The 255,287-nt window shown below is 46.8% G+C and overlaps 1 protein-coding gene across 3 annotated transcripts; it reads right to left on the reverse strand.

The window, feature by feature from the left end:
- Positions 1 to 64,793: 64,793 nt before the first annotated feature.
- On the reverse strand, positions 64,794 to 188,882 carry WEE2 (WEE2 oocyte meiosis inhibiting kinase). 3 transcript variants are annotated; one of them, XM_078653653.1, is made up of 12 exons: positions 188,765 to 188,882; positions 131,044 to 131,408; positions 116,860 to 117,077; positions 115,576 to 115,630; positions 112,935 to 113,107; positions 112,307 to 112,428; positions 108,085 to 108,231; positions 107,383 to 107,487; positions 86,551 to 86,636; positions 75,348 to 75,518; positions 74,938 to 75,080; positions 64,794 to 65,435 (listed from the first exon to the last, which is right to left on the reverse strand). In XM_078653653.1, the coding sequence occupies exons 2-12, from the start codon at positions 131,404 to 131,406 to the stop codon at positions 65,273 to 65,275; spliced, it is 1,746 nt and encodes a 581-aa protein (XP_078509779.1). In that variant the 5' UTR covers positions 131,407 to 131,408; positions 188,765 to 188,882; the 3' UTR covers positions 64,794 to 65,272. The 3 variants fall into 3 exon arrangements, with proteins under 3 accessions (XP_078509779.1, XP_078509788.1, XP_078509796.1); XM_078653662.1 differs by having other exon boundaries at positions 188,646 to 188,774; XM_078653670.1 differs by lacking the exon at positions 188,765 to 188,882 and adding an exon at positions 163,905 to 164,023.
- Positions 188,883 to 255,287: the final 66,405 nt, after the last annotated feature.

The following is a 255,287-nucleotide window of genomic DNA, read 5'->3' on the forward strand; positions in this document are numbered from 1 at the left end:
TAGCCCGGTTGATGGAAGCGTAGATGCTCACATCTGAGCTCCATCACCCTAACCACAGAGGTAGTTGGTTAGTTACAATCCTTTTTTTGTTACTGACCTTGCAACTTCAATTACTGATATATTCAAAAGACTTGCTTGATGCTCAATTATTTGACCATACTACGAGGTTATCAACTCAGTAGAACTAATGACAGTTCCTAACTTTTTTCCGTTAAGGATCGCATCTTCACTTTTGACTATTCCACAGCAAGGAAGCAGAGTACCAAAGATCTGACCTCTGAAAAGCAAACTCATCAGCTGTGTTAAGCAGGAGATACTGGCAACTCTCGTCACTATGAAGGCAGGACTATCACTACTTCAAAAGACTCCCCTCTCCCACAAAGAATAAGAAAAAATGTAGACAGTGGGTGGGAAAAATTCTCAGCACCTTGTTCACAGAACTATAAAAAAAAACAGCTCAATCACACTCCTAACCACACAGGAAAAATGATGTTGCCATTCTGATACATATAAACTTAGAATTACAAAAGTGGCATTGTGTAATTTATCAATATATGTCCAAATACCTATGAATATTTCCTTTTTTGCAACTTCTAATACTGTTCAGTTTGGTCATTGCAAACAAATCGTAGGAGATGACTGGAATGTTGCTGTTGACCCCATTATAGATAAGTCTGGCCGCCGAACTTTAATAATGATGGCAATCCAGAAACCTAATGTCACATCACACTTTAATGGATCCATGGCGCCTTATGTGTCCCATACACAGGAAATTTACCTACAACTCAGCAGCACACAAGATGAAATTCCAAAGTGACGTTTGTCTCAACCTCATGCTCACAAACGTGTGCAACTGTGGCATAGATATTTAAGGGATGTCTGATTATGCACTAATCATTATCCTTCTCCATTTCCAAATGTTATTCCCCAGACATTAAGGCTAGATGTTGCACAGTACAAATTACCTAACTGAAAAGCATCTGGTCAAAATGCTCATAGAATATCTAGATCTTAATGAATTGTGGGCGGCAGAAAACATTTACTTAAGAATGTTGATGCAAGACTCCGCAAAACATTGAATGAAATCTGAAGACAAACTAATAGCGCTAGAGAGGGAGATCAAAGTGCTCCAGGTACAATATTAACACGCAAGAGATTAATATCTTCACCACCTCCTGGATAAAACCTATGAACTGAATAGGATTTTCTCTGATATTGCGGAGGGCTCTTCTGCAGAAAATGGTGGGGAAGTATATCAGGAAGAGTCCTTTCTGAACCAACACATCATGCCACAATTCCCTGCTGATCTCCGGGATAAATCTAATCAATAGCAGCTGACAAACAAGTGGCTGAGGCCATTCAAGTCCTAGCCACAGAGAAATCACCAGGAGAAGACGGGTTTCTATCATATTTATACAAATATCCATTGACCCTCAGTGCATTGTTAGGAAAGTTAAATAGAGAAACATCATAAAACATACATCCAAGATACTATAAAATTCATCATTGCGCCTCGCCAGAGCCTGGGAGAGATCTCCCTCAGTGTGCAAATTATAGGCCAATTTCCTTCCTGAACTTTGATGTTAACATCTTGGCAGAAGTACTCACCGCTTGACTTAACAGGGTTACCCACCTACTCATTCACAAAAACCAGGAGGGATTCGTTTCCAATTATTCATCCTAGAATCTTATGAACAGGGTGTTGTCCTGTCTCTGGTGTTCAAGGCATAATAAAGACAAAAAAATTGGCCCTATCCCTCAATGCAGAAAAGGTAATCGATTGCGTGCAGGTGGGCTGACTCTTCCGGACCATGCAAAGATTTAGATTGAGGCATTTGTCATATCATTGGTGCGATCCAACGACAAACTTAAATTCTGATAGATTCACCTGAGCCTTTCATCATCAGCAAGGAGACCAGGCTGGGATGCCTTCGGACGCCTCCATTTCCCTTGGTACTGGAGCCATTCCCAATAGCAATCAGTCTACAGAAGTCCAAGCCATCATTACACTAATTGGGAAATCCAAAATGATGCTATATGCCGACATTCTACTAACTATTAATAATCCAAATGCATCTTTACAAACTAAAGCGCATCATCTGGACTTTAAAAGCGAAGTGCTCTGGAAAACTACCACTATGTCAGCTAAATATTTTCCTAACCTCCCCTTATGTTGTTTTGCTCGAGATGTAGGAAATACAATTAATGGGGACTGATGATTTTATGTTTTGGCTCCAGTTGTGTTTATGTTGGAGATCTTGCCTCATACTGGTGAGATATTGTGTCGTTTGTTTCTTTCATTTTGAAAATTTTATAAAAAGGATACAAATAGATCAAAATATCCCAGATCTCGCCTTTGTTTCATATAAAAGAAGAAAATATCCCTGGCACATTTACAGGCTCTTCACCAACGGTCACTTTAGTATTTTCAACCTTAAGTTTGATTGTCCACACTAAATATTACACAGCACATCTTCATCTCTTGCCCATCCCTTCCGGTAGAACCCTGCAATAATAGCCCTTCAAAGCCCTATCTCTCCCAGATTTGGGGCTGACATGCTTAAGTCCCTCAAAGACACTCTTATGAAGATTAAGTCTTACAGTTCTTATCAAAGCTCACTGGAGATGCTCTTAACCTTACTTACCATTGTCAATGGCTCCCTCACTCAAGGAATCTTCCCAAAAGCTCTCAAGACTGGCCATATCCCGCCACTTCTAAAGAACCCTACACTGAAGGCTGAAGATCGTCAACTACTGGCTCACTCAACTATCGCTCATCAGCAAGAACATTGAAAAAGCAGTCTATGTTCAACTCCAAGATTACATCAATGTAGACCATCTCCTGCATGACTACTAGTCTGGCTTCAAATCACACTGCAGCATGGAGATGATGCTCTCTTGACCACAGATGAAGATGACCCCCATCTTTAGACTACAAATGCAGTCTTTTCCGTAGTTGCTTGTTATTTCTTCTGCTACATGTGCAGTCTTTTCCGTATATGGAATTTTCTACTTTTCTTTTCGCCACCGATAGATCTTGTTGAGAAAATCCGCCCCAGTTCCTCTGAGATAGTTGTTCAGGAGATGTGGTATACGTAAATGTTTGTTAAGAAATTGACCCACTCATGTTATTGTACAATTGATGTTAAGGTGTTCGCAAGTCTGTTCAAATTATTTATTTCCCAAAAGGTGCTGGAATTTGTTTTCCTATCACTGTACAATACTTTTTGATCAGAATCTATTGTTGATTTCTTTCGTCATTCCATAACTTCTTTTTGTATTCTTTCGCCAGCTGACGAGTGTTATCCCATGCTGTTTGATATGGGTCCGTTGTTTTCAATCTCCTGATGGCTTTCTTTAGTTCTTGTTTCAGGGTGTAAGCCTAACTAGTTAATTCCTTGCAGTTTTTATTTCTTAGGGCCTGTTTATGTTTTCCAGACATTAGTGATACTATTTTTATTGTGAAGTTTGCCCAAGCTTGTATTTTCTTTGGACCCTCATTTCTGCTTTCTATTATTAATCTCTTTAAGGTGTTTTGGACATCCTCTGCGCCTTCTTTGCCCATTTAAAGTGATTTAATAGATGCTTCCCTCTGTTGCTGGATTAACCACCAGATGTTTTCATTTAAATTGAGATGATTAGGTTGGTAAAAGTGGTCGCTCCGAATAGTATATTTAATTGAGAATTGGGAGAGGCACGGCATCAGTGGTAATGAGATTACCGTATAATCAAGTCTGGATCGCTTCTTTTTGGGCAGCCATATTTCTCAGTTCTTTCTGCATATATAATTTAATGCGTAAACCCTGCAAGGGGCATGTCCTGTTGTGCCCATGTCTCTTGGAGGGTTATTATGCCACATGTTTCCCAGCCTTGGGGGTGGGGGGGGGAGGCTGCCTTTTCCAGTAATTTTTTGCTCTGGCTATCTTCCATGAGAGGAGGTGAATGTGTCCTTTTTTGGGGTTAGCTACTTGTCTTCCCATGGGTCAGTTACCCTTAACTTCATTAAATGTTCCTGGAAGCCAGCTCCATTGATTTTAGTCTAATTCTGTGTTTGTTTCCTGGCCCACTCCTCTGTGGGATAGTTGGATTTCTTTCGTTTGCGTTCTGCAGTACTGAGTACACCTGTAATTTTCCTTGTGTTTGCGCAGTTTCACGTTTTACTTTGTAGGAGAAGTTATTGATAAGAGGTCCGGGGTAGTGTGGCATAATAGATTTGGACAGTTTTATACCCCAGGCTTCGAATTGTTGTCTGTAGTTCATAATAAGCTGAACTTCTTCTGACTGCCATGTAGTAAGTGGGTGTTCTTGGCTTTTTTGCTTCCCCATTGGAAGGAATTCGACTGACAAAAGGTTTGTTGAGGTTAGATGTTTTAATGCTGGAATTTCTGCTAGCAGTTTTAATATATTACCCCTATTTAGAATATTGTGGCATCCCTGCGATTCGTGTTCAGGTGTTAAAACAAATAGCTGCATTAATAATCCAGGCTCTAGGGTTCCACTCCCCAGCCCCCCCCCCCCCACACCACCTTGTTGGGTGTGCTGCCCTCCCTTGTCCTTTTGCTTACTTGTCTTATTCTGCTCTGGAAAGCCCGACTCTGTTGCACAAGTGTTTAACCATGATAATTCCGCTTGTTTACCTTCTGATGTGCTTGACTTAACATGTGCTCCACTGCTTTTTGGGCAGGTTCATGCTTCAGAAATCTATACATAACAGCAGCTGATAATCCAGAAAAAAAGGTTCAATACTGTTGCGAGCACATGGATAGGTCTCGCAGTAGGCTTTCAAATCAACTGCCAGCTTTTTGTGCACCTGTAGTCTGAATGGTTTAAAAGGGGCCCTTCTACATTGTTTAAAGTTAGCTGTATATATTAATTCTGTATATACAGTCATGCTTTCCCCCCCATTCTTGTAGGCATTAAGAACGTTGGGCTGGCTGATGTGAACGGTTGGTGTCCAGAAAATGAAAAATTCAGATTACAGTACGAGAAATAAATAGTCAATCAATCAGGAGTTTGTTAAAGCGCGACTACTCACCCGTAAGGGTCTCAAGGCGCTAGGGGTGGGGGGAGGTTGGAGGGGGTGCAGGTTCCATTCCATCAAGGAGGGGGTCTGTCGAAGAGCCAGGTTTTGAGGTTTCTTGCGAAGATGGGGAGCGATGTTGTCTGTCTGAGGTGGAGCGGAAGGGCGTTCCATGCTTTGGCCGCGAGGAAGGAGAAGGAGCGGCCTCCCGATCTGGTCTTTCTGGTGCGGGGGACCACAGCGTAGGAAAGCTGGGCTGATCGTAGGGTCCTTTGGGGTGCGTGGAATTTGAGTCGACTGTTCAGGTATGCTGGTCCGGTGCCGTGGAGGGCCTTGTGTGCGTGGGTGAGCATCTTAAAGGTGATTCTCGCCTCAACGGGGAGCCAGTGGAGTGTGCGCAGGTGCTGGGAGATGTGGCAGTGTTTTGACAGGTTGAGGACCAGTCTTGCGGCAGCGTTCTGGATGTTCTGTAGCTTGCGGATGAGGTTTTTGTTTATTCCGGCGTAGAGTGCGTTGCCGTAGTCGAGTCTGCTGGTGACCAGGGCGTGAGTGACTGTCTTTCGGTGTTCGAGGGGGATCCATTTGAAGGTCTTACGAAGGAGGCGGAGGGTGTGGAAGCAGGAAGATGAGACAGAGTTGATCTGGCGGTCCATTTTGAGCTCGGAGTCCAGGATGATTCCCAGGTTGCGTGCGTGGTCTGTGGGGGTTGGCGGGTTTCCGAGGGCGGTGGGCCACCAGGTGTCACTCCAGGTGTCGGGGTTTGGGCCCATGATGAGTACTTCTGTTTTGTTGGTGTTTAGTTGTAGGCAGCTGTTTTTCATCCATTTGGCGACGGCTTCCATGCCTTCTCGAAAGTTGCGTCTGGCGGTGTTGGGCTCGTTGGATAGGGAGAGGATGAGCTGGGTGTCGTCTGCATATGACACGATGTTGAGTCCGTAGGTTCTGACGATGGGGGCAAGTGGAGCCATGTAGACGTTGAAGAGCGTCGGGCTGAGGGAGGAGCCCTGGGGGACTCCGCAGGTGATAGGTGTGGGGTCCGAGAGGAAAGGGGGGAGTCTGACCCGCTGCGTCCTGCTGGAGAGGAAGGAGCAGATCCAGTCGAGGGCCTTGTCCTGGATTCCTGCATCGTAGAGTCTGCGTATTAGGGTGCGGTGGGAGACTGTGTCGAACGCCGCTGATAGGTCGAGGAGGATGAGGGCTAATGTTTCTCCTTTGTCCAGTAAGGTGCGGATGTCGTCTGTTGCGGCGAGGAGGGCGGTTTCCGTACTGTGGTTTTTTCTGAAGCCGGATTGGGAGGAGTCGAGGATGTTGTGTTCTTCAATGAATGTGGCGAGTTGGCTGTTGATGGCTTTCTCGATGACTTTCGCTGGGAACGGGAGCAGGGAGATGGGTCTGTAGTTTTTGAGGTCGGTGAGGTCCGCTGAGGGTTTCTTTAGGAGGGGGTTGACCTCGGCGTGTTTCCAGTCGTCGGGGAATGAGGCGGTCGCCAGGGAGCGGTTGATGGTTTGGCGGAGCATGGGTGCGATGGTGTTGGCGGCTCTGTTGAAGATGTGGTGGGGGCAGGGGTCCGTGGGGGCCCCTGAGTGTATTGACTTCATTGTCTTCAGTGTGTCGTCGGTGGTGAGGGCTGTCCAGTCATCAATCGCTGGTTTCCGGGTGTCGGGGGTGGTTGGTGAGGGTTCAGTGTGTTGGTTGTCTTCGTCGAAGTTGTCGTAGATGCTCTTGATTTTGTGGTGGAAAAAGATGCTGAGTTTGTCGCAGAGGTCTTGTGAGGGAGGGATGTCGGTAGACTCGCTGGTGGGTTGGGCGAACTCCTTGATGATGCTGAAGAGTTCCTTGCTGTTGTGTGCGTGGGTGGAGATTCTGTCTTCAATCGCTTTTTTCCTCGTTTCTCTGATGAGTTGATGGTGGGCGTTGGTGGCGGCTCTGAAGTTGTTGTGGGCTTCTGTGGATTTGGTGTTTCTCCAGGCCTTTTCAAAGCGGCGGCATGTGCGCCTGGACTCTCGAAGTTCGGTGGTAAACCATCTGGCTTTCTTTGTTGTTTTTCTTGAGGGGGGCTATGGTGTTGGTGCTGTCCGAGATCCATCTATGCAGGGTTCGGGCTGCGGTGTTGGGGTCGTCGTTTTCCGCGATGGTTGGGGTGGAGTTGTTGAGTGAGGAGGTGAGCTGGTCATCGGTGATTTTGGTCCAGTTTCTTTGTGGAAGCAGGTGCTGGTGTCTGTGGATGGTGGGTGTTCTGAAGGTGAAGTGGACGCAACGATGGTCGGTCCATGGGAGTTCGGTGGTGTGGCTGAAGGTGATGGAGTTTCCTGTAGTGAAGAGGGGGTCGAGGGTGTGTCCTGCTGAGTGCGTGGGCTCGGTCACGATCTGGCGGAGTCCAATGTTGTGGAGGTTGTCCAGGAGGGATGTGGTGTTGGGGTCCAGTTGATTGTCGAGGTGGAAGTTGAGGTCTCCCAGCAGGGTGTAGTTGGTGGATGCGATGGCCTGCGGGGAGATAATGTCCGTGATGGAGTTGGCGAAGAGTCCGCGGGGTCCAGGGGGTCGGTAATAGTCATTTTACCTTGTACAGACAACACATTAGCACTGCTGGTTTTTGTTTTCATTGATTAGGACAGATTGTCAGACTTAGACATTTATTGGTTTAGGTGTAAAAAGGTTTTTAAAAAAAGAAAAAATGTTGTCCCTCCCAATTTAGGTCTTGTAAATTCCGTACCACCCAAATAAACTTTTCAAAGTCCCAATATAAAGTTCAGCTACGAAATCTGAACCTTAGTTAAGCTCAAATACATTTCCCAGAATTTAGGTCACCAAAATCTCCAGGCACTGTAGTTTTGGATGCTCCAAATATTTAAAGAAATAGAATTGTATCCCAGTAAATTGCCCTATAATAGAGACAGGAGGACAGCGAGATTCTGGCTTAGGAGCATGCTTTCCCGTTTTAAGTTTAAATTTATACCTAATAAAAACAATGATAGGGAAATACCCGTTTTCAGAGCAAAAAAAATTGAAACACGTGCACAGCCACAAAATAAAATGTCATTCAAAGTAAATAGAGAGCATGAGTATTTCTTCCTGAAGAGATCAACACAATGACTTATACAAGGCAGAGCATGAAAGACTGCTTTAAAACTAGTCTGCTTGCTTTTTAGGTCTCGCCTATTATATCCCGCAGGAATAAATAGGCGAGATTATAGTAAGCTGAAAAGAAAAGTCTACCTAGCCTGCGAATCACGTACAGTTCATGTGAGCTATGCGCGTGCATAGAGCCAGCCACATCACACACCACCATTTGTCTGTGCTTTGGCATCAGACTGCAAAGGCTGCCGCTCCCCCGCCCCCCTGCGCACACATCGCACACCACCATTTGTCTGAGCCTTGACATTAGACTTCAAAGGAATGCGCTCCCCCGCCACAGCAATGCCGAGAGCTTGGTTTTTTTTCGGCGTTCTCTGCACCTTTAATGCTGTTGCTGTGTTGCCATCTCTCTCGGGACACTCAGCTTGAAAACCCTCGACTTGCTAGCTGCAATGCTACACCCACTATGCTTTGCCTCTAGACACGTTGATCCCTCGCAGACTGTGCTGACCCTACCCCTCCTGATTCTGGAACTGACCAACGCAGTCACCACGCAGTCTGTTCTCTCTGTCTTATGTCTGCCCTGCCACCATTTACTTCGGACCCTCACACCCTCACTAACCCTCACCCACCCTCACACCCCCTCACTCACCCTCACACCCTCACAACCCCCCCACCCTCACCCCCCTCATCCTCACCCTCACACCCCCTCACCCTCACCCAGCCGTTCACCCTCACCCCAGCCTCTCACCCTCACCCAGCCTCTCACCCTCACCCAGCCTCTCACCCTCACCCAGCCTCTCACCCTCACCCAGCCTCTCACCCTCACCCAGCCTCTCACCCTCACCCAGCCTCTCACAACCGCTCACCCTCACCCACCCTCTCACCCACCCTCACACACCCCCTCACACCCCCTCACACCCTCACCCTCACACACCCTCTCACCTCACCCCCTCACCCCCACACCCCCTCACCTGCCTCACCCCCTCACACCCTTACACACCCCCTCACCCCCTCCCCCTCACCCCCTCCCCCTCACACACCCTCCCCCTCACACACCCTCACCCTCCCACCCCCACACTCCCCCCTCTCCCTCACACCCCCATCACCCTCACCCCCATCACCCTCACAACCACACCCCCACAACCACACCCCCTCACCCCCCTCAGCCTCACACCCCCTCAGCCTCACTCAGCCTCACATCCACACCCTCACCCTCCCTCTCACCCTCACTCAGCCTCACACCCCCTCACTCAGCCTCACACCCCCTCACCCTCACACCCTCACCCACCCTCACACACACACACACCCTCACTAACATAACAAAACATATATGGCGAGGAAGGTGGAAAGTTGCATGAAAAATACTCAAAACCAACATCGTTCTGCAGATTGTGACTGTTCTGGATCCTGCGTGAATTGTGAGTGAAACTGCCCAGCTTCTGTTGCCTACAATTTCCTTTGATATGCACAATAGAAGCTTCTTCCTTTTATCCAGATAGTACACGTTTCTCCTGAGCAAAAGAGTTAAGCTGCATTTGTTCCGACGCACCGTGGCTTTGAGTGCTCCATAACCTTGTACAAATTATGCTTGGCTCACCTGCCTAGTCGCTTGGTTAACTCTGCTGATTTGGGAGAATCAACTGCTTTTCCTGAGGAAACCAGATTAGAGAATAACCCAAGTCCTGCAGCACCCGTCCTTTTCCACCTACGTTCCCATTTTCCCATTGCATATAGCTTGGGTTGGCTCAGATGGGGGCGAAAGGCAGAAATGTTGCAAACTCGGCATGGTGAAAGCTGATTGTACGATTCATAACCTCTTCAGTGCTTCAGGACGGCCCCTGGCCCTCCAATGTCACGGTGGACATGTGCTGAGGATGGCTGGGGGACATCCGAATCCTACCCACTTATTAATTCTCCCGCACAGCGGGAGAATTTTAGGAGGCTGGCTTAAAAAAAAGGAAAACAGATCCCTCTCCCACATGCACCACAACTTTGCATGGGTTCTCACCACCTGAGCTTATGTCTTGCCCCTGGGTTATAATGTATAACCCTGCATCCCCACCACTCATCCAAATTATGGTTCAAAAGCATTTTTGTGAATAACTCATTCTGTGTGTAAGGTTCGTGGTTTCAGGAAGCATCTATTCCTTTTCTGGTATTAGACAGGAAGAAGTCTATGTCTGATCTCATCCCTTGCAGACCACATCCATAGAATGTAGTTTGGAAGATTGGTCTTGAGTGCATCTTGACAGAAGTATATAGGCTGGCTCACCCACCCCTGAATAATTTATGATAGTAAACTTAGTTCCAGGTGCCCTCTTAATTCAAGGGATTATTAGATGGGCTTGCGGCTTTCACACAAACTATTCCAGACCATTATTTAGACCTTCACTTTGAGAGAGTGCAAATCCCTTAAACAGATTACACCACATACAGATTCCTTTGTATAAGGGTGCCGAAAAAAACTATTCTAGACCTAGCATTTTCCTTCCTACATTTCTCTAGGTCGACTGGGGCATATTTGTGCTCAGACGGGTCTGTGGGCCATACAGCTATGGCTTTGGCTCAGAGACAACTAGCACTCGAGAGTATTTTGGTTCTCTGACCTTTGGAGAATTATTTGGATAAAACCTGAATAACCTCTGGACAGCTCTGTCCAGCCCGATTACTACCTCCTTTCTAACAGACCTCATAACACTGTCTGGAACAAAAACTATTCAGCCATGCGCTTCTGGTTTCCCATACGAGAACTTAAATGTGTCCATTAGCAGCAGTATTACAATAATATTTTAAGCCCTGCAAATTACTGCTCGTCTTCAATATATATTTGGCACTTTGGAGAAAGTGCAATGCACTAAACTGCAAACTATTCATCTCCAACTGTCAAATCACCTGGGATTACCCTGGACAAAAACCTGAACATGAAAGACCACATTAATGCCTCAACAAAAAGTGCCTTCACGCTGAAACAACTTTAAAAACAAACACTTCATTGCCCTCGAAGGCCTAAAGACTTTAGTAAAATACTTAGTCTTCTCTAAGCTGGACTATGCTAATGCAACAATCACTGGAAAAAAAATTTTTCCTATGGAATCCACCTTCAACGCAGCGGCCAGATCTCTCTGAAGAGATCACTATGATCACATCACTCCCACACTCAAACTTAACTGGCTACCAATCAAAGCAAAAAGTATATTAGAGACCGCCTGCATGAACCACAAAGCTCTTTACACTGAAAAAACCAACCTACTTCGCTCACAAACTTTAAAAAGCGGGACTAAATATCCTCATGCAAAGCTCAAACATCCTAGTCCTGATTCCGCCCAGATTTAAAAAAAGAAAAACCACCCACCAATTCCTTCTCTGGGAATGCACCTAGAATTTGGAATGACCTGCCACATGACAATCATTTCTAAAGTTTACTAAAAAATCTTAAATTACTTCTCTCCAAATACCTGAACCCACCCTTATAAAATAACCGTCTTCCCTGATTAAATTTCCCTCTCCTACCAGTTAAGAACCTGAACAACTACCTTGGAATGTAACTGTACATTCCCCATACCTTTTGAAATAACCTACAATCGCTACCTCCAAACTAAATAACCAATTCTACTCCACCATCTACATATTACCATGTATGATCATTGTTTTACTATTTTCCTTGTATATTTTCTCTAAATGTTGCTGTAAAGTGCTCCGATAACCTTGGGTCAAGTTTGCACATATAAAACTCCAAAAATAAATTCCACAAACCAGCAACTTTTCCGGCAAGCAGTTGTCAAAACTCCACAAAAAAATTAATATAAGTAGACACTGTGGAAGAACCAACCAAACTATATTAATATTACAATCATTTTATCATGCGGTTGAGACCACAAAGTTAAGAAATCACTGAAACATATGTGCACTGAAATCCAAGGAAAAAAGTAAACTGCAGCACTTGCACACTAACCATGGGAAATACAAGTTCAAAGATAAAGATGCTTTTTGGAAATGACATTTTATATTCTTTCCAAAAAGGTATATAGACATATCTACTGGGGGACCTGCGGACCAATGTACATGGTACCAGAAATCCATTCACACCATAAACAAATCATTCCTTTAACAGGATCGGTCGACTCTCCAGAGCCACCAATATATATTGAACCTATGCTTCAGTAACAATACTAGAATTGGTTTGAAGACTGCCTACATGCAAAATATCAGATCCCTCCTAGACTTTCCCACAGCAACATAGCATTGCAAACCACACCTTAAACTAAATTTGACATTGTTGTATGTTTATTACATAACAGATAAAGTAAACTACATTTGTAAATGCAGCACAATAAATATTGCTACGCTAATTTGGCTAACCTTGGACCATCTCAAAACCAATCCCTTTAGAAAAGTGAAATCGGACCGCTCAACACTCAGTGATCGAAGTGCAAACACCAGTGCAGTTTAGCGATTTTGTTTCAATAGAACACACGCAAAAAAATTAAGAAAACACTATTTAGAACAGCCCGTATGGAAGATATATTCTTATTTTCAAAGTACACTTAGAATTAGTCTCGGGTTATTGCTCTTTATCAAAGCAACTATATATCATTTGAAACCCTCGAAGCCATAGTAAAGAAATGCCTACAGTTGACTTTTGTACATTCCCCTATTCCAGTTTGAAGGAGTGTGGACCACTCTTTACTAACACAGTCACAAACTCTTGATACAAAGACTAAACTAGTGGTCGCATCTGCCCAAAATATTACTTGCGTAAAAAATATTTATGAAGAGTCTTCAGAGAGGCTAATGTAAGGACTGTTGCAGAGCCTATAAAACTTTTTTTACGCAAACCTGTATCAGCAAACCTATGAAATATCTTAATCCAATTGCTGGAGTGATTTATATGAAAAGAATACCTTTTTATTTAATATTCTTATACTGTTTTTATGCCAGGTTATCCAACAATTATTGATTTGTGTCTAAGTGGTTAACAAAATCTTACTTTTTTAAAAATTATTGTAATCACTGATTTATAAAATACTATGTTGAATTTAGGTATTTGTTATCTGTGATTCTAGTCACGTAATAGTCTACTCCTGGACCTATAGATTAGTATTTGCTCAAAGCATAGCTTGTAGGCCACCTTGGTAGTCATGTTTCTTTAGCATCCTAAGTAGGGTGATAGGATTAGAAGCAATATTTCGTACTTAATCCACAATCTTCCCAAACAAAGGACAATAAGGTTTCAAAACTCCCTTACCAACTTTGGAATACTATATAGGGTTCTTTAAAATTGCAACCAGCTCTTTAGGACAATATGAGGTTATGGCAGCAAAACAGTCTTTCAGGCGGACATTTACCTCACTAGATAGAATAAGCTCAAACTGTTGATAGTAAAAGATAGTAAAATCGCCACAAAGCTAGAGCTTCTTTAAACAGATGCAATATAGGCAGCACATAAAGGCAGTAGCCTTTCAAAATGTCAAGTTCCTATGGTGCCAATTGATGCCAGGTGAGTCTGCAATACCCCGCCTTGATAACCTAAGTGGCCAGATGAGATGACCAAGATGAAGATTTGAATTGCAAAAGACTGATCAAACTCTTACAGACTCCATGTAGTCTTACAGACTCCATGCAGCTCACTGTGTATACATTATTCAGGTTATCCCAAGGCAGATTATCAGGTCACCCTCAGCAATGATGCAGCCAATGATCCCCACATTCCTCCAGAAGATCTAAATTATGTTGGGCAAAATGGGTCCTACCATTTGGCATATCATTTGGTACCTTTGATTGTCTGAAGGAAATAAGTAAATTGGAACTCAATGTAGCAAGGAAGCAGGGATAGTGCTCATGAGGTGTACAGCAATATCCTTGATGAAATTATCACAATTATTGCACTGGAAGCACAAGTCATGACAGGCCCACCTCTGTTGATCATTCCAAACAGATTAACCACTATGTCGTGCAACGTTCATCGTTGAGGAATTCAAGACTCTTATGTACTTCAAATATTTCATGGGTGACGGGCAGGATGCCTCTGCCCAATAACGGCCACATTTCCATTGGTAATCACCTTCATAACCATGGCCCACATAATATTCGGTGCAAAGTCAATTGCCATCACCTCCAAAATGGTGATTTGAAGTGAATGATCTTCTTTGAATTGGCTCCAGGGGGCTGCTCATCAGGGATCTTGTACTGGAGATGCTTGACAACACCAGATCTCCAGATATGTGGAACATGTGCAAAAAACAAACACTGCAGGTCTACCAGGAGGAAGAAACTATGCTGTCATGGAAGGTCCTGTCCCTGTCTCAAAGAAGGACCATTTGATGTGGGGTCTGGTGCTTCTGAACACCTGTGTGCTGGGATGTCTGAACAGGTCACAAGGTCCAAGTTGTGAGAAACTGGTTCAGGAGGAGAAACAATGACATTTTACAAGCAACCTGTCACTGTGTGAAGCTCAGACGTGCGCTCTTGGAGGATGTAACTTGTTGGCTGTCCAGGGACAGGAAGCAAGTGGGCCAAAAACATCTATGCAGGTATAAATATGTTTAAGATTCACTGACCACCCCGCGCTGCTATAAACTTAGTAAAGATGAAGCTCTTCCTCATTATGTGGACCTTGGATTGGTAGCTAACGCTCACCACCCTTCTGAAGAGATTTTGTGCCAGAGTCATCCTACATTTCAGTAGAATGAGGATAATGGCTGTAAACAGAAGTCCCAAGCAAACAACAACTAGAAGAGGTTTGAAAGATTAGGTCATAAGGAGTGGCGTCGCAGTCAGTCCTTTGATTCTCATTGAACACTGAGCAGCATAAATCTGAATACTTCCTTAACAACTGAGCTCAAAAGTCTTGTATTCTCCGTAATTTGTCGCCAATCCATACCTGAAGAGGTATTTTTGATGTTTCAGCATTTCCAATTAGATTATCACATGACCTTTACAGTTCTGTTGACATCACTATTACTTCATGGCCCAAATGTAGATGCCCGATATCTAAAAGCCCAATTAAATGTTGCAGTCCCCCACCCAGTCTTTTCCATATTTTCAAGACGAAACAGGTGACGCTGTTCATGAGAGGAGCAGGGCTTTACGCTTTTAAGAGTGAGTCTGAATTTTCATAAAGACGGGAGGTCAACCCCCGAGTCCTTATGTGCCAGTAAATGCAGCAGAAGGTCTACGTTTTCAGTGATTCACTTACCCTATGAATGAAATACAAATAAGTATTTCCTTTAAATCGGCGGCTCCCCTGGACAGTGTTTACCGCTGTATTCATTCTTGTTCAAGTCAGTTGCTAGTACATTTACCACAAGCACTAATTGCCCACAGACCCATAAATCTATAAAGGGATCCTGAGGCAGTACAAACTCCAGTATACTATGGAGTCCAAGAAAAATTATTTTAACTTCGAGAATCTGTCCTGAAGAAGGTTTTTGTATATGAAAAAAGCCAAATCACCACGTCGACATTTCTTTGATTCTTGTTTTATGGATTATGTTTTATATTCTATAAACTTTGTATTGTTTGTCAAAAATATTGATATATGTATTCATCTATAATTTTTTAATGCATTGAGATACCAAACTGTATGAAATAAAAAAAAATGTATATGCTTTTAAACTCTTGAGAACAGCCTCTTTACTCCACTTTGCAAAAATTGTGTCAAAATTGTGTTAAAAATTGTGTCAGGATTTCATAAACGGCAGTGTACTAGCCAAACTAGAACCTCTTACCTCTCGCCTCTCCCACAATTGAGTATTAATATTTAGGTTGTCATTTTGATTAACTCAACATTTCTCATTTAAAAATCCTGTGAGTCTAATACTGGTATTTGTACTGTGGGACACCACTTTTTTTCTTCTCTTCCAACTGGTCCCAGACAAACCAGATAGGGGGCCTCCTAATTTTTACAATGCCAATGGCTTAAATCCTTGCAAATGCGAGACCTATTGTATTGCAAATACGTTCGGTGCCCGTGCAGTCTTTTTTTTAAAGCATGAGGAGAGTGCGTGTCCTTCCTGCAACAGCAGGTAAGACAAAGCTATTTGAGAAAATGGCGCTTAGAGGTTGCAATTAAAGCCTACAAAGTTACAACACGTAACAACGGGTGTCTGCTAGAGAGGTTACAAAATGAGACAAGGCGCTACTAAAGAGGGACTACTAAGCCGATTGACTAATGAACAGCCACAGTTTACAGAGGACAAGGACCAGTTGAATTGCTCTATCTAGAGGATTTTTTCTTTAACAATTTTTTTGTTATGATTATCCGTCTCAAATTTTAACATCGCGTGTAGGAGTTGTATTGTACGTGCACTTTTATGGTTGAATGGCCAAAATAAAGTATAAATATAACACAAGCCAATGAAAAATATGGGTTGAGAGTGGGCGGAGCTTCAAGTCCATACCTGAATACAACATGCCTCGTAGAGCAGCTCTTGTGCTGCCCCAACTGGACCTAAAAAAAGCACCAGATGCAGCCAGCACTGGCTGCATCATAGCACTTTTTGGTCCCATTGTCCTTTCCCACCCATGGTGTTCATTCCTTCCCACCATCCATCCCTTCTTTTGTCTGTGTTACCCACCCCGATCTGCCTTAAAAACAAAAACGCTATGATGTGGCCAGCACTGGCCATGTCATGGCACTTTTGTTTAAACAACTTTTAACCATGCTGCACAGGATCTGTGCTGGTCTACAACATGGCTAAGACATTGGCAAAGCCAATCGCTCTTGCATGGGCGAGACCAATTGGCTTTGCCGGCACTTGTTTTTTTTTTTAGCATTGTGCAGTGGTTAACCAGCAGCTTGAAAATCACTTGTTAAAAGCCAAATACATGTATGGGGTAGAGCTGTAGACTTCATGAGTTTTGCCCCAGTCAGAGCTCCTTCAGACATGGTGAAGCCTCTGTTTTGTCCGACTCTCTCACCTCACATATTCGGTCTATTTTATGATGCAATTGGTGGGGGTGGCAGAGGGCTCCCTGGGGCTCAGGCTTGCAAGGCATACATCTAAGAAGATTAATCTGCTTTCACTTACAGAGGGGCTGTGTGCCGTAGACTGTATGACCTCGGAGTGAACTGCCCATCCCCGACAACCTCTAAAACAAAGTGTCTTACCACAATGAATGTCTCCGACTCCTTGCACACTGGAGCCCGGGTTTATACAGGTTCTCTAGGAAGGATGTGGCCTAGCGGTTAGAGCTGCCGACTTTGGCGCTGGGGAATCAGGTTCGAGTCTCCGCGTCGGCTCAGCATTCTGGTATTTTGGACAAATCACAAAATCTCCCAGGCCCACCAAAAAGAAATTATTATGTCCTTGGGTAATGTAACTGCTGCTCATGTAAAGCACCCCAATACCTTCGAATTAGTGCTATTTGAACTTAAAAGAAAATAAGTGACTTTAGAGGACTGTGGCCTCCTGCCTCTTGTGAGCTAAACCAGATGAACCGTGGGATACCACAACAAGCTAGTGCATGTATCCGATACCCAAGTGACTGCCTCTGCCCCAGCTCTACCTCTGAAATACACGTGCTGCATTTCCTTGTAGCTCCAGCCCCGTCTCCATGTCTAGCTCATGGTTAGCGTTTCCAACCTAGGACACTTATAATACAAAGAAGTGCGCTTCAGAGGTGTGGAAAATGTGACAGAAGGAGCGCGGCCAGAGACTCTAAAAGAAGCGCAGTCCTCACAGGCTGCAGTCCCGTGGCCCCCAGAAGCGGTCTGGCGCCTCTCTACCCAATCACACTATCAGAAATACAGGAATACTTGTATAAAAGCCAGAAGGGGCTGGCATTCGAAATCCATCGTGCACAGGGCAACACCCTACAGCCAACCACAAAGCTCAGTGGGTTGGTTAATTTGCTGCAAAAATAAATTAAGCATGTAAACCCTACAGCTTTCCATATCACTCTCTCGTCTAAGTGCCACTGACTAATGTAATTGAAAAGCATTTTCGGGATATTTCTTCCCCTTGTCGTTCCTTGTATTTGATAATATTCCTGCGAGGAGGTTCGTAATATTGCTGACAAGCCGCATGACTATTGCGCCCAACTCCTTAAGTGATGGAGCAGAGGAGAGACAAAAATGTGTCTACCCTCTGTAAAGTTGATTTCATATAACAATAACTGAACTAATAGTATGATGCATGAAAACTAATCAACAAAACGCACTTAGACATTTTACACGTGGGAAACTAATTGCCATTTGCGAAAATTAATGTACTAACAATTGTGTACAAGTCATTAATATAGTGCTAGAATACCGAAACAGCATGTATGTCTTTGCTTCATTAAAGAGTATGTATTTATCTTGGCAAAAGAAAAATAAATACACTTGGTAAGTAAAATAAAGCTATGTCACGCTTTTGCTAGGTAAACACTAATAAGGGATATTTTAATGGTGGGAGGTAAACAGAAAAACTAATTCTAAATCGAACGTCTGTTTGTTTTCGCACTAGTTCTCGTTGAGGCCTACAGTCCTGGTTGTTGAAAATGGCTGCTGACTGCAGTGTTGACATCAGCTAAGAGAAAGGTCTACGCATGTGCGTGAACGAGAAGCCGAGTAAGAAGCATGACTGGTACAGAGAGCGAAGTGATGTCAAGGTCAGCTTGGCCTAAAGCACAAAAGGGTGCCAAAGGATGTTTGCTTCTAAGACTGAGAATGGAAGATCATGTGTCAAAAAATGAATGACAAGTATAAACTGAGATGACATCTATGGGAATATGTTGAAGATGACTGTGCACTTTGCAAAACCGGTTCAGACAAGGATGAGGTGAGGTGATCATAACCACTCCTCTAATGGACCAATCAGAATGAACTGCAGACCCTAAAAGTTAGTTAGAGAAAAAGGGTATCAAAGAGCTTGTTCGAAAGGGTGGAAAAAGCTTGCTCCTTGGATTTATTTTGAACCACGACATGCTGTCGGTTTGAACTATTTTATGGTGCTAGAGACTTTGATTTTTAAAAAAAAATTTTGTCCTCATACTGCCAAAGACTCTTGATGGGATTCCTCCAATCAATCCATGCCATCCTTTTCCAACCGGTAGGAGGGGCAAATGGAGAGAAACAGGAGCTTTCCCTCTAAGATCATACCATTACCTTCTCCCACTCCTGTTCACATTTCATGGGGCACCAGATGTTACTTAGGAGGCCAGGACCTACGGTACATCGGCTTAATCATAGGACTCGCTCTCCTTCTCCCTCCAGTCTACCAAAGCTGCCCACATCTTGCTTTTGCTTCTTTGATCGCAGGTCATATCTGATTTACTAGTATAGATAATATTCTTTAAACATTCAGCTAAAGTCAGGGGGATTTCTGATTTCCATGCCCTGCAGATTTCCCTCCTTGCAAGAATTACCACATAAAAAAAACAAATTTGGAAGCAGATGCAGTCAAAAGGTAATCATTCGGAAAACCGAAAAAAATCATACTGGGACTTACTTCTATCTGTTGATGCAGCACGGCTTCCAGAAAGTCACATACCTTCATCCAATAATGTTTAATTCTTGAACATTCCATAAACATATGAATGTCGTCAGCTGCAGGGTGCTTGCACCTGGGGCAGCTGTATTCTTTCCCTGTATCTTTAGATAACTTTTTTGGGGACCAATAAACTCTGTGGGCAGTGTACAGATGATTCCTCCCAAGTGTGGCTGGCTTAACTATAGCCTGCAACATAAAAATTTTTTTTTTTTTTTTTAAAAAGAGTCGGACCATATTTTATACAGATCCTTTTCTCTATCTCCAAAATATTTTTGGACTTTAATTTTTGGAGCAATGAAGATGATCGAATGCAGAGATTTTCTTTTGGAAAAGAGGCGTTGAGGAGAATAGAGAGGCAGATGGAGACTCGAGCAACCCTGTTATTTTTCTAACAGGACTTGGTAATACGATTTCTAAATTTCATTTCCATTAACATGTACTAAATAGAATGCATAAATCTTGCTTGTCTAAATAAACGAAAGTTCTGTTTTCCTTAAATGAAGTAGATAAATTCAATTATAAAATTTAAACTCTAGTTGTGTTTTATTTTATTAAAATGTTATGTTAGATTAAAATTGCTAAGGTTATAGGATTACTATGATTAAGCTGGTCTTAGTCTCTATCAACTAACTTCCACTAGATGATCTATTGACCAAATAGTGGAGTACCTTGGTGTAGGGTTATCCAGGTAACGGATTAGCATATGTAACAAACTTTTATAAATGTATATAATGTATATAATATATATGAGCTTAGTTACCCCGCTAACCAGCAGCTTGCCTTCTTTGTCACTGATTCAGGAGTAAAATGTTTGTGAATGAGAGAGAATGTATGACTCGCAGTATTTTGGGCCCCACTGATGAGTAAAGTGATTGCTCCTGGGTTTGGTGAGATTAGTACACAGGGTTGTTGGGAGAGCCGCGCTGGATCAGATTTCTTGGTAGCAGAGTTATGGTTTCTATAGGTTAGTTTGGAGATTTATTGATTATTGACGTTTTACGTTCTAATACTATATGTTGAGTTTGTATTATGTTATATGTATATCGAAATTTGGAGACTTCTGGGATGTAGGAAGTTGGCCTCTGTCTGCAGGCAGAGGAAGTGTGGCAAGTGAAGTTACACATTACATAGTCTGGTTTCAAAATAGTAACATCATCCTCGTGTGTTACAGTTAGGGATTTTTCCGTATGAAAGTGGTGATTGTATAGCGAAGGCAACCTATAAAATCTTGGCCTTAAACACAGGAAACAATTGGGTATTCCTAATAAAACGTATCCCTGGGAGAGTAATAGGTTTTCCCGTAAAGCTTGAAAGAAGGGTAAGGTAGAGGGAAGTGCTACTTTATTGGCGAAACTAAAATTCTGTGGTAGAGCAGAGGTAAGCGCTGTCTACTGGAAATAAAGAATACTTGTGAGTTTGGACAAACTATCACTTTGGTTTTAGCGAAACAGACGAATGGAAATGTTTTATGTCATTACTAACTGATACAGTATAAATACAGTGTGCCGATAACATTTTGTAAAGGAGGGGTCAGCAAAAGCTGACGTAATAAGAGTGGTGCTGGGATTGGTTCACGTGACTGACAATTGAAGTTCTCATTGGTGCATTAGTTTGAAGATGCACTAGGATTGGTCAGAATTTGTGTGACGAAGACTGTGCCGATTGGTGCATTAGTGTGAGACGCGCTGGGATTGGACGGAGAATAGCGGTACAGATCGGAAGAAAATAAACTATTGTATTTGAGACAGAATTTGTAAAAATTGATTACTATTATGAAGAGGACAGGGAAAAGCCTTGATGGTTTAAGAAAATAAAGAATTTCTTTAAAAAGGATAGGAAAATTGACACGAGAGGAAAAATTGCTTCCACCGCCAAAAACGCCTGCATCTTACATGACAAAATATGGCTATCATACTTGCATATGGTTGGAGAATTGGGCAAAGTACACAAAAAATTATTGAATATTAGCATTTCCAGAAACAGGTTCATTTAGTTCAGGTGTATTGAGAAACTTGAGAGAAAATGATGAGACTTGAACCGAGACCTAGATCGACTCAGTTTGAGGCTTTAATGGAATGGGAAGACGAAATGCATGCTAAAGAGGAAGAAAGGTTTAGAAATATGGATGGCAGACGCAGAAATTTTAAAGGATATTGGGGATCTACGCATGAGAGTAGAATGAAAATATGGAGAATGGCTGATATGTGGGATGAAATGTATCCGGTACGAACAGTGGATGAGACTGTATGGAGAAAACGTACGGAGAAAGAAATAATCAGGTTTCAGAAAAGAGTATGTATGGATTGAGTGTTGGAAAGCATTTTGAATAAAAGACCTCCACCGTATCAATCAACTTCTGCCGCGGTAACTCAAAATGTACCACCAATGGAAAATGATATAGTAGAAACCCCAAAAAGGCATTTAGAAGAAAAACATTTTTGAAAGGCCAGCATGTCCACAAACTGAAAAAACAAGTTTGTCAGAATTAGAGAAGTCCACAAAAGAATTGGCAGACAATTAAGGAATTATCTAAACATGTAGAAGCTGTGACAGTACCTGTCATGATAGGTCCTGTAATACCCGTTTTTGGAAATCAGAAAATAAATGAGAATTCATTGATTGTTCCTTTAAATTCAAGTGTGCAACAAGTAAGGGAAACGATTTATCCAGATCAGAATGAAATTAGGAACACTTAAAACATCACCACCTAATTTAACAATGAATCAGAGTCCAATATATAATATTCCAATGGGAGCAGAACGGGCAACTGTAACTCCAGAGAAAAGTCTGATTGATTTGGACATAATTAAAACTCCAGTAGGCCCATCAGTTGAAGAATTAAATGATTGGTTTAAGACGCTACAGCCAAAAGATACAGAACCTAAAGCTTTGGATGTGGCCAAATTAAAAATCGATTTGGAAGAATTAATAGCAACAATTGGAACAGAAAAATTAAAAACATACCAAGATGAAGAGCTGATTTTCCAGAGTAAAAGTATGACATGGAGGGCTAAGAATCTTCATGAAAGACTGGAGGAACTTGCAAATGAATAAGGTATAGAGTTTGCAATGATAAAAATGTTGCAGCAACCGTACAGAGTAGATTTCACTGAAAAAGATATTGACAATATGAATACTGCAGGGAGATTGACCCAAATAAAAGAATTAATTGCTGTGCTGTCGAAATGGGGAGATGTAGATCGATGGAGTTAAATGGTTGAAAAATAAGGAAGAATCTAGTAGCGAAACCTCGTTAACATTTCTTGTTAGGGAAAAGGAACCGATTGTAGCAAAAGAATACCCTATGAGAGGAATACCAGGAGGAGGATATGTTCATGTACCTTGGAGTAGACAGGATATATTGTCATTTACGAATGATTTTCCAAGACTAAGAGAAAAGAAATGGTACAGACTAGTAGACAGATTTGTGAAGGTATCAAAAGTGTTGTGGGAAGATTTAGATGGGTTATTTGACATAGTTGTACCCACAGATTTATGGACAGAATGTAAAATTACAATTGATTGGCCAAAGTAAGAGTATCCGAGAGATGCAAAAACAGGTGCTCCAGCTCCAGAAGTAATGAGAAAATATGATCAAGTTATTACATTTTTGAAAAATAAAATTCCACCAAAAGAAACTGACTGGTTAAAGATTGATAGAACTATTCAGGAATCAAAAGAATCTGTACATGGATATTATGAAAGATTGCGGCTAGTTTTCAAACAGTATAGTGGGTATGAAAATCTAAGTGAAAAGGATATGAGTAATTTTGTATATAGATTTGTGTTTGGTTTGAGACCTGAAATATGTGACATGATAAGGCATCATTTGATGTGCTGGCAATCCAGCTCGGTAGATGAGGTCCTGAGACATGCAAAATACTGTAGTGATATTGAAGCTATGCAGCGCAAGTTGAAAGAAAAAGCAATGTGGGCACAAGTGAAAGTTGCAGAACAACAAGAAGCACAAATTACTAATAATGGAAGCCTAAAGAAATTTTAAAATAATTTGAATAGAGGAAAAGGAAAAATGAAAATTGATGAGGCTAAAAAGAAATGGTCATGTCATAATTGCGGGAAAATAGGACATTGGAGGAACGAGTGTAAATTACCACCAAGGGTTGACCTGGAAAATAATTCATTAAATCCGCAGTTGCAGAATGAGGTAAATCAACAATCTCCACCACAGCAGCAGGTAGTCACTCAAGAGAATCAGGTGCCATTGCCACCTCTTCGACAGAGTGTTAATCTTCAGAAATACAGTGCAGAGACAGGATTCTACGAAGGAGAACAGGTAAAAAAGATCACCACGTGTGACTGCTGTTCCGCAGTACTGGTTAAGATCGGATGGAAATGAACCGGATGAAAGTTTTGGACAGTGCCTAGGAGAGGAAGTGGAGTGCGTGCTTGGCGCAACTCTGGAGGTAGATCAATCTTGTCCTTTTGTGAATGGAAAAGTGAATGGTGTAAATGTTACTTTCCTAGTGGACAGAGCTGCTACCCGTTCTACAGTCAGATCAGTAGACATTCATAACCTTCCTCTCTGGTAAAGTAATCCAAGTTGTAGGTGTAGCTAATAGACAAATTGAATCTCCTTTGACAAAACCTGTAGAAGTAGAAATTGGAAGAAATGCATTGTTTTGTAGTATGCAACAGTAGTCCTTTAAATCTACTTGGACGAGATATACTGTGTAAATGAATTGTGCCATTTACTGCTCACCAGATGCACCAGCAGCAGATGACAGTATGTATAAAATGACCATGTCAATAATTGATTCAGAAAGAAGTGAAATATTTCCACTATTTGACAGAAAATATTCCAAATGAATTAAAAGAAACAGTTAGGAAGAAGTGTGGGATTTCACTGGAGAAGAAATAGGGCTAATGAAAGGGGCTAGTCCTGTAAATGTCACTATAAAAGAAGATGCTGTATATCCAAATATTCCACGATATAAATTGACACCATAAATAATTGAAGGGGTAACTCCAGTGAATAACAAAATGATTGAGAAGGGAATTTTGAGAGAAATAAGGAGCAGTCCATGTAATTCACCAATTATGGGACTGAAAAAGCCAAATGGTACATTTAGGATCGTACAAGATTTGAGAAAGGTAAATAAAATAGTTGTTCCATGTTGTCCAATTGTGCCAAATCCAGCAGTCATTATGTCAGATTCAACATGATGCAGAATGGTATATGGTTATTGATTTATGCAATGCATTCTTTACAGTTCCATTACATCCAGATAGCCAGCCTATTTTCTCATTTCGGTTTGGAGAACATATTTTGGCATGGTGCCGAATTCCTAAAGGGTATCCTGAGAGTCTTTCAATTTTTAATCAGATGCTAAAGAAGTTATTAGAGAGTTTAAACATGCCAAGAAAATCAGTATTGGTTCAGTACATTGATGACCTGTTGGTGGCATCAAAGACAAAATAGAATTGCAATTCTGATACTGTTGAGTTACTGAACCATTTAGCAGAAGGAGGGTATAAAGTGTCCCCATCAACATTACAGTTTTGCAAACAGGAAGTACAATACCTAGGTCATAAGAATCAGAAGGGAGTGAGAAAAGTGACCTCAGAAAGAATCAAAATTATCAGAGGGATGAGTCCACCAAAAACACAGAAACAAGTAAGAATGTTTGTTGGAATGGTTGGTTACTGTCATCAGTGGATAAGTGGATTTTCACTAATTGCAAAGCCACTTCAGAGATTGATAAAAGGTGATGTAAAAGATCCTATTGTGCTGAATGAAAAAGAAATGTCAGCGTTTGAACAATTAAAAAACAGTTTATGTGAAGCACCAGCTCTAGGCATGCCGGATTATGAAAAAGAATTTGAACTGTACTCAATGAGAGAAGGGTGTGCATTGTCAGTTTTGATACAAAGACATGGAAGAATGAGAAAACCTATTGCGTATTTTTCAGCAGTATTAGATCCAGTAGCAAGAGCATTGCCTGGGTGTCTGAAAGCTGTTGCAGCCACAAGTATGAGTCTTGAACAAAGTGAAGGAATTGTGATGGGATATCCGGTTAAGGTTTATGTGCCACATTCAGTGGAGATACTCCTGACACATACCAAAACTCAGTATATGACCCAAAGTCGCCTGACCAGATATGAAAAGGTGATTTTGGGTGCAGACAATGTGACTGTTGCAAGGTGTGTCAATGTGAATCCTTCAACCTTGTTGCCTGATTCTTTGGATGTGGAAGTGAAGAATGATATTGATCACAAATGTTTAGATGTGCTTGAGTACTGTACCAAACCAAGACCTGAGATTAAAGATGAACCTTTGGAAGAATCAGATTATGTGCTGTTTGTTGATGGTTCTTGTAGAACAGATGAAGCATCTTGTCTGAAAGCAATACGTTCTGCTCAAGTAGCCGAATTGATTGCTTTGATTTGAGCATGCAAGTTGGGAAAGCATGTCCAAATTACCATAGTGACTGATAGTCAGTATGGATTCAGAGTGGTCCATGATTATGGGCAATTGTGGTCTCAGAGAGGGTATATGACCTCTGCTGGATCACCTATACAGATTGGTGATTTTGTGAAAATGTTGCTTGAGGCGATACAGCTGCCTAAGAGCATTGCAGTGGTGAAGTGTGCTGCACATAAGAATGGAGAATATTATATTACCGAGGGCAATAGATTTGCTGATGCCATTGCTCAATATTGTGCCTGACATAATGCTTCAATCAATCGGGACAGAGAAAAGGAACATGTTTCAAGTCTTTTAATGCTTACTAACATTTTTGAGACTTGGCAGGAAGTGAAACAAATTCAGGATGAAGCAGATGAGGAAAAGGATAGCTGGATAAAATCAGGTTGCAGACAGAGAGGAAGATGAAATTTGGGTTTACAAAGGTGAAAGACCAGTAATGCCTGATAGCATGATATTGAATATGGCCCGAATGTACCATGGTCAAGCACACATAGGGAGAGATGCTATGTTGAAAATGTTCAAACAAACTTGGTACAATCCGAAGTTCAGAATAATAGCTGAAAGTTTGCGCTACCGTTGTTTAGTTTGCCAACAATTGAATCCAGGAAGAAAAACTGTTGTGAGTTTGGGAACCATAGGACGGGAGGGTGGTCCTTTCACAGGAATGCAATTGGATTTTAGAGAGATGCCTACTTGCAACAAGCTGAGGTATGTTCTAATGAGCATCTGTTTATTTTCGAGATGGGTTGAGGCCTTCCCTACCAGGAGAAATGATCGAGTGACTGTTGCCAAACTTTTATTAAGGGAAGTGATTCCGAGATTTGGATTTCCAGTAACAATTGAATCAGACAGAGGAAGCTATTTCCAGAATGAATTGATACAATTGATTTGTGAAGCACTGGGTATTCAACAAAAATTACATTGCGCCTATAGACCAGAGGCTTCTGGGGTAGTTGAGCAGGTTAATGGAACAATTAAAAAGAGACTTGGAAAAATGTGTTTGGCAACTGGACTGAAATGGCCTGATGCTTTGCAACTTGTTCTAATGACCTTAAGAAGCATTCCAGACAGGAAGACTGGTTTAAGTCCACATGAGATACTGATGGGACGAGTAATGAGGCAAGCATTTGCACCTGTCAACAGACTGCTAACCATAAATGATGATATACTGGATTACAGCAGAGGCTTGTCTGATACAATTAATTCTGTGTTTCACCAGGTTGTAACTGATGCTTGTACAAAAGAAAAGCATCCAACACATGATTGAAGTCCTGGAGACTGGGTCCGAATAAAAATACACAGAAGGAGAAATTGTCTGGTCCCTCGATGGGATAGACAGAGGCAGGTGATTCTGGTCAGTACAACTAGAAATCAACTACGGGTGGGCTCTAATCAGCAAGGCTGAGCCAAATTACCAAAAAACAAAAATACAATGCCAATGCTGATATGGATAATTTAAACAAACAATATACTGACCAGAACAGAGGAATTCAAGAACTGGAATTGCTATTTAATAGCTTTTTATTTCAATATTTTTAGAAAAGATCAATTTCTGTTTTTTCGGATAATCAAAACAACCGATTCATAAAGAAAGAACACATACAATTAGAAAAGACTAAATATCTTTTTCTTGAATTCCTCTGTTCTGGTCAGTATATTGTTTGTTTAAATTATCCATATCAGCATTGGCATTGTATTTTTGTTTTCTGGTCAGTACAACGGCAGTGAAATGTGCTGGTGTTAAAAGGTGGGTGCACGCCAACCACACCGAGTACCAGAACCTGAAAATCAACAATTGCAAGAAGTAGAGACTAGTTAAGACTCTGATGCGGAGGAAACAGTTGACAAAGTTCCAGATGAAAGATCGACCTGTGAGGCGACATCTGGAAATATCAGATACAAGTTCAGCATCAGAAGCAGAGACTGAAATAATTGAAATTCCAGATCTTGAAGATCGACCAGTAAGACATCTGGAAAAAGGAGAAACCAGTTTGGACACTGAAAAAGAACAGAATAAAACTGGTAAAAAGAGGAGATTCTAAAAGTCATACAGAAAGTTCTGAGAAAAAGAATATTGATCTTGAGATTGGAGAAAAGGAAGCAACTCACAATGAGGATGAGATTCTAAGTACCAGTAATAAAGAGCTTCCTTGCAAAAGAACTGAGTTGACTGAAAAAGGACAAGACTCAGAAGCTGAATTCGAGTCAAAGTCCATTATTCGAGGAAGTAAAGACAAATCTGAAACGGAGTCTGATGAAAGTGATGGCGAAAGTACTTTCAGAAAAAGTTCCAGAAAAAGGGCTTGGAAAGTTGAACGTGAAACAATTGAACCGGTGAATAAAAAGCCCAAAAAGGTAGATAATTGGCCTGCAGAAATTAAAGGTAACTGTGGGCGAAATTTGCGAATTTGAGGTCCGCGAAATCGCACGAAAGCGAATTTGCAATCCGCAGAATTTGCGAATTCGTGCGGATTTTTTTTTGCGTGTTCGCGTGGTTTTTTGCTTATTCGCGGACCGCTTGCAGCGCACCGACCGCGAGGTTGCCCATGCGGTCGTACATGGGCGCGGCCATCTTGTGCGTGTTGCGTATTTATGTTTCCGCTATTGGCAATGTCTCATTGTGTGCGGCGCGCTATTACAAGTTTGCGCGTGTTTTTGCGTACTCGCGGGGAAAATATCGCGCAAACTTACCCATCCGGTCCTCAATGGGCGCGCCCATCTTGTTTTTCATTCATTGCTATGGTTCTGTGCATGCTTTCTAATCCTCCTTTCATCTGTGCAATCCTTTGTTTCTTGGACTTTTTTTTAAAATCTTTTCTACTCTATATCTATCCCTCTTTTTCTAGATCTATATTTTGTGTTTTTTTCAACTTTTTGTTACTTTTTAAACTACTTTTTTAAACTTTTTTTTCTTTACTTTTTCCCTATTCTTTCCTTTTTTTTTCTTTCTGCTGTACAGGACCATGGCAAAGGGAGCCGGGAAGGAGAAGGGGAAGGGTCCCGCACCCCGTACCCAGCTCCCTTGCGGGCGGTTACGAGGGGAGGAAGTGATGGCCAGGGAGACATTCAGCGCGGTGGAGGTGGCCGCAGTGATCTTTTATGTGCAGCGCCACCTCCCCAAGACCGTGGCAGCAGGGGGCAGGATCGCGGCAGGGTATGGCCTCCGGGAGCGTCGCTAGCTGTGGGAAAGGTGTGCCGGGCCATGCGGAGGGAGTCAGGGGTCCGGCGTACCTACCAGCAAGCGACGCACTGGTGGTCGGACCTCCTTGACCACGAGCAGGACCTGCTCCACCTGCTTGGTGTAGAGTTCCCTGGCCTTGGTGAGTAGCTATTTAATAACTACTTTGTTTTCTTCTGCTCTGTGTTATATTGCTAATATATGTTTTTCCCGAAGAGCAAGAATGCTGCCAATTCGATTACATTGCAGGTAAATTAACGTTTAATTTGCTTCTGTGATTGCAGGTGCTCGCCTGCTCAGTGGCGTTGCTACAATACTTGTTTGCAACTTTGTGCTCATTTGGCCTGAATATGTATGAATGTAGTACTTTACAGAACTGCGTAATGCTAGAGAGACTAGAGACTCCAGTCTAGTCCTTCCTTTGTACTCCTGCTGCCACTAAGAAGAGATAGTGATGATTGATAGGTTCAGGTTGAGTATATTATGACTTGATATTAGTAGTAGTAGGACATTTTTTAGTGCTCTGCAATCATGACGACGGACTGTCTGTCACGTCGTGTGCTGCTGAGTGCTGGCAGTCGTAGTAGAACCTCTTTGTTGTTGATTTAGTTAGTGATTTACATAACTTTACAAGTAGACGGTCTGTGAATCCAGCAATACTGTACTAGTATCCTCCTAGTTAACCAGATCAGATAGGTCAATACATGTAGTGCAAGTCTTGCTAATTTGTTTCCCCAAGATAATTTAGGATTGTGGTCAAAGAAATCAAATATTTCCAAAAAACAATCATCCATGTTTGTGTTTATTTCATGATCATCAGCACCTCCCAGGGGCAAGAGGACAGCACCATCCCAGACTCCGGCGGAACAGAGTGGGCAGGAGGAACGGTCCACTGCAGGCTCTTCTGCTGGCCCCAGTAAGTAGTTCTGTTCTTAATATAATTATACTTCCCTAACTATTTTTTTACAAAATAGTCTTTGATCTCCTTGTACACTGTTTCCACATTCTTATCCTGCCTCTCTACCATCACTCTCTGTGCTAATACTAATTTACTATTATTTATGAGTCGGTCTGTGTAGGTAAGTAAGCTTGCCTAGTCGGCAAACGGTGTTAAACAAAACTCTGATCCAGCAATAGCTCTAGGGGCACTCAGTGCAGTCCTCTGGGTTGCCCTTGCTGTCTATTCCAGTCTTCTTAATGTTAGTGCTTTGACAATTTCCAACAACAAAATGTCAATGACCACCAAGAATAAGCTAGTAGTTGTCTTTTTGATTTGATAATAGCACGTACCATACCGCTAGTGTTTCAGGGACTATTCTGCACATACAAAAGTATGGACAAGAGAAATAGGACATTGTTGATGATAGGTACAGTTCGACTGTCCACATACCTCGGTCAGAAGTAACTGTGCGGGACTCGGGAGCCCTCACCTTGTTGGAACTTCAAGTCCTCCTGGTGGTGATGAGGAGTAGTTGGTTCTGTCTGTAATTATAAAAATGTTGCACGTTAAAGAGCAAGCATTCATCAGTTGTGCCAAAAAGAGTTGCATGTTATGGCTCAGTATATAAGTTAACACCCTCCCCAAAACCGTGACTTCTTTTTACTCCCAATAATTAAAAATTGTTTAACATTTTCTCTTCCATTACGAGACAATGTAGGGGGTGGTGTATGGCATCTAAAAATATGACATGTTTTTTCTAGGTGTCAACATCTGATGCAGCACTTAACACCACCTCTGCCGGGACCAGCAGCGCGGAGGGGTCCACTCAAGCGGCGGCGCCACCAGGAGGAGCTGAGGGGGATGGCTCAGCAGCGGCGGACGATGGTAAGTTATTATTATACTCCTTACTTATTGACATTTTAGAGTAGGCTCGCAAAGGAGTGTATGATGTACTGTACAGTAGAAAGTACACTACTACAAGTACACTGTACTGTTAAGAACAGTTACTGATTTAGAATTACATTTTTTTTTTAGCCAATCACGGAGAAGACAGTCACCCTTGACTTAGCAATAGCATTAGTGGCGGTAGTTCTCGAGTAAGCAATGGCCCCCTCTATTTGACTTCAAATCAGCTGGGAAACTTTTATCGTGAAGCCAAGTCATATCAGATGAACTTGAGGGATGTGATGAACGAAAAGGGAAAGAGTTTAGGGTCAATGGATGGACGAGCGAGTCGTAACATTTATGACTAAAGAATGATACGTGTTTGTGAATGCAGGCAGAGGTGGCTGATAGGAAGGAATCAGATGCATGGCTGCTTGAAGCAAGGATGGTTGGAGGAGAAAGAAAAAATTACTGCCTGTGTGGGTCAATCAGAAAATTCATGTGTGGTGTGCATTGCAATATATCATTTGGGTGAAACTCAAATGCAAGTCAAGAAGACGGTGATGTACCAAATAAAATGAAAAGGGTGTTATTTGGTTGTTGAGAAAAAGTAAGGTTGTTACAGTTGAGACATTAAGAAGAATGATAGACGTTTACTTTGGAAGCATGGATGGTATCTTCTTCCTCATACATAGCAGAGGTGTATGTAGAGCAGACGCTCAGTGCATGAAGAGTGTTAATTTGTTCGAACAGCATGTCCGTGCCAGAGTAGCAAAGCAGAGGAAATCCCAATACTATAAATTGTGATCGTTCTGAAACTCTCCCTTGCTTAAGTAACAGTACAGTAGTTTACTTTGCAAGCACAGCATATATTGTGTATGTATTGTATAGTTGACAATTATATCAAGTCCCTTCCTCCGGCAATTATGGTTACCACACTCACTCCCTATGTTCATAATTTTCTTTCTGCTGTGTTAATCATGGGTGGACTATCGCTGTTCACTCAATCTATCAGAATAAAGCACCTAAAGTCATGCATCACATAAGCAAAGAGATCATGTGATCGGCTGGAGACATGATCAGAAATGAATAATCTTCATTTTCCTTTTGTAGTACTGAAGGCCCAGGGGGAGGCAGTGCGAAATATAAATTACATTGAGCAGTAGCCCTTGATGTAACAGAGTATGGCCAGTGCCACCCCTATACAAAAGTAAGAGCTTCCCTAGCCCCACCTGCATATACTGCTTAAAGTAATGCATGCATGTCTGCGTCATCATGGCTTGTGTCTCTTTTTCTTAGGTGCAAGCTGACTGAGCTGGCATTATGCCGGCTACCACAAGTTCACATACAAGTAATTTCTTTCGCAAAAGTAGAGAAAAAAAGATGAATACTGGTGTACTCTCTGACTATGTATTGAGTCCATAGTGCTGCCTGGTAGTAGAATTCCAGAAACTCCCACTGTTACAGGCCTACAAAGACGGCGGAAAGATACATGCCAAAATGTTATACTGTGCTTGCAAATTGCTAGTGTTACTGTGAGACAACTTTCTGTTGAATTATTTTGTGTTATTGTTAAAGAGTATTGGTTACATTATTTTTCTTTCTTTCTTCATATAGATGCTCCCAAAAAGCTCACCAGAGGGGACATGGCTGTCCGGGCCAGGGCCCGGAAGATGGAGGCCATTCGAGTTGAATATTGCTGGCTGTGGGCTCGGGAAAACGAGGAGGGAACGTCAACAACCTCCTCCAGCACTGCCACCGTGTCCACCATCCAGCAGCCTCCATCCCAGCGCCGTGCTCGGACAGCCCCCCACCGCCGCAAGACCATAAGCAGCTGGCCCCCTCAGAGCCTGGAAGGCACGCATGCACCGCCTAAGCCTAAGAGTGGACTACCTGGAGCGCAAGGTGGACGACCTTGAAAAGCAGCTCCGGGACCTCTGCCAGGACCGCCTACCCAAACACCGCCGGAAGTGACTGTGTCCCTTGCCCCTTTTTTTAAACACTGTTGGGGGGGTGGGAATCGGGAGTTGGGGATTATTTATTTTTGGACTACTTGAAATGGACAATTGTTTGGGTTAGGGAGGGGTGGGACTAGTTTATTTTTGTTAGGGGAAATACATTATTCATTTTACATACTTCAACATAGTGTACGCTTTGATCTTATTTTGTGAGGTGGTGGGCGGGAGTTACGGCACGTTTGGTTTTCCTCAAACTTACCAGCATGAATTATCTAAAACGTCCAAAAATGTTCAAAAGTGCCACTAACAGAGTTAGTGAATTCAATTGGCCTACTAGTACTTTACTTGTACTACTATCAGTCACTCCTCCGCATCCTAGCCCATCTTTCTACCTCCCCAAAATGCTTATCTTACCTGTGATTTGTGTTTGAGAATTGAGCTAGGCACAGCGCTGGCTGCATGGCAAATGGCGATTACACCACCCCGGACCGAAATTCCGTTGTTGTGGTGTTAGTAGTAGGAGTGGTACCACACTAGCAGTAGCAGCATATGAAAAACAAAGTAAAAAAATGAGACATTGAGTGGCCTGAGAGGAGTATTAGAAGGAACAGTAGCCTAAGCAATGCTGAAGATAAGTATGGGGAAAAAAGAATTGCATGGATGATTATGGCTACAACAAGAACAGTGACACAGCAGCGTAACACAACAAGTCTTCTTGACATGTAGGAGGATGATGTTGACGATGGATCCAATCGATGGTGGGCATGAAATTCAGAATTTATTTTAAAATACTCATTGTTGGTTTTTTACCCAGAATTACAATATCCTAGGATTCATCTAGCTGCCTTAAAATTGAGTTGGAGGTTGCTTGCACCTTATCCTCCCCAGCAAGTGTGTGGAATTATTGTTGTAATTTACTCACACCTCAATGAAAACCACACAGCCCAGGGGAAGAGGGTTAGGGTTTGAAACTTGGATGGGAATGGGGTTTGTGGGTAAAGTTTTGTGGAGAGAGGAAAAAAAACAGCATGGACAAACAACAAATGAAGATAAACAAATCTTTGGATACGAAGCTATTCATAAATCTTTTAAAGGACATAAAGGAAGTGCATGCACTACTGCATGCATGAAGTTGTTTGCTAAATGGATAGGTTTTTGTAAAGTAAGTAGTCCTTTCTACAATGTACTATGAAGAAACAACAATGTGACAGTACAGGGCTGCAGTAATTACGCAATTTCACTTGCCTATCTGCCCTCAGAGAGAAGAACCACTTCGTACATTAAATTAGTTTAAAAAATAGCAAAGAAAAAAGTATACAATTGCTGGAGGGATGAATTGAAGCAGAGAGCAAACAAATGCAGTGTCACACACAGTAGTTCACAGCAATAACATTACTTAAAAGATAAGTCGAAATGAAGATGGATACTGTAACTGTATGTTGTTGTAGTTGTCCTGTTGAATTTGGGAAGTTGCATGCATCCAGCCATTCCTCTTTCGCGGTACTCCTCCATTCCATCTGACGCTCCGCCGATCAATGTTGGGGACCAGAAGATACCTGGCGGATGCAGAATTGCGGGTCGCTAAGCCTGAGGTCGTCCTTTTTGTCATTGCACAGGGTAAAAGCCGGCCTGTAATTGTTGACTGGAAAACAGGAAGTGATATTAAAACACCACGGAGAAAAAAATATAAGGTACGCTGTGTAGTGCAAAAATAACACTTTCAGTTTCAGAGTCGACAGTATTACAAAACATACAAGCATCATTTTGAAAGTGCGTACTCTGAGTCTCCTTTTCAAGGATAAATAAGTGTGGGCGAAATTTGCAGATCTTTCCCCTCAAGCTATGTGTAAAGTGTAAACAGCGATTTCAGAACCCTAAGTCTAACCCTAGGCCCTAACCCCCCTTTTTCACCATGGATTTAGTCCAAACCACTTGATTCCGATATTAGACCTTCCCAGCAATGCCCCAAGACCCGCCAACCCACCCGCAAAAAAGCAGAACCCCCCCAAACAGGCAAAAAGCAAAAATGGAAAATCTCATACTTAGAATATTTTCGGCCTTCTTTCAATTCTGGCCTCGGTGTCAGGGAAGTAGAGCTCGTCCTCAAAGTCTATGAATTGAGACGGGAGTAGGTCAGGTGACAGAGAAGAACTTCCGTTGGCGTCACCTAAGTCGGTGTCCTCTTCTTCCTGCGTGCATTCACGTATTTTGTAATTGGGTGGTATGAAGTGCTGATTCATCTTGATTATTGTTAACCTCTCCACATTTTTGGGCGAGAGGCGGGTCCTTTTTGAAGTTACAATGGCACCAGCAGCACTGAAAACACGTTCAGAAGACACACTTGCGAGTGCGCAAGACAAATAATTTAGAGCCAGGTTGGTGATCAGTCGCCAAACAGAGCTTTTCCTATACCAATACACCAATGGGTTCTCATTAAGACAGACCTCTGTTGGGTCATCCAGATAAGGCCTGCACCACCGACTCAAAGTTCTCCAGGGTTGCTCCACTTTGCGTACCATCTGTGGCCTTTGCAGCAGTGGACCGAGCAAACCCTTGCTGAGTTAGCCAATCCGCTTCTGACAATATTTTTTTTGGGGCCTGGTGCAGGTGAGGATAATGATACGGTTGCTGGTGTCGTTAACGGCTGTGAGGGAAAGGGACTCCCTTCGGCCACGGATTCAAAAGTGGAACTTGACGCTGGATGGCCTGCTGATTCAGTTGTACTTGTGCTGCCTCCTTCAAGGTTCTGCCGCTCTTTTTCGAACTGAGTGGCTGACACAGCTAGCCAATGTTTGTACTTTGAAACATCTGCTTCATCAAAAGGAATGAATGCTTTGCTAGCCACTGCCTTTTTGTACCGTGGATCCAGAATAGTGGCAAAAATGTAAGGTTGTTCTGTGCGTATGTTTTTAAGCCTTTCATTGTGAAGTAGGCGCCTTAACTTCTCTGCCAAATCATATGCTTCTCGCTTTTCAGCATCATCTCTGAACGTTGAAGACACGTCCTTCAGTTGGTGCTCTAGCATGCGCAACAATTGGATAGCTTTGCCCAAAGAACAGTCCTCCCTGCTGACTTCAAGCGTGAAGATCTCAAAAGGACGAAGCATGTCTGTCAGGTTTGCAATTAGCTTCCATTCCTCCAACTCTAGCCTCATCCCTTTCTGAGTAGAACCTAGTTTATAGACATACTCATTTATTACCTCCCACTGCTCAGACAGACGCTCAAGCATGTAAAAGGTTGAGTTCCAACGTGTTGCCACCTCCTGGATTAGTCCTTTGACTGGCAATTTATGTTCATGTTGAATGCTCCTCAGCTGCTTCCGGGCCTTAAAAGAATGGCTGAAATGTGTTCAGATTCTTCGGCGGATGGTCAGTAATTTGATGACTGGGTCTTCTTTTTTCAAGAAATCTTGCACCACGATGTTAATACTGTGCGCCAAACACGGCACTCTGAAATAGCCACCTTGCTGCATGGCCTTAACTATATTACTGCCATTATCCGTGGAAACATAACCAACTATGCGATTTCTTGGATGCAGTCATTCGTAGACCTTCCTATCAAACTCCTCCAAAAGGTTAGATGCAGTGTGAGATTTCTCCATGGCAAAAATGCCTACTGTTGCATGTTTGCGAGTAGCTTGAAAAACTGTGTCTGTGTCAACACCTTCTTGTTTTAACTGTTCGTTGACCCCTGCAAAAGAGACCCAGTGTGCAGTGATGCACATGTAATCAAGGGCATGGCAACTAGTTCACATGTCTGTTGTCAAGTGAACAGTGTGAACAGCACTCTTCTGCAAAGCTGCCCCAATCACCTCCAGCACATCTTGATGTAGTACTGGAACAGCAACCCTGGCAAAATAGGACCGGCTAGGAACCTTCCATTTAGGGTAGACTGTTGCCACAAATTCAAGAAAACCCACCCCTTCCACGAAAGAGAAAGGGAGATGGTCCAGCACTAGCATTTTAGCCAGCTTTGCGTTGGGTGGTTGCGTTCAAATGGCACATCGGACCAAAACATGCTGCTAATGGTGGGCTGGACCGTTTTACGTGATGATGATGAGGACTTCACACCAGTTAGGCTCATTGATTTAGTTTTTTGCATTGGTGTCTGTCCCAGACTCTTAGTGTGCCTCATACATGTTGCAGGGGTAGAGGGTGTGGGCGCTACCACTGCAGTGCTGCTGCCAGGGGTACTGGGTGTACCAGAAAAAATGTTGGTCGGTTCTTGACTTCCCCCCTGCACAATCAGCCCCTCGTCAGCATCAGATGCAATGTGAATGGATACATTTGGATCAGTTCTACTTTGGACTTCCTGGATCTTACTTAGGTGCCCATACCACTGGATAGGGTGGTGTTTTTTGAGATGACCTCTCTGGCCTCCGGTACCATAGTTGGTACCAAGCTTACCCCGACTAACTGATACTTTACAAATCGAATAAACTACCATGTTTTCCGCCTTTTGGCTAACAGTAAAGAAGTCCCAAACTGGGGACTGGAAATGTCTGCTGGTGGTGGAGGTGCTACTTTGACTTTCAATGCCAGATGAAGTGGAGGATGGGCGTGGCTGAATTTGTTTCTGTTGTTCACTTACAGCACCACTACTTGAGGTAATGGAGGTCTAGCTGGATGGAGGTCCCTGCCGCCTTTCTGACTAAAAAAGATGGAAGCGCTAGGTCGTGTTGGTGTTGTAGTTAACTGCATTGGTGGTGGTACCAGTGCCCACATGATCTTCCCGCTCAGCAGCCATTCGGGATAGGGTGAAAATGTCAGTCTGCTGCATGCCCGCTGGGGCTGGAGTGACGTCTGTGATGACTGGGTCGTCGTCAGACTGTTCATCAGCAGCAGAAGACACCACTTCTTGTTCGTCGTCATCACCCAGAAGTCGAAGCCTTGTGGGAACCTTCTCCTTTTAGGCTTAGCTACCTTTGTCGGCTCATGGCGTGCCTCACTGTCAGATTGCATTGCTGGGTTCCAATCACGATCAAGGTCATGAGAATGAAGGGGGCTTGAAGAAGAACTTGTAGTAGTAGTAGCAGCCCTCCTTGACCTTTTTCTTGCTGGGGATCTGGAAGACAATGGATCATCCTCAGGAGTAGTGGCTTCCTCGGAAGATACCTCCACTTGAATATCAATTTCCTGATGTGCCCCTACTTCTGGAGGAACAAGCGTTGTAGGCAGTTGTGCCGCTCCATGAACCTCTAGTTGCACCTCTCCATGCACCTCTACTTGCGCCTCTCCTTATCCATGTACTTGCGCCTCTCCTTGCCCATGTACTTGCGCCTCTCCTTGCCCATGTACTTGCGCCTCTCCTTGCCCATGTACTTGCGCCTCTCCTTGCCCATGTACTTGCGCCTCTCCTTGCCCATGTACTTGCGCCTCTCCTTGCCCATGTACTTGCGCTTGTACTAGTTGCACTTGTGGTTGTCGTTGCGGCTGTGATTGTTGAACACTCGCCAGCTGAGTTACACCCGGCGTTGATTGGATGGTACTTTCTTGCGATGAGCCAACATCACTGGTCGATGGTGATTGAGAAAGTAAAGTGGCTGCCTCAGCAGCACTCATGGTCTTGGACCTAACTTGGCGTGGTGGCATTGAGCCCATTGAGGCGGAGGTGCTGCTTCCAGCTTGGTCCCCGGCGGACACCTCTGCTGCTGCAGGCGTAGTTTTTTTTCTCCCAAAAAAGGTGTCGGTGGGCACACCAGTCTCCTTGGTAGGTGGTGCCACTTGCTTCTTCTGCTCCTTCTTACGGGCAGTGGCACTGGCAACTTTTTTCACTGAGGCGCTACGGCCACCTTTCTTTGGGGCCATCTTCTTTAGATGTCAGAACAGCAGGCCGCAGTTGCACGAGATGCAGAGTTGTCTTGTCTGTGGCCACACGTGACGTCACGTGACGTTGTGCTGCACACACCGCTGCAGGACTTCTTCCTGGCACTGGTGGTTCTCTTGTGCACCTAAAAACAATGGAAGCCAGAGGAACATCAGTTAAACACCCCAAAAAGTCAAAAAACACACACAAATCACCACAATCCAATGCCATCCATGCCCTCAATGATGTTTAAATTCAAGGCACCCCACAGAAAGACTTGGTCCATGCACCACTGAGTACCCCTGGGCCTAATGAATGAAAGCAAGGCAACCTGGGTGCAGGCCTGAGCACACTGCCTGGCTTCAAAATGGCCCCTTGACCCCCACCACATGGCCAGGCTATGCCTGGACCAGGCCTCAAAATGGCCCCCACACACCCAGCCCCTCAGCCAGGGCAATCAAAGGAGTCAAGTAGATATTAAAAAGTAGCGGGCTTCGAGTAGAGCCCTGCGGGACTCCTGTTGATAGCTTCCTGGCAGAGGATGAAAAGGGGGGCATCCAGACCTGAATGACAAGTATAAACGGAGATGACATCTATGGGAAAATGTTGAAGATGACTGTGCACTTTGCAAAACTGGTTCAGACAAGGGTGAGGTGATCATATCCACCCCACTAAAGAACCAATCAGAATGAACTGTGGACCCTAAAAGTTTCAAAAGGGTATAAAAGAGCTTGTTCGAAAGGGTGAAAAAAGCTTGCTCCTTGGATTTATTTTTTACCACGACATGCTGTAGGTTTGAACTATTTCATGGTGCTAGAGACTTTGAAATATTTTTGGACTTTCATTTTTGGAGCAATGAAGATGATCGAATGCAGAGTTACGAAGGACAATGACAAGCCAATGACAAATAAGAGTGGAGAGTGGGCGTGGCTTCTATTCCCTACTCCACTAAAAGTCTCGCAGAGCAGCGCATGCGCGCTGACTCTGGCTAGACCTAAAAAGGAGAATGAACAGACTATGTTTTGGGGGAGGAAAAGTAATCAAGGGAACAACAATACTTCAGTGACAAAGAAAGTTTGACTAGATCCCTACGAAACATGCTTTATCATTATTTAGAACATGCACAAGCAAGAAGTTACACAAAGACATGAGTTGAATTAATAGCAGTCTAAACAAGAGTGTATTCTCTTATGGCAAAACACCAATGGAAAGTACCAAAATGCATATAAAATATATATTTTTTAAAGTCAGTGACTAGTCTAATAAGATGTGTGCTATGTAGTGTCTTGGTGTTCTGAACATTTGGACCCTCGCGGCTCTGAAGGGACTTCAAACAGGAATTACGTAAGCTGCTGGGAGGTGTGAAGTTGTGGTTATAAAAAACAACAATGCATACCGTTCGAGGTGTTTGTGTGATCGTATGCTGAAAAATAAAGATGTCTGTTGCAGAGCTCCATGTGTGGCATGTTTCATTTAAAGTGCTCCCGGCTGGGGAGGACCAGACAACTGGCAACGAGTGAGGGATATGTGCCCCGAAGGAATAGGACTGGTCTACCCAAGAGTTTGCAACGATATAGCAAACTAGTCCGTGCCACATGTGCCCCAAGATTGATGCGAAGCAGTCTGAGGTCGGCATGTGTGGAGTCATACTCTACTCCAGCCTATACACAGACCTTGGGGTAGCTGAAGGCCTAACAGAGAAGCACATTCGGAAAGCCCATCAATCTGCTGGTAAGGCTGAAAGGATAATTGCACTGTGCCATAACAGAGCCATCATCCATGCACAGCTAACACTAAAGGCAGTGATAACCAGGTATGAAAAGCAGAAACCTACTTACCAGCATATGCGAGTGAAGTGCCTTATGAATTCCGATAGGACGTGGTGACCCAGGCACAAGGGTTGTGGTTACAGAAGATGCAGAAACCACCAGGTACAGCGAGAGCTGTCGGAACAGCACGTTCTCTCAATGTCAAAAATGAGGGCGTAAAATACAATACAGTCATGTTCCTGGAACCACAAAAGCCATTAAACACAGCGAAGAAACAGAACATTGGTGCAAAGTGGGCTGCATGGATCGAAACAGTCAATGACTTCAAGGATGCACTAGAAGATATGAAATTTAAATACTTAAAGAACCTTGCTGGTGATGGAGTGAAAGAAGTGATAAAAGCCATTTCTTCTTTTAGGCGTGGGTACAGCAAGTCGTCGCCAAAATGTTATGAATAAAAGATGATGAATCAAATTGTGTTGAACTTAAGTATGTACTTTATTAGTACAAAAGTAAGACCCTGCACCACACTCTTGCCAGGCGCAGCTGGACAACAGGATGACAGTCGAATCAGCATTCCAATGAGGACATGAATGGAACGGAGACATGTCATCAGTGTTAGTGCAGCATCAGTTAGCTAATGCTATATAAACCTATTATAACAGTCTTGCAACCTGAAGCCAAATCGTGCCAAAAGATAAGTGTTGGTGCCAAGTTCAACTCAATGCTGAACATCGACTATGAAAGATACATCTTCAGCCAAGCATAAAACGTTGGTGAAACAATAGTTTAGTTTATTGAAAGACTTGAGACGCTCATTAAACACTGCAGGATCGGTGATTTCACCAATGAAGAACCCATGCAGCTCAGAATTATTGATGGTTGCCGTTCTGACTCATTTAGAAGTCGCATGTTGAGAGAAAGCCTGGAGAAAATGTTATTGGCTGTGAGAGCCGAAAAGTGAGCAGTTCGAGAAGCTGCTGAGATGGAAGCAGGAACGGCCCAATATGAATCTGCTCTGACCATGAAAGACAAGCACCAGTGAAAATGATGCAAGTCAACAACTTTTAAGAAATCAAAATTATGCTTCCGATGTAGATTTTCAATTCCTCATGAACATGAATGTCCAGCCACAGGGCAGATGTGTAAAGGTTGCAGGAATCTCTCAAACTGGTAGCCGGGGTGGCAAAAAAACATAGTACAGGCGTGTGGACTGAGTGCTCCAAAACTTTAAGAGAGGAAGAAGGTTGTGGACAGGTGACAATTGGACAAAAAGGCTATTTACCAAGCAGGGGCTGCCCCCGGAAGTGGGAAAAGAGATGGGCTGTATGGGCAAAATATAGGGCTGCGTCGTGAAGAGTGCGGTTAGGTGTGGGTATATGTGCTAGTATCCACCGTGGATATTTTCCTCCTTTGTAATACGTAACCTATATATGTAACCAAGACATAAATGGACCCCCTGATCTGTAGCCTGCTGTATTTTCATCTGCAAAGTGAAATGTTTGGAAAGACGTAAGAAGCAATTTTAAATAAAAATAATGTACAGAAAAAAAGGACTTCATAATGGTCTGCAGAGCAAAAGAAAATTTAAATGCATCACAAGGGAAGGACAAAATAGATGCCTAAACATTCCAGAAGCATTTTCACCATGCCCACAAATCCAAACAGAAACATCAGCTATGACAAATTGAAACAAGACCAGACCAATCACTGTCAAGCTCATAGAGCAGAGGCTCTTCAAGATTAATATTGAGTGTTGATAAAGAAAATGGGTGTGTGTTAATGGTAGACACTAAGGAACGATGTGCACATGTTGGAACAGTTGCTTGCAAAGACCACAATTCGATAGAAACTCAAAACTACAAACTTCATTTGGATGCTGTCCAAAAACCACACTGAAAGTGAATGATCAACGAATAACTCATAATAGACCGTTGTGCTTCAATTAACATCATGTCGGTGGAGAAGTTTAACAGTCTGTCCCCTGTACCATACTTCACTCCATCAGGCAGAAAGGTGTGCATGTGGGCAGCTTCCAAATCACTGCAAAGCTAAGGATTATTCATAGTGACCATGCAACACAAAATGATGTCTGTACAAGCACCAATCTATGTACTTCAAGGAACTTCAAAACTATGCAAAAAGGGATGATGAACGGAGCGTTTGAGCAAATTAAACACTCCCCCCAGTCAACTGATCTGGGTTTAATCCATCACCATTCTTTAGCTCACTCCGCCACCCCAGTTCAGACATGGCCATATGCAAATCAGTCTGACCCTGCGCCTCATGGGAACAGTCCAGCCCGAACTGCCAAGCCATGTCTTTCCTGGACCGGAAACAAGCATCCTGGGACCGGTTTCGGATTCATAATCCTCATCAGCCAGGCTATCTTGAATCCAGTGGCAAAGTGAGCAAGGGACTCACGTCTGAGCATACCCTGCCAACTTAGGGCAAGACCGGTATGCTCAGACGTGAGTCCCGTGCTCTCCATGCCACTGGAATCAAGCTATCCAGGCTGATGAGGGCTGAAAGCCCGAAACTGGTCCTTGGATGCTTGATTCCAGTCCAGGGAGGACCTGGCTTGGCAGTTCGGGCTGGACTGTTCCCATGGGGCACAGGGTCGAGGCTGATTTGCATATAGCTGGGTTCAAACTGGAAAGGCATGGTGAGCAAAAAAACGATGGATTTAGGCCCAGATCTCTGTACTGGGGTGTATGTATGACATTGTTCTGCATTCTGTCCATCACCTGTTGTTTTTGCTTTAAGGAACTTCATCCAGTGTCCATCTGCTCAGTTTTGCCACATCTGCTGACGAGATTGATTTCACTCAATTACAACCTTCATACTCAGTCTGAGATTCTGAGTAAGTCCCATTGTTGTTTCATGGTTTAGGAGGACTTAAGACAATGAAAGTACAACTTCATATGAATGAAAACATTCACCCTGTTGCTCAACGACACTGCAGGATTGCCAGTCATTTGCAAGAAGCTGTTGAAAAAGAAGTAGAGACACTGTTGAAACAGGACATCATTGAATGCTTAGTCCTACGCCACGGGTTTCGCCCATAGCGGTGGTGCCTAAAAAGGACAGTGGTGGGCCATGCACATTGATATGCCCCAGACCAATGAAGCAATTGAGACAGAAAGTCATCCTGGTCCGCACATTGCGAACATGATCATGCAATCTAATGCAGTCATGGGTATTCTATTTTTAGACTTGACCGAGCCAAAGAAAGGGGAGGAGGGTTAGAGGTTATCTATAAAGACTTTCGAGACTAGATTTGATGGCATGTCCAACCAATAGTGTGAAGTACTCTCCTACTGTTTTGGAGTATTAACAACCACTCCTTTAGAGGACAACTTATCTATCACCCTCCAAGTCTGAGAAGCTGCTTCCTCCAATCTATAAGCACCCTGCTTGAGGTCTGGGCCTGCACTGGTGACTACAATATACTAGGTGATTTTGATTTTCATCAGGACCTTTCCAAGGATAAAGACACCGCAGCCATCTTAGAAACCATGAAACCACTCAGCTGGCCACACTTTAGACACCATTTTCTCAAACAACCGACTTATGACCATTAAGGACTTTCTACCACTGACTTGGTCTGACCATACTGCCGTCACCTTGGAACTTAATTTCTCCTCTTCTACCCAAAACAGAAAGAACACTACTCCTCCTAGCTACCACGTATGGAACAATGCAGACTACAATGTACTGCTGCAACAGCTTTCTCATTCACAGCCTGCACTTTCATCTGACCCAGAGCCTGCCTTACATGAATACTCTGATTGGCTAAACTTTGTCACTCTAAAGCTATCCCCCCTTAAAAGGTCCAAACCAGGCAGGAAGAAACCATTTGCTCCATGGTTTACTGAAGCCTTCAAAAACAAAAGTGCAAGGCAGGAGAGGAAATGGAGCTCAGAATATCACTCCAATGGAAAGAAATCTACAAATGTTCGCTTTCAAAATACAAAGGCCTACTTGTTAAAGAAAAGATTGCATTGTTTACCAACCAAATTGAATCCTCCAAAATCTCTGCGAGGGAGTTATTTCAGGTATTAAGCAAGCTATCTAAACTTCCTGAGATTAAAGGAACTAATTTGGAGTTGAATCTTATGATAGCATAGCCCATCACTTTTGTGATAAAGTCACATCTACTGTTTGCTTACTTCTCCACACCTAGTGATCTCAGCAACGACTGATTGTACACAGCCTCAGCAATAAACAGAACGTATTGAACAACCAGACTCAAGTTAGCACTATTGAATTTACTCCCACTAGCTCCATGGAAGTGCTTAAACTCATCCAGTCTATTAAATCAGGATCTCTTTATGATCCTTGCGCTCCTTTCATTCTAAAGATTCCTGAACCCATAGCTCTATTTTTGCCCAACATTTTAAATGATGTTTGCATCTGGAATCTTTCCCACTATGTGGAGGAAGGCCTAATCCTTCAACTGCTCAAAAAGCCCAACTTGGACCCGGAAAACCCAGCCTATTTCAAGACTGCCTTTTCCTGCGAAGATGGTTGAGAAAATTATTAACTCCACTGAATCAATGATCCAATCCATCCACTTATTGGATCCCACTCAATTTGCATTTAGAGCTGGGATCTGCCCTGAGATCACATTGATCAAAGCCACTTATGAGTTAAGGACCGCCTTGGATAAGGAAGGCACAGCAGCCCTCATCCTTCTTGACTTCTCAGCGGCCTTCGATACGGTGGATCATATCTCACTGATCCACCGCCTCGAACGTCTGGGCATTAACAGAGCTCTTGCACTTCTGGGATCCTTTTTGATGGGCAGAGAACACGGATTTTGGATAGTTTCACCTAGAAAACCATTCTTCCATCCTAGTGAGGTCTGCAGGGGTCCTCACTTAGCCCCCTACTCTTCAACATGTAAATCTCATTAGGTCCTTTGAAGTTTCACACTCTTCCAACACAGATGACACAAATTGTGTTGTCAGTTCCAACAAGGTTAGCCACACGAGCCTCCAACTTCATAACTGTATGAGAGCAATCGGCAGCTGGATGGGCAAGCATTTCCTTAAACTGAACGTTGATAAAACAGAGGTCATCCTCTTTGGAAATAACCCACAATTCTGGACCCCTACCTGCTGGCCTTCAGAAACGGTAGAACTCCCATCCCCAGTCCTAAAAGCAAAACACCTGGGAGTTACAATCAATAAGCTTAATTTCAGCAAACACATCAACTCAGTCATCTCTTCTTGCTTTAATACCCATAGAATTATCAGGAAAATCCTTCCCTTCCTCCCCCCTGGCCCAACGCAAAGAAAACCATAATCACTTTTCTAGTCTTAAAATTAGATTACTGTAACAGTCTGTACCTAAACCCTCAAAAACAATATCTGAACAAACTGCAGTCTTTCAAGAATGCAGCAGCCGGACTTCTTGGCCTTCCTAAATTTCACTTGGTCTCCCAAGCTATTTATGTACTCCACTGGTTATCGGTAGGTAACCGAATCAAATTTGAGGCACTTCGCCTTACCTATAAAGTCCTTCACAACTCTGACCAGGAGTATCGTAAACAAACCCTAACCTAGTACGGACCCAGAAGAGACCTCAGATCGAGAGAACATTGAAGGTTATCCACCCCACTTTTAAGAGTGAAGTGGGGCGAAAGTTACTTTGCTTCAGGAGCTTCTAAACGCTGGAATCTCCTACTCTTCAACATCAGAGTGACTCCCTCTTTATTAGCAAGCTGCTGAAAACCTGACTTTTCAACAACTAGCTTCCACTTCAGTCCTTGTTTGTTATGCAGAGTCAGCACCAGGATACTCCTTGGTATACACGTCCTTTTATAAATTTAATAACACAGTCTTCTGTCTCGATTTGAACAAGGGTTACTATCAACTTGAGCTAAAAGATGTGCATGTATAATACTACTTTTTTTAACTCATGTTGGTTTGTTCAATTCAAAAGACTAAGGTTTGGAATATCTTTGGCTGCAGAAATATTTTAAGACGTTTCACACTGAATAATTCAATCTGTACCACATGCTTTTAATTACAGTGACGAAATATTGGGGTTTGCGACAATACAAAAGGAACATGACAAAGCTTACACAAGTGTGGCATTTACTTGCTGATAGAGGTCTCACTCTGAATACAGCAAAGTGCGAGTTCCACAAGAACAACTCATTCGTTGGGCACGCATTCCCTGGTGGGAGGAATTACTTCAGGCCCAGATAAGGTGCAAGTAAGGTCATCTACTTGCGCCTATAAGATATAACCATACTGTGATCCTTCTTTGGCATGGCCATTTATTGCTCAAGGTACATTTGTGACTTTGCTACAGTGAGCGCCCCTTTGACAGAATTAAGGCAAAATGTCCCATTCCAATGGACTCATAAATGTTATCAAAGTTAAAAAAAAGAATAAAATAGATTGAAAATGCAACTGAAATGGCCTACCGTGACCCCAAATTACATACTGAGATCACAGTAGATACAAGCCCAGTGTAGCTGGCTGCTATTCTTGCTAAACACAATGGTAATCAAATTGCTCCGATTTGCATGGTGGACTATGGTAGCCGAAGTCTGTCTGAAACTGAATGTGCCTATTCTCAGCCGGAGAAGGATTGTCTGGGTGTGGTGTGGACCTGCAAACATTTTCATGTGTTTCTGTATGTAAAACATTTCACCATCACAGATCAGCCGGCGTTACTCAGTCTTTGGAAACCCAAAGGGAAAGATGCCTCCTCACAATGAGAGATCCAGATTGAGACAGCAAGAACAGGATTACGAACTTGCACACAAGCCGGGAAAAGATCATAACCCTGCTGATAACTTAATGGGTGCCACTACAGCACCAGAGTTCGACATCCAAAGTGGCTGAGGAGTAAATTAACTTTATTTGGAGGTATATTACACCAGCAGCTCTATTACTTGAACAGATTGTTGCTGCTACCAACACAGACAAGAACATGCTCATACTCTAGCATTTCAACTCACTCCTGAAAGAAAAGTGCTCGACCAGTTGCTTATGTTGAATTTCAGATAATTAAAAATGTACAAGATGCAGTATACAGCACGTGAGGAGTAATTGTACAGAGAGGCTTGAGAATCGTGATACCAGAGAGTCTGAGAAGGTATGGAGCTGGTCCATAAAATAGGTTGTGGTATTTCAGCCACCAAGAGCCCCGAGGGATTGAGTGTGGTTATGTTGCCTCACAATGAATGAGTTGAGAAAGAACTAACTGCATGTCATCTCTAACTACTTATTTCCCAAAGTGACTGCATCAATTGACTATGTTTGACCTTCTTGCCTGAGAGAGAGTGCAGTTGATTTCTTTGGACCCCTGGAGAATGGAAATCTTATGGTGATCATTGATAAATGCTCATGTTTTCCTTTGGTGGAAGACTTCATTGACAACCCATGATGAAGTCATGTAGCGCCCGGATAACATTTTTGCAGCAAGGCTTATACCCACTATTCTCAAAACAGAATGGTCCGCTTTTTAATAGCAAGGAGTTCAAAGAGTTTGAGTCTACTCGATGTTAAGTATCAAAAGTGTCAACTGATCTGGCCTCAGGCTAACAGTGTTGAATGATTTATGAGCACCCTCAAAAGAATAATTCAACTAGCATTTTTGGAGAAAATTGATATGAAGCAAGCCATATGCCAATCTCTTCGTGCCCAACTTACAACTGCTCACTCCACCATTGAGGAGTCCTGCCACCTTGCCATTTGGGATAGCAAAGGAACTAAGCTACCGCAGTGGACATCAGAACGATCAACAAATGCTGATAAGGTCCATATGACTAACTTCTCGAAAGTGCAAAATGAAAGCCTATTTTGATTGGCGCAGACGCAACCAGGAAACTGTCTTAAACAGAGGGGGCAGGGTACTTGTCAAACAGAAATGGAAGCAGAAAAAGTTGTAAAGGACACAGGATGACTGCAACCCGTCCCTAAAAGTCCATTACAAGGGACTAGTCACTTAAGACATTTGACGGTATATTCCTGAGAGGGTGAATGAGTTAAACTAGCCTGTACATCCTGATCAAGCATCTAAGCATAGGTCATCAGCAAGTAGCCCATGTACCACTCAACTAACTCATAATACTCAATCAGGCAGACCAGTGCAAGCACCTCGATGACTAAGGAAATGTTGATTTTTTTTTTCCTTATTTAAGAAAGTGGGGAGATGTTGGGTCTTGATATGAGCTTTAGGACCCTCGTTATACACAGATTCAAAATACATGTGCAGACTGGCAACTTTAAATTAGCAAACATTGTGTGCAATGTAATAAACAGACTGCTAATCTATGTATACATGTATTGATACAAATTGCGAGGTTTCTCTGGGAGTTGAGCTCAGTAACTGACATAGCATTGATACCTTAATTTGGAAACCGTTGGGAATTACCCTCTTTTGCATGTTATAACCCCAGATTTGTGCCTAGACAGTTTGCTGGCTGTAAAACTGTGCACTTTACCCCTGATAACCAGGGGTAAAGTGCCTGTGCTCCCACTTTCAATTATGGTATTGGCAAACCCTGATCAGCATATTTAACTTGCCTATACATCCTTAGTGTAACCAGAGCCTGCAAATGTAATGTCATAAATGGTCTGGAACACCCATTGCACCTCCAACTGCAGAGACAGTGTGAACATGACTGCAGGACTACACACTGTAGCTTGGCTGCACACTTATTGCTAAGTCGACCTGTAAAAATAACCCCTTTGACAGACTTAACCCTTCCTTTTAAATATGAACATGTCACTCCTAAGTACGCCTTACAGCCCAGCAGGCAGGGTGCATGGTATTTATAAGTAGACAAATGTTTAATGTTAAACTTGTCCTTAAAGTGAAAAGGCCCTTAAAGCTATTTACACTTTAGCAGGGTTGGCTGCTCCATAGGAAAACATTGAGATACATGGCTTCAGTAATATATCTGGAAAAAGGTCACTGACTTTATGAAATATTTAGTACAAGCCCATTACACTGGTAAAATTGGACAGATTTGTAATAAATATTGCGGAAAATATACTTTTAGGAAATTAAGATTTTCCCTGCCTAAAAGCCTCTGGATACCCATTTGCACAAGCCCAACTGTCAACTAGGATCTGCATAGCTTAAGTGATGTGTGAATTGCTCCCAGAGCTAAGACAAAAGCCTTAGCTGTGGGGAGGTGTTCTGTTCTGGCTGACTGACCATCTGAGCTCAGGAACTTTTTTTTATTTTTATTTATTTTTTCAGTTTATACATCATAATAAAACTGGCATCAAATCAGTGTATGTAAGCAGATAGACAACCTCATTAGCGGCACTGAGGACTGCAGGGATACAATAGCATACAATTAAAGTACCGTGAGGAAGGAGCCAGGCTTGGTGCTGATGCAGGTGGCGAACATCAATAGGGTCCCCCCTCGCTCCCAGTCAGACCCTGACCCAACGGGTGTATCCAACCCATTGCCCCCACTGCCAGTCGTGCAGCGTGCGGAGAGCTCCTCTTCTGCTAGCCCCGACGCACACATGATGCGCCAGGCCATTAAGTCATCCTGCAGCTTCTCATCCCTCCGAGTGAGTTGCACGTGAGTTTCCTCAGCCAGTGACCACTTCTGTACATATCTGAACCAAATGGGCACCTCCTGGGCCCTCTGCCCCATCCAAGTTATTGCCACCCTGCGCCTGGCTAGTACCAACATTAATTGTAGGAATTTATATGAAAGCTTCTTTTTTTGTCAAAATAAATTGTAGGAATTTATATGAAAGCTTCTTTTTCTTGGGTTTCCCGACTAATGCAAGCAGACCATGCAAGGGTTCGAGTGCCATCCGAAGGCCAGTAGCTGCGACTATTCGCTCCACCACCACCACCACCCAGAATCGCCTGACCAAAGGGCAGTCCCAGGCCAAGTGTAGGAACCCCACTTTCTCAGCGTTACATCTAGGGCACCTGTCTCCGCTATCCCCAGAGATACGCTTCAGGGAAATTGGGGTTAGGTAGGTGCGGTGTAAGACATTGAAGTGCGTTAATTTAAACCTTGCGTTGCAGGATACCTTGCACGTGAGTGAGCCTATGCGCGCCCATTGTCTCTGTTCCAGTGGAGTGCCTAGATCTGCCTCCCAGGCCGCCCGGGACGGTGGCACCAGTGGGGTTGAATCCTGTTTCATGGCCTTATACAGGAGATGAATCAGTTTACACCCCTTGCCACAGGAAAGAAGGATGTCTACGGTGTTGGTCAGTGGTAGAGCGTCTGGGTACTGGGGCCAGGTGACATTCACCCCATCAAGGAGTCCCCGAAAGTGTAGATATTGTCCCCGTCCAAGGTAAAAGGCCTCTTCTGCTTTCTCGTAAGGAAGGACTAGTTAGGGTAAAGGTCAGCCAGAACTTCACAACCACCCTCCCTCCAGGAGTGAAAGGACATGTACTGCCCCATGTCGATGAAGGGGGCCAGTATCCAGATCGGGAGCTCCCTGTGAAAGGGTGCCCTCCGTAGGACCCTCTTAACAAACCGCTGCCATATGCCGGCCGTGTGTCGCAAAACATAAGGAAGAGACATGTCCGCCCCGTACCCTGCATCAGGGCGACCTGTAGCGTCTGAATGTCCACCCTACCAGAGAAGAGGCGTGTCCCAATTGTCTGCGTCTGTAAACCAACTGGTCACATGTTGCAACTGGGCCACATAATGTAAATCAAAGCGTGGAGTTTCAAGGCCCCCTCTCCTCGTAGCTGCGGACAACAGTGTGAAGAGCTACCCTACTGCGTCGTCCGGCCCACAGCAGGGACATGATTAGGGCATAGAGAGTGCTGAAAACTCGTGGTGGGAGCGGACACAGTGAGTTCTGGAGGACATAACTTCCAGGAAGCATGACCATCTTGGCGACAGCCAGCCATCTCATCAACGAGAGTGGCAGAGAATTCCAAAAAACACTGACTGCTTTAAGGACGTGATTATACGATCCACATTCCGGGCTAGCGCCTGCGTGTCCGGAGCTACCTGTATTCCAAGGTAACAGAACCCCTCTAGTTCCCAGCGCAGCCCGAGGTCTGGTAGATCTCCCAGGGGCACCGAATCAAGCCCCGCCAGTGGAAAGATCAGAGACTTACTGCGGTTATGTCATAACCCCGACACTACCCCAAACAGATCTAAGTGTTGCAGCAGTATCGGAAATGCGTTTTGGGGAGTGGTCAAATAGAACAAGGCATCATCCACATACAGGGAGATAACGTTGCACGTGTCCCCCACCCTGATACACCACTGTTCCATATCAGTTCGAACCAGGACAGCAAAGGGCTCTATGGCTAGGGTGAGAGGGGACACCACTGGCGTGTACCCTGTCCCAGCCACCACTCCTCGGATCGTGCGTCCCCAAGTTTCACCCTGTCCCGAGGGGCAGTATACAAGAAGCGAATCCAGCGACAAAAATTGGGACCTAGCCCCACAGCACGTAGGACCTCGAGGAGATCACCCAATCTACTGTGTTGAACGCCTTGGCGAGGTCAATAGACACCAACACCATTTGCCCCTCTCGCCCACGTACCTCATGTGGAATGTGATTCAGCCGCCACAAATTCATAGCCATATTGCACCCCGGTATGAAACCACACTGGTCCTCGTGGACCAAGTGGGTCATGTACAGCACGAAGCGTGAGGCCAGGATCTTAAACATGATCTTAACGTACGTGTTGATCATCGTGATCGGTTGATACAATGAAGGCTCGTGTGAGTCCCCCCCGGCTTCAGGATCATACATATTTCCCCAGCGTCGTGCTCGGCGGGAGAGTCCCGCTCTCAAACGCATCAAGATAAACCAGCAGTAGGAGTTGGGAAGTGTACCCTCGAATGTCTGATAAAACTCAGAAGGGAATCTGTCACTTCCCAGGGACTTGGCTCTCGGTAGGCGGTGCGCACATCACCCAATGTTATAGCTTCATCTAGGTCCTCCTGCGCCAACTTGGAGATAGACCACAGGTTCAATTCCCTAAGGTAAGGGAGATAAGACTCCTCGGAAACGGTGGGGTCCGCGGCATAAACCCGCTGGTGATTAGATTGAAGAACCCGCAGCAGTCCCGCTTCCGAGTAGACCAAGCCCTCCGTAGGCCCCCGTAGGGCCACAATCCTTTCCGGGCCTTCTCCCGAATAAATCCAGGCCAAAAGTCGACTCGATTTATCTCCCTCCCTATGGAGATGCTGCCTATATTGTGCAAGGGTATATTTATCGAGTCTATCCAGAATATCGTAGATGTGTGTCCAAGTGTCATGTTTCCCTTCTCGTGTCATAGTGCCAGGGGCCTCAGTGGTCTGTAGTTCCAAGAGGCGGCTCTCCGCCTCCTGTAGCTCTCATTGGAGCCGCTTCCGAACCCTGTAGGTTAGGCTCATAAATGTCCCCCTCAACACCACTTTTAGGGCAGCCCATTTCGTGGCCAGTGAGATGTCTCTCTCCTCTCTCCCCCCCCCTTTGGACCAAATACTAGGCGTTTGACATTCTGAAAACCTCTTAAAATCACTCTGGAAACCAATCGAAAAATACAAACACCGCATCAATCCAACCTCCAGCAGTAAAACCTGTAACTGTCCGTTCAAACTGCACCTCCCAGGGCAGCGCCTGAGTAATAAAGAGACCATTTCAGAAACAAAATTACTTTTGCTGAACTGCAGGCCCTTGCCAAAACACCACCTTGAAATTAACATCCTAATTACCGAACAGCCTGCAGCCCTATTCCTGACAGAAACATGAGAGGCCGACCCTGACGTGGCGCAAGCACTTCCCCCCAGGATACTACATTTTGAGGAAAGATAGGACACCCCAGACGGGGAGGGGGGGGAAACAAATCGCCATTATCCTTAACCACTTGGACGCTAAGGCATGCCCAACTCTCCCATTGACTTTCCATTGAAATCAATGGAAAGTCCATGACGAGTTACCCTTGTCATTAGCGCTGAAGGGGTTAAAGACCATGTAAAGGGATGCATCGAACCAGATATGATACAAGACTGAGAGCATGGGTTTTACGCTCACACTTACCCCTACATGCTCCCTGTCAGGAATTTTAATATACAGATGCCCCCGGCCCATGCAGAATGTTTTTGACTCCATCACCGACATAGCAGCAATAAGGGCAAACACAGCCGCCAACTTCACCATTCTAGGTGACATAAACCTTCATCTAGAAGACACTAATCAAGGCGGAGCCCACAGCCTCATACTCAACATGCAGGCATTACAGCTTGAACAAAGAGTAACAGGCCCAACACACAAAGGGCACATACTGGACCCAGTCTTCTCAAACTTAAACAATATATCAATAAGCATCCCCTCTCCAGTCCCTTGGTCAGACCATTTCTTAATACCTATTAGTTAGAAGATATCAAGAACCCTCCTCAGCAATCAACCCCCACAGACCTGGGACCGACCATGGGCAAAACTAAAACCCGAAGTCTGGGCACACTCCCTTGAAACCACCAACCCCATAACAAATACTGACCCTACCAAAGCATTTGATAAATTCGATGAATGGATCACAGCTTCTCTAGATGCCATTATACCACACAAATGGAGTGCAAAGAAACCCGACAAAAGACTCCCATGGTATACCCCTAAAATAAGAGACCAGGCAAAAATGCAAAAGATTGGAAAGGGCATGGAGGAGGTATAACCCAGAGAAAAAACAAATACAAAGAAGCCATAAAAACATACCAAACATAAATCAAAAAAGCACAGGCACAATACTATGAGGAGAAAATTAACCTGCAATCCAATGCACCTAGGGAAATCGCTAGAACTGCAAAAAAACTATCTCTATGTCGCCAGCCAGGAAGGCCCTCAGAATCAGCCCCACGGAGATGTAGGGAATTGGCAGAGTTTTTTTAACACCAAAATCCTTAACATCTACAACTCCTTCCCCCAAACGCAGCAAACAGAAAAGCTAGGCACCAAATTGGACAATGACACGAAGGCAGCAAACCCTTTGAGCGACCTCCCAGCACTTAACGCGTCCACCCTCACCACTCTTCATGAAAGATAAATCTGGATCCCCTTGTGACCCAGCTCCGGCACATCTGCTGCATAACGGTAAAGGAATTCATACTCCCCACACTATTTGGAAGTCCTCAACCTGTCCCTAACTACCACAACAGTACTATCAAGCTGGAAACATGGCATGGTCAAAGCCTTTTTGAAATAGCCCAATTTAAACCCAGAAATATGGAGTAACTACTGTCCAGTATCCCTGCTACCCCTGGTCAGCAAGATTCTGGAAAAACATGTAAACACCTCTCTCTAACTACAGTTTTTAGATACTCAAGGGGGCGCACCAAAATGAGAGTCCAAATAGAATAAGTAGAGAATTGTTCTTTATTTATCTTTGTTCAGCAACAAAAGGCATATCAATAAAATAAGTAGTGAGATCAGATCAGATCTATTCATTTTGGTGCGCCCCCTTGAGTATCTAAAAACTGTTTAACTGATCTGGAGAGCACAGCGACGCCAAACAGCAGCTGGTGTCGGGGTTGGCAGCACAATATCAAACTGACTTGATCATAGACCTATTGGCACTGGAGTTTAGGTGCGGCATTTTAAGGTCCGCTGCTGCTTTTTCGTACAAATACCTCTCTCTAACTACCTTGAAACCCATAAAATTTTGGACACCTCCCAGACAGGGTTTCGTCCCAAACACGGCACAGAGACAGCCCTGATAACAGTAACTGAGGAATCAAGGAAAATCCTCGACCTGGGGTGCTCAGCGGCACTCATCCTATTGGATCTGATTGCCGCATTTGACACGGTACATCATGGCACTTTACTAGACAGACTCAAGGAGGCGGGAGTGACAGGAAATGCTTTTTCCTGGATCAAGTCCTTCCTAACAGGCCGATCATTTCAAGTGTTTGAAGGCAATCATACCTCAAGGAACATCCCACTCACCTGTGGGGTGTCTCAGGGGTCCTCACTGAGCCGGACCGTATTCAACGTGTATGTGAGACCCCTTGCCGATCTAGTTACCCCATTTAGAGGCCAGATAGTAACATACTCCGACAACACCCAACTGGTGGTAGCCCTCAACCACCCTGGTGGCAGCACAATGGACCTGGAAGAATGTATGACTAAGGTGGCTATCTGGATGGATCAGTCTTACCTGAAGCTTAACGGGTACAAGACCGAGCTTATGATCCTCGGTAACTCAGCCAGTGGCCCCACAGACATAAGATGGCCAGTATGCCTCGGAACCATCCCCGAACCCAAGGAAAAAATAAAGAGCCTTGGAATCTGGCTGGATAAGTCACTAAAACTAGACCATCAGGCAGTACAAGTGGCAGCTACAAGCTTTGGCATACTAAGCCAACTTAGGAAAATTCTACCACTTCTCCCAGATACTGCACGTAGAATGATGGTACAAGCCCTTACACTCCCCCGATTAGACTACTGCAATGCACCCTACCTGGGCAACCTTAATGCCATAATAAGAAAACTTCAAGTGGTACAGAACTGCGCAGCTAGACTACTATACAACATCCCCAGAAAACAATCAGCCAAGCCAGCACTGAGCACATTGCACTGGCTCCCCATATCCGAGCGTGTTGGGTTTAAATCACTCTGCATTGCACACAAGACCCTCTGGGACACAGGCCCAAAAATTCTTTCCAACCTGCTCTCCTTCCATCGCCCTCGGTGCAATCTGAGATCTGCCAATCTGTTCCTAGCCAAGGTACCAAAGACTAGGAGGGTAAGAACAGGGGGACGTATGTTTTCGTACAACGCAGCCATTCTGTGGAACACACTTCCCCTGCAACTTCGATCCACACCACAGCACCTTGCTTTCAGGAAACAACTAAAAACATGGCTCTTCCAGAAGCAGCAGTAGAACAGGATTGTGTAATGCCTTTGCAATCAGCGCTGGGTGCCTGAGGATAGCCATGTGTTTTACCAAGAATCGATTTAATAATGTAGCCACCCCAATCCCATGCCTGAAATGAAATACATACGATGCCTGGAAAAAAAAAATCCCCCCCCCCCCCCCCTAAGAACACCCTCCCCCAAACAATTTACTGACAGCAAAACATGCAGAAATGCCCTCATATGCTGATGGCAGGACGGGCTCAGCCAACCCATGAGCCCAACCGGGCTGAACTACCCAACAAGTGGAGAAGAGAACCTCCCTCCCCCAAGTCCAGCTCCTGACACATGCCAGCCGTCCCAAGGCATTATGCAGGGTCTCGGGCCATCTGAGTAAGTGTCTGGGGGGAACTCCCAAGCCCCCCCCCCACCCCCCAGGACTAGCACCCAATTCAGTTCAGTCGCCTCGTAGAGTATCTCACTGTCTCGAATAGCCCAGGAGTAGTCACCTGAAGCCCTCAGGGCATTGCATAGAGGGTTATCCATCCCCGACTTGGGGCTGCATCGCACCACCCCCTTGTGCACGATCCCCCCCGCTGGCTATTTGCGGTGGTGTGACTACCCCGATCCCCCCCGGCTGTTAACAACCCCCAGCCCTGAAATGTCAGAGCCACCCTAAAACAGCAGAACGAGTAAAGGAAAAAGTAGTAGGATGTCATCCTCAAGGCAGGACCGAGGAGGTTGTAAGTGAGCCCCTGACAGTTTCAGGAACAGTATCAGTGGTTGGCTGGAGAGTTTCCGGTAGCAGTTCCCCATCTTGAGTAGCTAGCACAGAGCGCGGGTGGGTCATCAGTCTCCGAAGATTCCAGGCGGAGGGCGCTATCGTCTCTCACCGTGATTCGCTGTCTCTCCCCCTGGGCGGCATCCGCTGATTGATTCCTGCACCTGTTAGCTCGAATCCTCGGCGGTCTGGACCCCATGTATTCCGGGCTCCCCCACGTTCACCCTGCGGGAGGGCATCTCCCCTAATCTCAAGCCACTCCCACACCGCCTCCGGGTGTCAAAGAAATACGCCTTTCCTTTGGATATGACCTTGAGCTTGGCAGGGTAGAGTAACATGTAGTGCAAGTTTAGGTCCCGAAGCTTCTGTTTAACAGCAAGGAAGGATTTCCTCTGCTGTACCTGGCGGGTATAGTCCGGGTAGATAGATACTTTGGCATTGTCAAAGGTGAGGTTCACCATTTCTCTAGCCACTTTCAGGATACAGTCTCTATCCCGATAATTCAGGATTTTAGCAATAAGGGCCCTCGGGGGAGCACCCGGCTGCGGGACCAGCACCCTTTGGGCTTGCTCTATCACAAAGACCTCGGACAGGCCTGCAGGGGAGAGTTTCGTGCGTATCCAGTTCTCCAAGAATCGTTCCACATTGCCCATTTCCGAGCGTTCTGGGATACCCAGGACCCTGATGTTGCTGCGGCGTGCCCTCCCTTCTGCCTCCTCCGCTCTGCGCCCCAGTGCTCCTGTCGCGGAGGTAAGCTGCAAGACCGTTTTCTTCAGGGAAGTTACTTCTCCCTGCAGCTGGAAGATATCCCCCTCCGCAGTGGAGACTTTATCCCCTCCTTTCCTCAGATTCGCCCACAACAGATTTACATCAATGGAAACTGTCTCTATTTGCTTCTCCAGGGCGGTGTGGGACACCTGTATCGCCTGCAGGAGCTCTGCCCAAGTGGGCTTGTCAGCTGCATCACTCTCCCCATCCAGATCCATCTGGCTCATGATCCGCTGCGAGGGAAGGCGTTGCGTGGTATATTGCGTTATGGTGTTGGGTTGAGATGCGCGGGGCAGCCTGTCCTTCCCCATCGTGTTGGCGTGTGGGGGTCGCTCCGGGGTCCGCAAGTTTCAGAAGCGTCTCAGGTCTGCGTCTCACAATGTGTCTGCCCCCCCCGGCGAGCCAGAGGAAGCACTGCAAGAGTCCCACGAGGGAAGAGCCCGGCACGACCACGGTGTGCTGCCTTCACTCCCCTCTGTCTCAGTCACCACAGAATATGGGAGAACACAGTGTCTGTGGGGCCACCACCGCAGGCCACCGTCTCTCCGGCACACGTGGCGCTCCCAACAGGAAACCCCCGATCACGGATGTATCCTTCTCCTGGGAGCAGTATCGCAGACCCCGACCTTCAGGTGCACCTCCACCGTGCCCCTAGTATCATGCCACAGTCCCCGGAGCCTCATTACAAAGCAGGAGTCTGCCCTCCTGGGGATCCCTCAATGACAGTGGGCACCTCCCCCGTACTAATCAATTTCGCAGGAGCTGGCACTGGGCGAGCGCAGGCCACATTCCCAGCCTTGCGTAGTTATGGCCCCGGATTCCCGTGTGCCATCCGGCCTGCCCAGAGACAGGGCACTACCACTCCCTCCGGAAGGGTCCCAGGGCACTCGAGGGGAGGATCGCCTGCTCCGGCCTGCAGATGCCTTATTGCTGGTCACCGGACGCCTCGCGGCCCCCTGCACAATCCACCAACCACCACAGGAGGCCAGAGGAGATTCAGAGGCTCAGCTCCTCTCGGGAGGCCCCCCGACAGTGGGCACCACCCCGGTACAGCAAGCGGTCTAATTCAATCCGCCTAATGTGCGACAGCCTCAATCGGCGGATCTCACTCGCGCTGATGCAGGCCGCATCCCGGCCTTGCGTAGCTACGACCCCCGGGATCCCGTCTGAGAGTCAGCCCGCCGCCAGACAGGTCGCCGCCACCACTCACACTCCGCCACAACTCCGGGAGGAACCCAGGATCAATCAAGGGGAGGATTGCCTGCTCCAGCCTGTAGATGCTCTATTTCTGGCCCCCGGGCTCCTCGCGGCACCCTGCAGAGTCCACCATCCACCCGTGGGGGCCAGAGGCGATGCAGAGGTTCAGCCCCCTGTGGGAGGCCCCCGATGACAGTGGGTGCCTCCCCCGCAACAGCAATGTGCCCATCTCAGTCCACCGGGTACTCGGTAGCCACCGTCACCAGGCCCCACCAAAGCCGATACAGGCCGCACCACGGCCTCGCGTAGTTCCGGCCCGCCAGTGTCACAGGCCCAGTGCCACGATGACCGTCCCCAGGCCGCTGGCCAGGCCTGCTTCACAGGGTGTTCCCCCACCCCCCGCCTTTAGGGACCCAGGTACACCCACAGGTCTGGTCCGAGCACAGCAAAAAGGATGTTTGCAGGATTTATGTGGCTGGCCGGTCTTGAGCTAAAGGAGCTCACATCCTGTCCATGCTGCTTGGCCACGCCATCGTGCTCAGGAACTTTAACTTCAAAGAGACCTACCCAGTAACCGGCAAATGTTAGCGAACACTTTTGCAGTGCCCTCTTTTGTCCCCCCTCCTTCCAGGCACACTGCAATCTCAATAGAAGTGCTGTCTAAGAACTGGTTTCAATTGGCCACACATGAGGAGTTGCTCATTTCTCTAGCCACAGGTCTGGAGTGGGCACCTAGACAGTACAAGGGGAGGTGGTGTTCACCCTCTTGCATTTAGGCACATAGGGACACTGGGGTGTTTTGCAGTACCGCACAGTTTCAAAAATGGATATAGTTGTCCCTGAAAAGTTTCACCTTATTGTTTAGAGGGGGGGGCAGGGTCACCCCCACCCATAGACTGGTGCCATGCATAAATGTGGTGACCACAGTACCCTCAGAACACTTTCTGGACCTGTGGAAGAACAGAAGGGGACTGTACCTGTCTGACACAAGAAGAGCCTATAAGACTTGACCTGCTCTCCCTCTTTTACCCAGGACATAGAAGTGAACTCCAAGAGTCAACGCCAACATGTTAAAGCTACTGGGACAAAAGTTACAAAAAAGGCCTTTCCTGCAGCTGATCAGTTCACCAATTACAATTGGACCTGCTGTGAACCCTGCTGCTGGCCTCTGCTGGAGTGAGTCTTGACTCTTTCCCCCCCCCCCCCCCTTACAACTCCTGCACCACCTCCCGAGGAGCTCAATTCTTGGTTTGTGCTAAATTGTACTCCTGCAAATTTTTCCTGAAACATTTTGGCTCTAAAGAACTTCAGAGGACTGGGGCCATCCTTTCAAGTCAAAAGTCACCCCATCCTGAATTCCCCTGGGTGTCTAGTTTTGAAAACTGTATAGGTTTGCTAGGTTTCCCTAGGTACTGGCAGAGTTAGGGTTCAAAATCTACAGCTTGGCAAAAAAAAAGGTCAGTTTTCACTGTAAAAATATGGTTTGTCCACGTTGCGTTTTGGGCAGTTTCCTTTCGCGGGAGCTAGACCTACCCACACAAGTGAGGTGCCATTTTTATGGGGAGACTTTGGGAAACACAGAATTGTAGAGCAACGGTTATTACCCAATGACGTTCGATGCATTTCTGCCTTCAAAATTAAAGACTATGTGTAAAAAATAAGTCACTTGGAAAAATTCTATAATTCACATGCTGGTATGGGTACCCACAATTTCGGAGAGTTGCAAATAGCTACTGTTTCTAAACTATATTTTGTTCCCATTTTAGAAAACCATAGGTGCCTTCCATACCGATTTTTCACAATTTATATTTTCCCAAATTCAATTGCTATGTACCCGAAACACAAAAAACCATTGCAAGACGCTGCAGTTATTGGCTATGCGTTCCTCTGGTTCTTGGTGAAACTAGAAGTCATATATCCCCACAACCATAAGGGTCCAGCGTATCCAACGGTATATTGCTTAAAAAAAAAATTAAAAAAAAAATTTAATAAATAAAATCGGTCATACTTAGAAGTTACAGGTGAAAACGTTGGCACAAATGGCTGTTTTTTTCCTAACTCATTTTCAAATTTTTCCATTTCAACTATTAGTTTCTATAAGAAAACCTTGAAGGATCTACACCAATAACTGCTATCTGAATTCAGAATGTTGTCTATTTTTCAGAAATGTATAGCTTTCCTGGATCCATTATTTCTTTCATACCCATTTTTACCATTTTTACCATTAACTGGAAGGAGGCTGAAAGCACAACAAATTGCAAAAATAGGTTATGTCCCCTAAAAATGCCAAAACTGTAAAGAATTGTGGTTTTCTGACAAAAGACTGTCAGTCTCTTAAAGCTGGTGATTTCAGCACCACAAACCCTTTGTTAGTACCATTTGCAGGGAAAAAAACAGACACTTTCATCTTCAAGGACTACAGTCTCCTGTCATCACTGGAGTGTAGAGTTTTCAGCTCTTTTTAAAATTTTACTTCATCCGAAATGAAGATCACATGTGCAGGTAGCCGATTCCACATACCAGCCGCTTTAACAGTGAAGGAAGAGCCTCCCCTCAGTTGCCTTTTAAAACTGGGAACCCCAATTTGTCTGCTTTGCTAAAACGCAGGGCCTTCCAGGGCTGTATTCCTGGATTCTCTTAAAGGTACAAAGACCTCTTGTTGTGGAGGGCTTGGTGCGTCAGTGTCTTTTACTTTATAGGTTTTCAAACTGGCAGCCAATGAATTGTCTCCAAAAATAATGATGCTGCTGTATCTCGATATTTTGTACAGTCAGTAGACAGCTATATTCCGAACAACTTTTAAACCGCTGGATCAGACATTCCGGGAGGCCCAGATACAACGCATTGGTGTAGTCCAGCCTTGAAAAAAAAATCAGTGACCTGACCGCTGTGACCTACTACTCTTTGTAATGCATAATACTTTACACTTTTCCTCCAAGTTAAGCCTGTCTGCTCTATACCATAGCTACCAGGGGGAAAGCCTTGAGCTCAGGTTAATTTTAATAAATGTTAGGGTTCACCCTGAAAAGGATTGCAGTTATTTGAGTAATCAGGATTATGGTTTGAGTTGAGTACTCAGGATTGTGATTATTAGAGGTAAGCACTCACCCCCCTCAACTAACACCCGTTTCACCCACAGAAACCCATACTCCCTGGTTCATGGATTCGCGTGCATACGTTTTGTGTCGCACTCATGATCATCTCCTCGCCCAGAGCATACACTCCTTTCACACGGCATGGCTTTTGATGGTGGGAATACATTGATAGGTAGGGTTTCTGCATTTCCTCTTCAGAAAAAGCAATGTTTCTGATTGGTACAACTTTCTACTGCAAAAATAAACACAACTGGTCATGTGTGAAAGTTTGTTTGATTCATTTCATGAGCTCTTCAGAAGGTTTTCTAGAGGGCAAGCAAATATTTGAAAGAAACCCATTTTAAGAAACCACTTTACTCTAATATCCCAAAATGCACTTTTCTGAATCAGTCGAAATTACATAGGAATGCTTAGCCCATTTCAGGAGACAACCAGGGTTAAGCAGGACTGCTCCGAATGCTTTGTCTGCCGAATTCTGGTTTTGTATGCAGAGGCTTGTGTAAAACACAAGCCTACTTCAGTCCTAAAATGTAAAGAATATTTGCCAGCTGATTAAGTTAGGACCCTTCACTCACAAGCCCTTCACTCACAATCCCTTCACCTCTGCACAGTGGAGTACTGGAGGCCCAGCTAGTCACCCTCTTTAAATACTTACCTAAACATACGCAAATACCTTTCCAGGTTGCCTACAGCTGATCTATTCAACTTTCTTCAAAATCTTTCATCTTTGGCGGGCTACAGCGCCATGTCCACATTAATAAATCCACCCATTGTAATGACTCAAATATCCACCACCTCATACTTAACTGACCTTATATCCATTCCAACATTTGCAATCAATGTTCAGATAAGGGCCCAGGTCCAAATCGGTTCTTACATGAACATTAATTTACATCTGCCTTCTGGCTTTACGGGCCTAGTCTATCTAAAAGATTACCCTGAACAAACATTTATAGCGGTTTGTGTTTGTCAAAAGTACCTTGATCACATTTCCAGTGCTCCAATAGCATTGGGCGATACAAAAGGGGATGATGGACGGAGCGTTCGAGCAAATCAAACACTCACCCCCAGTCAACTGATCTGGGTTTAATCCATCACCATTCTTTAGCTCACTCGGCCACCCCAGTTCAGAAATGGCTATATGCAAATCAGTCTGACCCTGTGCCTCATGGGAACTGTCCAGCCCGAACTGCCAAGCCATGTCTTCCCTGGACCGGAAACAAGCATCCTGGGACCGGTTTCGGATTCATAATCCTCATCAGCAAGGCTATCTTGAATCAAGTGGCCAAGTGAGCAAGGGACTCACGTCTGAGCATACCCCGCCACACTTAGAGCGAACAAAGCGATACAAAAGGGGATGATGGACGGAGCGTTTGAGCAAATCAAACACTCACCCCCAGTCAACTGATCTGGGTTTAATCCATCACCATTCTTTAGCTCACTCGGCCACCCCAGTTCAGAAATGGCTATATGCAAATCAGTCTGACCCTGTGCCTCATGAGAACAGTCCAGCCCGAACTGCCAAGCCATGTCTTCCCTGGACCGGAAACAAGCATCCTGGGACCGGTTTCGGATTCATAATCCTCATCAGCCAGGCTATCTTGAATCAAGTGGCCAAGTGAGCAAGGGACTCACGTCTGAGCATACCCGGCCACACTTAGGGCGAACAAAGCGATACAGAAGGGGATGATGGACGGAGCGTTTGAGCAAATCAAACACTCACCCCCAGTCAACTGATCTGGGTTTAATCCATCACCATTCTTTAGCTCACTCGCCCACCCCAGTTCAGAAATGGCTATATGCAAATCAGTCTGACCCTGTGCCTCATGGGAACTGTCCAGCCCGAACTGCCAAGCCATGTCTTCCCTGGACGTCCATCACCACCCCCTTTTGCATCGCTTTTGGCCGCCATAAGTGTGGCAGGGTATGCTCAGACATGAGTCCCTTGCTCACTTTGCCACTTGATTCAAGCAAGCCGGGCTGAAGACGGCTGGAATGCCAGAAACCGGTCCTCGGAAGCTTGTTTCCGGTCCAGGGAAGACATGGCTTGGCAGTTCGGGCTGGACTGTTCCCATGAGGCACAGGGTCAGACTGATTTGCATATAGCCATGTCTGAACTGGGGTGGCAGAGTGGGCTAAAGAACGGTGATGGATTAAACCCAGATCTTTTGACTGGGTGTGAGTGTTTGATTGATTCAGATGCTCAGTCCATCACCACCCCCTTTTGTACCCAATAGCATTGGGCAGCATTTAGAGAGGTTTCAGGATGGATACAAGACTGAAACCTGTTGAAACAGTCTCATGCTTAAATGAGCCGTGGGTGTATCCATTCAGGGACTGGCCAGGTCCACGTTCATGTTCCTTTTGCCTTGAGTACAGTCAAACTCCTACTGCACCAAAGAGTGGAATAACCAACAAATTCGAGCTGTGAGAAGAGTGCCACAATAAATGTGTCACAATACTGTCAGTGTGTTAAAATTTACACTAGACTCAATACTGGAACTACTGGGAGAAATTCAAAAGGTGCAATAAAAATTCACAGAACAACCACCCACTATGTGACCCACAACATGAAGAACAAAGAGGACCCAAGGAATCATAAGATTTATTTAAAATAGGTTAAAAAAGCATTTATAAATAATTACATCCTTAATTTAAAAAGATGTTAGTAAGCCGAGAGGTAATGCATGAGGATTTTGTCTATTTGGGGTGAGAGTCATACATACCAGTATTTCCACTTAGATCAGCATGACCAGATCTCTAGGTTGGAGTTTGCACATTCAAGAAGAATTAGAGATTATGGGACTGTGCCTCACACACCCGACAGGGTAACTTATAAAGTTGGTTGTCCATTGTCCAGCCCAACTGTCTCAGCTCAAAGTCTTAGATCTTGGTAGAATCCTACTTCAGGAACTTAAAATGCAAATAAAAATCTTGACGTTTAAAATTCTCAAATCGTTAAATACTTTGCGTATGTTCCTGGACATAGCTTAAAGTTCAGGGTCCCAGCAGGAACGTTCAGGTGATCAACTGCGGTTCTACAGGAGACGGGATGTTGTTCATCTTCTCAGGACCCTCCACAGGTGAAACTCAGTGAGCGAGAATTCTTACCACCCACCATACGTCTTGCAGTCCTCTGCCTGTATACAACATCGGTCTGAGGGGGATGGAAGTAGTCCATAGAATTCTGCTTTCCAAACTGCTGCGCACGACGCGCAGCTTGTAGCTCCCTATAAAATAATAAAGACAAGGAATTAGGAGACCCTTGGAAACTGGCATAAATCTGACTGTGTAGAAGAAGAAACATGCATGTTTTTGTAGCACTTAGTATAGTTCAGTCAATGGTGCCTTGAAAGGAGCAACCGTGACAGCCTATACTCTGTCCCTTTACTTTTCCACCACAACTTATCAATATTCAATGTAAATGGGATTTCAGCATAAGACACTAGGCATATTATTCATCCTCCAACTGGAAACCCCTTGTGAGCTAATGTTCTTCAGAGACTGCAATAAACGGCCCTTTAAATTAGATGCAGTCTCATGGGCCTTAATGATGCACCTACATGGGTTGGTTTGGTGATGTCTGGCATCTCATCTTAAAGCCTCACCTTAGTGGTCCACTGGAAATATAACCCACATACATGAGAATTCTAGACCTTGCCCTCTTTCACCCCATACATCCGAACAAGCACTGGTACAACAGGCACTGTATGCAGCCTACTGTATGGTTCATCAGGATGCTGAGTAATCCACTCATCAAATTGTTAATTTAGACTTTACACAGCTATGATAGTGAGGAGTATTTTCTTTACTGAAAATGTATCAAGCTTTTCTAGAATTTTTCCACAATTCATGGTGCTAGATTGTTATGAGTAGTTATATGGTATTTTATTGTAGGACATGGCACATATTTTCTGCTCTGTCCATAATCAGGTAAACATGTATAGATTAAAGTCTGCCTTGTATGGACAAACTATTCCAATAAGGTATTTAAATACATTGAAAGAAAGCGCTAGGTGGCCTTTGTGAAGCAAATCAAAGGCGGGTTAAAAAAGCAATAGCTAAACTTCGAATTAACAAATGGAAATTTAGTTGTTCGGTCGTAAAATAAAAACAGACTTAAAAGGAGGCAAAGAAAGGAGATGTAGTTTCAACATACAACAGCAACTCCAATTGGGAGTCGCTTACAGCTATTAATCAGAGGAATGCATTCAGTCTAAATTAGAAAGCTATGCGTTGAGACCGATATGTAAAGTCAAAGTGAGTTAACCAAGATATGAGCCTTCTTGGTTTGTAGGGCAAACATTTACCCACCGAAAGTAGCTTAAGTAGTGTATTTGGTTTCCTGTAAAAAAAACTGTTAAACAATGCTTGGCGTTTGCCACATAGGCTCAAGTCTTCAGATTAACAGTTTGACTTTTAGGGTCCTTTGTTCATAGATCACCAACATGTTCAAGCCCTATGCTTTACCAGAGGTGCAGATTTAAAGTACTAGTGTTGTATGCTTTTAGACCAAAACAGTGACTCAAACTGAAGCTTGCGACATAAGTGAAACCTTCATTGATCTCATTAGAATCCAAACAGATAATCATCTACTGAAAGAGCTCAAATTACAGGACGCAACTCCAAAAAAAAAGCGTGAAATAAAATATTTGTGTAGACATTCACAGATTGACTATATGTGACCTTATCTGTGAGCTTCAATCTATCACTTTCTAAATTCTTCGACTTTAAAACCCAATCCACAATTGTAGGGCTTGAGGACTACAGGCGCTCCAAATTAATACCACTCCACAGCTACGTCTTTTGTGCGAAGATCAACACCTTTAATAATTAGAACAATTGTTAATAAGGGAGATCTAGCTACACTCATATTCAACACCAAATCTAGTTCAAAGATCACTACCCAAAATCTATTCACTTCTACACCTCCTTAACTGGTCCTGCACACTTCCTGCAGTCTGTTGGCATCATACCAGGGAAGATTCAGTGCCAAGGAAGTGTCCAATAATGTCTGCTGATTTTTTGCTTGATAAAATGTACACTGCAAGCAAGCATAAGTACAACAGTGTTCTTACAATAGCATCACACGATAAATGCTCAATATGGATATTATGGTTTTGACTCCATTTAGTTATACACTCATCTACTTGATCCTGATCTTTATCAAGACTATCTGAATATATTTGATACGGGTTGCTTTAGATCAATGCAAAGAGACTAGGAAAGTACTGACATCCGTAACTACACAATCATTTCACAGCAGTTTGTCTCTCGCTTGATTCCTAGTAAAGAATGTATACTTAATTTTAAATACTCTAAAGTAACCAAATGCGCTTGACCAAATTTGTTCAAGATTGAAAATCCCTTTTTAAGTTTTGATTTCCTCAATCAATGGTATTCTAGAATTTAGCAGTTTCGGATCAGTGAAGTGAATTTTTTTCATATTGCAAGCTCTCCCAGGGCTAAACTGTGCGAGATAGAGTAGTCCCTGTAATCTACTGTAGTGTGTGGACAATAACTTAATGGTATTGGTTAAATGGATTGATTTGCGCTGCACCAGCTAGTGGTTCCCAACTGTGGAACCCTAGGAGTCCGTGACACATTCCCAAGGGGCCCGCAGGCAGCAATTTTAAAGTTCCTTGTGTAATCAGCAGTATTCAAGGCAACACTAAAAGTGTCAAGACAACTCTGGTGATTAATGTGCCTGCTGGAGAGTTTGGTCTGGTGGTAGCTTTGACTCCAAGGAAGCGCAGAGGTTTAATATGCCTATTGCAAAGAACGTGTAGCATGCATTTAAAAAAAACTGTGCATAGCTCAGTGGGTTACTGCTTTTGTCACAGAGCTTGTGTTACTGTGCAGTTCATAAGTTACAATCGTAAACTAGCACAGTGAGCTATGAACTGCCAAAGAGCTGCATTCAAAGTGCATGATACAAGTTAGTAATGTTCGCTCATCCTTTCGTTATCCTGACTCTGCTAATAAAGGTGTAATTGGGTAGAAATACATTCTTATTAACATCAATGCTAACCACTGTGATATGTTGTGAATCGGAGTCTGTGCTTCTGCAGACCAAGCACTCTTAAAAAAAAATGCCTACTAGTATAGATGACATGTGAATCTTACACCTTTAAGTACCCTTTGCCTATGTAACATTTTCTATACACTGATTTACACAGGTTTGATAAATTTTCTCTGCTCTACACTGGTATGAGAGCTGCTATAGAACAAATGCAATATATGTGAAAGAGGGGCTATGGAGAGATAAGAGGCACTATTGGAGGGTGATAGTGAGATCAGGATACCACAAAGATTGTTGTATCCTGGTACACAACAAGGTCATAATTTACTATGCTTTAAAAGCTAACACAATTCAATATATAATGATAAATGTATGTGGAATGCACCATTTTCCCAAATTTTCTTGGGGGAGAGAGCACCCAAAGCTCCCTTTGTAGTGGTCAGGCTCACTCGCTGCACCTGGTGCGCACCTTACAGGGACTTGTCTGCCAACATTTGCCAGGGCTGCTTTGGGTTTCCTGTAGGGCCATGGCAGGAGCAGGAGCCTCATACCGCGAAATAAAATCTTTAGATTTTTGCAAATTATTTCAATATAAAATAATAAAATGTATAAGAATATTTGTTTGGTGTGCACTGGTTTGTGTATTTTTCATGCATTAATGTTTTAATGTTTGAAATTTAAATAGTACAAATTGCTTGGAGGTCCCAGTCTTCCTGTAGCGACTTACTGAGGGTCCTCAGGAGTCGAAAGTTTGGGAACCACTGCTGCTAGATTATTGGGTCACAGGTGGAAGCTGGCAAGATGTCTACATGGTAAATGCACTAAAATGTTTAAGACTTGGAAACCCACATAATGTTTTTTCTAAAATGTTAGCCAAGCCGTACTTTAGATCTGCACCTTCCTAAATAATTTTGTGGAGAATTATCAGTGGCTTTAACATGTCTACCAACTAGATGAAGCAGACAAACTATAATAAATGTAGGCCTAGCAACCATCTTGAACACATTTACTTTGACCCACAGCGTCAGATTTAATTGTTTGTTGTAATATTACAAGCAATGTTGCACCATGCATGAAGTGACCTTACAGACCAAGTTCCCCAAATATTTCGAAATGGATGTTCACTTCATATTCCATTTCCTAAAAGAATATTTTCAGAAATAGCCAGTTTTTGCCTAACATTTATCCTCAGTTTATTGTAGCCTGAAAAATAACTAAACCTGTTGATTGGCAGAAATAGAGGATCCACAGTTTACAGAGGGTCCGAAGTAAACATCAGCACAGAAATGCTTTGATCTTTTATCTGAAGACATTCTGGCACGTGCTTGAATTCTGTCAGATGGCAAAGGCTAAAGCTGTGTTGTTTACTGTGCCAAAAAGGTACAGCAAAAATAAACTTTACTTTGTTCCAGAACCAAGCCTAAATTCATGCGATTCATTTCCCTATTAACCCCTTGACCGCGGCGAAAATGTTGCCGCGGTGTAGGTAATTTATGGCGTGGTTCGGACGCCGGCCGTCCTCCGCACACGCCCACCGTGACGCCAGACGGCCGTCCGACGAACGCAAGGGGTTAACCGCCATCACTGTTTACATAAGCGGAGGTTTTTTTTGTTTAAAAACTCAAATTGCTTCTAACGTCATCTGAGCCAAAACCACTTCTGTTGAAGCCTTGGCATTTGGTCAATGAGTTGGATGCTTCGGCCATAGCTACATAAAAGCTTGCTGTGATCTTCAAATCCAGGCTAAAACAAAGCACTAGTCTGTAAAATTCACTTTATATGGCGACACTGCTAATCTTTGAGAAACCGTACCAAAACATTACAAAGTTTAACAAATATGATTGCAAGTCTACATATTAGTAGACCACGAAAACACAAAATTCCACAGTAAAACAATCTTGCCTCAGACATTTTCATTTTTTTAAGGGCCAATTAGGTTTCGCTTTCAGTAAGAAAAAAAAGTGCATCAATCTACTCCCCTAGTGGATAGGACGAAATAAAAAGGGCAACTCTATAAACAGAAAAAACGTAATAAAGCGCGCCTTAAGCTATGCAAACATGAACACTATTAATTGCTACTAAACCTTTGCAGTTATGATTGGCTTCATAGAGAACTAATGTTTTTTTCTCAAAATTCTTTGAGCAGTTTTTAGGTCTCACACCTAGCGTTGCAGTGTGCAGCACGAGACATTTAGTAACTGAAAAACGGGGTTTCAACACTGACCTAGGAATCGCACACGCTCATGTGTGCTTTTCCTTTTGTGCTATGCGATTGGCCTTTGCCTGCATCTTTTTATAAAAGACTGCACGCAATTGGCCAAAAGCAGGCGCATTGCTCTGCCCATGGCCTATTGGTGTTGATTACGTGCCTGGTGCACGTAATAGACACCAATAGGCCATGTGGTTTCAATTATCGTGCCCAAACACTGGCGCGATAATTGAAACCACGGCTCGCTGTGGCACGCGCGAGCACCTCTCGCGGGCTTCTGTTTTTTTGGATCCATTTTACAGCAAAGCAACTAAATGAAAGGCGGCAAGAGGTGGGCTGTTTGTTATTAAAAACAAACAAAAACCAACGAGTTTTACCAAGGATTTAAGAAAAATAAAAAGAAGGTATCCGAGATTGTCTGTATTTTGCTGCCTAACTGATTTGTCGTTATTATATTCCGCATTGCACCTTGTTGTATGTAAATTGAAGGCACGATGACAATGCGTCAAAAAGAAAAATATCCCATAAATAAAAGCAATGTGTGATTTATGAATTGAGCACTGCTGGAGGTACATGCACTTAATGTGCATGGCTGCGCATGTATTGTGTGCCAGTTTGCCCGCGTGCACTGCACGCTTTTCCTTGCGAGGCTAGAGCTGGTACCTGGGGTCAGGTTGGTATGCGGCGTCTGACGTGCCCGGGGTCAGCTGCAGGCACGCGGGCCAGGGCTCCCCACCTGCTGCGGCTGTCAGTACCCTGTCATCTCCTGGTATGGGCCCCCGCTGACCCTTGAGTGTGGGCTCTTACAGCACATGTTGTACCATGCAGTGAAATGCCAGGCCTGTGAGGGCCCCAGGCAACGGAGGGAGGAGGGTGACCTACCACTTCCAGACTCACTGGAAGAATCCATGCTGAGGGGAGGGGGTCACAAGATTGAGCTCACAGCACCTCTTTGGAATGGCTGTTATCTGTGCCTCTGGCATTGTTAATTCACTAGATACTTGCAGTGTTTAAAAAATGCACCACATGGTTTATGCATTCGTATAGCGCTTAGTACAGTTTGCATGGCCCCTCTTGGCACTTTAAACATCTGGGTGTCTACCGCTGTTGTGGTGATATACCAATTTTCCAGAGTCAAAGTGGTCCGTTGACATTGCATTTTCATTGATGGTTGGAGAATAGTCGCAGTAGACAGGCGTCCGGAGAGGTTGGACTAGTGCAGTATAGTCTGTGGCGTTGTATCGATTGGTTGTGGCTGGCTGGATTCGGTTATGCACCTCTGGAGACCTGTGTGTGCGCATGTGTGATCTGAGGACAATGCTCCTTGTATTAGGTATGTGTAGAGCACATGGTTCACTTGCAATCTCTTTGCCTCTATTACTGTTGCAAGTCGAGATTTAGAAACGGGATAATTGGATGGCTAGCGGTTAACCAGACTGGCATTAAGAGACTTTCAAAATGGGATCAAAGACGCTTGACTTTGCCGATTTACATTTTTGGAGGGGTAGTAGCAAACGTTCTGCCTCACTAAGTGGTGGTGTTTGATTTTCGTTTTATGTTCTGACTGAAGGGATCTGGTTGGCTCAATCTGAGTGAATTCTCAAACCAAAACGTCTGGTATTTTCAGATACATCGCTTTATGGACAACTGTCATGTCCTTGACAATAAGGCTGTTGAGAATGGAAAACCAGGGAAGGGTCCTGAAGGTGGGAGTGATAAAGTTAATCTTCTCAGTGCCACTTATAAGACATGCCCCAGCATCCTGCATTAGTTGTTTTTACACAATGAGTTTTAGTGGAGCTCACAGAAGAACGGCTTTGCCATCGCCTCATCTGGATCAGTGCACCCCATCATAATTCTGAGGTGTTTCTCTACGAAGGGAAAACAAACTTTTCAGTTGTTGGTGATTTTTTTTTAACCCCGCTGGTCTGTCCTAGATGGGAGTCAATGAATATTTCCAGGTTACAGACACTATTAGAAGAGGAAGGCTGAGGTCCCCCACAGACTGCTCGAGAGACCCTCAGCTGGCATCCACCACTGAATGTTTCACTCTGCTGGGTACATGATTATCAGAAAAATTCAGATGGTCTTGAAGAGTGCTGCATGTATGTTCTCCCAGTCGATTGTTGAAATGAACCTAGCCTGCATTTTCCCTCTTCGTGTGTGATGTGTTATGTCCATGTTGTTCTTGGATACCCAGAGACACTAGAAAGCTTTACGCAGGGCAGCTGTGGAGACGGCGGACCTATGTGGGAGCATTGACCTGTAAAGCTGGAATAGAGTCTTGGTGTCACCAGCCAAGCTTTGAGCACAACTTGGGCAAGCATTGATATAACTTGCACTAATAACTGTACAGCTCTAATTGGGTATCAGCTGACCTCTGATCTTCTAGTCTTGGCCGCTGCATAGGTTAAATTATTGTTGACCTAGTTCAATCAAGCGCCGTAACACACTAGCCTTTGGTGTGGTACATCAAGTCTTCGGGGCAGATTGAGTTTGTCTCCGTATAACTCTGCTGCGTACCCTGGCTTGGCCTCCATACAGAGCAGTACTACTCATACAGGCCTTTCATGGTTCTGCATTAGCATCTTGGTGCAGCTCTGGTGGGTTTTGGTACACTTGAGACAGGTGCTGGCACAGAGAGATCCCTTTAGGAACAACTATGCATTTTTACGTCTGGCATGCCCTGCTCTGCAAGGCATGCTGTATTAAGTAGGGACTTGAAGCTCCGCCCACTCTCCGGCCAGTTTTTTTTATTGGCTTTTCCATTGTAAACTGTGGCTGTTGCTTGGTAGGCTTTAATTACAGCCTCCGAGCACTATTTTTTCAAAGACCTTTGTCCTGCCTGGTCTTAAAAAAATAAATAAAAGGCATTGTATTTACAATGCCAATAGGTCAAACTCTCGTAAATGCAAGACCTATTGCATTGCAAATGCTTGTTCTTTTTTTAATAAACTACGAACAGTTTAGTACATTACACCTCCCTGTTAGCCAGCCATGTTAAAGTCATTAAAAAATGTCAGTTGCATTTCGGTCTGGGAAGTAATCAAGTATATAAACATTTAAGTGTTCAAATCTCAAGGAAAAGCTGAGAAAGCCAACTCGACCCAGAGGTACTAATGTTTTGCAGATAGTCTTCCAGCGTGGTCACACAGTTTCCAAAACCGTTTACTTTCATATAAAAGTTCCCTTTCTACATCTATAAACAACTTAAAGTGTGTGTCTGCTCTTTTTTCCAACGGCAAGTTTTGTTTCTACTTGAAATCACACCTTTCATTTCCTCATCTTGAGGAAGCAGTTTGTACAGCTAAACGGAATGGCAGTTACTGGTTGAGGAACTGAGGGAAGCAACAACAAGTTAAGATAGTAGTGACCCTTACAAGGCAGGGCGTAGAAATCCAAAAACTGGAAATCCAAAGATCCACTTCCCTGACAAGGCAGGGCGTTCGCATTCAATGCCCCGAACCAAGGCAAATCTGCCAATGCCCACAGCTTACAGAATGTCAAACATACCAGGCACACACATTACCTAATCCAGCCTGTGTCCATTTTTAGGTCGAGCATTCTAGATCTCTTCAATATACTTTAGTATATACTTGTGTATGTACTTTATGGGATCTGGAGATCAGCCCTAGGACTGGTCTGCTTCCGCTTAGTGACTTTCTGTTCATTTGCCTCTATTTAACTGTCTTGATAAACGGCCAGTAGAGGTCAGTAAAATATCAGAATTGCTTTCTGCTTAGGGACATTTTTTTATTTTTTCTGGCAACTGCCTCTAACTTTGATAGAAAACGACCAACAGAGGTCAGTAAAATACCAGAATCACTTTTGCATTATCTAGATTCCAGTCCATAGAAATAATCTTCACGAGCACCCGTAGACAATGATCTTTTTTCAAATCTTTAATTTTCAGTGAAAGGAACACCGGCTAATGTGCTGCATAGCTAAATACATAGAAGGTCCCAAAGGCGAGACCGATTGAATTGCAAATGCTTGTTTTTTTACCGCTCCCCGTTTGCTTTTTTAAAGTCAGTTGCCTTAATACGTCTGGGTCCAGAAGCATCAACCCACACACAATGCTTCTTAAACCACACTGCACCACCATTTGAAACGTCGGCATCCATTAGTGATTGTGTGGCTAATTGTGTTCTAATTCGAATCTCGCCTGCTCCCCTCATCCAGTCTATTACTTAACCTGGAAATTAAAAAATACTTCTCCAGAATTCTTACTATGATTTACATTTTGCCAAATTTAGTTTCAATCCATTTTAATTTGAATTTCTTTATTTAGGCTGTTGGAAAACCGGACCAAAAGAAGGAAATTGCCAAAATAAAAAGTTGCCCTTTTTAACCCAGTCAAAACTACCAGACGCTAAAGCACCAACAACAAGGAAATATTTTGTAGGACGTCTCACAGTTGAGGTTAGCACTCTAACACCTGCACCAAAAGCTATGTAAACAAACCACTCCTTAAGTTTCAGAACTTCCGCCTGCCTCATACCTTTCCAACATGGCCGTCTTAAACTTCTCCACATTGAGCTGCTTCTGGAGCTGGGCTGCCTTCCCCACTGAACGCCGTAGGACGGGATGCTTCACCAAAAGGGCAGCAGAAGGCCTCGCAATAGGATCAGGGTGAATTAAGCTCTACAGGGGAAGCAAGACATTCCGTTGTAATATGCAACTTCCTAAAAACTGAAACAGGAGGGATGATACAAAATGAAATGTGACCAGCCCCTCGTTCCTCCCGGAAGTTGCCTTACCTGTGCCAACCTCCCTCTTAACATCTCCTGGTCACTCATGGGCGCCTAGATGCTCCTTGGAGCGATAGTTGCGCGGTATAAATGAGCTATTACATTACAACTACAAGAGTCTCTGCTGCCCTTCCCAAGTTTCCCATCCTCTGGAACTTACCTGAAGCAGCTGATAGAAGGCCTCCGAGAAGCACTGAGGAATGCTTGGAAGGTTGCCCTTTCGGATAAGATGCCAGGTGTCGTTATTGCGGGGCAGTGGTTCTGCTCCTCCTGCCAAGGCAATGGTGAGGCCCAAGGCAAAGATGTCAGCCTTGGGCAAATTGCCAAAATCCTAAAACGATAAAAGATGCTTAGTAGGAGAGTTCAATCTAAAGGAGGCCCCCAAAACTTTCCCCTCTTCAAGAAGAGCACATTTATGAAAAATCTAATTCTGCCAGCAACATATAGGCTGGGAAGACAAGGTGCACACTCAGCCCTACCTTAAGCTCCATTAACTAATGGCAGTGGGACCTCCAGACTAGCTGGTGGAAAATACACGAAGAGTAGTGGCACGATAAATGGTGAGGCAGCAACAAGTACATGTAATCAAGTGATACCAGTCTCTCTGAAAACCCTGGAGGTCCAACTAAAGCTTAAGCCACTGTGCCACAAGCCTCCTGGTTTCCTGAAGGGATTGCATTGGGCACTGGGTGAACAGCAGATCCTTCATGTGCAGGAAAACAGGATCCCATTTGGAGCCCTGAAATCACTCTGGTTGAAAGGCCTACAGTGGTGACTTGCAGGATACAGGACCGGTTCTCTCAATCCTCTAGTCCTACATTTGTCCCACCCCCCCGTAATTAATCCAGAATATTTAAGTGGGAGCTGAAAGATGTCTTGGCCAGTTCTCCCTGGATCTGTGCATGATTTGTGGATGCACCATGGACCACCCCAAACCTGCTCCCGAATTCTCCCCACCCCGAAGCCTTGCTAAACTGGACACCAAGGTTTGTAAACTTGGCCAGCTGCATCCAAACCTTGACTAGCAGGGATGGCCCTGTTCGTTATAGGGATATAGTTTATGCGATTACAATTAGTTCTATTTTGGATCACTGTACTGGATTGACAGCTCCATTGGCCCCAGTCCACCCACTTCAGCTTTGCGTCCAGGGCCAGGACAAACAGTCAAACCTAAAGTAAATTATAGCTTTCTTGGTACACCGCCTTCATGTCTGCCTCCTCTGCCCCACTGACTGCTTTATTCAAGTGACCAGCCTGTGGAAACGAGAGATAAAGAAGTCTTAGGAACGTGAATCCTTCCCAAGTTTATTATTAACGCCACTTTATTTGTATGATAGTGCTTTACTAAGGAGGGACTAGACTTGTGTTCGGGAGGATATTTCCGCTCCCAAAAGGTGCTACGAACTATAGTTTCTTCCGCACTATCGTCCTTTATTTGTGAAACATTTCTACGTTTAAATAAGGCTCTCACTTCGTAAATTATATAGCTCAGAGTGGGCGTAACTAATGTAGGACAATACTACACGGAGGATAGGCTTGACTGCTATAGGTGAAATGGTAGCAGATATTGATTGATGGATGAATGGCAGAGTGGATGGATTGATTGATGGCAGAATGGCTGGCAGACTGTAGGGATGACGGTGTCTAGATGTATGAATTGATAAGTGGCAGTGACAAGGGGTGGCAGAGAATGGATGGCAGAGTGAATGGTAAAGTGGGTGCATGGCAGGGGGTGGATAGAAGGAATGGGAAAAGACTGAATAATAGATTAAAGAATGAGTGCAGAACAATGTAAATGTGAAATAGTGACATCTGCAGGTGGACAGAAGGGTGTAAGGTTGAATGGATAGATGCATGGATGGAAGAGAGAAGGAAGCTTTTCTGGGAAGGGCTTGGCTCGCTTGTTTCACTTGCTTGGTGGCATCAGCGCTTTAGTTCAAAGCAGGGACTATTTTAATTTTCTGGCTACCCCTTTGAACCACAGCACCATCATGGTACACATTCCAACATATTTTAAATGAAGAGTAATCAAGCAAAAAACAAAAGCACACAGCAGCAGACCAAGGTTTAGCACATCGACTTCCTCTGTTTCGCAAGTTTGTGTGGTGCAACCACTCACCATCCGCTGCCAAGGATGTCTACTGTACAAAGAGTTAACAAGAAATTTGAGAGGTGCACTCGGTGAAGTAAGTAGCAAAAAAAGTTCATGAAGTTTGCGAATCTTTTTTCTTTATTGAATTCTTTTTTTCTCTTTTTAAAATACAAAGGCAGAGCCAACGCGTTTCATTCCCTTTAGTGCCGTGGGAATTTCGTCAGGGCTACTACAAGGATTATCTTAATCCGATGGTCCGAAATAATGTGCGCATTCACCATAGGCGCACGGCAGAAGTATTGTCAACGCTCTGAGCCTGAGATTCCTGTATTAAGTACAATTGGCTGGAAAGAAATCCAAGTGCGTTCCTCAGTGTGTAGCGAACAGTTGTATTCAGAAGAGAAACGGAAAATCGTCCTTACCACCGAAGGCGAAGTCCGTGTCACCGATGATTCTTAAAGGTAAAAATGAGCATCACAGTAATTGGCGTCGTTACGGGTTGCCAGGAAGTTATAGATCATGTGTTGCGGGACCTTTGATAGGATATCAGACGCCGCCTACTCCTCCGTGTGCGTGTTGGTAGCAGTAACCGCCAGCTGACCTACAAGTGGGCAAGCCACTTCCCCCCCTGCCCTCGAGCAGGACCGTCCACCCCCAACCAGGAACTTCTGCTTTCTCGCCGTGCGAGTAGGCAGAAACAAATGGTAGTTATTACCATTTATGTTACTGCTTTCTCGCAATGCGAGAAAGCAGGGGGGCGGCGCCCAAATGCCCTTATAAAGGAGCCGCCACTTTTTTAAAAAAAATCCTCTCTCCCTTTGTCACCGTTTTCCACCTTCAGCGTTCTCCGTTCCCCTTTTTCTGTTATTCTTTGTTCTGGAACGATTTCTGTTGAGGGTAAAAAAGTGGCGGCCCCAAAACTGTTGTGGGCCCCACTAGCTCAAATTAATTACTAAAGAGTTCAGAATCTGACATGAACTGACGCAGTGTACTTTCAATGTAAAGATTCGAATTCAAATCTCTAAAATAAATATTTAACCTCAAACTTGGATTTGCAGTTGGTTCCACATACAAGTATCTTGCTCACTAGTGAGAGGGGCTCCTTACAGTAAGGAGCAAAGACATTGAAGAAATTTGAAGTAACCACTTTAGGGTAACAATAGTTGAATTACCCAAAGACAAGCCATCTAGAAAATCCTAGCACCTCTTTGACCAACCTAAGTGTACAGGGACTCGACACAAATTTCAAAACTTTAATTTGTTGGAAACTTTCGCTCAACCATGTTCTAATTTTTGTCTCAGAAAGCTACAGCTCCATGTTTTCCTAAGTATGTTTACATACATCTTGTACTAGTGTAACAGGCGCCCTTCCCACCACAGAAAGCTGGCCGTCCCAAGCTTAATTCACCCTCACCCTTGCTCTTGCTTGTGGCCACCATCTGCAAATGCCCCTGCTTCCCCTGTACAATCCTTCCAGTTGATTCCCAGACAGACCACTCACATTCCCGCTTTAGTTTTACTCCTGTGCACAGTGCTTGGTTGGCTTGGGTCTAGGTTAGGACATTATACAGTTGCTATTTGTACAAAACATTTAAAACGATAAAGCTAAGGCACAGTGATTTGCCCCATATCTCACGATTGAGGGATAAAATACCACAAACAGATTTCAGGTTTCAAGGACAGAAACGTAGCCATTTGAATAAATCCCCACAGATAAAAGTCCACGCATTTCTTTGTGGAGTCTTTCAGGTCCACTGAAGAATGGCTGCAAACGGTGAGTGCAAGGAGGCCCCAGGGTTCACCTTTATTCCCACCCCAACAGATGGGGGGAGATGAAGTGGAGGACAATGTAAGGAGGTGCAACCATTGAAATAGCCACTACTTTGCTGAGCAGAGTGTGATGCATACAGCGTCCCAAGAACCCCAAACGGGGTGGTTGGCTAAGTAAGCACGGGAAACATGGGCTCTAAAACCAGCCCAGAAAAAGGGTCCTTCATTCCCTGGTTTGTATTGGAAAATAGCTTTAAATGGGGTGCAGTGGCCCCTCCACGCATTGATAGCTACACCCCTGCAAACGAGATATATCTGATCTACATTGAAGGAATAAGGAACTTTTCGAAAGATGGGCTAGGTCCCCACCAATAAAACCTCTTTGCCTCAAAAGGTTCATTCCCCAAGCTGAACCATTTCTCTAGCAGCAGTCTCCTGCACTGCCTAGACTATGGCAATGTGCTCTATCTGGGGGCCTCCGTGTCATCCCTGAAGAGATGACAGACTATTCAGAATACAGCTGCACACCCCTTTTGTCATGTTCCTAAGCAGGTTTCTGCTCCGCTCTGCAACCTTCACTGGCTACCTTTTGAAAATTGTTCAAAAAGTTCAAAATGTTATGCTATTGGAAACTGCTAATCAGATTACTGGCTGACATTTTAAAAATTGTAAATATTTTAACTTGTGCAATTTTATTCTCCTGGCGACACGACCCTTGAAGGTGAGACTCACATCGCCTCCAGGGTCTCCCTCACTCCATTGCCTACCGGCGCAGCCGAATTGAGGTGCTGACGCCGTTACGCAGAGAATACCCGCCGCCATATTAGGGGAAGGCAGGGTAGCGGTCCAGCTCTTGGACGACACCCACCCTCCTCGCTATGTATAAAAGTCGACTGACTCCCCGTCCGCGCAACGGGCGCGCCGATGGCGCGCCGAAGGCGCGCCTAAGGCAAGCCCGTCTGCGCCCGTCCGCGCCTGGCCCGGGCCCAGGGCCAGTCCCCTTGCCCGTTTGACTAAGACTGTCCCCATTAGCTGGACTAGAGAGCAGCTTTTACAATTAAGTTCTGGCACCTGCACGCCGCTCTCTCGCTGCCCTCCGAGTAATCTGGAGGGTCGCCCTTTTAAATGTCCACACTGTGACTTGGAGCTTCCTCCATGGGGTGAACGCGTTCTTCCATTTGCCACTTCAGCTAGTCGCACAAGTTCCCCATTGACACTGAGGGCAGGATTGGTCAATTGTCGCTCTCTCCCCCGCCATGCTAGCGAAATCTGGACTATACTCGCCTCACATGGCTGGGATATACTGTTCCTTACAGAAACTTGGATAAAAGACACCTCCAAACCGGATATCCATTTAGCCACCCCCCCTGACTATCTTCTGATGGGTATTAACCGAGAGGGAAAAACAGGGGGCGGCCTTGCTATCATTTTGAAATCTAATCTGCGCCCGACTATTAAGAAACTGATGAATATAGGGCTGATTGAGGCGTTGTATTTTACCATTGCGGATTCGGCTGCTGTCATCTTGGCCGGTATTCTAGTGTATAATCCCCCCAATGCCTCTGCCCCTTCATTAATACAGCTTATACATCTTATAGCGGATCTTTCCCTTAAACATCCGCACTTTATAGTGCTAGGCGATTTCAACCTACATGCTGAAGACCCTTCCTGTTCTCAGGCTACTCAATTACTAGACACCCTGCAGAGCCTGAGCTTGTCCCAATTAATCCAGGGCCCAACACATAGCTGGCCACACTCTCGACTTAATTTTTTCAAATCTTCCTGGTATCACAGTTTACCCTTCCCTTCCCCTCACCTGGTCCGACCATTATCTTCTCCCATTCGATATCATGTTCCCTCCTGCTCCGAGACCGGTGGCACTTGGTAGGGACTACGGGAGAAAATGGCATAAAGTTACCTGCACCGCCTTAGATCCTGTTTTCTCCTACCCTTTGGACCCACTAACCGACAATATTGACGCAAGCGTGGCCCAGTTCAACTCAGCCCTATTGCTTGCCATTGAGGCCACTGCCCCCCTGCTGCCCGTCTCCTCTGCGAGATCTCGCCCTTCTGCCCTGTGGTTTTCGCCAGCCTTGCGTGAGGAAAAAAGCCGCTGTAAAAAATTAGAACGTAGATGGCCACTCTCCTATGATCCAGAAGCAAAAAGTATTTACAAATCTGCCTTAAAGAATTTTATCAAACTAAAAAAGTCCACAATGAGAGATTTCTTTGCCTTACAAAGATTTCTTTGCCTTACAAATTAAAAACGCAGAGAACTCTGCAAAACTCTTTTTAATATTGTAAAGGACTTTGTTAAGCCTCCTGCTATGACACCCCAGAACCTCTCTAGCCAGGCCTTATGTAATGGATTGTCTGATTATTTTCAAGACAAAATTGAGAAAATCACTTCCTCCTTTCCGTCTGCCCTAAAAACTGCTCAATCCCTTCCTATTGCTAAGAACAAGGATTACACTACACCATCATTGGTTGCTTTTGAGGATCTCACTACTGAGTCTGCATTTAAGTTGCTCACTCAGTGTAAATCTGGTTCCCCTTCAGACCCGGTTCCACCCAAGGTCATGAGCAGCCTAGCGCCCCTTCTAATCGAATCACTCATTTCTATCTGGAACTCCTCATTACATTTGGGCCAATTTCCAACGGCTTGGAAGGAGGCCATGCTAGTCCCCATCCTGAAGATGGACGCAGACCCGGCGCAATTCTGTAACTACCGCCCCATCTCTCTCCTCCCTAAACCAGCGAAGGTCTTGGAAAAAGCCGTACAGCTACAACTTGTGGACTATCTTGAGACCAATTCTCTGCTACACGATTCCCAGTCGGGTTTCAGAACTGGTTTCAGTACTGAGACGGCGCTCCTGGAGGTCTCGGAGACAATTCGAGAGTGTGTGGATAGGGGCAAGGAGGCCATGCTGGTCCTCCTCGACCTATCCGCCGCTTTAGATACGGTGTTCCATGAGATACTACTGGATCGCTTAAAGCAGATAGGTTTAGGTGGCTCCGCTCTGTCTTGGATCAGTTCCTTTCTCAAAGGACGTACGCAGAGGGTTCTCCTTAAACCATTTGAATCTGAGAGTAAACCCCTGGTCTGTGGAGTTCCTCAGGGCTCTGCGTTGAGCCCACTGTTTTTTAATGTGTATTTGGCCCCTTTGGCTAGAGTGGTGGAGTCTTGGGGGGTCAGAGTGATCTCCTATGCTGATGATACACAGCTAGTGTTTTCTTTTAGAGATCACTCTGACTCCAGTTTCGCCAGCTTCCGCCACTGTCCTGGCGAAATATGTTCCTGGATGACTTCTAATCATCTTAGGCTCAACACCGATAAGACGGAGGTCTTATTTTTTAATCAAAAAACTACTATACCTTCTACTTTGTGGTGGCCGACCGTGCTTAATCCTCCTCCCATCCCGGTCCAAACTGTTCGCAATTTGGGCTTTCAATTTGATGACGCCCTCTCTTGTAAAACCCAAATAAACAAGGTCACTGCAGCCTGTTTTGGGAAACTGCGCATGATGAGAAAGATCTTCCCATATCTTCCCATGGATGCCGGCAGAACGGTCACTCACGCCCTTATAACATCACATTTGGATTATGCCAACAGTGTCTACGCCGGGGCCCCTCTGTATCAAATTGAACATCTACAAATCGTTCAGAACGCGGTGGCGAGGCTGATTGGCAATATCCCCTACCGTCAGTCGGTCGCATCCTACCGTAAAGAATTACATTGGCTCCCCATCTCCAGTCGCATCCAGTTTAAAATGCTGATGCTTGCTTTTCGAGCCCTTAATGGGTCAGGCCCGGGATACCTGCGAAAGAGACTTACTCTCCCAATCGGTCAGATTCCTGCGGTCTAACAACAGTACCTCGATTCCGCCGCTCCAGAATGGGCAGCAGAGCTTTCACAGTTATGACGGCCAAACTCTGGAATAACCTCCCTCTAGACCTCAGGTTCACTCCGTCTGAATCCCTTTTTCGTAGCCGATTGAAGACCTGGCTATTCTCTACCGCATAATTCGGTCCTTTCCTTTTCTGGCCTGCAGTCTACAGCGCCGGGACACCCCCTCGGGGGTAGCCGTGCGCTTTACAAGCTTCATAAATAAATAAATAATTATATGTTACGGAAGAACGATTCTTGCATGCATTAGCACAACATATTTACTGTGTGCCTGCACCCTATTAATGTAAAGTGAAGCACCAAACATACTGCTGGAGTATATTCACTGTAGAAAATAGTCATTCATATAGATGTGCTCTAATATTTTCATAATATTACAAATTGTAGTTCTTGTTTACATATACAATTGTGCATCTTGCGGGCTACAGCTTTTACTGGAACTTCATTCTTATGTACCCTGTATTCATTTATTAATGTTTTGCATTTATTCTGTAATCATAGGTGCATATATAATCATGTATTCAAAGCGCACTCTGTCTAAGCTTAACCAAAGGCAATCGGTTTATAATGTTTAACCTTCATTGTGAAATTTTTGCATGTGCTGCAATGTTCTCTTGGCAGAGGTCTTCACATGATCTCAGTTAAAGTCATATTGTGCATTAGAGAAAGTGAGGTCTGGGAGGAGAACTCTGGGCAAGAATGAGAGGCACAAATGAACTAAGACTCCTTGCTAATCATGTCGTATCAGGAGCAGGGAGACAGCGAAGGTGGTCCTGATGTTCAAACCGTAGGATGGGGAAATTGAGTGAAGTTGGCAATTTCTACTGTGAGTTTGACGTGCCCTGACCCTGGGAATGCCAGATTACAATACATAATTTGCTCTCTTCTGAAGTGAGAGGGGGCTGCACTTTCTCAGTGCTTACACGATTGCATGGAGGGGCTCAAAGACCTGTTGTATTTGTCTCTGCCCCCCTCAACCCAGAAGCTGCCGCGCTCTGGCAGGTCTCAAATCTGTGGCAGCAACAGGAGTCAGCATGAAGATGTGAAAGCATTGTGATGGGTTATCCATTGACTGTCTTTGTTGCCCACTCCGTTGAATTATTTATAACCAGAACTCAAACAGCACCTAAACAGATGCCTCACTAAGTATGGTACTTGTGGCAGAGAATGTCACACTGAAGTGCTATGCTAGTTTCTATTCTGCTACTTTAATGCCTGTTCCAGACAATGACAGTGATGACTGAAGTGGAGCATGACTGTTTCGATGTAACTGAATTCTGCGCCAAGCCAAGACCAAATTTAAAGATGAGCCACTACCTGAATTTGATTTTGCGGTTTATGGATGGATGGCTCCTGTTTGGGACCATTGAGGAAATTTGAGTGCTGCCTACGCAGTTTGTACAGTTTCAGGAATAGTTGAAGCCTCCTGGTTTCAAGGACAGGAGAGGAGTTGACCTAATGGCTAGGGCGATCGACCTCGAATCTGGGGATCGAGTCTCGGCAATGACGCTGAACATCCTGTAATTCTGGGCAAATCACTTAATCTTCCTGTGCCCAACAAAAATCAATGTGCCCTCATGTAACATAACTGGTGCCATGTGATGCACTCTGATACCTGATACCGGGTCAAGTTTGTGTTATATAAAACTCCGTAAAAAAAATACTGTTTCAGACAAGCTGAATGCGACCCTTTTAACTGATAGCCAGTATGGTGTTTATCCACTAGGCCCAGGCAAGAACACCACCTTTTTACATGCTCACGTTTAAACATGACATCTTTCTTGAATGTTGACACTTGACACACTTTCTTGGGTGCTTGTATGTGATAATGGGGCAGATGTATGAAGGCCCTGTTTTGCTATTTCCTAATTGTGAATCTTTGCAATTCGCAATAGAACTCACAAAACTGAATGCATGAAAGTGTGTTCCTAGGGAGGAATCGCAAATGACCTACCTTATGAATATTAATGAGGTAGGTCACAATTTGCAACCCCGTAGGAATCACAAAATCACAGGGATGGTGACCTGCTGGGCTTAGCAGAGCACCATGTCTGTGATTGCTTTTTAATAAAGCAAATGTTTTTTTTTAAATGAAGTTTTCTTTACATTTTTTAGGAGCAGGCAGTGGTCCATGGGACCACTGCCTGCTTTAAAAAAATGATTCAACATTCTCAAAGGAAAGGGGTCCATTTGCGAATGGGTTACCACCTACTTGAAGTAGGTGGTAATACGCAAATGTTTTGCAACCGCATTCACAGTCACAAAACATTAATGCATACCGTTAGGATTCGCTATTTGTAAGCGACACCCTAAACACACCCCAAACATGCCCCCTCTAAATAGCAAATCGGAAACCCATTTTGCGATTCGGTACCAATTTGCTAAATTGGGTTTGCTATATCAGAAATGCATTTTTTGCAATTGCAAATGGGCTAATTCTGCTAATCTGTCTGAGAGGAGCAAAATACAGGATGCATCTGGCCCAATATTTCCTGAAATTACTTTGCTTACTTTTACATTTCGTCATAGGCATATTATGAGAGCCTTGAACATACTGTACGAGAGCAAAGTTGACTGCGCCAAATGATGTTAGCTATTGCAGAGCGAACAATAATGTAAAGATGGAATCAATAATGGTGGCCCGACTGGTGATTTGGCATGGCAACATGGGTGAAGTTTATTATATAAATGACATCACTCCCTTGTTTATTCATGCATAGACAGGAGGATCGAAACCTGAACATGGATCATCAAAAGCTACTTCTTATCTTCTGTATTGCTGCAATTGAATTTTTTTGTCTGTTTTATGTTACTAAGACTTAATTTCACATGCCGGTGGTGCTTTTGTGCATTTACAAAATGTTTGAGATTTATATACATCAGTTTGGACCTAAATTTGTAATAAAGCCTGCTTAACCATACTGGTTCCTGGTACTTAATGTGTGGCCAAATGGGCAACAGTGTAAATTGAATTGTTTGATTAATACTAACTCCTCTTTTCCCATCAGGCAACTAAAAAGCGTATAATCGTAGGTTAAATTGCAAGACTGGCCCAGCTCTCTAGCACTATACGCGTAAAGCCATGACAGACAGGACCCCAGTATTTAAGGAATTTAGTCCATCCTTACTTAATCTATCCTTACTCTAGGGGTAAGCGCAATCTAGTTTTGAATCCATCAGTTAATTTGGTGAGACGAGATAGTTATTTTAAATATTGTGGGACTAAACTCAAATGCTGATTTGGCTATTTTAATATATGTCAGCATGCCTTGGTCTATTATGCTAGTGACGGGAAACACTTTCGGTCAGTCATTCACTACATACATCACAATAATATAACGAACATTGGTAAATTAGGTTAACCTGGTTCAACATCAGTATGCTGGATTTGGGGAGTCATGTAGAAGTTAGTGAATCCAGTGATCAGACAACAGTTAACACAGATTGCTTCCACCAAATGGCGCTAAAGAAAGGGAAACTCCAAATCTTAGCCAGATAGCACCACCACACATCCCCTTTGTTCCGGCCATGTGGACACCAGCCATCCGACAAATTTCCTTTTTGTAGAAATTTCAAATTTTTAGAAGTGCACACCTCTTGAAGAATTTCATTTGCCAGAAAGCGGCTATCCCCTTCTTCCACTTCAGGTTTCGTGATTGAAGTCACGTGGCCAAGATCACCTATTGGATAAGGAGGGATAAAAACAAATTAAACAGTTGAGCAATATCCATCCCGTAAAGAGGCATGTCAAAAGGAGTAGAAAATTGGCAGTCATTTAAGGGATTAATCACAAATGTGACGAGACTGCAGGTATTACCTCCGCATGTTTTCCTAAATATTGAATATCAGTCCTTTTGGAGACCGAAGCAATGAGTATACAAGGATGATTGGGCAGTCCAATTAAGCCCTGCAGAGAGTTGCTTATGCATGTGTATTTGAGGTGCACAGTAACCACATAACTAGGACTAAATCCCTCAATAGGACATTCATAGAAGGGATCCAACAAGAGTGCCACAGCTGTGAATGGCAGTACTCCATCATTAAAGTCTCTCCTTTATCTATACTAATATAATAAAGAGAGCCCAAACCTTTGAGGCGGGTAATCTCAGGAACCACAGCACCAATCACAGCACCCAATACAGCGTTGGAAAGGGCAGTTGCAGCAGAAGGACATAGGCCTTGCAGACACCCACCATATACATTTAAAAGGTAAAAGAACCGTGCCAGCAAAGTAGTCCCTTGTGGGCGTGTCTGCGTTGTGCTACGGGCGTGTGCTGGGGGCGTGGCAAACGCTGGGGGCGTGTGGTACGTTCCGACCTTAATGCCATGTCTCATATCGTGTACTAATCCCACCCTGCTCCCTTTAAATACCCCTGCACCCCATAATCATAACCCATCCTTAATCCTTAAAATACCCCAACACCCTTAAACACTAACCTATCTTAACCCTATAAATATACCCTGTACCCCAAAACCCAAACCTAACCCTAAAACTACCCCCTGTACCCCAAAACCCAAACCTAGCCCTAAACCCTTAAAATACCCCTGTACCCCAAAACCCAAACCTACCCCTGAAGCCTAAAAATACACCTATACCCCAAAACCCAAACCTAGCCCGGAACCCTAAAAATACCCCTGTACCCCAAAACCCATACCTATCCCTAAACCCTAAAACTACCCCTGTACCCCATAACCCAAAACTATATCTGAACCCTTAAAATACCCAAACACCCCAAAACATACCTCAGTACCCCAAAACATACCCTTATACCCATACTTCCCGTATCCAAACATTAAAAAAAAACATGCTTTTACCATTCATGCATTTACAACGAATTTCGTTGTAAATGTATGCGTGGTAAAAGCATATAAAATGTAATGCCATGCCTTATAATGGCATTGCGGAGTCATGGTACTTTCGTAATGAAAGTATGCGGAGTGATGGTATGCGGAAAGAAAGTTGCGGAATAATGGGTGTTTACCCTCCCCCGGTAAGTACATTGGTGGCACGGCGGCCCACATCTCCAGCAACATACTCATTTTTTCACCACCCATTTGAAAAATGCACAGGTCTCTCTCATTGATGGCCAGCACCAACATACACTTTTAGACACACCTCCCGCCACAAGTTCTAGAATTGCGAACTTTAGAGCTGGGGAGCTACGTTCGAATCTCGGCATCAGCTCAACATCCTGTGATTCCAGGCAAATCGCTTTGTCTCGTGCCTACCACAAATGAATGTGTTCTTCTGTAATGTAAATTGTGCTCATGCCATGTCGAGTTTGCGCTATATAATATTGCAAGGAAAAATAAAGTAGGGAAACTCGAGTTCACACACTACTTAACGCGCACTGCAGTGCATCAGCAGTGCACTGTGAATCTGAGCGTTTCACAGGCCTGTCACAGATAAGAAATGCTATCAAAACGAAATCCTATAAAACAATATACTACTGGCCGGCAGCAATTCATACCCGGACAACGTCGGGACGGGCTGCTAGTAATTAAATAAATGCTACACTGTAATCACTACCTACCGACCATCGCTTTGGACAGTTCAGTGAAGGCCCAAAGGGATGGCACTACCAATGATTACCTATATTACCAACCTCCTAATCAACAATTTATTCCAATTCGGACTTTAAATCCTTTCAACCACACTTCAGAACACCAGTCACTGACCTATTGTATCCATGTATCTGGATTACACAGGCTCTACCTCTACGACTGGCTGCATACTTCAGCAACATGTCAATACCATACCCCCTCAACAAAATGTTAAGGCAAAAGCAAACCAGCCTAATTACAATGAGAAAGATCAGCATTGCTTTGCTCTATGGGTACGTCAGTTTGAGTCGCAACGAGTGGACTGTAATTTTTCCTGGTGACTAATGGTAGGTGGGTGGGACAACTTGCATTTTCCATACTCTAGTTCGGCTACTGAACAGATGAGCTTGCAACACTAAGGATCCTTCAGTCCGTAAATAAGGTTAGAGCCTTTTGGAGCAAAGTGTTGGACAGAACTGATGGTTCTTAGCTGCACTATGCTAAGGTCACTTATGGCTCTAGTATTAGAGTCTGTACCATCCTCTTTAAACCTAAGACCAGCATGAACCCTGGTTTCATGGGAGATGAAAACGGAAACTTTGGCAATCATAATATCCCTTACTTCAAAGAGCAGTCCGGTTTTCCAATTTTGTCTGCTTTACTCTAAATGAGCTTAAAGGACTGAATGAAGGAGCTATATAGGATGAAATCGAGTGATTTCTGCGAAGCTTACATAATGAGTATCTTCAAAATCCAGAAAAGAGCAAGGAAAGATGGGGGTTCACTAAAACATTCTCCCAATCAAATTCACTGCACTTATTGGGAAACAATGACTAAATAGAGGTCAGAAAGCACAATGAGGCCAGATTGTAGTCCATGCTTCTTAAAGATATCATCTTTCAAAAAGACTAGTTACATTTTATGAAATGTCTATCAAAATCACTAATCATTACATAGAAACAGGCCATAAAGAAAATATGGAATGAGTCATTTTAGCTAAGATACAACCTACTGACCGTCCTGATCCCCTCAGATGCGGTCGCTCCTCACGCTGCTCCCTGATCTGCTTGCCGCCTGTGGTATCGTAGCGCTATACTCCCGAATTGCTCTCTGCTACCTCGCATTGCTCCCACAATTATCAGTGCCTGAGTGCATATTACATTGGTATTGTAGCGCTATTGTTCGTGCCTGATTGCATATTACATTGATATTGTAGCGCTATTGCGAAAGTGCGCTTTCAAGAGATTTAAATTGTACTGCGCTGCCTTTTGCCAGAATATTTCAGTTGTGCTTGTCTGTGCCGGTGCCGCTGCCATTTTCATCCCGTTCATTTCGATTGTGCCCCAATCCTGTTTCGCTTTTGGCTTGCTGCCATCTTGTTTGTTGTTGTGCCTCCCTGCCCAGCTCTCCACCCCGCTCCCGCCTCCCAGCTGCTCCTCCCTCGCCCTTCCCCCCTCCACTATCTACATATGACAGATGCTTTTGCGCGCAGCGTTCACGCGCAGCGGAAGCGCCGAAGGTGCGCCAAAGGTAAGCCCGTCAAAGCCCGTTCGCGCCTGGACCGCGCCCAGCGCCAGACCCCCTGCCCCCGCAAAACCCATTCCACCCGCATTACTTACGACACCGCAACCCTCTCAGCCCTTAACCCCGGCCGACTCCCAAACTTCTATCTAGCCGCGCCTGGACACACCCATGGACCCTTCACCTGCCCTCCTGCAAGTTCGACTGCATCAGGACCCACACCAAATCCACAAACGCCAAACAGAACTCTGACACTAACCACCTGAAGTGCATCCTGCTCAACACCCGCTCAGTCCACAGACATTCCATTGAACTCTGGAACCTACTCGACACCACATCGCCGGACATCGCCTTCCTTACAGAAACATGGATGAACGCCTCATCAGCACCCGACATCGCCATTGCCATCCCGGACGCCTACAAGATCATCCGAAAAGATCGCACCAACCAAACAGGAGGAGGCATCGCTATCGTCCATAAGAACACCATTCGCATCACGACCAGTTCAGACGATAACCTCACTTCCGCCGAACACCTTCACTTCCAGATTCACACCGACCCCAAAACCACACTCAGAGGCGCCCTCATCTACAGACCACCAGGACCCCGCACACAATTCAGCGAAGACATCACTGACTTCATCAGCCCACATGCCCTCCCCTCCGAGAACTACATTCTACTGGGAGACCTCAACTTCCACCTGTAAAAGAAAAACGACAGCAACACCACCACCCTCCTAGACAACCTGGCCAATCTCGGACTCAAACAACTTGTTGACACCCCCACCCACCTAGCCGGACACACGCTCGACCCTATCTTCACCTCCAGCAAGCGCATCTCCTTTGATCAAACCACAGCTCTCCATTGGACGGACCACAGCTGCGTTCACCTTCAACTACAAAAAGACCACGACCCACAACCCCCCCCAACCTATTCCTCGAAGAAATTGGAACAAAATCACCACCGACCAGCTCTTCACATCGCTTCACCAAAACCCCCCTGCCATATCATCGGACCCAAACCAAGCAGCCACTAACCTCACACAATGGATCACCCACAGCGCCGACGTACTAGCACCCCTGAAAAACCATCTAATCAAGTAAGGTAGCAAAAAAGCCCCCTGGTTCAACGATGACCTTAAGAAATCAAAGAAGCTCTGTCGTACTCTCGAGAAAACCTGGAGAAAAAACCCAACCACTGACAACCTAGCCACCTTCAAGAACGCCACCCCCAAACACCACCAACTGATCAGATCCACCAAGAAATCAGCATTCAAGGATCGACTTGACAACAATGCCCAAAACAGCAAGGAACTATTCAACATCGTCAAAGAAGTTACTAACCCCACCGCCGGCACCAACGACATCACTCCCTCCCAAGACCTCTGCGACTCTCTATCCTCATTCTTCCACAACAAAATCGCTGAAATACATAACAGCTTTGAAAACCAGTCCGAAGACCAGTCCACTCCACCTACCCCCGAACCAAAACCGCACTCTAGCAACCTCTGCGCCTGGAACCCAATCACCAACGAAGACACCATCCGCCTGAGGAACTCCATCCACTCAGGATCGCCTACCGACCCATGTCCCCACCACATTTTCAACAAAGCAGACTCCATCATCGCAACCCACCTCCGCGATGTCATCAACTGTTCCTTCAACTCTGCTATTTTCCCGGAAAACTGGAAACATGCCGAACTCAGCGCCCTTCTGAAGAAACCCACAGCAGACCCCACCGAACTTAAGAACTACCGCCCCATCTCGCTCCTCCCATTCCCCGCCAAAGTCATTGAGAAAGCCGTCAATAGTCAGCTCGCCGCCTTCTTCGAATCCAACAAATCCCTCGACCCTTCACAGTCCGGCTTCCAAGCCAAACACAGCACCGAAACCACCCTCATCGCAGCAACAGACTACATCCGAACACTACTGGACAACGCCCTCATCCTACTTGACCTATCCGCAGCCTTCAACACAGTCTGTCATAGCATCCTCATACAACGCCTCAGCAACGTCGGAATACAAGGAAAAGCATTGGACTGGATCATCTCATTCCTCGCCGGAAGAACCCAGAGAGTCCGCCTCCCCCCTTTTAAATCAGAGGCCAGCGAAGTCATCTGCGGCGTACCACAAGGATCATCACTCAGTCCCACCCTCTTCAACGTATACATGAGTCCCCTCACATCCATCACACGCCAACACAACCCCAAAATCATCTTATGCAGACGACACCCCAGCTGATCCTCTCCCTCACCAAAGACCCAAACACCGCCAAAACCAATTTACACGAAAGAATGAAAGAAGTAGCCGATTGGATGAAGAACAGCCGTCTTAAACTTAACTCAGACAAAATGGAAGTCCTCATCTTAGGATCATCCCCCTCTGCCTGGGACGACTCATGGTGGCCACCGGCCCTGGGAACCGCACCCATACCTACGGACCATGCACGTAACCTGGGCTTCATCCTGGACTCCTCCCTCTCGATGACCAGACAAGTCAACGCCGTCTCATCATCATGCTTCAACATCCTACGCATGCTCAAAAAAAAATCTTCCGTTGGATCCCCACCGAAACAAGAAAGACTGTCACCCACGCACTGGTCACAAGCCGACTGGATTACGGAAACACCCTTTACGCCGGAACCACAACCAAACTACAGAAAAAACTCCAACGCATCCAAAACGCCTCAGCCAGACTCATTCTGGACATCCCTCGGCAAGCTCACATTTCCGGCCACCTGAGACCTCCACTGGCTCCCTGTCAACAAGAGAATAACGTTCTGTCTCCTCACCCACGCACACAAAGCCCTCTTCGACCTAGGACCCGAATGCCTCAACACGCGACTTTCCTTCTACACCCCCTCCCGCCAACTACGATCGTCCAACCAAGCCCTCGCCGCAATTCCGCGCATCCACAGATCCACCATGGGAGGAAGATCCTTCTCCTACTTAGCGGCCAAAACCTGGAATTCTCTCCCCACCCACCTCCGCCTTACACAGAACCACCTCTCCTTCAGAAAACTCAAAACCTGGCTATTCGATAAGTAAAGCACCTCCCTCCCTCAAGTGCCTTGAGACCCTCTGGGTGAGTAGTGCGCTATACAGATTTCAGAACTTGAACTTGAACTACTGACAGCCACAAATACTTAACCAAGATGCTAACAGAAAGAGCAGAGGTGGGTGTATTGCTTATCACAAGTCTGAACGACTATACCATGGGTATAACTGATTTCGAGTGATTTATGGGGATTACAATCCTGATGGAGTAACTTGTACAAACAAGACTTGCATGGGCTTTACATTATGCTTTTAATTTGTAATCCTTCCTTTCATAAGAGCTACTGTATCCCGCCAGGAAATCAGTCAGGTTCAACAAGCATCAATAGATTTTTATCTCCAGTTATGGTGCCCATCGATCTGAACTACCCTCTCCAGTGTTACTTAGGCATACAGGTCCATCCGGAATCAAAGCTGGTTCTTAGTAAAAACTATGTCAAAGCGATTGCTAGGTTGGAGGAGGATGTGTATTGGCAGATCCGCATTCCCTGGTCCTTACTGGGGCGCATATCATTTATGAAGATCATGGTGCTTGCCAGATTTTTACTCTTATTTTTAAGCATTCCGAAGGTGCTCGCTGGACATATGTTTAAGATAAATCGCTCTGTTAGTGAGATTGGCCTGGGCAGGGAAGCCGCCTTATGTCAAATGGGATGGACCCACACTGCCCTACTCTATGGGGGTGGTCTGGGGGCTCCAGATCCAGAGTTATATTACAGAGTGGTACAGGGATCCCATGCTTCCATTGGATTCATGATGAAACTGTCCCCGCCCCCACCTGCAGATCGAAAAGGTGGCAGCAGCGCTTGCTCCTCTTCTATTACTGTTTGACTCCTTCCAGGCGGACTAGTATTCTAGACTGTCAACTCTATAGTGCATGCCTGGTGGAATCTAGTGTAGAGGGAGGGCACAAGTCTATTTTGCCCCGACTGATAGAGTGGTGTCACTGGCTGCTGGCCTGCGGGAAAAGGGGGATGGTGCAGGCCCTTGGGACGCTTGATGTCCCCAAGATTGGTGACCTGTTTCCTGAGGGCAAAGCCCTTGGATGGGCTGAGATTGAGATCAAGAGGCACGAATATACACCATTAGCTTGGTTTCACTTTGACAGGGTGAGACATGCACTTCGTGAAATACTGGGTGAGGATATGTCAAAACCGCCTGAGTAAGTGTCTCTCACATTTTGCGTTCCGCCTTCCCAGAAGGATTGTCTATCACCTATGATCTAATGCAGGACTATAGAAAAAAACACTTCACTAAAACTTGTTTGGAATGGCAGACTGATGTGGGGGGGGCTCTTGATGACACTACTTGGAAGTACTGTTGTGAGGTTACACAGCATGTCTCCCTAAACTGTAGGCATCGCCTTATCCACTTTAAATTCCTCAAAGTCTTATACATCGGAGAGGCTGTTTAAATATGGTCTTCGAGATTCTGCGGACTGTGAGCGTTGAGTTGGTTTGGCCGGGTTCTTACATATTGCCTTGTCATGCCCAGTGAGTGCGAAGTACTGGGAACAGATCTTTCAAACACAGAGTGAAATCACATGTCTTTCGCTGCCATTGGACCAGCTGCTGGCATTACTGGGGTACACTGGGAAATTGCAGAAAGAGATGCGACAATTAATAGACATGGGATTGTTGCTTGCCAAGCGAAGCAATTTCGATGGGCTAGGGCTCGTGGGCCTTCACCATCTGTAACGGACTGGTCCAAAGATATGGTGTATTCTAACACAATCTGAATTATATAATGACCTATTGCCTCCTCAGAGGCGCCCTAAGAGTTTCTGGGGTCTTTACCAGCAATACCTAGTTGAGAAAAACACGAGGCTGACGGTGAAGGCCTTGCTTAACTTTGATAATATGGGGTGAGGATTGCAAGGTATCATGGGTTATAATAGTCCACATTCCAGCCAATCAGGCAGCAGCACCCTCTATAACCTTCTCCTCAGAAGCTCAGGCCCTCAGATTTTCGCAGCACCAAAGTGAGCCATAGTACATGAGGAGAAGAGAGCCACTGAGGGGAGGAAGGGTGGGTCGCATTTGAATCTATGAAAGACACCAATACTGGAGAACCACAGTTTACAGGTAAGTAACTAATGTCCTTCTCCAGTATTAGTGGTGTCTTTCATAGATTCACATGCTTGAATAAGAATAGAAAGCAGTAAACCAATACATAAGTAATAAAAGGCAGTGAAAACCAAAGTAAGTAAAGTCAGTGCACATATGAACATATCATACATTTAGACATATGGCAAAACCTTTTATGACAGCAGGCGGGAAGCAACAGAGGCTCACCTTAGTTGAAAAGATTTCGTAGCACCGCCTGTCCCACAGCAGCATCTGCAGCATCCACTGAATCCAGACAATAGTGCCTCGTAAACGTGTGTCTGCTCGACCACGTTGCAGCTCTGCAGATCTGGCGCAGGGGCACTCCAGCAAAGAGGGCGGTAGATGATGCCACAGCCCTTGTGGAGTGTGCTCGCACCGGAGCAGAAAGAGGCTTTCCAGCCCGTTGATGGCAGAAGAAATCCATCTAGTAATGGATGGTTTAATGACTGGTTGTCCTTTGCACATTCTGCCATAGGCCACGAAGAGCTGGTCTGATTTTCGAAAAGGAGCGGTGCGCTGAATGTAGAATTTCAGGCAACGGTTTAAATCCAAAGAATGTAGAGAACGCTCAGCAGGAGACTGAGGATTTGGGAAGAAAGTCTTGAGAATGACAGGCTCATTAAGATGGAAATCCGTAGGAACCTTGGGGATAAATTTCGGTTTGTACGCAAAGTAACAGCGTCCTTGGAGAATTGAAGAAATGGAGGTTGAATTGTGAATGCTTGAATGTCACTTACTCGCCTGGATGATGTAAGCGCGAGTAGGAGAGCAACCTTCCACGTGAGGAATGTTAAGTCCGCTGAATGGATGGGCTCAAAAGGAGGTAGGAGGAGCTGAGATAAAAAGAGATTCAGGCGCCAAGCAGGCGGCGGACGACGTATGGGCGGATACATTCGAAAGAGGCCCCTGAAGAACGGTCGGATGATTCGAGAGGAATGCAGTGATGTGGAGCCATCATGACGAAAGCGAGAAATCGCTGCCAGAAAGACTTTAAGAGTGGAATGGGAAAGTCCTGACTTCGCTAGAGATAGGAAGAAAGGCAGGATTTGCTCTGGCTTGGCGTGCATCGGATCAAGGGCTTCCTTGTGACACCAGACACAAAACCGCTTCCACTTCAATTGATATGTCTTAACGGTGGAAGGAGCGTGTGCATGAGCCAGCACTTCCCTGCACTCGGAGCAATATTCAAACGTGAGAACTCATTGTGCTCAGGTTCCAAGCATGCAGTAGGAGATATGCCGGATCCGGATGGCAAATCAGTCCCTGGTTCATGGTGAGCAGGTGAGGCAGAGGACGAAGAAGAATCGGATCGCACTGGCAAAATAGGAGGAGATCCGTGAACCATGGGCGGCGTGGCCATCTGGGCGAAATAGGTATGCTGTGACCGGGTTGAAGCCTCATCCTGTGCAACAGGCGCGGAACTAGAGGGAGCGGGGTAAAAGCGTACGTGAATTCGTTCGGCCAATTGATCAAAAACGCATTCCGATGCCGACTTGCAAAGCGTAGGCATTTGCGGTTGGTCGGAATCGCAAACAGGTCCATCTGTGGTTGGCCCCACTGATGAAATACATATTCCAGAGTTGGTTGGTGGAGTTCCCACTCGTGATTGTCTGCAAGTGATCTGCTGAGAGTCGGCAAGGGCGTTGGACACCCGGCACGTGAACTGCTGACAGGTGGACCTGATGGTGAATCGCCCATTCCCAGATTTCTTGTGCCTGTTTGGAAAGCAGAAGAGACCTCGGTACTCCGTTTGTTGACATAATGCATGCTGGTGGTGTTGTCTGTCCGCACCAGCAGCGATTGGCCTTGTATCAGCCTCCTGAAAGATTTCAGGGCGAAGAAGATGGCCAAGAGTTCTAGGCGATTTATATGCCATGTGCGTTGAATTGCAGTCCATTTGCCCTTTACCGACATCCCTTTGAGATGTGCCCCCCAACCCTCCAAGGATGCATCCGTTGTGAGGGTAAGCGTAGGAGCTGTATCCGGGAAGGTCCACCCGGCGGCGATGTTTGGAAGGTGAGCCCACCATTGCAATGCTGTTTGAATGCAGGGGTAGAATTTGTCGTTGAACGACCCAGAGACCTGTTTCCATTGTTTGTCCAACTCCTCTTGTATGACTCATATGAAGTCTGCAGTGCGGAATCAGATGGATACAAGAGGAGGCCATGCCCAGAAAGGATTTCAACATCCGGACTGAAACTGACTTTTTGATCTTAGAAAAGCGACCATGTTGAGTATGCGAACTTGTCACTCCTGTGAGAGACAAACACCTGTGCCAGACGAGAATCGATCAAGGCTCCTAGAAAGATTCTCTGTCAAGATGGACGAAGATGAGACTTTTCCTGATTGATACAAAGGCCCAGGGTGCGAAAAAGTGACAGGCAAGTCTGAGTGCGTTGCCTTGCTGCTTGATATGTCTGAGCCTTTATCAGACAATCGTCTAAATAAGGGTAAAATTGAATGCCCTGCAGGCGAAGGAAAGGTGCGACCGGAGCCATGACCTTTGTAAAAACTCTCGGTGCCGAACGAAGGCCGAATGGCAACACCTTGAACTGGAAGTGCTCCGATCCGACAGTGAAGCGAAGATCTTTTCTGTGTTTGTGAAATATTGGCACATGAAAATATGCATCTTGGAGGTCGATCGCGGAGAGGAACTCCCCGGGATTGAGGTACTGTAGAATTTCCAGTAAAGTTAACATTAGAAATGATTGTGATCTGATGGACTTGTTTAGAGCTTGTAAGTCCAGAATGGGGCGCCACTCTCCCAACTTTTTCTTGATTAAAAAGAAACTGGAATAAAAGCCCTTGCCCTGTTGATCTCCAGGAACCACTTAGACAGCCCCTTTTTGTATCATGATCTTGACTTGAGCCAAGAGTTCTTTCAGATGAGCTGGGGGTGGGCCAGAGGGTGGGTGGGTGGAAATTTTGTAAATTCGAGAACGTAATTGTTATGATCCAAAACAAAAATAAGATTAAAATCCAAGTTCCATGAAATAGGAATTTATTCAGAAGAGCACAGTACAGCGGTCATCAGATGAAACTCCCAGCATAATGACCAAAGCTCCATTCTAAATGATGTAACAACAGTAAGGCATGAGCCATGGATTGAAAATATACAAAGAGGTTAAAAGGGAAATACACAATTAAAAGGGAAACAAAGAATATAACAGTGTCCCTTTAAGATGACATCTAGGACCCAACGATCCGAAGTGATATGTGACCAATTGTAGAGCTTTTGAGAGATTCGACCTCCAATTTTCAGAGTCGGAGAACACTGTACCCTGGGAAAGTCACTGCTTTTTAGAGGTGGTATCACCTCTGTAGTAGTTTCTTCTCCGATAAGGTCTTGAATCGGATTGTTGACTTTGAGACTGGTAGTTGTACCTCTGCTTCAATCAATCAATCAAAGACATTTGTAGAGCGCACTACTTACCCGGAGGGTCTCAAAGCGCTTGGGGGGGGGGGGGGGCGCTGCTACTGCTCGAACAGCCAGGTCTTGAGCTTCTTCCTGAAGGAGAGGTGGTCTTGGGTCAGGCGCAGGTCGGTCGGGAGGGAGTTCCAGGTCTTGGCGGCCAGGTAGGAGAAGGACCTTCCTCCTGTTGTCGCTCTTCGGATGCGGGGGACGGCGGCGAGGGCGTGGTTGGTCGATCGGAGGTGGCGTTTGGGGGCGTAGAAGTTGAGGCGGTTGTTGAGGTAGCTCGGGCCTTGGTCGTGTAGGGCTTTGTGTGCGTGGGTGAGGAGACGGAAGGTGATTCTCTTGTTGACGGGGAGCCAGTGCAGGTCTCTCAGATGTCCTGAGATGTGGCTGCGTCGGGGGATGTCGAGGATCAGTCTGGCTGATGCGTTCTGGATCCGCTGGAGTCTCTTCTGGAGCTTGGCGGTGGTTCCGGCGTAGAGGGCGTTGCCGTAGTCCAGTCGGCTGGTGACGAGGGCCTGGGTGACCGTCTTCCTGGTCTCGGTGGGGATCCACCGGAAGATCTTCCGTAGCATGCGCAGGATGTTAAAGCAGGATGCGGAGACGGCGTTGACTTGTCTGTTCATGGAGAGGGAGGAGTCCAGGATGAAGCCCAGGTTGCGTGCGTGGTCTGTCGGTTTGGGTGCGGTGCCCAGGGCGGGGGGCCACCAGGAGTCGTCCCAGGCGGAGGGCGAGGAGCCCAGGATGAGGACTTCCGTCTTGTCTGAGTTCAGTTTCAGGGGGCTGGTCGTCATCCACTCGGCTACTTCTTTCATCCCTTCGTGGAGGTCGGCTCTGGCGGCGGCGGGGTCGTTGGTCAGGGAGAGGATCAGCTGGGTGTCGTCGGCGTAGGAGATGATGTTGAGGTTGTGTTGGCGTGCGATGGCCGCGAGGGGGCTCATGTAGACGTTGAAGAGGGTGGGGCTCAGCGAGGATCCTTGAGGGACGCCGCAGATGACTTCGGTGGCCTCTGACTTGTACGGTGGTAGACGGACTCTCTGTGTTCTTCCGTCGAGGAAGGAGATGATCCATTCCAGTGCCTTCTCCTGGATTCCGGCGTTGCTGAGGCGCTGCACTAGGGTGCGATGGCAGACAGTGTCGAATGCCGCGGAGAGGTCTAGGAGGACGAGGGCCGCTGTTTCTCCGTTGTCCATCAGGGTTCGGATGTCATCGGTGGCGGCGATGAGGGCGGTCTCGGTGCTGTGGTTGGCACGGAAGCCAGACTGAGGGGTCGAGGGATCCATTCGTCTCGAGGAAGGCGGCCAGCTGTTTGTTGACGGTCTTCTCGATGACTTTGGCTGGAAACGGGAGGAGCGAGATGGGGCGGTAATTCTTGAGTTCGGTGGGGTCCGCTGTAGGTTTCTTGAGTAGGGCGCTGAGTTCGGCGTGCTTCCAGCTCTCCGGGAAGGTGGCGGTGTCGAAGGATGTGTTGATGATGTCCCGCAGGTGGGGTGCGATGACCGCGTCGGCCTTGTTCAAGACGTGGTGAGGGCAGGGGTCGGATGGGGATCCGGAGTGGATGGAGTTCATCATGCGCACGGTGTCTTCGGTGCAGATCGGAGTCCAGGCGCGGAGGGTGGTGGTGGGGGGCGGTGGTTCGGTCGTGGCGTGCGTCGGTTGAGTGCTGAAGCTGTTGTGTATGTCCGCGATCTTGTTGTGGAAGTAGGAGGCGAGGGAGTTGCAGAGGTCTTGCGACGGGGTGATGTCGTTGTTTCCGGCGTTGGGGCTGGAGAGCTCTTTCACGATGTTGAAGAGTTCCTTGCAGTTGTGTGCGTTGATGTCCAGCCGGTCCTTGAATGCAGTTTTCTTGGTGGCACGGATCAGTTGGTGGTGCTTCCGGGTGGCAAGCTTGAGGGTGGTCATGTTGTCCGGTGTTGGTCCCCTTCTCCAGGCTTTCTCGAGGGCTCTGCAGTTCTTCTTGGAGCTCTTGAGTTCGTCGGTGAACCATGGGGCCTTCTTGCTGCCGGGTCTGCTGGGCGGGGTCCTCAGTGGGGCGAGTTCGTCCGCGCAGTTAGTGATCCACTTCGTGAGGTTGTCGGCGGCCTGGCTGGGGTTCGCTGAGCTGGCGGGAGGGTGCTGGCTCAGGGAAGCGGCGAGCTGGTCGGCTGTGATCTTGTTCCAGCTTCTTCGCGCAACCTGTTGCTGGTGGTGGTGGATCGTCGTTCTTTTGAAGGTGAAGTGGACGCAGCTGTGGTCCTTCCAGTGGAGTCCGGTGGCGTGGTTGAAGGTGATGTCTTTGCTGGATGAGAAGACTGCGTCGAGTGTGTGTCCGGCGAGGTGGGTGGGGGTGGACACCAGCTGCTTGAGACCGAGGTTGGCGAGGTTGTCCAGCAGGGTGATGGTGTTGCGGTCGTTGTTGTTCTCCAGGTGGAAGTTGATGTCCCTCAGGAGGATGTAGTCAGCAGAGGGGAGGGCATGCGGGCTGATGAAGTCGGCGATGTCCTCGCTGAATTGTGTGCGTGGTCCCGGGGGTCGGTAGATGAGGGTGCCTCTGAGGGTGGTCCTGGGGTTGATGTGGATCTGGAAGTGCAGGTGTTCGGCGGTTGTCAGGGTGTCGTCGGTGTTGGTCTTGATGCGGATGGTGTCCCTGTAGATGATGGCGATGCCTCCTCCTGTGTTGTTGATGCGGTCCCTCCGGATGATTTTGTAGCCCTCTGGGATGGCGATGGCGGGCGCTGAGGAGTCGTTCATCCAGGTTTCCGTGAGGAAGGCGACGTCTGGGTCTGTGGTGTCGAGGAGGTTCCAGAGTTCGATGGCGTGTCTGTGGATGGAGCGGGTGTTGAGGAGGATGCACTTCAGGTGGTTGGTGCTGGTGTTAGGCTTGGCGGGTGTTGGTGCGGGGTTGGTCCGGATGCAGGTGAACTTGCAGGCGTGCTTGTTGTCACCATAGGAACGATACTGGGAGGAGCCACAACAATTTGAAGAGTTGCCTCTGCCATGTGCTCCCCGAAAAGGCCACTTCCTGTGTTGGAGGGTTCCTAAGGCACGGGCCGTATCCTTGTCTTTTTTGATGGATTCCAGGGCATCATCGACATGCTTGCCAAAAAGGGAATCACCATCGTATGGCAAGTCAAGAACTCTTGCCTGTACTTCAGGGCGAAAAGCTGTAAATTTGAGCCAGCCTTGGCGTCTTAAAACAGCTCCAGCAAGTTACCTGAATCCTGTTGAAGAAATGTCAACAGCACAATCAATCTCCGAAGAGATCTTCTCTCCTTCTTGGACAATTGTCTGGGCCTCGGCTTTGATGGAATCTGGGTTACCAAAGCTGCAATTTCTGACCACATTGGACGGTCATATCTTCCGAGGATGGCCAGGGAGTTGGCCGCTCTAACCGTCGTGGCAGCCATGGTGGTGAATTTCTTTCCGATAGAGTCTAATCGGCGCCCTTCCTGGTCCGGAAGAGAAGTTAGCGGAGTGGCAGGATTACGCGACCGTTTCTTGGCCTCCTGCGTGATGACTAAGTCCGCTTTATGATGTGAAACAAGGCATGCTGGTGAATCTGCAGCCGCCTTGTATTTCTTATCAAGACGTGGCAGTACAGCCGGGATGGAATTTGGCTGCTCCATAAGTTTAAGACCTTCTTGCCAAATAAAATCAATAATTGGTATGGTATGGGCCTGCTTTAGAGGCTGGTCCTTGAAATCATAGAGGAAGCAATCTTGTTGCACCTCCCAGGTTAAATGGAAACGTTTGGCAGCACGAACCATTAGATTGTGGAAACTTCCGATGTCTACTGGCGGGGAAGCCAAGGGCGATGTCTGTGGTGTAGACCGTGTTTGAGCCCTATAATTATCCCAATCCGTGAGGACATTGTCATCTTGATCTGTGTCCTGATGCACATTGTCATCATTATCTGTATCCGGCTGTGGACGAACCGGTGATCTCGGCGTTACAGCAGGTACTGAAGCTGGTGCCGAAGGTTGAGGAGTAGGTGAAGTAGACGCAGAAGGAGGGAATCTGCGAATATAATCGTCCAGCATATGTTGCAGGTTGGACACCAAGGAGAACGGTATTTGCGTCATTGGTCCCTCCTGAGGCGCATCAAACTGATCGACATGGACGGGAAAGAGAGCACTCCCCTCTTCCTCATCGTCATCTTCTTCTTCTTGGCACTTTATATTAAGTTCAGAGGGACCGGACGCAGGACGAAAAACGTCATCCACATAGGAACCATCATCAGAGTCGTCTCCTGCAGATTCAAATAGCTGTGCTGGAAGATTAGCACCACTAGTAATAGGACTCAAGTGTAGTGGAGCCGGATGTTTAATCACTGAAGCTGTTAAAACTGTAAAAGTAGTTGCAGTAGCAAGTGAATGGTGCGTCGTCAATGATCCCGTCGACGAGGTGATCGTAGATGGTATTGTCAAAGCGGGAACCGCTGACGAAGGTTTTGGATCCATCGACGGTGGCAGTGTCTTCCCCTTATCTTTCGTCGACGTAGATTTTCGCGCTGTCGACGGCGTCTAAGAGGATGCCGTCGCCATTGGTTTCGCAGTCAACGAGGCAGTCGTCGACGGAGGTACCGTCGGCGTAGACTGCACCGTCGACGAGGAGGTCGCCGTCGACAGGCTGGTCACAGTCGATGTTGTCGTCGACGAAGATGGGAACGACGTCGACTTGGAACGCGTCAACGAATGCTTTTTAGTCAGCCGTCGACGAGACAGGTTTGATGGTCGTCGACGAGATTTTAATGGAGGAGATCGGTCTCAGCTCTGGAAGCGTCGTCGACGAGGTAGACGTCGTCGTAGTCTTTGTTGACATTGAACATGTCGTCGTCATGGTCGGTACAGAGTCGACGGACCTCGTAGTAGACGGACGCGTCGATGACGAGGGCACAGCTTGGGACTGCGATGCCAGAGAACCAGGCCCCATAGGCGTAGAGGCTGGCAGATCCCGTGCGGAGACAGTTTCAGAGACTTCAATTGCCTTTTCCTTTTCTGAAGAAAAAGAAGCTATCTCTGTCTCCGACCCACGCTTAAGAGAGGCCTTAGAATGGAATGAAGACACGCTCTCCATATCAGAAGCTGGATTTTCTAAAGTCTTCAACTTCTGTAGCCACAGAAGGAGACGGGCCTCTCTGTCTTTCAAAGACTTTGAAGAGAAAGTCCTGCAGAACTTGCAGTTCCTTACCTCATGATCCGGGTAAAGACAGTAAATGCACTTACTGTGAGGATCCTCATGAAAAAGGCGAAGCTTTCTAAAAGAAGAACATGGCCTGAATAAAGATTTTTTTAGTTGAAGACATCTCAAGAGTTGAAGTAGCAATGAAAGTAGAAAAAACTGAGCAGAGCTCAGGGAGACTCCCTTCACACGACGTGCGGTAGAAAATCTGAGGGCCTGAGCTTCTGAGGAGAAGGTTATAGAGGGTGCTGCTGCCTGATTGGCTGGAATGGGGACTATTATAATGACTCTTATATGTTGCTAAAGTGAATTCTCCCTTCAAGGCTTCTATGGGCCTTTTTAGTTCTATGGTACTTTTAACTTTATTTCTATATGTTATACGTATTATGTTTCATATGTATATGTATAATTCTATATATTTTTCTATATGTATATATGTATATATATTTTACTACTATTTTATGTACCGTGGGACTCCCACTTCGACGACGGGGAATATTCAAGCATGTGAATCTATGAAAGACACCACTAATACTGGAGAAGTGTTGCTATATTGTTGTGTCATATGAGGCGAGATTGCTTTGTAACAACTCCTGATAGTGTGCACTGTGCGATGTTAATGAGTCACTAACTGTTCTCCTATTGCTTTTCGAAAAAAAATATTTAACCCAAAAAAAACAAAAAAAAAACAGGTCATGGATTGATTCATGAAAACAAACTTCAAAATAATCCCCGAAAAATCTTTGATGCACCAAAGATACGGGAGGTGGACTGATCATGGTAACCGCAACTACTTCGCTGATAACTACGTTAATCTGTATTCCTGTGGACTGGGTCACTACTTGAGGCAATTGAGTTAGCTGAAAAACCTAAAATTGGGGCTATGAGGATCACTGGTAGGAGAAGGATACCTTTGGAATTCTGCCCAAAAGGACCCAATCTTCCTGCTGGAATGCACTTGATTCAGCTTGAATACTGGCCAACAAACAAGTTATTATATCCACGATTTAGGGGGATCAAAGAAATATTGTTCAGTTGATCTACCATATCTTGGATTTTTACTTTGTCTTGAAGAATCCTATGCATGTTATTCAAGCAATGGTGAGATTGGGGGGCTTGGCTTTAAGTCAAGGCCACCAACCTTTTATATTTTTTTGATGAGTTGCAGGAGTATCGTGGATCCCCTCCACTCCCTTGCCAGGTTTAGTTGTACCACCAAAATGAACAGAGAAGGAACCAAGAGCCTATCAAGGGAAAGAAGCAAGAAAGCTAATGGCCCTAGTGCTATCTCCACACTTCCAACTTGAAACCTCGGTAGACTGTACAAGTATTTGTATACTTTCCTTAGTGTTCTTGGAATAGTATTGCTAAATTGCATATCCTCTGGACAAAAATACATGAAATCAATCTCAACTAATGTTACACAGTTGTTAGCATTCTTTCTTACTCTAAGCTTTCTCTGTTCATTTAAGTGGGATCCTCTTTCAGGCTTCTCTCTGTGAAAATAAAGAGTATCTGTTTTAATCGCAATGTGCAGTATTTTTTTCCTAAAGTTGTAATGTCACTTGACTAGTTCCTCAGATCTTGACTTTTGAGAGGATTAAAAAAGCTAAATCTGTTATTTTCTATTACACCGGTTTTCAAAGCTCTTAATACATTTATGCCGGTCTAACTTTTCCAGAATGTTAGACTATGGGTTAGTGCACTGATCTTCCCAACAATGTGTTTTCTTTTTGTATTCAAACTCCCAGGCTCAAGATAACATCCTTGAAGGCAGCTTTCCCAACCGGGAGACCAAAAGAGGGGGCCATTCTGGTATTCTCATGCAGGTGCCAGTCACCAGCCAGCATGGCTCGCAGGCGGGGTGGATTGGTGGGAGGGTGAGGTATAATGTTTTTTAAATTAAAAAGGCCCAGTGCCACGCAGTCTCTACTTCTCTGCTCCTCTCCTGACCAGGAAGCAGGCAGCCTCCCTCCCCTCAGCCAATCACTATGCTGCAATGGCAGCGTTGATTGGTCGGGACGCCGACCAGCAAGGCATGCAGCTTACATGTAGAAAAGGCAGAGTGTGCATGATTGGTTTGGAGGGCCGACCAAACAGCCATCGCCCTCAGCAGTGTGCAAGCCACTCCTCCCCTGCCTTAGAGCTGACCCGCCTGCCCACAACCAAACCTTTCTGCTTTTTTGCAGTGCGAGAAGCAGAAGCAAAAAGGTATACCATTTTAGGTTTCTGCTTCTCGCACTGCGAGAAAGCAGTGGGGCGAAGCTCCTCTGCCCACATGGAGGAGCCGCCCCTGGCAGGTGCATATGCAGACTACCAGACATGCTGTCCTGCTAGCAATGATCTTGGCTGGTGCTCTTGAGCAAAGTACGGTATAGAAGAGTGACGCCAAGAGGCATCTCGGCGTGAACACAAAATGACAATTGCACAAAAGAAGAAATCGTGTTATATTAACAAATGTTTTTAGGAACTTCCAAAAGGACAGATCAAGACAGATTTAATCCCTGGCAGAAATTCAATCCAAAGTAGTCCAAGTGAAACAGTTGGTTAAGTTAGTGTGGCAGATTAGAATCTGGGTAGCCCAATGTGGAATTAAGAGTGCCTATAATGGTGTGTGAAGTTCTGATGGGAAGGAGAGAGATTCACTGGAGAGGTCGACAGGCACATTACTTCAAATAATACTAAGTAGATATACTGAGATTGCACCCAGAAGACTGGTTTGACTGCAGAGACCAACAAACTGAACAAATATAGGGTCTTATTCAGCTATGATGACCAACTAATGTCACAGTCTGCAATCAAGCAAGCCAGTTATTGACTGTCCTTCTCGTGTTGCAGCTTAAAAATATATTACATTTCATAACCAAGTAGTTTTCTTTGCCAATGCTTCAACAGCTGCATTAAACCACATTTCTAACAGATTGTTTGGTAGTCAATTCAAATGTTTACCATTTCCCCATCAGGGTCATAAACCAGCTGATTTTTAACACTTCAACTACTATATTGAAAACCCAGAAGGTTTGCAAATAAAGTAGCTGCTGATAATGTGACTTGTTGGGCCTTCTATAAGGATTTCAGCACGAAGACGCTAGGGTCTCCAACACTATTCCAATCATAAAACTTTAAAAGAACTCAACTGCGTTCGGGAAGGAGGCAGACTATATTTCTTCGATTTGCAACCATTATACACAGATTCTACGTCTAGATTATTTGTTTGCATGGGGTTGGGTATAACTGGAAAGTTTACAAGAGTACCTCAAATAAAAAACCTAAACACACAACCTTATCTGATAATTAAAACTCCACCATAACACCCAATTGTGTTCTGGACTAATTTGTCTCCAGCCCAATTATCCCACCATCTCCTTTTGTGTGTTCTCAAATGTCAGTAACTACTGAATGCAGGAAATGTCATATTACTATGTACAAGACACCACTGCCTGGGAGGCAAGTTGCAGTCTCATAAATATGCCTACAGTAAAATACCCTCAAAAGAAAAGAGCCCCTAACCAGCACAAATACTGTATTTCAAGAAGTAGTGTGCAGAACACCAGGGGAATGGACTCAAGCAGCATTAAAACACTCCACAACACACTATTGGCCTGCTAAGGGAGAAAGCTCACCTATTTTGTATACCACACGGGCAGATAAGAAGTCATCTTCTTCCCCACTGCTCTCTTCTTGACCGATGTCACCAGATTCCAAATTCCGACAAATGAAGATGTTACCTGCACAAAAAGCAGATCAATAGCACCTTTAGTTAGTATCACAACTAGGAACACCTAAAGCATGTCAGACCGAACTTTTTTTCATAAAGTTTTTAAAGGACAATCGGATGGAGAAGGAGGAGTAAAGCTAGCCTGTAAATGTGCTACGATGAAAACCCCTTCACCCCTCTTCTACGAGAACATTCTCAAATCCATATTGTGCTGATCGATTCAAGCTTCTCTTCAAGAAACTCAGCATCAGTAACTTCACCAGTTAATGGGGAAACTAGTTATTTCACTGCCCTGCTTAAGGCTCCTTTAACTGCATCCCTTAATCACAGCTCTGCCCAGGCTGCCCCTAGAACATGGGAGGTAGGGGTAAAGCTTCCTTCGCTGTAGCCCTGCTTGCCAAGTTTTGGGCTGGTTCTTGAGGTGAAGGGCAAATTGTTTCTTGGGAGCCCAAAGTGGGTTCAGGAAGCAACTGCATAAAGGGTTTGGGTTTGTACCAAGGGAGGTAATGGTAATGTACAGGACAAAGTTGAGGGACAAGAGTTGAAGTTTCACATGAAAGGATGACAATCGTGCAAAGGAATGTTGATCAAGGGAGGGGATACTCACTGGGCTTTATGTCCATGTGCACCAAGCCAGAGCTGTGGATGTACTTCAGCCCCATGGACACCTGTAGCAGGATCTCCTTCAGTTCCAGCTCGTTCAGTAGGTGCCCACTGCGCGTGTGTTCCACCATTACATCCTGCAAGCTTCCACCTTCAAAACAGGAACCCATGTCAGACAGGTAGCATCCTTTTTGCCTTTCTGAGCAAAGCACTGAAGAAATAGTACTGCACTACCATGTGAGAATTAACATATCATGGGGAAGGTTTGATTGCCACCCCTTTGAGGAGCTGGACAAGAAGCTATTGCTGCAAGTCAAATAGTGTGTGCAGATCTTGCACCACCCTCAAGGCCTGCCTGCCTTGAATCAAACAAGTTCCAATAGAAAGTATGCTACCAAACCACATGTCTTGAGTTCAGGGTCACGTAAAATAGAGCCAAAGCATTAATACAATAAATGTGAACACCAATCAAGGCAGTAGCACAACCTTGCAAGCCGTATCTCCATAACAAGTGCCAGTGAGGCTGTCCTCCTCGGATTGGGATCCCCCACCCCACTTCATGTTTACAAACCTTTGTTCCCTTACAAGCCCTGTCCACTGCTGGTTACAAAGGGTAATTAGCCCACCAAGACTTCTTGAGTATACCAAGCAATAAGATTGCATAGGAAAAATGGGCATAAATGGAGCAACTGGAAAGTTGTGTCTAAGGAGTGGATGTTTTAATTGCCACGGCGGTCCACTGATGCAGTGGAATGCATCCCTGTGCCAGGTTGGCAGGCAAACTCTACAGAGGCACCTTGGTAATATGGAAGCAAGCATGAAGGAGCATTTCAATATGCCAGGTTCTATGAATCCAAACAGAGAAGCCAATAACTTGAATCTCTGCTGTGGCGAAAAAGACATCTGTGATGCATGTACGTGGTACTGCAACCTTCAAAAAGCTAGATCGCTCTAGAATATTGGTTTGTTTCCAGAGCAGGTTTACTATCATGTGATTATGTTGGAGCAAATACTGTAGATCTGTGACCTCTTTCTAATAGGGAGTGAGAAAGCAGTTGGGTAGGTGGTTTTAAAGTTAAATGGGGAGGCTTGATATAAGGGCAGAGCAAAGACCTGATCAAGATAATATGCCATGGGTACGTGGGTCCAAGAAAAGGAAGGTCCATGCAAGACAGCAGGGAACTGCCACTTCCTCCATCAGCCAGTTAGGACCTATTCTCGAAGGGTGAACAGAAACACCAATGTGCTTTGCTGGTAGAACCTTGCGCAATCTGGTGGAGAAGCCAGTAACTGGAGGCTCTACAAAGGACATTTTGTTTATGGCGGCACTAGCAGTGGTGAATGTCAGTTTAAACCACCAATGTATACAAGGCCTGCATCAAATTCAGCATTTTGAGCTATGGAGCAAGGGAGAAATTTCTTTGCTTTTCAAATCTACTAAAACCTGGCCAAACATTTCCAAATGTAGGACCGCATTCAGTAGAGGTCTAAACCAAATGAATGACACAGCTTGGTTTTAAAGTTGAAAGAATGCAGGAATCCATGTCAAATTGGGATCAACCCAACAACAGCCAACCACAGTCCTCCGTTAAACAGCGTAGCAGGAAATATCAGTTTTAGAAAACCGGGAAAAATCCAACAGTCCAGGAAGGTCCTCTAGTCTGTGGGAACACACGGACTGCTCTTGTTTACAGGAAAGGCTTGCCTGTGGAAACTTCCAAACCTTTCCAGGACTCAGTAATGAATACCGACCACATCACCTCAGCACTACTCGGCCACACCCTCCCTTAAGGAAAAACCTTACGAATTACAGAAGAAACCTACAAAGACAGAAGCCCAATTAGCGATCTTGGGACATTTAACCAAAGTAACTTCCGTGAAAGTGGTGGCCACTGCCGTCCCCTCCAGAGGCTAAGGATATAGTACCAAAATACTGTCAGAATATAATCTGCCATACATAGAGTGTCCAATGTATATGGATTACAAGCATGTCACTATTGGAGTGATTAGAAAATCAACACCTATTTCAGCAATATTTTTGTAAAAGTTATTTAAGGAGAATGTTTATGTTAGTGTACAAAAATATGGACTATCTTCGGACAAACAACCCTACCCAAGTACATTTTAAATTATTGTACAAGTAACTATACTTGTAAGTGGGTAACTACGATAACACCAGGCAGTACCTAGGGCGCAGTACCCTCTTTAACCCCCACCACATTACGGGAGTATGTATGCAGCGTAAATGTCAAAGAAGCAGCGTGCCTGAGTTTTCCTACTACCATAACCCGTTGCAGACCTCTTGGCACAGCACCCGATTTCCAGCACTACAAACTGATATTTGCAGACCGGTGAAACACCTGATCGAGAACCACTGTCCAGCGACAGTTCAAAAGTAGTGACTGGATATCCGATGGTGGAACCAGGCAGTACTCATGTGACCCCAGCTCTCCAGGCCTAGTGATCTAATACCGGTAAAATCCACAGGTGGAGCTACCCTTTAAATTCATTAGACTTCAGCATTGCCCAAGACATGACACTTTAATAAGTCCTGTGTAATTAGAATAATAAAGAAAAAACATTACAAGAAGCTAGTGTTCAGCCTAGGTTTAGTCATTCGTTATAAATCAGTCAACACTTTCTAATCAGTGTGTTCTTCAGGATTCTACTGTGAACCACAGTCCCTGATAACATACCACCTTAATGACCAACTTTGAGTTAAGTCTGCCTGATGAATGATCCAGTTAAATTGGTGGGGGTGGTGACAAATCTGAGTTTCCAAGGATTTAAGTGGTCAGATACTGAGAAGTTTGAAGGGGACTTGAAGACATTAGACTGTCTAGTTGAAAAAATGTGAAAGCTTGGCTGGCGCGTAGCCACAAACAAAAATGAGCTACGGGTAGTGTGCAAACAGATACGTACAGGGCCATACTTTTGTTTCAGGTGCAATCCTCAATTTATGGATTACTTACAGGAAATCTTAATTACAGCTTAACTTCATTACTCCACAGTGATAGCGTGGGGGACTACTGCTTCATTTGTTCCCGTGCCAAAACCAACTCAGGCAGTCACCGGACACAGATCAGTCCATCCTCCTACACGCTAGATCACTGGAGACGCAGTATCCATGTAATTGTGCTCTTCTGAGCTGGAACTCTATGCTATATGGTAGAATGGATACGTTACACAATGTTGATATGGAGCCCTTTTTTATTTTTGTGTGGTTTTTTTTCTTATATGCATTACCACAAAATGTATGCCAATGTAACATGAAATTCAAAATTCCCAATAAAAGAAATTTAAACAAAAAAAACAACAAAAAAACTTCATTACTCCAACTCCCCCTACCTCATCCAAGTGCTAGTGAGGATGTCCACTCGGATTGGGATCCCCCAGCCCACTTCATGTTTACAAACCTTTGTTCCCTTACAAGCCCTGTCCACTGCTGGTTACAAAGGGTAATTCGCCCATCAAGACTGCCTGATTATACTAAGCAATAAGATTGCATAGAAAAAATATGGGCATAAATGGAGCAGCTTAAAATGTGGCACCAAGGAGTGGATGGCTTAATTGCCAAGGGGGTCCACTAATGCAATGGAATGCATCTCTGTGCCAGGTTGGCAGGTGGACTCTACAGAGGCACCTTGATGTCGCTCGACAGGGAGCCAATTTCTGCACCTCCTCGAACATACAGATGCCAGTCCTGAAAGATGTTGATTAGGCATTGGGGTTGGAACGCCAGTGTGTTAAACTGGGTTCAGGCCATCATGTTGAAGTTCAGCAGGTTCAGGTGAGGGCTAACCCTTTTCCTGTTTAATGGACTGTGGCCATGTCTGTTCTGTCCTTTGTGGCCATGTTGGAAGGTGCCGGGAGCATGCAGTTCGATACATGTTCCATTTAGTGTGCATGCTCTGTTCACTTTGTTGAGCAGTGCAGAGCTTGTACAGCCCGTTTCTCTGCCTTCCCTAATTGGCTTAGAGTACATGATTAAATAAGGCATGCATCAGTGGCAATCCAGACATCTGGGCAAACATTAAGGCTATGCAGGAAGGTTGTACTGCTCTCGAAACCCCTTCCATACCTGTTAAGTCCTTACCAGTTTCCCCTGACATGAAACAATGGTAAGTATTTGCTTTGCATTTCTATTGTAGTGCACTTGATGAAGATCATTTCCGGGTCACAGTAGGGTCGACGAGGTACAAATGATCTCTTTGCATTCTCCTTACCATTGCAGTACTCATTCTGGATGATCATGTGGTCGTCCTCTGCCCACGCTGAATAATATCGGACCACATGCGGGTGATGGCCCAGCACCGCATGGGCGTACACTTCCTTCAGGGCCATCTGCCTGCGCACAGAAGGAATCAAAAAGTTAGGTTTACCATATTATGGTGCGATTACCAATAGGGTGTCCTGATGCTCATTACTGCTTAAAACAAGAATGTTTAACCCAATATGTTTAATAGTTCCAAAAGGCCAAATTATTGGTTACAGGTAACTTCACTGGTAATGCATTCTGCATCTGATGCTGCAGATGAGACGTAACTGCCGCCTCGTATTATTGGAAATTGGATAACCTTGGCTGATAAACTTCCAAAAGCTCTACTCATCTCTACACATAGCAGTATATGCCAAGACCCTTCCTCACCCTCTTCACCGATTGCACGCCTCTCCCAGCACCACAAGCACCTTACATGTGCACGCACTTACCAGAGGAGGACAGTACTGTCAACTGGAGACTACTGGGACATTTCAGTAATGACCAGACACCATGCTCAAGTATCTAAACTTTACCTTGTCAAGCCCAGAGCTACAGAATCTGAAGGGATCCCAGCGCAGTGGTTGTCAACTTACTCATTGGTGGATCCTTCCAGCGGTCTCTTGGAGCGTTTGATAGCGTAGATGCATCCGTCTAGGCGCTTCACACATTTGTAAACAGATCCAAACTCTCCAGCCCCAATCTTTTCCAACTCCAGGAACTCTGTGGTGTAGCGAGACACAAGGAGACTTCCCCAGAGGGCTAACTTCTAAAAGGTACCGATGCCAGGGAAAGAAAAAAAATACCATGAAATATCCAGTTTCACACTTTGTCGTGTAAATCAGTTCTGCAAGGGCCTAGTTACCATGTATGAAGGAGAAGATTTAATGACTGGAGAGTCTGCTTATCAAGCAATCTTCCAATGGGAAGGCTGCACAAACCGCACACGCTTATCCTTGCTCCAACTCCATAAAATAAATGTGATTATATGTAAGGTAATAATGCGAGAGGGAAGCAAACCGTTATTTCTCTAAATATAAAAGGGAATATTCTTCAAGGTTGACGTATACTATAAATTATACGTAAGGTAATAATGCGAGAGGGAAGCAAACCGTTAGTTCTCCAAATTTAAGAGAATATTCTTCAAGATTGGCGTATACTATGAATTATACAATGAAGTACTAGGTGCTGTTAGTATTTTTTTACTTTATTTTTTCGTTTTTTGTAGGAGCCTTTTTCGCTACTTTTAGCAGATCTCGGAAAACAAGGGTTAAGCACCAGTAGCATTTAAGGCCATAGAAAAAGTGCGGATTCAATTCATAGGCAAACCCCACTAATTGAGTTTTCCATATTCACCCACCACCAGGACAAGAGATCCGATATACAATGGGTTAGTAAGTAGCAACTCAATGCACCTGTATAAGCCAAGTCACTGAAGAGAAAGCACTTGCATTGGAAATGTGCATTTCTTTTGATTCCAAACATCAGATTCAAATGTGCCTCTCAGGTGGCAATTAATTTAGCAGTAGCACATTATGAATTTTAAGGTAAGACTCCTTCAGGGAATTAAGTGATCTCCAGTCTAGCCACACCCGGATTCCAAATGTCATTTCAAGTTTTAAACTTAATGGGGAATATACTTTTTAGTGTTCTTTCTAAGAAATCAATGCTGTGTTGGAGGCCTTTCATTACATGTCTAGGGCCCTCATATAGCACAATTACACCCTTTTTTTTTACAATAATTCACGAGCAAGAGAGACCCAAGTACACCAATTCATCATTAGATCTCTGCAAAAAAGATTTATGCTCACCCACCAAAATGTGGTTTGGGCACAATCCAGACAAAGTTGTATCTGAAACTAACCAAGGCTGGCAACTCACCAACAGCCCAATAAATAATCACAACCACAAACGTTCTACTAACTGCTCGTCAACAGGGCAGACAAATGTCCTCCACTTAACGGTGTGCTTTTTGGGAGCCCAACGCACAATGGCAAACAATGCTGCACTAAACTTCAACCAACAACCACCCCCTGCATTAAAGCTATTGACATAGTTCTACTTATCAAAACCATAAGCTCACTCGCACACTTCCAGCTTTCAAGAGTCAAAATGAAGTTTCTCTATTCGCAAAGTTTAAAACACTAGACACTACCGTAATTTGAGGTTGAATGCTACCGTCTCTGAAGACCTCATTGCCAAATTCAGCCAGAACTTCTATTTAACCCTTCATTTCCATCCTTGTAGCCCAGCTTTTGGTGCAATATTACTTGAGGATGGAAGCACGCTACAAGTAATCAAGCTTGTAGCCTTGAGGAACATGAGCGGACCCAAGCAGGGCCTGGTCTTCTAGAAATGCTGGTCTCCAGATAACCTTTTGGCAGCAGGAACTCCAACTGGATGTAGTAACCTGCAGCCTGCTTGCATTAAGCAACGTTTGGCCCAGAATGGTTGTTCATTCACAGCTGCGCACCAGTTTGGTGTTGCTTTATCGAATTTGAAATCTTTAAAGTGAAAAGAACCATTTCTTGTGGCAGCTGAACACCTTAGGCAACATTCCTCTTCAGCTTATTAAAGAAGCCCTATTTCTCGGCTACACTGGATGAGTTGTGGTACACAGAACATGCATGCACTTGTATACTCTACAATGCCTCACCAAGTTCTGAAACAACTAGATTTGTAATTCTGAAAAGCACTATCGATGGTAAGACGAGCAAAAACAAATCCTAAAACGGAATTTGATGTATACGTACAAGTAGCTCAAATTACATGATAATGCTAGGCCCCACTTGCATCTAGAGTAACAATCAGTCAGACTAGAAGGGAGAAAAGCCAAGTCCCTTCAAGCAACGACACATAGGTTTGTATTCATCAAGGGTTATGACTGGCAAGGACAAAGGCATCTCAGAAAAAAACGAGATTTTCCACATATGCAGCAAACTAGGAAGGTTTGTCAATATGTGAACACAAATCTTGCAAAACACTGCTTCACGGACGTTTGTATTTGGAGAATCTTTGCAGAGCCACACAATGTTTCCTTCCAGCATTCCCGGACAATTACATCGAAAACCCAGTGTCCAAAAGGGGGTTCTACGCCTGTGCATGGGATCTAATTTACTAAATATTAGCGCATAGTACATTCTTTAGGACATGGAGAAGGTGGGCAATGCAGCCAAAATCCACTTAACACTCTCCATCCTTTGCATACTTATTTAACCAAACCAATACTATCCTTACCTTGACCTGCGACCCCCCTGGGTTATCCTCCAAGCCTTTTAGAGCAGTGATGGCACTAAAGAAAAGAAAATAGAAATTGAGCAGGCATATCGACTGGTTTAAAACATGCATTTCTCAGGTCTAGTGGGAAGAGCTTTGGTGCATCTTGCTCTTTTGAACAAGTCTGGGAAAACTGCAAATGACCCAGCTTCATCCTTGGCACTTGCTTGAAATGAAAGCTGTGCAGCTTGACCAAGATCTACAAAATGGCATAACCTTTTCACTCTACTGCCTCGGATGCCCATCACAACCAATCTAGGTCTAATAGCTAACCGCCAGTCTTGTGCACACTACATGGCCAGAAATACATTTGATAATCGAATGCATTGTGTACATTTAAAGGCTTTTGGTGAGCAGGAATGTGGTACTCCCCAAAATACACTTTGCTTACGGGTGGCTTTCCCAAATCCAAAACACTTCGCATACGGACCATAACATTACGTGCTGTGATGGTCCTAAATAAAAACAACAAAACGCTTTCTTTGAATATCTTTGACATCACTTTGCCATCCTGCTCACTCCCCAGTCCACATCTGGCTTATTGAAGCTCTCTTCAAGGTCTCCATTAGTGGCCTGGCAAGATCTCTTCCAACTCTCCTGAGATTCTTTCTAAGTGAATAATGCTTGGTGTCACCTCACTTTAATTTTAAGAGCCCTGAATACCTCAAATTCATTTCAATTTCCTGCTTTCTCGTCCCCGTCTTTCCAAAGGGTCCATGAAACAAGGTTCCCCTTTAGAAGGTCCACTACCAAGCTGCAACATTCATCTAGAGTGGCCACTTTTTTCAGAGTCTTAAGGTCGAAAAGCTTAGACCTGAAAATGATTGTGAAAAATGCTATTCTTAAAAATGTCAACCATTTGTATTTGCTTTCCATATTAATGGCTAGACCCGGCAACTCTAACTTACACTTGAAGTTATTTACTCATTTGTTACAAGCTGGTATTCCAAAAGAGAGAAATGTCAGCATTTGATAATTTTCTACGTTTGTAGCCTTGGAATAAAAGTGTTGGTAAACTACTAGCCAGATGGCAAATCTATCCACTTCACAAGAATAGGTCTGCACCATTGAATAGGCTACACTATCAGGCACTAGTTGAGCCTGCCAGACAACAGTCACCAAATGGCACTCTACAAAAGTGCTCTGCGGCCCGTAGAGATCGGACTCCATACTCTTGACCCAAGTAGGCCTTGCTCTTCCGCTGCATGGGGTGAATACACTCTACAAACCAAGTAATAAATGTACCTGACTCCATCCTCTCCTATGGTCTTCCTCTTGCCACATGGATTGAAATGCTGCTGTTGGTAGGCCTTGGGGGTGAAAGGGTTAATGTTGACCACTGTGGCAGAAGCAGGATCACTTGGTGTGCTGCCAACAGCTGCAGTGGGGAAGTGCAGAAGCCTCTTGCTGCGAATAGCAATTCTTGAACTTGGAGTTGGGAAAGCAGCTTTGCACAAAAGGCTCTGTAAGAAAATGGAAGAGGCATGGCCCATAGGTGACAAGTATGGCAATCACATATGCTCATGTATGTGGGATGAAGCTGCTGCTATAGGTTTCCTACCCATTGCACTTGTACTGCATACAGGAACAACGTTTTATTGCGCTTTAGATTTACATTGTTTGCAAAACCAAGTCCAACATTTTCCCAAACTTGAGAATTAGCAATGCCTGCACATGAATAGAATCTTCCTGAAGATGAAAGGAGTCCTCAAGTTGGAGAGGCTTGAATTTAAGTTTGCAATGAAGTGCATGGGAGTGAATTGAGCATTGATCCCTCAAGTCACCATCATCCAAGCCAGCAACACAACAAATCAGTATGATTTATTGGTAGCCATAACATTTCAAACAAATGTTTTACAAAAGAACAGTACAAAAACTCTTCCTATTGATAGATGTGTAGTTGATAGAGTTTGGGTGAATGTGAACTACTGTCGCAAGATAGACTTTTAGAAACAAAACTAGTCAACAGGAGCCAACATTTATATGTACATTATGTTCAATGGCTTTAGGTGCCAAAGTCCGTGTTGGACCCAGCCTCGTGGCGTGGTCCTACCCCTCACGCATGGCGGGCCCTGGACGACATCGGCCCTCCATCGACCCGCTGTCGCCCCCCTGAAACTACCCTCCACGAACTCTCGACGAGAGCGGCCCCCCTGGCAACCCACGGCTCTCCCCCCCTGGAACCCGGCGAACCCTGCTCGCCCCAACCCTGCAGGTCCGGCCACCACCTTGGACCGCCATTTCAGGCCAGACTCCATCTTGGGCCCATCACGTCCGAGCACGTGACCCCGGCCGCAGCCCCAGTGAAGCCCCGACTTCGAGGCACCAAGAACCGCCCAGGTGGTAGAGTGGCCACTTGACGTATCCAGGAGGAGGGGAATTTCGATGACCCTCCAGCCGTTCGCGGACGCCTGGTTTCGATCGCCCTCCGGCCTCCCTGGGCGCTGGTTCCACCCCCCTGCTGGGTGTCTGGACACCCTCATCCCGGCCCCTCTGACCCCCAGGCGCGAGGGTCCGGACATCAAAGGACTCCAGCCCTATAGAAGGGCCAGCCCTGGATTAGGACTCCAGTTGTATCTTGGAGTCGAAGCCCTGCTGACCTCATCGTGGCTGATCTGGATAAGAAATCTTGTACTCGGAACCTGGAACCTAGGAGCCCTGCTGACGCTGTCGCGGCCCGACCAAGCTGAACCATCTTCGGAGCCCTGCTGACGCTGTCACGGCCCGACCACGCTGAACCATCCTCTGAGCCCTGCTGACGCTGTCGCGGCCCGACCAAGCTGAACCATCTTCGGAGCCCTGCTGACGCTGTCGCGGCCCGACCAAGCTGAACCATTTTTCGGAGGCCTGCTGACGCTGTCGCGGCCTGACCACGCTGAACCATTCTCAGAGCCCTGCTGACGACGTCGCGGCTCCTTGCACCCCCCAGCTCGAGGATTGAGAGCTGTGCGCCGGGTATCCTAGTACCCGTTGATACCAAGCCTGTCCCGCTACCCCCTTCTCCCTGATACCGAGACTTTAAGGATCCCTCGATCCTCCTGTACCTAATGCTGCGAGAACTTGCCTTTATTCTTTATAAAGACTCTTAAGAATCTACTCTCGTGTGGTGTCCCTTTGTAGTGGTGTGATTGCTCGGTTGTTACGATTGAGGAGGCCTCTCGACGGCGCTCGATTTCCAATTCCATACGGAGAGGTGGGTCTCGGGGTGGGCAGTCAGACATCTTCTGTCTCCCCTGGGATCGCCTTGCTAACATTGGTGGCAGGCGACGGGATCCGAGCCGACGCAAATCGTACAGCGAGTAACTCGCCCACTACTAACAGACACACAGCAACCATGAGTACTAAAGAAGCCAGAACGACCGCAGAGTTCCAGAAGGAACTATTGGAGGAATACACCCATAAAGAACTCAAACAATTTTGCAAAGATTTAGGTATCGCTACCACCGGACTAAGCACCAAAGATGATTTTAAAGAAACGCTGCAAACATGGGTGGAGGCCGAAGCGACACCACCCCAAACCGAAGGTGACACGGTCCCAGACGTGCCCCAGGAAACCATAACAGCCCCAGCGGAAGAAAGAACCGCCAACATAGACACGGGCCTCTCCCACGAAGACGCAAGAGAGAAGCCGGCTCCATGAGTTGGAGCTCGCCCGACTCCGGCTGGACGGAGAACTCCAGCTAGCGGAAAAGAAAATGGCCCTTGAGCAACTACGGCTGCAAGGAGACCTGGAGGAGAGACGGAGGCAGAGAGAATTGGAAGAAAAGAAAATCACATTCGAGCACGAGCGTGGCCTCAAAGAACTGGAGATCAAGGCCAAGAGCGAAGAGGCTGGCGCCACTGAACTGAAGCCCCCCGCCTCCTGCGGACACAAAGGTCCACATTCCCAAGGACGTCGTCAAGGAATACTATAAAAATGACGACATCCAGCAGTGGTTTAAGGCCTACGAAGTCGCCATGACCGCGCACCGCATACACCGAAAAGATTGGGGTGCCGGCTTATGGGGGAAATTAGTCAGCGAAGGAAGAGACACCCTGCTGGAACTGGCAGACGATGTGATGTCCTCCTATGATCACATGAAGGACGCCCTGCTCACCCGTTATGGCCTCACCCCTGAGATGTACCGGCAGATATTCAGAGACTGTAAAAAGATCCCTGGTGCTACATGGGTAGAGTACGTGAACTTTTATAGCAGGGCGCTGGAAGGGTGGATCAAGGGCAGCAAGGTGACCACCTACGAGCAGCTGTTCAACCTCATTGTATAGGAGCACCTCTCCAACAACTGCTTTGTCGAGCTCAGACAGCATCTACTCGACAGCAAACTGACTGAGCCACAGAAACTCGCCGTCGAGGCCGATCGATGGGTGAGCACCTGGGTCCCCCGGGCCCCGATAGGAGACTCAGGACGGAGCCCCCAGGGGCACCTCCGCCAGCGAGGCAGCGGGGGAGGCCAGAACCGGAACAGAGACTTCCAGGCTGCGCCGCCCCGGAGTCCGCCCCGGGGGTCGCCCCAGAACACCTCGCCATCTCTGACCAGAAGAGGGGCCCCCCAGCGCAGCCGGGGCCCCGCCCAAATGTTACCTGCCACAGATGCCAGGTCACAATGCCAATGATCCCCTCTGCCCGATGAACCAACGACCCGGCACCACCGGGCCTCCGACCCGCCAGATCGCTGCCGCAGCCCTGGGAGAAGGAGAATAAGAAGAAGAGGTCTGCAACGAGGACCGGACTGAGTGGGAGCCCGCCGCCATGGCCCTAGTCTGTCTGGGCGAAAGACATGATCCCCGGGCTCCCCTCCCAAGCAACACCCAAAAATACCGCCAGTGGGTCAACATTAATGGGCGCCGGGCCGAAGCACTCCGTGACACTGGGGCCAGCGTGACGGCCGTCCGCTGCCACTTGGTGACTCCCGACCAGATACTACCAAATGTGCTGTGCCCCGTGCTGGCCGCCGACAATTCCGAGACCCTATGCCAGATGGCCCGAATCCCCTTCGAGTGGAGGGCGAGGGGGGTGTCAGGCCTGCTAAAGGTGACCGTCCAGGACGACGCACCCGTGGACTGCCTCCTCGGAAACGACCTCGAGAGATCCCCTGGGCCCAAGTCGAGCGGAGAGAGCATCTGGGGATGCTGGGACTACCAGAGTGGGTTTGCGCGACCACCCTATCCATGGCAGCCCGGGCCCCGGCACCGACTGAGGCCGCCCCGACCGAAGAACCGGCCGCCTGCCCGCCGACGATGAAGAAACCGGGCCACCGGAGCCCAACCGCGAAGACATCACAGAGCTCGGCGACATCCCTGAACTAGCCCAATGGCGCCAAGAAGGTGGCCCCTCCCGGGAACAATTCCGGCAGGAACAAAAGGCCTGTCCCTCCCTCGAGGGAACCCGGCAGCTCAAGCCGCCGGGGACACGTCGGGGTCCCACTGGGTCTACTGGGACCACGACCTCCTATACAGCGAACAGAAAATTACCGAACTGGGGGCCAGCCGAGTGTTGGTGGTCCCCCTACGGTTCAGAGACTTCCTCCTAAACCTGGCACACGACGTGCCCCTCGCCGGGCACCTGGGGCAGGACAACACTTACAGCCGCCTGGTGACCCATTTTTTCTGGCCGAAAATGCGCAACGATGTGAACAATCACTGCAGAACCTGTCCGACCTGTCAAGCCAGCAGAAAGAGCGGGGGAAAAGTCAAGGCCCCGCTCCAACCCTTTCCCGTGGTAACCACCCCCCTCGAGCGAGTGGGGATCGACATCGTGGGGCCCCTGGACCCCCGAACCTCTCAGGGGTACCGCTTCATCCTCGTCCTGGTGGACCATGCCACCCGCTACCCAGAAGCCACCCCATCCAGACCATAGCGGCCCCCGTGGTGGGCCGAGCGCTAATGGGGATCTTCTCCAGAGTAGGGTTCCCCCGAGAGGTCGCGAGTGATCGGGGCACAAACTTTATATCAAAATATATGCGGTCCCTGTGGCAACAGTGCGGGGTCACATAAGTTCACCACCCTGTATCACCCCCAAGGGAATGGGCTCGTGGAGCGGTTTAACCGAACACTCAAGGGGATGATCAAGGGCCTGGAAGAGCCCCTACGCCGCAAATGGGACGTCCTGCTGCCCTGCTGCCCTGCCTGTTTGCCTATCGGGAGGTGCCACAGAAGTCCCTGGGGTTCAGCCCCTTTGAACTGTTATACGGACACCCTGTCCGAGGTCCCCTCAGCCTGGTCAAAGAAGGCTGGGAGACTACAGTCCGAGATGCTCTGCCGGATGTCTACCGGTACCTCCTGACCCTCCGAAACCAGACTCGGAAGTTCCTGGAACTTGCCGAAGCCAACCTAGAGGCTAGTCAGGAGGAGATGAAACGCTGGTATGACCAGAACGCCTCGTCCATCGAGTTCGAGCCGGGCCAGCAGGTCTGGGTCATGTCCCCGGTCGAACCTTGTGCCCTCCAGGACAAATGGACAGGGCCCTTCAAAGTGGTGGAGCGTAAGAGCCCCGTCACCTATCTGGTAGACATGGAGTCCCCCAGGAACCCCCTCCGGGTTCTGCACGCCAACCGGCTCAAGCCTCACTTTGCCCGCACGGAGCTGAGCCTACTGCTAGCTACGGATGACGGAGCCGAAGACGACTCCGAGCCCCTGCCCGACCTCATGAAGTGCGCTGAAAAAGAGGGCTCCGTCGAGGGAGTCACCCTCTCCGCCGCCCTGACCCCCGAACAGGGCCAGGACTGCCAAGAGCTGTTGGGGCAGTTTGCGGACCTGTTTTCACTCACTCCCGGGGTCACACAGTGGTGTGTCCACGATGTCGACACCGGGGACAGCCCGCCCGTGCGACACCGGGCCTACCGAGTTCGGGCCTGCATCCAGTCCGAAGTTGCCAAGATGCTAGCCCTGGGGGTGGTCGAGCCCTCAGATAGTCCCTGGGCCAGTCCAGTTGTCCTGGTCCCTAAAGCCGCCGCCACTCCGGAACTCAGGTTTTGTGTCGACTACCAGGGACTGAATGCCGTCACCAGGACCGACGCCCATCCCATCCCCCGGGCTGATGAACTGATCGATCGCCTGGGGGCCGCCAGGTACCTCAGCACCTTCGACCTCACGGCCGGGTATTGGCAGATCGGCCTCACCCCTGGTGCCCAAGAGCGATCTGCCTTCTCGACCCCCAATGGCCACTTCCATTTCAAGGTGATGCCCTTCGGCATGAAAAACGCCCCGGCTACCTTCCAGAGACTGGTGAATAAGGTGCTGGCGGGGCTAGAAGAGTTCAGTGCCGCATATTTGGACGATATTGCGGTGTACAGCCTCCACTGGGCCGAGCACCTGAAGCACTTCTGGGAGCATTGTGGGGCCCCCACTGAACTGACCTCCAAAAAGCAGCCACAGAAGGCCCGAGTGTCAGACGGCCTTCGAGACTCTGAAGACTGCCATGTGCACCGCCCCTGTGCTCCAAGCCCCCGACTACAGCCGAGAGTTTGTAGTCCAAACCGACGCCTCGGAGCACGGCATCGGGGCGGTCCTATCGCAAGTTAACCCCGAGGGGGTTGACCATCCTGTGGCCTTCATCAGCCGGCGACTGCTGGCTCGAGAACAACGGTGGAGCACCATCAAGAGAGAAGCCTTCGCCGTCGTGTGGGCCCTAAAGAAACTCCGGCCCTACCTCTTCGGCACCCACTTCCGGGTCCAGACCGACCAGCGGCCCCTGCGGTGGCTGATGCAGATGTGTGGCGAGAACCTGAAGCTGCTGCGATGGTCCATCTCCCTGCAAGGGATGGACTTCACTGTGGAACATCGCCCTGGCAACGACCACGCCAATGCTGACGGCCTGTCCCGCTTCCTCCGCCTCGGCGAGGAGAACCCCCAAAAAGATGGGTGACTCTCCCTGCCTTCAGCTGGAGGGGAAGTGTGTTGGACCCGGCCTCGTGGCGTGGTCCTACCCCTCACGCATGGCAGGCCCTGGACGTCATCGGCCCTCCATCGACCCGCTGTCGCCCCCCTGAAACTACCCTCCACGAACTCTCGATGAGCGGCCCCCCTTGCAACCCACGGCTCTCCCCCCTGGAACCCGGCGAACCCTGCTCGCCCCAACCCTGCAGGTCCGGCCACCACCCCGGACCGCCATTTCAGGCCCGACTCCATCTTGGGCCCATCACGTCCGAGCACGTGACCCCGGCCGCAGCCCCAGCGAAGCCCCGACCTCGAGGCACCAAGATCCGCCCAGGTGGTAGAGTGGCCACTTGACGGATCCAGGAGGAGGGGAATTTCGATGACCCTCCAGCCGTTCCCGGACGCCTGGTTTCGATCGCCCTCCGGCCTCCCTGGGCGCTGGCTCCACCCCCCTGCTGGGTGTCTGGACACCCTCATCCCGGCCCCTCTGAACCCCAGGCGCGAGGGTCCGGACATTAAAGGACTCCAGCCCTATAGAAGGGCCAGCCCTGGATTAGGACTCCAGTTGTATCTTGGAGTTGAAGCCCTGCTGACCTCGTCGCGGCTGATCTTGATAAGAAATCTTGAACTCGGAACCTGGAACCTCGGAGCCCTGCTGACGCTGTCGCGGCCCGACCAAGCTGAACCATCTTCGGAGCCCTGCTGACGCTGTCGCGGCCCGACCAAGCTGAACCATTTTTCGGAGGCCTGCTGACGCTGTCGCTGCCCGACCACGCTAAACCATTTTTCAGGGGCCTGCAGACGCTGTCGCGGCCCGACCACGCTGAACCATTCTCAGAGCCCTGCTGACGACGTCGTGGCTCCTTGCACCCCCCAGCTCGAGGATTGAGAGCTGTGCGCCGGGTATCCTAGTACCCGTTGATACCAAGAGTGTCCCGCTACCCCCTTCCCCCTGATACCGAGACTTTAAGGATCCCTCGATCCTCCTGTATCTAATGCTGCGAGAACTTGCCTTTATTCTTTATAAAGACTCTTAAGAATCTACTCTCGTGTGGTGTCCCTTTGTAGTGGTGCGATTGCTCGGTTGTTACGATTATAGGAGAGGAGCCTCGCCCAGGAGGCCTCTCGACGGCGCTCGGCCAATTCCATACGGAGAGGTGGGTCTCGGGGTGGGCAGTCAGACATCTTCTGTCTCCCCTGGGATCGCCTTGCTAACAGTCCGGTTTTACCTTTACATAGTAGTGGTGAATTTTAACAGCAATTTTGAAACCATTGAGATGCTCCAGACAGCTGGAGGAGAAAATCCCCAATAAAAGGGGAAAGTTGGTAGAATGACTAGGTTTGTACTGGCAGGCTGTAGACAACAGGGCGGTTGCAATTGCTTCAGCATAGCAAGGATTTGCCATGAACATTTTCAAAGACGTGCATCTCTAATTTGTGTGGTGGCTTAGCCAAACAAATTGGAGGAGATAGATGACGTAGGTGTATGTCTGGGGAGATTGTATAATGCTCTTGTAGTTACGTTGAGGACCTATCCCAAATGAGTAGAAATGAGGAAGAGCCACTAGCAGACTTAAAGTAATCTTGTTTAACAAATACAAAAGAACCAGTGCTCTGGCTGCATGGAAAGTGTTACAACGGAATATTGTATCATTTAGAACTTGATACCAATCTGTTGCTTGGATATGAATTTACCTTGAAAAAATGAAGACAAGATGAATTTGGCAAAACAGGAACAAGTTGGTTTAATTAGATGCAGCGGCCAGGGGAGCATCGACAGTCTCAATGTACAGAAGTTTTGGCTGATCATATATACAGTTTGTGAGGGACAATAAAACGATTTTGCATTCTTAGAAAGCAAGTAGTTCAGGGCCTAGTCATAAATCATAATCACAACCATCTTATAAGGGGGACACAGGTGGCTCTCAACCTGGGGGATAGTTAGTTTGGGTCAGTGGGCATGTGTAAGTTGTCCTGCTTGGGGTTCGCATGGTCACTACGTATGGTGTGCATGCTGTGTTCTGATTTGCTGAGTGTCAATGATGGATAAGGAAACTGGTTAAGTAGTTTATAAACTTTTAACTGTTTCAAGTTTGTTTGTTTTTTTAATTACAAATTATACTCAGATTGTGGGGAAACAGTACATGGGGATGAGAAAAAGGAACAGCCTGACAAGTTATCAGCCCTCTGTGGCCAGTCACTAGCTATACCTTATTCACCAAGGTCTGAATTTTCCATACCATTCAAATTAAGCCCTATAACACACCCAGCGGTGATGCGTACCATCTGCATAACGCCCAGTGGTCCAGCGAAAAAAATCCACCTCTTCACTTCTTTCAGATACTGCCAGGGTTAAGAAACAGACCGTCCCTAAGAAAACTCCTTTAACTAAAAAAAATAAGATCAAGGTGGTGACCCTATATAAACACACCAAGGTGTACCAGCTGTGTAACACTCAGCAGCCCAAGCAAGAATGAAGGCCCATGTGGACCAGCTGTGAAACGCTCAGCGGTTCAAGCGAAAAAACTTCAAACTATCTTCACTTTCTCTAGCGTGCGTACTAGAAAAAAGTGGCCCATGCGCTTGTCACGTGCTGGGGCTAAGGAACAGAGGTCTCACCCTGTGATGGCCTCAGGATGGACCTCCGCCCCACGGATTCAGCAGAACTTTAAATCAATTATGGCATCTGCTCACAATCTTATTGCGCAGATGGGAATCTGTGCGGGCATGGGTCCTGGTCTTTTGGCAGTAGCCTGGCTTGATAAACCTATCTGGCTCACCAAAATGTTGCTCGGATATGAATTTACGTTTAAAAAATGGAAAGACAAAAGGCGCTTGGCAAAACAGGAGTAAATTGGTTTAATTAAATGCAGAGGACGGAGAGCACAGACAGTCGCGTCTGAAGACTGTCTCAATGTACAGAAGTTTTGGTCGATCATATATACAGTTCATGAGGTACAATAAAACAATTTCACATTTTTAGAAAGCTTGTAGATTCGGGCCTAGTCCTAAACAATAAATTCAACCATATGATAAGGGGGACACAGGTGGAACTTGACCTCGTGGAGAGCTAGTGTGGGCCAGAGTGTGTGTCCAGATGTCGGGAGTGTGGAGCGCATGGTCACTAAGTTTGGTGTGCATGCTGTGTCCTGATTGGCCGAGTTGCTAACATGTGGCATCTGACTGGCATTTTGGGAACGTACGCCTTTGGCCAAACATGTTTTATTGGGGTCAATCTCCTCAGTTTGCAGGATCGATCTGGGTTTTCCATTGGTTGCGTATTTATCTTCGGGCTAAGTGTAACCCAACCTGTGACCTAACAATTGGTAGGCTTGGGTCGTAGGGCCTGTCTGAATGCATATCTGACTATGGGTTGATGGGGAGGTCATCTTGGGTGAATATGACAGCAATATGAGTTTGCTTTTATGCGTACATATAACATGGAGCTCATTGATAAATTTACCAGCATTCTTGTTATGCGTACAGTTGTCATAGCGTACAGACATTGTTTTTACTATTCATATGGGCATAGATTAGGGCTTACATCTGTTGTATTTAGTGGTACTGCAGTTGTGTGCATATATCATGGTGTACATTGACATCGCATTCATCGATATTAACCTGTTAACATGGATGTGGAATCAAGACAGCCTTCGGATTCCACACCCTTGATAGCGCCAGCAGCAAGCTTCTGAGCAAAACTTTGTGTTCCAGCACTACTTATTTTTCAAATTAAGCACTGACAGGAAATACTTTCCTTAACACCCTAAGTGACTGAAACCCAGCTAAAAACAAAATATTTTCAGAGTGATTGGTGCAAAGTGAACAGACATAAGCCAATAACAGAACATTTGTGAATGGGAATTAATGGAAAAAGCTATCTTCGACTAAAAATGAGTTGACCAACAGTATACAAAGGTAGTGTAACGATGCAGAGAAAGGACTAGGTAAAATGGGACTGGAGTAAATGGTATGCGATTACACTCTTAAAATACTGTACATTGCATTCAACAATCTAGGCTATAAAACAGCACTTGTGGCAAATGGCCAGGTTGTAGGTAACAGTCTAAGGACACAAAAACATTTATTAAACTAATTAGTTCAACACAATATAAAAATAAACTAAATAGCCAGTATTGAAACAATATCTCCCTTGCTCTTTGTGATACCCAGAACTTGTCCTCTTGCATAGCACTTACCATTAGAAATAGAATTCTTAGCAACTTTTCGCCTTAGCCTCAGTCACCCCCAAAACTACTGTGACAACACTGGAGTAAGACTTCACCTGTCCCCAGAACCCTGATTATAGGTGTATTCTTCCTGTTACAATATGTAAAACATGTACCTAATGTCCTTATTGTAATCTAGTAGTGACCTCTCTAATCCCATGCAGTAAGTAAATTACCTCACAACTACTGTAATAACTTGGCAGAGTTGTGACATCAAGTCCTGACAATGTGAAAGTAATTACAGCTACAGCCTAAACAAATGAAGTGAGAACTAGTTTGCCAGTTCCTTCTGTATTTCTCCCGCTTGGACATCCACCAATAAGGGAACATGTATGGTAGTTTATTGAAATGCCAGTGTTCATTACAAGAAAGATCAGGCACCGGATGCTACGGTGGAACTTAAGACACGCGTGACTAGACCACACTGGTAAAGCATTCAGTCTGCAGCATGTGTTAGCCATGGAATTGCAGCACTGCAGAAGGTACTCAATTTAGAGATTAGAATGTTTGGAGCTCCACTAAAGCTAATGGAGTGGCTCAGGGCTTATAAAGGCTGGTATGAGCCTTCTGAAACATTTCAATGTTGACTTTGTTTCTCCTTTTTTAGTTGTGTACATTCTACCCTCTGGGGGTGGAATGTTCCAATAGCCTCATAGCCCTTCTGCCTAGGACAGGCATACAACTCTAGTTCAGGTGCTTTAACAATGAGTAGTCCTCGACAGGCTATATTACAGAACAAAAAAATGCCAGTTAAATGCAATTGAAAATTACGGTCTAGAGAACTCTTATGAAATGGGTTTTGTTTCCATGGCTGCAGCATATACTAACACTTTTCTGTGGTACCGCAAGTATGTTTTCTGCTTTAAGACTTTGCAAAATGGACTCATTTAAGACTTACTACAATAGGATATCATGCAGTATAGATTAATTGCATGCTTAATTGTGTGTTTGAAAATCTTTAAGTAGTCAGTTTTGAATATACTAACTGATGCACTGAAACCTCTGCAGAATCTGGCCTGAGATGGCATGGGTGAGTCTGCAAAAGCTTTTTTAGAATGTTGTTGCAGTAGGATTCATGAAGACGAGTTACAATATTTGAGGGAGTGGTCATTTTAACTTTAACACAATACACTTATTCATATCATTGATGCGGTTATGGTCCGTGATAAGGAGACTAAAGTTTTATAACACTAAATAAGCTGAAAGGTCTTCATGGAGAAGTCACCTCAACCATTCTTCAAATGCCAAATCTCGGATTATTCTTATACATAAATATGGATGTGTCTCATCATGGTTTCATCAGAACATAATTCAATTTGTTCAGAGCATAATTCACAGCCTAATACAATACACATACATCGACTATCAAACAGTGCATCAAAATGATTCCATCAACATACAGCAATGCCAACAACTGGTTCCTCATTAGGAACAGTTCACAGGTAAAAATAACCAGTATTAGAGACTTAAACCCTGTAGAGTCACCAGATCTATAAAACAAATAATGCCAGACGACACATGAAGAAGCTACAATTACCTGCTTATCTAGTTTCTAGTGGATAATGCATTACTCAAAATTAATAGCGTCATGTCAATTAAGGATTCCTTATGCATATAAAGCTTTTCTATCTTCATTTTTGTTTCCGCCCTGATGAAGCAATACAAATACCGAAACAAGTCGGCTTGCATTATTTCCGTTTTCAACCTGTGACGACTCAATTGAAATGTGTAGTACGTTTTTTTAACCTGAACTGTACCCAACAAGGAACCAACTGGCGTTTTTATAGGTTGATTAAATAAACATTGCATCAGAATTATTCCATCAATGTCTTTATTGGATAAGGTTGCTAATAAATTATGATCTGAACAAACTGAATATATTTTGTTCGAACGAAAACATGATTGACATACTAGCCATTCTATTTATGTATATTAATAAATGTGAGATTTGGTATTCAAAGAACCTGCGTATGAAGATTTAGGGCGGAGGGGAACAGCTAGGAGAGGGTGGAGAGACCGTACAGTGCCATGCATTAGAGTGCATGGACATAACCTGAACTGTACCCAACAAGGAACCAACTGGCGTTTTTATAGGTTGATTAAATAAACATTGCATCAGAATTATTCCTTCAATGTCTTTATTGGATAAGGTTGCTAATAAATTATGATCTGAACAAACTGAATATATTTTGTTCGAACGAAAACATGATTGACATACTAGCCATTCTATTTATGTATATTAATAAATGTGAGATTTGGTATTCAAAGAACCTGCGTATGAAGATTTAAGGCGGAGGGGAACAGCTAGGAGAGGGTGGAGAGACCGTACAGTGCCATGCATTAGAGTGCATGGACAATAATGAAGATTAGGTATAAAAAGTATCAGGAGCAGCACGCGGCCAGTGGAAGGACACTGGCAAAACGGAAGTTGTGCTAGGTCCATGATCCAGGGCAGAGACAGAAGCCACGGGGAAGAATGCAGGAGGTGAGCAGGGGACATGACCAGTAATAAGGAAGGAAACTAGTGACGTGGAAGCAAACCAATGGTGTGTAATGAGCATGCGCTAAAACAGTGTTTACGCCTTTTAAAAAAAATATAAAATCGCTTTAGCCGACCGCTCATGCACACTATAGTCAAAACCTAAAAAGGCCGAACTTTGAAATGTGAAAGAGGGACCACAACAGCATGCACTAGTCAGCCAATTCCACCGGATACAAGTGACAAAAGTAGTTCATGTACTGAGGCACCAAAATGCATTGAATTTGCTTTTGTAGAGCTTTCTTGCCCCATGGGAGGCCCAAAGTACCACTGAAGTCTGATCTGACAGAAGGAAAGCCTTAGAGCTCTAGCGAAGGTGCCCTAAACAAATCACAGCACAGAGGAAGCCTGGATAAAGGGTAAACATTGTTTACAACAAAACCGGCACACTGCAATCCATTACAACACAGTAGTTTAAACGACCACGTTGTTATAACTCATGCCATTACTCTGCAAGTCAGAAAACCGACTTACTCTGGGGATCACAAGGTATTGGGTTTAAAAGCCAACACCTTTCCTATTTTTGCACAGACTGAAGTTGGAATAGTAAATTATACTATTCCAACATCAAGCGCCTCTGACCCCCGAGCAAGTTGTTGTTCCGACTTGTGGAGTAATGGCATGCGTTGTTACAACACGGTCAAAGTAATTACCGCGTTATGATGGCATGCGTGAAAAAAAAGCATGCGAGGTAATGTCGCCTATACCTGGATAAAGCTTACACACTTCCCACTATCCAAGTTGAACGGGTCATGCCATATGGTAGCCACGACTCATATTACATACCTTTGGCGTGTATGGCGTGTCACCCAGCTGCAGCTTGTTCCAGGTTGCATAATGTAGAGGTGTGCCAGGATAGTCTCTTGGGGTCCCCGACTTCCCAGCAGAGAATGGGGAGGGGCTCTGGTGCAGACTCCTGTCCAGGTCAGACTCCTGGGAAGGTGACCTGCTATTCGCCTTCCTCTGGGACGAAGGTGTAAACAAGCAATTGTTGGCCCTCCATGTCATGGCACCATCACCTCTCTTGGGAGTCCGTGCGCCCACCTCGCATTCCTCTGCACTGCTGCTCTCTGGCATCTCCTCTTCGTCATCGCTGGAGAACGCCAGGCGCTGGGCTGGTCCGCTTCTGCAGGCCAAGGTAGACATCATCGCTACAAAGAAAGGAGAACAAACTCAACACCAAGGTGTGAACCTCATGCATGCTTCGTCCCCCACTTCCACTGCCCCCATTACCCTGATCTCAGACACAAATGATGGTAACTAATAGCAATGTTCAGGAGAACAAAGGCTCACTACAAGAAGAGACTTCTGGTTTAAGAAATGCACTTCTTTGGTTACAAATCCATGATCGCAAAATACCTCCTTCACCCCAGTACCCTTGAAAAATGTTTAGATCCAGCTTGTCAATCTCCTTGTAGCACTTCTACTAGGAGAACAGATAAAGAATGAAAACTTAAAACCTCACTTTAGTGATATTTGAGCAGCAGGCACACTATGCCAATACTTTCAATCTTTCACAAAAGTCCGTACCACATTGTACCAGTTTTCTTGCTATAAGCACAGGTGTCCGGGACATCAAAAATGCGTAGTATACAAAAAGCACCCATACAACACCAAAGAAAATGAAGCTATTTTTAATAATTTGTTACATCAATTGTATTAAAACTGAATGTGGTATGGCGGGGGTCCTGGCCTGATGAGATGGCAACCTGGATGGATGATTTGTTGCCAAACAGGTAGCCATAGGTTGATGGATGGGACTGATTGATAGGCCACTCCAACATGTGTTGGTTGGGTAATGAAAGGCAGAATGAACCACACCCTGAGAAAGAGGAACAAAATCATCAGATCAGGCTAAAAGTAAGAGAATGGAACAGTCCATGGGATAAGGGGAATACGCTGAGCCAGTTTGTCTGCATCACGTGTGGGTAAAAAAAGGTCTCTGGTTCATCTGAAAAACTATTCAGGACAGAATAGGTTACGTGTGGGAAGCTAGCTGCGCCAAAACGTCCCAGCTGAAGGTGGCAAATTGTCAATCATCCAACAGCAGTCCCACTAAGGTTAGGATGAACCAGGCAGGCAACACCAGTTTAGCTTGCAGAGCAAAAAAACACACCTTTCCATGATACAAATCCTGCTTATTTGCAGAGAGCAGAGCTCTAATGACCTTCCACCCAAATGGTAAAGAGCAGGCAGTAAAAAGACAAAAAAGTGAAGTAGGCTACTTGGACCCCCATGTACTAAGCTAATTTCAAGACCACCACCATCCTTGGGCTTAACTTTGTAGTTTAGGTTTGTGGCGCTAAGCAGATCTAGTACTTGCTGAGGGATTGGATGCATTTTCTTGCCGATTGTTTAAGGACAAAGTCTAAGGTCTCATTATGCTGCCCCCTAGGGGGCAGTCTGGCAACTTGGGAACTTCACTTGAGGAAGATTGAGCTGCACTGACCAAAAGTGATCCTACAGTGGGAGGTAATCTAATCTCCTTGATCTTGCCAGACAGGGATTATGGGTCTCCAAACCAGTGGAATGAGTTTCCCCAATTTATGCATTGGCCCACAAACCAATGATGAATGGCACTTTGGGCCAGCAGTAAAGTGTACAGTATTTTTCATCCTGGTGGGAATAAGGAGAGCTATAGGTGCATGCAGTTGACAGGGAGCAATGCCCCAACTCCCCTTTGAAGGCAAGTACTAACATATTGAAGTTTGTGACCACTCGCAATGCCGAGCAATTACATTTTCGCAGAGTGAGTTTCAGTCTAGAACTGCAAAACAATGAAAAGTACAATGAATCATTTTGCTACCTGAAGCCACAACAAAGCAGCACTTGGTACACATTTTACAGCCTACAAGCTCAGCAATTAAAATGATTGGATTTAAAGTGCAAACAATACCAAATATGTACCTACCCTTACATGATCCACCCCCAGGTAAGGCCCATTATACACTAAGGAAAGATGAATAGAGGACAGTCCTCACACCACTCTCCACCCCCAAACAACTATAGTGCACAAACCACCTGCACAGGTGGAAACATCCTTTTCCACTCTCCCACCCCCTTCTGAGGGTCAGATCTGCCTTAGGCTGGGTAATAGGAAAGTCCACTAGGATCAATTGGCATTTCAGACTGGGAAAGATTCCTCTCCAAATTCCATGCATAACAATTCTTCTAGACCCTTCCCACCCCAATACTCATAAGCTCACATGGGCCAATGGACCCTCTAATCAACCCAGGAAAAAAAGGCAACTTTTGGGTTGTACCACCCAATTTCCCACACCACCAGGGAAGTAGAATGGGGTACAATGTCGACCAACACATGTTTGACTCCCCAATCCCCCAGCCAGTCTATTCCCTCACCTTGGAGAACAAAATTCATGAACACTGGGTATTCCCTACAACCACCCACCTTAACCACCCCCCCACCCCTCCAACCTCCCATCAAACCTCACTCAGGATTGAGGAAAGAACTAGGCAGAGCTTTTTTGCTGCATTTCTCTAACAAAATAGCTGATAATGCAGCACACAATAACAGACTGAAAATGCACAATTGAAAAAGAGTGGTATTCCGCATGTGAGCGTCAGCTTCAATGATGCTAACATCAGAACTCACACGAGTGAGATAACGGGTACAAATTCTAAAATGGGCATACTCTAAATGTGAGCTGAAGTGAGACCATCCGTGGTTCTGGTGGCTTGAAATTTTGTTAAAACTTTATTTCGGCTATCGTACCATTGTCTAAAGAAGGCACTTAACATTGGCAACGAATACAGTATGTGTTGGACTGTTTGAGCCTTAGAATGTCTCAACATCTAAGATGAGCACGTCCTTGGACCCCACATTATCTGCTTCATTTAGCAAGTGTTCAGTCAAATGCCAGGTAACTACTTGCACCATTCTGATTTAAAAAACACAGTCATAACCTGCTCCATTATAACCGCATGAGCTCCAGGATGTTCACCAAAAATTCAGATGTCATGCTGATATGCCTGAACCCCTGGGATTCCCTTCAACAATACAGACATTATCTGAAAAATGCTTGCTGCGGATGCAGGCCCGAATGGGATCCATAAATATCTGTACGCCGCAAATTGTGTCACAAATCAGGGTCCATGGTGGGGGGGAAATTTGGTGATAAGCCAAATGCAAATCCTGATCGGAAATATTTACCATTGCCTTAATAGGCTACCATTCCTTGAATCCCTGGAAAGGGATGGCAGTCTAACCGGGTATCATTCAGACTGCGTAGATCGACATTAACATATGTCACCAGATCTCTTGTGAAGGACTGGCACTGGGGAAACTCACTCTGAAGAATCTGAGGATTGAATTATACCTTCAAAATAGATACTTTTTTTTTAACTCCTCACTTAAACATAAATGAAAAGGTCTGACTTTGTGAGTTACATGTACAGCGTTGGCCTTCAGTTTTACATGAACAAAAGCTTCCAGAAAATGTCAAATAAACAGGCAGCACATTCAACATTATGTTATATTGATTTGTATGGCGCACTAATCACCCAAGATATCCAGGCGCTTGGGTAGGTGAGTAGGTTTTTGGTCCCCAAGGTGCTTATACAACAAGCCAAGTCTTCAGCATCTTGTGGAATTCAAGAATTGAGGAGAAGGCCCAGATATGTTGAGGAAGGTTATTCCAAGTCTTGGGTGCAGTGCAGGAGAATGCGCAACCTCCAGTTTTGCTTTTGCATACATGTAGAATATGCACAAGTGAGACTGATGCAAAGTGTAGGTGTCTGGTCGGTTGGTGACCATATACGCTGCTGTTCAGGTATTTATGTCCTGTATTGTGTAGAGCTTTGTATGTGTGTGAAGTTTTTCATAACCAATTTTATTATGAGTTCAAGCAAAGCTCAACACAGCCCTCCACAGTCAGGAGGAGACTGTCAACGACAGATAGAAAGAGACACATCATTAGTATAGCATCGAACCCAGCGTTATATAGTGAATGACAGCGAACAACCCCACCCACCCAACCCCAAAAACACCAACCAGCCCCGCCCGCAGCTACCCACCCCTTATCCCACCCTAACCCAGTGCACGTGATCACAGTCCAGCAACATGAGATAACCTACAAAGGTGGAGCCGGCCAGCAGCCTAGAGTGTGGGATCCACATCCAGCTGTAATGCATCATCAATGTCCACGGGGGGGTCAAGGAGCAGGCCCCGGTAATCCGCCCACCGTTTCCAGATTTTGTAATGTTTGCGGGGACATCCCCGGGCTTCAAAAACAGGCTGCTCTAGTCCCATGAGGAAGTCCAGGCCCGCCCTCCAGGCCCCGATTGGGGGGGCGCGCTCGCTCTTCCAGGCCTGCGCCAGGTCTCTCTTCGCCACCACCAGCCCCAGCAACAGCAAATGGCGTTTGTAAATATTGCCCCCAACGTTCTCCAGAACATGAAGAAGGCCCAGCCTGGGGGTACGGGGCAGGTCCCAACCCAACACCTCTGACAGGCAGTCCCAAACCCCAGCCCAGAATCGAGTCAGTCTCTCATAGGACCATACTGTATGAAACAGGGTGCCCTCTTCAGAACCACACCTCAGGCATTCCGGAGTCGCAATAAGGCCCGCCCGCCATAGGCGGTGTCTAGTATAATAAGCCCGGTGGAGGTATTTGAACTGGATGAAGCGAAGGCGGATGGCTATAGCAGCACCACGGGGAGATTCCAAGGCCTCACGCCAGTCGTCATCATCCAATGGACCAACATCACCCTCCCAAGAGGCCCTCAGCGCCGCGAGTGAAGGGGAACAGTGAGTGACCAGAGAGCGATATATCTGCGAGACCTTCTTGTCACCGAGGTCTCCCATAAACAGTTTAGCCTCGATAGGACTAAAATCAGGGAGCTGTTCCAGGCCCACCAGGCTAGGAGTAAGAGCGTGGCGAAATTGAAGATAGCGGAAAAACTGGGTCTTGGGCATGCTAAATTCGGAGCTAAGATCCCGAAAGGACTTTAGGGTAGTACCCGAGAGGACATGACCTAGGGACGAGATCCCAATCGCATCCCAGCCGTCAAATCCGGACAGAGACGCCAGCGCCGGCAACAGGCCATTGCGCCACAACGGGGTTTCAGCTGTAAGCCGACCCCACCAGCCCACCCGGTGCAGGGCCCGCCGCCAGACAACGAAGACCACTTGGGTGACTTGCGGAAGCAGTCGCCTTCGCCTAGCCGAGTACAGCAGGGTGTGAAGGGAGGCGCCACCCATCAGTGAATGCTCAAGGGCATAAGCCGGATCACTACGGTCCCCATACCACCACTCGTTAAGCACAAGGAGATGGGAGGCCTGATAGTAAGATAAAATATCCGCGGCCGCCAAGCCGCCGCAGTAGGTAGAGAGGAAGCATGTGCGCAGCGCTACCCTGGCGGCACCGCCAGCCCACAGAAACCGGCCCAGCACAGAATTAACAGTATGGAACCACTGCGGGGCAACCTGGAAGGGATGATTCTGCAGTTGATATAATAAACGGGGCAAAGCCACCATCTTGAAAATGGCCGACCGGCCGTAGATATTAAGAGGCATGCGCGTCCATGTCTTGACGTCCAGTTGGACCCGATCCCATACCGGCAGGATGTTCCGGTCCCACGCCACTGCAGGCGAGGCAGAGAGGAAGACACCCAGGTACTTCACACCCTCCACAGCCATCTGAAGGGATGCAGCCCAAGGGCAGGCCACCGCGGCACCCCCCAGCACCCACATGGTCGATTTGCGCGGGTTAAGGAAGAGCCCCGACGCCCGACCAAACTCCTGCATCAGTTCCAGGACACGAGGACCCGTACGCTGCAGGTCAGTCATGAAAAACAGCACATCATCCGCATATAGAGCTATGCGGTCTGAGTGATCCGCACCCCAGACGAAGCCACGGTAGAGCTCATCGCGGCGCACCCTGGCGGCCAGCGGCTCCATGGCCAGCGCGAAAAGGTAAGGGGAGAGCGGACACCCCTGACGCGTGCCTCTGGACACTGGAAAACGAGCCGACGCCGTCCCCGAGATACGCACCGAGGCCGTGATCTCAGTGTAGAGCAGCCTGACATAGGAGAGGAAGATCGGGCCGAGGTTCAGCAGCGGCAACAGAGCAAAAAGAAAGGTCCAGCTGACCGAATCGAAAGCACTATCAATATCAGCCAGCAGGAGCGCCGCCGGATCCTCCGAAGACTCAATCGCTTGTATCGCGGCCTGCGCCCGTCGTATATTGTGTCTCGTTGCCCTGCGTGGCATAAAACCCGCCTGATCTGGGTGGACAAGGGCTGAAATATGTGGAAGTAAGCGGTTCGCCAGCGCCTTTGCCAGGAGCTTGGCCTCGAAGTTGATGAGGGATATGGGGCGATAAGAGTCATGACGATCAGGGGGCCTACCTGGCTTCAAAAACACCACTATTTTGGCATGACGCCAGTCCGGTGGGAGGCGGCCATGCTCTCGCGCCTGTTCCAGGGCCCGCAAGTAGTGCGGCCCGAGCTGCAGATGGAACTTCTTATAAAATTCGCTGGGGAATCCGCTCGGCCCCGGCGCCTTGCCTACATTTAACTGACCCAGTGCGTCACCCAGCTCCTCAGCCGACAGGGGAAGGTCCAGGGCCTCGCGCACCTCATCAGAGACAGCAGATGGGGGAACCGATGCAATATAATCCGCGATAATGGCAGGGGAGAGAGTCTCCCGAGTGGCATACTGGTGCCCATAATAGCGCGCAAAACTCGTTGCAAGAGTTGCCGGATCCGTGATCGCCACTCCTGCACCATCAACAAGGCCCGGCAGTGTAAGAGGCTGTAGGTTCTGTTGGCACAGCCTATGGAGCATGGTGCAAGACTTGTCGCCCCACTGGTAAACCCTACTACGGGTGGCCAACCACGCCTGACGAGCCTCGTCCAACAGGACCGAGGAATAGGACTGTTGCGCCTGCAGGAGTAGCCGCAGTGCCATATCATCAGGTGCCTCGCTGTGCCGAGCCTCGAGCTCCTCCACCCGCTCTGCGGCCGCAGCAATGCCTCCCAGCCGAGTCCGGCGAGCAGACGCACACCAAGCAATATCTATGCCCCGCAGGGTGGGTTTCATAGCCTCCCAGACTGTCACCGCATCTATCCCTCCGGTAAGGTTGTCTTGCCAATAATGGGCAATCGCGCTACGCAGATGCTGGGAATAATCAGGGCGCTGCAGATGCCACGCGGACATTCGCCATCTGAAGGGGGAACGTGCTTTGCACAAGTCAATTTGTACTGCCACAGGGGAATGATCAGAGAGCCCGCGAGGCCGAATCGCTGCCCCCCTCACCCTGTCAAGGAAAGCCCTCGGGACAAACACACAATCCAAACGCGAAAGGGAGCCATGGACAGCCGAGACAAAGGTGTACTCACGCCGCTCCGCATGCAGATGTCTCCACACATCCACCCAGCCCAGACCATCAACCATAGCCCCCAACCGCGTAGGGGAGGATACAAGTGCCACTCCAGGCCTCCTCTGCCGGTCCAAAGCCACATCCATCACATCATTCCAGTCTCCGCCAATCACAGCCATGGAGCGGGGGAGCTCAGCCCATAAGGCAAACAAACGTTCAGCTAAGGCCCATTGCAAGGGGGGGGGCATACACACATCCAAACACAACCGGCTCCACACCGACCTTCCCCCGTATAAAGACAAAACGTCCCTGGGGGTCGAGCCACTGACGCTCATGTACATATGCCAGCAGTCTATGAATAAGAATGGCCACACCCCTGGAGCCCCTGGTAAATCCGGCATGGAACACTTGATGGAAGCCAAAGCGCTGCAAACTCAGGGCTTTCGTACCTAGCATGTGCGTCTCTTGAAGAGTATGTGTGTGAAGTTTGAATTGGTTGAGTTTGTGAAAGTTGAGCCAGTTAAGCTTCTTGAGGTGTGGGGTGATGTGGGGTGGTAGGTGTTGAAGCAGTGTTCTTGATGGTCTGGCGTCTGTGTAGGAGTTGTTTGGACTACAGCAACGCTATGCTGGAATCTCCAGCCGATGAGTGCTTGTGTGACAGCCACCAGGTGGAGGTCTTGTTGTCGAAGGCCAGTACTTGCATCTTGTCAGAGTTGAGCTGCAGGAAGTTTGTTCATATCTAGTCTGTTACCATGGTCATGCAGTTGGTGAAGGTTCTGGCGGTGGTTATTTTATCCATCAGAGAAAATGACTCTGGTGTCATCAGCGCAGGAGATTGTCTTGTGATCGGATGATGACGTGCAGTGTCGTGTACATGTTGAAAAAGATGGGGCTGAGGGATGAACAGTGTATAAAGTTCTAAGGGACTAGTTCACGGATTAGAGCTCATTGTTCCTTCTTCACCCTCGTCTAAATGGAAGCAAAAAAATATGTGATATACAGTACCTCAAGAAAACTAGTATGACTTGTGGTAATGTGCGTCAACAAGGATCAAGAACTGGAAGCCTCCTAATAACAATTTTCATAATGTATAAGTGCACACCTTTAAACAAGAACCACTTCACACAGAAAGTCGTAAAATCTAAAATAAAAGCTCACTGTAGCGCCAGCAAACTTGCCGTGATGACGACTGCCGCCCGGTAATTTTCCAAATCTGACAAATACAAAATAGCAGCATGCAAAGTACCACTTCACTCTTTACAAAAAAAAGTAGACCTCATAAGTGAAAATGCAGTCTTTATTTCCTCCAATATGGCGTCACGTACCTTTGTTCAAATGTTCAGCGTAATGACTAACACAGCACATGTTGAATCAAAGGCGTAATCAACTGTCGGAACTCCTCAATATGTAATGACAGAGCCGAGGAACCAGCAAGGTAAGCCTCATGCGTAGAAGTAACACGCCACGTGCTTCCGTGCATAAGTTACCGCCAAAAAAGGAGTAAGTGAAGCCAAAACCGTAAATAAATTCTTTTAAGGTGGCGTAGAATGCTACACCAAACCGCTACCAGGTGAAAATTCACCAGCCTCTGAACTGGTTACAAAAACATGCTGCTTAGCCAAATCCATGTAGATTCTGTATGAAAATCCCTCGGTAGCATCACGTGCAGGTTCAGTACAGTGGTGCTTCAACTCGTCGCCAACCTTCTTAAATTATCACGGACTCAAAGGGATTACTTGTGAAGTTTATTAATCCAAGAGCACCACCTGAAAGCATGCCCTGTCTCAAAAGTTAATGCCCGCAATTGCCACAGTGAGCACTCACACAATTCCAAACAGGAAGTCAGAGTTTGCACTGTGAGAGCAAGGACTAGTACTAAAGGAAACACTACATGAAGGTTAATAAGATGTTGAAAATGTCATTATACATTCACTAACTAGAATGTGTTGCACTACTTTTCGCTCCTGGCCATGGCGTCACTCGGCATACAAATTTACATGCACTGATTAACACCGACATGGGATGTAATTTTGTAGGATTTAGTAGTGCTGCTTTACTTGGATTGTGTAGTCTGTTAGTAACTCTTTCAGCCTCCATGTGATGCGAGCCTGTACTGGGTAAATACTCCCACAGACTTCATGACTCGAGTCCATACTTCACCTTGGTACCCTTCCCTCGCATTTCTCTCCATCACCCACCAACTGCACTATTTAAAGCATATCCCTTGGAACATAGAAGCAATTATTTGGATTAAATGTATACCGAGATGGGTATATTCCTTTGTATAAATACATAGCTTTTCATTAGTTCTGCTAAACAAAAGTACATATTACTTATGGTTATATTTTTCTATGTTTAACATGTATATAGGTCATTGCATAAATAAGTTAATTTTTATAATAAATATCTACAATTGCTTCACTATTGGGGGGAGTGTGTATATATATATATATATATATATATATATACACACACATATATATACACACACACATATATTATATATACATGTATACATACACACAAGTTTAAAGTACTGCAACACTTTAAAGTGAGTTTAATACCACTTAAATCTAGATATATTATCTTATACATATCTTCCATGTAGTTATGCATCTTTATATTTATTACTATTCCTAATTCAGCATTTCCAATGCACTACCCTATATCTATACCCCATACCGCTCTCAATACATCTTCTACCTCTACTCTGACTCATCCCAAACCTCAATCTACTACTCCAATACACTAGCCTATTTTTCACCCTATACCTCTCAATTTCCACTCTATTACCCCCCCAAATGACCCATTCTAGAATCTTCCCTCCTCTTCCCCTTCCTTTCATCATCTCACAACTTTTCCTATTCCGATCTTAACAATCCTTTCAAACTCCTTCCCTCTGACTATTCCCTCCCCTTCTACTCATCCCAAACATGATGATGGGATCTCCAAATACACTTTGGAGACCCTTTCCTCTTCAATTCCACCACAGGAGTTTTCAATCCAACTAACAGACTCACCTGCCCACAGCTAAAATTAATTTCATATTTCCCTATAATAATTCACCACTATTCCTATTTGGGTTCCAGAGTAGTTCTGAGTGTTAGTCTTCCAAAAGTTAATGTTTCTTTGGTTCCAATGAGCCACTGGGGTACAGACCTCTCAGGGTGACATTCTGATTCATGCTTTGTCAGTTGAGGAAAAATCATTTTTGCAGTGCTTAATGCAGTGCCATGCCCGGATCAGGAGGCCACTACAGCTTACACCACCCATTGCTTCCAGCACTGCCAATGGCAGTACCAAAACTACTAACCATCTCTCACCTGCAATTGTAACCATTAAGATTATTCCAGGTCTCCAAAGCTAAAGGAATAGAGATAGATAGATTAGATAGAGGATTCATAAACTACCTATTGCAAATGGAAGACACACAGGCCGGGTGTATAAACAGGATGTCTGAGCCTTGGTTCCAGGATAGATTAGTTGTAGAAAATAAGGTAAAGTGTAGCCCCACCAGTAGCAGCCTCCCTGCTGCTCAGCCTGCATTCACCAACTGACGCTCCACACACACAGGCACCCAAGCATTCTATGAAGTCATCACACATTCCAGCTGAGCAGTAGGGAAGAGACCAGACATAGTTTATGACACTACCCTTGTATTGCTTCTCTCTAAATTAGATGAGCAGCACCACCATGTGGCAGACTGTCCTAAGAATGGTGTTAACAATTAAGTGCAGTTGCCTAGCACTGGAAACCACTGGCTCAAATTAAGCCCAGATTCTACGCCATGTATTGGGCATTTCAGAGGAGCATGGGATACCTGTAAGAAAGAATTGCAAAATCTTCACGGGCAGGGTGGAGTATTTAGATGATGCTTTGAATTCTGAAGGCGACTGGACCAAAGCCACGACTGATATTCCTCACTTTACTAATCTCATTTTTGGGATTTTTCCTCCTGAGTATTACATTAATTTTGTGGAATATAACGTTCAGCCCAAAAGTAAGAGATTGTCGTGAAACATTGTGTAATTTACTGGGAGTGAATTTGAAAGTAACGCTTTTAAGAAAACCAAAATGTTGGTTGAGGTACCTACTTTATAATCACATGTGGAGTGTTGGAACTGTGCGGTGTCAGTTAGCTGACAGTAACATTGCTGCATCAAGAGATCTAAAAGGATGCGTGTTTGCCTAGTGGAAAAGTTTGACATCTAGGTTTGGATACACAAGATTTTGTAGACTACAAATTCTTGGTTTGTTAATGGAAAAGGGTATGGGCAAAGTTAGTCCTAGTTTAGTCAGACTACAATCCAAGATTTAAGAATGAAAAATTTCCTAGTACACAAAGGAAAGTTTCATCTCCATTAAGGACACAGAGGAGAGGATTATACTCTTTATTTTCCATATCCCGCAGTGTTTAACTTAAACATAAACTATCTTTCCCATGGATCCTAGGAAAAGGTCAACAAGGTGAACAAATCAGCAGTCCTGAACTCCCTGAAAGGCCTGGGGCTTCTGGGATGCATCCTCTTTCTTGACTGACATTCTGTCCGTCACTGAATTCATCTAGTACGTCTTAGCAGGTTCTGATCCTAAAAGAAGCCAGAGGAACAGATTAACCTGAACTTGTATACCCTGGAATTTCTTAGAGCTACAACCAAGGTAAGCAAAGCACAAAAAATGAAGATATCCTTACACAATGCTGAATTATTAACTATCAGTGGTCAATAGAGTACTGTACGCAAACGTTTTAAGGTTATACTTCTACCATACGTCTAACTGGAACACCCCCATCCCTTTTCTCTTAGGCAGGGTGGGAAAGGTGACTGCTAACCTCAGGAAACTCCGGGCAGGAATAATCCTCGCCTCTGTGTCCTTATAGAATTAAAACTTTCCTTGTGTACTAGGAAATATTTCATTCTATGGCAGAACTGGAGGAGAGGATTGTGCTCGTTCAAAGCTTGTCAACCACCAGGGAGACCATGTCCACAACTGGTTTGAAATAGAATCTGAAGACCATTCCGCAGCATTAAGTAAGTCTTCGAGGTGGGCCCAGAGTGAAAGAGCCTTTGAGGCCTTCACCCCGCTGAGTGGGCACCAAACTGAAATGTCTATGCCCCCCTCTTATATGACCCATCTGGTCCATCTAGCTATGGTAAGTGAAAAGACTGCTTTGAAAGTTTTCCTGAGAGAAGTCAATAACTAGTTTCTTCCTGTGGGGACAATGCTAGTCTGTCATACTTACATAAGCTTTCAAACTGTGCACCTCACACAGCTTGGGATGCCTGTCAAAGGCAGGAAACGAAATTGTCCTGGACCCCGACTTTGTGCATCAAGAAATTTGGAAGGTGACCCCCTGGGGGGTAAAGATCTGACCAGAGAGGTCTAGAGCCCTCACAGACTCTCCTACAGGAAATCAGGCACAAGATCATGGATAGGTTTGTCGATAACTCTTTCCTTGGCAGGTATTTGTTCACCTGCCATGTCTTAAAGATGGGTGATATCTTGTTAACATCCCACAGCTTAGAGTATCCGGGTTGCGGTGCAAGTAACAGACTGATACCTCTCATGAGCTTGCAGACAAACAAGTGTTCACCCACTGCTTCCCCTTGGACGGGTGCATGGCCCACCAAAATCTCAGATCTGTAGGAATTGATTGTGTGATATGCCAAACCGCCAGAAGCCAGGAAATACAGGATGTAGACCACTTCCTACCCCACGGGATCTTGCTCTCAAGGCACCAACCCACCTACTTGGCACAGGCTGATCTGTGGTGCTTGCTGGTGCCCTCTGCCCAGGTTACTGCAAAATTCTTTGAGCTTCTCCTGATAGGCCAGAGTCTGAAATGTTTCTGGAAATCCGACAGGCCATGAGTGGCAGCCGATTCTGTAGGATCAGAGGGTGGGGACCTCCTGGGGTATCCTGAAGGATATTCTGATCTTGGGGTAGAAGTATTGGAGAATTCCAGGAAAGTTCCAGAAGAACTGGAAACTATACCGGAGACCTCCAATAAAAAGGGTGTGATCAGGCCCACCCTCACTTGCTATCTGCGTACCTGAGCCAATAGGCGCATTATGGCGAACGGAGGGAAGGTGTAACCCACCTCCATTGAGCAATCTTGGGGGAAGGCATCGGTGCCTGCTGCCAGAAGACCCAGTTTCCAGCTGAAGAACTCGGTAAGTTGATGGTCTAGGCGAGAGACAAAAAGATCTGCAGAGAACGGGCACCACGGAGATTGCAGTTTCTGGAAGACTCGAGGGTCCAGCTGCCAGAGGCTCATCTGTCCATGCTCTGGAGCACTAGTCCACAATCACATTGGACGCCCCAGGAAGGTACTCTGCCAACAGACATTGCGGTTGAGGTAAAATGTTCAAAATTCCTTAGCCAGGTCTGCTAGTACCTTGGACTTTGTGCCGCGCAGGTGGTTTATATATCGGACCGCTGAGTCGTTGTCCATCTTGAGAAGTACGCTGCAGCTGACCTTATCCTCTTCCAACACTTTATGGCAAAGGAGCCTGCCAATAACTAGGCAATTGATGTGGAGAAGTTGCTCAACTGCGAACCACTTTCCTCCTGTAAAGGAGTCCCCCCACGAGCTCTCCAGCCTGATTTGCTGGCATCTGACCCTATAACCATGTTCGGGCCTGAGCTCAAGATGGCTAGCCCGTTCCAGGCCTCCATATGGTCAACCCACCACCGCATCTCCAGCAGATAGCACTGCCTCTGTTTAGAGGGCGCAATAAGCATTGCCCAGAAACACTATGGCACGCTGAGCCCAGCCTGACACAGATTCGGAAGAGAAGGGGGGAGTTGAAAGCCTTAGCTTGCTCTGAAAGGTCCAGGATCTTGGTGAGTGGGCTACAGGTATCCAGGAGTTTATCTTGGCACTCCCTCCAGGACCTATCTATCCATTTCTTGGTGTCATATGTATTTATGCAGAAACATGGCCAATCTAGGAGTGACTGCCACCTTACCTGCGAGTGCGAGACATGGGAATTCTGCCCTAACTTCCTTCTCTATTAGCTTTCTAAGACGACACGCTACAAACTGGGAAACTTTATCCCCAAGGACCCATTCCATGAAACGTGGGTGCAGAAGGTACTTGTGGACCAGCATGTCTGAAGGGGCTTCTGTGCCACTCGCAGATGGGTGCCAGGGCCTGGAGGGGGCCTCTTCATCCATTGATTCACTGGGGGCCTCATTGCCTTCATCCCCCCCTGCCCTGCGGGGACAAGGGGGGAACCTCGCCCAATGCATCGGGGTGGGATTGGGGGTGGGGGGGAAGGGGGTCGAGGGAAGGGCGGGCGTTCAAAGGCACCAAGATCAATGGCAGATTCAGATTTGCTCTTAGGGGCGTGGGTAAGGGAGGGTGGGGTGCTCCTTGGGGGGAAGGGGGGAAGGGTGGGGGAGGGTTAGCGTATACATAGGCGATTTCCATGAGGTTTCGTTCGAAGGCACCGTGACCGCCTGATAGTTTGAGGCATCCACCGACTCACAGAACTTGTCAGCTAGGGGGAGGACCTGTAGTGTCACCCCCTCAACATAAGCCCCATTCATGACTTGTGCAAGGGGCCTCACTAGTTAGGAAAAAAGGGACCTTTGTAGTGTCCTCACTGCCACACTAATCTAGCGATCCTCAGGTTCTTAGGTATTTGGTGGCTGTAGAAAGCCCTGTTTTTAGTAGCACAGGTTTGAATGTTGGGGCACTAGAAACACCCCTGTTTATTGTGGATGTCCTATGATGCCTGGGCCTGGCCACAATGGCAGCGTAAGGGCAGGCAGGTACTGTCCTTATGGGACAGTCTTGCCCCAAAGGCCAAAGGAGTGCACAAATAGGACTACTGACCAGCTTCAGAACGGGCGTCAGGCTGCTAATTTCAGTATTCAGACCCGTTAATACAGGCGTAACTACTTCCTGGCCGCTTAGGAAGAGGCTTTGCGGGGGAGCGCAGCTGTCAGATTTGAAACAGACAGGAAAAACGAGCAAAGAGACGCAGCTCGTGCTGCACGCATGCCCTGTAGTGGCTCGTTCCACTACTGTGTTTCCCAGCATCTCAAGTAGGTGCCGCGAGTGTAGCGATGAGAGATTCCCTTGGCACACGGTGATTGCGGCAGATTTGCCCACAACAACATTAAACTACAAAAAACATGCAATTTCCTTGCCTCACCTCATGTAAGTCTGTTTTCTATTTCCTTTGTGATTCGTCTGTTCCACACAGGGAACAGATTTGCAGGATTCCATGTTCTCATACCAGTTTACTTCTAGAGAGTGTATCTTGAAACATTTTTATGTTTGAAGATGCATCTCTTGTGATGCCGCTCTCCAGTTATGCCCGCAGCTGTTGGTTAGCCATTCACCGGTTGACCTGGCTGGAGAACGGCAGCACTCCCATGATTTGCTGAATCAGAAGATTAAAGCCTAGTTTGGATTTTACTTGTACCTGCTTCTTCTTGATGGATGCTTTTATTTGAAACTTTGTACTTCACAAATGTAGAAACCTCGCAAATAAGGTTGAAGGAAAATTCGTAACTTAACTGCTGGAGGAGCAGGCAAAGAAAGAGGACATATCCCAGAACCCCCGCACCTTTCAGGGAGTTCAGAGCTGCTACTTGGTTCCCCTTCTTGTTGACCTTTCCCAAGGATCCATGGGAAAGATGGTTTATGTTGAAGTTGGACACTGCTGTATTTGGAAAATAAAGTAAGAGCATAATCCTCGGTGCCACAGAATTTAATTTTGACATTCAACATGGTCCTGGCAAAAAAAAAAAAAAAACAGAAGCAGATTTCTGGTTTAGGCTTTTAGTGGTGAAAGAGGAGGCACACCATGTGGATTGTGTGGTTGGTTTAGTGAAGAGGTCGATCGCTTCTATTTTCTTCAAAATAATGGATTAACATCACATACTGAGCGAATGCTCGATAAAGTGGGGGGCATAATTCACAGATGGCCAAAAGAAAACTGTTTGCAAAGGAAGTTGCAGAGTTTTGTTAATTATATGAGCATCGAGAAGATGTTGAGCGAGAATGTGTTTCTCCTTTTTGTTTTAGATCTAAGTTTACAAGTATTGCCCACCAGGAAGATGAAGGACTTACAGCTACAAAAATATTTAAGACCTATCAGTGGTATGGACTCAAATACGCTGTTAAATTATTAGGTCATACATTTGTCAAGAATCTGGCAAGCAGCTCATTAACTATAATCCCTCTGGTATCAGTACAATGTGCCTTAAAAGGCGTGGGAGAAAGTGGATAGATTTTGGCCCAGTGCCTCGTTTATCAAAGAGTATAGATTAGATTCTGATCCTAGTCAATTCCAAGTGTCTCTCTCATGCCATGTTGTGAAACTCCTCCGCTGAGATCGAAATCAGATTTTTAAAGGTTTTTATAATTGAAGATTTTACTAGGATTTTGGTCTCTAACATGGAGGTGCAATTTGCACCTCCTATGATGAAAAGATTGGTTGTCTGCTGGTATCAAGCACCTTACTGTGGCTGTGTACAATCTGCAAGGTAAAGGATTGTTGGAGAGAGTAGGGTTCATAACAAACGTGACTAATCTAGCAATGCATCAAGCAGTCAAGTTTCTCTGCTCATATTGTAAGACCATTTAACACAAGCAACAGCAAATTCAGTCTTAAATTAACACTGGGCATGAACTCTGCTCGCTGGCAGAGTTTGCGGAATTTTGCATACTCCATGTTCCTTGGAGAACACGAAGTTCCTGCAAAACTTCCGACTCCACAGCGGAGTGAGTTCAGCCCCAGACCCTCCCACCCCACCGCAATAAATCTTTTTTAAATAAAATTTACAATTAAAGTAAAATAAAAGCGCACTTACTTACTCACGGTGTCCAGGGCTGCCCTCCCTCGCAGTAATCCCCCAAGTCAGATGTACATTATGGTGGGACTGCGCATGACGTACGGATTATGGCGAGGAGGAGCCGGGCAGCTGCAATAAGGTAAGTGCGCTTTTATAGATAGAGAGTGAGTAGTAGACTAAGAGTAGAGAGTAGTAGAGCGTGTGTAGTAGTACAGAGTAGTGAGTGTGTAGTACATAGTGAGTAGCAGAGAATAGAGTAGTGAGTGTGTAGTACATAGTGAGTAGCAGAGGATAGAGTAGTGAGTGTGTAGTACATAGTGAGTAGTAGAGAATAGAGTAGCGAGTGTGTAGTGTACTAGAGTGTAGAGTGTGTACTAGAGTGTAGAGTGTGTACTAGAGTAGAGAGTGTGTACTAGAATAGAGAGTGTGTACGAGAGTAGACCGTGTGCAGTAGACAGTGTGCAGTATTAGTATAGAGTAGTGAGTGTGTAGTATAGAGTGAGTAGTGAGTGTGTAGTAGTGCTGCCCAATCAAGGTAAGGGAGGCGCAGAAACTTTGAAGGGGATTGGAAGACGTGAGAGAGTAGAGACAGGTTGTTGTAGTCGCAGTGTGCGGTAAGGAGTGACAGTATCAGCTAGCGTAAAGACAGATACCAGTATCCCACCCAGAAAGTAGTGACGGCGCCTCTGAAAATGGGACAGGTGGCATCCCTTGACTGGGCAGGCTTCGGAGTTAAACACTCTGCATGCCAACAGACGAACATCGCAGAGTCATCACTTTCTACCTTCCCGTGCAGACATGGCTCAAGGATGCCCTCCTTTTAAAAACTCTCGAACGAGTCACTGTGCCGTGTTTTCCATTCTGCTTAGTCTTCGGCTGTTTCTTGGCCCTCTAACCATGTAATGCTCATCCGAATCAGATGTGTGTTTATGTTTTTATGACACCGTAGTGGCCCTTATTTCCGAATTGACAGCAACGTAATCATCCACTATTGTTGCACGTTTGCCGTACTCAGTGACTGATAATTTGTGTGACACCCAAGGAATGTTTCTCCATCATTCCAAGTCATTTGTCGGTAGCTGAATGTTTTAGCACAATTTTTAATATCGATTTTTTTTTCAATCCAAGCTGTATTTTCCTTACTTAGAAAATGTGTGTCATTTTATTTTAGAAAATGTTAACCAATTTTGATAATGTTAAAAGTGTATAAAAATCTAAATACAACGCCTGCCATTTGGTGTCCACGCCCAAATGAGTTGAGCAACAATAGCGATGGGATGAACGTCACGGACTCCTGAAGATTAAAAACGTTTGCTGCGTCGAATCTATTTTTAAAAGTTAAATTACCACACCATGTTAAGACCTCAGTCGTAGAAAGCGATAATCCATAACGTTCAGTGTTGCGTGTGCTGTGGAGTGTGGATGGTGTGACGCGGATTTTCACACAGGGCACTGCCACTCCTCACTGCCACTCCTCATGGGTGTCTCAGTAGGAAATCTGCAATTCATGGGAAGCACAGAATAAAGGTGCCTAGCAGGGGGGAAGCAGACGTATTGAATACATAGTGCACTCCTAAAAACGTTTATAAAACGACTCCATCATTTACACAGACGTGCAGGAAAATAACCCAAATGAGGCAATGTAATAACTTTGAATTTCGTGGAAGCCTGTAGTACATGCCTGTGAACATGTGATTTACAGATAATTGTGTCCAATTATTATGCTTTCATTTTGCACTTCGCGTTGAGCATTTTTTCGTTCGTACTCATTTTGTTCTGCACTCCCGGCGCGCGGGACACAAAAACTCTGCTTCTACCCAAGGAGCCTGCCCATGACTGCCCTACGATCAAGAGAAAAAACATCTATTTCTTTAATTTTAGTATAATCGCGGCACCCGCACATTACTTTTAAAATGTTATAAGTAAAGCGCGGTTGCCATGATTATACCAAAATGAAAGAAAGGTTTTTTCTATTTCTTTAATTTTGGTATAATCGCGGCACCCGCGCTTTACTTGTAACATTCTAAAAGTAAAGCGTGGGTGCCGCGATTATACTAAAATGAAAGAAATTTCTCTTTTAGAGCCGTCCCGCTCGGACGGGCTCGGGCCGACTTGCTGCTGTGGTAAAAGGTTGATTATCTTCTTTATGGGACCATCTGTTTGGCCCCATAAAGAAGATAAGAAACCTTTTACCACAGCAGTAAGTCAAGGAAGCCAGTCTGAAAGGGACAGGGCTAAAAGAGAAAGTACGTCACTGGGACCTCTTTTCCAATGGCTGGCCACCGTTTAGCATGAACGGTGACCCCAGCCAATGGAAAAGAGGGGCGGAGCTTAACCTCGCTAGTGAAACGTACTCAAGATCACAATCTCACCAGCGAGACAGGGCATGCGCAGCCATCGCAGGCCAAGACCTAAAAATATTTATTGTGGGGGTGGGAGGAGCGGAGCTCCACTGAGTTTTTGGCCAACTCTGTAGAGCTCTGCATAGACCAACTCCCCCTGCTCTGCCCAGGGTGATCTTAAATCAGAAGTCCGCTGAAAAACATTGTGAGCAGTCTCCCAATAGAAAGTATCAATTTATTTTCCTGTGTAACGTTTCATACTAAATTTTCCAGTGTTCCATCAGAAGGCAGCAGAGCATAGGATGAAGTAAAATGGGGAAGCAGTTTTAAGCGGCAAGAAGCACATAGGAGGTGAATCAATCAGAGGCTTACAAGACAAATGTGCTTACAGCCTCAATGAAGGGTGCAGAACTCTGGGCATGGAAAAGGATGCCAGTGTCATAGAAAATTGAGACTCATTTGTTGACAAACATGTTTCTTGGCCAGGGCATGCTGCTGAAGTCCTTAAGGATGGAACTCCCGGTTAAACCCATGGACGTGACTGAGACGAGACCAGTCTTGTCAAGAAAAAGCTAGCTAACATGCAGCCCTGGTCTCGCAGCTTCATTTTGGTGCAAGATTTGCTTTTGTATAATGCTGCCACCCAGCGACTACAAGCAGAATCTCGCATAAGATTGATTTTATATTTATAATTTCTCTTATTTTCTTAATGGCTACTCCAGGACCTTTCAAATCGTTTGTGTTCTGCATTTGGTTTCTTAAATCCACTGGCTTTTCGGGTACTTTTTAATTGACATGCATTAAGTTCTTCCGGGTAGTATCCTGGAGAATCAGGCTTTCAATTATTGCTACAATTTGTATCCCCCTCACATCCTGATGACTGAGGGCATATATGCATTTCAAACTTTATATTTTCTAGAGCTTGTAATGCAGACTCAACAGATAAGGTCTTAGGTTCCACTTGTATTCTCTTCTGGAGTCTTCTTCACACTGTCAGTGCTCATTGATGGAGTGGCGTCCAAACAGGACTTCCTTGGAAGAGCCTAGGTTGACTAGAGATCAGACGGTGAAACCTGTCCTCTGGAGTGGTGAACATAACAGCAAGAGTGTGTTCCACATTCTGAACTCTACTCAGAAGGAAGGCACTGTCCCGGCACTGTCCCCTCCCCCCCCAAACCTGTTACATTAAGGCACCCCCGGCTTCAATCTTTTTATTATGCAATGGTTGTCGTTTTAATGACATCCCCTGAACTAAAACCATCTTTTCAGTGCAGGTTCCTCATATTTTATGCCTTACTGCATTGTTACTGGCTGTAAATAATATGAAACAAGAAGCTGTTACGCAATGTACTGTATTAATTATTTATTGTGTATTTCATCTCTATTTGAACTTTTATGGCCGATATATGGTAATTCTATGATGAGGACTAGAGATCAGAAGGTGACACCTGTCCTTAAGAGTGTGTCCCACATTCTGTACTGATCCCGGCACCATTTGTTTCAGATTCAATGATTAAAGCTGAATAAAGTGTGCTGAGCATGGGTGGTGCTTGGTTGATATACCATGCATGGCGTAGTGTATTTAAAGACAGTCTGCAAAGGTGATGTGATATCCTTTCAATTTTCAATTGCTGTAATAAGGCATCAAAGTGGTTCTGATAAAGTGACCCTTTTAATATGTTATTATAATGTCTTGTGTGTAAGGATGATAAAGTTGAAAACTAATACTGCCAGAGAATGCGCAGCAATATGCCGCTTAATTTACCTTTCGTTTTTGTAGGATTTACAAAACCATGCCACATTCTGATAGTTTACAGCCACATAATTCCAGTGTCCCTAGGCATAGATAAAAAAACGTTCCAATCCATTTGATAAATTCGCTCTCAGGGAGCATACTGGTCTGACGGGCTGTGGTGCAATGTGACCCAATGAGTATCACACCAATACAGAACACATTGTACCATTAGCATTTCAGCTTTTGGTAGACTGCAAACCAGTACTTTAGAGAAGCAGAAGGGTCACACTGATAGGTTGTCCGCTGTTTGCTGTATTCTCGATAGAGCAGAGAAAGTCCACACCAACCAAACACTCTATGTGTGAGTTGCCCAGGTATCCAGTTGATATACACAAAAGAAAGGAGAAGCCAACCTCCACATTTGTAGGTTAAAATGCATGCTTTTATGCTGCTATACTTATCTTTATTTTCTTTACCTAGAGTGCTAGCGGGCACTTTATGAGTGATATTATTTTGTCCAGTACCATCTTGTTATTAAATGGTTACCAGACACATAGTTCACCATTTGGGGCCTTCTAAGTCTGTAGCTTTCTCAAGGCATTAAAATAAACGAGTTCTGCAAACAGTCTCGGGATCTCTCCATGAATGAGTTGTAAGGAATTAGTTCTGCAGTATGTCAGGTTGGCCTGGACACTCTTGAAGTACTTAAACGACTTCATAGACAACACTGGCTGGGCTAAAGCTTTAAAACAAGCAAAAACGGTATCAGGAACAGAAGGCTTTCTTGAAGCCTGCTCATATTAAGACCTTACAAGCACAGCGCATAACAGCCTTGAAGAGGCTTAGGCAGGAAGTTTACCAGTACTAGAGCGAAAGTGGGGGGCAAACTGACATTCCTTCTGAGAAAACCTGGTGAAATTCTCAAGAGGGAAAAATCCCTCAGTTTCTGTTTTGGAACCTTATACTCAGCACACAACTGGAAATATTTACTTTGGGTACAGCTGTGCATGATGGCAATAATGGTCTGTACATACACTGTGTGTAAACGTCACCAGCTAAACAGGATGTGTTGCTTTTAACCTGAAGGGCCTGATATCCTGCCACAAACTTCACCCAGATGCCCTTGAAGACTTTATGAAAGGAAAATTTGCTTTTGGGACCTTATAAGTATTTAGTTATGCAGCACAATATCCTTTTGCATCAACATCAACTGTTGCATGGCTAAACACTTATAAGGTCCCAAAGGCGAGACCTATTGGCTATGCCAATGCTTGTTTAATTAAGCACTGGCCAGTCTCCAGGTCGGATGATGGTAAGGTCTGCCATGGACCAGCCTCATCAGCACACCTCTAGTAGTTGCTACTAATGGGAATGCCAAAGCAGTGCATCTCCGCTGTCCCTACTTATCCAAAAAGCTGGTCACTACACCTCAGTCTGCTCGTCTGCTAGCAGGGTCTTACGGAGCCCTCTGCAATGCTCTTCCCCCAAGGTCCTATTGCTTTGATGTCCCATTGCACCTGTACATGACAACGTGCACAGATTTATTTTATAATCAAATGTAAATGTTGGTTGGCTGTTCATTTATCTGAAACGCCCTTTTAGCCTCAAAATGCCTGCACGTTTCATAACTCTAGTAGGGCTAAAGGCCATAGCCTAATTTTCAAAGTTGGCAACAAGCACTGCTATGAGGAAATTGACTAAATCAGCAGTATGTTCATGTATCTTTGTTTCAAAGAAGACTCACATTTTCTCTGGGAAGATACTGCCGCCTGCTCATTAGAGAAGTTTTGGCAAAGTAACCAGTCTGTTGCATGCTTATGCTCCATTGACATTGAGAGAAAACTGAAGAAAAAAAAAAGCATGGATTTTTGCATTACATGCTCCAGCCGTCCTTTTTGGGCGAGAGCTCTGGATGCTGGCGATAATGGTCTCCTTATTAGCAATGCTGCTTTATATTTTTGCATAGATAACATGCTAGACGTTTTAGCTACCCAATGTCTTTTTAGTGTTACCCGAATACACCCCATTCTACAAAAGGAGACCCTTCCTCATGAATGGTCATGGGGCAGTCGTTCCTTAAGCGTCAACACCCAATTGCTGAAACCGCAGAAGCTCAACAAAGAGAACCTACAACCGGAGTATTATCTGGCTTAGCCCCAAGAATATGGAACGCACTGAAACCCGTAATCCGGTCAAACCCCTCCACGTCCGCCTTCAAAAATAGAAGTAAAAAGGCTTCTGATGCCCAAATTACTCCAATAACCACCCTTAGGAACTCAACTGGACCACTTATGAGGATTCCTCCGGATCATGAATCTACCTAACCGGTGGTTACTTTGCAGTTCTGTTGCTTATTTCTAACTAATTGCTTACTTAAGCTATATGTGAATTGTCTGCTATTTGTACAGCACTCTGATACCCCGACTGGTCATGCTGGCGCTATATAAAATTCACTCAAATAATTAAAATAAATAAAGCTGAGAACCTTTTTCCAGATTGGCTCCTGGGAACACACTGGACAGTTCCAGACACCACTACTGATGTTCAAGCAGTCTGGAACAGAACGCAAATATTGAAGGATAAAAGTGAAATAAGGAGTGACATGCAAAGGGTTGATTATAAGGTAGGGGAGTTTGTAGAGGTTCACAAAGCACCGCTTTTTATCAAGCAAAGTTGGAAAAAATTCTATCCCTTTAGAAATTGTTCCAAACGGTTCAAAGATGCTGTGCACGTGTCATAGCTACTGAAGTAAAATGGAGCGTGGAAAGTTCGGAAGTGGAGTTGTCAGATGACTTTTGGGATGAAGACTGAGATGAAGTGGAGCAAGAGTGGTGTACAAAGTGATATTGGAAGTGTTGTATAGGGGGGAGTTTTCACGGATGGTCTGGCACCAAACAATGTGGGAAATGATGGTTATTTCACTACAGAAAAGAGAGGAATCTAGTTGGAGGGCAAGGATACAGACTAAACATTTTCTAGGAGGGAGCCTGCAGTTGGAGATATCTTTAAAGGAAACAGATTGAGATAGCATGGAAAACTCACATTTTTAAAAACACTTGAGTATCATTCTCCTAGACTAGAGTATCACACACTCTGCAACATTTGAGGGATATTACCAATTCGCTTTTGTTTTCATGCGGGGACACTTTATATCCAATATTTTCATCCAAGTCCTGCACTCATGTTTTCATAATATTGCTGTAGAAATCGTATTAAGGGTTTATTTATGTTCGAGTTTGGAATATTAAAGCTGAGTTGTTTATCTGTGTAGGAATTCCACCTTTTCTGTGTGGTTACCCCATATTTGTATCCTTTTTCTAGACCTTATTTTTGTTGGGCTTGTAGCTCTGAGCACTCTACCCCTGCTAAAAAAAAGTAGTGTAGAGTAAAGTGCCTATGCTCTAACTTTAAGCAGTTACACTGACGTATCCCTAATTGACTAATTTAACTTCCCTATAAATCCTTAGTAAAGGGTATAGAAAACGACCCTGTGCCCACACGTTAAATGCTACAGTATACGTTGTGCCATCTACTACAGTGGCAGTGAAAACATTGCTTCGGGTCAAGGATACCCTTTGCAGCCTGCCAGCAGCAGCTTCAATACTACTGTACTGACAAAGGAAACCAGAGTTTAAATATGAATTAAGTCACCCCTAAGCACACCTTCAGAATCACAAAGTAGAGAGCAAAATATTTAAGAATGTCACCTGAGACACCATTAAACAGGCCCATAACTACATCGCCACTAGTCAGGCTGTAACTGGCACACAGGAAAAGTCAAAGTATAGATTATAAACTTAAACCTAGAACTTTAAACCAGTACCAGCTAGAGTCTACCTTCAAAGACATGTTTATACAAAATCCACTGTAAATGGTGATATTGGATTTTTATTAAATATATATAATATGTAACTTTCAGAAAGTTACATTTGCCCTGACTGAAGCTGCAAAGGGATAATTCAAGTTAGCTGTCCAGCTAATGCCCAGGCGATCCTTGGCCTGAATTTGGTGTGAAAGAGGTATGAAAACTGCTTCCAGAGCAGAAACAAAGGAATGGTTATGGGCGGCTGTTCCCCCCCCCCTATGGCAGACTTAGGATCGTCATTAACGTGAAAGTAGAGCTTTGTTTTCAGAAGTAAATGTAAGAGGATAACTGAGGAAGCAGCTTTTTGTACACCTAGTCGGGTTGGAAACAAACCTGGTGGGAGTGAAGGTAACCATGAGAGGACTTAAGTGTCCGCAGAGGGCACTACTCATTACCCTGGTCACACCTGTAGGTAAGCAAGAGTCTATGGAGAAAGGGAAAAGGGTTTTCCCAGTATGGATTTTGAGGAGCACAGTAGGATTGTTTGCAATACAGCAAACAAAGTGCAGACATTGAAGGGTTGTGCTGGGCACTTTAACTACATTGATTAGGGAGTGCCCACAAGTCACCTCCACCAACTATATGGTCTTAGATATACATGTGGCATTCCAAGAAAACAGCCTTAAATCACCTACTGAACCTGCAGAAGATCAGAAGTAGACTGGACCTGCTGTCTGACTTCAGCAGCCCTGAAAGAATGGGCCTGCTCTCCCTTTATTCCCAGAACAAAAGTAGAGTCAAGGGGTCAGCTGGCTGAGCTGTGGGGCGACAGGGACACAGGCTGCAAGAGGCCTTTTTACTGAAGTATCAAGCTGACTAGTAGCAAAAGGACCTGGTCTGGACCATGCCGTCATCTGCCTGACACCCAGAGAGTCTCCAAGTACCCACCTTGAGGTTCGGGACCTTAGAACTGTACTCTAGTGGTTGTTTGGGCACCGGCGAAAGTTTGAAAACTTTTTCTCCAGAGTTTCATCAAGAACTGCTGGACAAAGTATCCGGCCAGCAGTTCCATAACATTGGATTGAATGTCAGTCTCGTCCTGCCTAATGGCTCCCAACACCTCCGATAAAACAAAGTCCGATTATGTGTTGGGACTTAAAACAATTGAGAAATACCCAAACCTCCATAACTCCAGTGGAACCCACCTGCTTAAAAAATTAGACTTTCGGTTCCACAGTGTCAAGCCAGAAAACAAGCCAAGCACGCGTGACTTCAGCTCCCCTACCTCCCTCCGACATTGTTCCCATTGGCGACATCTGCATTAGGGTTCTGGGGCTGCAGCCAACTGAATGCGGCCGGACTGGCCATAGCGGGCACTGGGCAATCCCCCGGTGCGCCACACGGATGAGGCCCGGTTTTGGCCCTGCACAAAAATCGGCCGAAAACCGGCCCTGGCAAATAGCTCGGCGGCACTTCCACCCCCCCCCCCCCCTCCCCACCCTACGAGTGGGGAGGGGGGGGGCGGCCGAGCACTTTGCCAGGGCCGGTTGTGGTTCCCAGTCCGGCTCTTTTCTCTGAAAACATTGAACACAGATAATCTGAGCTGCCTGGCCCTTGCTCCGTACGGACCTGGAAGTCAGGCAGTAAATCAGCTTTCTGTGCATATGAGGGATGGCTTTCCTTTCTATAGCCCTTCAGTGCCATGGGAGTATTTGGTGATATCCAGTGAAGGCCAGAGATGCTGCAGGCGTCACCGCCTTGGGCAGTGCTGTCTGCAGCCCTGCATCAGGCCAGACATACACTGGCAGTCACCACACCCTTCTCCATTGAGGTGGGGTTGGATAAGGAATCCTTCCTGGGCCCAACTCCACTAAGTAAAAACAAAATGGTAAACTATGGGGATTAAATGCAATGAAACACCAAAGAAAAGAAACTTTCACCAATATGAATAACGGAAAAGATGTGACCCTGACAGTCATGAGTGACCTAATAGTGCTGCCAGTGTGATCTGCCATGCCCTACTAGAATGCTTTGTTTTGTGCTCAGGCTGGCAGTACTGCAGCCAGCCTGTGTCATTTGAACATGGAACAATATTGAAAACTGAGGTGAGATATTTTAGGGTCCCATCATAACAAGTAATCATGCAGTATCCGCTGAACATGTACCTCAAAGTTTCTCCCCCTTCTTTACTAACTCTTAACCATCATTGTCCTATTCAGGGCCGGCTTTAGGGCAGTAAGACTGGTGCGGCCGCACTGGGGGCTGACCTCAGGTGGGCGCTTTGTTCAGCAATAACTTATGATTGGAAACATGAGGAGCACTTTTGTCCAGTAGTAGTGAGAATCCGGGGAGGTGGTCATGAGGTGTGGAGGGTGCCAAAAAATGGTTGTTGCACCAGGTGCCACCAGCGCTAAAGCAGGCCCTGGTCCTATTTATCTTCCCATTTCTCTTTCAATTAATCCTGACTCAAAGCTCCTCATAATACATCTTGCTTTCCTAGTCTTCCCATAGTGTAGATTCTGGCCGCGACCTCTCCTCGCCATCTCTGTGATATCTCTTGTCCATCTTCCTTTTCTTTATCACAGAAAAACTCTTACTTCCTCCATCTCCTTCCTGGCTGCTTCAGTGTCATGAATTGAGAGAACTGAAGTTACAATACAGGTTGGCAGTTACACCACTCATTTCTTAGAGGCATCCAGCAGAAATAAAGCTACTATGGAGGCCTGGAGAGGAGGAAAGGTACGTTACTGCACAGTGAAGGGTCTGCAGTATCAAGGCACACGGAAAATCCGTGCTTAAGGTACACTTTTCTAGAGCACATTGAGTACTGTTTGCAGACAGAAGGACATGGACATTTCCGGCTTAAAAAAAGTACACATCCTGCACGATCATAAGGATGTTACATTTTGCTGGATTTTTTTTATTGTTCACAAACCTCCAATGTGCTCTACATGAAACTTGTTAAAATACAGTGACTATCCACCATTCACAGTAGTTGCTTTAAACCACCATGGGACAATGTAAGGTAATGTCAATTCCGCAGCACCTGCTTAACTCACTGAGCTATTTTACCCGCTTGATAGCACTTCAAATACCACAAAAACACGCATTTACAATGCAATGGTTTCGCCTTTGGAAAAGTTAGCGCTATTGGCATTTTAAATGACAAAATTTGTATTTATGTGTTGGTTTTGAAAACAGATAAATAAATGGCATTGTCATTTACATTGCCATTAGCTTAATCTCTCGCAAATGTGAGACCTATTGTACCCTACGGACGAGCTCAGCAGACAGCAATTACTCACGAACAAAAATCATGCAATGAAGACGAGGGAAACTTCAAAATATCAGAAATTACAGCCACTTGAGCAACAAGAAACTCCAAGAAGCTACTGCTCCCTCCTGTAACCTCATATTAAATGGCAAAATTACAGGAAGCTAAAAATAATGACATTTCAGACATTGACAGCTGAAACGCTTAGCACTGAGAACTTGCTACACTGCATGAGATACATAAATTCACTACATGGAATTCAGTTGTGCACGTTTATTTTAAGGTTAGACTACTGCAGTGCTATATTGTAGGCAGCTTTCAGAGATCCGCCCCCGGCCTTTTGACCAATTTTTAATGAAAAGTCTCACATTGCTCTGGGAGTGACAGCAAAGGGAGCAGGAGCAGTGGCAGTAGGAAAATGATGACGGACATTAAGCGCAGGGCCCGTGCAATACAGGAGGAAATGTGTGCAGGTTACAAAAGCGTCCAAAGTACAAGTAGAGGTATGACACTCAAGCACAAGAACAAACGTTACGTAGGCAATGGTGGCACTTGTGCAAGTATCTAAAGCAAACAAAATGTAAGAGGTAGCACACAGTGTGTTACAAGAGAAAAGTGGCGTGTGTATGTTACAAACGAGTATCAAACACCGGTAGAAGGATAATACTGCAAAAACTGGCAGACACACTGGCCCCGGTTTGTAAGGCTGTACCAACAGGTAAAAATAAGAAATAGTTGTACATATGCTTCATACGAAGCTTCTGACATTTCTGACAGTAACTGGCAGGAGGTGCAATTACTAATTTTAATGGCACGGCTATACGTGGGATGAACAAAGTAGTAGCTATTTCCAGGATGTTGTGTTCTGTATTTTGTGTATGTGTGTGTAGTATACTATTCCTGTATCGTGCACACTTGACACTGAGTTGCACCCACGTGTATACACAGGACCTGAAAATACACAGGAACCAATAGAGGATGACATTTACATTCGTTCAGAAATCGATCAATGTTTTTGCCGTTTATGCTATGGACATCAACATAGGGCCAGACTAGGACTCGCGTCGATGTCTGTTTATAAATACTTCCGGGTCTGAGCACCGGAGAGACCCGGCACACTTAACGGTCTCTGAGAAACGCGCATCAGAAGGATAGTGGAGTCAGCAGTCATGACCTGAACTTCACCCCTGCTCTAGGAGACAGGCCTTCACTGAAGCCTTACAAATGCCCATCACGGAGCCCTGATTACAATTCAAATGCAAATAACTGATGCAAACCGCGCACCTGCTAATTACCATAGCTCCAGGAAGCAGTATTAACCGGGCACCTTCTGTGCTGCGTTACACCCCCTCGAAAGGTCCTGGAAGGCGAGGGAGGGGTGCAAAGTAGAATTGCGCTCACTTCTCATTTGCGCCACATTTCACCGGGCGCGTATTGAGAGGGCTACCTCCTGCATTGGCCAGAGTTTGCGCCCGATCAGTTAGCCCTGTGGAACACACGACGGAGCCGGTTATCGATACAGGATCAACGACCCCATTGTAATCAGTGACGCCTGCAGCTCTTTCCATCGACTTAAGTGCAGCCAATGCATTCACCCACCCCGCTACCACATAGGTGCTTTGTGTTAAAACAGTTATAATTATTAGGAACCAGCCAGAGCGAGCCGATGACTACATTTCACATTTAAAGTAAGGTGTACACTTGGAAACATTTTCCACAGTTAAGAAGCACACCCGTATGTAGGAGTGTTTCGTTGCAAGGATTGGTTCACCTTCTCCCTGTCTGACGTCAGTATCAGTGTGCAGAATCAGGGCTGCCACTGTGCACGTGTCTTGCTAAAGGAGCTGGTTGTATACTGTCCCAGGATGGTGTGAAGTCTGTCACTGTGTGCATTTGTCTTTCTTCAAGGCGCTATCTGTATACTGCCCCAGGCAGTATGTGAAAGGATAATGGCGCCTGAAGCCATTCCCGGCCAGGCCTTCTTTTCGGAAACCACTCCCCGCCTGACTTAAGGAACAAGGAAAGGCACGGACAGCGGGAGGGAGGGCAGGAAAGGCACGGACAGTGGGAGGGGGGCGGGAAAGGCACAGACAGCGGGAGGGGGGCGGGAAAGGCACAGACAGCGGGAGGGGGCGCGGGAAAGGCACGGACAGTGGGAGGGGGGTGCAGGAACGGGCACACGGACAGCGGGAGGGGGGGCGGTGGGAACGGCCACAATCAAAAGCACTCACCTGGACCTGGACTTCCTCCGGTGGCGGTCGGCCGCGGAATGACCAAAAGAAACATGGACGACCAAAAAAATAAACCCCGCCCACCGCCGCACTGACGTGCTAAAAGGGGCTGGATGAGAAAAAATCTCAGGAACGCCTCTGTTTTCCAATGGCTAGCCGCCATTTATGGAGCTAGCCAATGGAAGACAGAGGCGGGACACAAGCCACATATTCTCAAAAGTTTTCGCCCTGCGCGAAAGTCTGCTGCGCAGCTTTCGGCGAGGCGAAACCTAAAAAGGGTTAGGACAGACGCAAACTATGAGATGCAGGGACACCTTCGACAACTATCTATATCTATTCACTGAGCAAACCAAAGTTTACAGGGACATTATAGTGAGGCTCCGATTTCGCTCTTAAAAAAACCCATAGAAGTTCAGAAATTATAGTTACCGGAGCTAACTAACTTATACACCTGCAATGCACTGCTTATGTTCTCACAGATTAGATCAGTCATGACATGGTCAACAAGATCACTGATGACAACATCCAGTGACCAATGTTCCCTCTAATTTTTTTCCTCTGTGTGTGGCAGTGGAGGGTCTCTGTGCGCTGCAACCATAGCTATGTGCGCCAGGAACCAAACCGCGCATGTCTGCGGCACCAAATGGCACTCAAAAAGTTTACTTTAAAAAGTGAAAAGGTGGTGCATTTTCACACATACAAAGCGCTAATAAGGGTCTTAATGGCAGTTTGCAAATTTATTGTATTGCCTGTATTTTCATTGTTGTGTCTCTGACTGCTGTTTTCTGTCTTCCTCGCTGCCTGTACGTGAACCATGCCCCTTTTTCTTCCCCGATTCCCTCACTGTCCCCGTACTCTCTCTCCCCGGACTTTACTTCTGTACCCCTCGTTGCTTGTGTCTCTGCCCAGTTTTCCCTTCTGTTCCCCTTGCTGCCCCTGTGCTTCTCTGCCCGTTCTGCCTTCAGTTCTTAGCTGCCCTTATATTTCTGTATTCTGCCTCTGTGCCATTAGTTTTTTGTGCCCATCTGCCCTCTGTGCCTCTCGTTTTTCCCTCATTTTTTGTGCCTTTCTGCCCTCTGGTCCACTCATATTTTGTGCCTTTCTGCCCTGTTCCACTCTTTTTTCCCTCGTTTTTTGTGCCCTTCTGCCCTTTGTTCCACTTGTTTTTCACTAGTTTTTTGTGCCATTCTGCCCTCTGTTCCACTCGTTTTGTTCCTTTCTGCCCTCTGTTCCACTTTTTTCCCTCATTTTTTGTGCCCTTCTGCCCTCTGTTCCACTCGTATTTTGTGCCTTTCTGCCCCCTGTTCCACTTTTTCCCCTCGTTTTTTGTGCCCTTCTGCCCTCTGTTCCACTTTTTCCCCTCGTTTTTTGTGCCCTTCTGCCCTCTGTTCCACTCATATTTTGTGCCCTTCTGCCCTCTGTTCCACTCGTTTTTGTGCCTTTCTGCCCTCTGTTCCACTCGTTTTTTTATGCCTTTCTGCACTGTTCCACTCGTTTTCCCCTCGTTTGTGCCCCTCTGCCCTCCGTTCCTTCTTTTCCCCTCATTTTTTGTGCCCTTCTGCCCTCTGTTCCACTCGTTTTTGTGCCTTTCTGCCCTCTGTTACACTCTTTTTCCCCTCGTTTTTTGTGCCCTTCTGCCCTCTGTTCCACTCATTTGTGCCTTTCTGCCCTCTGTGCCTCGTTTTTTTCTTTGTTTTTGTGCCCCTTTTGCCTTCTGTTCCGCTTGTTTCCCCAGCCGCTGTGCCCCCTGCGGCCCCGCCCCCCTGACTGCCCACTGTGGCCTTTTGTTTAAGTATTGCTGTGAATCAGATCCCCTTCATGGGCTCTGATTAACAGCAATACTTGAACGAAAGGCCACAGTCTGCCCCACGCTTTAGTAACAAAAGCGTAGAGACAGTTTCCAAACACAGAGTGTGCTAAAGTACGCGCTGTGTTTGGAAACTGACTACGCTTTTGTAAGTAAAGCACGGGGCAGACTGTGGCCTTTTGTTTAAGTATTGCTGTTAATCAGAGCCCATGAAGGGGATCTGATTAACAGCAATACTTAAACAAAAGGCCACAGTCTGCCCGTGCTCCCACAGCCACCAGCCCCCCCGCCTCCTTACCTGCACTCGTCACGAATCAGTGCCTCATGTTCGCGCCGCTCGCTTCTTTAAAGATGCCGGTGGCGCGACTCTCGCACGACGTCCTGTGTGCGTGCTCCACAGGAGGCAGTGCGCGCTGACGTAAATGGAGGTGCGCGCGCGCGCGCCCTAGAGGGAACGGTGCCAGTGACTAAGTGTTTCAATACCATTTAGACTTGTACATATATTCTAAACTACAGCACCATTTAAATTACTATTCTTTTTGTAGTACTAATGAGTGATAGTGTGTTTAATATAGGTCATCAGAGTAGCTGTGTCTCTAACAGTGTGGGAGTGTGTGAGTGCCTGTATTGGTGAGCGAGTGGGTGTGAGTGACTGTATAGATGTGTGTGAATGGCTGTATCGGTGACTAAATGAGTGGTTCTATAGGTAGGTGAGTGGTTCTATGGGTGACTTAGTGGCTGGGTGACTGGGTGTATGAGGGAGTGGCTGTTTGAGTGGGTGTCTGGGTAAATGAGCAGGCATGAGTGTTTGTATGGTTAGTGAATGGGTATGCAAGTGGTTTTCAGGATGAGTGAATGGATGTAGGTTTGGCTGAGCGAGTGGCTCGGAGTAGCTGAGTGGGTGGGGTGTGATCGGCTGCCTGGACGAGGGGGTGGGCGCGCCAATGGCTGCCTGGACGAGGGGGTGGGTGCGCGAGCGGCTGCCTGGACGAGGGGGTGGGTGCGCGAGCGGCTGCCTGGACGAGGGGGTGGGTGCGCGAGCGGCTGCCTGGACGAGGGGGTGGGGCCCGAGCGGCTGCCTGGACGAGGGGGTGGGGCCCGAGCGGCTGCCTGGACGAGGGGGTGGGGGCGCGAGCGGCTGCCTGGACGAGGGGGTGGGGGCGCGAGCGGCTGCCTGGACGAGGGGGTGGGGGCGCGAGCGGCTGCCTGGACGAGGGGGTGGGGGCGCGAGCGGCTGCCTGGACGAGGGGGTGGGGGCGTGAGCGGCTGCCTGGACGAGGGGGTGGGGGCGCGAGCGGCTGCCTGGACGAGGGGGTGGGGGCGCGAGCGGCTGCCTGGACGAGGGGGTGGGGGCGCGAGCGGCTGCATGGATGGGTGGGTTAGCAGCTGCATGGATGGTTGGGTGAGCAGTTGCATGGATGAGTGGCTGGGTGTGTGAGCGCCTGCATGGGTGAGTGACAGTGGCTGTATGGGTAAGTGAGTCAGAGGCTATATTAATGTGTCTATGTGAGCGGGTGTTAAATGGGTATGTGAGTGGGTGTATAGTGCTGTGAATGGGTGTATGAGTGGTTCAGTGGTTGAGTCATCAATGTCATATGCGATGTCACTGACCATTTCATGAGTGATGTAATATGAGAGATCATAAGCAGTGCACTGCTGGAGCATAAGCTATAGTTGGCTCGGGTAACTGCTGAATTTCTATAGTTTTTTTTACAAGTGAAATGTGAGCCGAATTAGAACGCCCCTGTAACCTTTCTTTTTTTGTGAATTTCTAAGGTTTTTTTAATTGGATTTCCTAACTGCAACCTGTAGCCTTTCACAGTGTGTAAGTTGCAGGGTGGTTGTATGGTCTGTGTGTGAGTGGCTTTATGGGTCTGTGAGTGTGTGCATGTCTGAGTGGGTCTGTATGTGGGTGTTTGAGTTAGAGTGGTACGTGAGGGGTTGCATTAGTGGGTCTGCGAAAGCCTTTGACTAGAAATCCATAAGTTAAAGGCGGTGTCCCATATGATAAGGGGCCTCAAGGGAGCTATGTCAAAGGCTGACTGGCCCACTGGAGAATCTGTAGCTTCCTGTGAAGGCTCATCGGCGGCTGCCTGGGATACCCTCACTCTCCCTGCTAACCAGTCCGCTACTCTAACTACCAGCCCAGACAGCGACCAACCAAACCCCAACCTTAAATATCACCACTGCTGCAGAACTTTGCACCTACATTCGGCCCTCCTTCTCCACTTATCTCGTTCACACACAGGTTCAACCTAGAGCTGATATTTAGTGAAAAAATACTCGCCCTTATCACCTTTGGAACAAACTACCGGCTCTTCTGTTTTCCCTTTGAAATTAATATTAACGAGTGACTAACGCTTTCAACAAATATTTTAGAAGTCAAACAGCTCTATTCAGCGGAGATTTTACACTTGATAGACCTGTAAGTCAGGTGCTGAGGCTTGCCAAGAACTCAGCCGAACAGGAGCTCGATGAATAGTAAACGTAGTGCTGGCACTCTGGAATCTGTTTCTACTGTTAATAGCAGGGCAGCAACAATAGGAAAAGTTTTACATTGTGGAGTGAAGTCCTCTTAGAAGTTGGCTTGTGAGGTACCAGGCACCCCCCTTGACAAGTACCGGTGTCCGCACAGCAGATACCCCTATCCCCACCTACAGTGTGATGCAAAATACCAGTGCACAAAACATTAGGATGGGGAAGGCCGACTGGGATCACTTCAGCCATTGGCAGCCCAGGCTGACGGAGGTGATTGTGGACGTCCCAGCTAGAGGACCAGGTTCCCCAACACCGTGTTCTACTCACAGGAGTGCTCTGGTGCATGAGGGGACTGTAGCATCTCTGATGTGTCCACTCAGCACTGGTCTGACACCTCGGGACCTCCATCTGTAGCATCTCTGCGATGGGTCTACTCAGCACTGGCCTGACACCTCGGGACCTCCATCTGTAGCATCTCTGATGGGTCCACTCAGCACTGGCCTGACACCTCGGGACCTCCATCTGTAGCATCTCTGTGATGGGTCCACTCAGCATTGGCCTAACACCTCAGGACCTCCATCTGTAGCATCTCTGCGATGGGTCTACTCAGCACTGGCCTGACACCTCAGGACCTCCATCTGTAGCATCTCTGATGAGTCCACTCAGCACTGGTCTAACACCTCGGGACCTCCATCTGTAGCATCTCTGATGTGTCCAGTCAGCACTGGCCTGACACCTCGGGTCCTCCATCTGTAGCATCTCTGATGTGTCCACTCAGCACTGGCCTAACACCTCGGGACCTCCATCTGCAGCATCTCTGCGATGGGTCTACTCAGCACTGGCCTGACACCTCAGGTCCTCCATCTGTAGCATCTCTGATGGGTCCACTCAGCACTGGTCTGACACCTCGGGACTTCCATCTGTAGCATCTCTGACGTGTCCACTCAGCACTGGCCTGACACCTCGGGTCCTCCATCTGTAGCATCTCTGATGTGTCCACTCAGCACTGGCCTAACACCTCAGGACCTCCATCTGTAGCATCTCTGATGTGTCCACTCAGCACTGGCCTAACACCTCGGGACCTCCATCTGTAGCATCTCTGCGATGGGTCTACTCAGCACTGGCCTGACACCTAGGGACCTCCATCTGTAGCATCTCTGTGATGGGTCCGCTCAGCACTGGCCTAACACCTCGGGACCTCCATCTGTAGCATCTTTGATGGGTCCGCTCAGCACTGGCCTAACACCTCGGGACCTCCATCTGTAGCATCTCTGTGATGGGTCCACTCAGCACTGGCCTAACACCTCGGGACCTCCATCTGTAGCATCTCTGATGGGTCCACTCAGCACTGGCCTAACACCTCAGGACCTCCATCTGTAGCATCTCTGATGTGTTCACTCAGCACTGGCCTGACACCTCGGGACCTCCATCTGTAGCATCTCTGATGGGTCCACTCAGCACTGGCCTAACACATCAGGACCTCCATCTGTAGCATCTCTGATGGGTCCACCCAGCACTGGCCTAACACCTCGGGACCTCCATCTGTAGCATCTCTGATGGGTCCACTCAGCATTGGCCTAACACCTCAGGACCTCCATCTGTAGCATCTCTGATGTGTTCACTCAGCACTGGCCTAACACCTCGGGACCTCCATCTGTAGCATCTCTGATGGGTCCACTCAGCACTGGTCTGACACCTCGGGACCTCCATCTGTAGCATCTCTGATGTGTCCACTCAGCACTGGCCTAACACCTCGGGACCTCCATCTGTAGCATCTCTGATGGATCCACTCAGCACTGGCCTGACACCTCGGGACCTCCGCCTGTAGCAGCTCTGTGAAGGGTCCACTCATCATTGGCCTAACACCTCGGGACCTCCATCTGTAGCATCTCTGATGGGTCCACTCAGCACTGGCCTAACACCTCAGGACCTCCATCTGTAGCATCTCTGATGTGTTCACTCAGCACTGGCCTGACACCTCGGGACCTCCATCTGTAGCATCTCTGTGATGGGTCCACCCAGCACTGGCCTAACACCTCGGGACCTCCATCTGTAGCATCTCTGATGGGTCCACTCAGCATTGGCCTAACACCTCAGGACCTCCATCTGTAGCATCTCTGTGATGGGTCCACTCAGCACTGGCCTAACACCTCGGGACCTCCATCTGTAGCATCTCTGATGTGTTCACTCAGCACTGGCCTGACACCTCGGGACCTCCATCTGTAGCATCTCTGATGGGTCCACTCAGCACTGGCCTAACACCTCGGGACCTCCGCCTGTAGCAGCTCTGTGAAGGGTCCACTCATCATTGGCCTAACACCTCGGGACCTCCATCTGTAGCATCTCTGATGTGTCCACTCAGCACTGGTCTGACACCTCGGGTCCTCCATCTGTAGCATCTCTGATGGGTCCACTCAGCATTGGCCTAACACCTCGGGACCTCCATCTGTAGCATCTCTGATGGGTCCACTCAGCACTGGCCTGACACCTCGGGACCTCCATCTGTAGCATCTCTGCGATGGGTCTACTCAGCACTGGCCTGACACCTCGGGACTTCCATCTGTAGCATCTCTGATGGGTCCACTCAGCATTGGCCTAACACCTCGGGACCTCCATCTGTAGCATCTCTGATGTGTTCACTCAGCACTGGCCTGACACCTCGGGACCTCCATCTGTAGCATCTCTGCGATGGGTCTACTCAGCACTGGCCTGACACCTTGGGACCTCCATCTGTAGCATCTCTGATGGGTCCACTCAGCATTGGCCGAACACCTCGGGACCTCCATCTGTAGCATCTCTGCGATGGGTCTACTCAGCACTGGCCTGACACCTCGGGACCTCCATCTGTAGCATCTTTGATGGGTCCGCTCAGCACTGGCCTAACACCTCGGGACCTCAATTACTTAGACGCACCAACTAGTTGCTGCTGGACAAGCAGGATAGAGGTATACTGATAGCCTGACTTATGTAGGTCTTCATACTGTTGCGAGGCAAATGTGTCCTCAGACCCTGCTGGAGGAAGGGTAATGAGGTTGCATGAGACAGGTGCATCAGTCCACTGCCAACGTTTGTCTTCCAGTGTATTTTTAAACTGCTTACTGTGGATTTAATTGTACCTTGCACATTTGCACAGTTCCACCTACAGGAGCACAGGGTCCGCTATTGAGGGGAGGAAACCACTCTTGCTGTTAGTGGTCTAGCGCTTCAGACGCTGGCCCATATAAATCAAATGCGGACGCGCCCGCGCAGCGCTGACTCCCTGGGCGAAGCTGCGTTTAACGCTCGCTAGGTGAGAGCTCTGAAAGGAAAAGAGTAATTGTTGTTTCTGCTTGATTTTATCCAGTTTTAAACTGCTTACTGTGAATTTTATACAGGAGCACGGGGGTCCGCTATTGAGGGGAGGAAACCACTCTTCAGCATCGTCAAAGAGCTCTCCAACCCCAGCGCCGGAAACTACATCACACCCTCGCAAGACCTCTGCGACTCACTCGCCTCCTTCTTCCACCGCAAGATCGCCAACATACACAACAGCTTCGGCGCCTCAACCACGCACCCAACCACCAAACCAACGCCCCCCTCCACCACCCTCTGCAACTGGACCCCGGTTAGGACTGAAGACACCACCCGCACGATGAACACCATCCACTCCGGATCCCCAACCGACCCCTGCCCCCACCACGTCTTCAACAAGGCGAACTCCATCATCGCACCCCAACTCCGGGACATCATCAAAATCTCTTTCAACACCGCCACCTTCCCGGAGTGCTGGAAACATGCCGAGCTCAGCGCCCTCCTGAAGAAACCGACAGCAGACCCCACCGACCTCAAGAACTTCCGCCGCATCTCGCTCCTCCCTTTTCCTGCCAAAGTCATCGAGAAAACCGTCAAACAGCTCGCCGCCTTCCTCGAGACGAACAGATCCCTCGACCCCTCACAGTCCGGCTTCTGAGCCAACCACAGCACCGAGACCGCCCTCATCGCAGCCACCGACGACATCAGATCCCTGCTTGACAAAGGGGAAACAGCTGCCCTCATCCTCCTAGACCTCTCTGCAGCGTTCGACACAGTCTGCCACCACACCCTAACAACGCCTCAGCAACATCAGAATCCCAAGAGAAGGCACTGGAGTGGATCATCTTGTTCCTCGCCGGAAGAACTCAGAGTCTGCCTCCCCCCGTTCAGATCAGCGGCCACCGAAGTCATCTGCGGCGTACCACAAGGATCCTGGCTCAGCCCCACCCTCTTCAACGTCTACATGAGGCCCCTAGCAGACATCGCACGCCAACACAACCTCAACATCATCTCCTACGCTGACGACACCCAGCTGATCCTCTCCCTCACCAACGACCCTGCCACCGCAAGAGCCAGCTTCACGAGGGAATGAAGAACGTCGCCGAATGGATGAAGAACAGCCACCTGAAGCTGAATTCAGACAAGACGGAAGTCCTCATCCTGGGATCATCCCCCTCCACCTGGGACGCCTCCTGGGGGCCTCCTGCCCTGGGCATCACCCCCAAGCCAACGGACCACGCACGAAACCTGGTTTTCATCCTGGACTCCTCCCTCTCGATGACCAGGCAAGTCAACGCCATCTCGTCATCCTGTTTCAACACCCTGCGTATGCTCCGAAAGATCTTCCGATGGATCCCCTCCGAAACCAGGAAGACGGTCACCCAGGCACTCGTCACCAGCTGACTGGACTACGGGAACACCCTCTACGCGGGAACCACTGCCAAACTGCAGAAAAGACTCCAGCGCATACAGAACGCCTCCGCACGACTCATCCTGGACATCCCCCGCCACAACCACATCTCCGCCCACCTGAGAGACCTGCACTGGCTCCCAGTCAGCAAAAGGATCACGTTCAGACTCCTCACCCAGGCACACAAGGCTCTCCACGACCTGGGCCCCAAGTACCTCAACAACCGCCTCACCTTTTACACGCCCACCCGCCAGCTGCGATCAATCAGCCTCGCCCCCGCCACCGTACCACGCATTCGCAGAGCCACCGCCGGAGGAAGATCCTTCTCCTTCCTGGCGGCCAAGACATGGAACTCCCTCCCCCATCCACCTACAGCTGACCCAGGACCATCTCTCCTTCAAGCAGCAACTCAAGACCTGGCTTTTCGAGCAGTAACGGACCCCTCCCCCCAGCGCCTTGAGACCCTACCGGGTGAGTAGCGCGCTATACAAATTGTTGATTGATTGACTCTTCCAGTTAGCAGGCCCGGACTGGCCATAGCGGGCACCGGGCAATCCCCAGAGGTGCCGCACGGGTGGGGGGGACGGTTTTGGGCCCCTGGGGGCCGTTTTTGTTACAGGGCCGGTTTTGCAGCGAAAACCGTGCCAGGCAAAGAGCTTGGCAGTACCCCCAACTCCCTGTGGGGGTGGCGAGCACTTTGCCAGGGCCGGTTTTGGTTCTCAGTCCGGCCCTGCCGGTTAGCGGTCTAGAGATCTAGTGCTTCAGACATTGGCCCATATAAATCAAACGCTGAAGCACCCGCGCGCCTAAGGCAAGCCTGTCTCCGCCCGTCCGCGCTCTGGTCGGGCGCAGGGCCCGTCCCCCTGGCCGTTTATCATCTAGTAGCGTGTGCTACTCAAAGGAAGAAATTCTTAAACTAGATCCTGGTAAGAATTAATTATGCTGCCTTCAGCTGTCTCCTGATACTGTGTGTTCTCCAAAAAGAGCTCTATTTGTGGCAGCTGCCAGACCTGTCTCCAGGCCATTCTGAACCTACCCACATCAAAACAGGGACACAGACTTGGAAATAAAAATCCTGCTTTTATAGACATGGGTCTCTTAAAATGTATTTTGTTGAATGCAAGATCCCTAGTTAAGCACAGCACCGAATGTGCTTTGTTACTGGAGGACTCCAAGGCAAAAGTGGCTGTTGTCACAGAGACATGGACTGACAGTGCTTCTGGTCTGGATTTGGTTGAGGCCACTCCTCCTGGGTTTTAGTGTTTTACGCTCGATCGGACTCTGAAAAAAGAGGGTGGACTTGCTGTCATTTACCACGAGTCGCTCTTACCGAACTTAGTCCCTGTCTCCAACTTGACCTGTAAGGCGTTAGCCTTTAATATTTACTCTGATAATCGCAAAACTTTTAAGGGCCTATTACTATACCGCCCACCAGGATCCAAAAGTGGGTTTTTAGATTCCGTGGGGTCATTAATTGAAGAATGACTGAGTTTAGAGTCCTACTCAGTGATGGGGGGGATTTCAACTTTCATCTGGAAAATACCAGTAATCCTGATACTATTCGGTTTGAACATATCATGGAGGCCTTAAACAACTGGTGAAGTCCCCCACCCCAAGAGAAAGGCCATACGCTGGATGGCATATACTCAAACAGTAGTGACCTAGTGAACATTTCAGTTCTCCCGGTTTTGTGGTCAGACCACCGTGTTATCCAGTTTGAATTGAATTATTTGGCTCACTCAACTAGCCTGAAACCGACTCAAGAGATTGCTACTAGGGCCTGGGGAAAACTAGACCTCACGAAATTTGAAAACTCTCTTAAGCTCACTGACGCATATCCCTCCCGATGTGGATGAGGCGACGCGACGGAGGTGTACAATAAATGGCTAGCTAAGGCCAGTGATTTATTAGTTTCTATGAAAAAATGGATCCCCAAACGAGCCTTACCTACTGCCCCTTGGTATTTGGAAAAACTCAAAGCCAAAAAATTGGCTTGTAAGCAATCAGAAAGGACATGGCGCAAATATGATGAAGAAGCGAAGATACAAAATTTGCATCACAGACTATAAGCATTCACTGTTAGAAGTGAAAAAGGAGTATTACTCAAGGCAAATTGATCTGGCTAAATCCGATGCTAAATAACTTTTCAAAACCATTATTAAATTATCTAACACAAACACTGTCAAAAATCATGGCCATCCTGAATTCTGCAATAAAATCGCAGATCTCTTTGAATAAAAATAAATAGTGACCATAAAAAGTCATTAGCCCTAACTTAAAGGAAGTGGGCGACTGGCTCTTCATTGTCATATAATATGTTTACTCCTTTGGAGAAGACAGACCCGCTCAAAGCATTTAATATGATCAAATCAGGGGCACCCAGTGACCCCTATTCAGTACGGATAATCAAACAAATCCCTGAAACTATAGGCACAGCATTAACCCCGTTGCTGAATGCCATTTTGACCGCAGGCTTATTTCCCAATGCATGGAAAAAAGCTTCCGTCCTTCCCTTACTGAAGAAGAATACTTTGGATCCTAAAGACCCTAAAAACTACAGACTGATTTCCAGACTCCCTTTCCCGGCCAAGTTATTGGAAAAGGTCATGAACAACCAACTCAATGCGTTTTTCCATCTCAATAATTCTCTGGACGCATCACAATATGGGTTCAGAGCTTATCATAGCACTGAGTTGGTTCTGTTAAAATATACAGAAGAAATTAGAGAAGCCGTGGATAAAGGAGGAAATGCTGTACTTGTCCTATTGGACTTATCAGCGGCTTTTGACACGGTCCATCATGAAATATTGATTGACCGGTTGTCGGAAGTTGGTGTTAAGGGGTCGGCGTGGAAACTGCTACAATCGTTTCTATCCAACAGGTCGCAGACTGTTGACCTGGATGGGAATACCTCGTGGAAACTGCTACAATCGTTTCTATCCAACAGGTTGCAGACTGTTGACCTGGATGGGAATACCTCGTGGAAAGTGCTACAATCGTTTCTATCCAACAGGTCGCAGACTGTTGACCTGGATGGGAATACCTCAAAACCCTTCTCACACCCTTGTGGGGTGCCACAGGGCTCTTCGCTTAGCCCCACACTATTTAATATATATGTGGCACAATTGGCAGGAGTCATTAGGTCCTTTGGCTTCCAACCCACCTCTTACGCAGATGGCACACAAATTGTGTTGTCGCTGACAGAGGGAGCTGAGAAAGAAGCCGGGGAATGTTTTCATGACTGTATGAGCGCAATCTCTACCAGGATGTCCTCCAACTGCCTAAAACTTAATTCCTCTAAGACCGCGATCCTGAAATTCGGCAACAATCCAAGGGTCTGGACACCCGATTGGTGGCCATGGGATCTTGGCATATGCCCAGAACCTGCTAGGAAAGCTAAGAATTTGGAGTTCTGGTGGATACTAATCTTACTATGGGAGACCAAATAAGTAAGGTGACCTCCGCCTGTTTTATGGTTCTCAGAATAATCCGGAAAATGAAGATCTTCCTTACTCAGAGTAATCTGAGGACAGTGGTAACGGCTCTGAATAAGGTCGCGTCTGGACTATTTTAACTGCCTTTACCTCAATGCTCAAAAACATTTGAACAGGCTTCAACTGGTCCAGAACGCAGTGGCGAGAATGCGGTCTGAAATTCCTAGGTTTTTCTCGGTCAGGAGCGAACTGAAAATACCAGTAAATACACAAAGAGGCACATAGTCAAAGAGTGTGTGTGCTGTCATGGAATGCTGTGACAGTGAAATTACACTGGGCTGAAAAAAATTCCCATCAGCCCACCATTATGGCGGAAAGATCGTCATGTGGGATATGGATGATCTATTCCCAATCTCACCCAACACATCTATTGATGGTGTAGAGACAGGGAAGTCACGATAGCCTTCTAGCCACAGTGTATTTCAGACGTGGTGCTGATGTGTGCAGTGCTCAGTGAAAAAATGAGTGCAAAAAAGGTTTAAGAATAACTACCAGAACAGAAAATATGTTTATTGGGCACTGTTCTTGGTGTCATGATTAAAATATGCGCTATACAGTTTGAAAATATAACTATAATATGGCGCAGTGCAGTGTGGTCAACATGTTTCAGCTGTCTAAGGATATTACCCAGCTTTCGTCAGGACCATGGTGTCAAAGGAGAGGCAACTGCAAAAAGTATCATGTGGCAATTCAAATAATAAACAGTACTCCTACCAGAAACTTGGAGCCCCAAATATTAGCTGGAGGAAACTGTGGGTACATTGTCCATTTCCTAAGGAAAAATAGTGCAAACAACAAATGTAGTTCAAGAACTAATGTCCTTAGTGAACAAAACAGCATGACAGCCATCACACATATAGTAGGGCGAAAGATCTCGCCACTGCGTCAAGAGACAACATGTTCTCTTGGTTAACAAACAAATAATGAAAAATTATTTTGTGATTTGTACTCACCCAGCATTATGTGGGAAGTAACCTCACCTCACCCGGCACCCGCTCGGGAAAATGAGGCCCCGCTCTGTTGAAAATAGGAGACATAGCTATAGTATGTGATTTTACTTTGTGAAAGAACTCCAAAGAAAAATCTAGCTATCTTAAGGTTCATTTCCTGTATTAAAACATAACTCAGTAGTCTCAGAGGAAAAAATGGCTCCCACCCTACCAACCAGGGCCAAGTAAGCGTCAATAATTAATCTTAAAGCTCAAAAAGCTAATGCCTTATGATGATGTAGTCACAAAAAGCTGGTAGCCTTAAGAAGTTCCAAAGGCAGCTTAAAAGGAAAATAGCGTGGGGAGAACGAGACAACCTACCTGTCCGTCAGTACCTCTGGCCAGCGTCCGAGAGGGAGTGGAGGTAATGGACAGGAAGGAGGCGCGCCCTTTTATACATGTCTTTAATTGGTTAATTATGATCATGCGCGTACAAACGAGCAATCAGCCCGAGAGTCGCCCGTGTATTGTATACAAAGCGCATGCGCGGAACTGGTGACATTTCCAGCGCATGCGCCGACACCGGCAATAGACTACTATTTCGCGCATGCGCCAAGCCAAGCGCTCATAGCGTTTTACGGCCTGCGCATGCGCCATGGAAACATTTACTCAAGGAGTGAAGTCGCAGTTAATCCACTCCGGGCAGTCTATTGTATTGTATGTGTGGTCTATACCCGTTGCGCTTCGTAAATGCTGCATTGGCTTCCAGTAAGGCTAAGAACACGTTTCAAAGCTCTGTGCATTGTTTTTAAGGCAGTCAACGGAATTGGCCCGGAGTTTCTTAGATGCAAATTTCAATGGTATGTTCCAGGCAGGAACCGAATATCAACAGGAGCTAAACAAGTGCAAGTGACCTCCTTTAAAAAATTCTAATTCGGGAGGCAGGGGCTATATTCTCTGTGCTTCTAGAGCTTGGAACGAGCTGCCTTTCTTGCTCAGAAATGCCCCGGATTTTTTGTCTTTTTGTAAGGGTTTGAAAACACTTAACACGAAACCAGCTTCCCACGTAACCAGCACCTAGCGCCAGGACACCCTAGGGTAACCGTGCGCTCCACAAGAATAAATAATATAACATGTCCCACTGCCCAAACCACAGAGACATCCTCTGTAGACCCTCTGTGCTGTGCTTGGATGAGGTGTATCTGGCACACCTCCCTCCCAGGGGTGACCCGGGAATGCCAGCCTCCATCTACTTGACTGAGGCTGGTAGAGGGGGAGATGGAGCACTTCCTCGATGTGCAAATCCGGAGCGTCCGGGTCTAAAAGGAGCAGGGGAAATGGGACTCGGCATATCAAAGGGAAGCCGAGCACAAGCATCAACCAGAGGGGGGCAGCCCCAACATCAGGCTTAGGAGGGGTACTCCAGTATCACCCGCAGAGAGTCCAGGGTTACCCATAAGGGGATCACAAGCATCACCCAGCAAACAGAGGAAGGGGAGCCCTGGCACCACTCGTGAGCTGGGGGCGGAGTGGCACTCAGGAACTATGAGGTTGAGGATTAGCACCGACTGAGGGAAGCCCGGGCATCTCCAGGAGAGAGAAGGCAGCACAGATATCCCCCAGAAAAGGAGCACCCAAGAGGGGATCCTCGGCTACCACCCATTTTTAGGTTTCGCATAGGCAAACCGCTGCGCAGCAGCGTTTCGCGCAGGCGAAATCTTATGTTAGAACAGTATGTGCCTTAGTTCCGCATCTCTTCCATTGGCTAGCTCCATAAATGGAGGCTAGCCATTGGAAGAGAGATCTGTCCGTCATTCACCGAGGCGATTTGTGGGCGTTGCGGTGATTTTTTCCCTCTCCGCCCTGTTTAAAACGTCATGCGGCGGTGGGCATTTACTTTTTTTTTTGCAGCCTTTTATTTTGTCATTTGCCCCGACCGCCGCCGGAAGTCGTCCTCTGGTGAGTGCTTGCTGCTGTCCTGCCCCCCCTCCTCTTGTTCGTGCTTGCTGTCCTGCCTTCCCCCGCCCCCCCCCTCCCGCTGTCCGTGTCTCCGTTCCCACCCCCCTCCATTGCTCTCGTTCTGTGGTTGGCGTTGTTGCGGTCTCCTTTGCTCCCGCTGGACACGCTGTGTCTGCAGCCTGCCTTGGGTGACGTGTAGCCAGGACCAGGTGGTGGCAGTCCTGCGCTGTGAGTTCCGGGGACAGGGAGGACCTTTGGGGCCTTTCTTTGCAGCTGAGCATCTGGGCAAGGGGGGAGTCAGGACTGCCAGTCATGCACTGGGCTCCCAGCCTCTGGCTTGGATTGGCAGAGAAGGGGGTTTGAAGTGTTGCTAGGGGCCGGTTGCTCAGCCCTCAGTCTGGCGGCGCGTGGAGTGCTCAACGAGGGGCCGCGTTGCATGGTCAGGCCTACTAGCGCCGCTCACGCGTCGGGTCAGTGGTTGCCTTTGGCGCCTCTGGTGGTGAGTCCCCTGCCCCCCCCTTGTGGATGCGATGGTCCGCTGGACACGCTGGCATGTTGCGGTGAGTGCCCGGGCATTGTCTCCCCCCTCACCTGCAGTCCCCGAGGCCGGAGGTTGTGTTTTGTTGCATGGGGGCAGCATGGGAAGGGACCGCGATGTGACCCTGCACAGCCTTTGTGTCCCCTGGGGCAGTGGTTCCTCGCCGTGACACTCGCTTTGAAGATATTTAGTGGGAAGGCTACCTGCCTTATTTCCACCTCCTTTTGATGGGCAAAATTGAAAAACTGTACCATTGGTGTTGTTGATCTGGTAACACGATCGTAGGATGACGTTGGGACTGTCCTTGGAGAGTGAACATTGGGGTGAACTGAGCGTGCTTTCCGGCTGGGGTAAGCTCATGCTTACTTGGTAAAGTAAGTGATAAATAGGTGTTCACACATGATGCTTTCTGTGGTGACTGTTGTACGCTACAAGCGTAAATATTGCCCAATTGGTCATGTATTATGGCGTGGAGGGCAGTTTCGAGAGCCAAGTTTCTAGGTAGAGGAAAAATAGACTAATGTGTTTTGTACAAAAAATTTGAGCAGTTTGAATTGGTCTGCCGGGCGCCTGCCACTCACCTTGGGCCTGGGAAGCTGCAGGTGGTCTCGGGTGTGATTGGGCTCCCTGTGGGGGAGGGTCAGCGGGGACAGCCCCTGGCAGGCATGCACATGCAATGGGGTTGGAGTGCTGGTGTCGGACCCGGCCTCGTGGCGTGGTCCCACTTCTCCTGCATAGCGGGCCCTGGACAACAGCAACCCCTACCCGCCGGCCTAAAACTTTCCCCTCCGAACTTCACCAGAGCCGCCACCCCTGGCGACCCCCGGCTCTCCCCCTCGGGAACCCGGTGACCCCTGCTCGCCCCACTCTGCGGATCCAACCCCGATTCCGGCCCAGCATTTCAGGCCCCGACTCCATGTTGGACCCTACACGTCCGGACCACGTGGCCTCGGCCCGACCTCGGCCACAGCCCCAGCGAAGCCCCGACATGGAGGCACCAGGATCCAACCAGGTGGTAAAGCGGCCACTTGACGGATCCGGGAGGAGGGGAGTTTCGATGGGCCCCCCAGCCGTCCCCGGACGCCTGGTTTCGATCGCCCTCCGGCCTCCCTGGGCTCTGGCTCCACCCCCCTGCTGGGTGTCTGGACCCTCTCATCCCAGCCCCTCTGACCCCCAGGCGCGAGGGTCCGGACATCAAAGGGCTCCAGACCTATATCTAGGCAGCTCTGGGATGGGTCAGCAGTTGTATCCTGGAGTCGAGAGCCCTGCTGACGCTGTCGCGGCTGACCCCGAGAAGAACTCACTACTTGGAACCCTGAATCCTTGGAGTCATGCTGGCGCTGCCGCGGCTCCACCTCGCTGAAACCATCTTCGGAGCCTGCTGGCGCTGCCGCGGCCCAACCTCGCTGAAACTATCTTTGGAGTCCTGCTGGCGCTGCCGCGGCCCAACCTCGCTGAAACCATCTTCGGAGCCTGCTGGCGCTGCCGCGGCCCAACCTCGCTGAAACCATCTCGGAGCCTGCTGGCGCTGCCGCGGCCCAACCTCGCTGAAACCATCTTTGGTGTCCTGCTGGCGCTGCCACGGCCCAACTGCGCTGAAACTATCTTTGGAGTCCTGCTGGCGCTGCCGCGGCCCAATCTCGCTGAAACCATCTTTGGAGCCTGCTGGCGCTGCCACGGCCCAACCCTTGCGGAACCCCCCAGCTCGAGGATTGAGAGCCGAGCGGAGGGTATCCCCGTGCCAGACTGGTATTAAGACTGTCCCGCTACCCTTTTCCCCCCTATTACCGAGACTGAGGATCCCTCAATCCGTTGTACATATTACCGAAGGAACCGATCATTAATGCTGATAAAGATTCTAAGAAGTACTCTCTTGTGTGGTGTCCCTTTGTAGTGTCGTGATTACTCTGCTGCGACGATTCTAGGAGAGAGCCCTCACCCAGGAGGCCTCTAGACGGCGCTCGGCCAATTCCTTAAGGAAGGGTGGGCCTCGGGGTGGTCAGTCAGACATCCTCTGCCTCTCCAGGGACCACCTTTCTAACAGCTGGCTTTTGGCTGTTGTGCCGCTCCCGGGTAGCGGCGTCTGATAAAGTCACGCCGCCCCCGGTGGTGGATTGCAGGAGTTAGTGGTGAATCGGCCTGTGTCCCATGAGTTAGTGGTGAGTCGGCCTGTATCCCATGGCCTCCGCCCCCACCTTTGCTGTCCCCAGTGCCATTGCAGTCCCGGCCACGTTTGCAGTGGCAGAGCGGGGCTGTGAGTGAGATACACTGTGGCTCGGGATTGAGGTGGGAGGACAGGGCATGGGCAGCCCCTTGTCCGGGCTCCTGTGTGTTTTGGGGTTCGCGGCCCTTCGTGGTCTGTCCATCTTTGGTGCCCTGGGTACACGGGGGGATCGCAGTGCTGAGCTTTCCTGCCGGTACACCCCTCATTCGCAGGGGCCCTTCGCGTTGGGGCCTCGGTCTGGGGGTGGCCATGGTGTGGGATTATTCACTGCGACCTAGCACTTAATGGTCCATGACTTGTGCCCAATGGGTTGATATAGAATAATTGCGGTTGCTGTGGTAGCGGACGTCTGGGTCGTCGTGTCCTCGCGACTCCGCGTGCCTTTAATGCCCAGAATGAAAATGCTGTATCTTGGGCAGCTTCGGTTGTTCTGGGCTGCTTTCTTCTCTGCCCCGACCTGGTGGTGGTTCGACCCCAGCTTTTAGGTGCTTCAGAGTTGGGGGGGTTTTCTTTTGCCCCTGTTGGGGGGGAGGGGGGCGGCATTGGGGTTGGAGGTGCGTTGCGGCCAGAGCCGGGTTGCGTAGTTGTGGAGCTGGGTCGGCCCGGGACAGCTTGTGTGCGGCTCGGTGGATGGGTCTTCGGGGAGCTCTCACACAACTGTTTATTTGTGGGAGCACTTCGGTGCAGTCTGTGCAACACGCTGGGCATGAGTGCCACGTTCATTGTCCTTCTTGGGGGGGTGGAATGGGCTGACTTCCATTGGAGGGAAGGCGGGTGTACTTGGTCATGCGCTGCTCCTGGGCGGCTCATACGGTGTGTCCTCGGGGTGTTGCACAAGTTTTCCATGCATACCCTTTTTATTAGGTTTTGTCTGGCTTCCCTGCCCCCTCGCTGCGCTTGCTTCCCTGCCCCCTCGCTGCGCTTGCTTCCCTGCCCCCTCGCTGCGCTTGCTTCCCTGCCCCCTTGCTGCGCTTGCTCCTCTGGGTGAGTGTGTGTGGCTCTGGGTGAGTGTGTGTGGCTCTGGGTGAGTGTGTGTGGCTCTGGGTGAGTGTGTGTGGCTCTGGGTGAGTGTGTGTGGCTCTGGGTGAGTGTGTGTGGCTCTGGGTGAGTGTGTGTGGCTCTGGGTGAGTGTGTGTGGCTCTGGGTGAGTGTGTGTGGCTCTGGGTGAGTGTGTGTGGCTCTGGGTGAGTGTGTGTGGCTCTGGGTGAGTGTGTGTGGCTCTGGGTGAGTGAGTGTGGCTCTGGGTGAGTGAGTGTGGCTCTGGGTGGGTGAGTGTGGCTCTGGGTGAGTGTGGCTCTGGGTGAGTGTGGCTCTGGGTGAGTGTGGCTCTGGGTGAGTGTGGCTCTGGGTGAGTGTGGCTCTGGGTGAGTGTGGCTCTGGGTGAGTGTGGCTCTGGGTGAGTGTGGCTCTGGGTGAGTGTGGCTCTGGGTGAGTGTGGCTCTGGGTGAGTGTGGCTCTGGGTGAGTGTGGCTCTGGGTGAGTGTGGCTCTGGGTGAGTGTGGCTCTGGGTGAGTGTGGCTCCGGTAGTAATTGCGCTCTGCTGAGCTCGTCCAGTAGGGTAAAATAGGTCTCACATTTGCGAGAGATTAAGCTATTGGCAATATAAATGACAATGCCATTTATTTATCTATTTTCAAAACCAACACAAATAAAACTGTCATTTACAATGCCAATAGCTCTAACTTTTGAAAAGGCGAAACTGTTGCATTGTAAATGCTAGTTTAGATTGGCAAGGCTCCGGGGGATGTTGTACCTAGGGCTCTTAAGAGCCACAGGAAGGGGTTCATGTCCCCCCCCCCCCCTCCAATTTTAAATTAGACCCAGGGGAGGTGGTGGTCCCTAGGCCTGTAATAAGCCTGGGGAGGTTGTGGTCGCCAGGGCTGTAATAACCCTGAGGAGGGGATCAGTGTGACACCCCTTCATTAATTGCATTAAGCCCCAGTGTTGTGGTGGTTCCCGGGGTTCAAAAGAGCCTGAGGATGGGGGAGGTCTTCATCCCCTCCAAATTTTATTATAAAGCACCACCCCTGGCACCAGGCCCACCTAGGGCCTAATCTGAAACCAAGTGCATGAGATTGCGTTTTTTTATTTTTGCTGTCGATTCGCAGCTGCCACAATTTTGCGTCAAAATGTTTTTTGATTTTTTTTAAAGTGCCTCATTCCCCTGACAGGGGCACTCTTGGACCCCAGTACCAAAACCATTGGGTCAGGTATTTCTACTCTGCCCCCCCCCCCCCATTTTTTCCATTAGCATTTTTTCTGGGACTCTACTTAAGCAGAGTTCAAGAGGGCTGTCAACACTTCCTGGTTGAAGTGTTGCCAGTCAATAGGACTCCAGCATGGTGGCAATTGGATCCTCTGAGGATCCGTGTCCCTAGATATACAAATTTAGATTTTCTTTACTAGCTCCAAAACTACTGAACAGGTTTACACCAATTAACAAAAAGGTCACTTTCTGGACCAACAGTTTTTCTACCAAATTTGGTGTTTTCCGTTCAGCGGTTCGGACTGAAGTCATATCTAAAATTCCCACGAGAATTAACATGGGAAATGCACATTTTTGCCCCCCTTTTACTCAGCCCCCACTATGCAAATCGCCCCAAAACTGTACATGCACAACAAGTATCACCAGCACACGTTTTGTGGAACGTTTCGTGAAGATTCGTAAACCGGCGGCAAAGATACAGGCAAGTCACAAAACGCTTTTTCTATGGAAACTAGGTCCCAACTAAAACTACCACCTGGCGACCACCAGTAGGTGATTATATATACACACACAATCCATATTCATAAAGTGCGAACATATCACCCCTTAATGTTTTGAGGCGCTGGGGGCCTTCGGAAGATTAAACTATTGCCCAGAGGAATATATGATATTACCACGATTACAAGTTCCACGCATGGCATTACCACGCGAATTTTAGTTCGCAAGTGGCTTTACCACGCTGGAATTTGCAACGAAGGATTATACCACGCATTTTAACGTCCTTTAAGCACAAACGATAAAGATTAATTTCTTACCTGACACCTTCCTGTCTTTCACCAGCAGCCCGTACTTCAATTCACCATCGAAACAAGCGTCAAAACACGTCTACCAAAACTAAAAAAAGACTGATATTTTCACGTACACGGCACGTCTTTGGGGGAGGCACTTTCCTTTTTCTTCGGTGGTACTGAAGTTCGTTTTTTTAATTTAAGTAATCCGCTCCTTTGTTTGTTTTTTGGGGGGGGGAGACCCCCCCAGCCCCCCTCCGAGCCCCCCCCCCGCCCCCCAAGCCCACGCCCCCCCCTGCCCCCCCAAGCCCACGCAGAACGACTTGAAGGAATACCACGTCTCCCCCCCAGCCCGTGGTAAAGACGTCGTGGAAGGCACCCTCGTTGTAAAGACGTTTGCGTGGTAAGTGTCACGTGGTAAACGTTATTCGTGGTAATGCCTTCGTGGTAAATGATGTTTCCCGCCCAGAGTCACATGATGCTGAGCTGCCGGTGATGGAACCGTGACCCTCATACTCCGGAGTCAGCACATACATACATCCACCCTTTCAATGCACTCTAAGCGACGAATATTACTGTTTTTACTCAAATCATGGTACTCCATTTATCTTCCACTGAAAGATGAAAGGTTGAATCTTCCTTAAAATTAACACTCTTGATATCCAGGACGCCCCATTTGTAAGCCCTGGGTGTTTAGCTCACTGAGCCATTCTCCTGAAATATTTATTAAACTCATTGTAATACATTTTATTTGACTTTTGTCTAGAGCCAAAGGTACCAACCAAAAAAAAAAAAAATCAAGCCCGAGATTCACCGATACTGTGCTAAGACATTTTGTCTGTCAATATACAATTACATCTGATGATATATAACAACTGTACAATAATCGTCACTGTATGACACGGTCTACTGCAGCCATTATGGTCTGATACTGCAATTGTTGCATATATACCCTTCAGTTCTATGTTATGCACCCCACTATGACGGCTGGTATTTCTATTACCAGTCTCGATTAAGTAAACAATTAAGAATGAAGTCTCAACTGCTTTCTCCTTCCAACAAATATGTCTTTTTTTGGTCATTGGTGGGTTTAGGCACTGAATAAGTCATATGTACTCCGTCCTATAGTGACAGCCAACAAGGCGACCATCGGTATACCATAATACATTTTCAAATATGTACAAAATGCAGTTTTAAAAACAATATAATCCCCCTACAAGAACCCTGTAAGAATTACTACAGTGGAAATTGTTTATCCCCATGGTTTGTTCTGGTAAGTCAAAAATATTGCCTACTATGGAATTTTGTGAAATTCGATGTAACAAAACACCTGCCTGCATATTTTAGCACAGTCTAATAATCCACCCATTAAAGTCTATTGCTTTTAGCATATGATTTTAACAATAAGACCTGCTTACTTTGTAGCAATTGTATTATATAAATATCACACCTAAGGATCTAACATAACTTCTCAGTGAACAGATGAGGCCTCTATCCTTTACAAATAGCGTGACACTACACAATAGACAGTGCCCAACTAGGAACACAAACCAGCCCGGGGAATGTGCTAGCAATAAGCTGTGCTGCCACTTTAGTACTACTTCAGCTTTTGGTAAGGGGGCAGATATTGCAGCACTGCTGCAAAACCGGCCCCCATCGCTCGAAAACCAGCCCCCATCCTTCTGGCTCACCAGGAAACGCCAAGTGCCCCCTACAGCCTGTCCAGCCGTGACAATAGAGGCCTACTAAAGTGGGCAACCATCAGTCATCTATACCACTATTATAAAGGAAGAACTTTGAACCTTTGAGGCGGGTAAACTCTGGAACCACAGCGCCAATCCACACACCTGATACATCGTTGTAATTGTCAGGGTGTGCAGATGGACATAGGCTATATAAATTAAAAAAATATAAGTTATTTAAAAAATTTACGAGAAAAAAAAGTAGTCCCATGGAAGTAGCGCCGGCCGCGACGTGCATGCTGACATCAGGAGCGGCGGACATGAGCGCGGGGAGGAGCGGTGAGGAGCTGCAGACAGGCTGGGAGGAGCAGAGAGGAGCGGCGGACAGGCTGGGAGGAGCAGAGAGGAGCGGCGGACAGGCAGGGAGGAGCGGCGGACAGGCGGAGAGGAGCGGCGGACAGGCAGGGAGGAGCGGCGGACAGGCAGGGAGGAGCGGCGGACAGGCAGGGAGGAGCGGCGGACAGGCAGGGAGGAGCGGCGGACAGGCAGGGAGGAGCGGCGGACAGGCAGGGAGGAGCGGCGGACAGGCAGGGAGGAGCGGCGGACAGGCAGGGAGGAGCGGCGGACAGGCAGGGAGGAGCGGCGGACAGGCAGGGAGGAGCGGCGGACAGGCAGGGAGGAGCGGCGGACAGGCAGGGAGGAGCGGCGGACAGGCAGGGAGGAGCGGCGGACAGGCAGGGAGGAGCGGCGGACAGGCAGGGAGGAGCGGCGGACAGGCAGGGAGGAGCGGCGGACAGGCAGGGAGGAGCGGCGGACAGGCAGGGAGGAGCGGCGGACAGGCAGGGAGGAGCGGCGGACAGGCAGGGAGGAGCGGCGGACAGGCAGGGAGGAGCGGCGGACAGGCAGGGAGGAGCGGCGGACAGGCAGGGAGGAGCGGCGGACAGGCAGGGAGGAGCGGCGGACAGGCAGGGAGGAGCGGCGGACCGGTGAACTCAGGAGCGCGGGGAGGTGCGGCGGATGAGGTAAGGCTCCGGGGGACCCACGGACAATGTCGGGGCGGGCAGGGGCCCTGAAGCCAAGGTCGGGACAGGCTGCTTCTCCGGGGGACCCACGGACAATGTCGGGGCGGGCGGGGACCAGGGCGAGCGGGGGCCCTGAAGCCTGATTGCTCCCGGACAAGGTCGGGACGGGCTGCTAGTACATTTATAAAACTACAAATCATTGTGAACTTACAGTTGGCAAAACAAAATACAACCGATCTCAATAGGGCCTAACCGCAATCAGCCGAGTGAAATTTTACTTGCATGATATGTCAGAGTGGGTGACCAATCAAAACCCTTCTCTGCTATAGTAATCTGTTGGCTACATGCAACTAAATACCTTTCTACAGACTAACAATATAAGAGCTAGTGTTATCACATGCTTTTCACAATAAATAAGCCCACTGCCTTTGTAATAACCTTTCATAATAAACAGGCCAGACTTTTGGCATTTGGCAAAAATATTCCATACACACCAAATCGATGCCATATCGGTTGTCTTCCGCAGCAACCACAGCAACCTGACCGCCCTCATCGCCGCCAAAGACGACATCAGGACTCTGCTAGATAATGGGGAGACAGCAGCACTCATCCTCCTAGACCTCTCAGCCTCCTTCGACACCATCTGCTACCGCACACTACGCTCCCGCCTCCTCGCCGCAGGGATCCGAGACAAGGCTCTGGAATAGACCACCTCCTTCCTCTCCGGCAGAACGCAGAGCATCCGCTTCCCCCCATTCCGTTGCCTCAGAGATAATCTGCGGCGTACCCCAGGGATCCTCCCTCAGCACGACACTGTTCAACATTTACATGGGCCAGCTCGCACACGTTGCCCGACAGCACGACCTCAACATAATCTCCTACACCGACGACACTCAACTGATCCTCTCCCTCACCAAGGACCCCATCAAAGCCAACCTCTACGGAGGAATGAAGGCCGTCGCCGACTGGATGAAGAGCAGCCGTCTGAAGCTGAAATTGAACAAGACGGAGGTACTCATCCTTTGCTCCAACCCGTCAGCCTGGGACGACTCCTGGTGGCCAATGGCACTGGAGGTGGCCTCGACCAAGCTAAATCTACTACAAAGCATCCAAAACACCTCAGCACGACTGATACCCGATGCACCACGACACGGCCACATCACCCCCCCACCTAAGAAACATGCACTGGCTCTCCAACAAGGTGATCCTTCAAGCTCCTCATCCACGCACACAAGGCAATCCACAGGACCGGCCCAGCCTACCTCAACAGACGCTCTCCTACACCCCCAACCGCCAGCTACGCTCCGCCGACCTCTCACTCGCCACCGTCCCGTGCATTCAAAGAACCACCACCGGCGGGAGATCCTTCTCCCACCTCGCCGCCAAGACATGGAATACCCTCCCACTGAGCCTACAACAGACCCAAGACCTGCTCACCTTCAGGAGGATACTGAAGACCTGGCTGTTCGATCAGTAGCGGCCCCTCTCATCAGCGCCTTGAGACCCTAGAGGGCATGTAGTGCGCTTAACAAAGGACTGATTTAATTGATTGACACTGGCTTGTCACCATAAGGAGATCTGACCTACTGTACTGAGCATAACTTCTCACAAGGAAACCATCAGATTTACGATCCTAAAATTGCAAATGTATACAAAATTACAGTGGGCAAAAATAAAACACTAACTCTCCTAACAGAATTTAACAGGGATTCTTGGTGTAAATATTCCCGTGCCTACGAAGGTAATCCGTAAGATTCAATGCAATAAAACATATGCTGGCTTTAAATCAGAATAGTAACAATCCACTCAAATGCCTATCATGCTTTAGTGTAACTTTTCATAACAAACAAAGCCTACCGCCTTTATCATTGACTTGTAGCAATATTGAATTTGTTGCATTTTTGTAACACTGGGATCACGAGCACAAGTTACATTACGCAAAATAAATAAGATTTTCATGTGTTTTTTTAGGCAGGGCGATGGCGTGTTTTGGACAGAATCACAGGATGCGGCGCTGAAGTCGTACAAAACAGTGACAGTTTACAAAGCAAAATATTGTTACTCCTAAGAGAAGCTTACCACAGTACTTTAAGTGGGATGTAAAAACTGAGGAGGCGCGGGGCCGATGTAATTAAGGGCGTGGCTTGAAAACACGTAAACTAAAAATCTGTGCTTACTACTTAGCATAGATTGCCGCCCGACTGGTGTTTTGCTGCTTCTGTCAGTGCACCAAGATATATACTACAACAAGTAACATTACAGCTACAATAATCCAGAACTATTGACGTTGTCAATAGATGTGGTTAGTTTCATATGCTAAATAAGCAACTGTGGTTTCCCTGTACATTATATTGAAAATGCTTAAGTGATAAAATTATGAGACGGTTACAGAACAAGAACGAGTCTCTTTGGCCTTGCATCAAATGCAGTTCAAGGTAGTAATGCTGCAAAATTATAGAAATAAAATCCTCCCTGGGGATGAAGGCAAACATGGAGAGCCCGATAGGGACCCGTCTCGGCACCTGCTTTTTTGAACTGCCGGTGCAGGGCCCGGCCCACCCAAAGCCCTGGCTAAACACGATTCTAGTAGTGCAAACCTTTTTCACCCAAAAGCCCCGGCCTACCCCTAGTCTGCTGCACCGAGGGAGGGGGTGCGAGGACAGGCAGAAAAGAAAGACTTTAACACCTCGGGCATTCATCTTTTCCGCAGAGAAAGGTCCAAGTCTCTCCAACTAAGGGGCAGATTTACAAGAACCTTGCGCCACTTTTGCGTCATTTTTCCCATGTTAAAAATGACGCAAAGTGACGCAAGGGGCTTGTAAATCTGTCCCTTAGGGTTTACTTTCCGAGCCCAAAGCAGTGGGAAAAAAGCTGACAACGTTACCCACATGTGTAAATGCAGTTTAGAACAAATTAAATTCCGTGCGTGGAACACTTCGTTTCGTTTCTTAAATGGGGGGGGGGGGGGGGGGCTGCAAAGAGTCTACGAGGACCTCGGGGGCGCCGGTCAAACAGACCTTAAATTCAGTGCGTCGACGGACACTCCCTTCTCACGCTGAAACGTGTCATTCAAGAAAGTAGGACGCAGTTCTTATGCTGAATTATCCTAAAACCAGACATTTGTAAATGAACGAACCTGGTCTTCAGACAGCCCCTGCAGGGTTACACATCCCATGCCAAACAGGTAAAGGGGGGGCAACGTCTTCCTAGCCCCTTCATATAACGACCAGCAGGACGTCCACAGGTGAAACCCATCAACGCTTTAAAAAAAATCGTCAGCCCCTGCCTCCTTGCTGCAGGTGGGAAAGGCGACCAAGGAGCGTTTACGTGCAGGGAGCGCCAGGGGGCGGTAGACGACATTCGCACCTATGCAATCCAAAAGTGACTCGGGTATGCATGTCAACCAAAAAGCAGTTAGTCTCGGCCTGGTTTATATTATTGCATCCTGGTACTTGTGGTGTGTAACATAACTCTTACAAAATGCCCGACTAAAATTTACAAATATCGCCTAACAAGGGGCCCCAATGCCTTGCGTATTAAATAGTCCTGGCTTTTTAGCAAACAGCAGTACGCGCCTGCTCGAAGTTTCAAGTGCACATGTTTAATGGTAACAGAGACAAGACACAGAGTCACTTCATGGGTACTCACACTTGATTTGGGAATCCAATGATCTCTAGATTACAACTTTAATGAAGCTGTTCAATTGTGGCTTTTAATTTCAGAAAGATGTTTGCAAAATTGGTAAATAAATTGCATTGTATTTGATACACATTTACTGATTTTTTTCAACTCCAGAAGTGTTTTTTTTCTTATTTCAGTGGATTTTCTCAATGTTTCCCAATCTTCCAGTTGACTCCCAGTCGCCAAGAACAAGTTTCAAGGACTAGACTTTCCTTTTGCTGACCATTTTAATCTGGTAATTTAGTTCAATATATTTAATTGAGGGTGATGAAAACACAATTACCAGAATGCAGCCTTGCTAATTTTCCGAAGTCCATGTGATGTGCTGATCCTGCCCAGGTTTCTTTCTTTGAATTCTGGGACTTACAGTCTACTTTATTCATCATAAAACAGGACTTCAAGTCCAGAACTAAAAAAAAAACTTGCCTGGAGCAGGACATTACGCATGGACCCAGGAAACTTAACAGCTATGAGAATGTGTTAAATCGTTGTATAGACACCTGCCCCTGAAGCCTTGGGGCCCAGTCATATGAAGAGCCACTGGAATTATGAGGCAGAGGAGCTCCAAATTATGCATTATGCAGCAATAAAAGACAAATTATGCAGCATAATGCTGCACATTTTTTTGATAGTATTACATCATTATTTTTTACATTTTTACACATGCTAATACTGTCTGAACAAATAATTCACCTCATTAGTACCAGTTTAACAACCAGTACCAAAATAAGCAATTGAGAGGTGAGCAGTAAACCTCTGCAAGTGAACAGTTGCAACAGTTTTAGTAACTTTTGACCCCTTTGAGCTAGAAACAACATTTTTGTGTTATAATCTGCAGATTATTCAGTAGATGATGGATTATGTGGCAAATGCGTCAAATGTATAATTATGGAAATCGCATACTTCCAGTGATCCTGATCATATCGCATCGTCTAGTAGCCACGGATTATGAAATAGTCTAGGAAACTCCTTTTACACTCATTAAGCCTTAAAAGTGGAAATTGTAGCTGGCCAGGTGGAAATGATTTCTGTTGAGTCCACTACACACGATATGGGATTTTGGCTATACCATGAACAGAGATGCCAATTGGTCATTCATCATGAGGCTACCATTCACCCAGTCTTTGACTCTCAAGCCACCAGCACTATGCAGGCTGGTACTTGTGGTTTGGGTGTTTTCATTACAAGTATTGGCTGACAAACCCCATCGTGCGTTGAGCTGTCCAGCAGAAAAACGGGTGCTAGCTGAATGTTTCTCTTAAAACATGGGGCCAGTTAATGTGCTATTGAGAACAATTCCAATTATTCTTGCGTGCATTTAAACAAATGATTCATGATGTCTAATGCTGTTCAGTCGACTACACTTCTTAACCAGTAAAACTTCCTCGTATTTTTCAGCTGGGGAGAGATAGATTAATGTCCAAAATTCCATATGTTCCAATTGGACTCAGAAGAAAACATTAGGAAGTGGTCAAGAGGAATTTCTTTCGCATGGTTTTTAGCAAAGGGCCCTGAGGTAAAGCTGCTTTACTAGACATGCTTTTTGTGCAGTTTATTTCCCTGCACAACGAGTGCATTAGCTCAGGTGCTCCAGGATCCTGCAAGCAGACGCCCTTGACGTGAGACAGTGACGTAGCAGGAACAAGCTGCGCGGAAGCCCGAGGTCACATGCGCTGAGCATTGTGCCAGCCACCGCCTTAGGCCACCAGCTGTGCCTGGGTGCCATGGAAGCAATGTTTTGCTGGCACTGTCTGAAGGCATGCATTATTCACCAGGCAGATGCCGGCCAGCCACTGCTCGATGACGCCGGCTGCTGTATTATAAGTGCAAACATTTCTGAACTTGTAATATTTGCTTTTTGGTGTGTTTGTTTTTCTTCAGCTTGCAGTTGAAACAGCGCAGGACCTTACATCGCAATCTCTTCGTCAAGACGTTAAAGATTTCTCCCCATTGGTCGTATGGACCTTTGTTATCTGACGCGAAAAATTGAAAGGGAGAAAACATTAACAATACAATTCAAACATGTGAAGCCCATGTGACTCCACAATACGGACCAGGACTCGCTGAATATGGTTAAAGGGTTTTATTTGGATTACCAGGCAATCCAGTAAATATGCAAACTAAAAATAAGTTCAATACGTACATCAGTACAATAGGTAACATTGTAATAACTCAGCAAGTTAAGGCCCAACAGAGTGAGATACAGGATTGTAATAGTCACCACAGCAAAGAATTAAAGCAAACAGGTGTTCCAAGAAACTTCCCTTCTCTCTTCTAAACAAGTCAGATATAGGGTCATATATCAAGGGTCTCTAATTCATGAGCATAGAAGAAGGTGTCAGCATGATCACACTTCAGCAGAAGTCTTTCAAAAAGGAAATAAGTGTTTAGCATAAAGCTTCACTGTTGGGAAATCACCCTCTCTGAAGGGTCACTACAAACTTTTTGCCTTCCTCCTTCTCTTTTTGCTGAACCATTTTTGCTGGCCTTAGGAATCAGAGCACTTTACCACTGCTAACCAATGCTAGAGTAAGCATGTGCTGTTCCCTATAACATGGTGACATTGGTGTATACCTGATTGGCATATGTTTGTACTGGTAAGTCTCTTGTAAAAAGTTTTACCCTATTCCCAAACCCTATACTCAAATGCTACTAGTGGGCTGCAGCACTGATTGTGTCACCCACATAAGTAGTCTTTCAAACCTGTTTCAGGCCTGCCACTGCAGTGCCAGTGAGTTCAAGTCAAGTCAAAAAGGCTTTATTTCGATAAAAAATTATCATAAAAGCAACACAGAAATCACAGTGCAACAATTAAAAGCAAACATAAACGTTCAATAAAAATGCAACCTATTTAAAGAATTGTCAAAGCAGTACATTAGGTAATCAATATAAAAGAAAATTTAAACAAACAATATTAGCCTTTTAGTTCATTTAGTTTTTAGTTTTTCCAATTTGCAAGGCAGTTCATAAGACAGTTCTTCGAGCAGTGGATTAAAAATGAAATTAAACAGTCAATTTTAGCCTTTTAGCTCGAATGGACCAAGCCCATGATAAAAATGTGGCTATGGCACAAACGTAGGTTGCACGGCTGTCCGACATTAGTATCCTGATTGCAGCCGCGTGGCTCCTAGTACCCAGCTGCCGACATAAGTTTTTGAGCCAAACCCTCCTGGGTATTGTATACTCTCTGCACTCGAACATAAGATGTGCCAATGACTCTGGTTTGTCTAGGCATGCAGGGCAAAGCTCTGTAATTTGTACACAAGATTTCCAACGTGAAGTAAAAGAGTAGAGGGGAAGAGTTCCTATTCTAAATCTAAAATACAAAGCCCTGTCAAAAGGTTTTTCAATGATGTCGAGGTACACTTCCCGTTTAGGTTGATCTTTAAACTTATTTATTTATTATTTATTTATTTATTTATTTTTAAAATTTATAAAGCGCAACGTATGCCCATGGGCGTCTTGGCGCTGTGACTCATTATGGCCTAGGCTCAGTATATGTTTTAATTTTAACCGTGCAGGAAAGTGAGGGTATTATTGGTTAAAAAGCCACGTCTTTAACCGTTTCCTAAACTGTAGCAGAGTGGGGGAGGATCTGATTTCCAGTGGGAGTGTATTCCAGAGTCTGGCTGCGGCGATGGTAAAAGATCTGTCTCCCCAAGTAACAGTCTTTGTTCTCGGTACAGTGAGGAGGAGAGCATTTACTGACCTTAGTTGTCTAGCGGGGCGGTAGAGTATAAGCTTCTCCTTCAGGAACTTTGGCCCTTGGTGACGAGTGGCTTTGAAGGTGATACACAAAGTTTTAAACTTGATTCTATTCGTCACCGTCAGCCAATGATAGCTCCTGATAGTCTGTTTGATTGGTTGAAATTTAGGGGTACCAGACAGCAGCCTCGCAGCCGCATTCTGGACCATTTGCATTTTAGCCACAACCCGGGCCTGAGCATTCAAGAACAGGCCGTTGCAATAATCTAAGGCGGACAGTACTAGTGAGCTCACCACTGTTTTTCCTCCTTTGTCTGAAAGAAATGGTATAATTTTCCTAAGGAGTTTGAGCTTGAAAAAAGCTGTGGAGGCTACTTGATTGGCGTGTTGGACAAAGTTGAGTTTGTCATCAAAAATCACACCTAGATTTCTGACTTTCTGCACCGGGGATGGCAGTGCCCCTAGCAACGGGGGCCACCATATTGAGGACCAAATCGGGAAAAGTTTTCCAAAAATGATCACCTCAGTTTTTTCTGAGTTCAACCTTAGGCAGTTACAAGCCATCCATTCCTTGATGGCAAGCATGCCTTCTTGAAACCTGGCTGCCACCTCCTCGCCGTCGTCATTGATGGCCAGGACCAGCTGAGTATCGTCCGCATAGGTGGTAAGGCTCATCCGGTAGGTGTTGATGACCTTAGCTAAGTCCGCCACATAAATGTTAAAAAGGGTCGGACTTAGGGATGAGCCTTGTGGCACACCACATGGGAGAGCCAGGTTTGTTGATCGAAAAGGCCCCATTGTTACTGCCTGAGTTCTTCCTGAAAGGAAGGAAGCGAGCAGAGCCCTGGCCACGGCCTGGACGCCCAGCTCCTCGACACGGTCAATCAATATAGAATGATTGACCGTGTCGAAGGCCGCCGATAGATCCAGCATGATTAGGACCGCCGTGCCACCTCGATCTTTAATGGCCCTGATATCATCAGCTGCCTTGATGAGCGCAGTTTCGGTTCCATGTAGTTTCCGAAAACCAAACTGCGACTCATCCAGCAGGTCATTTTGATCAATATATTCCGATAGCTGGGCATTCATGACCTTTTCCACCACTTTCGCTACAAAGGGAAGACTTGCAATAGGTCTATAGTTTTTTAATAGCTCTTTATCTAGGCCTGGTTTCTTCAATAGTGGTTTTAATAGTGTGGTCTTCAATTTATCCGGAAAGACACCCGAGGTGAACATATTGTTACAAATTTGCTTTACAAATGCACCGATCAGGTCCATCACTGGAGGAAAAATCTTAGGTGGACAAGTGTCCAGAGCGGAACCTGTTTTAACAGATTTAATCAAATCTATTATTTGATCCTCTGTCGCCTCTTTAAATTGGGTGAGTGAACATGTAGTTTGTTTATCAATTATCGTAGGTGCCGATTTGCTTGACGGGTTGATCGTGGAAAACTCGGCATAGATGTCGTTCACTTTGGAGTAGAAAAAGTTTGCTAAGGCGTCACAGAAAGTCTGTGAGGGGGGAGGGGTCAGGTCAGGTTGATTTCCAGTTAAAGATTTCACTACCTCATATAGTTGTTTGCTGGAATTTTTCGCGCCATTAATTTGTTCCTCGTAAAAGGTTTTCTTGGCCTCCAAGATCATATTTTTGTATAATGCCAGTGTCTGTTTATATAGTGTTCTTGAATCATTATCGTAGTTTTCACGCCATTTCCTCTCGACACTCCTACAAACCTGTTTCTGTTTTCTCAAGGATTCCGAAAACCAGGGGGCTGAGGGCGTCCTCCGGTTTTTAGATATGGTTTTTAGTGGCACCGAGGTTTCTACTGCCAAAGTTAGCCAATCTGAGAATTGCTGCACAGCTACGTTGGAATCCTCAGAAATGGATGGCCAGGTATCGGCTAGCGATGTTCTCAACATCTTGGTATCCGCGTCCTTCCAAACTCTGAAAGGTTCTGAAGGTAGGGTGTTCTGATTAGTTTTAATGGCCTTGTTTATGCTAAAGCTACTTACAATAGCAAAATGGTCAGTCCAGGTAAGGGGTAATATTTCTTTTATAGTTATATTATTTATATTGGTAAAGATCCCATCTAGGGTGTGACCGGCCTCATGTGTTGGTGCCGTCACCAATTGGGATAAACCCATGGTAGCAAGATCAGCCACCAGTGACGAGGTGTCAGAGTCATCGGATTTTTCCAAATGGAAATTTAGATCCCCCAGTACCATAAAGGTATCTTTGATTGCTAGAGGTTCCATCCAGGAGAGTAGAGAGGCCAGAAAATCTGCTCGTGCTCCAGGAGGTCTATATATGAGTACTCCTTGAAGGTTGTATGAAGGAGAAGGCTTAATTGCAAAATGTAGGGCTTCGCAAGTATTAGATGATATTGGCGAGACTCGAACTGAGTAGTTGTTCCTAGTAATGATTGCCAGGCCCCCTCCTTTTTTATTTCCTTGTCTATCCTGTCGATATACAGAGTAACCACTAGGTACCGCTATCACTAAATCCGGACCGGATGAGTCATCCATCCATGTTTCGGTAACAAAAAGCAGATCTAAGCTTTTATCGGTAATTAGATCAGAGATTTCTTGCCTATGCTTTCCTACAGAGCGGGCATTTATAAGTGCGATGGTAATTTCACTGGTCTTACTTTTGGGAGATTTAGTTGGTGTACCTCTCCTATTATTAAACGGTATTTTGGTTTTACATCCCGGACAAGAGGTACTTACATCATGGATGTTATCAGGGCTGTATTGGACGCAGTCTGATCCTTCCATAGGTCTGAGCCGGTATAAGTCGGCCGCGGAGTATCTGCTTCCGTCTGGCTCGATTGGACCAGGGGTTATGGCGCTGGGCGCGGGTCCGGCGCGGACGGGCGCAGACGGGCTTGCCTTTGGCGCGCCTTCGGGAAGTCCTCCGTGAGTCTGCCCGTGGTGGTGCTTATGTTCCTCTGAGAAAGGATCCAGTCCCAATAGAGTTTCTTAAGAGCTAACTTTGGGGGTGAGGTTCTATTTGCCCATGCTTCATTCAAGCCCAAATTTGCTAGCAGCATCTTCATATCCCTCAACCATTTAATTTTATGCCACCCTGGTAGTGACATAATTTCTGCTAGGCCTTGCGCATATCTGCTAAGTTCCTCCACACGCCACAGGCGTGCCCATAGCAATAGTGGACGAAATTTTGCGAGGTCATCAATTGGGCGGCAGCCTAGATCCAACATTAGCGGAACTGTGGGAGTGCCCTGCGGGAGAGACATAATCGCTCTACAAAATTTCCTCTCTGATCCTGGCAAAGCGTCAGTAATGGATGACCCCCAAAGTTCGGCCCCATAGAGAGCAGAACTGACCCCTTTGGCCGAATAAATCTCAAGGACTGTAGCTATTGGTCTTATTATACAGGAGCGTTGTTCTTTCAGAAGAGCTCCTGTGATCCTTTTATGAGATAACAGCATTTTGTCCAAGTGTGGGGTCCATTCCATTTTGTGAGAGAGGCGTATCCCAAGATAGTCGAAGACTTCTACCCTCTCCAAAAGTTCAGCGTTCAGGGTAGGAGGGCGGGCTTGTTTTTTGGGAGGGTTCAGCACAAGGTATTTAGTTTTGCTTGTGTTGATTACAAGTCCTCGTTTGGTGCAAAAGGATTGGAAGTTGTCTAGGAGCCTTTGGGGTCCTATGGGGGTTTTAGAGATTAAAAGCGTATCGTCCGCGAAGAGGAGGGTTGGTATACGTTCGCCAGCCAGGGATGGTTCATCTGAGGGATGTTTCCGAAGATGCTCAACCACCCCATTGATGTAAAGGGAAAAAAGGGTGGGAGCTAACACACATCCCTGGCGGACACCTCTCTCAACCGGGATACTATTTGGTTTTTCCCCCCCAGGGCCCCACCTAACCTGAGCAAAATTATCTTGATGCAACCTAACAAGTAGGGATAGCAAGTAGTGGGGCAACCCCATATCAGCCAGTACGGTCCAAAGGGTCTCCCTGGGTACAAGGTCAAAGGCAGTCTTTAAATCGATGAACGCGAGATAAAGACTGCCCTTGCCTATGACCACAACTTTCCAATACACCATCATGAGTCTAAAGGCTTGTTCAACTGTCCCGGTACCCGCTCTAAAGCCCGCCTGATAGTCAGAAAGGATTTTATTTTCTTCTATCCAGTTTGAAATTCTGACCAGCAGAACCTTGCCGACTACTTTTTGACTAATATCTAACAGGCTGATGGGCCTATAATTAGATGGGTCATCTCTGGGGCCTTTTTTATAAATAGGGACCACCTCAGCCCCTTTCCATGAGGAGGGGATAGGGGCGCCCCTACAGATAGCAACGAGTAGGGAGTGGATCAGTTTCCCCCACTTCATAATATCAGATTTCAAGAGGTCGCCAGGGATACCGTCCGGACCAGCCGCTTTTTAGGGAATAATAGTGCTTATTGCGTAGTCCACTTCCTTAGTTGTAAAATCAAAGTCATTAGGCTGAATGTCCCAAATTGGGGTGAACAATGGTGGAGCCACCAGCCCTCCATCAGGATCACAAAGAGCAGTAGGAGTGAGATGATCGTCTTGACGGGTATATAGCTTTGAGAAGTGTTTGACCCACGCCTGACTTGGGATGTTACAAGTTATCAGGTCACTATCTGGCCTATTACGAGCTCTTATAGTATCCCAAAACCATTTAGAGTCTTTCTTAGAGCTAGCTTCTTTAAGGGTAGACCAATAGGCCTCTTCCCACTCCTTTTTTGCTAGCCCCAGTGTTCTCTTGTGTTCTTTCCTGGCTATCTGTATTAGGGGTTGGGACTTGCCCTTAACGGCCTCAATTAGCCTAGTCTTAGCTTTCCTGCATGCTACAGTGTACCAATCATGTATCCCTTTGATTTGTTCTGGGACATATTCTTCCCTGTAGTACCCTTTACCCAAAAAACTTCTCCTATAGCCTTTGCAGCTGCCTCAAAAATGGGTGTTGCCCTATCTGCTACCGTGGCTAAATCAATAGTATTGATCTCTGCTTGTGAGGCTATGAGGACCTCTTCTATGGTAGAAAGTTTGTCAGCATTGCTGGCAACTTTGTTCCACTTTAGGCGTCTTCCACAGGAGGAGACAGTGACCCTATGTTTGCATTTGGGTGGTGCTAACAATGCTCCATTAAACCAGGGATTCGTGATGATTAAGGAAAGCGAATTATGGTCGCTCTCCACAGTCGGTGTAATTACCATATCTTCAACCGAACTCCAGAGCCCCAAGTCCAACAGAATATAGTCAATCCTCGAGGTGTGACCAACCCTGTTGAACGTTGGAGCGCCCATCCGGTCCGAAGATGTACGGCCATTAGTGGCTCTTAACCCAAACTCCAAGGTCAGTGCATTTAACTGCACTGCACTACGGGTCCAACGTTTAATCGGAGGGATGGAGAGTGTGGGAATACCCCATCTGCTATCTTCCTCACCTAGGTCAGGGATTCCATCCAGGGGAAGTGGCTCATATGTGCAGTTAAAATCGCCTGCTACTAGGGTATGGTCAGCTTCTTTATAATCCCTAAGCTGCACCTCAAGATCGGATATTACAGATGAGGTGCACCCATTTTTAGTGCCTCTAGCGTAGTCGTTGTAAAGATCTAAGGTCAAACCTCTACGGTGATTAGACAGAGAAATACCCAAAATGTCTGGGTTATTTGTCTGCTTAGAGTTATCCGGCAGTTGAGGGAGATGCTTACTGCCACTTCGACTTGGAATTTAAAACTACTCATCATGCCTTAAACACCCCTTTTATTACATAAAAGTCACTCCTAAGGTAGGCGCTAACAAACCCTAAGAGCACAGCACTATGTAAATAAAACGTATGACATGTAGTTTTATGTTTGCATGTCCTGGTAGTGACAAACAGCCTATTTAGTTTTTCACTACTGAAAGGCCTACCCATCTCATAGGCCAGCATTGAGGATTTTAAGCTGTAGTTCCTGATCAGAGAGAAGTAGCTTTTTCATGTGTCATATGTATGGAATAGTAATGATAAATCTTCTGTCCCGTTCCTGATGTTTCCCGCTCACTGCCCTCCGGCCTCCCTGCCAGCCCCTCCCACTAACCAAGACTACCCCGCCAGCACGCCAAAGTCAAGCCCGTCTGCGCCCGTCTGCGCCCGTCCGTACCTGGACTGCGCCCAGCACAAGGAACCCTGGCCCCCGCATTCCCACTGATACTCCGCCCCAGATCTCTGTGCCCTGGATCCTGGACTCGGCAACATCTGCTACCTTGCATCGCCTCTCTCCACAGCTGGTCCTTTCTTCTGTGTCTGCTGCCGGTTCACCGCTACACTAAGACCAACTGCTATCACAGCAACTAGTGCAACACTATTTCCAGTGGCCACCACTCCCTCCCAGAACAACTCAGCTGTCTCCTGGTCCTGATCTGCCTCTGCAGGTCGCTCTTCAAACACGCCACTGAAGTCTAGGACACCATCTCCACCCTCACCCCTAATGTGACCTTTATCAAAGAGACCTGTCTCACCTACCCCACCGCAACACCCATCGGCTACAAGATGAAATCCCACGACTGCGCCAACAGACACGGAGACGGCATCACCAATGTAGAGGGCACCGCTTCGCCACCCCGCCAAACAATGCCCTCTGAAGGCCTCCTGGTTCACCACTGAACTACAAGAAGCCAGGCGCTCCTGCAGACACCTAGAGAAAACATGGCAAAACCAGAAATCCATGGAAGCATGGAACAACCACAAGAGTGCCCTGAAGGAATACCACCAGTGCATAAGAGACACCAAACGGACTTTCATAAGAGACAAAGTCCAGACCAACGCGACCAAAGGAACTGTTCAACCTCATTCAGCAGTTCGCAAAACCCCCCTGCGAGGCCACTGACGTCACACCCTCCCAGGAACTCTGCGACAAGCTCAGCTCCTACTACCATCTAAAGATCAAGGCCCTCTACGACAACTTCAATGAGCAAGCACCGGACAACACCCCCCTACCTACCGCCACCGATAAGCCAACCATCATGTCCTAAGACCCCGCGACCGTCGAACACATCACCGCGACCACTCAGGAGCCCCAACAGACCCCTATTCACCGCACATCTTTCACATGGCCGCCGCTGCCATCGCACCCAAAATAGGATGGACGATCAACACCTCCCTCAGATCCGGCACCTGCTTTTAAGACTGGGAACGGGCGGAGGTGAAACCCCTACTTAAGAAACCTGCAGCCGACCCAACGAATCTGAAAAACTACCGGACTATTTCTCTCCTCCCATTCACAGCCAAAGTCACACAGAGACTCGTGAAAGCCCAGCTGACCGCCTTCATTGAAGAGAACTCCACCCTGGACACCTCCCAGTCTGGTTTCAGCAGCAACCACAGCACCAAGACCACCCTCATCGCTGCCACTGACACAATCCGCATGCTACTAGAACAGGAACACACTGCGGCCCTCATCCTTCTAGACTTCTCCTCAGCCTTTGACACCGTCTCACATCCCACGCTCGCAGCCAGACTCCACGTAGCTGGGATACAAGGAGCCGCCCTCGACTGGATCCAATCCTTCCTCTACGGCAGAACCCAGAGGATCAGACTCCCTCCCTTCCTCTCCGAGCCCAGGGACATCAACTGCGGAGTACCCCAAGGCCCAACGCTCTTCAACATCTACATGGCCCTCCTCGCCGCCATCGTCAGACAGCATGGGCTCAGCATCGTTTCCTACGCTGACGACACCCAGCTCATCTTCTCACTCACGAAGAATCCCAAAGACACCAGGCTATGCTTCCAGTAAGGAATGAAGAACGTGGCAGCCTGTAGGAAGGACAGCTGCTTGAAGCTCAACTCAGAGAAGACCGAGGTCCTCATCGTCTGACCCTCCACCTCCGCCCAGGACAACACCTGGTGTCCCGCCGCCCTCGGGAACCCACCAACCCCGACAGACCATGATCGGAACCTCGGAACCTCGGAATCATCCATGACTCCTCCCTCTCCATGAACCGCCAGATCACCGCCGTCGCGTCCACCAGTTTCAACTGCCTTTGCATTCTCCGTAAGACCTCCAAATGGATCCCCCCCCGAATGCAGAAAGACTGTCACCCACGCACTCATAACCAGCAGATTGGACTACGGCAATGTTCTCTACGTCGGAAACAACAGAACTCTTCTACACAAACTCCAAACCATCCAGAACACCGCAGCCAGACTCGTCCTTGGGACACCGTGTCATGAGCACATGACCCAACACCTACGAGGCCTCCACTAGCTCCCCGTCGAGAAGAGGATCACCTTCAAACACCTCACCTATGCCTACAAATCCCTCAACAACATTGGACCTAAATACCTCAACAACAGAGTATCCATCCATGTACCCAAGAGGAACCTCTGCTCCTCCGACCTTGCCCTGGCAGAGGTCCCCCGCATCTGCAGAAACAGAACCGGCGGGAGAGCCTTCTCCTACATTGCAGCCAAGACCTGGAATAAGCTCCATGTGAACATCAGACGCTCCCAGACCCTACACATGTTCAGGAAGGACCTCAATACCTGTCTCTTCGACTGATCTGGAGCTGCTCCCCCTACCATCCCCCAGCGCCTTGAGACTCTCACGGGTGAGTAGCGCACTCTACTAACCCCTGATTGATTGATTGATTGATTGAATGTACACAAAGAATAGATTGTCTGCATGACCACCGATGGTGAGACCACGCCGATCATGGAACACAAGAACTTCCAACTGCATACCGACAACAAAGCCACCATCAAAGGTACCCTCACCGTCAGACCCCCAGAACCACGAAGCAGCCTCAGCGACTCCATCATTAAATTCATCAGCACGCTCGCCATTGAATCCTAACACTTTGTATTCCTGGGAGACCTCAATTTCCACCTGGATGACCCCACTGACACCAACCCCACTGACCTTCTGGAACGACTGGACAATATCTGCCTCAAGCAGCTGGTCACAGGCCACACGTGCAAAGCAGAACACACACTGGACCCCATCTTTAGATCCAGCAGCAGAATCAGGTACAGACACACCACGGAACTCACCTGTTGGGACCACGGCATCATACACTTCACCATTGCTGGACCTCCTTGCACAACTCCCAACTGCCACAGCACCCCCTTCCACAGCTGGACCAAAGTCACTCAGCACCAATGGACTGAAGCCCTCAGCAGCACCTAGCCCAACATTACCACTGAAATGAACCTGGCAGCAGAGTACTTCAATGCCTGGATAACTAGTGCCGTTGACCGAGTCGCTCCCACCAAACTGGCCAGAATGCACAGATCCACCACCAAACATAGCACGTTGAAAAGCAGATGCAAACAACTGGAAGATAGTGGCGAACCAGCAGGAACAACATGGACCGAGCCACCTTCAAGTCAGCCCTCAACAACTACCACTGCCAGCTCAAAGCTGCGAAAAAGGAGGGCCTGATACACCGGAACAAGACCAGCACCAACCAAACCAAAGGACTCTTCACTATCGTCAGAGAGTTCACCTGCCCATCAGACATCAAAAACTTGATCGCCCCCTCACAGGAAATCTGCGACGCCCTCACTAACCACAACCATCTACAGAAATTTAGATCACGAGCCCACCGACCTCCTTAGCATCCCATTGACTACTGTCGCCACCACAAGGGAATAGCTCAGTACACCGAACACAAATACTCTAATGAACTCCATCCACTCTGGAGCTTACACCGACCCTTGATCCCACCGATGTTTAAACCTCGAAAGAGACAAGATCAGACACTAGCTCACCACCATCCTCAATACCTCCATCGCCACAGTCACCTTTCCAGATGGCTGGAAACACGCACAGGTGAGACCCCTTCTCAAGAAATCCTCTGCAGACCCCCAGCGAGCTCCAGACTACTGTCCCATCTCATTCTCCTGTTTCCACCAACGTCCTGGAGAAAGCCATCAACCTCCAAGTCACTGAAAATCTGGAGAAAAACGACCTGATGGACTGTCCCAATCAGGATTCAAAGCCAATACCATCACAGAGACAGCGAGACTCAACCGCCCTGCTCCTGCTAGACATCTCCGCAGCCTTCAACACCATCTCCAACTACACACTTATCGACTGACTACACCAGATCGTGATCACAGACATTGCGCTCAAATGGATGGCATCCTTTCACACAGGTTGCACCCAGAAAATCCGTCTCCCTCCCTTCACCTCTCAACCCGAGTGCAACATTTGCGGTGTCCCTCAAGGCTCATCCCTCAATCCACCTACATGACACCACTTGCGGATACCGTTCAAACCCACGACCCCAAAATCATCTCCTATGCTGACGACACCCACCTCGTCCTCCCGCTCTTTGCGGACCCCCACCATGGTGAAGACTAACCCCCACAACTGAATAAAGAATGTCTCAGCCTGCATAAAGAACAAATGCGTGAAGTTCATCACAGACAAAACAGATGTACTGATCTTCAGCAGACACACCTCCCTTCAGAATGACTCATGGTGGCCATCGGAACTCAGACCTGAAAGACTACACTAGCAACCTCTGCATCATCCTGGACAGCTAACTTTCCACAGAATGTCAGGTCAACGCAGTCTCCTCAGCCTGCTGCCACACTCTCTGCATGCTCCACAAAGTCTTCAAGTAGCTCCTCATTAGCACCAGGAAAACTATGACACAGCCTCATCATCAGCCACTGGACTACGGCAATGAACTCTATGCATGCACCACCACCGAACTCATGAGAAGACTCCAGACGATCTAGAACGCAGCAGCCAGACTGATCCTTAACCTGCCTAAGAGAACCCACATCACCCAGCACCTGAAAGACCTCCACTGGCTCACCATCCAGAAAAGATGCAAAATCAAGCTCCTGACCCATGCCTCCAAAGCCCTCCATGACCAAGGACCTGCCCACATGAACCACCGCCTGAATTTCCACCTACCTCACAGGCACCTCTGCTCTGCTCACCACGCCTTATACAGATACCACGCATCTGCTGCTGCACCGGAGGATGCGCCTTCTCATTTCTCACCGCCAAGTCCTGGACCACCCTGCCCTTCCAACTCTGTCCTTCACCCCCGCTGACCCAGTTTAGGAAGAACTCAAGACCTGGCTCTTCGACTGACATCATAGCACAGAACCTGGATACTCTCTCAGGTGATAAGCAGTGCTATACAAGTTCGACCTAATTTATTAAGATACTTTTTGCTCTTGTTGCCTGCAAGCTGTCTCCAATACACGTCTGGGTGACAACTAGACTTTGTGCATTTCCTCTAGACAGCCACAAACACAGGTAGGGCTGGGTGGACCGAAGACTCATCTGCATTCATCTGATTCTGATAGCCTTCCTGTGTAGGAAATGTGAGAGGTGGATCACCCTTACATCTGAATATGGTTATGTCCTGTCCTCACACAAATGGCTGATTACCCCCAACAGATAGCCTGGTAGACAGGACTGGGTAAAAGGGATTTTTGTGCACTTCAGAGAGTTCCTTTGAAGTCACCCCCTTACACCAAAGGCACTTTGGGTATATGTGCCAGGGCTCTTACCCTACCAAATCAGTACACTATTGGACCTGGGAAAAACTCTGCTGGAGTAAAGACTGCTGTGCTGAAAGGATTATCACTTTGCTGTAACTGACTATTTTAAGTGTTAAAGGTGGATTTTTAGTAGGGTTAAGTCTGCACCTACCTCTAGCAATAAGGCCACCAACGCAATATAAGGTCCAGACAAGGTCTCGATAAATTATTCCCTTGCTCAACCCTTGGTAGCTGCGAGCAGGCAGGCTTAACTTAGGAGACAGGCATGTAAAGCATTTAAAAACACCAATACATTAAATACATAAGACACAACACACAATACAAATACCACACCAATTTGTACAAATGTTTGTCCTTTTGGTGTCATTTTAGAGATACCACACCAATTTGTACAAATTGGTGTGGTATCTTTACAATGAAACCAAAAGAACAAAAATTGTAGATATGAATTCTTAAAGATTAACCACTTTCTAGTGCTTAGAAACATTTAGCGCCAACTTGGGACGTCTAGTAGTGCTTGACCAGGACAAAGTCAAAGTTTGAGGCTGACCGCAATGGAGCCCTGGGCAGATATATTAGCAAAGTTTGACACTCACACTTAGAAACTTTTCTAGAGGATTTTCTCTTGATGGCGAGCAAGGCAGTTCATCAGGCTGGGTTTGCAGCGGGTACACCGGATTGATTTAACGGGAGCTTCCAGTCAACACCTGGAAGTCCTGAGCTCTGGAGCTTTCAGCGAGATGAACCTGAAATCCAGGCCGGGTCGCAGTTGAAGATAGTCGGCTTGACTCTCGATGTCGGGTCGGTCACTTATGGAGATTTTTCCAAAAGCTGTTTCAATCTTCTCCAAACTTCTGGAACTTCATCCTAAAGTTCCTCTTGAGGGTGTAAAGTCTCCAAACCATATATCCAAGAGTCTAGAAGCTCTGAGATAGTCAGTGGAAGTTTGGAACTATAATTACCACAATGCACCTGGCCAAAGCCTTAAAAGTCCACTGAATGTACTCGAGGCTGGGTACTTATTGAGGAAGTTGGTGTAACTAAGTGCTGCTGTGTGGGGAGACCAGGGTTCCAGCAGGGCAGTCCTTCTCCTTGTAGCTTCAGGCAGTAAATCTGAGTGGCTATGCAGCGCTCACATATTTATTCAATTATCTGGGGTGACAAGCAGGGGGCACCTCTGTCCAATGAGGTGCAGGGTGCCACCCAAAGAATGACAGCTTCCTCCAAAGTGTGGCATATTCGTGTCCCACAATGCACTGCACTTTAGAATTCAAGATGGAGATTTTCTCTCCTTTGGAGTAAGAGCTGGCTAAACCAACCCACTGGTGTGGCTCATTGCCCTTAACACACCCCCTCCACCTTGTACACATTCCATTCCTGGCCCTGCCGTCTGGCTGGGGTACAGGAAGATGGGGTAGCTCTTACTGTCATGTTGTCTTTAAAGCCTAATTTGATTTTCCCAGCTCCTGACATAGCCTGTTCTCTGCAGCTCCAGGTCAAACCCCATTAAATAACCTCTGCTCTATGCAGGCCACTTATCAGCTCATCAAATCAGCTTGGCTAAGCCTGTTAAGGCTGACCTATCAGGAGACGCTGCTAGAAGGCTGGATTTTGGCTCCCAGAAAAAAGTCCTATAACTTATTTTCCGTACAAGTCATGATAAATTCAACAGTGGAAAGTTGGTGGATTTATCATTGCCAATCTTTTACGTCCTTGAATGACATTTTAGCTCCTGCCTAGCAATATTTATACTTAAATAACACATTCCAATGTTATCCTATAGAGCTAATGATCTACAATCAGGGGAAACAAAATTGGCAGTGTTTCCCTCACCAGGGCATTTAAAACATCTTTTATAAAGTACCTGCTTATAGTTACATATTCCTAGTGTTTTGCTTCTAGTTTCCTTGTATGTTTGTTACCTGCTTTCTGCCAAGTGTGCCCTTTCTTTTCCCTTCTTTCCTGTACCTTGATTTCTGAACAGTAGCTAAATCCATGTTCCTTGAACTAGTACTGCCTTCAGTGCTACCTTGTTTCCTTAACCAGTATTAATTAGTGCATCATTCAAGTATCTTCCCTCTTGTGTTAACCTGTTTCCAGCCCTGCCTTTTTTCCATTTTTCTTTGTTCCAGTTTCTACCTTGCTGTTTTCCTGTTCCTGCAATCTTGGTGTGGCGGGGTATCAGAGACAGAGACAGAGAGGGTACCAGTTCGTTTGAGAGAAGGTTTTATTTTTGTAAACACTCTACTTTGTCTGCTTGTAAGTCTCTCTTTTGCGAAAGTGGCAGGATCCGTCTTGATTCTACGTAGAGGATCCAGAATGAATGGGTTGCTGGTATAGGTGCTCAGATGACACGAGCGTCGGAAAATCCCTCGGGACAGCCGGAACCCAAAAAATAAACAAACAACAAAGGATTAGGACGGTCGTCCTCATTCAGTTCAGTATCACAAGGACCGGGGGTGAGGAAACCAAGTGCTCTAAGTGGTCACACGGGATCGGCGAGGTGTTGTGCTCTGGTGCTCGTGATAAGATAAAGGGAGAGGGAATTATACTGTACAGGAACTAAATACTGGCGGTCAGGCAATATTCGGAGGCAAAGAATTTTAAAGGGTAGGATGTCCTTGTCTCCCAACCCAACCGGCTACTTTGCCCCGTACCTGTTCCAGCCACGCTCCTCCCTTCGGAACGTGGCAGGGCGGTTTGTGATGCCGTTGGCCTCCTGGCTTCTCTGCTATGCCGTCGGTATTATGCCTCCAAACCTCCTCGTCTGCTTCTTCCTCTCTAGTCTGGTTTCTCGTCCTTGTTCTCCACTCCCGATCTACTTCCTCGAGGGAAATGCCGTCCATCATCTTCCGGGGTTGTCCATCCTTTGACGGCCCAGACACGGTGACGTCACTCAGGGGAGGGGTTTCGTCCTGAAGGACACCCCAGTTAAAGGAGCCCTGTCCTTGTTCTACCTCAGAACTCAATAAAGGCTGATTATGAGGGATCCATTCGTCCTGCTGGAAGGGGATATAAGTCGGTGAGAGGGGAACCGCCGACCACCATTCGTTTTCATTCTCTATTTCATCAGGATATCAACCGGCCCCGTCACACTTGGCTTCCAGTATCCTTGCGGGTTTTGTTTCTTACCTTCTGCCAAGTATGTCCTTTGTTTTTCCTTCTTTCCTGAAAAGCTCTCCTTCTTGCTAGCTCATTGTCTATTGTGACTGTGTATTTAGTTCTACACCAATGCTGTTAATGCCTTGCATGTTCCTGTTTGATCGCCAAGATCCGTGAGCATAGCTGACAACATAAGGAGCGGTTTATTGTTCATTATGAGTATTGTCTTTGAGAGTCTGACCTTTCTGAGTCTTAACCCTCTTGTTTCCTTGTGCAGGCTTCTCCCTTTAGATCACTTTTCTCCTTTGACTTCCTTTGTGATCATGGGCAGCGCTGTTTTCCTCTTTCTGCTCATATTTCTACTCAGCCATCAGTCCTTGCCCAAGTCCCTGACACATGCCAGTGTCCCGGACAGTCCTGACATGTGCGTTCTTTACTGCCTTGTGTTATGTGTAGAGTCTTTTTTCCTTTCCAGTGCGTGGACTGGTGCATGGCTGGTGGTGTTCGTTGATGGGCACTTTGCTGGTGGTGTACGATTACTGGTACTTGGCTGATGGTGTGTGTGGCTGGCAGTGTATGTGAACTAGTGCTTGGATGGTGATGTGTGAAGACCAGTGCTCCGGAGTGTGTTGGTGGCTGAAAGCCAGTATGTGTATTGATTTGTGTGAGGCGTGTTTGTCAGTTGTCTGATGTTTGGGTGCTTGGTGGTGTAATTGGTGTGTTAGTCCTATTGGCATATGAGAGTGATGGGTCCTTGAATGCTGCTGTTTCTAAATGTAAATGTATTGTGTTGGGCCTGCAGCTGGCAGTGTGAATGGTTTCCTGTGTGTAACATAGAAAAGGAATGTGAATGGACTGCAAAGTGGTTTGTGCCTTGCCGTGGCTTTACAGCTCACAGGCTGTAAGTCAGTGGTTCTTTGATCTAATGTTGAAACTATTAACAATGACTTTTGCAGATATTATTTTGTAAAATAATTTGTGGATAAAGCTTTTTTTTTAATGAACCATTTACTTACTCATGTGACAAATCCAACCATATGCCTGTGATTGAATAGTGGATGAGTGTGCAATAATGTTTTGGTAGTTTTTTTGCTTTTTACCGTCAGTGCCTACTCTCTCTGTAGCAAACACATTCTGCCCTCACATCATTTTGGGCACAAGTCACTAAGGAAAGATTATTTGGTAAGTTTTGTGTGGATCCCACAACGTTTACATACCCAGAAGCCCTTGTAAATTTGATTCATTGACAAAAACACATTGTTTCCTCACATTTCTGTGAGGGAAAATAGTGGGATCACCGGGCTGGCACAAGTTTCCTACCACCTAACGTTCTGCTAGGTCTCCTTCAGGGGTGTGGAATAAAATATAAAAAAAACTTGTCCAAAGGACAAAGTTCCACAGTCATTTTCTAGCCCTGTAAATAAATCCACTCGTTCCACTTGCCATACAAATCCAATAGATGGGCTTGCATATGTGCATTACTACAGCCCCCAAAGTAAACTTCCCCTACTCAGCCTCTTGGCTCCCTGCCCTCCATTAGTAAGCAGCCTTTCAAATCAAATTTTCTTAGAGCAGCATTTTATCTATCAAGCTGTTTTCTTGCTATAGGCACAAACCACTTACCTTTCACTCCCTGACTTCTGAGTCCATATCCCTTCCACTGACTTGGAGGATCCGTCATACTTTCTTGATTACTCACAACATAGGCTTAATTAATTTCTTGTTAATATACGGCACTTTCTTTACAAATAGGTCCACCCCATGCAAAGAGTAGGAAATACAGACATATATACACAAACTTCCCCTCCACTCTCACTGCAGGTTTTAGACCCTCTTGCCACTCTCCCACCAATGGCTGCATGACCAGAGTCTAATCTTACCACAGGTTCCGTTATTGTCCTCTTCTACACCCCTCTCACATTAGGTTTTATTACCCCCTCCTCCACTCCCACCACAGGCTGCATTTATCTTTCTTTCACCTCGACTCCAAGATCCCCTTCTCTCATCCTGTCAACAGCTGCAACTTCCCTGTCATCCACTCTTTCACCACTGACTGTCTACTTTTCTTTATCCAGTGGTATTTGTGCTTATTTAATAGGAGGGCTGTCAGCAGCCCCTTTACACTAACCAGTCCACTTTGCTTCATGTCCTCCAGCAGCCCTGCAACCTGGCTCCGCAGTAACACTGGTCCTGGAGGTGTGTCGTAAAGATCTATGATTCCATTCTCGATACCCAAACAGAGCTGCAACAGATGGGTATCTCCTGCAACAGCGCTATTGGCAGTCCCTTCCGTCCACCCTCCACCTTTGTCCCCATGATGCCCAGAGACTGTATTGATACATTCCACGACGTGGTAACTACAGAGCTAAAAGCTTTAAACAAAAAAGTCTTAGGCAGTACAAGGCGACCGAGATACAGTGACATCCAGTATTCCAAACTCATGAGCAAACTGAAGAAAGCTAAAAATGTAGTAATTAACCCCTTCCGTGCGGGGCATCTGGAGAACTGGGCCTTATGGGCCTAGCGGCGCAGGGCACGCCTGATATCTCCGGGTTCACCTGCCTTATCAGACAGAGACACGAGACACTCTGTTAGGCGTAGAAAATCAGGTTTATTAGCTGCAGCTAAGCATAGTGGTCCTAGAAGTACACCAATGGTAAGTTCTCAGGAGACTGCCACTTCATTACGTGGCGCACAGTCTTTTATAACATACATATTCACAATACCCACTCCCAAAACATATAAAACTGACAAATGAGAAAAGTTCGAAAACAAGCTATCGGGTATCTTGTATACGCCCTTCTTTCAGACCCCGTGTTCTCCCCTCCCCTCAAGTTAATCAATGCTAGTGCATGTAATTCAATTTGCCGGTGGCAGGACGTATTTGCGAGCCTCAAAGGACAGTTGTGTAACAAGAGAATACACAGAAAGAATAATGAAGGCCAGTTAAATAGGATAAGATAAAGGAAGAATGGTGAGACCCACACAGCCAACTAAGACAAGGATCAATCAGTCTAGACATGGATTAACTAATTCGACCAGTTCCTGACATCGGTTTGTTAAACAAGGACAAAGGGTTACTTTTTAACAGGAGAGGCGAGCAGCTGAAAAGGCAAAAACATCATGTTCACCGTGTCGCCTGAGTGAGGGCAACACAAAATGGCGGCTGTCACAAAATGGCGGCTGACTACGAAGCGAAGTCGAAAATCACGGAACCTCAGACCCTCCTTTTGCCATTACTCAGGCAAAACACAAAGGACTCATGCTAGTCTGAGTCAATGTCGATGGTCATGAGGTCATTGAGCTGTTGCTGCAACATCATATCACCAACTAGTGGTGAGTGAGGGTCCTTCTTAAAAAGGGTACATTTCCCTTTCCTTCTGATACTCACGTGGGGTACGGGCTCCCTTTGGAGGTATCTTCCTTCAGAGGGTTGCTCTGTTCCTAAGGGGGAGAGTAAGATAAAAAGAAATATACGTGTACATGTGTGTGTGTATAGATTGTGATATACACATTTATATGTATAAGTGTAGATAAAAAAGACACTAAAAATATTGTTGGTTATATATATTTATTTGTTTTTTCACTTTAGTCACTCCTTTGTTGCTGTTCATATATTGACTGGGGTACAGGAGTGCCTGCTCATGCCCTTTCTCTCTAGTTGTTATTGGCTGCAACATCATCTTAATGTTTTCTGTTTGCTGTGACACTGGCTTTGGAACACACAAGGTGGCACAAAGACCACAGATAGCGGGACCACATTGCAAACAGAGACAACAAGAGAAAATGATGGCTAAAATCATTCCAAGGAAAGTTAACACTTTCCATCCCCATGTGGACAGTAGTCACCAAAATCATTCTATCACAGACCAATCTCCTGAGTCCTGATGAATAGACTCAGAAATCACGTGTAATTTAGAAATGGCTTGGTATACTGTAGGAGCATTATTAGGAATGTAAATGCAGCAACTAGACCCAATCAGTTTACAGACTCCTCCTCTATCAGCAAGGCATAAGACGATCTGCCTGAAGTTCAGCCGTCAAATTACTCAAGGCTCCGGAAGTTACATTTATCGTAGCCTCGACAACGCGAACCAACTGTCTAATGTTTCTGCTATTGACCATTGGGCCCCAGAAGGGAAGAAACCCTTTGATAAAGTCTCCTCCCTCTTTTCCAGCTGTGTCTCCAGAATCAATAACCCCTCTACCATATCTTTTCCTGTGGTGTCCTGAGAGAGCATTGTATGTAGGGGGAAGAAGGAAAGCTACATAACATGTTCCTGAAAAATAGGCAGGAAGCCATGTGTAGGCCCTGTCATGACAAACGAAATATGTACCTTGAGATGGTACTAACGGAGAAGAAATCAAGGGGGAATAGACATAGGTATGAGAACAAACACTCTTTTCCTGTTTATTCTTATTATTCTGACCAGTTATTTGCAAACACAGGGTGCCTTCATGAGGTACAATCCAAATTGGTAAGGATCTTCTTTCTTTAGCCCTGTCAGTGAGGCTAGTAATGTAGCGAGTCACATTCCAACCATCATATGCCCGTTTCTCATCCACGGGAATCTTACTAATGTCGGCAACTTTGGCCATAGTCACTATTCCTTTTATCAAGGGACTATGACTATAGTCCGATCCACCAGTATATAGATCACTAGGAGGATATCGAAGTTGGTTCTGATATGCATTGGAAAACATAGCCAAATAAGCCCAAGCGGAACCTTCATATGAAAACGGGAGAACTAAATATGGCATCCCTTTCTCAGCGTTATGGGGCAAAAGCCCACAAACCCAACAACCAGTAGTGTTAACTACCAGCTGATGCTGATGTAACAACTGGATGAATGAATTGTTAAAATATTCTGGTCTCCTAACTTGTTCATGGTCTGGGAGTGTGTAGAACTTATGCGGGGAGTTAGTAGAAGAAGAGAGCAAAGGAACAGAAGGCGGAACAGGTGCTTTCTGCATAGTGTGGACAATCCAACCCACAAAAGCTAATAAAGTACATAAACACACTAGAATACATAGTGCAAGGGGCGGCGGTATACTTGCAGAGCCCGGCTAAGCTTAAAGGGGAAAACTACATTTTTTGTATCGGAAATCATGGCTAAAGAATACCGGGAAACTATGTAGTGGTATGAAAGAGTGTAATTTAAAATGAGTTGGTTTCTGGGTTGAGGTCCTTTTTTTTTTTTTTGATGTCTGTTTTTTTTTCTTTCCAGTATAATGATTACCGGTCTAGGCCTTAGGTTTTTTTTTTTCCGGACGGAACTGGAGGGAGGGGGGGCGCGGTAGTCCATATTATGCAGGGACTGGCGGTCCCTGGGCCTCATGCGTTGGGGGGCTCATGGTTGCAGGGGTGGGTTCTCCAGGGTGGGAGTAGGTGGGGTGGGTAGGGAGGTTGGGGGGTGGTGGTGGGTGGGTGAAAAGTCAGCATCAGAACACAGACAATTTGCTAAGATTGAAGCAAAAAAGAGTAATGCTTATCCTGAGAATTTTCTTTTATGTATGGCGGAGTTTGCATTATCCAAGGCAGGGAAGCTAGCCGGAAAAAAAGTTTATGATGGATAGGAAAATTAAAATATGCACGTTGAATATATGTGGTCTTAATAATGTTAAAAAACAGCAGGTATTGGCAAAAATTGTACAAATATTACAGATTGATGTATTATGCCTGCAAGAGACCCATGTGTCATGGGCAAAAAGGGGTATTTTGAAGAATCTGGGTATGGATTTGGTAGTCTGTTCCAGACAAACTGGGGTGAAAAGAGGGGTCGCTATAATGATGAAACGTGGAGTAGGCATATGTAGTAACTCTGCTGCAGATAAATGGGGCCGTTGGGCAATAGGAAAGGTTATGATAGGACACAGCATGTTTACTTTATGCAATATTTACAGGCCAAATTTGGATGATGCTGAGTTGTTGAGCTTTATTAATGTTGAACTAGCGCAATGGCCACAACCCGTGGTGTTGTGTGGGGATCTGAACATAAATATTGCTGCGGATCTGAATGTCAGATCAAATCACAGGTATATAGGAAGAAAGATGTTAATGTACACGGCCCTGCGTGGATTAATGTTAGAACAAGGCCTCCATGATGTCTGGAACACATTATACCCCGATAATTCTGGATATACTTTTTTTTCTGCTCCACACTCTAAATTTGTGCGTCTAGATTACTTTCTTATTTCCGCAGTTTTACTAACTAAAGTTAATATTGTGATTCACCCGAAAGTGGTTTCTGATCATAATCCGGTGATTTTAGAATTAACTATGGAGTGTGGTCAGCGGGTAGCCCCGCGAACTTGGCCTTTTGACAGGAAATGTTTGGCTGACGAGGAGTATCATCATGTTATGTCTAAACATATTCAGGAATTTTTTAATATGAATAATGGCACGGCTTCTCAGGAGACAGTATGGGATACATTTAAATCTGTTGTCCGAGGGGAAACTCTCAGCTTCTCCAAATTCAAATATAAGAAAGCGATGGCCAAATGTCAACAAGATTTTGCACAGGTTATCACGGAGGAACATAATCTAGCTGATATAATATCCCGGGGTCTGGGGAAAGAATCAATCCAAAAGGCCCAACAAGATCTTACAATTGCTAGAGCATCTGCTTACTCCAACATTGCAGATCAGATCGCGGAGAAATATACACAGTATAAAGAAGAAGCATATGAATACAGTGAAAATACCGGGAGACTTCTGGCAAAGAGGCTTAGGGAGAGGGCTGCTTATAATGATATTGTTAACATTATAGACATGAGCGGGAGGTTGCAGGAGTCGAAGCCAGGGGTACTTCAGGCATTTCAAGAATTTTATCAAACATTATATAGCAATCCGGACTTGGGAAGGAGTGGGGATGATGAGCAGGAATATCTCCGATCATTAGTGTCCGACATACTGTCAGTTCATCATAGGGCAATTCTATCCATACCACCGGACAGGCCTGAAGTAGAAACAGCACTTTTAGGTTTAGCACAGGGGAAAGCGACGGGCCCTGACAATATCCCCTTAGAATTTTATCAAATTCTTCGGAACGTATTACATAAGGAATTGCTGAAAGTATGCCAGCAGGCCTTTTTGGGTAGAGCACCGGACTCATGGTACAAAGCTACGATAGTAATCTTTCAAAAGAAAGGGAAAAAAGAAATGGAAATGGGTTCATATCGACCTATTTCATTACTAAATGCAGACAGTAAGATTTATTCAAAAATTCTTGCTAACAGGTTGAACGATTTGATTCCAGGACTAGTTTCACATAGACAGCATGGGTTCATTCAAGGTCGAGACACCACGGACCATATTAGAAGAATTATATCTATACTGGACTGGGCACAGAGTAGTAATTCACCCGTCGGCGTGGCCCTGTTGGATGCCGAAAAGGCATTCGACAGGGTCACGTGGCGGTTCCTGTGGGCGGTTTTGGTTAGGAAGGGATTCCCGCCTGAGTTTATAACAGCTATACAAACGCTGTATACCCATCCAACAGCGGTAATTCGAGTAGGTGGTGATGTCTGAAGGGAAGTTGCGATAGCAAGGGGAACGAGACAAGGCTGTCCCTGTTCCCCTTTGCTCTTCGCCTTATATATTGACCCCTTTATAGCTACAATGGAGGCAGATAGTATAATTATTCCGGTTCAGATAAGTACGCGATGTAATAAAGTATATGCCTATGCGGATGACATCGCCGTGGTAACATCAAACATGACAGCGGCGTTACCCCGAATTATTGAGGCGGCAGATGTTTTTGGGAGATTTTCTGGGTATAAATTAAACGTCCTGAAAACCCAGGTGATCCACTCCCAAGCCGGCCGCCCTACGAATATCATACTTGATTCGGAGGTAACATATTTGGGTATTAAGATCTCACCAAAAGTTGAGGATATTGTATCTATAAACCTTGATCCGATTATCGCCTCGTCCAATAAAACATTGGAAAGAATTATTAACTTATACCTTTCACTTTTTGGCCGTAGTAATGTCATCAAAATGCTTAATTTTTCCCCAGTTTCTGTATATATTCCGTGCTATTCCTTTTTTAATACCTGCGGTCTTTTTTTCTCGTATTGAGAGAATGTGTTCAAGGTTTCTTTGGAACTACCATCGAGCCAGACGTGCCTTGAACAGATGCACCATGCCTAGAGAGAGAGGAGGCTGGGGGATCCCTGATTTTCAAGTATACCATTGGATCGCCATATTGCAGCATATGGGGGTGTTACTGTTACCGATAGATCCTACTCCCGATTTTGCGGCTCCCTCAATCTACGAGATGCTTTTGGGACAAGAAGCTAAACAATGTTTAAATCGTATCATCGAGCTGAGCTACTATAAAAAAAACAAATTCAAGGTTGTCTTAGCTGCATATGTAATTTGGAGGAAAACCAAGAAGAAGTTAGGTATTGGCCCAAATCTGAATGTATATACTCCACTTCAAAATTGCCCTTTGTTACCTGGGATTTTCGGGATTCCGTCATGGGAAGATGGCATAATTTGGGAATTGGTTTTTTAGGGGATTTATTTCAGGGGACACAATTTGTTTCTTTTGAATTTTTACAAAGGAAATATAATCTGCCCGAGGGGATTTTTTTAAATATCTACAGCTGCGTAGTTACTGTGAGAGGAAACAAACTCAAAATGCGATTATATTAAAGAAAATTGAGATTATGGAGGCACTTACTGTTAGATGCAAAATGCGCCCCCTTTACCTTTTATTTTTGGACACTGTGAAGGATGATTTAGAGTTCTATGAGGTAAAGTGGGCTAACAAATTAAGCATGGAAGGGGTCAATTTGAGTAGAAGTATTGAGATCGCGATCAATGTATTATTTAATGGTCCTTTAAAGAGCCAGCATTACATGTCTATTTTTGGGCTTTATTACACTCCGGGGAAACTGGCAAAATGGAACTCGGGTAGAGGCACTAACTGTAATCGATGCGGCCTTTATGCTGCTGATGCATCCCATATGTGTTTTAACTGCCCCAAACTTTGTAACTTCATAAAGGAAATTCAGACCTTTATTACGGGTAGTCTGGGCATCTCATTGCAGCTTACATCCACATAGGTGATTTTTGGATGTCACGGAAGGGTAATGACGGCTGCTGAGGAGGGGTTTGTATTTATCTGTATGGCCATGTACCTTTCATGCATTACATCGCAATGGTTAGATAGCGAGCCCTCAACTTTTGTCAATTGGCAAACTAGGCTGCTCGCAATCTACCGTCTAGAGATGGCGCTTTATAGAACTAAGGGCATCAAGAAAAAAAGGCAAGGGACTCAGCTATGGCAGCCGATTGCCAATTGGTTAGGCTCTTAAAACATAAGCTTAAACGTGGATATGTCTTACTGTCTGACAAGTTTAGGTGGTTTTTTCATAATTTATTATGTTCATCTGAATTGGCTGCTCTTCCCTCTGTATTTTTATTGTCTGTTTCTTCATCCCTATCTATTTGGATGATGGCTGTATAATGTTTTCTGTTTGCTGACAAAAAAACAAAAAAAAATAAAATACAATAATAATAATAATACATAGTGCTACGCCACATCGACTAAATAACAATTTTTAGGTTTCGCCTATTATCATTCGCTTGCGAATGTAATAGGCGAAAATTCAAGGGCTTGATCCGACTCGTGAAACCACTGGCGTTTCTTCACTGGCGTTTCTTCACAGTGCATGTGAGTCTGTCACCACGTGACCACACAAGCACGCGCATCTCCCTCCCCACATCAAAGGCATCAGCTTCCCTCCCACAACTTCCCCCGCTCGGCCGGCCTCTGCAAAGTTCTCCCTCCCTAATTAATCACTTCACGTTTCACGGCCGCAGGCCATGACTCGACAGTCCTGCCGTGCTTTAACTCCCTCCCCCTCCACAGCATCGCATATTTTCAAAAAATGACTAAAAACACATTTGCAAATAATTGGAATTTGTGTTGCAGGGTGCTGTTTCTTGATGACAGAATCTCGCTTTGTTGACAGTTCTTTTTGCAGTTTTATTAAGCGCAAACTCGACCAACGTAATTGGAGTGCTTTACTTGTCCTAAAATGCCGTGTTGTCTGTCCCTCGAGCTTGCCGTATTTTTTTTCTCCGGTACCGTCCCTCCTCCCCCCTAATTACATCACTGTTCACGGCCCGGCTCGCCCTGGCTCTCTACTTCCCTGGCTCTGCCTTGTTAGATATTCCACAGCATCGCATATTTTAAAAAAAGCGCTATGCTTAAATTATGTCTAAAAACACATTTGCAAATAATTGGAATTTGTGTTGCAGGGTGCTGTTTCTTGATGACAGAATCTCGCTTTGTTGACAGTTCTTTTTGCAGTTTTATTAAGCGCAAACTCGACCAACGTAATTGGAGTGCTTTACTTGTCCTAAAATGCCGTGTTGTCTGTCCCTCGAGCTTGCCGTTTTTTTTTTCTCCGGTACCGTCCCTCCTCCCCCTAATTACATCACTGTTCACGGCCCGGCTCGCCCTGGCTCTCTACTTCCCTGGCTCTGCCTTGTTAGAATATTCCACAGCATCGCATATTTTAAAAAAAGCGCTATGCTTAAATTATGTCTAAAAACACATTTGCAAATAATTGGAATTTGTGTTGCAGGGTGCTGTTTCTTGATGACAGAATCTCGCTTTGTTGACAGTTCTTTTTGCAGTTTTATTAAGCGCAAACTCGACCAACGTAATTGGAGTGCTTTACTTGTCCTAAAATGCCGTGTTGTCTGTCCCTCGAGCTTGCCGTTTTTTTTCTCCGGGTATCCTCCCTTGTTATAGTAGTGTAGCCACGTGTCTCTTCTTTAAGCAACTTCCGGGCCAGATCACATACATTTGGCACTGGTGCAAAAAATAGCGCACATGCTTGTTTGCACCCCTTAGCTGCTTATGTTATATAAATTGGAGCAAACGCACTCTGCAGTCCATATTACATAAAGGCTCCTGCTCGCCTTTCGCCGTTCTGGGTTCTCCATCCCCAACGTAACCTCACCCCTCCTCTTTTCGCCGTTCCATCTTTGCTCTGCCTCCATTTGCCCTTTCTCTGCCCTCTGCCTCTCCTTCCCCTCCAGTCCACTCCACCTCAGTCTCTCCTTTCACGTATCCTAAGCCCACCTCCTCTGTTTTTTTCCTAAAACCCCAGCGTGCGCTCGGCCACATGCCAGCATTTCTCCTCCCTTAATTATTCACTGCACGGCCGGCCAGCACATCAAAGGCTGCTGCTCTCCTTGCTTCTCGTCGCCCGTCCTCCCTTGTAATTATTTACTTCACTTTACTTTAACAGTTCTTCTTCCTCATCTCTGGTACACGCAGTTGAGTTTCATTGACCTTTTTTCCTCTTAAACATTAGTATAGCGAGATAACAATCCCAGTGATTTTCAAAATGTGGGCACTTAATGTTTTGTTCTCGTCAAAATCCCAATGTGTTTTTAGCTTTTACTGATCTAACAGTTGCTTGTTTTAGCTATAAAGCCAATAAATGGTCTATCGTGGTAATAATTCCTGTTCTTTACATTATGCCACGGTTTTGGATTTGAGGTTTTCTACAGTGTGGTCCGTCGCATCTAGATGCCAGAACACTTAGTTTACACAGTTGTTTAACAAACAAGCACTGGCGTTGCCAATAGGTTTCGCATTTGGAAAGTTGGAGCTATTGGTTTTTGTAAATGACATTTTATATTTATATATCGTTATTGGCATTATCAATAACAATATATAAATATAAAATGTCATTTACAAAACCAATAGCTCCAACTTTCCAAATGCGAAACCTATTGGCAACGCCAGTGCTTGTTTGTATTTGTTTCTTTTTACAATTATAACATCATTCCCTTCCATCTTAGTATCCACTTCTCTAAAGGCGTTGCTCACGGTAATCTTCCTAGATCACTTAGGTGTGATTATTAGCCGTCCTATGACACTGCAAGTCCTGTTGACCTAGTCACTATTCAGGTCACAGCCTAAGACTCCTACCGTGAGCCTGCAACTTGATGGATAGTGGAAAGGAAATGTCTTTTCAAAAAAAGTAATCAAAGAATAAGAAAACACAGTTCAATTGTCTTTTGACAACCTAGATCTTAGGTTGTACCGTGTCTTGCCAGGTATCGTTTGATCCTTAAACAGAGTCTCTGGGTTAGACGTATCCAGCCTTAAATGTGGTGGTACAGCTTCTTGTAGTACATCATCATCCTCTTTCTCAGAATTTTTCCAGTCCAGGCATGCACTACTAAAAGGTACAAATCGGGGTACTTTCTCAAATTCACTATCGCCAATGCCTTCTTGAACCCACTGATCATAAGGTAAAGGCAGGGGTACCCTCTTACAGTGCACGCCGTGGACCCAGTTTTTCTTTCCGGTGACTTCCACAGCTGTACGTGTTGTCAAAAGCACTTGTCGCGGCGGCCCCCAACGAGGTTCCAAATTCTTCTTCTTCTGAAAATTTTTGAGGCAGACGTAATCGCCAGGTCGGATGGAATGACCTGGATCTGAGGAAGCCTCCGGTAAAGCGTTTTGGACCTGTTGATGAATAACACGTAATTTAGTGGTGAGGTCATGCAAGTAGTCAACCAACAATGGATATGGAATATCAGAATATTTCTTTGGTCGAGGGACTCCCCAAACATTAGCTGGGCGTCCGAAAACGACCTCATAAGGACTAAGTCCTAAACGAGAATGCACAGTTGTTCTCTTAGAGAGAAGTGCCAAAGGTAAAGCGTCAGGCCAAGCGAGGCCCGTGCTGGCCTGAATCTTCGCTAATTTGAGCTTGAGAGTGCCATTATAGCACTCTATCAAACCCGCTGACTGAGGATGGTTTGCCGCATGGAATTTCTGTCTAATCCCAAGACCCGCACACACCTTCTGCATAATTTCACCCACAAATTGACTTCCATTGTCACTCCAGACAATGCGCGGCAAACCAAACCTTGGGAAGAATTCTTTCAAGAGGACTTTGGCAGTGGACAAGGCAGTATTATCCTTTAGGGGGTAAGCCTCTATCCATCTGGAAAAGGCACAGACCACCACAAGGACATACTTGAGGTTGTTGGAATGTTCCATATGGATGTAATCTATTTGTAAAACCTCAAAAGGATACGTAGGGGGAGCAAAATGACCTGCCGGAGTTGGTGTTCCTTTTCCTGGATTATGCATCAAACAAACAATACAATGCTTTACTACATTTTCTGCGCATTTAGGAATACCTTCATTCTGCCATACTAGAGCCAAAAGTTTGCATATTCCTTTCGCACTGATATGAGCTGGACCATGCGCCATAGTAACTACAGGTAGTACATAGGCATCTGGTAACAACCATCGTTGGTGTTCCTACAATTCCGTCCAACATCCTGTCTCATCCAACATTCCCGTACTTTCTCTCCACTTGCTCAATTCCTTATCAGTCGCTTCTGCTTGAATCATTTTCACACTTTCCACTGTGTCTTCACACATACCTCCTTCTCTAACCCAATTTGCAGGGCCTGCAACATACATATGGCTCTTAACGTTTCTTGCTGTTTCCTTCACTACTTCGTCTGCAAATGCATTCCCACGACCTACATCATCAGTGATCCTTTTATTCGCACTGCACTTTACAATTGCTATTTGGATAGGCAAGGCAAGTGATTCAAGAAGGTCAGTAACCAACTGACCATGCTATATTTTAGTCCCTTTGGAAGTAAAGAATCCTCTTTCCTTCCACAAGCGACCGAAACTATGAGCCACGCCAAAGGCGTATTGGCTATCGGTGTAAACAGTCACTTTCTTTCCTTTCGCTAACACACATGCTCTTGTCAATGCAATCAACTCAGGTGCTTGTGCTGAATTGTGTGTGATACGTGCAGTTTCTACTACTGTATGCAAAGTGGTAACAGCATAGGCTGCAGTCGTATCACCATTAGGAAGCTTAAAACACGAGCCATCTACCCATAGGATCCCATCCGGATCCACGAGTGGTGTATCTTTTAGATCTATTCTGCCTTTAGTTTCCTCCTCCGTTCGGAGAAGACAATCATGCTGATTTTGTGTATCGTCCTCTTCTGGAGTAGGTAACAACGTTGCTGGATTCAAAACATTGCATCGTTTGATGTGTATATGACTTGCTAAAAGCGTCAACTCATACCCAGACAAACGAGCACTCGTGAGATGTTGCGTTTTTGTTCTGTTCAAAAGAGTATCTACTGCAGTGGGGTACCATAACAACAAGAGTATGATCTAATACCAATCCAGCAGATTGGCGAATAGAGATCTCTGCTACTGCTGTTGCTCTGAGACAACTAGGTAACGCCTTGGCTACTGGATCCAAATTAGCCGAAAAATAGGCACATGGCCTTTGTTTGTCTCCAAATTGTTGTGTTAAAACTGATAATGCACAACCTTCTCGTTCATGCACATAGAGTGTAAAAGGCTTACTATAGTCTGGAGTACCCAACACAGGAGCAGAATACAAAGCAGTACGTAGATCAGAAAAACTCTTCTGACATTCGTCAGTCCAAGGAAGAGGTTGGGGTGTGTCTTTCAGAGTAAGTGCCAACAAAGGTTTAGCTAGTAGAGAAAAATTCGGGATCCACTGTCTGCAATAAGAGGTAATGCCCAAAAAGGCACGCACTTCCTTTTGCGTGGATGGTACAGACATTCGTGAAATTGCATGAATACGTTCTGGGGTCAATCGCCTTCCCTCCTTCAACAAGAGATGACCTAAATAGGTAACCTCTTGGTGGCAATATTGTAACTTAGAAGGTGATACCTTATGATGTAAATCAGACAAGTGGCGTAAAAGCAAAACAGTCGCATCTTTACAGACATCTTCGAATCAGCAGCCACCAATAAATCATCCACATACTGGATTAGAGTAGCGCCGGAAGGCAAAGAGAAAAAATACAATTGGTATTTCAAAGCTTGGCTATAAATGGAGGGACTCTCACAGTAGCCTTGAGGTGCACGTTTAAATCTAAAGCTGCGGCCTCCAAGACAGAAACCAAAGAGATCTCTACTTTCCTCAGCAATAGGAATACTAAAGAAAGCATTCTTAAGATCGATAACTGAGAACCAAGCAGCCGAAGCAGGTACCATTGTGAGCAAAGCAGTAATATCAGGGACAACAGGAAACTGAGGGACAACAATTTTGTTGACCTCACGAAGATCAATCACAAAACGATACACAGGTGGCTTAGAAGGATCGGTACGTTTAAGAACCGGCAAAACAGGACTGTTGCAAACGTTTACTCTCGTTTCTTCAATGACACCTTTCTGAACTAAATCATGCACTATAGCCAACAGAGCTCTTTCACCATCGCTAGAAATCTTGTATTGAGGAATACGTGGCAACTGAACATCTGGCTTGACAGTAATCACGTAAGGTGGAATTCTGAGCAAACCAACATCATTCGGACCCGTGGCCCAAAGCGTAGCAGGAAGTGAACGTAATTCAAGTGGTAGTTGATCTTTAGACAAATACATAGGAGAAATCAAGTTATCTCCCAACGTAAGAGGGGGAACAATACAACGTTGCATGTAGACGTTTCAATAAATCCAAACCCAACAAATTTTCACCGCAACCAGTCGTTAAAATGAGCGGGGCTTCCAAATCGTAAGGACCAATAGAGATGGGTAAGGGACATGAAACTGGGTTGCTAACTGGGGCACCAGAGAATCCTACAGAAACATTCGTTAAGCCAGAGAAAGGTGCCCCAGGGAGTTTGGAGTGAATAATAGAACTTCTCATTGCACAAGTATCCAAAAGAAACGGCTCTGAAACACCCAATGTAACAACGTTAACATAAGGCCCATCCTTATCCACTGGAACTGATACCACTCCCTTGCTTTGTCTACGGCTGTCCTAGCTAGTGGAAAAGTCAGAATTATCGTTCTCAATACAATAATCGTCGTTGTAATACTGTGCAGACTGAGAATTCTGCTGATCAAAATAATTCATAGTATTCTGTGGGGGGTAAGGAAGGCTGTCCTGTAGACGGCGCACCTCGTTCTCTACCCCTGGGTGTTGACTGAAAACCACCACGGCGTCGTGGCCCTGATGATCCACCATTATGTTGCAATAAAACCGGACAACTATTCTTGAAATGACCTTCCTCTTTACAATAGGCACATTGATTAGGACCCAATGGAGGTCGCGGAACAAAAGGTGCAGGTCTCTGTAACAATCTCTGAAACTGTGGAGGCTGTTGCGATTGATTCTGAGCAGAACGAGGGGGATAAGCTTGTTGCAAAAGAACCTTCGTTTTCAACTCTTTAGTCTTTTTCTCTGCTTTATCCTTTTCTTCCTTATCCCTGTTCTCGTAATACTGAGCAGTAGCTAATATCTGGGCAGCCGAAGAAACAGCCCATGAACTCTCGGAATCTTTTAATTTATGCGATAGTTCGGGAAGCAAATTAAACACAAATGTATCCACAAATAATCGCTGTCCACCCTCCGTACTCATATCTTGACCACTATGGTCGATGAATGTTTCCTCGAAACGAGTAAAGAAATCAGAAACACTCTCATCTTTCTTCTGTTTACACGCAGCTAACTTATCCCAGTTAACACGTAGGGCAGGCATCATCGTTTTCATCAGAGCTATTATTCTACCAGGTAATTCAGTGATCAAAGCATCGGTAGCACCACCTACTTGTAGCGGATCTGCGGCAGTTAAAGCAGCCCAATTACCACCCAAAGCTTGATCGTGATCTTCCTTACGAATCCGAGCCCATAATGCTTGAGGGACTACGTTACCCATCAGTAAATCAATATCTGCCAAATTCATAACGCACGCATCAACAGTCTGGGACAACTCTTTATAATACCGAGCAGGATTCTTACGAGGGTCCGGTAGAGACTGTTTAAGCGCTAGAACTTCAGATCTTTTCCAAGGAACATGTACCCATATACGCTGAAAATGAGCAGGGACACCTGGAACATTACCTGCCAGTGGAACCACATCTCTCCATATAGGAGGAACTTCTTGCATAGGATAGTGTTTCACTTTATGCCTTACCGCAGGATCCGGTTCAAGAGAAGCTTGAGAGAAAAAGGAAGACCTAAAAGTGATAAGTGTCCGAACAGCATCCTCGACATCGGAACCCACAATAAGACCCTTATCGAAGGTAGCCTGTATATCAGATAAACCTTGAGGAGGTAAATCCAAACTGATATATCACCCCATCCTTTAATCAGAGTATTACACATAACATTGAAAACATATCTCTGCGTAGGCGCATTCCACTGAAGGAAAGTGTCCAAGATATCGTGAACATTATACAGTGGACCACTCATGATCCAATTGCGAGCGAGAGAGTCTAACCTAATTCGTTCGTCAGTATCCGGAATGTGACTAAGGGATTGTCTTCGGGACGAAGCAGGAGTCAAATTAAAAGACCCAAAGATAGGCAACAAAAGACCGGAAACGGTCTCAACTAATCGTTGACGAGCTGTAGGAGAATCAGACAGTAAAACTGGAGACATTGTGTTAAGCACAGCAGGGGAAGAACTATCATTAGTAAAAGAAACTGACGGTGAAGGAGACTGAGGTACAGAAGTCGGTGGCAAAGGAAGTGGGGGCGGAATTACTGAAAGAGGCAATTGCGGAGGAACTGGAACAACTGATTGGACAACAGGTTGCTGAACGACAGGTTGTAATGGGGGTGCATTAGCACCTAATACATAAGGTGGGGGTAATCGCAACAGATGAGACATTAAAGGATCTTCATCGGGGGCGTGGCCTGAAGCCGAAGATGGTGGACGTGTAGCCCGAAAGCTCCGTCCGTAATCCTCAAACTAAGCTGATTATCCTGCTTTCCCCCACCGCGACCCACCTGATACTTGCACCGGAGGTCCCCGGGGGTGTTATCCTGAAAGCGGAGCGGTGCTTCTCCTGTCCGCCCGCTCTGCTGACGCTCGGTGCGACTACTCTGGAAGCGGCCTGCTGCATAGGGTGAAGCCCCGGGCTCGAGTGGACGTTCTCCCCGGCCTCCCCATAGCCTCTGGCGCGGTCAGACCAGCTCCGCGCCGGACCTCTGAGGCGGAAACCAGCGGCAGACCTCGCATGTAGGGGGGTGTCCTGAGAGTGCGGCGACCCTGCGGCCCCCGCCTACGCTGCGGGGCACTACACGGCATCCTGCTGGGTGCCCTGCGTATCGAGCGGAGGCTCTCCTCTCTGGCTGACCGGCTGAATCCACGCGGAGGGCTAGACGCCCGTTTCCTGCTGTGCCGCCCGGGACTGTGAGGCGGACAGCGCCGGACATCGGACACAAGCGCCGCTTGCTCCGGACCCCCCCTGCAGGCCTCATTAGCAGTTTTTTGGGCGCCATTTTGTTACTGGGGCCCGGACGGGAAGAGCTTCTCTGGCCCACACACTGGTCGATTGCTGGAACCGCGACTAGGATTCCACGCGGTGCAACGCCCCTGCGGAGGGCGGTGTGCCCAGCGGTGTGCAGGGGACGGTGGACTGCAGGACCTGGCTGGCGGGGCGACTGGCCTAGGACAGCGGCGGGAGAGGGAGACACCGCTCTGCAGGCCTACCACCACGCACTGGCCCAGACTTCTAGAGTGCACCTGCGTAAGGCCGATTCACTGGACACTGGCAGAAGGCCACCTTACCTCCTTCATTTGTACTGCGAGAAGCTAAAGACGACTTTGCACTCGGGGCCTCCCTGGGTGGGCCGCCTGTTCTGCAACTGACGTCAAGGACAGGGATTCTACGCGCTCTCGGCCGGCCCTGGGCCTGTGCTGCTCCCACCCTTGCACAACACCACTCCCTGGCCCTGCGGCGAACACAGCCCGACGCCCGGAGTAGATACGGGAGAGGGCGGCGGCGATCTGCTGTGCCCTTTCCGACGCCACCCTGCTGACAAGAGCCATGGGCAAGCCAAGGGGCAGGACTCATGGACAGGGCGCTGCGACGGACCTGCAGTCCACGGGCTCCGAGGACCCACTGGCCTCCTCCAACGTGGACATCATCCCGCCGACTGGGAAAGGGTCCCAGGACGCAAAGTTGGACCTTATCCTTAATGAGATACGAGCGACCCGTGAGGCCCTGGAATCGCGTATTGACAACATGGCGACGGGCCTATCACTACTAAGGGCGGACCATAACAAATTGGCGGAACGGGTGGCGGAGCAGAAACTGGCTCTGAATGACCTGGTGCCACAACAGACGGAGCATTCCACGAGGCTGGAGGGAGTGGAAAAACAGCTTAAACATCTCTGGGATAAAGTGGATGAGGCAGAAGGACGTGCGCGCCGCAACAACGTCCGCATCTTGGGCATTCCGGAGAGAAGTGAGGGGAGGAACCCCACCCAATTCGTGGAGGACTGGCTACGGAAACTAGTGGGCCAAGAAGATCTCACTGCACTGTACAGCGTGGAGAGGGCACATCGGATGCCTCCTCGGCCCCCCAAGCCAGGGGCGCCCCCTCGTCCTCTGATCGCGCGCCTCCTTCATTTCAGAGACCGGGACACTGTGTTACGTGCGGCCAGGGAGAAAGCACCGATACGATTTGAAGATAAAAACATTTCAGTCTATCCTGATTTCACGCCCACTGTACAGCGCGCCAGGTCCACCTTCATGGGTGTCAAACGCAAGTTAAGGGACAGAAATATGAAGTATGCGCTGCTGTTCCCTGCTCGGCTCAAAATCATGCACGACAACAAATCCCACTTCTTCGAGTCACCAGAAGAGGCAGAGGAATGGATGGAGGTCACTCTGACACCGCCGACCTCACAGGACCCATTCGGGGAGCACCGGGGGGACGACCGCAACGAGCGCGGAGACACACCGGACAGAAGACACAACACTTCAGGCCCTGGACTCCACTCTTCCCATGGACCCCCTGTGAAGACGCATCCTCCTGATGCTCGAATGGCAAACCACCCATCGTCATCTCACCGGCAGCAGCTCACGGAGGAGGCCCTAGCAGCACATGACGCCAAAGCACGTAGCGACAGGCACTCCGCCACCACTGGCACCCATACAGAGGTATCCGGCTCAATGGACAGCTTGCCGCTGTTCCCGAAAATTACAGCCCAAATGGCGGAGGAGTTCTGATTTGCTGGAAATATGATCCCCTCCGGGTGGTAATGTATACTTGAACCCCCCCCCCCCCTCTTTTCGCAATTGATGGGTTGCGTGGGGAACTCACTTTGTTGAGGACTACCGAGCCTATGCAGACCGTTCAATGACAGTCGACAGAGGCCTGTCACCCCCCGGTCTGCACACGGACTCCAATGACTTGTGCCCACGTTGGGCACCACAGTTTGGATCCCGGGCACGTTGGCTTGGGGACCTTTTTGTTAAGGGGTTATTTGTTTCCACGACACACTCACCTTATCTCAACGCAAAACTGACATGGGGCCCAGGGAGTTTCACTGAGTCGCACCACATGGTTGGATATGGGGCCGCTTAACAATTACCAAATGTGCACCTGGAACGTGCGTGGCATGGGAGCAGTCCAGAAACGCCATAGAATTTTGGCCCAGCTCAACCGCAGGGGAACCCAGATTGCATGCCTGCAAGAGACGCATTTGAACGCCTCTGAAGCAGTGAAGCTGCGCAAAAAATGGAGGGGACAGTTATTTGCTACCTCTTATTCTGCATTTTCAAGGGGGGCGGCGATCTGGTTCCGTGGCTCTGTCCCCTTTCAGATGTTAGAGCATAGAATTGATAAAGAGGGCCGATATGTATTTGTGCGGGGGATGTTGGACGGGGATGCTGTTGTATTTGGCTGTGTTTACTCGCCGAACTCTAATCAATCAGAGTTCTTGTTGACAGTGAACGGGGTGCTGACAGGATGGGCTGATCATCGATGGTTTATTGGGGGTGATTTTAATGCTGTGCTTGATGTTACGATGGATAGGTCACATCCCCCTTTACAGGCGACTGAGAGTAGGAAACAAGCGGATGCTCTTGTTCGTTGGGCTGAGGGCTGGGACCTGACTGATGTATGGCGCAGTACACACTCACAGGAGAGGGAATATACCTTTTTCTCCCCACCACACCAGCTTCATACTAGAATTGACCACATTTTCTGTTCCCGCTCCGTAGCGGATACAATTGTTAAGGCCCAACACATGGGGAAAACTCTGTCCGATCATAGCTCTGTAGAACTCACATGGCAGTGGGGCAGGCGGCTGGCCCCCATCCCTACTTGGAGACTGTCCCCAGATCTTCTTGAAGACTCAGTGTTCAGGGCCTCCCTGTCCGACGCTATAGAAACATATTTCTCCACAAACATGAACACAGCCAGCACCCGTCAAGTGGAGTGGGACGCATTTAAGGTCTGTCTTAGGGGGGCGGCCATGGCCGCTGGAATGGGCAGGAAAAGGGAGATAATTAATCAATTGAAGGAGGTGGAGGGCTCCCTGGCTTCCCTAGAAAGTGAGGCTGCCGGCACGCATGCGCCCTTCACACCACTACAGGAGGCTCACATTCGACACGCAGAGCTATTGGAAGACCTGAGGCTCCTAGACTATAGGGAATATACGAACAGGCAGCATGCACAGGCAGATAGAGCTGGCCCCCTCCTAGCCCGCCTATTAAGGGACTCACCAGTGAGCCACCCCATTCTGAGAATCTTGGACCAAGCAGGAAATCCAGTCACCACCCAGGTTGGGATCAACACTGCGTTCAGGGAATACTATACAGCGCTGTACAGTCCCCCACAGCCCCTTCCAGAGGTCGCATTCGAGGCCTTTACGAGGGACTTAGCCCTGCCTCGACTTACAGAAGGGCAGATCAAAGACCTTAAGCGCACCATTACCATAGCTGAAATCAGACAGGCAATACGCGCCCTTCCTAAGGGCAAGACCCCTGGGACAGACGGCCTACTGGCCGACTTTTATGCAACATACATAGAACTACTGGCCCCACGGTTACACGCTATCTACTTGGAAGCACTGCGAACAACCACCCTACCGCAGTCGTCTATGCAGGCATTAATCACGTCCCTTTTAAAGCCTCATAAAGATGGGCTTCAGATGGCTGACTATAGACCCCTGTCCCTTCTCAATACTGACTCCAAGATATTGAGCAAGGTGCTGGCATCAAGGCTCGTGCAATATGTACCTCAACTAGTCCACTCGGATCAATGTGGTTTTGTCCCGGGCCGCAATACAGCCATGAACCTCAGGCGACTAGCCCAGCTCATGCTCGGTGATCGAGAGGGCACGAGCTCTGAAGGCTGCATCTCACTGGACTTGAAACAAGCATTTGACTCCCTTAGATGGGATTACATGTTTGACACACTGTCGAAATTTGGGATACCCCCCGAATTCCTCGCTTGGGTCAGATTGCTGTATACAGCTCCCACTGCTAGAGTGCGCACCTCAGGTCATATATCAGTTCCTACAGCTATTGCACGGGGCACCAGACAGGGCTGCCCACTTTCCCCCCTACTATTTGTCCTTGCCCTTGAGCCGATGATCTGTAGGCTCCGCCATATGGCCCCCCGGTTTGGCATTCTGCGGCATGGGACGGCGCATATAGTGTCCGCTTATGCGGATGATATTATCTTATATTTCCGAGACTTGAGGAGCGACTTGAGCCCTGTTGCCCAGGTGTTTGAGGTCTTTAGGTCGATCTCAGGCCTGACCATAAGCGAGTCCAAATCATATGGCTTCACATTTGCAGCCGCTGGTCTGACTACTCCATTGCCCTTCGCCCCCCACGAGTTCCAGATAGCTGAAACCACCTTCAGATATCTGGGGATGCAGATTTACAGGGAAGCAGGTCAGATGATCGACGGTAACCTTGGGAGGGCCATTAGAGCACTGAAGTCGCAGATACAATTTTGGCTCACACTGCCACTCTCTATACCTGGCAGAGTGGCGATATCCAAGATGGTGATGCTCCCCCGCCTTCTCTACCACTTCACTAACTTGCCACACCTGATCCCGGCAGCTACCTTTAAGGCCCTGGACACTCTACTCACCGAACTGGTATGGGGGCACGGCCGCAGGCGTGTAGGTCTGTCCAAGCTGCAGCTCCCCTCTGAAGCCGGTGGCATGGGTTTGCCTGATTTTAGGGCCTACAACTATGCGTGTCAACTGCAATGGCTGGCCTTCTGGGTAGCGGGCCGCAATCTTCAGGAGATTAACATGACGGACAGGGATCATGAATTGGGGAGAATACACACGTTACTTTTGCCCAACTCAATTGTACCTAGGGATGTCCCACCTCTCCTCAAACTGGCGATAACATACTGGCGGAAGGCGTTAAAGTACACATCCCCTGAGTCGTCCTATGCCCCCACGATCCCGCTCTTGGGTATCCCAATGGCTACGGGGACTCTATCGGCGGACTCGCTGGAGCAATGGCATGACGCCGGAGTGTCGCACGTGGGTGACCTGTTCGCGGAAGAGCGCCTACAGTCCTTTGCAGACTTTAGAACTACCCATGGAGTCCCTGGGGGCACCTTCCTGCTACACTCTGGCCTTCGCCACTATATCACACATAAGTGGTCCCCTAGGGGAATGGAGCCAGCTACGAATCCTCTCATCACCATGCACTACCTGATGGGCACGGGCGCCCACCTTACTAAGTGGCTCACTGCTAGTATTAAGAAGGGGAGGGCTTTCGATCTGTCGCCACTCCGGGCAGCATGGGAGGTGGACATTGGTAGGCCCCTGAGGGATAAGGAATGGGAACGTATCCTTCAGTTCCCCCAAAAAGTAGCTAGGAACCCCAAGTTCAAGTTTATTCAGTCGATGCTTCTACACAGAGCCTACCTGACCCCACGCCGCATACACATGATGTTTCCTGATGCGAACAGTAATTGCCCCCGGTGTGACACCGAGGACGCAACACTAATACACATGCTTTGGCAATGCCCCAAACTAGGATACTACTGGACCACGGTCCATGCTTCGCTCCAGGAAGCGGGTGCTTTGACCCGATCCCCAACACTGGAATGCACGTTACTGGGGTTGGGGCCCTCACAGCGCACTAGAACCGTGGCGACACGCTTCGCGGATCTGGCCTTGTTGCTGGCGAAACGTGCCATCACTATGAGGTGGAAGTCGGCTAGGCCTCCTGACCCGGAGTTGTGGAGAGCGGAAGTGGTGAGATGGGGTAAGGCGGAGGGAGTTGCACTGCAGAGGGAGGAATACAGGGGACTGAGGAAAAAACCAATTTCTCTGGACTGGTATACCATATTAGGTATGTTTGAAACTGGGGGAGACGGGGATGACGAGGGTACAAGTGCCTCTTCGATTGCATGATAAATGTGTCCTTGGTCGGACTGACATGCACTGTCACTAACCGTGGTGCGCTACGGAGAGATGAGGGGGATCCCCCCATTTTATATTTTCTGTATTGGTCTAGTTCCATCTATGTGGACATTTGAATAGAGCCATATGCTGTGGTTCTCTGAGTGCCCCGGTCTACTGATTAATCAATTATATGTTGTTATGTGAGTGTCGGATGGATTTGTTGAGGGTGGGGGGAGGGATAGTTTTGGACAGGAGTTTGCATAAAATGTGACGGTTAATGTCACCAACAAACTGAAAATTAAGACAACTATGCAATTATATGTTCTAAGCAACCTTATATGTGTATTACTCTGTATCCCTCCGGGATTGGAAGTATTTGTGACTGCTTTACCTACTATGCTAATAAACAGATTTTCAAAAAAAAAAAAAAAAAAGGATCTTCATCAAGATCTTTACTTTTTGTGGGAGGAGGCAACACTGGATAACATCTATCTATTGCCATGCGATGCTGTCGTTCTGAAACGTTAATCATTTGATCAACTTCATTATTTTTAAACTGTTGAGCAGCCTGTAGGATCGTCAGATCCTGTGCTTTCTTATCTTTTTTCGCTTGTTTAATTTCTTTTTGTTTGGCTTCCTTATGCCAGAGGCGGAAAGAGTCAAACATTGCCGGCCGGGCTTTTCTTTTAAACAGAATCGCTTCTATATTGTCTAATATGTCAGGCTCAAAGCTACCATTTTGTGGCCACTGCAAAACACCATCTTTCTTTGTATATCGAATCCATATTTAATTAAAAATAATGGGGCCAAGACCATGTTTGGAATAGAGCTCATAAGTGGGAGTTCCAACCGGAGGAATTGGACAAGAGTCCTCGAGCTGGGAATCCCTATTACAACCAAAACAACAACATTTCTTAAACTTACTAAGTCCAGGCATTTTGTAACGAACTGGACTATTCTCAAACTTCAAGGGGTTTAAGACAATTATTACAGCACAAACGTACTTACCCCTCGGCTTCGACTAATGCATTTGTCGAATAAAAACCAAAACAAAAAGAGTGGGAGCTACCCACGTATACTTAACTAAGTATTTTCTCACGCCAACAGGTGTCCGTCTAACGTCTCGCGATACCAATCATCACCAGGGGCCAAGGCAGGGCGACAGTCAGGGCAGCAGTCGTCTGTAGCCGTCGGAAAGGAGTAGCCGCGCTGCAAAAGACCTTCGGTCCACTTTCAACATACAGGGGTCGCTTGACGTGGTTCGCGAATCCTCCAGAATTTTCTTGCGAGTCTCCTCACGGTCTTCGGGCTGAACCGCTACCACTGAAGTCGCCCCACGTTGGGCGCCAATTGGAGAACTGGGCCTTATAGGCCTAGCGGTGCAGGGCACGCCTGATATCTCCGGGTTCACCTGCCTTATCAGACAGAGACACGAGACACTCTGTTAGGCGTAGAAAATCAGCTTTATTCGCTGCAGCTAAGCACAGTGGTCCTAGAAGTACACCAATGGTAAGTTCTCAGGAGACTGCCACTTCATTCCGTGGCGCACAGTCTTTTATACCATACATATTCACAATACCCACTCCCAAAACATATAAAACTGACAAATGAGAAAAGTTCGAAAACAAGCTATCGGGTATCTTGTATACGCCCTTCTTTCAGACCCCGTGTTCTCCCCTCCCCTCAAGTTAATCAATGCTAGTGCATGCAATTCAATTTGCCGGTAGCAGGACGTATTTGCGAGCCTCAAAGGACAGTTGTGTAACAAGAGAATACACAGAAAGAATAGTGAAGGCCAGTTAAACAGGATAAGATAAAGGAAGAATGGTGAGACCCACACAGCCAACTAAGACAAGGATCAATCAGTCTAGACATGGATTAACTAACTCGACCAGTTCCTGACATCGGTTTGTTAAACAAGGACAAAGGGTTACTTTTTAACAGGAGAGGCGAGCAGCTGAAAAGGCAAACACATCATGTTCGCCGTGTCGCCTGAGTGAGGGCAACACAAAATGGCGGCTGTCACAAAATGGCGGGTGACTACGAAGCAAAGTCGAAAATCACGGAACCTCACATATTCCCCCGCTGTGCTGGGAGGAGGGGGGCGCGTGCAGCGCCCCGGGGCTCATGACGAGCTCAGCTCGTCATGAGCCACGGTGGTCGTGTGCTCATGACGAGCTGAGCTCGTCATAACCACACACGTTTCATTAGAACGCTCGCACACTGTGCGAGCGTTCTAACGGTCATGATGAGCTGAGCTCGTCAGGAGAACACGAGCACCGTGGCTCATGGCGATCTGAGCTCCTCATGAGCATCCAAGGTGTTAATAAAGCGGACAAAGGTGGTAACATAGTCTTATGGCCAAGACAGATGTATATGACAGAAGCTGAATGCCACCTATCAGACACAGCGTGCTATGTCAAAGTCACCAACAAAGCCATCACAGATACCAAGGAACTAGTACATGGGACATTGTCGCAGTGGAAAAGGGAAGGACTACTAAGTAAAACTGAACACAGATTCTTGAAGAACGATCATCCAATTACCCCAGTGTTTTATCTGATCCCCAAAATTCACAAGAATGAAACTCTGGTACCAGGGCGTCCCATTATTTCTGCTCAAAAAAGCCTTTTGGAAGCAACAAGTAAATATCTGAATTTCTTTTTACAAGAATTTGTGGTACTACTTCCTTCTTGTATCAAGGACATTGGACACTTTCTATCCAAGTTAAAAACAGTCAGATGGCAAAAGGATTATATACTAATAGTGATGGATATTTGTTCATTGTACACTAGCATCCAACATAGTGATGGGCTCAGAGATGTTAAATATTATCTTGTTTCAAAGGGTTTTCACTGTTACAAATATAATGCCATGATTTTAAAAATGATTGAAATCTGCCTGTACAATAATCTATACCTTTTCAACAAGGAGGTGTAACGGCAGGTGCGCGGGGTGGCCATGGGGGCGTGCTTCTCCCCCAGCCACGCATGTTTACATGTAGGCTGGTGGGAGGAGCACATTCTCAGGCACGCCCATGGGTGCACACATTGTTGAATGGTGGCGTTTTATTGATGACATCTGTATTATATGGAAAGGCTCTGTAGAATCAGCTGAGAGGTTTATTGACACCATCAATGTGAATGATTCCAATCTTCAGTTCACAGCACACATCAGCAATCAGCAATCAGAAGGTTCAGTTTTTAAATGTTGAATTATACATATGCAATAAGACAATACAAAACAAGTCACAAAGAAAGGTCACAGCGGGTAATTCCACTCTACACGCCTACAGTAGCCATCCACGTCATCTCATAGGAAGTATTCCCTATGGGGAGTTCCTTAGGATCAAGAGAATCTGTAGTCTGGACTCAGATCGTGAAACCTGCCAATCAGAGGCCTTTAAGAGATTTTTACAAAGAGGTTATGGTGTTAAGCAACTCTCAGCAGCACATGCCAAGGCTAACACCATTGAGAGTATTAAATCTAGTACGCTTGAACACAGATTCCATAGAATCCAACACGGTCAGGTTAATTACCACCTACAGTAACCAGGAACATCAAGTCAGAAAGATTATACTTAATAACTGGCATATCATTAAAACACACTTGACTCTCTCTCAAATATTGCCAGATAGTGTCAGAAGTGTACCTGAATTTCCAGTAGTTCCGTAGAAGCAGACGACTTGAAGGAAGGCCCTTGTGGATATTTCCTAATTCCCCCACTCCCCTGGACCCAGATCTCTCTAAGGCCAGGAGTGAAGGGGAAAGGGGAAGTGGAAGACAAAAGAGAGACTGCCACACAGGTGTCTTCTGACTCTTCTATTCAGGAAATTGCACCTAGAACATTAAGAACAAGATTAATACAGTTCCCCCCAGAATTCCTGATTTCTCTTAATACCTTTTTTCCCCAGACTATTATTGTACCTTTTACTAGTGTGGAATTTGCTTCTCTCCAAAATTAGTATTTAAGAGTATTCGCAATATAGTTCTTATGCACCAAAGAAGTTGCTCCAGGAACCTTTAGAAGATTGTTGGTAAACAGTTGTATTATTCATATGCATATAATCTAATTTTTTTTTTTGAAAATCTTTTTATTGGCACTGTTTGTAGAGCAGTAACATGCACACATTGTCATATATACGAACTCAGTATAAACCCCGGTGATACATGCATGCAGTTGCCCTGAGCATATACATAAGCACAGCATGTTCGATTTTACATTTTCGATGAAGCAGAACAAACTAACAAATCCCGTACATAACCAATCCCACCCCCCACCCCTAGGAAATCCCACCCGACACTCTCAAACAGGCACATAATCAAAATATCAACAACAAGCGGGCCACTCCCAATGTGCGGAAAGTAGTGTACATTGAACACACCGGTAAGGTGGGTTAGCGTGCTCGATGGGTCGGGGTCCCCCGTACCCCATCGTAGTGCACCTCAGGTAGCGTTCGTGCATGGGTGAATGAATGAATCAGGGCATAGTGACGTCATAGGTGTCTATTCACTTGTATCCCCGTCATCCGTGTCATTGGCAGTCTCAAATGCCCCTAACGCGGCAAACCATTCCATGGAGATCGGAGTTTTTCGGTGGCCCTTACTTTCCTCCCTCTGTAGCGCTGCACCCTCAGCTTTACCCCAGCGCACTACTTCCGCCCTCCACAGGTCAGGGTTGGGTGGCTTAGATGATTTCCATCGTATCGTGATGGCGCGCTTCGCCAGCAACAGGGCCAGATCTGAGAAGCGCGTCGCCACGGTTCTGGTGCGTGTGGATGGCCCCAGCCCCAGCAATGTACGCTCCAGTGTAGGCGACCTAGACAGAGTACCAGCCTTCTCAAGGGAGTCATGGACAGTGTTCCAGAAATACCCTAGTTTAGGGCAGTGCCACAGCATATGCACCAGTGATGCGTCGTCAGCATCGCATCGGGGGCAGTTGCTCCTGGATGCAGGGAACATCACATGTAGGCGGTGTGGAGTCAGGTAGGCTCTATGTAGTAACATCAGCTGGATAAATTTGTATTTGGGGTTCCTGGCTACTTTTTTGGGAAACTGAAGTATGCGCTCCCACTCCCTGTCCCTCAGTGGCCTTCCAACATCTGTTTCCCATGCCGCCCGCAGTGGTGACAGTGGAAATGCCCTCCCCGTTCTGATGCTAGCCGTGAGCCACCTGGTCAGATGGCCGCCCGTTCCCATGAGGTAGAGCATGGTAACGAGAGGGTTCGTAACAGGCTCCCGCCCACCTGGCGACCACTTGCGTGTGATATAATGGCAGAGTCCGGCGTGCAGGAGAAAGGAGCCTCTGGGGACGCCCATCTTGGTTCTGAAGTCTTCGAAAGATAATAGGTGCCCCTCCGCGAACAGGTCACCCACGTGTGTCACACCTGCGTCATGCCAGGGCTCCAGTAAGGTCGTCGTGAGTGTGCCCGAGCTTAGAGGGATTCCCAACAGCGGGATTGTGGGGGCATAAGGTGTCCCGGGGGACGTGTATTTTAATGACTTCCGCCAGTACGTTACCGCCAGCTTGAGAAGCGGCGGGGCGGTTCTAGGGAGATCCGAGCCAGGCAGGAGTGAGATGTGTACTCTCTCCCTAGCATGGTCGTCCCCCGAAACATTGATCTCATGAAGATTGCGGCCCGCCACCCAATAAGCTAGCCATTGTAGCTGACACGCATAATTATAAGCCCTGAAGTCCGGTAAGCCCATGCCTCCAGCGCCAGAGGGGAGCTGCAACTTGGCCAGGCTTATGCGTCTACGGCCATTCCCCCCCACAAGTTCTGTGAGGAGGGAGTCGAGGGTCGTAAACGTCGCCGCTGGGATCTGGAATGGCAGATTGGTGAAGTAGTAGAGGAGACGGGGGAGCATCACCATCTTGGAGATTGCCACCCTGCCGGGTATTGAGAGCGGCAATGTTAGCCAGAACTGAATTTGTGACCTCAGCGTCCTGATGGCCCTTCCCAGGTTGCCGTCTATCATCATGCCCGCTTCTCTGTAGATCTGCATCCCAAGATATCGGAAGGTAGTTTCCGCCATCCGGAATTCATGAGGGGCAAAAAGCAGGGGGGCCAACTCGTCTGCGGCTACAAAGGTGAACCCATAGGATTTAGACTCACTGATGGTGAGGCCAGAGATCTCCCTGAAGTCCACGAAAACCTGGGAGACTGGATTCAAGTCGCCCCTCAGGTCTCGGAGATATAGAATAATATCATCCGCGTAAGCAGAGACGATGTGCTCCGTACCTTGTCGGCGTATGCCATAGCGGGGGGCCATCAACCGAAGCCTGCAGAGTAATGGTTCGAGGGCAAGGACGAACAGGAGAGGGGAGAGCGGGCAGCCCTGTCTGGTTCCTCGTGCTATAGCTATGGGACCAGAGATTTGCTGGGAGGTGCGCACCCTGGCCGTGGGGATGGTATACAGTAACCTAACCCAAGCGAGAAATTCGGGCGGTATCCCGAATTTTGACAGGGTGGCGAACATATAGTCCCACCTTAAGGAATCAAACGCCTGCTTTAAGTCCAGAGATATGCAGCCTTCGGAGGCCGTGTTCGCATTAACCCCGAGCATGAGCTGGGCTAAGCGCCTAAGGTTTATGGCCGTATTGCGGCCCGTCACAAAACCACACTGATCTGGGTGGACCAGCTGCGGCACATACTGCACGAGCCTCGACGCCAGCACCTTGCTCAATATTTTCGAATCAGTATTGAGAAGGGACAGGGGCCTGTAATCGGCCATCTGCAGTCCATCTTTGGCCGGCTTCAAGAGGGACGTGATCATTGCTTGCATGGATGATTGCGGTAGTGAGGAAGTACGCAGGGCTTCTAGATAAACAGTGTGTAACCGTGGGGCCAGGAGGTCTATAAATGTTGCGTAGAATTCAGCTGGCAGGCCATCCGTTCCGGGGGCCTTGCCCTTCGGGAGGGCTCGTATCGCCTGTCTAATTTCCGCCACTGAGATTGTACGCTTCAAGTCTTTATTCTGGTTGTCAGTAAGTTGTGGGAGGTCCAGTCCCTCCATGAAGGCCGCAAGGGCGGGCTCTGATAGGGGCTGTGGGGGACCGTACAGCGTGGTGTAATAGTCCTTGAACGCCGTATTAATCTCTATTTGGGTGGTAGCCGGGCGGCCAGTTTGGTCCAGGATCCTCAAAACGGGATGGCTGATCGGGGAGTCCCGTAGAATGCGGGCCAGTAGTGGACCGGCGCGGTCTGCCTGTGTATGTTGCCTATCCGTGTATTCCCTATAGTCTATAAGCCGCAGGTCTTCCAGAAGCTCTGCGTGTCTAATATGTGCCTCTTGTAGCGGTGTAAAGGGAGCGTTGGTGCCCGCTGCTTCATTCTCTAGGGATGCTAGTGAGCCCTCCACCTCCTTCAGCTGGCTGATTACCTCTCGCTTCCTTCCCACCCTAGTGGTCATAGCAGTCCCCCTAAGACAGACTTTGAAAGCGTCCCATTCCATCTGTCGGGAGCTGGCCGAGTTCGCATTCGTGGAGAAGTATGAGCCTATAGTGTCGGACAGGGAGGACCGAAAGACCGAATCCTCAAGGAGATCCGGGGACAGTCGCCAGGTCGGAATGGGAGCCAGCCTCCTACCCCACCGCCACGTAACCTCCACAGGGTTGTGGTCCGATAGAGTTTTCCCCATGTGCTGGGTCTGGACAATCATCGCCGTAAGGGAACGGGAGCAGAAAACATGGTCAATTCTGGTGTGAAGCTGGTGGGGAGGGGAGAAAAAGGTGTATTCCCTTTCCAGAGGGTGTACGCTGCGCCACACATCCGCTAAATCCCAGCCCTCAGCCCAACTCGCAAGCGCATCTGCTTGTTTCCTGCTCTCAGTAGTCTGTAAGGGGGGGTGTGATCTATCTAGCAGGACATCAAGTACAGCATTGAAATCGCCCCCAATGATCCAGCGATGGTCAGACCAACCCGCAAGTACCTCGTTGATAGTTAACAAAAAGTCCGACTGGTTTGCATTAGGTGAGTACACACAGCCAAGAACAACCGCCTCCCCATCCAACAGTCCCCGTACAAACACATAGCGACCCTCCCGGTCAATCCGTTGCTCCAGCATCTGAAAGGGAAGAGAGCCACGAAGCCAAATCGCCGCCCCCCTTGAGAATGCTGAATACGAGGTAGCAAAGAGTTGTCCCCTCCATTTCTTGCGCAATTTCACCGCTTGAGCAGCGTTCAAATGAGTTTCTTGCAAGCACGCGATCTGTGTCCCCCTGCGGTTAAGTTGTGCAAGGATTCTGTGTCGTTTGTGCACTGATCCCATACCACGCACGTTCCAGGTGCACAACTGGTAATTGTTAAGTGGTCCCATTACCATCTGTGCGGTGCGGCAATGTGCAACAACTGGGTGACCCCACATGTCTTGCTGTGCTAGAAAATGAGAGTGTCTCGCAAACAGTTAATCCCCGAAAAAAAGGGTCCCTGAGCAAACATACCCAAGAGCCAAACCATGGTGCCCAACGTGGGCACAAGTCCGTGAAGTTCGTGTGCATACCGGGGGTGGTAGGCCTCCGTCGACTGTCACTGAACGGACTGCGCGGGCTTGATAGCCCACAGCACAATGCGCCCCTGCATGTACAACCCACCAAATGTGAAGGAGGGGGATTAGTCATACGTTACCACCCGGAGGAGACCAATCCCGCTGTAGCTCAGAACTCTGCTGCCATCTGGGCCGTGATCTTCGGGAGTAGCTGCAGGCTGTCAACTGAACCGGAAACCTCAGTGTGGGTGTTGGTGGTGCCAGTGAGTCTGTCTCCGGGTGCTCCCGCGTCGTGGGCGGCCAGTGCCTCCTCAGTTAGACGTTGTTGCGGAGATAATGACGAGTGGGCCACCGCCCGGTGTCCAGGGGAATGCGCCATCGTTGATGTTCCGTGGGATGAACGGTGGTCAGGGCTGCGATTGTTGTTCCGTCGGCCTGGCGAGCCCCTGCGAGAGTCATTGTGGCGGTCTGCGAATGGGTCCTGTGATGTCGGCGGTGTCAGAGTGACCTCCATCCACTCCGCCGCCTCCTCAGGTGAGTCGAAGAAATGGGATCTGTCGTTATGCAGGATTTTGAGCCGAGCAGGGAACAAAAGAGCATATTTCACGTTCCTGTCCCGCAACGTGCGTTTCACCCCCATGAAGGTGGATCTGGCCCGCTGCACAGTGGGAGTGAAATCAGGGTAGACCGATATCGTCTTATCCTCGAAGCGTATTGGCGCTTCTTCCCTGGCCGCTCGCAGGACAGTATCTCGGTCTCTGAAGTGTAGGAGACGAGCGATCAGGGGGCGAGGAGGCGCCCCTGTTCGCGGGGGTCGCGATGGCATCCTGTGAGCCCGTTCCACACTGTAGAGGGGGGTGAGGTCTCTCTGGCCCACTAGCTTCCGCAGCCAATCCTCTACAAATCGCGTGGGGTCCCTCCCTTCGCTTCTCTCCGGAATGCCCAGGATGCGGACGTTGTTGCGGCGGGCACGTCCTTCCGCGTCGTCCACTCTACCCCATAGTTGCTTCAGCTGCTTCTCTACGTGTTCCAATTTCGTGGAGTGTTCCGTCTGCTGCGGGATTAGGTCATCCAGCGCTATTTTTTGCTCTGCCACCCGATCCGCCAACTTGCTATGATCAGCCTTCAGTAGGGATAGTCCAGTCGCCATGGTGTCCATGCGCGTTTCCAGCGCTTCCCGCGTCGCGCGTATTTCATTCAGGATCATATCTAGCTTGGCGTCCTGCGAACCCTTTCCGGTCGGCGGGATGATGTCCATGTTGGAGGAGGCCAGAGGGTCGTCAGAGCCCGTGGACTGCACGTCCGTCTGAGCGCCCTGGCCCCGAGGTTTGTCTCTGTTTCTGCCCATGGATCTCGTTAGCAGGGTGGCGCTGTGGTGGATGCAGCAGACCGCTGCAGTCCCTCCAAGTGTCCGGCAGTGGTTATGGGGGGACCGCTACGTGCTGGTTGGAGGCGGATGCAGTGAAGACCCAGGGCTGGTAGGGACAGTGTAGGCCGCCTAGGCGAGGTGTCAATGCAGGGTGGGTCGGTGTGCTCCCGGCGTCTCCTCAGGTAGGGAAGGGCCCCCGGTCCGTAGTGGCGGTTGGGGGGGAAGAGGCGGAAGGGTCCAGGCCACTGCAGGGCTTGTCGCATCCGCCGGGAGCGCAGCAAGGGACGGGGTTGTAGCGCCGTGGAAATGCGCCAAAGCGCGCGTCGCACTCCCCCTTCTCAGACCCCTGTACCTGGGGTTTGCGTGACTGCAGAATGCGCCACTCCGGGCTGTGCCGCAGGACTTCCGGTCAGCGCCTCGGGGGCAGACGAGAGTGCCAGGGTCCGAGTGGCTCGGTCAAGCCCCGGCGCAGGTTATAATGAAAGATGGGCCGGTCCACATCGTAACCCAGGCAGCCAGTGTAGGGTGAAGCCGGTCCCGCGGTGGTGGCAGCGGACCGTGTGTGCTGTCCGCCCCTCTGTCCCCGTCTTTTGTAGCGGAGTGCTGGCGTCGCGCTAGCCTCGAGGGTGGGCGGGGGGACGGCCCGGCAGTAGGCCCGCGTCTCGAAGGGCCACGCAGCAGGGCAGCCGGTCCGCAACGAGGTGACCGAGCGGGCCGTGGCAGGGCTCGAGTCAGGATGGGACACCTCACCGCACTCCGGAGTCCCAGCTGGTAACACAGCAGAAGCCGAATCCCGGGTCCCGATCGGACCGCGAAGGAGGCAGGGGGTAGGCCGGCCGGGCCGATCACTTGAGGCCGGGGCTCCACTCCGATTTGTAGGCCGCACCAGGCTCCGTCGTCGGGAGCTGCCGGAGGAGCGATCCGAGAGGGGCCAAACCTCACCGCTCCACGCCGCTCGCCTCCGGAGACAACTCAAGCAGAGATCAGGTGAGCTGCAGTCAGGGGAATGCAGGATAATCAGCTAGTATATTAGGGCTTAGGACGGAGCTGGGGATTTACACGTCCACCATTGACGGCTCCAGGCCACGCCCCCTATGCATATAATCTAATACCCCCATCTACTACGTGCTGCTGAAGACAGTTTATGGTGCTAGCTGAAGCTCTGCGTTGCGAATACAGATAGTATTCCAGAAGTTGCGTCACTCCTTGTAAATACCAATTGCTTGCGCAGGTACACCCAGGAACTGGCGTAGGGAATTATCACTCGCAGAATGCCAAACAACAGTCTTTGAAATAAAGTCTTTCAAGCTTCTTGTCATAGACCAGCAGAGATAAGAAGGGGCTTCTGGGTAAACTAAATTACATTCACTGAGTCTTTCTTTATCATTAATATGTAAATAACGTGTCATAAAGTCTTTATAACGAGAATAATATCACTAGAGTTTCACAAAGACTTCCAAAAAGATAATTGGTTCAATCCTACTTGAAACACCGCTGACATGAAACAGGAGCACCAGCCGGTAACTCTCTGCACAGGACGTCTTTCAGGAAATGATGACAGGACTCGGAATGACTGGAACAGAACTCGACGAACAGATAACTAGCTGTCGAGAATTATTTCGAACAAATGAAGGCTGCTGTAGAAGAGCCTTAAAAAGCTAATACTGGGTTTCAAAATGCGAGGAATTGCGGAGACACAGAAGCGCACTCGAGAAGCGCGTCTGCCCGCCAAAGTTCTTCAGTTGAAGTGCGCGGATTCAGGCACTCGCGCACATGAAATGGCCGCTTGACGCTGGCCACTAGAACGTGAACTGGAATGCGGAATGGCACAACCAGGAACCAACCTGGTCTAAGCCAAACGCTGCTGTGCCACCAATTGACTCCAATTCAGAACAGGATGAGTCAAAGCCGCTTTACTTGCGGACAAGCGTTTGACACCAGGAGGCTGAATTTTAAAGTATGCAGCACGGATTCTGACAGATAGTCCCTCCATCACATTCAGAAGCGCCCCTTCCATGTGTGATACTTTGGTAAAAACCAGCCCTGTGGTTGTTGAGGTCCCTACCACTTGGCTATCCGCCAAAAATGTTTTTTATAAATGCAATGTTTGTAGGGCATGCAAATTCGGTATCAATAAAACTGACTATATCTATGCATTCCAATCACAACCTGTTCAAATCAAAGGTCGATATACGTGCCGCACAGAATGTGCGGTCTATGTACTTGAGTGCACATGCCATTTGAGGTTTGTGGGAAGCACGAAGCTTCAAGTATATAACCGTATTCTTCAGCACTTACGGGCCATTGTCAACACTGATCATAATTACCCACTAGCAAGGCATTTCAATCTAGTACACCATAACAATTTAAAAGATCTGACGTACTATGTTATAGATGCGGTCCCCAAGTCACAAAGAGGAGGCAATAGAGAGAGAAAACTACATCAGCTTGAGTTGCATTACATTCTGACTCTCGACACTAAGATGCCTAATGGAATGAATACAGGGGAAAATCTGCCGGGTCTGGTGACTCAGTGGACTAAAGCAGCCACTACAGGGGCTTGTGTTCGACCTCATGGTCACAGGTTCAAATCCCAGCAGGTCCACTCAGCCTTTCATCCATCGGAGGTCGATAAAATGAGTACCATTGACTTGGGTAACAATAAACATCTGTTATTCAGCGCCAGGACACCTACGGGTAACAGTGCGCTTTACAAATACACCTGTTATGTTATCTGCACCATTATCTGTAAGCATATCATGTTGGTTTATTTATACTCAGATTTTATAAGTATTTTAAATATGTTCCCCGATATTGTATGTATTGTAGTCTTTTAAAGTGTTGGTTTTAGCACTCCTTTTATTCCAGTATTTTAAGTCGCGGTCTTTATCCTATTTTTACAGTTTTTAGACTTCCCGGTTATTAGCTGTATTTATGGGAGATGGACGGTTTGGCTTTTATCTGGTTTTATTAGGGAGTTGCATTCTAAACTCCACTTTTAAAAGAACTAGGGGGTATTTTTTCATATATTTAAATATTCCCTCATTTTTTTACATCTATGCTTTACGACAATGAGGGGCTTATATTCTAACATGTTTACATATTTATTGAGTTATTAGTAAGTGTCCCCATAGAAAGAATCGGATAGGTGGGGATTTTCTACTTCTATCATCACCACTGACATGTTAATGCTATACTGAGACTCTTTTACTTTGCGCTCTTTGCACATTTTGGATTATCTTATATGCAGGGACTATGCATTTATGCTGCTATACATCTCTATGATTCCTCTGATTCATAACAGGACTATTTTGATTATAGGACTTATATATGTACCTAAATGTACCTTTTGTAGTACCCACATGAGTTTATACTGTATCACTGTGAATTTTACTGACATTCCCATGAATAGATTTATCTATCTTATTTACTTATGTGTTTGGCACTATTTCATCAGTTGCCGCCTATGCTGCACTTCCCAACATAATTACAACTTATAGTTTGTGTCATTTTTTGCACTATATTAGCACTCACACTTTTTTAGCCATTTTTCCTACATTGTTGACTAATTCTTTAAATTAACTTGCTTCTGTATGTAATACAAGCTTTTAGTGATAAAAAAATGTCCACCCCGCGAGAGTCATTTGAAGCCACTTGGCCCTATTTTTTGCATTTCGATGTAATTGCAGTAAGTAGTGACTCTAAAGGGGAGAGTCACGATTGTTATGTATACAACAATATGTATTCAGTTAAAAAGCTTTAATTTTATTGTTTACGAAAGCAAGTTGTTTTCTATGTCTATTGCATCTGTAGGAGTGGCTACCTATGTATATGCACTATTAAAGGCACGCCTCTATGTTGGCACGTCATGTGAACAAGACCGGGTTGACCCGGTCGAAACGTGTCGTGCTGAGGAGGTCATGGTGAAAATAAACAGCACTTGATTTTTCACGAGCCAGTTGTGGTCTGTACCTGTTTTGCCCTTCTAGCCCTGAGGGGACAACGGACTTTTGCTGCAGGATCTGGTTACATATATTTATATGTATATATACATATATCTAGAGAGAGAGAGAGAGAGAAAGAGAGAGAGAGAGAGAGAGAGCAAGAGAGAGATAGAGAAAACCCAAATTTGCATGTATGCTTCTCATATGTGCAATAGAACATGATTATTTCTCTGTAAAGGCAAAAAATACTGTCCCCTCTCTGAAATCTTCCCCTTCTTTTCAGGCTTGCTTACAGCCCGCTCTAGTCATCTCCAGTGGGCTTTAACGCAATCTCTTGTTTCAATGTGATAACACATGCAAGCAGCAGTACTGCATCACCCTCTTACAATGAACTAGCACATGAAATCCAGATCTATTAGCTTTTCCAATGCTTATTTTTATTTTTTTATTTACCGCTCCGATATTGGCATGGTACATAAAAAGAAAAGAGAAAATGTCAACTGCATCATGCTGCATGCGTACACATGCTTGGTAAACACATGCACACGCATTTGTTATCCTAGGGCACTATATTGTCCTGACCTGTACGCACACATGCGCACCTACGTCATTGTATTATTTCTTATTGATTTTTAGGTCTCGGACCTAAAGGCTGCGCTTGCGCAGTCTGGGGTCGGAGAATTAATGTTCTTTAGTAGCGCTTTGGATCCCGCCTCCCTGCCCTGTCTCTCCTCCATTGGCTGGCTTCCTAAACGGAGGCCAGCCATTGGAGGAGAGATGCGTCACTCCAATTTAGCCCCGTCTTTTTTGGATTCGGGGGCGTAAGTTTTGCTGTTCTTTAGCTCGTGACGTCGTCCGTCACTCAGGACAGCAAAACACGCCCCCGAATTCGAAAAATTCTGGAAGCTTGCTGCTGCCATTTTTTATTTCTCGTCTGCCGGTGAGGATCGTCTTGGTCTTGTTCCCCATTTTCAATGAGGTTTTGTTAGGATTTCTAGCCCCTTCCCTACAGCGCCCTCCTCTGCACGTCAGCCTGTTTCGAGCATCCACCCGCCTTTCAGCCAGACACACACTTCCGTTTTCCTCCAGACCAGGGTAAGAGCGGCTGGGTGCAAAGATGTTCGGAGTCGCCCGCAAAAATTAAACTGTGCTTTCCGACCTATCCCTGGAGGCTCCTGTTGCTAGGCCTGTCTTACATTCCCGGTCCCGGGAGGGGGAGGGTGGAGAGGGTAAAATAACGGGTCAGTCTGCATAACGAGTGGGGATTATGGGTGCGGCCAGAGTGTGAGAGTTCAATGGGGCTCCGTGAAGGTAATGTGTCTGAGGGCAAGAAAGGGCGAGGGTACATCGCCGAGTGAGGGAGAGCACAGCTTCGAGGAGCGCAATGTGACAGAACTAAAGCGTTGAGGGGGGCAGCGGGCATCAAGCGGGGGTGAGGGGAAATGTGAGGGTAAACAATGGGACCACAGGGAGAGAGGGGATAGAAGGGAGCGCGGCCACCCCTCCTCACCTCACTGGCATATCCGCACCCCCGTGACCCCTCAAAGCACCACTGTCCCGTCCGACCCCCTTCCCCCCCACACACACCTCCTCCCCGGGCCCGCACGGCCTTACCTTTTCTCACTCTCTAATGTCACTGCCACCGCCCCCCCACCAACTCCACCTCACTCCACCTCGACAACCCACGCTGTACAGTAAGGGTTTCTATCACCTCCGTCGCCTCTTTATACCACCCCTCAGCTGTACCCCCCCACCCCCTAACCCCCACTCAGCCCGACCGGACTCTCTTCTTTCTCCATCTTTTCTAACTGACCTCATGTACCCTCACTGTCTGGCCCACCCCTTTACTTCCACCCAACAAACTCTTACCCTATATACACTTGCTTCACAGTTTTCACCGTACCATGTACCTCCACCCACCCCGCTCCTGCCCTGTATTCACCTGCCTCACCGTCTGCACCACCCCTCTACTTCCACCCACCCCTCTCCTGCCCTCGGACCCTACTTGCCTCAGTCTGTTCCACCCCTCTACGTCTTGGGTACCTCTAGCCTCCACTCTGCCCCACCTCACCTGCCTCGGAGCCTGTGCCTCGCCTCACCTGCTCTCCACCTCACCTGCGTCGAAGCCTGTGCCTCTCCTCACCTACTCTCCACCTCACCTGCCTCAGAGCCTGTGCCTCTCCTCACCTACTCTCCACCTCACCTGCCTCAGAGCCTGTGCCTCTCCTCACATGCTCTCCACCTCACCTGCCTCGGAGCCTGAGTGAGAGAAGTTCCATTAATAGGTTCAGTCGATTTCGCATGATTTACAGCCCTGAGCTGAAAGTATGTGAAATCCTGAAATTCTGGCGCCTAGGATGTGCTTGCAGTTTCTTCTAGAGGTGGACCCCACAGTTTAAAGGACAATTTGCATAGTCTGGAAGATTAGATTTTCAGTAGAGAGCGCCATTAAAAGCATGCACTGAAAAGATCATTAATTTGGGCTTTATATTGCGAGTAGGAGCTTTACCACTATTGACTAACACAAGCAGTTCAAAAGCATAGCTTTGGCAGTAGCTGGTGAGCTTCCCTCTAACACAGCAGGTGCGGCATGAGTTTAGGGGGAGTGCTTGCTTCCCCACGCACACAATCGGGACAGTATAAGCAGAGCGGGGTCAAAACAAAACACACACACATACACACAAGCATGCACGCACACACACACCCACATGTTAGAATACAGCCAGCAGGAGTGCAAGTTTTCTACACTCACACACAGATCAGCAGTACAATAAAGACAGCAGCGCAGTTTCCCTCACACACAGACTATGTCCCTATATCGCCCCAATACTCGGATCACTACATCGGCTACTGATTAGGAAGATAATTATCTTCGCATCCTTCCTTATGATCCACTCCTTTATCCATTCCTCATCTCCTACGTTTATGGCAGCTAAATCGCACTTCCTTCTAGTGATAAACTCTTAGTAGAAATCCTTGTATGGTGGGGATTGAGAATAGAGTGTTCTCCTTCACTGCTGCTCATGGATGGACCTCTCTCCCCCTTCAGTTTAAAGTTATCTTTCAGTCTTGTCCATCTTCCATAGTAAGGTTTATACAAGCAAGCAAAACCGCGGTACTCTTTTTCACCAGTGTTCTGTTTTTCTTCGAATCACCAGAGCCTGTTGTAGCTCAACCCAAGTTTGACTATTGTGTGCAACATTCCGTTTCATTAGTTCATGCTCTTTATCCCCATCTACCAGTTGCAACATTTTAGGTGCAGTTACACGCTCAAACGTAACCTGTTTCAGTTCACTGAAGAGGAACCTTCGGGCCATCCCAGGACAAGCAAAGGGGGTGGGTAGGCTGAAGGGAAAAGGTGAGAAGTGGGTGTCACTGAAACAACTTGGATTCCAGCAGATCCCTTAAACCTTGGCTTCGAAGGGTGTGGTTCTGAAATTCTGGACCCTACTGTTATCCCGGTATCGAGGTCCAATACCCGTGTCCCGAAACATCAACGTACCATGAAGAATTTGGTGTCGACGAACCGATAATGATTAGGACATCATTCCTATGCATTTGCGTCATGATCGAGGTATGCTAACACCCCTGAATCGTAGTTTCCGTCCCGACCCCTCAGACTCCATTTTGTAAACGGTATCCATCTTGTGTCTTGCCCTCATGATAAGTCAATTAAAGGTCGAGCTTGATCTAAAAGGACACGTCCACCTTCCCTGACTTCCCCCTGACCCGTCCCAACTGACTCCATTGCCTCCAGCCGAACCTGTTTGGGCAGCTCCTCGCCCAGTGGCCTAATACGATAGCATCAATGCATAACATGCCACAATCCTTTCCCTACATCCAGATCATGTTTTCTACACACAGACACACCTGTCCACGCTCCCTGTTTATGGCCAGTTTTATGACTAGGAGGTGCCTTCCTTTATTGGGGTTTCATCGATATCTGATGGGAGTTCCGGGCCTGGCTGGGTAATCCATCACGAATTGGACGTCTAAAATACGGGCTTGCCTACATGACTTCGCTCTTTTGTATTATTGTAGAAATATGTGTATAGCCATATCATGTGGAGAAGCGTGACTCAGTGGTTAGAGGCGGCAGACCCGGAAGCTGAGATCAGCCGTGGACCAGGGTTCGATTCCCCGCCTCGGCGGGTCTCGGGCTCAATAATTCCACAGACTCGACAATTCTCGCTCCGGTGCCTACTCGACTCACGGGGTCACACTCTGCGACTCTGGGCAATAGCTTGCTTAATCTCCACTACGGCCCCTCGCGGCGGGATGCCTGGCTTTCACCTTGTGAATACCCTGCTGGGTATCTCACAGGGGAATACCAGGACGGGTTCCCTAAGCAAGCGCCTTGAGACCCCTGGGTGATTAGTGCGCTATATAAATCGAAAATACACATACACATAAACTCAAGAATTCTTGCTTGCAGCTATTATTTTTGTATATAAGGAGAAGGCTGGTTCTGTAAAAACGAACAGTCTCCTGAGAACACATGACCCGTGTTTGTCGTGCTTCTAGGACACCTGTTACTTGGTAGCTACCAATAAAATTCGATCTCTGACTGCGACTAGAAGACTCAGTGTTTCTGTGGTCCGGAACAGGGAGAACTCAGAGGTATTCGGGTGTTATCCCCTGGCACCAAACGGGTTCCTAAATACCCGTTACCTCAGTTGGCGCCCAACTCGGGGCGGTATCAAGCGGCAACGGTCCAAGCCAGATGTTCGTGAGGAGCTTCGTGTGAAAATTCCAGAGGACGACCAGCCACTTCAGCGACCCCTGTATGTCGACGTGGTTCCGAAGGTCTTTGCTGCGAGGTTCCCCGCGTCCCGACGGCTACGAAGGACTGCTGCCCTGACTATCGCCTTGTTTTGGACCCAGTGATCCTTGGTAGAGCGAAACGATAGACGAGTCTTCTAGCGACGTCACCGATCTTCAAATACTTCAGTTAAGTATAAGTGGAGCGTCTCCCAGTCCTTAGTTTGTCCTTAGTTTTTGGTATCCTTGAGATACGCTTTGATTTGGTACTTGCAAGCCCCAAAGCCGAAGGACTTGTGTATTCACGAGAAATATCGTAACAGATAATCCTTTGAAGTTTGAAGCTAGACTAGTGAGCGAAGATGCCTGGTTTTAGTAGACTTGGAAACTTGTTTTGTCTTGGTTATAGTAAGGACTCCCGATTAGAGGATTCCTGTCCGGTTCCTCTGATTGGAACTCCAACATATGAGCTCTATGTGAAGCACGGCGTAGGTCCCATCACATATAATGAAGTGTGGATAAAATACACCCGCAAGGATGGTGTTTTAAAATGGCCCCAATATGGTAGTTTCGACTCAGAAATATTAGATAACCTAGAGGTCAAATTATTCAAGAGAAAAGCCCGGCCGGCGATGTTTGACTCTTTCCGCTTATGGCGCAAAGAAGCCAAACAGAAAGAAATAAAATTAGCAAAAAAGAATAAAAGAGGAATGTCGATGGTGCAAGCTGCCATAACATACAGGGATAACGAGGAAGAGCAGGAAAACGAACAAATGCTTAGGAGCAAGAAACTAGCAGTAGATAAATGCTACCCGATGTTACCAAATAAGGGACCAGGTCAAGAGGAGAGATCCGAGAAAGATCCATTAATGTCCCACTTATTAAGCTCACCTCCACCGTATGCGTTAGACGCTACTACAACGCCAAAGCATTTTACTATACCGCGCCCCGGCGCACGGAACACAGCTATTGCACAAACTCCAGCTACTGTTCAGCTGGTTCCTACTTCTCCGGCGCAGCCTTCTCAAAGGCCGCCGTCTCTGCTACCTACTCCATCTACTTCTACGACTTTGCCTACAGCTCCAGCTATTGTCTATGATACTACGTCTGCTACTACCTCAACTTCCTCTGCTATTGCCTCTACTTCTTCTTTGCCTCAGCCTGTGTTTTCCGATGCACTTACCCCTCCGCAAGGTTCTCCTTCTATTAGACAAAGAGTGACAGGTACAGTCACTAGTCTGTTTTCACCTTTCTTTGGGTCGCCTAAAACAACGCCTAAAACAGAACATAGACAGTCCCGTAGTCAACTGCCTGATTACGAGGAAAGAAGAGTGCTAAATGAACTAGCCCGTAAATGGATTACGGATACTGTTAGATATGATGTTCAGTCTGTTATGGACGTTTTCCGTCAATGGAATGCACCCACCCAGAGATACGTATTCGAAGAAATGTGTGTATATCTGTGCGAAGATGTGAAGACGAATGATTCCAAATGCACAATGAACGAACTATGGCGTACACGCTTTAAGTTCTATGAAGGTATGATTATAGGTGCAGATGTTGAGAAAGCGATAGAGTTATTGCTCTCTTATAGGAGTAAGGGAAACGTCTCTAGATCATGTCACGAAGACGATGCACCAGGTGGGAAAAGAGCGAGACAGTACCCCATGAGAGAGGTTCCTCCGGTTTGGAGGGAAGGTGATGCGCATGCTAATCCACCAATTCTGCCTCATTTCCAGCGTGTATGGGTACATGTCCCCTGGAAACGATCCGAAGTCTTAGCACTCAAGCAGACACTGCCTGATCCTCGTAAAAACCCGACTGGGTATTATAAGGAGTTATCGCAAACTGCAAGCTCATGTATAATGAATTTAGCGGATATAGACATGTTGTTTGGGAACGTTGTTCCACATCCTTTATGGAGCAAAATCCGTCATACGAACCATGACCAAGAACTAGGTGACTCATGGGCGAACATTACCGCTATGGATGCTAGACAAATAGGTGGTTTTAAACCTGAGCCGTTAATAGCTGAACTTCCCGGCAGGATTATCGCGTACATGAAAACAATAATGCCTGAAGTACGCGTAAACTGGGACAAGCTATCTGCGTGCAAGCAGAAGAAAGATGAGAATGTGTCTGACTTTTTCACAAGATTTGAGGAGACTTTCACTGATCATAGTGGTCAGGATATGGCTACCGAGGGTGGCCAAAGATTGTTTGTAGACAAATTCGTACATAATTTAATCCCTGAACTGTGTAATAAACTGAAAGATTCAGAGAGTGCTTGGGCTGTCTCTACGTCAGCGCAAATTTTAGCTACAGCCCAGTACTATGAAAATAGGCGCAAAGACGAGCTAGATAAAGTAGACAAAAAGACAAAAGATTTAAAAACTAAAGTTCTTCTCCAGCAAGCCTATCCGCCTCGTACGGCTAGTCAGCCCAATTATCAACAACAACAGCAGTATTCGAGAAACGCGCAAGGAAACGAGTTTTCCCATCAGCGTATTGCTTATTGCCCGAATCAATGTGCGTATTGCAAGAAAGAGGGTCACTTTAAAGGTAATTGTCCGGCTCTTGCGCGACGTTTGAGCAGTGCTTCAGGTGTAAGGGGAAGAGGTGTTCAACATGCCCCTAGAGGTAGGGGCCGTGGAAATTTCACCCAGAATACAACTTCTTTTCCGCCTCAGAATTCGATGAACAGCTTTGACCAACAGAATAATGCATCGTCTAGGTCAGCTCAGTACTATGCTGACGACTATTACACCGAACACGAAAATGAGGGTAACGATTGCTAGGACAGCCATGGACGAAGAGAGGGAGTTGTTTCAGTTCCAGTAGATCAGAATGGACCTTATGTCGAGGTAATTACCTCAGGAATGTCAGAGCCATTTTTGCTGGATACTGGTGCTACAAAAAGTTCTATCATGCACTCGAAACTTCCTGGCGAACCTTTGTCTGGCGAAATGAATGTTTCAGTAGGTTTCTCTGGCGCCCCTGTTAGAAACCCGATCTCTAGTCCTATATCGCTTTCTATTGGCCCGTGCGAATTAGAAGCACCCCTCATTCTTACCACAGGTTGCGGTGAAAATTTGTTAGGTTTGGATTTGCTAAAAAGGTTATATGCGACTTTGTACTGTTCCCCCTTGGGAGTACAACTTACTTTAGGTAAGAAAGTCATTTCTCCAATGTATTTGTCAAAGGACAATATTCCAACTGAATTGTTATCACTTCCTGATATACTTTGGGCTAATGGCTCTAATGATGTAGGTCGTTTGGAGATAGCACCATATGTCATAACTTTGAAAGCCAACGTTAGGTTGCCACGTATTCCCCAATACAAAATATCTAGCGAATGCGAAAATGCATTGTTGACGATCGTTCATGATCTGATCGATAAAAATGTCATCGAAGAAACAACAGGTAATGTTTGTAACAGTCCAGTTCTGCCCGTCTTAAAGCGTACTGATCCTTCACAACCGCCTGTGTACAGGTTCGTGATTGACCTCAGAGAAGTAAATAAGGTAGTTATCCCACAGTTTCCAGTTGTCCCCGACATTACTGCTTTATTGACAATGGTTCCAGCTTCAGCAGCTTGGTTCTCGGTGATTGACCTGAAGAACGCTTTCTTCAGCATCCCGATTGCCAAGGAAAGTAGAGATATTTTTGGCTTCAATTTAGGAGGACGAAGCTTCCGCTTCAAGTGTGCTCCTCAAGGCTACTGCGAAAGCCCATCAATATTCAGTCAGGCCCTGAAAACACAACTAGACACGATTATTCTACCGAATGGCTCAACTCTGATTCAGTACGTAGACGATCTGCTGATCGCTGCAGACACTGAAGAGATTAGCAAGAAAGCTACGTTATCATTATTACGTGACTTATGTGACATGAAGCACAAAGTCTCTCTTTCCAAACTCCAATTTTGCCGACAAGAAGTAACCTACCTAGGTCACATCTTGTCGAAGGAGGGAAGGAGACTGACACCAGAAAGAATACAGGCAATTGCAGAACTGAGTGCCCCAAGGACACAGAGAGATGTTCGGGCCTTCTTGGGCATTACATCGTACTGTAGGCAATGGATACCGAATTTCTCACTACTAGCTAAACCCTTGCTGGCACTACTCTGCAAAGACACGCCAAATCCTATGCCCTGGTCTGAAGATTGCCAAACGAGTTTCCACAAGTTGCGTGATGCATTATGTTCGCCTCCTGTGTTGGGAAACCCCAACTACAGTAAGCCTTTTACATTATATGTCCATGAGAAGGAAGGTTGTGCATTATCAGTTTTAACACAACATTTTGGGTACAGACAGCGCCCATGCGCGTATTTTTCGGCAACTCTAGACCCTGTGGCTAAGGCACTACCAAGCTGTCTGAGAGCCACCGCCGCAGCAGCTGTCTGCATTCGACAGTCTGCTGGATTAGTCATGAATAATACTCTGATCGTTATGGTCCCGCATGCAGTAGACATTTTACTAAACAGGACGAGGACACAACATCTTACTAGCGCTCGACTATCCAGTTACGAACTTACACTGCTAGCAAGTCACATCCACATAAAGAGGTGTGATACACTGAACCCCGCAACGTTATTACCCATTCCGACAGAAACAGACAAGATTGATAACCATGACTGCTGTTTTAGGACAGAAGAAGAGACAAAAGGGAGAGTAGACTTACAGGGCACTCCCCTTCCTGAATGCAACGATACTTTATGGGTTGATGGTTCATGTTTCAAGCTGCCGAATGGTGATACGACTGCAGCATATGCCGTAACGACATTACACACCATTATAGAGACCGCGCGTATTTCCCACAATTCTGCACAAGCCGCAGAACTGATTGCACTCACCAGAGCATGTGTGTTAGCAAAAGGAAAGCGAGTAAATGTGTACACTGACAGCCAATACGCCTTTGGCG

Source organism: Lissotriton helveticus, chromosome 1_1 (assembly GCF_964261635.1).
Source record: "Lissotriton helveticus chromosome 1_1, aLisHel1.1, whole genome shotgun sequence".
In the NCBI taxonomy this organism is placed as follows: Eukaryota; Metazoa; Chordata; class Amphibia; order Caudata; family Salamandridae; genus Lissotriton; species Lissotriton helveticus.

Bases quoted from the DNA above. Each gene is read 5' to 3' on its own strand.
- WEE2 (XM_078653653.1), bottom strand. From the start codon at position 131,406: ATGATGTCTACCTTGGCCTGCAGAAGCGGACCAGCCCAGCGCCTGGCG. The intron at 107,488-108,084 runs GTGAGTATCCCC...CTTTTTGTGCAG, and splicing joins GCACATGGACATAAAGCCCA to GTAACATCTTCATTTGTCGG. The intron at 75,519-86,550 runs GTGTGCACTTCT...TTATCGTTTTAG, and splicing joins CAAATGAAATTCTTCAAGAG to GATTTTGGCAATTTGCCCAA.